This window comes from Talpa europaea, assembly GCF_964194135.1.
Source record: "Talpa europaea genome assembly, chromosome: 7".
NCBI lineage: Eukaryota > Metazoa > Chordata > Mammalia > Eulipotyphla > Talpidae > Talpa > Talpa europaea.
In genome coordinates, this window is record NC_140074.1 from 72,503,234 (window position 1) to 72,791,591 (window position 288,358).

Here is a 288,358-nt window from a genome sequence, read left to right on the forward strand (position 1 = left end):
GGCTTTGGCGGCTGCCGCGCGATGGGGCGGCCCGGGCTGCGCCCAGAAAGGCGGGGGCGGAGAAACTCGGCCGCCGGGAGAAGCCAGCCGGGGCCCCGAGCTCCGCCGGGCGCTTGGGAACAGGTGGCGCTGGCCGGGCCGGGCGCTTTGTGTCGGGGCGCGCAGACCTGGCGCCGGCGGCCGCGCCGGCCTCGGCCGCGCCCTCTCCTCCCCTGCCCCCCCGGGCGGCCGCGCGCCGGGTCCACCGGGTAACGGCGCGGGAGTCGCCAGGAATGTGCCGCTGGGGACTGCCTGGCTCCGGGGAGCAGAGGCGGCGCGGGAGCCGAGAGGTGGCGCGGGGGCTGCGCCCGAGCCGCGCCGGAGAGGGATGCTTCCAGCAGGGCGCGTCCAGCCCGGCGAGGGTTTCCTTTCCCGCGGCGCCCCCGGAGGTGGGGAGAGGGTGGGCGTGTGTGTAGAGAAAGGGGAGGCGGGGTGGCCAGTCACTTCCGGAGTCGGTTCTGAGGCTTGACCGCCCCGCTTTTTGGGACGTGGATATTGGGGCGTGGAGGTGTGCCCGGCCCACGCACGCGTGGGTGATGCGGGGCTGTTGAGGCGGGGGGGGGCGTCCCTTGATGGGGGTTTAACAAAGGGTGCTCGACGCGACGCGACGGGGAGGGGCAGCCCTGGAGACGTGGTCTCCAGCTGTCGGCTCTTCGCTCTGCGGAAGTCCTTTTTGGCTAGTCATATTATTATTGCCACTTTTGTTTTTTTGAAGGCCCGGAGGCTGATGCATGAGGGGCCCACGGAGGCGCGGGAGCGGTGGTGATGGTTTGGGAAGCAGAGCTGAAGTGCGCTGGGCTTTGGTGAGACTTGACAGATTATCATGACCGTGTTCAGGCAGGAGAACTTGGATGATTACTACGACACCGGCGAGGAACTTGGCAGGTACTGAGGGTGCCTGAAGTGCGAGCTATGGAGTTGTGCGGTTGCATGTTATTGGGGCAGTGGGCGGTGAACGGAGCTTGAATCAGACATCTCCCTCTCCCTTCTAGGAGATCCGCAAATTACAGAGAAAAGAGTTACTAATCCAGAATGGGCTAGGGTTCAGAAATAAACCATGAAATCCAAGGGGTTGGGGGTGGCAATAATTTCACTGTTAGATTCTGATGCCGTGTATTCATCAAGACTCCTGGACAAGAACAGTTTTAATTATTTGCACAGCTATTGTTAGCTTTTGTCCTGAGACAATAACTATATATATATATATATATATATATGATAAAATTGCAACTGAAGTTAGCTCGTTTGTGATTTAACCACAGAGTACCACCTAATAAGCTTTTGAATCCTAATGCTTTTCCTTTTTCTGAATTTTCAGAGTAATATGAAAAAAGTATTGGTTGGTCATACATGGGGACTTGTCAAATGTTAATGTTGGGCTTGAAATTTGAAACTTCCTGAAACCAGGAATTAAATCACCAAGTTGGTGTTAGTGGTGGCTTTGGTTTCATTCACAATGTTAAATTTTAACAAATTAATGACAGTCTAATATGGCTATCTGGATGCAGGGGCATACTTCCATTGCTGTGGAAGTTGTGATTTGGAGTACAGTCTTTCATTTTCTAGGTGAACAAAGAATGATTTCTTTGGGGACATCCAAGGGTTGGGTGAGTTACCTTTGGGTATTTGACGGGCTTTGTTGCACTCTGATTTAAGTTGGCAGGAAACCCAGCTTCACACCTAAATTGAAATTCCACATATGAAATTTGAGTGAAGTGGGCAAAATGATATTTAAATAGATAAAAGGTGTGTTTTTACATGTATATGTATCAAAATACATATTTTTCCATGCACATGCTGTCCTGGTACAAAACTTCCTTTTTCTTTATACAAAGGAAAATTGAAAACATAACTACTGTAGAGCACTTTGTGAGACATGTGAAAGTTAAGTTTAACTGAAATTTTTTTTAAATTTTTTGGAAAGATTTATTTATTTATGCATACAAGAACTAGGGTACAGCCCAGAGATGTGGGTGGGTGGTGAGAGGATTCACCAGAGAGTGGGGAACAGAACAGGCAGACTGACTGAAATACACTGCTGAACTGAGCAGTGGGTGAGACAGGAAAGGTCTGCTGCGCCATGTGGGTCACCTGCCTGGCCAAGGATTGAACTCGGACTGCAGTGGCTCAAATAGCTTCATAGGTTGCGTCTTAACCCCCTGTGCCACCAGGGAGGCCCCTAGCTGAAATTTTTAAAAAGTTCAAATAATAGTATTGAATGAAAGCAGTTTTTAAAAAGTTACTGTGTCAATGTATTTCTGTGTCTGTTAAGCATGGACTCAGACTCTCCCTGGGGGCCTCTGGTTTGAGGAAGCTTACTGTACACTGAAGATTTACTGAGTGAATAAGAAAGAAGGAAAACTCTCAAAAATTAAATTTCATGGATGTTTTTAAGATAAAGAGTACACGATTTAAGTACTTGGTGTAGCTAGGAATAAATCGCTTTATTCCTGTGGTTTTCAGCAGATGAGTGGAATATGAAATTTTGCTTTGGGAGTAGGGAAGAAGTGTGAAAAAATATTTTAATTTCATTAGGTAGTATGACCTGATTATATATAAATTCTCTTATCAAGAGAGATAGTTAAAATTCAATAAGATGATTTTTTTTTTTAAAGATTTATTTATACAAGAACTGGGGTACAGGCCAGATGTGCGGGAAGGTGAGAGGATTCACCAAAGACACAGTGGGGAACAGAACAGGCAGTCTGACTAAATACACTGCTGAGGGGAGTAGCAGGCGAAACAGGAGAGGTCTGCTGTGCCATGTGGGTTGCTCTGTGGCTGGCGGGGATCGAACTGGCACTGCAGAGGCTGCGGACAGCTTCATAGTGCTGCGCTCAACTGCCTGCACCACCAGGAAGGCCCCAAGATGATTGTTTTATGAATTAAATATATTGGCCGTATTTCCATTAAGATCTTTGGCAGAGTTGTGTGTTCTGAGAAAGAAGCAATGAGGCCTCCCTGTGGCTAGTGAGAAGAGAGTGTGTGATCTTTACTTGGCATGCACCCTCTGCCCTGCACTGGGAGGTGTTTCATTCAGTTGTCATTAGCAGTTCATTTTGATATAGGTAATATTTCTGTGTATAATTTTCTCCCTGCTGTGCAACACTACTAGACAAATTTTTCATTGATGAATTTAATTTACATCACCTATGAACTTGAAAGAAATGCTCTGAAAAATTGGGAGTTAGAGATTTTTAAAAATAAAGTATATATGCCCATCTCTCTTGTATAACTACTTCTGTTTTTTGCCTAAAAATGGGTTAAACAGCTGATTTTTTTTAAACTTTTTCAAGTACCATGGTTTTTATGTCTGCTCCTTTTTGTTAATAAGTCTGACCATAAGATAGACAAGTAGGCAAGATGCTGCTTGTGTGAGAGAGAGGACTGGGAACAGAGCAGGAGTTTAATGGCAGAAAATGGAAATGGTATGTATACTCAGTACCAATGCAAAGTGGATCTAAGCGGTGAGTAATAAACAGGTAACATCTAGAATTGAAGACTTTATGTGAGTATCTTTAGCAGTCATCTGAATAGTAGCTACTCACTTTATAAAATACTGGAACAAATCCCGTAACTAGAGGAAGGAAGAGGTTTTTAAGCAAGAAGAATAAAATATTGTTATTGTGATTGTCATTATTTTACTTTTAGGATAAATGAGAGCTTATGTGTTTGTACCCAGGTCTGCTGTAAAGAGCCCTGTCATGTATAAAGACTTTATAAAAAAGTATATAAAGAACTTTATAAAGGATTATGATAATTACTTTAGCAGTGGAACACCCAGACCACTGGCCAGCTCTGCAACTTGCCACCTTTATAACCTTGAGCAGGTTACTTAACCTTTTCACAACAGACATTAAATAGGCAACAGGTCTCTCATTAAAATGAGAGACCTGTTGCCTATTTAATGTCTGTTGTGAAAATTAAATAATTTGATGCCTGTAAAATATTTTATCAGTAGTGAAGAGTTAAATAAATATAGATATCATCTGCAGGATGGACTGAGGCATGTGGGTGTTCCCAGGCGGGCTGAGAATGTGGCCAGCAACTCATTGTTCTGTTTTTTCTGTTTACCAGTTTTGGGAAGGGAGGCCCTTTGGGAAAAGGGTCACAGGGAGACTAGTGCTGACTCACCCTCCAAGTGGAAACTAGGCCCTTGGTGAATAGGATCTTCCTCTCCTGAAGACTGGTGACCTTCTGTGTAGCTACCACCCTTTAAGCGATCAACTTGTCTCCCATGAGACTGAATGAAGAGCTGCTTCTGTCACTACTCTTGTGTGTGGGGTGGTGTGGGGAGTATGGGGGGTGGGGGAGTTAGGCTTGGTATAAATGCACATTTCTCCATCTGCTATTTTACTTGGATCCTTTTAGTGCCCTCAAGGGACCTTAGCATCTTTATCAATTGGCACTTGGGGCAGCTGCAGGCTGGCTTGTCCCACCACCCGGTTCTTGTTACAGCCTTGTCCGTGGCTCAGCCTAGCCTATGAGTGTTCTGGGTACTTCTCTGAACTTTCCTGAGGACTGGCCTTATTTCCTTTTTGCTGTCTGACCTTACATGACCTTAAGACCTGAGTCCCACCTCCTGAACAATTTCCTCCACATTGAGTTGCTCCCTTGGTGTGTGACCACAGTCTGCCCCATGCCATGCTCTGTTTTTGCTTTGTGTTATAATTTTTGTATTACTCCTTGTAGCCAGCCTGAAAGTTCCTTCTGGGTGTGCTCTGTGGGCCTTTCTCCCCGGAGTGCACAGTGTGCTAGATAATAACGCAGAAGTTTGACTCATGACTGAATAAACTAACACAGGTTGTCAGGCAGAATACTGAGACCAGAATGGAAGACTGATGCTGATGGGGCCGGGGGGGAGGAGGTGCCCTGTGAACTAACACACACTCATTTGGGATGTGGGGAGACACCTACCTTTGCAGAGTGTTGTGAGAATGAGGGACACTAAACCTCTGGCACATAGTCACTGCTTGGGATATGATTTTTAATAACGTGTTTTCCCCATCACAGTGTTTTTACAACATTGTGTAGCTGTTACTTATTTGATTATCTGCTTTTCCTACAGATTGTCACAGGGTTGTGACCTTTGGCTCATTTTTTATCTCTATTGCCTATGGCTCAATAAATGCTTGCTGATTGAATGATTAATATATGTAAAGCCCCATGACACCACACACACACACACACACACCCACTCCATGCATATGTAGACACACATAAATGACGACTGAGAGAAATGAAACTGTGATTAAAGACTGCAGCTCATAAAAATGAAAACTCTTTTTGCTTTGCATTCTCTGTGGCTAAATAGCAACGTGCACAACAGCCAACATTTCTAAGCACGAGATCACTTTTAAACAAAACAAAGTGGAGCATTAAGTATTTTGCATTGGTTTGGATGGTTGCTAAAAGCTAGTAATTCAAATTTAAAACCTTCTCATTTGGCATAAAACCCATAGGCATTTTAATTGAAATAAGGAATTGTAATAGGCTGCAACTGTCTAAGTTCATCTTTAGATTTACTGTGGATTACAAGTGTGAGTCCTAAGAGCTCTGCAGTTTTGTGTGGATGGAAGGAGGAGGGACTCCAGTGTGTTATCTTTTTGGCAGTGGGAATTACAGGCTCATAAGGTTGACTAGTGAGGTCATCACTAGTGATTTTTCTCTTTGTGTTTCTGCTTTATATGCCCTAATGTGTTTCCTCTGATAGGAAAGGCTGCAAGGTTTAATGAGAGAGTTCAAATTAATTTTCAATGATTTTAAAATTCCGTGCATTTTGAAGAATGTCTAATAATAGTTTTGAATGCTGTGAAGGGATGGTATGATGGTGGCAATTGAATGTCTGCTTGTCAGCAGTGGATATGGGTCTGTGCACTATGTGGGCAGATATATTTTAGGATCACCAAGGCCAGGAATGCAGGGATTTGAGGTACTTACCTAGAGTGAAGCCAAGGAGCACCAAAGCTGGTGTCTTGGTCACCCTATGCCTTTTTATCCTAGACTGATGTTTCCTCCGGTGTTGTAAAACATGAAATATACACAGTAGGCTTGCTGAGATGGATGCTCAGATTAATGCCAGCAATTGCATTGAGGGGTTATATCAGGATAATTAACATTGTCAGACATTTCCTTTTGTCTGTAGGCAAAGTTATAACCTTTGAAGTCATAGACCATTTTCCTTGGGGAGAGGGAAATGGGTAAGGGTGGGCAGTGGAGGGAAGGAGGGCTCATGGGTTTGGAGAGGCACTAACACTGGCTGGCTCTTAAACATGATGTTGTAGAGGGATAAGGTCTGGGTCACATGAGTGACAAGGTCAACATTAAGTTGACCAATGTGAAGACCCCTAGCTTTCTACAGGGGAATGTATTATGAATCTTTAACCTTACTTCTAGCCAACTGCTATGTATGCCTTACCTAACCAGGCATTTAGTATAATTGAAATAAAGCATCATTTTAATGGAGACTTAATTCTGATCATGAGACAAAGAAAGCCACCTACTTACTGGTGAAGGGCAACACAGAAAACATTAGGTTGTTGGACTGAGAAGAGGCTACATGATCAGTGAGTCCTCCCTTCTCCTTTCATCGAGACGTTACTTAGACAGGGCACGTGGTCTTTCAAGGCAGCTAGTCTTTAGGTAGGAAGAGATGAGGCAGGAATCCCAGGCAGGTCTGTTTCACTATGTTCTGTACATTACTGATGATATGTCAATTTTCCTTTCTTGGAAACCAATTAAGTTAGTATTTAAGAGATGTGATGTGACCAGCCATCAAATGCCAGTTCATTTTAATATCTGTATTGCTTATGAAGGAACAGTAACCACTTCACAGCAGGGATTTTTTTCACTCCCGCTGCAGACAAGCCCTTTGACCACACACGGGACCTTTCTCCTTCTCCGAATGGTTTGGGTTCCACACTGATGAATGGTGCTAGTGTGTCCCATAGTTTTACCCACGTCCCAAAGTTAATAATTTCTTTTTAGAAAGTTCACAAAACACATTCATTATTATTTAACCTTTGGCTAAGTAATGTGTAAGAGCCCTGGCTCTATCTGGTAGGCCACTGCCTGAATGACAGATGGTTCCTCATTTCATTATGTGGCACTAGTGTATCTGGTTTAAGACTGATGTCTGATTACTTCAGACTTTATAAGGAAGGGAGGGCAAGACTTAGTTTTACCTTGGTTTGTAGTAGTAAATTGTAACAACAACGCATCATCTGTCAGCCTTGGAGAGTATATGGCAGTGTAATTGCTTATAATAAATTCAGTTTATCACTTTGTTAAGATTCTAAATGAATTCCTCTAAATGTTCAGTTAGGAAAAAACAAAGGGAAAAAATGATACTCAGTTTTTGCATCATTTAACTAAAATGGGTTTAAAATTTAAAAAAATCTAATAAATCTTTCTTAGGTAAAACGGAAAGTGTAGCTGTACCCCAACTCTGGGTTTAATGTGCTAAAAGCATTTTTTGCAGTGAACAAAGATGGTCTAAAACCTAAATTAGTTTGTCTGATTTTCAGTCCTAGTCCAAAACAAAACAAAACCAGTCACATGCTGGTAACTAACCTCTAGTGATAGCTGACATGTGTCTCTTAGTGATACCTGTTTATCACTTCCGTTATTTTTAGGTGATATGAGGACTGGTATGGCTTATGGATCATGCTGTGGTCATTTTAGTATAATGAAAAAGGGCCGTGGGGTTTCTCCCTTAAGTCCTGCATGTCAGCATTTCAATTGTGAGATTGGGAATTTTTTTTTTTTTTTTTTAATGTATAGCATGTCTATTCAGAAATGTCATCAGGGGAAAGAGAAAAATGTTAATTTTTCCCCTTTTTAAAAAACATTCAACTTTGGATAAGGAACATGATTAAATAAATAAATGCTGTAAACTGCTGATCTCTTGTATTGATGCTGCTTACGGTCATAAGCTAGACAGTCTTTGAGTTGGAAATGTAACTTTGATTCACTTTCAGGACACGTTTTATTTTCTGTCAGCACTGCCTGATTATTCTTATTGAGGTATAATATGATGAATGGGGCTGGTTTTTAAATACCTCAAGTACAGTTGATGCTCTAGGTTTTCACCTTCATGGAGTGAACCAATTTTCATTTTTCCTATTGTTGAATAGTTCTTTCTACAGTTTGCTGCTTTCCACCTTTGAAACGATACACATTCTTTCTTTTTAGAAAGGATATTTGAGACCTGACTTCAATCCTGTTTGCTCATCTTTGTGGTCTCCAGTGTATAATTTTCGGTTAAAAATGAAATGTATGGAACGGAATCACTGCCTTTTTATTGTTGTTGTTACATCATGAAAAGGATCATATTTTCTCTGAACTGTGTTTCTGCCTAGCAGCTCATATGTCTGTCTCTGACCATACTCTGTGTGTAGCAAGATAGATGTAACTTAGGTGATACAAGAAAGAGGTGACAGGGGACTAAGCTGGGTCTAAGAGGAAGAAGAGGTCAGTGGTTAGTGTTGATGCAGTTCTAATGTTTCCACTTTCCTTCGACTAATTCTAATCATTTTGCTTCCTCTGTGTAGAGCTCAGTTTTTTTTTTTTCCATCTGTGGTTTATGGATAGGTAAGCAGCAGAAATGTATGTCTCTGGAGAAGTGATAAAAGGTTACACACTTTTGAATATAATATTTGGTAGTTTAGTAGTTATAAGTAGTGGTGTTTTATGAAAACAAAACTATGGGTGCTGCAGGTATAAGGGTACTGATAAAACAGTGTTAACAACTAGCTACGGAAGCTTGAGGTGCTGATTTGCATGTGATACACAGAGGAGCTGTTCCTGGAAATTTGGTAAGCCAAAAAGTGCTAAGAGGTTATTGCTATCTTGCAAATATTATTTTACTGGCATAGAAATCAGTATAATTGAATCTAGAATCTTCCAGGGGCTTCCTCTGTATCCCTGAGGTAATTATATACAGAGTTGTATTTTTATGTTTTTATTTTCTTATTTTTTAAAAGATTTACTTATGCATACAAGAATTGGGGTACAGGCCAAGAGTATGGGGGGGTGAGAGGATTCACAAGAGACAGAGTGGGGAACAGAACAGGCAGACTGACTGAAATACAATACTAAAGGAAGCAGCGGGTGAGGCAGGAGAGGTCTCCTACGCCATGTGGGTAGCTCCCTGACTGGCTGGGGATTGAATTTGTGCTGCAGAGGCTTTGGATAGCTTCACAGTGCTGTGCTTAACCCCTTGCGCCACCAAGGATGCCTGAAAGCTGTCTTTTTAAACATGTCTTTGCCAATACGAATGTCTGTAAACTGTTAGTAATGCTAGAAACTTCCACCAAGGTTGTTGTGGGGGACCCTCTGGCTTCAGATAATCATGGTTTGCTTCCTTACTCAGCACAGGCTATGGGTAGCTCCTTTCCTGGTTCTGCTTGCTGCTGTCTGTAATGTGTGCTCAGGACTTAAGGCACATCTGCGTTTTTCTTCTTATTGTCACTTGTCCACATTGTACAATAAGAGTGAATTGTAATCCTGGCCTGTTATCCCACTTGGTGGTGAGCCTGTAAATTGACTTCTTGGGACTCTGTTCTCAGGATTTCTTTGTAGTCATTCAAACAAGCTTTGGAATAGATGGAAGGTGTCAACAATTTTTCCATTTAGAACTGATGGGGGTTTGCCCCTAGTATTATCATACATTTCCCATCATATGCAGCTGCAGGCAGCTGATTGAATTGTTTGGGAGAGGAAATGAATTATTCCAAGTGGAATATTTTCCCTGATGAAGTTTTATCAGGGAGTACTTTCCTGACCAGTTCTCCACTGACTCAAAGAGGGAGAATGCCTGGTGAACAGCAGTAAACAGGCAAGGTAAGCCTAGTAGAAGCATGACGTCCTAGGTTTTGCTAATTGTGATCCAGGTATTTGGATGAGCACATTCTGTTTTATGACTGTACTCATTAGTATGGACCATTCTTCCTAGGCCTCATACTCAGAAGCAGCATTCTCTTTGATACAGAAAATTTTTAAAAAATTATCCACATTGGAGGAATTAAACTTGGAGAAATAGAAAGCAGGAAGCCTGAAGCCTTCTCCAGAGCAAGTACACAGTGAGGCCGTCATGAAGGCTGTCTCAGTTCCCGAATCCCTTAAGAATTTGCACTGAATTATTGACAATTTTGATTCTGTTACAATTGACTTATGCATGCAATCTTGAATGTCCCTGTGGGTTGCAGAGAACATGGATATTTTTGTGTCTCTTGTGTTGGTAGGATTAAGCTAAGTGCCGAGTAGGCCTTGTTTATTTGCCTTAACTAAGGTGCATATCTGGACATTAGAATTGCAATGCAGAGCCCTGAGCTCAAATACCTGCCTCCACAGTGCTACTTGGGGAAGAATCACTTGAGTTCTACTTGCTCAGTTATCTTGTCTGTAAAACGTGAATAATAATCATACTTATGTGGTAAGGTTTTTGTGAGCTTGTATGTAATGTGTGTAAAGCTTGTGGCCCATACCAGGCAGAGAGACAGAGAGAGAGAGGCATTGTATGTATGGCATACTCCTGAAACCATGTGAACAGAGACCTTTTCTGTTCATTCCTTTTCCCTACTCAGGTTTTATAGCCTGGACTTCCATGTGCAGGCGTGAGGGGAGGGGTGAGGGTTTACTTCTCCTCAGTCCCATCCTTCCTCCTCCTCTTCTCCCTCTCTCCTCTTTATTTCCTTCTCTTTGGTTCAGCCTGCAGGATGGACTCATTCTGCAATATTTGACTTCGTTTATCGGCTTCATCTTTTAGGTGTGCTGACTCCATTCTGGAGTTATGTGGAACTTAGTTATGTGGTGGGCTCCTTCATCATGTCCACTTGATAGTGTGGTTGATTCCTAAGAGTTCCTGAGAAACAGATGAGCTAGGAATTTAGCTGCTGAAAACAGGGTGTAAACGAATGCTATTTTTCAGTCTAGCTAGACTCTATGGGCAAAGGGAGGGAGATGCTCATAGTAATGGAGTGTATTATATTAAGGTGAGCGCAGATGAGTTCAGGGAAGCCAGGCTGTCAAAACTGCAAGACATCCAGGGATTAGCTGCTTGTTGAGAGAGCTGCTTAGACATTTTCACAGGGAAGGTCTTCCTGGCCTTCTTGGGAGTCTGAGATATTCATATTTTTATATGGTGTACTTTAAATTCCTAAAAAGTCAAATTTGTTTTTCTAGTGGCTTTTTAAATTAAAAACTTCATTAAGCAGCCAAAGAAGACACAAGGAATTTGATCAGAGAACACATGTCTTGTTATGGATCAGTCTGGAGAAGGGAGTCTGGAAAGGGTGTGTGGACCCTGAGTTCCTGACTAAGAGGAACTTTCTTAGCACACCAGTCAAATGGCAGATCCTAGTCTCTGTTCATTCCTGACATGTACTGAAAATGAGCATTTGGTAACGCCAAAATTGCCTGTGCCAAGACAAGTCTATTAGTCTGGTGACTGAAAGGCGGAATTGTTTGGTTTTATTTAGTGGTGAGACTGTGCCAGCTGCTGTGAGTAAATGCCCACTTACAGTTTGGAATGCCCGGCCTTGTTCCCTTGGATGGGATTGAGTTTGCTCAAGGAACATGACTGCTGTGTGAGAGGCCAGTTTAAAAGGATGCTTCGTATTCTTTAGGGCCCATTAGGCCATCACAAATCTGAAAAGAAAAATGCCTGGGAATTGGGTATATGGAGTGAATTCAGATGAATTATCAGAATGCCAGTACTAAATTAAAACAGGTAGCATGAATAGGCTGTTAAAGTTATTGTGTAAGCCATAGTGTCTGTCCATCACTGATTAATTCAGATTGGACATCTGAATGATACAGCACTTGATAGGGTGTTGGGCAAGATCCTTTATTTTACAGCACCAACAATAATAAAAAACCTAAAGAAGTGAGAAAACCAATATGAAAGCCGTTTTTGAGTTCAGGCAAGGAAAGTCCATTCTTACTTGGAAGATTCATTTATTCATTCATTCAGATTGTTGTGGGGACATGAAAATGTAAGCAGGTGGGTATAGGAGCAGGTGTGTGTGTGTGTGTATCCACATATTCCCTGGAAGAAACTGGACATCAGTCACGAAGGAAATGACAGGAAAAGATTTATTGGGAACCCATTCTAGAGTAGGAACTGGAGATGAGCAAATTAAGGTTCAGGAAGGCGCTGGTCTTGATATAATGTTTAAAATAGTGGTGGTAACCATTCGACACCAAAACTGTTAAGCCATGTGTGGAAATGGGGTGATGGGTGGAATAGTTCATTGTGTGGCCTATTCCTCTGTGTTACTGACTTGGGAGAGAGGTTTAAAGAAGTTCAAAACATTTAATACAGTGCCTGGCTTACGTAGTGTATTGATTTTGATTATCCATCCCTCCGTCTTCCCCTCCCTCCCCACCTGGCACTAGTGAGTATTTGGATGATATAATTCTTTGTGATAGGGGCTGTCCTGTGTGTTGTAGGATGTTCAGTAGCACTCCTGGGCTCTCTGTATGGCATGCCAGTAGCATCCCCTCCCCACCAGCTGGGACAACCCAAAACATTTCCAGACACAATTAAATGCCCCCCCCCACCCCAAAACCAGTGGTCTACAACAGGATCAGCACAAAAGTGTTGGCTGACAGACCTAGTGGTTGGAGCTGGTTTCAGGCCCTAATAGGCAAGGAGGATCCTGCATTCACACAGTGGGCAAAAAAAATGCCCTTGAAAGAAGGTATTAACCTTGGGGAAGAACACAGGTTTCCAGATGGTATGAGTGAGAGGTCTGACACACTTTTTATGTCTGCTGTGCTCTGGAGGCCTGGGTGGGACTGACAATGACTGAGACCTAGAGAGACTTCCCCACGTCACTCCCTGGTGTGACAGTCACCCGTGGCTAACACTGCAGTTCCTGCCTTGCCTCACCCTGCTGAACAGGCTGCTGTGAGTCATGGCTCAGAGCGGGTTCCATCGCCGCCTGATCTCGGTCCACCCTGTTCTCTCCCGAGGGTGACATCTGCTGCTGTCTTGATGACTCTGTTTTTAACTTGTTTATTTTATTTATTTATTTATTTATTTATGTTGTGGGACCCTCCCCGGTGGCCGGGGAATGAACTGACGCTGCAGAGGCTGCGGCAGCCTCGCAGCCCAGCGCTCAACTGCTGCGCCACCGGGGGAGGCCCATGTTTTTAACTTGTTTAATAGCTGTGTTGTTTTTTCCTCATGCTGATTCCAGTCAAAGCTAGATAACTCCTTTTTATTCTCTTAGGCCTGGTTTCTGCTTCTCCACCAGGCTGGGTGGTATAACTGTGTGACGTGGGAGTCCGCACAACTTAGTTATTGCCTTACATACTGCTTTCTCCAAGTGGGGGTTTTTAAAGGTAAAAGGAGAGGCTTGGCACCTTGGCAGGAGAGTGAAGAAGGCAGTTAGCCATTTCTCCCAGCTCCCAGGAGAGGAACATCTGGATGGAAGTCAGTTGGAGAAGCTTGTTGCTGGGGGAGTGTGGGAAAGGGGACGGGGCTGATTTGGAGGAACCTGTGGAAAAGGGAAATATGTCAGTCAGGATGCAGGCAGGAAACAGTTCTGCCCCAGGGGTTCAGGTGAACACCATGGGATGGTCTGGGGATCCGAAACCATGCCTACAGACTGAGCCAAAGCCACTGTCATGTGCCACTTTGGGAAGAAGCACTGGGACTTCTCTCTCCTGCCCTCCAGCCTTCCATTAACTGCCTGCAGGGGCCAGGGTGGGGCAGCCTCCTGACCGGGCAGAGAAAAGAACAGATTGGGGTAGGAGGCAGGCAGACCGACAGATGGAGAACAAGCAGGGCAGGGATGGCCACTGATGCCTAGTGGAATGCTGCTGGCTTTGCTCTGTTACTGCTCCCACTTCTGCTGCAGGTGACCAAAATCTGTGCTGTCAGTATGCGGGACCCTCTCTTTTATTCTGAATACTGTGTTTTCCATTTTCCCAAGGAATTCATTCCTGATCATTTCACGCAAAGTGGTGCCCTCCTTGTTAACTCCTGAAACAATTTCTAATGGCACATTCATCCAGCATTTAGACTCACCACCAGTTACATTGCTGGCTGTCCTAATTCCTTTGTTCCCAGCATTTTACAAGGAGAAGGTATTCCTGAAATATGTGTTGCATGATGATCAATTAATTCCCTTAACTGGTCACAAAATTCTGAAATGAATTCATACAGCTATAATTCCTATGAGCTTTGAATTTGGGCAGATAATCACTGAAATGTTCCTTAAGATACATAGTATGCGTTTCATCATTGGAGTAACCCTGAGAGGTGATAGTCCCATAAAGTTACAGAATGGGTCTCTGTATGTCTCTGCCAGCTGGTGTTGTAGACAAAATGGCTTAGTTCTTTCCATTGTAGCATGTTGATGATTTCCCTAAATCTGTTGATATTGTTTACTGTATTACCTATTCTCCGTGTCATATTGAAAATTTTAAAGCATGGTGGGTTTATGGGGTGGTGTGGGGCAAATGAAGTTATCAGCCTTTTTTTCTGCCCTCCCACTGCTAGAGTGGATGCCTGCGGCTGAGGGACATGGGCATGGGCATGCACACCTATGTCCGTGGACACCTGAGCCCAGGGAGCACGGGAGTGCACATCTGAGATGGGACTATGGCCACGGTGAGGAGGACCAATTTGAGGCCAGATCATAAAACTACATGAGACTGATAACGCCAGAGGGAAGGCAGAGAGAGGCTTGTAAAAGAGAAAAGGTTCACTCCTTTCTGCCTTTTTGCATGGCAGCCTCCCTGCCTGCTGAACCTGTGTATCTGCTCCAGCAGTAAAGACTTCTGTAGGGTAAATGGACGTTATTAGGTTTTTTCCACACTCCCGCCATTAACATCAATGAAGGACATCTGTGGCCTTACACGCAGGCCTGATGGCAGCACCTGGAGTGTGGTGTGCGCGCGTGTGTGAGTGGGCGCACCTGAGCCGGGAGGCTGAGTATATAATGGCAGCAGCAGAGGACCTTGCAGCAGAGAGCAGTCCTGGAGAGAACACCAGAGAGCCCAGGAAGAGTGAAGTTTCACAGGGGACTGTGAGACCTCCCAGCCCCCAGGTCTCCCTGCCTGCCCTGCACCTGGTTGTCACACTACAAATGGTGTAGATAGATCACTGAAAGCCTGAAAAAGCCACTGAGGACTCCAGGACTCTCTTTTACCAGTCTATCCAGATCATAGAAAACCTGCTCCATGCCTTGCTGGTGCTACACTTGTAAAATCTATCGAGGACTCCAAAGATTCCTTTATCCATCTGCCTGAATCGACAGTATGCATGCTGTGCGTGCTCGCACAACAGGTGGGGAGGGAATCTAGTGGGAAATAGTTGGGAGCAAAATGCAGTCAACACATTTCAGTTATTGAAAGGGAAGTAGTGCCAGAGTCTCTAGGCACCAGGTCCCCATCTGCTCCAAGTCACAGCTGGTGTGGTTCATAGAGAAGGTGGCATATATATGGCTGAACCTGTGAACTCAGCCTTTCTTTTCTTTTTTTAATTTTATTTTTAATATTTTATATAATTCTTACATCATTTTTCATTTTTGCACAATGTATGCATTTGCATTTTGGTTATATTCCCCATACAATTGCACCCCCCCTTATTTTGACCCTAATCCTTCCTCTCCCTGCCTCCCTCAACCCTCCATAATGTGTCTCTGGTTTATAGTTGCTTGTTGATTTTGATTTTTACTTTGTATTAGTCTTTTTCCTGGTCCTTTATTTAGGTTTTCTAAATTCCTGCTATGAGTGAGACCATCCGGTATTTTTCTTTTTCTTTCTGACTTATTTCGCTGTGAACTCAACCTTTCTATAGTTTAACTGTTTGCTCTGGGATATTTGCAGCTTAAATATGAAATCCCAACCTTCTTGCAGTCAGCACTTTTCTTGCTGTCGGTCAGTTCTATTACATTTGCTCTTGTTCTTTTTATGATGCTTGACAATTGAGATTTCAACAGGAATTTTCAATATAGAATTGACTTCTTCCCCGGTAAAATATAGTTGAGTCACGTAGAAAGGTGTATCATGTGTTTTGAAAGGGTGGGATTTCATTATGGTTTAAGATTAGTTCTATAGGAAGCACTTGGAGTTGTACTCAGGGAAAAGAGAGGTGCTGGTAAAATTGGGTTAGTGGGTTGATTGGGAAAAAGGCTTCTCCTGCTGAGGGGTCAGGAGCACTGCAAGCACCGCACCAAGGTGTCCCTTTCAGTTCTGCACTGAGAGCGCGAGGGAAGGACCTGTGGGGTGTGGGACTGTGCAAGGGCAGTGGAGAGTTGAGAGCTTCACTCACACGGGCAGGGACAGGACAGCTGGAGACAGAGCACTTCTACTCGGTGTAGTTTCTGTTCTTTAGCTTATACTTATTCCTGGCATAATAAAAAAGGTTTAAGGCGAGAAGATAGTTGCTTAAAAGCCAAAGGACAGGGGAAGTTGTTGGCAGCAGGTAAATCAGCCACTCTGGGAAAAATTAGAGTATTGGCAACAACTTCATCTTTGTAGCTTTCAGTTTCTTCTTGATCCTGGGAGGAGTCAGGAGTGGTTTTTTTTCTTAGTTTTTTTTTTAAGTTGGGAAACCAGAACTCAGAGAAATTAAGCCAGAGACAGCAGATTTCAGGTTAGTGGTGTATTGAAATGTGTGTGTGTATATAAACATATGTGTATATCCACATAATGCATTTATTATAACTTAAACGGTGACGATGCATAAAGGGTATATAATACAATTTACAAATAACAAAATACGGATGCTCTTTATTGTAAATTCCACAGACAATTGTCACTAATGCTTTTGCTGATTTTTGCTCTATCTCACCTGTGGTTCACGACATTTTGATGAGTGGAGTTACATCTCAATACAGATCTTTTCCCAATAAATGTATTGTTAAATCTGATGTATGATCTATTAGATTCTCACCCTATACAAATTATTTTCATTAAACTGAACCCTCTTTAAATTTAAGCACTGCTGATTGCAGTGGTGCTATCTTTAGCTTTTGGTGTCATTGCAGGGACTGATTTGATTGTTTGATTGTTGGAGTCTTTATTATTTATCAGGGTTTGTGTTTAACAGTCGAAAAATCCTTGTAGATGAACAGGGGCTCTTGAGATGCATGGGCAGGCATAAGCACTCACTGGCTCCACTGAGGTCTGACCTGACCCGGCAGGTGTTCCTCTGTCTCTTGAGCCCCGTACCAAGGATGATACAGAATGTGTGGTTAGAAACTCAGTAAGGATAGCTGGCCTGAGTGAGGGAGGTTTCAAAGCTGGACTAGGTAGCCGTATCATGGGACTGCAGTTTGTACCCCATAAGGATAGGGTTCTTGGTGGGCAGTGAGGACATGTGGGAATGAAGGGGCATCTGGTGGGATGTTAGCACTTGGGCAGTGTGATTCCAAGAGGAGAGAGGACAGCATCTCCTTTGGTGCCCGTTTCTTCCATTTTTTAAAAAAGATTTATTTATTTATGCATACAAGAGCTGGGGTACAGACCAGAGGTGTGGAGGGGTGAGAGGATTCACCAGATAGAGTGGAGAACAGAATAGGCAGATTGACTGAAGTACACTGCTGAGGGGAGCAGCAGGCGAGTCAGGGGAGGTCTGCTATGCCAAGTTGGTTGCTCCCTAGCTGGCCAGGGGTCACTGCAGTGGTTGCAGATTAGCTTCATAGATTGCGCTTTCACCCCTTGCGCCACCAGAGAGCCCCCCTTTCTTCCATTTTTTATCTCCATCTTCTAGGACAGGCAAGGCCTCTACCTAGCAGTGTGGCAGCTTCCTATAGTCATCAGTATTCAGTGAGGAATGAGAGAGTTGTATTCCTTTATAGCTTCTAAAATTAAACAAGTAGTAGTTCACTTGACATGGAACTCAGAGTTCCAAGATAGTAGCATCCCTCTTTGTGTCTTCTAGTCACCAACGGCTCAGATTCTTGGGAGTCCTTCCACAAACAATGTATGGATATTTCAGTCAATAGATGTAAAAATATTGTCATGTTTTTTTATTAAAATGATATATTATGCACATTGTTCTGAGCTTTGTTTTTTTCACATCACCACATAGCTTGAGGACCTTTCTGTTACTGTTCAAAAAGAAATGCGTTTTTCTCTTACGGGTCTACCATGATCTATTTAGCTCTCTGTCTATGACTTTTAGGCGTCTTTTCTAATTTCCTTATTATACAAATGATCCTGCAGTGGTTACCTTTGTATAAATGTTGAAATTATCTGTAGGATATTTTCCTAGAAGTGGAATTGCTGGGTCAAAGAAAATTTGTCATTCTGAAATATATTGCAAAGTCATTTTTCATTAAAGATAAGTCGATTTATAATCCACTACCCACAATTCATATAGCTGACTTCTCTACTGTCTCCTGTAACTTTGGGGAGTTTGCCAGTTTGATACATATAGTTTCATAAATTTTGGACTATGAATGAGTATAAGCATCTTTTCATGTGTTTCAGAACTCTTTGCTGTGAACTTTCAACTTACACTATTTGTTCATTTTTCCAATAGCTTTGTGGAACTTTTAACTTGCATGTGTTCTTTATATTAGTAAAAATAGCTTTATAGGGGACCCAGGAGGATTAAAACGTAGCTTTATGTCTGGCATTGTTTGCCCATGTTTTCTCTAGGTTGTTATTTGTCTTTTGACTTTGTTTCTGGTGTTTTTTGGCCTTATGAATACATCATTTTTTGTATCATGGCAAAATATACATAAAATTCGCCGTTTTAACCATTTTTTAAAGTGTATCATTCGGTGGCATTAAGTGCACGCACTTTGGCTTTGCTACCATCTCACTGTCAGGCTCCAGACCTTTTTCATTATTCTGAGTCAATTTTTTTTCTATAGGTAGTTGGATTTGTTTATTTTTTTACCTTAGATAGGTTCTGTTTCATAGAAAGGTCTTTTCTAAACTGAATTTATTAAAAATGTTCTTTATGGCTTTCTCTAGTACTTTATGATTTATTATATTTAGATCTATGATCCGTCTGGTGTTTATTTGGTTGTGAAGTGAGATATAACTCCATGTGTACTTTTCCCATGTGATTGATGTGTGGTCATCAGACATATATTTGTGTTTGCTATCCTCAAATAAAATCATAGACATTCAGTAAATTGTCTGAATTTGCTGAATGATAGTATGTTAGTACCCCTTTGAGTAAGTTGAATAGAATGGATGTCGACCTAGGATAGAACTTCCCACTGCTTAGGCAAGGCCATCCTATAGGATGAAAAGTTGGTACTCTACCAAATGCTGTAAGGAGGCTAGAGAGGGGAGGGTCAAGGCTAACCTCTAGATGACACTCTGGGCCTCACTGCCTGGAAGAGGAGGCACCTGTTTCTATTTTCCCAAAGGCTTCAGATAGATAGAGGTGCCCTGACATTAGAAATCTGCACCCTCCGGGATCTGTCCTGTCAGTCCCTAGAGACCCCTGGTGTTCAAGGTGTACTGGGTCATTGATCCCCTCAACCTCAGGGTATCTACATAGGTCCTGAGGTAGTGGAACCCGCAGGCTGGTTATCTGTGATTGCAAGCAGTATAGACATCATTTATGTGTGTTCCATGAGATGGAGTGAAGGCTTGAAAAGCACAACCTTAAAACCTTGACCTTGCATCTTTCTCAGATGCCTAAAAGTAGAACTGGGGTGAGGTCCTTGGCAGAATCACCTCAGCACTGTCTATTCACACATAAAACAGTATTATTGGTGCCCTCTAAGGCCTCCTTGGGTTCCCTTTTTATCCCATGGAAGGTTGTGGGTGGCCTGTAGAACCAATTGGGGTGAAAGAATATTTCTTACCTGTAGGGATGAGTTCTAGGGCTTCCTGCATCTCTATTTTTCACTGTTCAAAAATGAATTGAATTAGTCAGTTACAAAATATCAGGTTCCAAAAATGACCTGATATAGTTCTCTAGTTGGAACAGCTGTGTCTAGGTTTGGAACTTCTGGTCTACCTCCTCCCTGTGTTTTCACCCTTTCCCTGTGAGTGCTCCAGGCACTGAGTCCTCTGTTGGTCATGCAGCTCCTCTCATTACGCCTGGCACATACTAGATGTTTGCAGAACTTAATTACTGTCCCCTGTTGCTCTCCCAAAGGGGTGAGAAATCAGTTGTTCCAAAGGACAAAACCAGTCACTGATCACAGATGTACAGAGAGATGTAAGTTCATTCAAACGTATTAAAATAAAAATTTCCTAGAAACAAATATTTAAATTCTTTGTGAATTTTGTTCTTTTCCCTGCTTACTACTACCAAGTGTTTTTCAGCCTCCTTTTGGGGGGTAATTTTCATGTAATAGCATTCACAATTCACACATTTTATTGTGCAGTTTTATGATTTTTATTGTTATTTTTTTCTCCCTAATTGATTGAATTGCCTATTTTTAGCAAAACTACAATTTTGGGAGTACCACTTCATGCCTCTGTATGGGCACATGCTTTTCTCACCCTCTACTATAGCTTCAGTGCCAGTGTCCTTTCACCTGCTCTCCTCTGCCCCCTTCACCCTCCACCTCCCCTTCCTTTCTAGTAACCAGTATATTTTTCTATGTATGTAATTCTAAGAATTATTTTTGTTGTGTTTTGCCAGCTTCTTTTCGGTAATTTATGTTCTGCAAATTAGCAAAACCATTTCATAACTATCTTTCACCCTCTGCCTTTTTCACCTAGTATATTCACCTTAAAATGCATCCATTTTGCCCTGGAAGTCAGTTTCCTCTTCTTTAATATCTGAATAATATTCCATTAAATATATAGTCTACAATTTCTTTATCCAGTTGTCTATGGATGTGCATTTAGGTTGGTCCCATTAGCTTTTGTCAATATAGCTGCTATGAAAACATCCATGTCTATAAACTTCTTCATATTATTGTTTTCATATTTTTTAGGTTAATACATATTCTAGCAGTGATATCGGTAGATCTTATAGCATTTCCATTTTTATTTTTATTTTTTTAAATATTCATTTATTTATGCATACAAGAACAGGGGTATAGGCCAAAGATGTGGGGGGGAGAGGATTCACCAGAGACAGAGTGGGAAACAGAACAGGCAGATTGACTGAAATAACACTGCTGAAGGGAGCAGTGGGCAAGACAGGAGAGGTCTGCTGTGGCATGCGGGTTGTTCCCTGGCCGGGGATTGAACACGTGCTGCAGCAGCTGTGGTTGGCTTCATAGGCTTCATCTTAACCCCTTGTGCCACCAGGAAGGCTCCATTTTTATTTATTTATTTTTTTGACGAAATCTCCATACTGTTTCCCAAAAATGCTGTATCAAATTATATATACCCCATTCTTGTCAACATTTGTTGTTGTCAGTCTTTGTGAGACCATATCTCGTTTTGGTTTGCATTTCTCTTACATTAAGTGATGTTGAGTGTTTTTTTCATTTGTCTGTATGCTGTAGTATATCTTCTTTGGATAAATGTCTGATTAGGTCTTTTGCCCATTTTTTGATTGGGTTGTGTTTTTGTTGTTGAGTTGTATGATGAGTTCTTGATATATTTTGGAAATTTAACCCCTTGTCAGACTTGTGATGTGAAAATATTTTGTCGTTTTTGTGGCGATTTCTTTTGCTTTTATTTTGATGAAGTTCTGTTTATTTTTGCTTTAGTTCCCCTTGCCATTGGGGTTGAGTCTCCAAATATCTATGTGCAGTTGATGTCCAGAAGTGTATCACCTGTGTTTTCTTTCATGTATTTTTGGTTTCAGGTCTTATATGCAAGTCTTAATCCATTTTGATTTAATTTTTGTGTATGGAATTAAGTAATAATCTGGTTTTAATTTTTGTGTATTGTGACTGGCCATGTTTCCCATCACCATTTGTTAAATATGCTTTCCTTTCTCCATTGTATGGTCATGGTGCCTTGTCAAAGAGTAACAGTCCATATTTGTGTAAATTTATTCCTGGCTTCTCTATTCGGTTTCATTGATCTATGTTTCTGTTCCAATATTGTGCTGTTTTGATTACTATTACTGCGTGGTATAGTTTGAAGTCAGTGTGATACCTCCTTTTAGTACTTTTTTCTCTGGATTGCTTGACTATTTGAAGTCTTTCATGGTTCTAATCAAATTTTTTAATTGTTCAGTTTTCTTGAAAATATCATTGGGACTTGAATAGGTATTGTGTTGAGTTTGTAAATTCTTTTAGGTGAGGTGGTCATTTTTATCAATGTTTATTCTTAGAATCCATGAAGATGAAATATTTCCATGTATTTGTGTTTTATGTTTTTCAGTGGTTAAGTCCTAAACTACCTTTGTTGTTTACTACTAAGTATTTCATTCTTTTTGTCACAATTGTAAATGGGACTGTTTTCCTAACATATTTATTGTAATTCATTATCTGCATAAAAAATGCAATTATGGGCTAAGCGCCACACTGCAAAGCAATCCACAGCCTCTGCAGCATGAGTTCGATCCCCGGCCAGCCAGGGAGCAACCCACATGGTGAGGCAGACCTCTCCTGTCTCGTCCACTGCTCCTCTCAGCAGTGTATTTCAGTCAGTCTGCCTGTTCTGTATCCAGCTCTGTCTCTGGTGAATCCTCTCACCCCCTGCATCTCTGGCCTGTACCCCAGCTCTTGTATGCATAAATAAATAAATCTTAAAAAAATAAATAAAAATGCAATTGATTTTTAGATCCTACTACTTTGCTATATTTATTATTTCTAGTAGTTTTTTGATAGTCGTTTGGACTTTTTTTTTTTTAAAGATTTATTTTTATTTATTTTATTTATTTATACAAGAGATGGGGTACAGGCCAGAGACAGAGTGGGGAATAGAACAGGCAGACTGACAAAATACACTGCTGAGGGGAGCAGCGGGCAAGCCAGGAGAGGTCTGTTCGCCATGTGGGTTGGTCCGAGGCCGGTGGGGATCGAACTGGCACTGCAGAGGCTGCGGACAGCTTCACAGTGCTGCACTCAATCACTTGTGCCACCAGGGAGGCCCGTCTTTTAGACTTTCTATGTATATTATATCTGCTAATAATGATAGTTTCACTTCTTTTCCAATTTGGATTCCTCTTGTGTTTTTCTTGCTTACTTGATCTGGCTAGGACTTCTGATAATAGTACGTTGAACAGTATTGGTGAAAGTGGACTTGTTCTTGATCCTAGGGGAAATACTGTCAGGTTTCATTACCATTGAATATGATGTTGACTGTGTTTGTTATATATGTTTGTCATAAATACTTGTTTGTCATATAAGGCCTCTCATGTTGAGATAAGTTCCTTTTATTCCCATTTTATTGAGTCTTTGAATCATAAATGGGTGTTGATCTTGTCAGATTCTTTTTTAGAGTCTATTGAAGTGATCATGTGATTTTATCTTTTTTTTTTTTTTGATGTGTAAATGAGATTGAATGACTTGGGTGTGTTGAATTCCTGGAATGATTTGTACTTAAATCCCTGGAATGACTCCCACTTGGACATGATGATGATTCTCTTAATACATTGCTGGATTTAGTTTGCTAAGATCTTGTTGAGGATTTTTGCATCTTTATCAGAGATATTGGACTATTATTTTCTTTTTGTGCTGTTCTTACTAGGCTTTTTTTTTTTTTTAAAGATTTATTGATTTATGCATACAAGAGCTGGGGTATAGGCCAGAGGTGCAGGGTGGGTGGTGGTGGTGAGAGGATTCACCAGAGACAGAGTAGGGAACAGAACAGGCAGGCTGACTGAAACACACTGCTGAGGGGAGCAGCGGACGAGACAGGAGAGGTTGGCTGTGCCATGTGGGTTGCTCCCTGGCCGGCCAGGGATCAAACTGGTGCTGCAGAGGCTGTGGATTGCTTCATAGTGCTGTGCCCCCTGTGCCACCAGGAATAACCCTGTTCTTACTAGGCTTTTGGGTCAGGGTAATATTGGCCTCATAAAATGTATTTGAGAGTTTTCACCCGTCTTCAGTTATATGGAAGAGTTTATAAAGATAGATATTAGATTGCCTTTGAGGGTTTGGTAGTATTCGCTAGTGAAGCCATCTGGTCCTACACTTTTGTTCTTAGGGAGACTTTTGTTTACTCTTTCTATTTCTATACTTGCAGCTAGTCTGTTCAAGCTTCCTATTACATCCTGGTTCAGTCTTGCAAGGTTGTATGTTTCTAGAAATTTGTCCATTCTTCTTGGTTGTCCAGTTTATTTACATAAAAACTTTCATAGTTGTGTCTTATTATGATCCTATATATTACTGTGACATCTGCAATAAATTTGCCTGTTTCATGTCTTTTTTTTTTTTTAAGATTTATTTATTTATACAAGCACTGGGTACAGTCAGAAGCATTGGAGGGTGAGAGAATTCACCAGAGCCAGAACGGGGAGCAGAACAGGCAGACTGACGAAATACACTGCTGAGGGGAGCAGTGGGTGGCAGAAGAGGTCTGTGCGCCATGTGGGACCCTTGCCGATGGCTGGGGATCGAACCGGCGCTGCAGAGGCTGCGGGCAGCTTTGCAGCCCAGCGCTCAACTGCTGTGCCACAGGGCCATGAGGCCCTGTTTCATTTCTTTTTATTTAGGCATTCTCTCTTTTCTTAGTGAGCCTTGCTAAGAATTTATCAAATTTGTTCATCTTTTCAAAGAACTAGCTCTTGGCTTCATTGATTTTTTTGTACAGTCTTTTTCATGCCCATTCCATCTTTTTCTGCTCTAATTTTTATTTCTGACCTGTTGATTTTTTTTCTTTATTTTTCTAGTCTCTCAGTGTAATGTTAGATTGCTTATTTGAAAATTATCTTGTTTATTGATGTGGACTTGCACTGTATGTACTTCCCTCTTAATACTGTTTTTGATGCATCCCATAAGATCTGATACAATTTTCTTTAATCTTCATTTACATTAGACTCCAGGTTTGTGGTTTTTTTTTAATTTTTTTCACTGACCCAGAAGTTATTCAAAAGCATTTTGTGTAGTTTGCAGATGTTTGTGTTTTTTCCAGGTTTCTTTTTATGGTTGATTCTAGCCTTATATCATTGTGACGAGAATAGATGCTTGATGTAATTTCTATTTTCATGTATTTTTTGAGACATGTTTTGTGTCTCAGCATGTGATCTATCCTTAAAAATGTTCCATGTATGCTCAAAAAGAAAGTATATTCATTTCTTTTGATATGGAAGGGTCTGTTAATGTCTACTAAGTCCGTCTGATTGATTATTTCATTTAAGAGCATTATTCCTTGTTTACTTTCCTTGTGGAAGATCTATCCGTTAATGCAGTGGTGAGTTGAAAATCCCCTTCTCTCAGTGTGTTACTCTCAATGTGTTGCTCTAGGTCTGTTAATAGTTATTTTGTAAATTTTGTACATCTGTGAAGGGTGTGCAAATATTGATGACAATTTTATCTTCTTTTTTTTTTTTAAGATTTATTTATTTATACAAGAACCCAGATACAGGCCAGATGTGCGGGAGGGTGAGAGGATTCACCAGAGACAGAACGGGGAACAGAATAGGCAGACTGACAAAATACAAGGCTGAGGAGAGCAGCGGGCAAAACAGGAGAGGTCTGCTTCACCATGTGGGATTCTCGCTGGCCTGCCGGGACCAAACCCACGCTGCAGAGGCTGCGAACAGCTTCACAGTGTGGCGCTCAACCGCCTGCACCCCCAGGGAGGCCCAATTTTATCTTCTTTATGAATTTTTCCCTTGAGCACTATATAGTGCCCACTGATTGCAATCATTGGTTGAAATTCTAATATATGAGATATAAAATGCAAAAATATTCCCTTGTAATATCTTGTGTCCAGCCTCCTTTTACTTTACGTCTATGTTTGACTACAGATCTGAAGTGAAATACTTGCATGCATAGTATCAGTAATTAGTTTTTGTTTTTTTAAAGATTATTTATGCATACAAGAGATGTGGTACAGGCCAGAGATGGTGGGGCGGTGGTGAGAGGATTCACCAGAGACAGAGTGCGGAGCAGAACAGGCAGATCTACTGAAATACACTGCTGAGGGGAGCAGCGGGAGAAGCAGAAGAGGTCTGCTTTGCCATGTGGGTTGCTCCCTGGCTGGGGATGGAACTCATGCTGCAGTGGCTGTGGATTGCTTCATAGTGCAGTGCTTAACCCCTTGCGCCACCAGGGAGGCCCAGTTTTTGTTTTTTTGAATTCAGTCTGTCATTCTGTGTCTTTTAATTGGTGAGTCCAAACCATTCACGTTTATGGTGATTATTAATATGAGGCTTATTTACTGCCATTCTACCTTTTGGCATTTACTTGTTTTACCTTTCTGTTGTTTTTTTTCCCCATGTGGTTCTATCTGCTTTTTCATTTAGATGACTTCTTTTGGTAGAACTCTCAGTTTCATCATTTCTTCTTCTAAGTGCCTATATTCTAGGCTTTTGTGGTTACCATTAGGGTTATAACAAACTTTCCATCTCTAAAATTGTCCTTTCTGTGCTGGCATGGACAGCATCATTTGATATACAGATTCTATACTTTTCTTCATTCCTTTTAATGTTATTTTATGTTCTCATATTATTCTTTATACTTCTGATAATGTATTTACATTTGTCACCTTGTTCAATGTTTTGTTTTTTGTGTTTTTCTTTTTATGTAGTAGACCTCCTTTCAATACTTCTTACAGGGCAGGTCATCTTTGTCTGGAAAAGCCTTTAGTTCCCCATCATAGTTGAATGATAATTTTCAGAATAGTGTATACTTGGTTGGCAGTTTTTGTTTTTTAGGATTGTAAGTATGTCATTCTCCTCTCTCCTAGCCTTGAGACTATTTTCTGCGGTATCTGATGACAGTTTAATCAAGGTGCCTTTGTATTTATAATCTTTTTTTCTTCTAGCAGTCTTTAATATTTTTCCTCCATTGTTAACTTTTAATAATTTAACAGTGATTTGTCTTGGCAAGGATTGTTTTGCATTTAGAAACTTGGGTGTTCTTTTGGCTTCTTGGACATCAATTTCAGTTCTTTCCTTGGCTTTTGGAAGTTCTCAACTATTATTTCTTTGTTTTTTTTTTAAACTTTTTTTTTAATTTATATAGAGCTGAGGTACAGGCTAAAGGCTCAGGAGGGTGAGAGGATTCACCAGAGACAGAGCAGGGAGCAGAACAGGCAGAAGGACCGAAAGCACTGCTGAGGGGAGCAGCGGGTGAGGCAGGAGAAGTCTGCTGTGCCATGTGGGAATCTCCCTGGCTAGTCAGGAATTGAACCCGCGCTGCAGAGGCTGTGGACAGCCTCACAGCGCTGCGGATATCCTCACAGCGCTGTATTCAACCCACTGCACCACCGGGGAGTCCCAACTATTACATCTTTGCATAGCGTCTCATCTCCTCTCTGTCTTCAATTTCTGGAATGCCCATTATCCTATTCTTTCCTTTTCTAATGGAGTCTGCCGTTCCTTGAGAGTTTCTTCATTTTTCCTAAATCTTTATTTTTCTCTCTGTTCTTCTACTTATGTCATTTGTACATTTGTATCTTCAATTTTCATCACTCTACCACCTTCTGCTAGGTTAAGTGTGCAAAATATGCTGTTCATAGTCTCATTTAGTGACTTGTTGGGGAGGGTGGGGGAGGAAAGAGGGAGGGGTTTTTTTGTTTGTTTATTTTTGGTAAATATCTTCAATCTCTTTGAAAATCTCTTTTTATTGGATCTTTTTCTCTGACCTTCTGAAACTGCTTCTCTGTGTTTGATTGCTCTTGTAGGACTTCCTTGAACTTCTTTATGTTACTGCGTAGTCTTTGCTAGATCCTCAAATTCTGTGCCCTTTCTATCGGTTTCTGAACTTTTATTCTTTTTTTAGTTTTCCATCTTGTGGTCAGATGTTTCTTATTTCCTAATCACATATGTTGCCTTATTTGCTATTTTTCTGGTTGAGGCAGTCTGTCTTTAGTTTTGTTTGTTGTCTTGTTTAACTTGGCATAGGGTGAGGCAGGGATGGGGGAGTCCAAAGACTGAGTTTCAGTCTTGGTGGGGAAGCAGGGATATTCCAGGTGGATAGCTTTACATTGTCTTTCCTCCCTCTTCTCCAAGGAAGCACTGTTCACTGCTTCACAGAGCCCAAATGCCAGAACCCTGCCGCCTTTCTGCTCTTCTCCATAGCATGCAGCAGGTGTCTCTCAGATCTCCCACCAGGAATGGGAGAGAGGCTCCACCCCATACTGTGGGTAGCCATATTCTCTGAGTTTACTAACTGTTCCAGCACCCATATGCATGTAGGTCTGGATTCCACCTTCATTGGAAAGATTTACCACACCTGCCGATCTTTGAGTCTGTTCCCCAGTTTATTCAGTTGACTGCTATGGCTGTGATCCTGGCTGCAGTTCCCCTTGCCTGTCTCTGTTCTGACCCCAGAGTAAACCCCAACTTCATTGTGGAGTATCCGTGGATCAGTTTCCAATCTCTGGTGAAGAGATGGTATTGTGCAACCATCCCGGGCTGGGCAGGTTTGTTGTTGATTCAGGCAGATGAAAAAAGAATTTTGGAGTCTTTGGTATCTCTTACATACCTTTTATGCTGAATCAGGGGGCTGACACAGGCAGCAACTGAGCCCCCTGACCCCTTGAATCTCCCCTTGATCCCCTACTTCTTGATCTAGGTGACTGTATTTACATATGCACACACTCCGTGCTGCTTGGCTTCTCTGCCCAGGTGTTTGTAATAATAGGTGCTTCCTGTGCTCGTGCTCCCAAATGCCTTTTGCAATCACACCATATCACGTGTGGGTAATGAACCTGGGAGGAAGGCAAGGCTGCAAGCAGTGGCTTTGGAGGCTGGCAGCAGGATGCTGAAAAGAGCCTGAGTACCTCATGTTCCTTACAGCTCGTGAAATGTTCTGTGAGCAAAATTTTGTTTTTCCTAGTTGTGCTTAGAAAAGAGACTTATCAGTAGAGTCTGTATGACTTTTAGCAAATAATGTATTGTCATATAACTACCACTGCAGTCAAGCCCCCACATTCCCTTATGCCCCTTATAGTTAACACACCATTCCTAGTATCTAGCAACCACTGATGCATTTTCTGCCCCCTCTGAAAGAATGGCACTGAAATGGGATGATCACGTGTGTACCTTTGAAGTCTGGCCTGTTTACCGTGCCAGTGATTCATTCATGCTGTTGCTATGTCAGTTTATCTTGTTTTATAGCTATGTAATATTCTGTTGCATAAACATGCTCCAGCTTTTTCATTCACCAACTGAAGGACAATCGGGATTTTCTGATGTATCATTAGTATTTTGACTGCTTCCATTTCCTGGTGGACAATCAGTATGAAATCAGATCTGTTTGTTACCTCTTTTGAGGAAAAGTGTTTTTGGCAGCATTCCCCAAAACACCTTGTGTTGTTGTTCATTGATGGTCCTTTAGGATGATGGTGAGGTAGGATGGTGCTACCACTATGCCCAAGTCTGGATGACATCTCACCACTTAGCCACCCTTAATTATTCTCTGCTTCTGTCTCTTGTGAATCACATATGTCCTTTGATGTTGAATCCAATTAGAAACGTTATAGAAGCATTTTTCTGAAAACTTGGTGCCCAAGCTAAACCATCTCCATATGCTGTTTTCTGCTTCAAAGACTATTGAAGGACAGTTTGACACATTCCCGCACCCTGCCCCCACCCCCCCCACACACACACTGAGACAGGGGAAGACTTTTAGCAGTGGAGCCAAGGAGGCAGGGGTGGAAGAAGCTGACTAATCCTGCCAGTCTTGGGCAGGTTGTGAAAGTGAATACTCAAAAAGTGGAGGGCTGAGAGCTTTGTTGCAAGTGTAGTTGATGGAAACAGAAATCCGTAAACATTCCATGAGAGCAAATCCTGGTGTACAGCTTCATAGCCGGTGAGGAGAACTGGTGTTTGCATGCTTCACTGACAGGTTATGTCATTTCAGGTAACCTGTGCCTTTTAAGATGTTGGTCTCTCAGTGACTGAAAAAAAGGAATGGCATTGAGGAAGCTTTGCTTTTGACCTTGACTTGTGTGTTCTCAAGATTGTGTCTCCTTGGGCAGATCCCTGCTCTCCAATTTCTTTTCACTGGAATGAGGAACTTGGAGGGGATAGGTCTGTGGCACTGTTTTCACTCCTCAGTCCTCAGCACATAATTGCTCTTTGCATCTTCCGGGTCTGCAGATCTAGAAACAATAACTGGATGTCATGGGAACTCCTAGGCTGCTGTCATGCATGAAGGGTGATAGTGCTCTTTTGGAGGGCAAGCCTGGACTGAACTGGCTGAGCCAGACTCGGCAAAGTGCAGATAGAGCTAGCTTCCTCAAGGCAAACTTGAGGGTAAACTGTGCTGATACCTTATGAATTCATGCCTATGAGGTAGATGATCTGGCAAAAGAACTCCAGTCTTTCAAAGTCTCTAAATAGAAGTGTTTGCAATATTATCTTCCATTAACCAGTATATCAAAATGCAAACTTTGTTTTCTTTTGACCATTTCCAAATGCTGAGTTCCTTTTTGAGCTGTTACTGACTGAGTTGTTGGTATTTCCCTCAGGAAGTTACTTCACATTCTCCTTTTCTTGTGAGTGACATTTAAATAGTTCTCCTGTGAGAGCTGTTGGAGATTTCTTGACCTATAAACATAGAGCTTCCATATGATCCAGCATTTCCATTCCTAGGTATTTACCCAAAGGACACAGAAACATCAATTCCAAAGAGCATCTGCATCCCTATGTTTATAGCAGCACTATTTACAATAGCTAAGCTTTGGGAACAACCCAAATGCCCAAAAATAGATGACTGGATTAAGAAGATGTGGTACATATACACCATGGAATATTACTCAGCATTCAAAAAAGATAAACACATGCAATTTGCAGCAACATGGATGGATGGAAGGGATCATGCTCAGCGAAATAAGCCAGAAAGAAAAAGAAAAATACTGGATGGTCTCACTCATAGCAGGAATCTAGAAAACTTAAATAAGGGACCAGGAAAAAGAATAACTATAAGAAAGAAAATATCAAAATTGACAAACAACTATGAACCAGAGACACTCTATGGTGGGTAGGGGACCGGGAAAGGAGGGTTTAGGGTCAAAATAAGGGGGTTGTAATTGTATGGGGAATATAAAAAATAAAAAAAAATAAAGTAACAGTATTAAAAACAAACAAACAAAAAAATAAATAGTTCTCCTGTGAAGCATGCATGTTAAACCAGGTGAATTTCCTAGAACAGGAAAGGGATCTTTGGCTAACTTAACTGCAAGTGATCTTTTACCTATTGGAATGCAGAAATCATTCATCATTCCTTGCTTTTGTATTCTAATCACTTTGAAATGGAAAGGTAAATTTCAAAATCATCCTCATTGCACATATGCCATCCCATGTTAGTGCATATACCTACGTATTTGTAGGTAGTTTGAATTCCATACATGTATATACCATGTTACATTTGTATGGAGAATGCTGGTGACGATAATATTAATGTATAGTGTAAGACTAATATCCATACTTTGAACACTTACCTGCATTAATCCAGACATGGAGGAACTTCAGTGTGCCTACGTGCTTTATTTTTTTTTTTAAGATTGATTTATTTATATAAGAATGGGGGTAGAGGCCAGATGTGCGGGAGGGTAAGAGGATTCACCAGAGACAGAGTGGGGATCAGAACAGGCAAACTGAAGAAATACACTGCTGAGGGGAGCAGCAGGCATGACAGGAGAGGTCTGCTTCACCATGTGGGTCCCTTGCTGGCTGGCTGGGATTGAACTGGTGCTGCAGAGGCTGCAGCTTCACAGCGCTGTGTTCAACTGCCTGCGCCACCAGGGGAGGCCCCCCACCTAAATGCTTTATTGCTTTGTCCATTTGGAAGCTGTTAGAATGCATAGCCCATCCTCTTCCTAGTATGTTCTTCTTCCAGAAAATGACATGTTAACTCTCACCTCCTTCAGTGTTTGCTCAGCTGTCACTTTTCTGGTGAAATTGAACTTTACTGCCATGTGCCTTTACTGCCCTCTCAACACACACTGTGATTGTGATCCATTTTCTGCTTGCTTTCCTCATATTGCTTCGGATTTTCTAAGTTACAACTAACATAAACTTACTATTTGATCTTTTTAAAAATTGTGGTTATTATTTATTCTGTGACTCTTTGGACAGATATCCTTGTCTTTTTTATCCCAGGCATCTAGAACAGTGCCTGACAGAGTACATGCTCAACAAAGTTATGCATGCATGCATAGGGCAGGGGTGTGTGTGACATAGTTTTAGATTTTCATTTCTTGATGAAGGTAGAGGAAAGGCGCAGGTTACATGTGAGGAGGCAGAATTTTAATAGCAAATGGATTAACCTGCATCCTTTTCTACTGCAAGGAAAATTGGCTGCATTGAAGCTGCCTGCAGCAAAGAAGTTGCCAGCTTCACCTGCCCCTTAGAATCAGTTGTATCTGCTCTTTTGTGCTCGAGTCTGGTCTCCTGCTGTAAATCTCCTTGTCCCCTCTGGCCAATTAAATTTTTTTTTTATTTAAAGATGTATTTATTTATACAAGCACTGGGTATAGTCAGAAGCGTGGGAGGGTGAGAGAATTCACCAGAGCGAGAGCGGAGAGCAGAACAGGCAGACTGATGAAATACACTGCTAAGGGGAGCAGTGGGCACGGCAGGAGAGGTCTGCGTGCCATGTGGGACCCTCATCCAGTGGCCGGGGAATGAACCAGCGCTGCAGAGGCTGTGGGCAGCTTCGCAACCCAGTGCTCAACTGCTGAGCCACCGGAGAGGCCCCTAAATTTGGGGTTTCATGAGAATGCTTGCTATTCAAAGTATCTGGTACCTCCCTACCTCCCCAGAACCTCTACTTCCTTACCTGCAAAATAAGAAGAGAACTGCCTCAGAGATCTGCGTACATTAAATCAGAGAATGTAAGTAATTTTTTTCCACGTTTATTACCATTTATTTTATGTTGAACTTATTCCCTGGCCATAAGTATGTGTTTCTTTAGCTTCTTCTGGAATATCGTTTTCTTCTGTGCAGCCTCCTCTTATGGTTTAAGGACAATCTGCTCTTTTTAAGGTATGGATCATCTCCGTGTGGCAGCGAATGCTCATGTAGGGGTTAATCTGACCATGAGGACCATGAGCTCTGTAAGTTCTGCCACACATCTTGGACCCTTTGTTCGCCTGGATGTGCTCAGTGACTGGAGAACTTACATTTGAACCCTTAAGTTTGGCATTACTTTCTGCATTTTTAAGCATGTGCTGTAAAAAATTCAGCACTCCTTTTGGGCCACTGACCCTGTATCCAGCCCCAGCTTCACCACTGTAAGGACAGAAAGGCTCGTGCTGTGCTGCTCCTGCAGAGTGACATCCTGCAGATACTGGGCAGCTTTTCAGACATGCACCCCCTTCATAGCCTGGGCATTTTCATATGCATCCTTAAAATGAACACAACAATTGAAACCTCTTGATTTTCAAGGCTTTATAGGGTTTTCTGGGTTGAGTGAGCAGCTCATCATTTTCACCTGAAGGGAGGTGAGTATTTCAGTCCATATATTTACAGCAACAGTTGCAGTTCAAGAATATGTTAAATGCTACCACAAGCTGCTCAGAAAATAGTTGTTTTCGTGATTAATCCAGAGGTGTCCTAAAAATGTTATCCTTACAGTGTAATTTCTTATGGGAATGCTCTTGTTAATTTTTAAGCCTTCTTCTCTCACCGCTACCATCTAGTAGTTAGGATTTAAAAACAGCCTCTTTTTCTCATCAAGAATCTATGTGATTCCTCTTGTGTTCTTTGTTTTTTATTCCATTCAATATAACCTACACCACAGCAGCAAAGCATTTTTCCAGAATGTGAGAAATGAACTGAAGGTTGAGTCTGTCACTTTCATCTGGTTGTCAGAAATCTGGGGGAAGCAGTGAGAGCTCTTGTAACTTTTAATATTAACCTCAAAGACATTGTGTTACTATGGACACAGGTTGTATCCTCTGTTCCTGCGTTAAGTCCTTTAGAGTAGTTGATTTTCAACCACCCAGTTGATTCCAAGTTTGTTTTTGATGCACAACTTATATTATGCATATTAACAGCCTCTGTCTCTCTGAAGGTCACAAAAATAGGTTTGTTTTTCTGGACGCTTTTTGAAATTAGAAGAGAAAGTTAATATGCAGCTGCATGTAATGCTTTTTAGTTTTAATAATGGATGAAAAGTTCTTCATCTACTGTTCTGAATTTCCAGACAATTTTCCACTGAGGATTACTAATTTGATTCTTTAGAAAGGTAAACATGTTATTTAATTTTTTTAAAAAGATTTATTTATTTATTTATACAAGCACTGGGTACAGTCAGAAGCGCGGGAGGGTGAGAGAATGCACCAGAGCCAGAGCGGGGAGCAGAGCAGGCAGAAAGACCGAAGCACACTGCTGAGGGGAGCAGCGGGCAGCAGGAGAGGTCAGCAGGTGAGGTCTGCGCGCCAAGTGGGACCCTCCTCCAGTGGCCAGGGAGTAGCTGGGGATCGAACCGGCACTGCAGAGACTGCGGGCAGCTTCGCAACCCAGCACTCAACCGCTGCGCCACCGGGGAGACCCATTTAATTTTTTAAACCCCACCTTCATGTGGAATTCTGACATTTTCGGACAGGCAGAATGAGAAGAATTTTCTTATGTCCACTGGGTTTGGTGGTGCTGCATATAAAGGAACACAGAGGGGATCCTGTGACAGAGAAGATTGGACAAGAGCAGGGAAATCCCCAAAGGACCCTTTTAAAGGTCAGTATCTGGAACAAAGATAGGCTTTGAGGCTATCCAGATGACCTCTCCATATTCATGTAAATCTCCCCTTTAAAGGAGATTTTTAAGTCATTTCCTTTTCCTGGGGCTGAGCAGCTTGAGCCAGGGATTAGCATCAGACCTTTTAAAAATAGAGAGAGACTGAGGTATTTAAGAAATGCTTACCCTTTGGAAGTGAAGTAGAAACATGGATATATTTTAAAGTACCTGTGCAACCCTCTCTTTCAAAGAAGGGGGGTTTCGAGAGTGGGGGAGAGAGGCATTGAGTATTTACAGGAAGAGAAGTGGGGGGAAGGAAGAGAGAAGAGACCCAGAGAGACCTTTGTTGAAAGCACTGTTCAGGGGAAAATGGTCTGATCTGTTTGTGGGCAGGGGTTCACTCACTGTGCTTTTCATTTCTACTCCTCAATGTATAGTGACTTGTTCAGGGGCTGTCCCTGAGCAGGGACCCCTCTGAGTTGAGGGCTATGCTAGTGCCTCTGCCAGGAGCTGGCTGGAGTTCATTACTGGAGTCTCCACCTCTGACCTGATCAGTGAAGAAAGAAACAATCTTTGAGACCTGACCTGATTTTTTTTTCTTGTACATTTCTGATTTTCTTCACTGGGCATCTATTGCTTTGGGGAAAACAGAATAGCTAAATAAATGTCATGAGATAAAACTAACTGAAGACTTTGTATGTGGCAGTCAGGTCTTTGTTCTTTTTTTGCTAAGCTGTGGCTGGGAGTGAGATAGAGGCAAGAAAGCACCATTTCAGTTTAATACTAAAGAACAACATCCACCCCCCACCCTAGCAGTGGCATGGAATTCCTGTCAGGATTTCATTCAGGGATTAAATATTGTACATTATTTAAGAGACCAGTTGCCTCTGTAGCATGGAGGAAAGGTCACAGAATATTATAGAATATTGGTGAATATTGGAATGCTGCGCAGGGCGGGGGGTGGGGGGGAAGCGTGACATCTGAGAGATTTGTATCAGTTCTTAGAAATCTCTGGGACCCCTGATTTATGCAGGATTCTGACTGTGCCACCTAGGGCTGTAGTTTTCCTGTGATGATAGCTAACTTTGAGAATGTTCGGGCCTGGGTCCTCACTGGGGTTTTAGGGGTAAATTTTCAAAGCTCTCACCTCTGTGGTCTGAGTTTGACACCTCCCCACCCCAGCCAGGGAGCTAACCCACATATGGCACAGCAGACCTCTCCTGTCTCACCCTCTGCTCCCCTTAGCAGTGTATTTCAGTAAATCTACCTGTTCTATTCCCCACTCTGTCTCTGGTGAATCCTCTCACCTCCGTACCTCCGGCCTGCATCCCAGTGCTTCTATGAAAAAATAAATAAATAATTAACTCTTACAAAATTAAAAAAAAATAATGTTCAGGCCTGATAACCTAACTTGATTATCCTTTTTGGGGGACACCACTATTAATAGAAACATGTTCCTATACAGCTTTGGGGCTGGGGTGTGTTTGCTCTCATTCTGGCCAAATTGGGATTAGTGACACCCTTTGATCTCTTCGTAAGCATGTGTACTGCAGCTCACTGGTGCCAGACAGGGCCAGAGTCCTGTGATCACAAAATAGGACTCCACAGCCAAGTCCAGCTCACTGCCTTTTTTTGTACAGCTCATATGCTGAGAATAATTTTCTCGTTTTTAAATGATTGGAAAAAAATCAAAAGAAAATATTTTGTGATAAGGGAAAATTATATAGATTCAAGTGTCAGTATACATAAAGTTTAATTGAGACCAGCCACACCTGTTTGTTTTTTTTTAAAAATTTATTTATTTATTTTCACAAGAACTGGGGTACAGTCAGAAGTGCGGGAGGGTGAGAGAATTCACCAGAGCGGGGAACAGAGCAGACAGACCTACAAAATACACTGCTGAGGGGAGCAGCGGCCACGGCAGGAGAGGTCTGCGCACCATGTGGGACCCTCACCGTTGGCCGGGGATCAAACCAGCACTGCAGAGGCTGCAGGCAGCTTCGCAGCCCAGTGCTCAACCGCTGCGCCACGGGGCGGGGGGGGGGGGGGGGCAGGGGGGCACGCCTGTTTTTTTATGACTGGGCTGTATCTGCTTTCACATTGTAGTGTCCTGGACTTGAATCATTGGGACAGAGTCCTTTACGCCTCCAGACTGAAAATATTAACAGAAAAACTTGGCCAGTCCCTGCCATCATGGGTAGGCATTTAGTAGCATTATTCTGTGTGGTTTTAAATTCTAAATCTGAATTATATTTAATAAATTCCATTTATATTATAACACTTTTATTTTGAAAGCACTTTTCATACACCTATGAAAATGCCAAACAATAAAAGGTTGCTTTAGCAGGGAATAAAAAGCATCATCCCTCCTTTTCTATTCTTTTTTTCTTGCAACATGTTACAAAAATTTTCAAATATGCAGAGTATTTGATAGAACTGAAGTGAACATCAGTATATCCACTACCTAGATCCCTCAATTGCTGACGTTTTCTCAGTCAGCTCCATCTATCTATCCATCAGTCTGTCTCACTTTTAATGCATTTCAAGATTACTTGCAGATATTAGTACAGTTAAACTATGGGTTATTCTTATATCTACTGTTGACTAGGCATAATCCAAAGGGTATGGAATATTTTTATTCTATGAGTGGAATAAAAAGGTTGTGTTAAGAGAAGATGGGAGCAAACAGGAAGATGTAATTTTAAGCTTGGGTTTAAAAAATATATATGTATGCACACACACATTGCAAAATGCTGTTTATATGTGTGCAGTACAGTTTGTGGACCCAAAAGTATGGGTCATATGCCTTCGAGGGAAATAATACACCAGAGAGCAGTCGTTACAGTTGAACCAAGCAAGGCTTTGTTAGAGACTCATGCAGGAGGGAGCCAATGTGGAAAAGGCATTCTGGAATGGAGTTAGGAGGTATTTAAAGGGTAATTCCACAGTTAGGATGGCAGAGAACTGCCTCAGAGCTTGTTCTGGGCTGGACTACACTGGGCACATGCAGACATGATACCCTCCAACTAGCACACAGGCTCTCTGCCTTCTCCCTCCAGGAAGTTTTGAGATAATCATTAGTCAGGATCTAATAAGGTTTTTGGCTAGCATGATTCCTCATGGTTAGTGTGGCAGACCAGACTGCTTAGGAGTCATCAGTTCTTGATTTAGTCCACTTGCTCACCTAGGACCTGAGGCAACTCATCCTCCTGGCTTGCAGTTTCTTTTGCCTAGGCTGTCTCATGGGTGTGCATGCCTATGCATACAATAAAGGAAGAAATTGTCCAGAAAGTAGTGGAGTCTTTACCTAGCAGATTCAGGGGCAGCTGCCAGGAGAGAACTGCAGCAGGCAGCACACAGATATTAGGACTATATTGTGAAATTAAAGATGCCACAGTAATACCTTTGTTGAGTGTCAAGATTGTGATCAAGTGTGTGTGTGTGTGTGTGTGTGTATTTTAAAGATTTATTTATGCATATAAGAGCTGGGGTATGGGCCAAAGGTGTGGGAGGATGAGAGGATTCACCAGAGACAGAGCAGGGAGCAGAACAGGCAGACTGCCCAAAATACACTGCTGAGGGGAGCAGCAGGTGAGACAGGAGAGATCTGCTGTGCCATGTAGGTAGCTCCCTGGCTGGCCGGAGATCTGTGGATTGCTTAATAGTGCTGGTGCTTGCGCCACCAGGGAGGCCCCGCAAATGTGGTTTTATAAATGAGGGAAATTGTAGCCCCATTTCTAGCCAGACTGTGTACCTTTGCCAGGAGACCTGCTTTCCGCACATCCCGAAGCCTGAGTGCTCTACTGTATGTTGCAGTTCTGTCTGAACCTCTTTGGCTTCTCTCCAGAACATTAAAGGAGTTGGGGAAGATGGAGGAAAAGTGGTATCTGTGTGTTCCAGCAACCTGGGTGGAAAGAGTAGAGACTGAACCCACCTAGAATGTGCTTGTCCCTTGCGCTAGCTAGGGTGGCAGAAATAGGTTCCTGGGGAAAAAACGCCTGAAATGCTTTAGGCATCCTGCTGCCTGTGGAACCAGTGAGGAACCTTTTCATGGTCAGAGAATTCTTTTATGTAGGAACACTTAATACTTGATTGACCCATTGTATTCATTCATTTTCTTTCTTTCTTATACCAGTTAACAGTTCCACATCCCTCCTTAAAACCTATTTAAGCACTGTTTGTATAGTGCTTAACAATTTTTAAAGTGCTTTTCCTAAGCAATTCTGGGCCCCACTGTGGTTCTGTGGGAGTCATCCCAATTTTTTAAGAGTCTTTTTTTTTTTTTAATTTTGCAAACTGCTTTTAGTTCTCGGAAAAAAATATGTAATGAAACACTAGGCCCTCATTGTTAGCAAATGCACTGTACTATATGCCTTATGTATGGCTAAAATGAGATGACTTGGCTGAGAAGTTTTTAAAATTGAGCATTTTGCCAACCCCAGTCCTTGCCCCTGACAGCAATGGCATCGTGTTGGACATTTCTCTGGATCTTCCAAGGCCCTTAACACAGTGTTGATCCCCATGTAACTACTCCATTAATGTTTCCTTTCCACTGAATTTATTTGGAATTATTGGTAGGACATCTTAACTTTGATTCTGTTTCAGACTTGAGAATCAGACAAAACAACTTTAAGTATACTCAGTGTTGGTGAAATATCTAACTCTGGGTACCTTTATTTTAAAAGTGGGTAGTGGTCTTCCTTGATTTATTTGCTATAATTGATTCAGATTTTGTAAATGTATTTGTTAATATGAAGAGCACTATTTTAGAAGGCGTGTAATTCAGAAAAGAATAGATAAAAACACTTCAGATTTCAAAATGTACTACAAAGCTGTAGTAATCAAAACAGTATGATATTGGCATAAAAATAGACACATAGCTAAATGGAACAGAATAACAAGCCCAGAAATGAACCTATGCATATATGGTTAGTTTTTGACAAAGGAGTCAAGAATATAGAGTGGAGAAAGGATAGTCTCTTCAATAAGTGTGAAAACTGGACAGGCTTAAAATAAACTGAACTCCTGTCTTATGCCATACACAAAAATCAACTCGGAATGGATTTAATACTTGAATATAAGAACTTCAGCTATAGAAATCCTGAAACAAAACATAAGGTTAGCTCCTTGCCATTGTTCTTGGCAATGATTTTTTTGAGTTTGACACCAAAAGCAAAGGCAAAAGAAGTAAATAATAAAGTGGAATGCATCAAACTAAAAAAAAAAAATTGCAGCAAATTAAACCACCAACAAAGCCTTTTGGGGCAAAATGAATGGACCTTGAAGTGAAAATGAAGTAAGTCAGAAAGTGAAAGAAATCAGATGGTTTCACTTATCTATGGACTATAAATACCAAAAAAAAAAAAAGTACTAGCAAGCACAACAAAGAAAATTCTTAGACTTTATGAAAAAATGTACTGTTTAGCAGAGGGAACTGGAGGTGTAGGGGCTGGTGAGGGGAGAGAGTAGAGGAGGGAACAGGGGAAAGATGGGAAAAGGGCATTACCAGGGGAGGGTTGATAGAAGGTGAGTGATGCATGTTCACGTATGAAATAAAAATGTAACCCCAAAGTTATATAGACATGTAAATGAGAAAATGAAAGGGCAGTCTAAAGTATGGAAGAAAATATTTGCAGATGATATATTTGATAAGGGTTAAGAACTCATGTTACATAGTAGCAAAGAAGTAAATTGATTAAAAAAAAGGTGCAGAGGAACTGAGTAGACATTTTTTCCAAAGAAGACATACAGATGTCCATTGGGTATATGAAAAGATGCTCAACGTCACTAGTCATCAGGGAAATGCAAATCAAAACCACAGTGAGATACCACCTCACAGCTGATAGAATAACTGTTGTCAAAAAGGTAAGTGACAGATAGCTAGTATTGGTGAGGAAGTGGAAAAAAGGGAACCCTTGTGCACTGTTGGTGGGACTGTAAATTGGTGCAGCTGCTAGGGAAATAGTATGAAGTTCCTCAAAAAATAAAAAATTGAACCAGGTCATATGACTTAGCAATCACACTTCTGGGTATACATCCAAAGGAAACAAAAACAAGATATTAAAGAGAGATCTGTCCTCCTGTCTTCATTGTAGCATTATTATTCACAGTAGGTAGGGTATGGAAACAGCATAAGTGTCCGTCGATGGATAAATAGATGAGAAGATGTAGTGTATATACACTATGAAATATTTAGCCTTGAGGAGGAAGGAAATCTTGCCATTTGCAGCAACATAGCAACATGGATGGACCTTGAGGGCATTATGCTAAATGGGATAAACCAGACACACAAAGACAAACACTGCATGGTATCACTTACATGTGGAATCTGAAGAAAGCAAAGTCAAATACAGAAACAATAGAAAAGCAGTTGTCGGGGTTCAGAGGTGAGAGTAGGGAGAAGATGGTAAAAGGGCACAAATGAGATGAATAAAGTCTGAGAGTCTCAAGACATGATGACTGTAATTTGCTAGGCGAGTAGAACTTAAATATGCTCACCAAAAAAATAAAGTAAAATAAATTTAAAAGTAAAACTCATCAATACTTAGCTCATGGAAACAACACGATATAAATGTTAAACCAGTGATATGGAGGCCATCCATTTTTTTCTGTGTTCTCTGTGTGTTTCTAGCACCTGACAAATCCTGTTGTAGTCACCACCGCTTGAGAATTGCATTTGCATTAACCCCCTTTCTGGGTTCCCTTGAGTCTTCAGTAGCAACAAGCGAAAAATCAGTGTAGCGATGCTGGTGAGCATGCTGTCACCAGTGTATTTAAGAGTTATTTCACTGTTCAATTATAGTATTTTTTTAATTAAAACTACGTGTTTTTAAAACTGAGTTTACATATAAATTATAAGTCCTACTAGGTTCTGAGTGTGGTTAATTAAATTATTTAAGTTTGAAAATGTTCTTATTATGGAATCAGCATTTTATACTATAAATTTAAAGACACTCAGTATAACTAACTGTGTTTAGTTGATCCTAATTTGAAGTTCTCCTATGTGGCGGTATCCTTTGATGCCCAATATATAATGTTCTTTTACTGTGATATAACATGTAAACATGAATTTTTTCCTCACAGAAAAGTTAGTTTCTACATCAGTTAATTAAAATACATAGTTCTTTAGATTTCTGTTTGCTTTTTATATCACAAAAATGTGATTCCAGATATCTTTGAGTATTTCCAGATGCATAAACTTTCTTCACCAATTCTTTACCAAATTAATAAATGTTTTATTTTTAGTAAAAGAGATTATGGTATATAGTACATGTCCTTTGCCTGAGACATACAGTCAAGGGAACTTAATACGTTTGTATATTGGGGGAAGGGATCAGACACATAAACCACAAGGCCTGTGGGTGGTTGTCCTTGGTGAAAAACTATGTCGTGGTGATTTTATTTCTCTCTTGTTCATCAGTTCCCTAAAATTTCCACAATAGATATTTTACCTTGGTAATAAGAAACAACATGATACTTTAAAAAATAAAAAAAGAAACAAGGTCATTTATGCCTGTCCCTCTGCCTCTCCCATGTACTGTGTGAGATGAGACTTGCATCTATGCTTTTTACTTAATTATTTTTAACTTTACTGAGATATAATTCACAAAATTGTAGGATACTTAAATTGTACATCTTGGTGATTTGATATACTTTGTGAAAGACTCTTCCCATCTAGTTAATTCCTTATGTAGTAATGGATGGAATTAACTATAAATGTAAGCTGAATATTATTATTATTATTATTATTAAGTACTACCTCAGCAAATTTCCATTACACAATATGATGTTATCAACTGTGGTCACTACTTAGCTTTTAACTTATTTCTTCATTGCCTTTTGGGTCAGGGAATTGATCAGATCAGTTCCCTGCACTGGGTGCTCTGAAATCTCAGGAATAACAGTAGTTTGGTATCACCAAAGCAGTGTCCTTGGTGACACTGGTGTGTAGAGAACTTCAAGATTCAGTGGATTTTCATTCAGCAAACCCTTTTCGGTTTGTTCTGGGAGCCACACAGTAGAGAGAGCTCAGGCGTTGGGTGCCCTGGCAAACCTGGCCTCAGGATTGAGCACTGGGGCAGATGGAAGTCACAGTGCACAGCTACAGGTAGAGATTTTTTTTTTAAAGATTCATTTATTTTTATACAAGAACCAGGGTACAGGCCAGATGCACGGGAGGGTGAGAGGATTCATCAGAGACAGAGCAGAGAGCAGAACAGGTAGACTGACGAAATACACTGCTGAGGGGAGCAGCGGGCGAGACAGGAGAGGACTGCTTCGCCATGTGGGATTCTTGCTGGCCGGTGGGAATCTAACCCGCGCTGCAGAGGCTACAGACAGCTTCACAGTGAGGCACTCAGCTGCCTGCACCACCAGAGAGGCCCACAGGTAGAGATTTTTTTTTTTTTTAAATAGAGGCATGTTTTATTTATTTGTTTGTTTGTTTGTTTATACATGCACTGGGTACAGTCAGAAGCGTGGGAGGGTGAGAGAATTCACCAGAGGCAGAGCGGGGAGCAGAGCAGGCAGAAGGACCGAAGTACACTGCTGAGGGGAGCAGCGGGCGGCAGGAGAGATCTGCGCGCCATGTGGGACCCTCCTCTGGTGGCCGGGGAGCAGCCGGGGATCGAACCTGCGTCGCAGAGGCCGCGGGCAGCTTTGCAACCCAGCGCTCAACCGCTGCGCCACCGGGGAGGCCCCAGGTAGAGATGTTTTTAAGACACCATGTGAAAGAGAATTTGACCCAAAATTTCTGAAATGACACAGATTCTTTTCTTCACAGAAATGCTGAATAAATGCTAAATGCTAAAATGCTTTTATTTATCTCTTTGTACTGGTTTTTAGAATTCTGACAGCTGAATTTGTTTTTTTAAAATCTGTAGTTAATGTTGGGGGGGGGGGTTGTAAAAAAAAAAACTGATTTTCCCAGTCATTTCTCGTGCATCCCCTTACCCATGTCAGCTTTCAATGCAATTCATCTTTACTGCATTTATAGCAACTCTTCCCCTGCCATTTGGCTTTTGGGTATATGCCAATGTCTCTGAGAATAGCTTATTCTTATTTAAATTCTGAATGGTAATGAATAGGCACAATAACAATTTATTCAAAACTCAAGGATGGGAAGCAGTTTAATGAACCTGACTTTTAAACTAACTTAATAATGGGGTAGCAGCTTTTTTTTTAAAATCATCTCGTCAATAATAGGTAGTTTTAAATTAAACTTTACATTTGGGCCTTCCTGATGGCACAAGGGGTTAAGTCGCAACTTATGAAGCTATCTGTAGCCGCTACAGCATGAGTTCAATCCCTTGGCTGGCCAGGGAGCTACCCACATGGTGCAGCAGACCTCTCCTGACTTGCCTGCTGCTCCCCTCAGCAATGTATTGCAGTCACTCTGTCTGTTGTGTTCCCCACTCTGTCTCTGGAGAATCTTCTCATCCCCCCCACCTCTGGCCTGTACCCCAGTTCCTGTATTACAGTGGTATTCGTATGCTATGTCTCTAAACTTTATTTTCAAAAGCTTAAGGCCCAAATATAAACTTCTCTGGAAAAAAAAATTACTTTAAAAAATTGATACTGGAAGGATAAGGCTTCAGTGCGATTTGGAAGCCCTGTTTTCCTTGTGCTCAGTGTCTGCTATAGGCAGATGTCATTTGAGCTTGCACCGTGGGATCGGCTGCTTGTCTGGGGAGATGCTTTCAGGTGTGGTCTGGTGTGTCTTTGTGTGGCTCGTGATGTATTGTGACACGTGTCTATTTGTGTAGCATGTGATATATATGGGGTGTGCAAGTATTTATGTGAATGTCGTGTTTGTGTGTAGAATATGTAATATGTAGGGTATGTGTGGTATGGGTATGTAGAGTGATACAGATATGCTTGAGTGTGTGAAATGTGATGTTTGTACCTATGAAACATGATGTGTGTATTTGTGTGGAATTTGTAATATAGGTGTGTCTATGTCAGAGGTGGTGATGGGGTTGCAAGTATGTATGTCAAGTGGGTGAAGGGTGTGTGTGTGGAGTATGTAGCATGTATCTGTATGTGATGTGGAGGGTGTGTGTGGTAGGTGATATGCGGGGTATGCACATGCCTATGTGGAAAGTGGTGTGTGTGTAGCATATATGCTGTATGCATTATATATGTAGGGTATGTTACAGAGTATGTGACATACAGGTGTATGCTTTGTATGTATGTGATTATGTGATGTACATGTGTGTATGGTATGGGTGTGGGCTTGTGGAACAATGATAAATGCCATAAAGGATACATTTCTCATTCTCTACTGTTAATGGAGAAGAAGGTTTCCTGGAAGTAGCAGATGGTATGAAATGTGGTGCTATAAAGTTAGAAGAAAATCTTGGTGGCAACCAGATTGGTTCTGCACCAGGGGGAAAGCACTGTCATAAAATCGATCCCTAAAACACCAAACAGCAGATAGCAGGCCACTCAGGGAGATGAGAGGAGCTGAAATGTGCTCTCTGCACTAAAGTAGTAGCTTCCAATTTTATGGTCTTCCCCCTATCACTGACCTTTTCTTTTATTGTTATTACTAATTTTAACTCTTTTTAAAATTAGTTGTCTCAAGTTTTCAGCTGCGACAATCTTTGTACTTGTAAGATAGTAAATGCTTTTAGACAGTAAGAACCAGACTGAGTAACCCTAATTATATTTTATATGTATAATGTGTATATACATGTATGTAAATATATGTGTGTATGTGTGTATGTACACATGTACACACACTCATATATAGAGACATGTATGTATCTGTTGGAAGGTCTTTTATGAAAACTCTGTATTAGCTTCAATTCAGTTTTCTAAAAGTAATAGTTACTAAAGCCTAAAATATATAGATTTAAGATTTATAGAGGTAGAGTTTGAAATATGTGCAATATATGTGCTGGTGAAAGCTAAGTATTAACTTTTTCCTAACTGCTATTAAATTAATTTAATTAGACAAATACTTGTTTTTGATGATAGAAGTGTCAGTATAAATACAATAATATAATTATGTTGTTATACTCATTATACCATAATGTAGTTCCTCTTTTATTTGTCTCTTCCCCATTCTGTGAGCTTCTAAAGGGCCTGTGCCTTAAGAATATTTTGATCCTGAGGGCTGACATACACTGGAGATATAAATCATTGTTGAATTCTGAATGACCCAACTGAACTGTTTCCTCTTTACCCCAGTTCATTTAGACTATGACATAAATATTCCAGAAATTAATTTCAGTTTATAAATCTCACACAGAAATGAAAGTAATTTGTATGACTTCCTAGGCGCTTCTCAAATTTTACATTTTCACTAAAACACTCCAAATTACAAAAAAAATATTTACTAGCTCTAAATTATAAAAACAATTCTAGAAAAGACAGAATCAAGACATTCAAATAGAATATTGGCTAGTAGTTGTATTCCAGGATCAACCATTTCTGATAGATATTTGTATATTCCTATGTAGTTTATGTCCAGCTCAAGTGTAAGTGATTCTTCTTCCCGTATTTAAAGAATAATGAGAGAGACAATGTAAGATCGTAGAGCAGACTGCATTCCACCAGAGGAATCATGTGACTTTCAGAAAAATTCCTCACAACACTTTGGTTAACCCTTAAAGAAGAGCAGAAAAGGAAATACCAGATTTTCCAATTGAATGTACATGTCTATTTAGTCCAGATGTGTTTATGCTTTCCTGTTATAGTTAGATCTTGTCGTTTATCTGCTGTCTTGATTCAGAGTGTCTGCTAATCTTTTAAATATAGGTTGATAGCTATACATAATTAAGTGAATTTTGAAGAACTATCAGTATTTGTGTTTGACTCTGAACTTGAGGGGAAAAAATAGTATTTATCACTCCTAATCTCTGATAGCAAAGAGTCAGGGACTTAGTCAAAGAAAAATAACTTGTAGGGTTTGTCTAGGGGTCAGAAAGTAAAATTTTATAGTGGCTACACTTACAGGACCACATCATGATTTAGCTCACTTCTGTATCTGATTAAATAAAAAACACTGTGTTTTCTAAGGTACAAAAATTACTTTTTCATAATTATCGGCAACATTTTCTGAAAACTTAAGACAAGTGAGACAGTGTATTTGGATTGGTTTAAATGAATAATCCCACAAATCATCACAAAAATCCTAAGAAGTTGATACTGTTATACTCATTTTATAGATGAGGACATTGAGACTTGCCAAGGTAAGGAATTTATCCCTAGTCACATAGAGAGTAACAGATAAAGCCAGGCCAAGCACCTCAGTATGTCTGCCATCCTGATCCCTGACAATGTGGTAACTTTGTCAACAATCCAGTATTAAACAGCAAGCATTACCCATGGGATTGCTTTATAGGAGCCACCTGATGCTTCAGGAATTCCGGCATGGTTTTCCTATGCATGTCCTCTACTTTGTAAGAGAAATAGGTACTTACTCTGAGGTTGACTTTCCAAAGCCTTGCCAAATCCAATGAGGTAATAAGAATCTAAGTAGCTAACTCACCCAAAGACAGGTAGGTGACCAGTGAGAACTACAACCCAAATATGTCTGACATGAAGACAAATACCTGTACCATCACCTGTGTCTCTCCAACTTCAAAGTCAGTGTGAAACCACTTCATTGGGCCCCCAAATGATTTGATGCTGGTACACACATTTCCCTCACCCTCATCACCACAGAGCTCATTGAAATACATGAAAAGTCAGCATGGCCTTAACTAGGTGTGCAAGTAGCATGGCTCATATCAACATATTATTTTGTAATTAAATATCCTAATGGCACTGTATGGTCCACAAATTAGAAAAATAGACTTTTATTACATGTATAGTGAAACCTATAACCCTTCTGTTATTTAGGGTTTTACTTTTAAGTGCAAACTATGTAGTACTTGGTTGTGACTGATAATTCTGCTTTTCTAAAAGAAATAACCTGATAAGAAAGCAAAAATCTCCAAAAGAGGAGTAGGTGGGAAAGGAAGCCTTTGCCAAAAAAAATAAATTATGGTTACCACCTTCACTGGCATACAGTTGTGGTTTTTCCCAGTGCTCATCACTTAAATCACTTTTCATATAAACAATTTTTACTGCTTACCAATGAGATAGATATGTTAGTCATTTTCAGTCCAATTTCTTTAAAATACACCTACTAATAAATGTTTTCTTGTAGTGGAGAAGTGAATACTGACATTGTTAATGAAAACACAGCTAACCTACATGATTCTAAGAATGTTCTTTTCATTTCTTGGAGCTTTGCACACATCCATCACTTGTATTTATCTAGCTTTTTCTGCAGTTTTATTGAGCATTATATTTTTGGTAGTACAGATAATGAGTTAGATACAATTTCACTTTTTAAGTATCTAGATGAAATGCATCATAGACTTCTGTATTTTGTATTCTGTTGATAGTAAAAACTATGCTGTAGGTTTAAGGATTGAGTGTTTAAAGATTTCATGTGGCCTTTTTTTTAAGATTTATTTTATTTATGCATACAACAACTAGAATTTAGCTCAGAAGTGTGGGGAGGTGAGAGGGCTCTTCAGAGACAGAATGGGGAGCAGAACAGGCAGATCTACTGAAATACACTGCTGAGGGGAGCAGTAGGCCAGACAGAAAGGTCTGTTGCTTGGGCATCTCTTGGTGCCCTAGGCGGTTGAGCGCAGCACCGTGAAGCTGTCCGTAGCCTCTGCAGCGCCAGTTCGGGGAGAATCCCACATGGCATTGCAGACCTCTCCTGTCTCTCCCGCTGCTCCCCTCAGCAGAGTATTTCAGTCAGTCTGCCTGTTCTGTTCTCCACTCTGTCTCTGGTGAATCCTCTCACCCTCTCGCACCTCTGGCCTGTACACCGGTTTTTGTATGCATGAATACATAAAATCATTAAAAAAAAAAAAAAAAAAGATCTGCTGCACCATGTGGGTAGCTCCCTGGCTGAGGATCAAACTCATGCTGCAGTGGCTGGCAATAACTTGATAACACTGAGACTTTAACTCTTGCGCCACCAGGGAGGCCCCAGATTTCGTGTGGTCTTAATTAGTAACCTGTCATTTTTGAAAAATAAACTTGAGTACTCTTGGTTTCTTCTCAATCACATAAATCTTCTTTGCCTTTATTAAAATCAAGCTCATGTTGAGATAATAAAGGTAGAAGTTGTAAATATATAGTCCTTTGGAAGGCAGGGATTCTAGTCATAAAATGATTTCAGGTAAAGCTTATATATATATACACATTAGCTTAACTTAAGAAAAATTGTACAAGTAAAATAATTCATCATTCATTTAAAAAAGAGAAAATCATTCATTAGTCCCACTTTTTCAGTAAAATATCTGCTGTGATTTTGAGTTAAAAATCGCTTTGACAGGGGCCTCCCTGGTGGCAGAAGGGGTTAAGCACTGCAGTATAAAGCATTCCGCAGCCTCTGCAGCATGAGTTTGATCCCCGGCTGGCCGGCCAGGGAGAAACCCACATGGTCAAGGCAGACCTCTCCTATCTTGCCCACTGCTCCCCTCAGCAGTGTATTTCAGTCAGTCTTCCTGTTCTGTTCCCCACTCTGTCTCTGGTGAATCCTTTCACCCTCCATATCTCTGGCCTCTACCTCAGTTCTTGTATGCATAAGTAAATAAATCTTTAAAAAAAAAATCTCTTTGACAATGCAGGTAAGATACTTCAATGAACTCACCAGATTTTCAGTTTTAGATTGTGTGTGAATGAGCAGGGAAAATTTTCATTAATATCATGCTCAAGATTATATGATACTAGAGAATATATGAGTGTGTACATATGGGTATACACTTATATACACACATAGTCACACATGCATGTACACACATGCACACCTACCAGAAATTTTTTTTCGAAAACACAATCCAAACCTTCTGAAAATAAGTATTTTTGTGATATTTTGACCAGAATATTTACTTTTTTTAAATTATTTTATTTATTTTTTTAAAGATTTATTTTTATTTATTTATTTATACAAGCACTGGGTACAGTCAGAAGCGCGGGAGGGTGAGAGAATTCACCAGAGCCAGAGTGGGGAGCAGAGCAGGCAGAAGGACCAAAGTACACTGCTGAGGGGAGCAGCAGGCGGCAGGAGAGGTCTGCGCGCCATGTGGGACCCTCCTCCAGTGGCCGGGGAGCAGCCGGGGATCGAACCGGCGCCACAGAGGCTGCGGGCAGCTTCACAACCCAGCGCTCAACCGCTGCGCCACCGGGGAGGCCCTAAAAATTTTTTATTTATTTATACAAGCACTGAGTATAGTCAGAAGCACGGGAGGGCTAGAGAACTCACCAGAGTCAGAGCGGAGAGCAGAGAAAGCAGACTGATGAAGTACACTGTTGAGGGGAACAGCGGGTGACGCAGGAGAGGTCTGTGTGCCATGTGGGACCCTCGCCGTTGGCAGGGGATCAAATCGGCATTGCAGAGACTGCGGGCAGCTTTGCAGCCCAGCACTCAACCACTGCTCCACCAGCGAGGCCCAGTGTTACATTTTAAAGGAGAGTTTAGATTGACAAAAACTCATTTCCCCACCAATATCCAAAGTTCAGGAAGAAAGGTATTGATATGGGGGCCATGGAGTGTGGACTGGTGTTTTCCCGACTTCCGTGTAAGTAGCAGGAACTGTTAGAAAAACATGTTGGGTTTACCCACCTGTGCCAGAAGTTGTTGCCTTGGGCTCAGATACCAGCCAGGTTGAATGGTCCAGTTGGAGAAATCATCTAGGGTGAGGGTGTCACATTCTGTATCTGGTGTCTAAAAAGAAGATAGATAGATGCTTCCAGTAGCTGACCTCCAAAGAGAGAGAAGGCAAAGATTTTCACAGTGACCAAGCTGCTGCACTTGCCTCTGGTCTTGTCAATGCCACCACCTGAAAGAGTACCGAAGACCTCGGCCTGGTGTAAGATACTTCAATGAACTCACCAGGTTTTTGGTTTTAGATAGTGTATGAATCTCGAAGAGCTGCTTTTCTGATCGTTTGGCACAGCTCCGGGCTGTTCTCTGTGTTGTAGTTTGGTCCAGCATTGGATGCTGTTTCTTCCGACCTTCAGACTGTTGCTGTGAGCTACTGCAGCATCATCTCAGCAGCTCCCCCATCTGTGAGTGCCTCTGATTGCCACCCACACCAGGTGCCCTCATTGGTGGAGGGCACCATCATGGGTGAGAGGCCTTTGGTTTGGGACTTCTGAAAACTGTGGACTGTCCTGGGGTGTGATAACCGACCAGTGTGGCCTTAGTAACTCCTTGTTTTCCTTGTTAAATAAACTCCATAATTCTTGTTCTCTGGGCCTGAGTGGTCTTGCCAGTTATGTGTCCAGGTGCAGAAGCCACAGTCACCTGTCTTCTATTGGTTACTGTCCTTGGATGGCTGTAGCACCTAGCACCTTGTTTCAATATTTTTCTAGAGGGTGAAACCGAAATATGAGGATTTTAATTTGGTCACCAGCAAAGTAAAAATGACAGTATAGCTTTGCTCTCTTACAGATAAAAAATATCCCCTCTGCAGCCCAACTTTGAGCCTCATTCTGGGGCTCAAATGCAGTCGGGGTTACTTGTTGCATCTGCTTGATTGCTTTTCAGATCTTTCTCCCATTTGGAAGACATTGTCAGCTACCCTTGTGGGACCACTTGTTAATGTGCTGAACACCTTTTCTTCAGTAAAGCTAAGGCCTCCTCCAGTACCTGAGTCTCTTATTTGTCCCAGACCAGTCTCCGGTGAGGTGTTAGGAAGTGTTTGGCTCTTGAAATGCTTCTATACCAAGGCTAAACTGTTCTTAATAATCTCAACTCCATAGTCATTTGGGATGAAGATATCTTAAGGGCTGCTTTAAATAATAAAATAATACTGGAGCATTGGCAGACTATGAGCAAGAGTCTAAATCATTTATTAGTTTCTCTCAATTTTAGGTGAATATGAAATGGGCTGAACAATGTATGTTAGACTACTGCCTTTAAGAATGTTTACCTTTAAATTCCAATGTTAGACCTGCTGGTGGCCTAAGAATAGGGCATTTCCGTTGTAACATAAGGATGTTTATCTGATCAGCTGAGAGCTAAATTTGAACTATTCCACATGGTCCAGGATGCTACATCCCCCAAAAATGTAGAAGAAGAGGTGATTTTGGGTGTTCCATTTTTTTTTTTTTTTAAATTTTTGGCAGTACTTACTGTAAGGTAAGGTAAAAAATATCAGGCTTTTCTGCCCTCCCACCATTAGGATTGATGACAGAACCCTGTGGTCCTGAATGCCTGATGGCGCATCTGGAGTAGGGTGTGGGCATACAGAGGTGGGTGCACCTGGGCTAAGAGACTGAGTTTATAAGGGCGGCGTCACGGGGACACCAGCAGAACAGAAGAGCGAAAGAGAGAGTGAGGGAAAGAGCAAGAGCACCACCTGCAAAGAAGCTTGATTGCAGAGAAGCAGAGGCCACCAGAGAACGCCAGCAAGCCCAGAAAGAGTGAAGACTTGCTCGGGGCTGGGAGGCCTGCCAGCCTCCTGGCCTGCCTGCTGTGTACCCAGTAAAATCCCAATAAAAGCCTGCAAAAGCCACCGAGGGCTCCAGGACTTCTCCTTTACCCATTTGCTCCAACCATAGAGATCCTGCTCTGGCCCTTCCTGGCGCTACACTTACACATCCTTATCACTTTCCATAGCACATTGAATAATATAAAACAGCTCTTTGAATAGGAAAATTATTTTCAGTCCAATAAGCTTGACTTTCCCTGTGGTGAGATGGGGTGTGGTGGAGTGAAACTGTTTGAAAATGTAAGTTTCATTGTTATTAGATATTGTGAGGCCCACAGGTCAGGAGATGACTACCTGTTCACAAGGTAGTCTGTTACTCAGGGTTCCCAAGAGGAGAGGCACCGCAGCCTGAAGGGCTGCAGGGGCAGCACCAAGGTGTTTCAAGAGGCAGAGAGGATAAGGGCACACCTTGGACAAGAGCCTTTATTTTGGTTTCCCCAGAAAGGAATGGGCAGGCAGGATGAACAGCTTTAGAACTGGCTGGTTTGCATAATTTCAGAGGACTTTGGGGTCTAAGAATGCTTGGAATGTCTCATTTAGTCTAGGGGAAAGTGGCCTGAAGTGTGAAGGCTGATAGGGTTGTCTTCTATGATTGCTTTGTTTGCATATAAAAAATACATTGGGGGGCCTCCCTGGTGGTGCAAGGGGTTAAGCATAGCACTGTGAAGCAACCCGCAGCCTCTGCAGCACGAATTTGATCCCCGGCCGGCCAGGGAGAAACCCACATGGCCAGGCAGACCTCTCCTGTCTATCCCGCTGCTCCCCTCTGCAGTGTATTTCAGTCAGTCTGCCTGTTCTGTTCCCCAATTTATCTCTGGTGAATCCTGTCACCCACCCCCCACCCCGGCACCTCTGGGCTGTACCCCAGTTCTTGTATGCATAAATAAATAAATCTTAAAAAAAAATACATTGGCCAGGTGAGTTATTTATTATCTCTAGGAACTGAGTTATTTATTATCTCTATCTCTGGGAGGAACAATCCCTCTTAAGGCCAGCAAGGTCCCACATGTCTCAAAGCATCAAAATATAGAAAATTAAAGGGGAAGGATTAATAGAGATGGATAACATGTTAGCTTTGGATGACAACATGACTCTGCACCTCCCTCCCACCTCATGTCTGTTTCCTCACCCTTTTAATGGAGAATTCGGATTTGGGGCAGAAAAAGACTTGACTAGAGCAATCTGCATTCTATTTTAACTTTATCAATTAACTTTATAAGTCAGGGGAAATTATATGTACGATATATTTGTACTGCTATTGCTGTTGCTACTACTACTACTCTAATGCCAAGAATCACACTGCCCCCTTAGCACAACTTTTACTAAATCAGTCACTGGCTTTATTAGGAAAAAGTTTACTTCTCTAGCTCTGGTCTGTCAAGTAGAACTTCGTGTGGTAATGGAAATACTCTGCATTTGTACTGTGTGATATGGTAACCACCAGACATATGTGGCATATGTTGAGCAGTAGAAATGTATCTTGTACTACTGAGGGACTGAACTTTTTACTTGAGCTCACCTAAAGTGAAATTTAAATAGCTATATCTGGCTCATGGCTGCAGCGCTGTGCAGCAGGTCTAAAGACAACCTGCTTGGAGAGCACTAGGCATATTCTATGCACTTCACTTGGTACTCCATCAGTAAGTGCTATGATCATTCCTCCTGTAAAAACATAAATGAAGCACAAAGAAAGTCATTACTTGCCCAAGGTCACACAGCTAGTAAATCCAGAGTCCACCTGGGCACTAGGCTATAGATGCGGTGCTTTCATTATCACCCTCTGCTGAGCTTTCCTTAGCTTGAATAGCAGAATTGTTTTCTAGATGCTGCCAACTTTTGTTTTTTCTTTCTTTTTTAAATAACAGGCCAAAGTCAGATGCTTTTAACCTGGCTTCTGCCCCTTAAATTCTTCAGCAATGTGTAAGTCACTGAACTGCTGAACCTCTATATCGTCATCTGTGATGTGGGAATGATAATTCTGTTTCTTTGGATTTGGAGGTGGGGTAGTGGGAGAAGGTGGGGGTCTCCTTGTATTTCAGGGTTTTTCTTTACTCTCACCACTTTATGACCTATATTTTTCCTATTTCTATGTCTGTTCTTCAAACGATAAGCTTGATGACATTGTCATAAAAGAAATTTGGTTATTGAAAAGCTGAATTTTCAAAAAAAAAAACAAAAGCCCAAGTCCAAATCAGTTTCACTAGCGAGTTCTACCAAACCGCCAAACATGAACTTCTACCAATCTTTCTCAAACTGTTCCCCAAAATTGAGTGAATGCTCCCTAACATATTTTATGAAGCCAGTGTTACTCCAATATCAAAACCAGTCAAGGACATCACAAAAGGAGTAAATTGTGATACAGTGTTATTGGTCTCTCCTAAAACACTTCAGTGTGCATATCATCCAATAGTGTTTAGTGTATGTTCATGACTATTTTATGAGGTAAATTTTACATATGATGAAATTTGCAAATCAGAGATTTTGATGAGCTTTGGTAAATGCTTCTGTGTAATGCATTACCTGTCACAATAATTACAGAATATTAATGTCACTCCAGAAAGTTCCCTCATTTTCCATCTCAGTCACCTCTACTTCCACCCCTTTAAAGGAAACCACCATTCTGATTTTTTGACTATTTTAAAAAAATGTACTTTAAAATTTGATGAAATTGTATAGTATATAGTCTTTTATGTAAAACACTTGTTACTCGCTATATTGGTTTGCTAGGGCTGCAATGATAAAGAACCACAGACTGGGGGGCTCAAACCACAGACATTTGTTGTGTCACAGTTTTAAAGGCATTGGCAGGGCCACACACCCTCTGCAGACACTATGGGAGGATGCGTTCCAGAGCTTTTGGCTACCTTCTGGGAGTTCTCTGACTTGTGGCAGCAACACTCCAGTCTTCCTGTGACATCACCCTGTGCACATATCCCTGTGCACAAGTCCTATTGTGTTAGGGGCCCACTCTACTCCAGTGTGATCTCATCTTGACTATTTGTGTCTGCAGTGACCCTATTTCTTTCTTTTTAATTTACATATTTTTACATTGTTGTTGGTTTTTTTTTTTTTTTGGTGTGTGTATGTGTGTGTGTGTGGGACCCTCGCCGGTGGAAAGGAATTGAACTGGTGCTGCAGAGGCTGCGGGCAGCCTCACAGCCCAGCACTCAACCACTGCGCCACCAGGGGAGGCCCGCATTGTTGTTCATTTTTGTAGTGTTTGATTTCTCCTCTCAGGTGTTGGCCTCATATAATCACCACCGCCAAGACACCCATGAAACATCACCATAGACTCTTGTGCTCTTACCTCCCATGAATGAATGTCTCCAAAGTATAGTTTGAATGATAGTTTTGTCTTTTTTTTTCCTGATCCCTTGTATGGTTTCCCTATGTTCCTTCTATAAGTGAAACCATCCGATATTTTTTCTTTTTCTTTCTGACTTATTTCATTGAGCATAATCCCTTCTGGCTCCATCCATATTGCTGTGAATGGCATGAGTTTATCTTTTTTGATTGCTGAGTAGTATTCCATTGTGTATGTACCACATCTTCTTGATCCACTCATCCATTTTTGGGCATTTAGGTTGTTTCCATATTTTAGCTATTGGAAATAGTGCTGCGATGAACATAGGAGTGCAAGTATCCTTTTGAATTAATGTTTTTGTGTCTTTTGGGGTAGATCCCTAGTAGTGGAATTGCTGGGTCATATTGTAGATCCATTTTTAGTAATGGATCCACACAGCTTTCCATAGTGGTTGGACCAGTTGCAATGGCCCTATTTCTAAATGAGGCCAAAATCTGAGGTACTAGGATGTGTGATAGGGTGACAAAATTCAACCCAAAACACCAAAAAATGATTTTTAAGATTGACTAAGGTGGTTGTATATATGTGTTCTTTGTCTCTGAGTAGTTTTCTATTGTTTAAGTAAACTACAGGTTTTTAGCCTATTTGGCAGGACTGATTTTGACTATTGTGAATAAAGTTGCTAGAGCAACCTTTTTGTGGACATGTGTTCTTGTTCTGGATACACACCGGGCTGTGGATCTGCTAGTTTATTTCCTTCCAGCTCTAATCTGCTGAGATTTAGTGGTGAATCTCTGGGCTTCTGTTTCACATCTGTGGAATGAAAATTAGTGCTATACTACTCAAGTAACCTCTAGGAAAATAGTTTATAACCAAGAGATGGAGAACACTCAGCTTGTCATCTCTTGAGTTTTACTATTAGGATTTGGGGAAAGCTGAGGAACAAGTGAATTTCGTATTTGCTGAAGATAGTCAATAAAAGAAGATAGTCAATAAAATAATGAGCAAGTCTGTTTCTACTTGATTAATAGTGAGACAGTGCCAGCAAATTTGGTATACATGTGGGTGATGTGTGGTATTTAGTGAGGGTTGGCTTTGCTGGGTATGAGCACCAAGAAGGGTCATCAGATGTGTGCCCATGTCATCTCAGGGGCCTGGGGCCAGGAGCAAGGGCGAGATGACCCAGCGTCAGAAGCAGCAATATTCAGAAAGGTAAAGACAAAGCGTGTGTCCGTCTTACATATTTTTATATGTAATGAAATAAAAATAAAGCCTTTTTAGGGTGTTCGGAAAATGCCTGGTGCCCCTGGTAGGAATTGTGGGTAGGCTGGAAGAAACAAGCCCCTGCCTTTGTGAAAGCCAGAGGGGCCAGCCATGGGGATGGGAGCTTATCTTGGAGTAAATGTTGAAGGGTGTTCCTCTCCAGGCCAGTGCACTCCAGCGGGTGGATCCTTCTATCTCCTGTGGGCAGCAGCATTAGGGGTTGCTGAATCAGAGTCCACTCAAGGTCCAACTCAGATTCTTCTTAAGACTAGGCACTATCTCAGGTCCCTTAATTTAGAGTCTAAACCAGGATCTCTTGTCTCCCATTAAGGTTAGTGATGAACTCTATGAAGACCCTGTGGTTGAGAGCTTGTTACCCGGGACAGCAAAGTAGAGGGGTACTCAGGGGATTGTTCTGTCCCCAACTTACCAATAAATTGATTTGCTACCTGACTTGCATAGAGGCCAAAATATCATGACACCAGGTTTTTGAGACAAGAAAAAAACTATTGCAAATCATTTGGCAAAGAGATAGGAGATAAAGTATGAAGAGACTTTTCTTCAGATAAATGGAGCGTAGCTTCTGGGAAGCCTCCCTTTTCTGCATTTGTAGTCTCTAGCCTCTAGCTTCCTGGCTCTGGGCCAGCCTCAGCTCAAGGTTAGTGACTTCTACTTGCTCAAAAAGAAATACGGTTTAGGCCCTGTTGTCTGTAAAAGCAAACCTCAAGAAAGCTAGATGAGTAATTTTTCTTTTGTGTTTACGGTTAAGCAATTTACCCACTTAGCCTTGGTACATGGAGGGTGATGAGGGACAGGGAAGCACATGGAATTCCCCCTGGAGCTTTTGAGGGGAAAGGAGGTTAGGGAGGGGGTGAATGGGCAGGCTAAGGGGCCAGCCCAGCAGGATGCCTCCTGCATCCTAGTCATGGGGAGGTGATCAGCATCAGCACAGGGTAGCTCAGTTCTTGATACATCAGCACAGAGAAACCATAACAAGCCAGTTCTGTGTAGTCACAGAACCCAAGGAAGATCTTGAAGATAAGGATCCCCTGGAGCAAGGCTGCTCATAGACACACGAGCCTCATGCAGGGTTTCAGATCCCTCTGGGACAGAGATCTGTGGATGAATCTAGATGAAAAACAGCACCCTGCATAATCTCAGCTGCCAGTAAGCCTGGGGCTTCATGGTTCAGAGCTCTGTGATAACCAGGATCAAGTTTAGAGAAGACTGGAAGACCCATGTAACTCACCAGTCCACAGTCCTCCACCTGGGCTGCTCACTTTTCAGGCTGCTGTTCACTGAAATGTGATGCTGTTTGGGGCCCACACTCCATGACCCTGCAGGGATCCCAGGTGGCAGCTGTCCAGTATGGGGATTTGGCTAAATGGATTGTTTAGCACACCACAGCTCTGCTCAGAGGTGCAGTGAGTTTCATTCCCAGGGCTGCTGAATGTCCTAATGACAGGGACACCTCTGTTTGGAAAATAGAGAACTTAGTTTATATTAGGTGAAATTCTCCATGTGGACTCGTTCCCCCTCGTTCTCTGGCAGAAATACGCTTCAGTAACATCTTTTTTTGCCAAATGCATACAAAATCAAGACTCCTTAAAAATTGTGGTTAAATGTACATAGCATAAAATATTACTGTGTTTATCTATTTTTAAGGTAGGGTAAATCTACATTGCTGTGCTACCGTCACTATTGTCTTCTCCAAGACATTTTCATCATTTTTATTCCCAACTGAAATTCTGCACCCACAGAGTACTGACTCCCTGTTGCCACCCCTCCTCTTAGTTGTCATACCCACCCGTGATACTGTGATTTGTAAGCAATATGTATTTGGTCATTCAGATACATACTTGGTCTTCACCTGGGGTTCCTCACAGCTCCCAAAAGCCTCAAAATTTTCTAAGCACTGAAGGTGTTTCTTGTTACGTTAATGAAAGTAAGTTTTAGAAAACACCTGAGAATGGGGGCTGGTAGTCAGGGAAACCAACACAACTAGATTTGGGGAGAGAAAGAGGACTAGAGACAAAATTCAGTTGCCAGTGGTCAGTGATTTTATCAATCATACTTAAGTAATGAAGCCTCCAAGAGGAGGGGGTTCAGATAGTTTCTGGGTTGGAGAGAACATGGAGATTTGGGGACAATAGTATACCTGGAGAGGCCTGGGATCTCTGTGTCCTTTCCCCATACCTGGCCCTCTGCATCTCGTCCATCTGGCTGTTGCTGAGTTCTATCCTTTGTAATAAGTTGCTCATCAAGTGACTAAGTGTGAGCTCCGTGAGCTGCTTTAGCAAATTAATTGAACCTTGTGTCCTGGGAACCTCTGATTCTACGAGCCTGGCCTTATAGCCAGCACCTGAAATAAAAGGTGCTCTGGAGAGACTGAGTCCTTGGAAGCTGATGCTATCTTCAGATAGACAATCTCAGAATTGAGTTGAATTCTCAGAGATGCTGCTGTTGTCTGAAAATCACTTGGTGTGGGGAAACCTCCACACATTCATATTGGAATGGGTCCAGGAACCCATTTCTACCTTCTGTCTTTGAATTTTTGAGAAGACATGTCTCATTCTTGACTTTGTTACTGTTATTTAATTCCAACTAGGCAGCATGGCTCGTTTCTTACTAAGGAAAACCCTGTTCATTAGACTCTTCAGACATCTTGTTTTCCTTTTGTCTGCAGCATAGTTTGGCTTAGGTAATTAAGAATATTTGACATATAGGCAGCAGCTTCCGACCCTGGCCAGTATTCTGTCTATATGCATTCTGGTAATTATCATACATACTAGATTATCCATTTATGTGTGTTTCCCATATCACTATGAGCTCCATAAGAACATGGGCCTGTCTAATTTGTTCTTGTATCCCCAGCACTGATATTTACAGTATTCAATACCTACTTATTTTTTTTTTTTTTAATTTCATGATGAGGGGTGAAAAAGAGAGAGGATGAGAAGTTTAGCCTGTGGATGGAAATGGGAGACAGGAAAACACTCTCAACGTGTGCCCAGTAGCACAGGTATCCAGGGAGACTGCTGATCCATTGAATTTAATGTTTTTTGAAGTCAGAGAGATTGGATTGGGAAACTTGGCTGTAAATGATGTAAACTCAAAACTGAACATTTTGGGGACCTTCTTGGAGAATAGTATAGCTGCATACCCCCATCTCAGAAAAATGCCCTTCAACTATCTCAAACATAGTTCACATAGCAGCTGAGTCAGATTCCCCAGCCAGAAATCCTATCTCAAGGCATAAAACATAATCAACATTTTCATTTTCATCTAAGTAGCTTAGTTCATGAAGAACTACTGATTGATTAACATTTTGCACTTGATTTCACTATCAGTAATCCCTCCCACAAATGCAGGGAAGTCAAAGGAAGTTATTCTTAAATGCATGTACGCTGATGCCTTTAAGGGTTCTTGTTACTGACTACACATTTTAAGATTATTCTTATTCCCATCTTCTGCAATGCCTCAAGGCATTTTTTAGCTTAATAACAACCATCATTTAAGTAATTGTAAAATACTGGAAGAATTAGTAAAATGAAATACAATACCAAAAAAAAAGTTGTTTTCACTTGATTTAGAAAGTTTATTTTAAAGAAAAAAACCCATCCTCTTTGGACTAAGTCAGAATGGTCCTTCAGACTTAGTGGGAAGTTGTGATCCCAGACTACAAGTCTGTGTTCCAAGTCCCACTTCCCTATGATTTAGGGGTGCTCACTTGTCAGGAAACTACCAGTTGGTCCTGTAGTGGGGCATCCAGGGAGACTGCTGCTCTCCATGGCAACCTGGACCCAGCTGATAAAAGCCTGCTCTGGGAGGGATGGAGGCAGGCTGTCTTGCCCAGGCTTCTGTGCCAAACCTATGCCTTCCGCTACCCCCTTCCCAAAAAAAGGGGAACTTCTGCTCCAGGTTGCAGCAAATCCTCCAGGAGGTCTTTAAAGAGAAGCCTGGCTCATGGCAATTTCTGTGCCACAGCCTGCAGTGAGGTGGCAGTGATGGACCTGTGGATGGTCCAGTATGCTGGTGACTTACTAGAACCGAGGGGGAACCGTGAAACAATCTTTCAGAACTACAGTAAAGTGAATGGGCAACCTCACTAAAATGATTTTGAGGATTTGGGACTTTATGTAACATCCCCTTTTCTCAGCAGAGTTCCTTATTTTTGAACCTCTTGCTTCCAAAACACCCGGCTCCTGATCTGCCTGTCCCATTAAAGGCTGTCATAATACAGTGCACTTGTTCTTAAGCAGATGTTAAATCAGGAAGCAATGAAGTCAGAACTAGCCTGATCTTAACCTTCTAAAATCCTGTATCTGTCGTGCCTTTTGTTCTCTCTCTTCTCTCTCAGAGACACAGGGAGAAGATGGGAATTAGTCTTTGGGGTCCTCTGGTACTCTTCTTGCTCAGGAAATTTTAGTAACACAAACAACAAAAAACATTTTTTTTTAAATTTTAAACCCCAACTTTAAAAAGTAAGCACTAGAAGATCCTTAAAATGTATTATTAAACACCAGTATGCAGTCATGCAAAAGCACGTTATTAAAAAATTACTAGTTAACGGGCCTCCCCTGGTGGCGCAGCAGTTCAGTGCTGGGCTGCGAGGCTGCCCGCAGCCTCTGCAGCGCTGGTTCATTCCCTGGCCGATGGTGAGGGTCCCACAAAAAAAAAAAAAAAAAAGAAATTTACTAGTTAACTAAAAGGTAGGTGAGTTTCATATGAAGATGTTTAAACAATGTAGAGGGAAATTATTACTTAAAAGAATGGAGGGAGTCATGTGCTGCCATGTGGGAGTTCATGTTTTATTCTTAAAAAGACAAATGAGATAATTAGGTGTTATGAAGAACGAACCAAGAGGGAATATGACCATTGTAATTACTGCTATGGAGTACATGTAAAGTCATTTATTTGTATTCTCAGCTTGGCCACTGAGACTCATCAATGATGCAGGACCAACAACAGGAGAAGGCAGTTTGGGGTGGTTGGACATTTCATCAACAATAATTTAGTGACACATGTGTTAGGCATTGCACTAGGTGCGTCTTCATGTGTTATCTCACTCAATCTTTTTATCAGTCCTTGAGATAAGTCTAAGTATTACATTGACTTTACAGATGAGGAAACTGAGCCATGGGGAAGTGAAATACTATGCCCAAGCTTCCCTTCGTCAAGATGGCGGGCTAGGTAGAATGCTGAGTGTACATTCCCATCCACCTTGCATGGGACTTCCATGCTGCTCACAGTGAGATTGTCTTTGCTCTCTGACTCATTGATTAATCAATCATGTATTGACGAAAAGATGCCAAGCACTGGTCAGTGTTCCCCTCTGGGGACACAACAGTGGACAAGACAGTCTAACCTCATGGCTCTCATGTGTGTTGGGGTGGAGGTGGTTGGCAGGGAATGGGATCTGCCAGCTGCAGTGAAGTAGCCTCAACCTCCCTTTTATGGAGGGGAGCCTTGGTCTCTGAGAGCTGAAGTCATTTGCCCCTGACCAGGGTACTATAAATATGGCACGAACATTCCAAACCAGGCCGTGTGTGACTCCTTAGCTCAGTCAAGGCCATGGGAGAAGAAATTCTTCTCAAGTTTTTATGTGAGAAGGGCAGATTCACTTTTCTTCAGTGTTGCTCTCGATAAAGGACTAAAAATAGAAATGACTTGCTGAAATGGGATTGAGTCACAAAGGTGGCCTGGCAGTGGAGGTGGATGGGTGGCTCCAGCTTTTCCCTTCTGGCATCTAGCTTCTTCCTAAGGGACAGGAAGAGGAAGACTAAGGCGTAGTCTCCCTTCTCATGGTTATTCTCAAGAAGCAGTGAGCAAGCCATTAGACACCAGTTCAGTTTGAGGATCAACACACAAACTAATGGGAGAAAATAATCAAGCCTTAAAAAGAAATTAAGGGAGATACTCTAATAATCTTCAACTAAAAATCTTTAATGAATAAAGGATCTTGGAATCTCTCTCTGTAATTGCTGCACATGTCAATACGCATATGCATATGCTCACACCTAAGTGCACACATGTATATGTCCATTTACATAAATATGCATACATGTAGCTATAGAGAGGTGGGCATGGTGCAAAGGCAACATGCAGGTCAGTGTCCCTTTTAAGGGAAATGAATCATTCCCAGGTACTAACTGAATCCTGGGTTCCTGCTCTTACTGCTTTGTCATTGTGAGGAAGGGGTTAGTTGACATGGGCAGCAGTTTCTCTATGTGCATTCCTCACTTCACTGAGCATCCTGCCAGGCCCACAGCGGAGCCCAGTCAGAACCACTGTAGGCTGCACCCACCCATGTGGGTGCCCACACATGACCCCTTTCCCCAGGTTTCTAGTATGTGGACTCTTTAAAGGTAGGTGGGAGAAAAGGAGCCATTTGACTGTCTCAAGCTGGTCACAATACCTGGTGGATCAGGTCACCTGGGAGGTGCTTTAGTTGTTTATTTTATTTTTTTATTTTAGTTGTTTATTCAGAATCTTCTACACCTTCTGGGGTTTGTGTGGGTGGATGGTGGTGTAGAGATGAGTGATTCATTGTCTCTCCTCAAAGAGTCACAAGTGTACAAATGGACACGTGTTGGTATGCATACATGCTCCTGCTGCAGCCCTCCATCTTTGCCCAGAAAACAGTAGTTGCTGTTCCCTGAACCCTCTCTGTGGCCTTTTCTCCACTTACCAACAGATGAGAAAACCGAGGCTGAGAGAGGTTTTGTGTCATCTTTGGTTCTCCCAGAGTTGCCAGTGCTCCAGGAAGGTCTTCGCATCACAGTGTAGTATAGTAGCACTGTGAGTGTAGCATCTGTCCAGTGCTGGGCACTAGAACTTTCTGCGATTATGGAAATGTTCTTGCTTTCATCCAGTGTGGTTACCATTGGCTACATGTGGCTGTTGAGCATGCAAGCTATGATGAGTGAATCAGAGGAACTGAATTTTTAAGTAAATTTAAAGGTCAATTTTGTTAGCTAGCTGTGGTGATGGCTACATTACTGGACAGTACTGGGCCATCCATGGGTACAGGTGCAGTGGCAGCCCCTCCTTGGAAGTGCTCTGAAGCACTAGTGGCCTTTAACTTGGCACTAATTATTGACTAGTTTCAAAGATTCTTCTTGATGTGATAGGTACACAAAGGAATACTACTCAGCTATTAAAAAAAAGGTAAACTCTTGCTATTTGCAACAGCATGGATGGAACTGGAAGGGTTAAGAGGAATAAGTGAGAAAGAGAAAGAAATAATGATTTCACTCATGTGAAATATAGAGAAATAAAATAAAGGAACAGAAAAATTAAACCAAAAGAAACCCTAGTGGGCCTCCCCGGTGGCGCAGCGGTTGAGCACTGGGTTGCGAAGCTGCCCACAGCCTCTGCAGCTCCGGTTCAATCCCCGGCTGCTCCCTGGCCACCAGAGGAGGGTCCCACATGGCGCGCAAACCTCTCCTGCCGCCCGCTGCTCCCCTCAGCAGTGTGCTTCGGTCCTTCTGCCTGCTCTGCTCCCCACTCTGGCTCTGGTGAATTCTCTCACCCTCCCGCTCTTCTGACTGTACCCAGTGCGTGTATAAACAAAACAAACAAACAAACAAACAAATAATAAATAAAACATGCCTCTATTAAAAAAAAAACAAAGAAAAGAAACCCTAGTAATCTTGAACTGTAGAATTGAAGCTACCTGAGGTGGTGAGGGGTTTGGGAGTCCAGTGGGGACATGGGGTCCAATGCACTGTGATGGAGGATTATGGGTGTTTTGGTGGTGGACAAGGTATTATACATCTGAAGAGGTGTGAAACTGTACCCACAAATTATAAACAGTCTTTTAAACCACTGTTATCGCAAAAAAAATATACAGTAAACAAATTTCAAAAAATATCCTTTTTGAGCCCTTCCTGGGCAGGAGGCATTTTCTTATAGTGTGATGTTGTGGGTGTGGCTCTAATTCTTCCTCCCAGAATAGAGGAAAGGGGTGTGTTGTGTCTCTTTCTGGCTCAATTTCTTTGTGTGTCTTGTCATGGAGAAGTGTGGGATAAAAGTAACTTGCTTGTGAGGACTCTGCTGGGTGGGCCTGTTGAAAAATTCTGGTTAACTGGCTTGAGTTCAGAATGTGAAGAAAAAAAAAAATAGCTTGGCCCCTGAAAGAAGTTCAGGGGCCTCCCCTGTGGCGCAGCGGGTTGAGCGCAGTGTTGTGAAGCTCTGCAGCCTCTGCAGTGCAGGTTCGATTCCTGGTCAGCCAGGGAGATTCCCACATGGCGCAGCAGACCTCTCCTGTCTCCCCTGCTGCTCCCCTAAGCAGTGTCTTTGATCCATCTGCCTGTTCTGCTCCCTGCTCTGTCTCTGGTAAATTCTCTCACCCTCCCACGCCTCTGGCCTGTACTCCCGTACTTGTATAAATAAATAAATCTTTAAAAAATAAAGTCTTTCACTTCATCAAACTGCACTTTAATAAGACACTCATTCATAGTGATTAGGCCTTCTTAAAAGGGATGGGGGAGAGTCACTGACTCTTCTTTATGGAGGCTAAGTTTGCATAGATACCTTCATAATATAAGCAGACATGTAACTTAATCTTCCCCAAACTTCACTGCTGGTTTGTAAAGGAAGGGAGCACAGGATGTAGGGTTGCATAAAAGTCCTGGCTCCTTAAAGGAGTGAAGCAGGCACTTGGCAATTAGTGGGCCTCTTTCTGAAGACTTAGTGGGAGTGCTGGAGAACCTAGTCAATGTTTTGTTTCTGAGTTGTGCTGTAAGCAGAGGTTATAGCTTTGGGCATCCAAGAACTTCCCTATAAGGAGATGTAGTAATAGTACCAGGGAAAAGAAACCTTATGGCAGAGCAGTGAAAACTCAGACCCAGGAGCCTTGAGACCAGCTGCCCAGAGTCAGAAAGGTAAGTTTGGAATGCAAGGGAGAGAAGGCAGGCAAGGATCTAAACTGGGTTGAGTTTATTTTTCAACAGGCCCACCCAGCAGAGTCCTCACAAGGTTCTACACAAGTATTGGGGCGCGGTCTAGGCGCTAAGACTTGGGCCAGGAATGAGCCCAGGAAAATAACCTGGGTTCTTAGACTCTGTGCAGGTGGCTCACTCTTTTGTCCCTCAGGGTCAGGATTGTGAATGAGATGGCAAGGCAAGTGTCCTGTGGCTCCATGATCCAAACTTGGAGATGGCTATCAAGAGAGTCAGGGCAAAGATCCTATGACAGGTAAGGAATTTGATAGTCCTCAAACCCTTCCTCTTAACCCAGTTAATACTTGTGGATTTCCTGTGAAGAAAGAATTAAAGTAGTTTCCTAAACTCAAGTCAAGCAAGAAGAGAGAGGTAGAACAATTATTCAAGGGGCAAGCAGCATAATTACTGTCATTTAAACTACTCCAAAATCAGGAGTCACCATGCTTAAAGTGAGCTTTCACTTTCTTCAACATAGTGATTAAAGATAGTTATAAATTCATTACAATTATATTGTTAGAATGGGCCACTGTAACAAACAACCCTATTGACTAATGTGAATTACGTGAAGACTCTGTCTCACATGTCCTAATTCCAGGTCCAAAGCTCATGGAGCCTCACTTGTCTGGAAAATTGAAGTTGTGTTGTTATAGGAAGAGAATGTGGCAAATAGAGGACTGGCCTTGAAGCTTTCATCTGGAACCAACACACCTACTTCAGCCTACTTCATGCCTTCTGCCATGTGCTTCACAGAAAGGGCCCGGGAGTATATTTAGCAAATAGCACAGTTCTTATTTTAATTATTTATTATTTATGCATACAAGAACTGGGGTACAGGCCAGAGGTGCAGGGGGTGAGAGGAGAGGATTCCACAGAGACAGAGTGGGGAACAGAACAGGCAGACTGACTGAAACACACTGCTGAGGAGAGCAGCGGGTGAGTCAGGAGAGGTCTGCTGCACCATGTGGGTAGCTCCCTGGCCGGGGATCCAACTTGTGCTGCATTGGCTGCGGGTAGCTTCATAGGTTGTGTCCTAACCCCTTGCACCACCAAGGAGGCCCCAGTGCTTACTGTAATAAAGAGTTGTATTTTTGCTGAAAAAGAGCCAGGAACTGGGTCAAAACCCAAAGTTGAGATTGTCCATATGACCTCTTACCTAGATACTATTTTGCATCATTTCAGGCACAATGTCCAGAAGGCAATAAATCCTGCCAAGTCTAGCTCATAAAATGATAGCATGTCAGCTGCCCAAATTAGGAAGACAGATTGAAACAGCAGTCTGCTGCTCACGCAGAGCAAAGATAATTTGCTGTACATTAAAGAGGATTCTGGCCAGACAGGATGTCTTGCTCCACTTTTTATGGCACCTACAGCAAATGCTGACTTCTTCAACTAATTTATTTCATGACAAATGATGGGATTTGGAGTAAAATGTTGGAAAGTGAAAGATTTGTACCTGGTGAATTTCAGGGCAGATGCGCTTTATGAAATGATAATGGTCTTGATCTGTCGTCTTGAAGTTTTTTGTAAGCAAAAGATTTTATTCTTTGTTAGCTGTGCCTTTGGGCATTCTCTCCTGGTAAACTTTAATACTGGTAAACTTAAGTTTATAAGTATGTGCATTTGTATGAATTTAATTAATCAATGAATTTACTAAACACTGTGTGGAAAGATCCATAGGAGCTGGGTTGGGGTACAAAGGTAAATGTTTTAAGTAAGTTGCTTCAGTGCTTTTGACTTTAAGGGACTCATAGATAATGTGTAAACACATATGGTAATTATATTTCTTTCCATTCTGGGATATATTTATGATATTCATGGTCACTAAGGAGCCTGCCTCCCCAACAGGGGCACCTAGCTAGCCCCAGCCAAGACTGCAGGCCTGCAAAGGAGCCCTGCCAATACAATGAAAGGCAGACCTCCTGCCCATTTTATAACCCATAGACCTATGAGCAAACCAATGAGTGTTGTTTGGGCTACCGACTTGGGTGTGGTTTCTGTGTCTAGTGGTTGATTGTTGCCCATTCCCTGCACTTAGCCTTCTTCAGTTCCCCAATAAGATGTGATTTTTGGCATCTTCTTGGATGTGTCTCTTTGATCTAGAAGGCCTGTCTCCCCTTTCTTTCCTTGGAACTATTAATATCTCATTGTAGCTTCAAGACATGGGTGCCTCTCCTGATTCCACTGGAACTCTGGATAATAATCTCTGTTGTTAGCACTTTTCTCCAGTCCCTGTGGTTATTTGTTTACAGATTAGTATTCCCCCAATAGACACTGACCTTCCAGTGTAGTGTTTCCTTCATTGATGCAACTCCTACTCAGATCTTGGCATACAGTGAACATGGCAGCTTGGTAGGTGAGCAGGCCTGGAGAGTAACTATCAGTCGAATGAGCACTGCACTGGGAGTAAGGACATGGAATCCTGGATGTAAGTGGATACCAGGCAGCAGTGCTTCTCAAACCTTAATAAATTTCAGGTGAATCACTTGGAATCTTGTTAAAATGATGCTTTTAAGTCAGTAGATCTGGGCAGAGCCCAAGGGTCTGCATTCCTATGGGCTCCCACAGTCTACACTTTGAGTAGTAACGTCACAGAAGTTAACCCACCTGCCCAAGAAAGATGACAGTAGTCACATAGGTTCTCAGTGATTTATGGGGGAAAAAAATAGAGCTAAGCCGTAATGATATCGTGCCCTGGCCAGAGAGCATAGAAAATGACTAATGAAGTGAACCTGATTATTTAATGGCTCATCAGTTGAAGAGAAATCGTAAAAGGAAATAAATATTTATTGGGAAAGGAATGTTCTAAAACTCAGATTTAAAAAAAAAATCATCTCTATGGGATCATTTGTTTATTTTGCCAGAGATCTCTATTTGTTTATATTATTGAAGTAACATTGGTTTGCAACACTGCAATTCAGATGAACAGGCTCACACCTAATCAGATGTGCTCATCACCTGAGCACCCATATCCCTTTACCATGTTCCATTGGCCCCTCACCCACTTGATCCTACCCTGCTCTCCCCCTCTAGTAGTCTCAATTCCACAGACTTATTAATAGACTTTGAAAAACTCAGATTCTTTCTTAAAAATATTTTTATATTTTATTAATATATTTACTTGTATTGAGGTAATATTATAACATTTAAGCACTGTGACATTTATATCATACCATTAATATGTCTCAGGTGTAAATCATTTAATATTGACATCTGTATGTACTACATGAAGTCACTACTAAAAGTCCATTCCATTCTTCATTATACATTTGATCCCTTTTTTTTAAAAAAAGATTTATTTATTTATACAAGAATTGGGGTAAAGGTCAGATGCGCAGGAGGGTGGGAGGATTCACCAGAGACAGAGTAGGGAGCAGAACAGACAGACTGACGAAATATACTGCTGAGGGGAGCAGTGGGCAAGACAGGAGAGGTCTGCCGCACCATGTGAGACCCTTGCCAGCCAGCTGGAACCGAACTGGTGCTGCAGAGGCTGCGGACAACTTCACAGCATGGTACTCAACCGCCTGTGCCACAGGGGAGGCCCTACATTTGATCTCTTTTTAATTAACTTACATATCCCCCTCTCCCGTCCCATGTGGTAATCACTAATTGGTCTTATAGTCTAAAAAGTTTTTTTTTTTTAAATTTAACTCATTTATTTGGTTTCTCTACATACCACGTATGAGTGAAGCAGTATAATTTTACTAAGTATAAATACTTCTAGGCCCAGCCATGCTGCAAATATAAGGATTTCATCTTTTTTGTAAGAGTTGAGTAATATTCTGTTGTGTCTATATTCATATCTTCTTTGTCTAGTCATTTTTCATTGCCTTTTAGTTGTTTTCAACTCTTGGCTATTGTAAATAATGTTGCAGTAAATAAGGGGATGCATGTGCATGTTTGAGTAAGTGTTTTGGTACTTTGGGAGTATATATCCAGAAATGTGATTACTAGATTATATGGAATTTCATTTTTAGTTTTTAAGCAGTCTTCATAATTCCTTCCATAAAGGCTGCATCAATTTTTAATTCCCCTGATAGTACATAAGTTTTCCCTTTTTTCATATCTTAATAGTTGATTTATCTTGTCTTTGGATAATAGCCATTCTCACAGCTGTAAGGTGATAGCTCATTATTGGTTTGATATGCATTTCCATAATAATAAGAGATGATCTGTCTGTACCTTTTCTTTGGAGAACTGTGTATTTATATCCTATGTTCATTTCTTAATTGGGATCTTTGTTTTTTTGTTACTTAGTTTTATGAGTTCCTTATATATTTTGGATATTAACCATTTGTTGGACATATGGAATACAAATAAGAAAAACTCAGATTCTTAAAGGCTTTATTAATAATATGGTGGAGAGAATCAAGTATATTAATAGTATTAACTGCAGAACTAGCCTAGACTGGCTGATTGTTACAAATACTAAATGCAAAACCAAAATAGACCTGTGTTACGAAAAAGAACAAGGATAAGATGTGTATACCAGTTGGGTCTGCAGAAAGGATGAAAGGAAAGCAGTGAACACTAGGGTGCTGGTCATATACGGTCAACCTTTTCTTATTTGAAAAGATCAGAGAATTGCTGGAACAGAAATGCAGTTATGGCATACAGATGATTTCAGTGGGTTGTTTTGACAGTGTCTTTACCAGGCAGATTCCTGTGATCAATATGGGAAGGGGATAAGCTGACAGCTGTACATTTTGGTGACTGGTTGGAAAGGAGAATAGCAAGAAAGTTGATTGATGAAGGTTTACCAATGCAAAGAGAGTGCCCTAGAATTCTTGTTAGTGGTTTCACCTGAAGACATAGACAGCGTAAGGGATCTAGCATTCTTTCTAAAACAAATTATTATAAGATTAAAATATACTCTTTCTATTGGCAAAGCAAATGAAGGCAAAGTTGAGGGATATGGTGGACTTTAGAAAGCTTGACATCTCCTCCCATGGCTGTTGGTGCCAAGTCAGTCTGTAGCCGTTTATTGTCTTGAATATATACTCAAATTAGCTGTGCAGTGGGCCATCTGCCATCTCTTCTACCACCACCCCACTTCCCCATTGATAGGCCCTGTAAAAGAAATCTTGCCAAAATGCAAATAATCTGCTAATCTGATAACAGGGAAAGATAAAGCCTGTGGGGGTGGGGGGCAATGGGGAAAAAAATAAGAGACTATCATCTCAGCTCCTCTCTGTTTTCCTTCCCTGCTGTGTTTCCTCCTGTCAGAAAAAGACCAGGTGTCAGTTAGGAGCCTCTGTCTCAATAAGAGATGCTGGGTCAGAACAGAAGTAAAGAGAGAATGAGGAGGCTCAGTGTGAGAATGCGTTTTGCAGGCTCTCGAACTAGTATCTCTTTGAAATCAAGAACTGACATCCTTGCGGAACTGATGGTGGCAGGAGCCACATCAGAATCACAGTCTTTTTACCTTGCTCTGTTGGAGCTACCACATCAGGCTGCCTTCTTGTTAATCCATGAGCCCAGTCCTACCTACCTAGATTGCCTTGAGTGACATCCCTGCATGATTCAAGTTTTCTGAGTGACGATTGTGAACTGATCGGACGACCATTTGCATATGCATACTGCATTATAACTTGTAGACACCTTCATATTCACATTCAGTTATTTTAAAACTGATAGAAACTCTAAGAAGTGGTTACTGTTCAGTTGGAATAGTCATACTAAAGAAACCAAGGCTGCTGCATCTGAGGTGGTGGAGGAAGTGGCTACTATCCAAGGTCTCAAGAATAATGATAAGAAAACCAAAAATGGAATCGTAAGTCCTATTGCCAGTTCTGTCACTTTAGGGTGAGTTGCTGACTAAAGAAGAGTTTGCATACTCAGATGCCAGCAGGGACTCTGCAGGTGCAGCCTGAGTGAAACCAGCCAGACATGAGCAATAAGGAGTAGTGAAACTTGTATCCGGCTGGAGAGCACAGCCACCAGAGGGGGAAGTTGTTACTCATTGTGGATTGTGTATGTTGTGGTGTGGGTCAGTGACTCCAACTCTTCCAGGTCTAGGCAATGCTGAGAATTAGAGTTTTAAAATACTAACAGTGGCTTCCATTCTTTTCAAAATACTTTGTGCTGAAAACTCACCTGCACAGTGCTTCAGTTTTGATAAATGAGTTAAAGTAATAATCTCTGGTGAATGAGGCTTAGCTTCTTTGGGGATATGGGTAAAATGATTGCATTTTAAAAGTGCTTGTTGAGGTAATTTAATTTCTAATTACTGAAGTCTGTAAGGGAGATGTTTTTCATCCATGAACTTTCTTGTGCTTGCACTGGCTTCCCAGCTTCAACAAATCTTGGCTAAAGAGAGTGGAAAAATAGATGTAGTGTGCATGGTGTCCCCAGGCAGCTTAACTACCTTTCCACCATCCTGTCTGCACAAGGAAGGGTCTGACTCCCACAAGGTGGCAACCTGCCAGGATATAGAAGAAGGAAAAGGTTATCTGCATGTACCATAAGTCCCCACCAAACCTCAAAAGGTTCTTGGAAACTGTAACTTTTAAGGAAAATGACATTTAGTGAAAGCAGGTTCTCCAAAATGTTGTTTTATTCAGGCTTTGCTGGGATTGTTTTTTCCTCATTAATGCTATAATGAAATAATGTTTGTAGGGTAAGGTAAAAGGTATCAGGCTTTTCTGCCCTCCCGCCATCAGGATAGATGTGGGAACCCTGTGATCCTGAATGCATGCCTGATGGCGGGCACCTGGAATAGGGTGTGGGCATAGGTAGATGGGATTCACCTGCGCTAAGACTGTGCTTTTTAAGGGCGGCGTCACGGGCACGCCAGAAGAAGCCGAAAGAGAAGCCGAGAAAGAAGTAGAGAAGGCCGGAGAGCCCAGATAGAATGAAGACTTGCTGGGGCCTGGGAGGCCTGCCAGCTTCCTGGCCCCCTAGCACCCCTGCCTACTGTGTACCGGGTAAATCCCAATAAAAACCTGCACAGTGGTCCATTCCTGACCCCTACAATTGGCGTAAGTCGGCAAGATGATCCATGCAGACGGGTATGGAGCCCTCCGAAGACCTGGAGGGACTAAGGAGTAAAAGACTGCCTGTGACGACGCTGGAGGCGTCATGGCCACCCAGGAGATGGACAAGGTCCAGGATCTACAGGACAAGACCACACCTGGAGGAGGAGACGCCAATGAGGACCAGCCATCGACGCCCGAGAGGACCAGGCAACGACCCCTGAGGCAGCAAGAATCGTTGGAAGACAGGGCCACGATTCGGAGCTCGCCAGTGCTGATAACAGGGAGAGGCCTAATGGACTTGGACTAATGGAGTTGGACTGACAATCCCGCCAGAAGGTGGAGGACCTTGCAGGTTGATATGTTTTCGGAATCTGGGGGTGGCCAGTGGGCCTTGATGGCCAAAAGCAGCCTGTGCATGCCTAGCAGCCAGGTGGAGGAGAAAAGCCAACTGAGAAGGCAAAAGCTGGTGCTGATGCTAAGTTGAGAAGCCCTGAGTGGCTGTTAAGCAGCCTGGGTATGCTGAAGACATGTGAGTCTCGTAAAATCACCTGTGGGCGATGCCCTGCTCATTCTTGAGTGAGGGTGAGGAGCTGAGGAACCCGTCCTTGGGGGACGGGTGGGGAACGTGGCTTGGGGTGGAGCCCAAGCCAAATGTAGAGTTTGGATCCCTGACCCATGTGCTTATGGAGTGGGTTGGCCTGAATGCAGGGGTCTGCAAGTCGCATTGGTGGCTATGAAGGCCGAGTGTTGGAGCGACTGTAGACAGAAACCCTAAGGGTTGGCGATTACCCCCAACAGAATAGAATCGCCAGTCCCAGAGCTAGTGCATCCTGAGAAGGCCAGGAAGCCTGACGGCTCCTGGTGTTATAGTTGATGCCGTGAGTGATTCCCCTCTCTCGTATGAGCAGTGCCTTCGGCAGCAGATTTGGTGGTTCATCTGCTGGTACCAATAATTGTCTTTTGCACTAGGTTGGTGCCCTGCCTGGATTTATTTGTGTTCTGTTGTATTTTGTTATATTGCGATGTATTTGCTTTTATGGGCCATGGCTGCATTGTTTATGTTTACTAAGAGACAAAATTGTACATATGAAGACCATATGGCAGAAAACCCTGAGGGGGTGGACTGTAGGGTAAGGTAAAAGGTATCAGGCTTTTCTGCCCGCCCGCCATCAGGATAGATGAGGGAGCCCTGTGATCCTGAATGCATGCCTGATGGCGGCCACCTGAAGTGGGTACACCTGAGCTAAGACACTGATTTATAAGGGTGGTGCAGCAGAGTGCGGTGTGGTGGTAGTGCGGTGTCGAGGGTGGAGGAGTGGAGTGTACGGAGGTGTGCGGCGACTACAAAACAACGGTGAAGAATATGTGGCTGCTAGAACCGTTCATAAACCTTCCCGGAATGGGTTGGTTGCTTTACAGTGGGTTTCATTAATGCCATAGAATTGTGTGCCTAATAATGCTTAAAATCTCACTACAAAACAAGAGAAAGCTACAAATGATGACTGCCACTTAGGCTGAGGTTCCTTTTCTTTTGGTTTTTGCCTAGATCCAGGACTCCTCCTTTACCTGGTCTGCATGGGATCAGAAAACCTGCACAGTGGTCCATTCCTGACCTCTACAATGTTTTTCCACAACATGCTATATCTTACATGATGCACACAAGTTATTAAAGATCCGTTTTCTAAAAATCCTGTAAAAGTAGGCAAAAAGCTGTCTGAGCTGTAGTTTTTTTTTTTTTTTTGTGGGGGGGAAGGGTCTTGCAAAACAGGTCTGCTTTCAAATTGCACTTTTTAATTTTCCCCACCCTGTGTTTTGAAGGAGGAGAAAGGATGTATTTCAGCCCTGGGCTGTGTGGTTGCTTGATATAATGAGCATGCTTCATACTAAGGAGTTTTAGAGGAGCACAGAATCAGCCCCTGAAAAGAAGTGTCAATATAGCAGGAATGATCCAAAAAAAAAAAAAAAAAAAAATTAGGGGGCAAAGTTCTCTTGATAGGGGAGACTCACTAGGCCATCCTTGTTTTGCATGCGCAGCACTGGTTTGCTGGTATTGGTCCTGTGAGCTTTAATCACTGCTGCTGGCTAGTCCCAGCCTGAGACTGGGGCTAGTCAGGGTCTCTGAGCTCTGCATTTTCTACCTTTCTCTATAACTCTAAGAACCACTGCTCCAGTCTGAGACTTCATAGCATCAGAGCACCTGGGTGCTTTTTAAAATGCTGTTTGCTGGACCCTACCCCAGCCTGAATCAGCACCCAGAAGAGGCCCTGGATCTGTACTTTGAAAGGTCCTACTTCCAGCTTTGCCCCAGGTGATTTTGGCTTCTTGTGAGAAGCCTTTTCTGTACTCCATTGTGGGCCTCTGCATATAAATACTCACACAAACATACTATTTGCAACTAACAAGTGGAAACACTTTGGCAAGTTTGAGGGGAAAATAGATTTCCTGTAACAGATGTCAGTCAGTTTAGGCTGAAAGGCTGTGATTGCCTAAATCACCCCTCAATGCTGGGGAATGGGGTTGGGGGTGGAGGCAGGTGCAGACTGGTTCAGACTGGGTGGTTTTCTGGTTAAACTTAGGCTTCCCCTGCCAGAGGTCTTCCAGCCCATTGGTCTTGGGTTGTTCTCTCCCACCTGGAACAGTTGTTCTTAGAATGGGGCCAAACAGCTATAAATGCAGACTGAGAACATGTGTGCACTGGCTTTGTTCTGTTAAGATTCTGGGAAACAACTTTGATCAATGTGGTAAATTAAGTGTTAAATTTTTTCTTTTGACTAAAACAATGACCATAAAATACAATTTGGAGATTTCAGACTGTCATGATTTTATTCCTGGCAATATAATATTTATGTTTTAGGCCCTTAATGGGTTATAAAAGCTTAAGAAACAAAAGCAGCTTGTTTTTCCCTCATCTGATTCTTACACTTCTTATCTTGAAGTTTGATTCTAGAGTTAGTCTTTACATAACCGAGTCGCTTGTTAATATTTTTGTTGGTGTTGATTTGTGATAAGAGAAGAATTTCTCTGGATAGTAGTCCAGGAAAGAGAAGATGCAAACACTGCTGATTAAATATCACCTGCACCTGTATGGACTCTTGACCTCATTTTCCCACCTGTGTTTACAGGAGACACACTTCATTCTGACTGTAGGCCTTTCTCTACTGGAAATTTCCTATTTGGGTCTAGCCTTGTTAAATTATTAACACAGAGATTCAAGGTGTTGGTTAGAAAGAGGGGAAACTTATGTCTGGGGAACTTTTTATTATATTTTATGGCTTTGATATTAATCTATCATGTATATTTTTCATTGTTAAACACTTTGCTTTTAAGTCTAAATATTATCTTGCATTTGGGCCATGCTCTTTTCCCATCTTCTTATAATTTTATTATGCAAATAAATATCCAATTGCATGTCTCATAAACAGTACAGGATTTATACTGCAAAGCTACAGTTCACGTGACATCTACAAGCACAGGACTTCTGTCTGGGAAGTGAAAAGCCTGCTTAACACACATCTAATTCTCAAGTTTTTTTCTTTGTTTTTTCTACCATACCTCTGTGTGTGTTTGTTTCATGTATTTCTTGATGGAAGGGGGTCAATATTAATGGCAGACATTTTGAAGATTTTATTCCAAAGACTGAATTTTATGTGTGAGTTGCCCCTCAATGACCAACTTCCCACATTTCAGGGATGGGAGAAAAGGAGAAACACCATTCAGGTATACATAAGGTATTGGGAATTGAGAATGAGTCTTGGTGATTTTTTTTTTTTTTCATCTAAAGTGTCATATGCTCAATTTGTTTCCCTTGATTACATGTGGAACTGACCCCTAAACATGCTGATAAGAGAAAAATAAGTAACTAACCCCTCCAAGGGTTCAGGGTAGATATAAAAGTCACTTGGTTTCAGTGAACCAGACTGGAACACAAGGTTTTTGTTTGCTGTTGAAAGTTTAGCACTTGAATTTCAGGTTGGGCTGTTCAATTCATTAAGGAAGATGTGAACACCTCATGCCAACGCCTGTTTTCTTCAGGATCTGAGAATAGAAGGCATTGTGCATTCGGTGCACACACCAAGCATATGAACAGTGACTTAATTGTGCCCTATGAACAAAGGCTGTTACCTGGGGACAAGATGGGAGACCCCAGCTTCTATTTACCTGGCTTTACTCTTTGCAAAGTCAGCATTGCTAGAAACACTGGAGCCAATGTCTGGACTGTTGCTGGTGTTTGCTCATGAAACTGTTGATACATGGAGTGATTTCTTGTGGTGCTTAAAAATGAGAGGGATGTGGCTAAGAGGGCACCTGGCTTGTTTGGAAGAGACTACGAGTCCAGACCCTGTGCTCCCCCTCCCTCTTTACGCACAGGCATACACAAAGACCAGAAGCCAAGCATAAGGAAGAGAGTGAAAAGGGAGCAGAGGGTTTGGTTCCCTCATTCAACCTGCTCTTTGTCACAGCCCCACTGAAATAAGTGATTGTGTCATGTGCCTGCACATCTGCTTGCCAGCTGTTCTCCTTTTAAAAGCACTTGCCCACTCTTCAATTTTCTGTAAATAATGGGTGCATTCCAGTGTGAGAATTGGGGGAGATTCAGCATTGCAGGTGGATAATAGCAGTTCCTTGTTCTGTCAAACTAATGTTATGTCAGAGTATCTCTTTAAGTGGCGACAGGGCTTAGAAGCTTTTTATCTCCTGAGAGTGACTTAGGAGTTGACTTTGACTCAAGCCAGCACTTTAGTTGATAACCCATTGTATTTTCTTTTGCCTTTCGAGTATGAGTCACTACCAAGATTTTGAGTGTTCTGTGTTCACTGTGGAGAATATTGGCTTGCCGGGGTAGAGAATAAAGTGTCTCAAGTAAAAAGAGTGGCTTTGGAATTTGAAATTCCTGTTCCCCTAATAGTTCTCATAAGTTTTGGCAAATGTAGATTATGAATGTATCAGCTAATAATAATAGTGGTAGCAAAACCAATACTAGTATTTATTGATCTTGCAGTTTATGCCATAGCCTTTGTCAGCATTATCACTTTTAATCCTTATAATATCTGGTTTTTATTTTTTAAATGAAAAGCGAGTATAGATTGGGTCCCAGGAAAATGGCTAATTCTAATCTATTCTTCTTGAAGTCATGACATTATTTCCTAAACATATGTGTACCTGAATTCCCTGACCTCTGTTAACATGTAGTTGTTTTTTTTTAAAAGATTTATTTATGCATACAAGAACTGGGGTATAGGCCAGAGATGCGGGGGGTGAGAGGATTCACCAAAGACAGTGGGGAACAGAACATGCAGATTGACCGAAGTACACTACTGAGGGGAGCAGCGGGTGAGTCAGGAGAGGTCTGCTGCACCATGTGGGTTGCTCCCTGGCCGGCCGGGGATCTAACTTGTGCTTGTAGAGTTTTGAGGATAGCTTCACAGGTTGTGTTTTAACCCCTTGCGCCACCAGGGAGACCCCTGTTAACATGTAGTTTTGATTCAATAGGTCTGGATGAGACTGAGAATTTGTTTTTCTCATGAGCATAAAAGTGTGGATTCATAGACCAGACTGGGGACAAGTTTCTCAATCGGAGATTGCCAAATCCGACCCATCATTGGACTCCCCTGGAGAGGATCTGAAAAACACAATTTTCCTCCACCGCTGAGATGCTGATTCTTAAGATACCTGAGCACATTAGAGCCATGAGAGCACACAAGATCACACAGTGAAACTCAACGTCCTTGGGCCCAGGGCATACCCTTTCCTCACATTACCTGTGAATTGACTGGGATCACGTGCCGAAAGGTGTGCGCAGTTTGCGTGTTTCCTTCTCTCTGAATCTGAGCCAGCTGCTCCCCAGCTGCCTGCTGGAAGTGAGCCCCCCAGTCCTTAGGTCGGGTTGTGGGCTTTCTTCCAGGAGGGCCCATCATGGCTGCACGTTTCCACATAGCTAATGCTCAACCTCACTAGTGTAGACTGCTGCTCCCTGAAAAGCTTGGTGATGCTGGGTTCTGTCCTTTGCACACAGCCATATATATTTTTTTGCTCTTGTGTTTTTCTCATTAACTAAGTCATGTCTCTTCAGGTAGCATGTTTGCCTATAGGAAAGATTTTTATCAGTCAGGTGTGTGTGTCTGTTCTCGGAAATAGAAAAGCCAGGGTATCCGACCAGCCATGGTGCACCTCAGCCTCCACCCCAAACCAGCTTCCAAGGGGGGATTAAATGAACTCTAGTGGATGTCAGGGGTCTAGCCAGCACCTGGCACTGTGCAGTTGCTCAGTAAATGGGCGTTTCCTTGGTTTTCTTTTATCCTTTGCCTTCTTTAGCGGGGAAAAAAAACCAAAACCCTCTGCCAGTCATTGGTTAAGGTAAGAAGTTTAATATAGTTTGTCATTAAAATTAAATGAGAACCTGCATTGAACTCAAATCCTAGAAGCTGTTATATGTCAGTGGTTTTTATCATCAGTGGTTCCTAGGACCACACTGTCAACAGCGTTTAGAAAGTTGTTAGAAATACAGATTTTCAGGCCTGCTCCACACTTAGCAATTGGAGGTGCTAGGGGTGGAGCACAGTGATCATTGTTATAACCATATCACCATGATTTGAATGTATACTACTGCTTGCAAACCACTCATCTCATTGGACCTTAGAATTTTCCAGAGATCGTCTTAACAAATACCAAATCCAGGGATGGATTCTGACTCATTGAGCGGTGATAGAGCACTTCACGGGTGATCCCAGCAGGTGCCCAGTATTGAAAAACTCTTCCTTAAAGAGTTTCTGTCTTGTCTTCTATTACCCTGCTTCCCTCTCAGACTCCTCCTTTTCTCTCCTTTTCCTTAGAAAATTGCCTCTGCCATTACCTCATTTCTACAGCACAGTGAAAGCTTTTGATGACAGTCTTCTGATTTTAAATTTACCATGATTATGCAGAAAGTTTGAAAAATCTAGGAACCTTTGAAGATAAAATAGAAATCTCCCATAATCCCATTCCTTCAAAGATCCCATTAAATGTTGACATTTTGCCTGAGTAGCCTCCAGTTTTGTATGTTTATGCCATTTTAAGTATAATGTTAGAATCATACAGTGTATATAGTTGCATATTTGCTTCTTTTACCAGACATCATACTGTGCTAATTTTGTATGATTTTCTTTGTTCAAAGAAAGTCAGCATCAGATTGGGTTGTCATAATAGGCTCAAACATTTGCTCTGGTTAATTCTGTTCTCTTTTTTCCCATGATAAGTTCAACTATCCTTGTTAATAAATCTTTGATTATTTTTTCTGATTATTTTCTCAGGATAGACTTAGTCATTGAGCCAAAAATTACCAACATTTTAAAGGATCCTGTTGCATATTAATAAATTTGTTTCTGGAAAGCCTCTATCATTTTCTTTGTCATTCTTTGAGAACTTGCCTGTTTACTTGTAGTTTTGCTAACACTGGTGTAGGGTAAGGTAAAAAATCAGGCTTTTCTGCCCTCCCGCCATCAGGATAGATGAGGGAACCCTGTGATCCTGAATGCATGCCTGATGGCGGGCACCTGAAGTGGGTACACCTGTGCTAAGACTGTGCTTTTTAAGGGCGGTGTCATGGGGATGCCCGTAGAAGCCGAAAGAGAAGAAGCCCGAAGCAGAGAACGCCAGAATGCCCAGATAGAGCAAAGATTTGCTGGGGACTGGGGGGACTGCCAGCCTCCCAGCCTGCCACGTACCTGCTGAACCCCAATAAAAACCTGCAAAACCACTGAGGACTCTGACTCCTCCTTTACCCGGTCTGCTGGATCAGAAAACCTGCACTGTGTCCTGTTCCTGACTTCATAATTGGCGTAAGTCAGCAAGATGATCCATGCAGACGGGTATGGAGCCCTCTGAAGACCTGGAGGGACTAAGGAGTGAAAGACTGCCTGTGACGACGCCGGAAGTATCATGGCCACCCAGAAGATGGACAATGTCCAGGATCTACGAGATAAGACCTCGCCCAGAGGAGGAGAAGGAGATGCCTAAGAGAACCAGCCAACAACACCTGAAAGGACCAGCCAACGACCCCTGAGGCAGCAGAATCATATAGAGGAGAGGACCACAATTCAGAGCTCGCCAGTGCTGATGCAGGAAGAGGCCAACAGACTTCGACTGATGGACATGGACTGATGGACTCGGACTGACAATCCCACCTTGCAGGTTATGTTTTTTTTTTTGGGGGGACTCTGGGGGTGGCCAGTGGGCCTTGATGGCCAAAAGCAGCCTGTGTATGCCCAGCATCTAGGTGGAGGAGAAAAGCCAACTGAGAAGGCAAAAGCTGGTGCTGATGCTAAGTTGAGAAGCTCTGAGTGGCTGTTAAGCAGCCTGAGTATGCTGAAGACCTGTGAGTCTCATAAAATCACCTGTGGGCGATGCCCTGCTCATTCTTGAGTGATGGTGAGGAGCTGAGGAGCCCGTCCTGAGGGACGGGTGGGGAACGTGGCTTGGGGTGGAGCCCAAGCCAAATGTAGAGTTTGGATCCCCGACCCATGTGCTTGTGCAGTGGGTTGGCCTGAGTGCAGGGGTCTGCGAGTCGCATTGGTGGATATAAAGGCCGAGTGTTGGAGCGACTGCAGACAGAAACCCTGAGGGTTGGCGATTACCCCCAACCGAATAGAATCGCCAGTCCCAGAGCTAGTGCATCCTGGGGGTGGATGCTGTGTGTGGCTTGTAGCGGAGACTACAGCCAGAGAAGGCCAGGAAGCCTGACGGCTCCTGGTGTGTTATAGTTGATGCTGTGAGTGATTCCCCTCTCTCGTATGAGCAGTGCCTTCGGCAGCAGATTTGGTGCCTCATCTGCTGGTACCAATAATTGTCTTTTGCACTAGGTTGGGGCCCTGCCTGGACTTATTTGTGTTCTGTTGTATTTTGTTATATTGCGATGTATTTGCTTTTGTGGGCCATGGCTGCATTGTTTGTGTTTGCTAAGAAACAAAGTTGTGTATGTGTGGATTATATGGCAGAAAACCCTGAGGGGGTGGACTGTAGGGTAAGGTAAAAGGTATCAGGCTTTTCTGCCCTCCCACCATCAGAATAGATGAGGGAACCCTGTGATCCTGAATGCATGCCTGATGGCGGGCACCTGAAGTGGGTACACCTGTGCTAAGACTGTACTTTTAAGGGCGGTGTCACAGGCATGCCAGTAGAAGCCAAAAGAGAAGAAGTCTGAAGCAGAAGCAGAGAATGCCAGAGAGCCCAGATAGAGTGAAGATTTGCTGGGGGCTGGGAGGACTGCCAGCCTCCCAGCCCCCCAGCACCCCTGCCTGCCATGTACCTGCTGAAACCCAATAAAAACCTGCAAAACCACTGAGGACTCTGACTCCTCCTTTACCCGGTCTGCATGGGATCAGAAAACCTGCACTGTGGCCTGTCCTGCCCTTATAATTGGTTATTATCTGAGCCACAGGGTCAGGTCCTTGTTGTCTAGAAAGATCTGTGAATGTGGTCACAGGTTCCTGAACCCATTCCTTTCATTCATCTTTTGGAATCATGTTTATCTTTGCATGTCCGACAGCTTGAATTTGGGGATTTGAGACCATCTGAAATTCCTAGTTTCTCTCTCTTGTAGTTCCATCATATCTGGACTTCTTCATCTTCATTTCCTTTTTACCTTTTAAGCCATTCATAGTATTTACAGCAGCGCCTGCCAGGAAGACACTTAGGACAGTCGCCTCAAGAGACCCTGAATAAATGCTCTGGGTTACTGCTACAAAAGCCACACATAGCATTATTGTCAAAGTTAAAATATTCTTTGAGCATCAATGTATGTTATTCATTGCAGGAGTGATACTGTACCCCTCTCAACACACACACACACACACACACACACACACACACACACACACACGTCTATGTTCAAGTGAACTTCTTCAGTGCATCACACAGGGAAATCTTTTAAGACCTCCAACTGAAATAATCAGAGGATTCATTTTCTTGGCCTTCCTTCACACATGGTATTTGATTGAAGTACTGAATGACTTTCAGTTGTAGACTTTCCTATCAGTTTCAGTGAGCCTGACTTAGAAAAAGGAAGGGGTCAAAAACATTTCCACTATCTGCAGTTCATAATGTGCAGCCATCTAGCTTATAATGGTAGCTAAACCATAAAAATCAAGCCAAGATAATGTGTCTTTAGGTTTGGTACCCTCCTGGGAAGAGCTGTGGCTGTAGGGCAGTAGAGAAGTAAACCCATGAAATCTGGCACCTTCCCATTCTAGATGCTCTACTTTAGAAAGAGTAGACATTTATCTACCAACTTGAATTCAAGCACAGAGCACCAGTGATCTGGGAAGAATAGCATCAAAGTCCAGCTGTTGAACTCCTGTTACCTAGAGACTCACCTCTGGTCAGGGAACCGAAAAATGAATACCATGAATCCTCCTTCCCAAAATTCCCCCACTCAGGATGTCCAGTTCATAGCATGCTGACAGTTGTACTTCAAGGTGCCTGCGATGTCTGCAGGAGTGGAGTGGGATTGAGACGATGGAGCCTGCTCCTGTGGCCTTGATGAGTGCTCCTCCCCCTGCCACAGCCATGCATCCTGTAACACCCCTAGAATAGTTTTGGGGAGATGGGGGAAGCTCAGGAGGCATGTGAATAGGAAGAAAGATGAAATTCTGAGTCCTCCTTGGTGGTGCAGGAGTTAAAGTCTCAACACTATCAAGCTATTGCTAGCTACTGCAGCATGAGTTCAATCCCTGGCGAGGGAGCTGACCTACATGGCACTGCAGACCTCTCCTGTCTCAACCGCTGCTCCCCTCAACAGTGTGTTTCAGTAGATCTGCCTGTTCTGCTCCCCACTCTGGTGAATCCTCTCACTCCCATACCTCTGGCCTACACCCCAGTTTTTGTATGCATAAATAAAATGAATATTAAAAACGAAAGATTAAATTCTAATCTAGTAATAGGCCACACAATTCCTTCAATTTGTTTGCAAAATGATTCCTCTTTCTCATTTTAGGGAAGTTAGGTAACTAATGCTGCAGGAAGAACCTGATGTTCTTTCTTCTATCCCAGAGGGTTCTGGGTGTATCCATCTGTACATCCGCCAGTCGATCCATCCATCCATCCATCCACCTACCCACCCACCCACCCATCCAGCCCTCTATCCTTCCTCTCTTCCTTCCAATAAAATTTTTTAACTACTAGAAAGCAGCCACCAGTGGTCCAGCAGTCACAGCATAGCAGAAGGGAAGCACAACACTACATGACTTATGAATATGTGCTGAGCATCTGGAGACCTCAGGAGGCCTCATGGTAACTTCACTGGTTTGGACTCACTGGGATATGCAGATTTTGTTTTTTCATTAAAACTGGATGGTATTGGGCCTCCCCAGTGGCGCAGCGGTTGAGAGCTGGGTTGCGAAGCTGCCCGCAGCCTCTGCAGCGCCGGTTCGTCCCCAGCTGCTCCCCGGCCACCGGAGGAGGGTCCCACATGGCGCGCAGACCTCTCCTGCCGCCCGCTGCTCCCCTCAGCAGTGTACTTCGGTCCTTCTGCCTGCTCTGCTCCCCGCTCTGGCTCTGGTGAATTCTCTCACCCTCCCGCGCTTCTGACTGTACCCAGTGCTTGTATAAATAAATAAATCTTAAAAAAAAAAAAAACTGGATGGTATTATGGACAAATTAGAGAATTTGACAGTAAAAAGGCCTTATCTACTCAAAGACAGGGTTTACAGTATGTAAATTGTGATTGAGGAGGGAAGCAAGGAGAACCTTTAACTGCGGGTGAGCAAACGTCTTGGTTATAGATAGAATTGCCCAGTTCACTGCTTCTTCCAGACAATTGCTTTTATTCCCTAATTTAGAATAAATACATAAGAAGGCCTGTGCTTATGTTTAGGTCTTTTGGGAATGGAATAGGCTTGGATAATGGCTCTCAGTGATGTCCTCTTCCTAATTCCTCAAACCTGTGAACAGTTACCTAATATGGCAAAAGGGACTTTGCAGGGATGGCCATAGGAAACTGACTTAGGGATGTGGGGGTGAGCAGAGTGTTCCAGTGCAGAAGCAGTCTCAAATATATCATCCTCATAAGTTTAATTTTAGTTTTACATGCCCTAGTTTTTGGTGTGGAAAAGCAAAAGCCCCATAGCAGACAACTTAGTAATGGATTCTATACATTATCTCTGTTTTGGGAGGATTTTCTTGTTCCACCATTTAGTTTATCTAATATTATTTAGCTCTTATTGTGTACAAGGCTAGAATAAGAGTGATGACAAAGATTGATACCTGCCCCTGGGCTACGCACGTGGCTTCACCACCTGCTCTAGGACATGTTTCTTTGGGCCCCGGGGAGCCTCAGAGTGGTTGGATTGCCTCTGCAAAGGAAGCACATGTGTGGATCTCCCAGGTGTGGCTGAGAGATTGGGCTTCTAGGGAGGCTTTTTGAAGTTTTAGGAGAAGCAGTACTCAGAGTGTGATGCTACCAGCATGGAAGGACATTAAATATAAATACTTGCTCATTATTTCTGTGTGGGCCTTCACTTGGTGTTGACTTTGTAAAATGTAGATGGCACAGACCTCTGTGGGACCACTGCCCCTACTCCCCCAACTATAGAGTAAGCAGAATGACCCCTTCAGATAAAAATCAGTTAACTTATTGAAGTTGTTTTTTTTTTTAAAGATTTATTTATGCATACAAGAACTGGGGTATAGGCCAGAGATGCGTGGGAGGAGGGGTGAGAGGATTCACCAGAGGCAGAGTGGGAACAGAACAGGCAGACTGACTGAAATACACTGCTGAGGGGAGCAGCGGGCGAGGCAGGAGAGGTCTGCTGCACCTTGTGTGTAGCTCCCTGGCTGGTTGGGGATCGAACTCGTGCTGCAGAGGTTGCAGACAGCTACATCGTGCTGTGCTTAACCCCTTGCACCACTAGGGAGGCCTCAAGTTGTTTCTTGCCACTTACTTTTAGTCTCCTTAATCACTCTCTTTTATGTTGATTTTCATTTTATTTCAGAAGACAAGCTAACAATTAAATATAATGTAAAAACTACGAGGACCTGTATTTAATTTTTTTTTAAAGAATTTTTTTTTATAGAGGCATGTTTTTATTTATTTGTTTGTTTGTTTGTTTTTGTTTATACACGCACTGGGTACAGTCAGAAGCGCGGGAGGGTGAGAGAATTCACCAGAGCCAGAGCGGGGAGCAGAGCAGGCAGAAGGACCGAAGTACACTGCTGAGGGGAGCAGCGGGCGGCAGGAGAGGTCTGCGTGCCATGTGGGACCCTCCTCCAGTGGCCGGGGAGCAGCCGGGGATCGAACCGGCGCCGCAGAGGCCGTGGGCAGCTTCGCAACCCAGCGCTCAACCGCTGCGCCACTGGGGAGGCCCCCTGTATTTGATTTTTAATATTCTATGCAAAGAACCAGAAAATCCCAAAGTGAAAGGAGAATCCCTCAATATGCTAATAAGTAAAAAACCCACCTAGGTGGTTACCATACTATCTGACTTCAGCACCCCAATGCACTTATTGACGGTACACTAGAAACAATAATTCTTTACATTGTTGGCCAGGTTGCTAACAACTACAGTGAGAATAAATCTACCTCAAGGGACAAAAAGATTGAACAGTGTTTTAACCCAGTTTTAACCCAGTATTTGCACTAAATGTTATCAGTTCCCAGGGTCTATTTGCAATTTGTAACTTGCTTATTTAGATCCCTTTAGTCTAATTTGGAAATTAAGAGATTGGTGAATCAAACTACCTAGAAAAGGTGGCCCTAGAAGCATCTTAGTGCTCACACAGATGTGGACTTTATCAAAACCTTCATTGTTCCATATGTAATTCCCAGATTTAGTGTTACTTTATGATGAAGCAAGTGAGATCTTGAAAGAATGCTTGCAAATTAATATACACAAAACCTATATGTAAACTTTCAATTGTGTCATGACAGAAGCCATCACAGTAAAACACTCAGCCATTTTCAGAATCATCTAAAACTGTGATGTAGATATTTTCTCTCAACTCCTCAGACCAGCCTCCAGATATCAGTCACTTCTGGAAATAAATGCTTATTATTCATTGGACTCAAAAGGAATTCCCCCAATTATATACATATTAGACTTTTGATTATGTTTTTTCTTCTGTGGGGAGGAGCTGGGAAGAGGCTGGAGTGCTGGTGTGGCTAGGAGTTCCCTCCCTCCACTCTGATCAGCATCATTGAAATCTCTAGGCTGATAGTCTTAGGTTTGCCTGAACACAGACTATTGTGATGGAAACGAGCTGTGACTTTTTAAAAATTTTAGTTAATATTACTTACATCAATATCCTGAAATCAAAATGGATTTAAAATTGCATAGTTATTACCAGTAATAGTGAAAGTTCACTCCAGAAGGTGTTTAAGCCCATTTCAGTGTTGAAATCTACATGTTCTAAGAGTGTTAGTGACTAGAGTTTTTGTGGGTCGTAAATTAGAACTTGAATCTTTTCCCTAACTACTACAATTCCCTTTTGGCAACGTGGAAAATAAACTGCTGCAGGTCAAAAGCAGTGCCTTCACATGAGCAGTCTACAAAATAGAGCCACCTAAAAACCTGCCTGAGCTGGCTTGCAAATTTAGAGAAAGTTAGTGCAGTGGGGTGAGGGTCTGCAAAGCAGAACAAATGAGCAATTCATCATAAGCTTTTTACTTGGAGTGGATCAGGCACCCAGAGGTCATATGTATTTTTAAACATTCCCTCCCATTTTCTTTAATTTGAAATTCTTGGATTTAATATAATAAAATTTAACTGAAATTTAATTTGAACAGTGCCTCACATAAAAAGTTCAGTATTGTACATTAAAAAAAAAAAAAAACTGTACTCCAAAAGAAAACAAACCTATGAGACCTTCTAATTATACTACTTAAAATAATCAACTTTATGTTTTTAACAAAGATGGATTTTGTGCTCTGCTGGAATGTAACCCTGTAGTAGGTACTTTATTCTTCTCCTCCAGTTCTTTCCTAATGAGCTGGAGTATCTAGGAGATTTGAATTTAGGATACATAAAGTAATTATGAAAGAATTGCTAGAATCTTGGCAACTTTTTTGATTGTACCAAATGATATAAAGCAAAGTAAAGTTGGATGTGCATATCAGCTCCAGCTGCCATAACAAAATACCATAGACTGGGTGGCTTAAACAACAGGAATTTATTTCTCATCACAGTCCTGGAAGTTACAAATCCAGTCATGGTATAGCATGGTCTGGTTCTGGCCTGAACTTTCTTCCTGCTTGTAGATGGCCACTCTCTCACTAAGTCCTCTCATGGCAGAGAGGTAGAGAGCAAACCCTTGGTGTCCTTTCTTCTAAAGGCATTGATCTCATCATCACCATAGGGGCTCCAGCCTCTTAAGTGCATGTTATTCTAATTACTTATACCTGACAAAGGCCCAACCTCCAAGTATCATCACACCAGGAGGTAAGGCTACATCTAAGAATTTGGGGAGCCTAGGCATTTAGTCTGTAAAAAGATAAAATGAGTCAAAATGTGGATGTATCAAAAAACGAAAAGCTTGTAAAGAAGCAGTATCATTAGGAAACCAGGGACTGTCACCTTTTGGGCCCAATAATAGTTGATAAAGGTAACAGTCTTTTCAGCATAGTGAGCAGGTCCTAAAAAATGTGGTCAGGAAATTTGTTGAGACTGACTCCTCCATTTCAGTTGCTTCTGCCACATTTCTCTTTGCCTTGGTCTTACTTTGCATAGTGTCCCACTTCTCTTGTGGTCTCTGCTATAAGGGCTGTTAAGATGCTGAGGGTCAGAACCATAGCAGCAGCACAGTGTGTTCATGTCCTTCCAGAGTAGCTGATCTCTGGGACCTTGGCTCCTGTTTTCTCCAGGTCAGTGTTGGGTGGACATAGTTGGGCACCTTTAACATGGCCTTTGCATTTATATTTCTGTGTGTACTAGTGAGAAAGAAAGAAGCAAAGAAGTGGTAAATGGGAGAAAGTCTTACAGAGATTCCACTTCCCAGCTGGGAGAGCCAGAAGCACATTTCATTGCTTACAGGTTTCCTGTTTTTGTGATATTTTAGGAACAACCCCCTCTCCCTATCCCCACCTGAAACACACACACACACACACACACACACACACGTGGGCATGCGTGTGCACACACACACCCCTTACTGTGCCTGAGAGTGCTCAAGAAATGTTTGTTGAGTGGAAGAATGAGTGATGCAGTAGCAGTCACCTAGAATTCAGGTAGAAACTCCAGTTTTGTTCCTCAGTGTATTTAAGCAGCAGGAGCACTAAACATGTTCTGTATAGATGTCAGTGGCACCATTTGTGGGTCTCTTGTGATGGGCTGGCTAATTCTTATGATTTTCGTAAGCAGGAGGAAATAATGGATATCACTACTGTGATGCCTCCCTGGTAAAAAATGAGTCAGCCCTGTGCTTAAGAAATTCGTTAAGAGGGCAGATGTTTCTGAAAATCTGGACAATCAGACTTCCCTTTTGCCTTGTCCCTGCCATCACGTTGGCTACTCTAACCTTGTGAATGATGTAACCATTTCCCTACCTCCTAGATCCTTGACCTCATATCCAATAACCTTTTCCTCCATGACATTTACCAATTCTCCCCTTCCAGGAAGCCATTTTCACCACATCTTTATAACCACTCTTTGGCCTCATTGGAAACTTCTGGTCCATCACCATTTTTTCACTGATTTTTTTTTTTTTAACTTTAGTCATTGGTTAAGGGGGGTAAGAAATAAGATCATGTTGAAAATCAATTTAAGAAATAGGATCAAAAATGGGCAGAAGAGCTAAAAAGAAACTTCTCTGAAGAGGAAATGCAAATGGCCAACAGGCATATGAAAAAATGTTCAACATCACTTGTCATCAGGGAAATGCAAATCAAAACTACCATGAGATACCATCTTACACCAGTGAGAATGGCACATATTAAAAAAACTAGCAACAACAAATGTTGGCGAGGGTGTGGAGAAAAAGGAACTCTTCTGCACTGTTGGTGGGAGTGCAAACTGGTCCAACCACTGTGGAAAGCTGTGTGGAGATTTCTGGACCTACTAAACATAGAGCTTCCATATGATCCAGCAATTCCACTCCTAGGTATTTACCCAAAGGACACAGAAACATCAATTCCAAAGAACACCTGCACCCCTACGTTTATAGCAGCACTGTTTACAATAGCTAAGCTTTGGAAACAACCCAAATGCCCAAAAATAGTTGACTGGATCAAGAAGATGTGGTACATATATACCATGGAATATTACTCAGCATTCAAAAAAGATAAACACATGCAATTTGCAGCAACATGGATGGCGCTGGAAGGGATCATGCTCAGCGAAATAAGCCAAAAAGAAAAAGAAAAATACTGGATGGTCTCACTCATAGCAGGAATCTAGAGAACTTAAATAAGGGACCAGGGAAATGAATAACTATAAGAAAGTGAAAATCAAAATCAACAAAAAACTATGAACCAGGACACTTTTAGGGGGGCGGGGGCGGGAGGGGAGGGATTGGGGTCAGAATGGGGGGGGCTTCAATTGTATGGGGAATATAACAATAAAATTTATTATTTAAAAAAAAATAGGATCAACACAAAAATCTGCAAAGAGCTGATGAGACTCAACCACAACAAAGAAAATAATCCAGTCAAAAAATGGGCAGAAGAGCTAAAAAGAAACTTCTCAGAAGAGGAAATGCAGATGGCCAACAGGCATATGAAAAAATGTTCAACATCACTTGTAATCAGGGAAATGCAAATCAAAACTACCATGAGATACCATCTTACACCAGTGAGAATGGCACATATTAAAAAACTAACAACAACAAATGTTGGCCAGGTTGTGGAGAAAAAAGGAAGTCTCCTGCACTGTTGGTGGGAGTGCAAACTGGTCCAACCACTATGGACAGCTGTGTGGAGATTTCTGGACCTACTAAACATAGAGCTACCATAGGATCCAGCAATTCCACTCCTAGGTATTTACCCAAAGGACATAGAAACATCAATTCCAAAGAGCACCTGCACCCCTATGTTTATAGCAGCACTATTTACAATAGCTCAGCTTTGGAAACAGCCCAAATGCCCAAAAATAGATGACTGGATCAAGAAGATGTGGTACATATACACCACGGAATATTACTCAGCATTCAAAAAAGATAAACACATGCAATTTGCAGCAACATGGATGGCGCTGGAAGGGATCATGCTCAGCGAAATAAGCCAGAAAGAAAAAGAAAAATACCGGATGGTCTCACTCATAGCAGGAATCTAGAAAACTTAAATGAGGGACCAGGAAAATGAATAACTATAAGAAAGTGAAAATCAAAATCAACAAAAAACTATGAACCAGAGATACTTTTTTGGGGGGTGGAGGGCGGGAGGGGAGGGGTTGGGGTCAGATGGGGGGGGGTTGCAATTGTATGGGGAATATAAAAATAAAATTTATTATTTAAAAAAAACAATTAAAAAAAAAGAAATAGGATCAAAATTTTAAAAATAGCTTAGTCATAATCTCTGATTCTCCCTGGGATTGGACACGTTTTTGTAGCTTCATGTGGTATAGTACATAGAAGTCTTAATGTTTGCCTTTTTTGAACTGGTAAGTTTGTCTACACCAATCAGTCATTACAGGAATTTACTAGAGAAGGCTGAATGGGTACCTGGTAAATGCCTTCAAGTGCATCTTGTTAGACCACATGGGCTGTTCAGTTGACTTCTGTGCTCCAAACTAGCAGAGTATGTTGAAAAAGAAAACCATCATTGCACACAAATGAACAGTTGAAATTGTATTCACATATCTTTTAAGAAAATTACCAGTCAGCATAGTCTGGGGTTCCTAGAGAATTTTGGTCTTTATTTTTCTTCTAACAAGGTCAGCAGCAGTATCTTTCATCTTCCAAAGATTAATGTGCTAAATTAGCAAGGGATACTTCTCAAGTATCCCTTCTATAAATAAGTTAATCAAGGTACAAACCAGTTTATTTTATTTTATTTTTAACTTTATTATTTTTATTATTTCTTTTTGTGTAGAAGAACTGAGGTGTAGGCTAGAGGGGCGGGGGTGAGAGGATTCAACAGAGACAGAGGGGGAACAGAACAGTTGGATCTACTGAAATACACTGCTGAGGGTAGCAGCAGGTGAGACAGGAGAGGTCTGCTGTACTGTATGTGGGTTAGCTCCCTGGCTTGGGATCTAACTCAGGCGGTAGTAGTGACAGCACTAAGACTTAATCCCCGCACCACCAGGGAAGCCCTTATTTTGTTTTTTTAATTGCCTCTATCAAACCACCCATGCCCATACCCCATCTGCCTCTCTGTGCCCCATCCTACCACCCTTTCCCCTACATCCCAATTTTACATTGTAACTATAAAATTAGTCTGAAGCTATGCTGTTGAACTCAACAGCCTCTAGCCAAGTGTACAAACTGATATGAGCTGTGGGGATAAAGCTGGAGTTCAAGCACCAAAACACACATTCAGAAAGTAAAATACTTCATGATAATTTTCATTATTGGCTACAAGTGAAATTATAATATTTTGATGTGTTAGGATAAACTTTATTTATTTTACATGTTTTTACTTTTTTTAATGTGATTCCTCAAATATTTAAAAATGCACAGGGAGTTTACATTTGTGGATTATATTGTTTTTCTGTTGGACAGCTCTAAAATAGGTAAGTCATTGTCTGGATTTATAAGTCATTGTCTGAATGTTTGTTGCTGAAAGCTTGTTTACAGATACGTCCTAATTTGGAAGGTGACGTATTTATAATTCATTTCATGCAGTAAAAAAATCATTAGACACATCTGAAAAAGTAATGGGCACTGTTTCTTAAATGGATCAGTGTTAATCTACTCAATGGTAGTGTAGTCAGATTTAAGTTTTAAATTTTAAGTGAAATTTTATTCTGTTTAAGTATGAATCTTTGAGGGAGTTTAGAAAAACACCCAGCATTTTTAAATTGAATTCAGCATCCAAGAAGTCCCATTTCTTGACTTGTGTGCAAATGTCTTTATAACAGTCTAATGTAGCAGCGAAAAACATCTAATTAACCTTCTCTTTAGAGATTGGGCCAATGAGTTAAAAATTAACCAGAGAGACTTGGAGTTCAATGGCCTGAGTGGAACAAATCATTTATCCACCCACTCAGTACACATTTACTGGGGGGACTGGGAGGGAAGGTGTGAGTCCTAGTAGAGCTGGATCTACCTTTTCTCTGCCACCTTGTGAATACCTCGGGTTTGTAGACAGACCTAGAGGTGTAGAATTGGAAATACGCATTACATTTTAATAGCTGCACACAGGTTACCTAGTTCATCATTGTCATGCTTTTAGGGATAGTTTTAAAGCTAGCTCCTGGGTACAAAGCATTCCTGCATGTTTCCTGCCCGCATACTGGATAGATGATAGTGTTTTCTATTTACATTAATAATAAGGAAGGAACAGAGACTAATGCTTTATTCCCCTCGCATATTTAAATTTTACTTTTAACTCTTTGTTTTCTGACATTGAGCATTTTTGTGTCTCAGGAAGATGTTAGTCTTATTTTTCTTTTACAAGAAAGATGTCGGTTTTAATGTTCACAATCAGCTTAAGAAATTTGAGACATCTTTGAATATGTTCTATTCAGCCATCTGCAAACCTCAGACAGAATGTTTTCTCTTTTACTGTCCATGAGATGGGAACAGGTCCAGGATAAGGTCACTCTCACAGAACTTGTCTACCCACTCACTCCTGAGACCATGAGACCAGAAAGATCTCAATAATACTAGGATCTACACTTAGAAACTGGCCTTTTTTGTTTCCATGCTTTCTTTCTCTTCCCCCTGAATATTTTAGTGTGTCCCAAGTCCAAACAGCTTAGTACCATTCCCACATGCCAAGGTGTTCTTGGAGGTGTTCTTGGAAGAGCCACTCAACAGCCCATTCTCAAGATGGCTCTTCCAGAACAAGGTGGAAAAGAACGTGCATAGCTTGTTCCTTCGCTTTGTTCACTTAATGACAATGTAAGGAGCCTTGGCATGTGCCTAAGAGATGCAGATGGTTATAAGCAACTACATATAGTAATAATTCTATTACAACAAGATCATAGCCCACATTATGTGTCTGGCACTACCGACACAGCTTAATATATGTAACATTCAATCCTTACAATAGTCCTTCAACATAGAAAGGGTTATGTTCAGTTTACTGATGATAAAGCTGAGCCACAGACAGATTGATAATTTGTCCAGTATAACTCAGTAAATACAAATTTAGGATTAGAAACCACCCCTCTGGCAGAGGATTAAGATTTGTGTTGATTAAACTGTTTTAAAAATAATTATTTTCCTTCCTTTGCCCATTCCCTGTTAGAGAGTGACCTGAACCTGTTAGCATCTGTGGACATAGATACAGGGGATTTTATTCCCAGCTCTGATACTACTTAACTATTTCCAAATGTTAACATTGTATTTGTGAGATAGTATTGAGTGTATAAAATGCAATCACTTCTTTTCACATCTTTTGAGTCCTACTATAGTCCTGTTAGCTAAGCATTATAAAATCTCTGTCTTTTAATTTCCCAAGTGACCATGTTGGGACTCAGTCACATGGTGAAGGATCAGTGCTGCTCAGGTGCAAGCTTGGAGAGTAGGATCAACATTTGGTGCCTCTATCTCCTGGTCCCCCCCCCCCCTTACCTCCTTGCTATGGTTATGGGTACTCTCTATCATTTGGGGATGTTAATCTTGAAATCCAGATGTGTAAAATGTATTTTTAAATAGAGACTTGAGGCACTAGGAATTTTCCTTTGAGTTTCATTCCAGAAAGATGACTAGGATCACAGATTTCAGAAAATGCATGAAGAAATTCTGTCACAGAACTTCAGCTATCCTTGACATTGTATTTTCTTTTAGTTATATGAGGAGAATAGTGAGCCAGAGCCCCAAAGGGAGCACGCAGGATTTCTGCAACCCATCAAAGCAGAATACTTTAAGGTTTGAATGAATCTAAGGGATCATCGTCCAACTTGTCCTTTATTCCTTTCTGAAGGCAGCCTTTCAGATTTCAACAGTTTTCATGCCCAGAAGCAAAACCTCCTTATTTCCCTGGTCCCTCCCTAACTGTCACCTACCAAGAGCAAGCACCGAGCCTGGGGTGAAGGCCATTGCTGTGTATGGAGCACTGCCTCTTAAAGGCTCTGTGGTGGGTTGCCTGTGCTTATGGTGTTGGTGGGCAGATAGAGACATAAGACATTTTCTATAGGAACTGCTGTTATATGAGGTTAATTTCTTAAATTTAAATAAGGGAATTTCTGTTTATTTCCCTTATAAATTTTATTTTTCAGCCTTTTGGGATTTAGATTTTGGGTCTATCAATAAATACAGCCACTTTTCTTAGATTATTAAGAAATGTGGCAAGTGTGCTTTCACCTGATAGACTGAAATATGTTTTGTCTAGGATAATGCTAAACTGGAGAACTTTATGGCCAGCCCTGCCCAAATCCGTCATTTCATCTACAAAAATATCATGAGAAATTTAGTCACAGGCCTTGCTAAAATCAAAACATTTTCTTGGGCCTCCCCGGTGGCGCAGCGGTTGAGCGCTGGGTTGTGAAGCTGCCCGCAGCCTCTGCAGCGCTGGTTAGATCCCCAATTGCTCCCTGGCCACCGGAGGAGGGCCCCACATGGCACGCAGACCTCTCCTGCCGCCCGCTACTCCCCTTAGCAGTGTACTTCAGTCCTTCTGCCTGCTCTGCTCCCCGCTCTGGCTCTGGTGAATTCTCTCACCCTCCCGTGCTTCTGACTGTACCCAGTGCTTGTATAAATAAATAAATAAATAAATAAATATATTTAATTTTTTTTTCTTATCTATATTATTTCCCATTTCTGCTTGACTTATAACCCAGTTTGGAGCAGTTCTTGTTGACTGTGCTATTTGTTGACCACCTGCTGTTTTAAATTCATCTGATCTAGAGTTGGTTGTCTGTTTTTTTCTGGGGATCAATAGCAAGGTAATTGATCCTAGAGAGGGATAAGTTTAGTCTTCTTTTGAACATCAGTACTGCATCACTCTTTATCATTTGTCCAAGATTATCAGCAGTGATTTAAGGTTGCTTCTACCACATGGAAGTTTAAATTCCTCAGATCTGGAGATTTGAATTTCTTTTAAGTGCCTAGCCAGACAATTGTTTCATTATCTCTTTTCTAATTTCTTTTTCAGCTCCACCTTAGCATGGTTTTCCCACTCTTCCCTGAGTAAAGGTCATTAGCCCTGAAAAAAATGGAAGCTAAAAAGAATTCATTGTGTTTTCTACATGTCTACGTCATCATTAACTCCATTTAGTCATTTTAGTCCTGTTCTGTCCATCTTCTTACTCAGAAATGAAGGTTTCAAGTTTACTTCTTTCCCAAACCTGAGTTTATTTAGACTTTTTGGCTAATCTGCTATTTTATTTGATCATGAGCCTTTCCTTCCTGTTTTCCAGTCTTTAGAAATCTGACCTCATGGAGTTTGCTGATTGCATTGGCCTTTCAAGGGCCAGTTACAGATTGCTGAATGACTAAGGAAAAATTCCTACTTAAAAATATTTAGGTTGGGCTCCAGTTGTGGAATTTACCCAGTTACCCAAAATTATAGCCTAAGACAATGACTTACAAAAAGCACTTGGCCCCAAATAGGATAATGGAGACAGGAGAATTCCCCCGAAGTGTCATAGCCATATGTGAGATCTGTGATGGACTTTGAACTTTTTTTTTTTTTTGGCCAGAATTTTTATTTTTAAAAATTTTTTTAATATTAATTTTTTTTAAATTTTTACATCATTGTTCATTTTTAAACAATATTTGCTTCCCCCACCCCCTCAGGTGTAGTCCCCATAGAGTTTCCTTCCCCAATGCACCCGTGCACCTTCACCTCAGTCCCCTGTGCTCCTCCCTCCCACCTTCCCTCTCTCCCTCCCTCTGATCCCCCTCCCTCCTCTTCCCCTGCAGTATCTCTGATTTATAATTGTCCATTTTTGCTTTGTTGTGTTTTGTACTATTACTATTTTTTTAAACTGATGTCTTATTGGGTTCCCCTATATTCCTGCTATAAGTGAAACCATCCGATATTTTTCTTTTTCCTTCTGGCTTATTTCACTGAGCATAATTCCTTCTAGTTCCATCCACATTGCTGCAAATGGTATGAGTTTATCTTTTTTGATTGCTGAATAATATTCCATTGTGCGTATGTGCCACATCTTCTTGATCCAGTCATCTATTTTTTGGGCATTTGGCTTGTTTCCAGGTTTTACCTATTGTAAATAGTGCTGCAATAAACATAGGGGTACAGGTGCTCTTTTGAATCACTGTTTTTGTGTCTTTTGGGGTAGATCCCTAGTAGTGGAATTGCTGGGTCGTATGGTAGCTCCATTTTTAGCAGGTTGAACTTTTCAAATGAATATACACACTCAAATACCACATTATTCCACTGGCTGGCTTCTGAGGCAGGTGGACAGCTCCCAGGAACCAGTTGGGGCCTCGCACAGAGAGCTCAGTAAATGTTGGAGAAAAATATAAATGCACATGGACTGCCCAGAGCCAGGATGTTCTTAGAGCAAATGATGAGACATCTTGTGTGACATTTTTAAATACCGGAACAACTGTTTTCCCATGTCCAAAAGGACTATGGAAACAATTTAAACAGATACGTAGTCATTTTAGGGAAGATCCATAGGTGACTGAATCAGTACATATCAATTCCCAAATTTTATTGAATACACCATTCTAGGGTCTTAGGACTCAATAATTTTATTAATTTTTGGATCCTTGTATCCAAGTGTGATCCAAACAGTTTCTTAAAAGCTAGTATCTTTATAGATCACTATGAAGGGGATTAAAATTCATACTCAGTAAGCTGATTCTAGTGTTATCCTTCTGTATGATTCTAAATGTAGTAACTAGTGATTATTAATCTCTCATAAATGCCTAAAAATCAGGAAGTAGCTCAAAAGTGGGTTCTTTTTGTGCTATTCACTGTTATGTGGACATTATGCCCCCAGTTAAATGTACTGAACTTCTGTTGCTTTCTGGCCAGCACCATCACCTCAGTCCCTGGCACCATGCTGCCCTCACTTCCACTTGATTCTTGAACCCCCAGAAGTTAGAACTGAGAGTGGTAGGCTAAACAAGTGGCCTAGGAGGGGAACATATAACTTCTAGTGTGCCTGCTTAGCGCATCTAAGTGTGTGTTTCTTCCCATTAGATTGTCTTCTGCTCCAGGCCCATAGCCTGTTTCCTTTGGGCCTCAATACTTACCCAGGAGTCCTGTTGAAGCTTGAAACCCAGCAGCCTGCCTGGCCCAGGTGTTTCCACTTGACTGCAGATGAACCCAGGCCCTCCACCCAAATGATGAGCTAGGGAGGTGTGTTCACAGCCTCACTCAGCTCCGCAGAGCCAAAGGCCATTAGTGTGAGGAGGGGTGATGAGGCCCTCAGCCCCCTCCACTGCAGATGAGGAAGTGAGTACCTGAAAGTGGAAGGGCTTCTTTCTCATTTGCACCTCAAGAGAGGCTGTTCCAGAGGCCCCTTCTTGTGTGCAATGCCTCCCTCTTGTGCCTGCCCAAAAGTTGTTTCCATTAGACATAGCTCCTGCAGTCCCCAGTGGATATCACCCCTTGCCTGCCTGAATTCAGATCCCACCTTTTTTAAAGGAAACAGCACCCCAGGAAAAGGCCATTGGGTTTGCAGTCACTGCTTCTGGAGGCATCGCTTTCATACCTCATATACACAGATTATTTTTCATTTTCTTTAGCATTGGACCTGACTAGTGGTATGCGCCTCACCCACGTATCTGGTCTTTGGCTGTGGTATTGACAGCCTCCTCTGCCTCTGGTGATAAGTGTCATGGCTGCTTGGGTCCAGTGGCAGGGGTGAGGTCAGCTCATGTGACAGGCTTCCAGGGAGTTCTGCTGCTATTGAGAGAATACTCAGACTTCCCTGAGAGCTCTGCTTTCTCTTTAACTTATCATCTTTCAGTTTTATCTGCATAGCTCTCTCTTCAGGTAACTCCAGCAGACTTTCCCTGACAGCCTCTCCTTATTTGGCCTGAAGTGACCCCTCCATCCTCTATGTTTTCTCCTATTCCCAGACTTCTGTGAGCTGAGTCCCCACCGGATTCAGAGCCAAGGTGACAGATCTGTAGACACCATTGAAAAAGGTTTAGCCAAGAGCTCTGTGAAAAGGATTCCTCCCAGCTGGGCTGACAGTCAGCCACTAACTGCCTGGTTGAGAGAGGAAAACCCTGAAGAGTGTGCTACCCCCAGTTGTACACAGCGTCTAGAACAGACAGGCCCAGTCTTTCTAGTTGTATGACTGCTGAAGGATCACATAAGGCCAAGCATCTATGAATTCTTCCAAGTCACTCCAATGCAAACTTTTAACCAATACATACTTGGCTTCTTGGGATACGATGGAGCTAATTCATCCAGTGCCAAAGCATGTCAGGGTCCCAAACCTGCTCATTAAAACATACAGGCAAATCGCATTTCAGCCTAAACTAGAGGATAGTCAAGCACTTTTATGCATGCCCCAGAACTGCACTGAGCACATACCGGGAGGATTATCCTAAGTTCTGAATCCCCTCCACAATTTAATGTAATATTACACAGCTCTAACCCATGGCCATAGACCCTGCTCAGCCTTTCCTGTTTTGTTACCTTTAGCTAATTATTCCCCATCTTGAATCCTAGCACCCTGAACAATTTTTCCTTTTTTCCTTTGGTTTTAGGTTAGTTAGCTTAGCTCCCTGTCTTCTCTTTCCTCATGAAGTCATATGAGCCTCCTGCTCCCTTTTAGCTTTTCTCCCCCTGAGACCAGCTTGATGATTTGAGAGCAGATTTTGACCCAATAACTTTAGCCCAGTAGCTGAAAGGGGATGACATGACAGAAAAGGGTGGTCAAAATAAATGGGATTGGCCCAAGGGATAGCATGATGAGGTGACAATGATCAAACAAGGGGTCCCCTTCTCTGAGTCTCCACTGGGGCCACCCAAGTGTCCGTAAGGCTTTCACATGTTCTTATCTGCAGCCATCTGACACATCACCAGTGATTAAATAGGAGAGAGGTCCTGGCGTGATCCTTTCTCTGTGAAGGGTATTTTATTCCTCATAAAAACTGGATTGCAGGGCAATCCTGATTCCAGTGTGGGGAGTACTATATTTGGAGAAAGTACTCAGAGTATTTTTGTTTTGTCTAGTCTTTTGGAGGTCTCATTTGGATTGTGTCAAGAGATACCATTCCAATATGATTCTTCTTTCCTTTCCCTTTCAGCTCTAAAAGCAAAACAGACAAACCTCTGTCAACCACAGAGCACGTGTTCTGTGCGTCCCAGAGTCAGGTACTAGGAGTGAGGGCTGGGCAGAGTTCCTGCAGGCCTTCAGCCAGGGTGGGACCTGCTCCCTCTGCACACATCACATAGCTCTTGCACACTCACACAACTCTGCACACCTCACGACTGTCACCAGTCCATTGTCCACACTTAACTCCACTGGCCCTTGGTTGCCACGCATAATACCCTACCCAATTACCATCTGAATGTAAGTAAAACCTTCAAGTTCTCTGCTTGTCTCACATGGTACCAGGCTTACAGCAGAACTCAAACCTTCGGCACTGCCTAACCCTCCAGACAGCCCACCTAGTAGCCAGCGGAGGCAGAGGAGCACCAGCCTAAGGCAGCAGTGGCCTCTCCAGCTAGGCCTGCCTCGGTTTTGTTCCCCACATTTCTGATGGAATCCCTGTGGGCCACCCACCCTCCACATCCCCAACTCTGCATTCAGTGACACTCAGGCTTCAGGAGGGGCACTGTACCTGGTGTTCTGCCTTAGGTAATAACCTTAATATGCAGCTCCATATTGAAAATTCAAAGGAAACTGTATGCAGAGACCAGTCCCAGTTCTTAAGCTGACCATCTGACTGGGAGAAAGCAAACTTTCCCATGAAACTGGAAGAACATGAGGTCTCCCTGGTGGCATAAGGGTTAAGTCTCAGCGCTGTGACTGAGATGGCCTGAGTTCGATCCCCAGGCAGGGAGCTAACCCATATATGGTGTAACAGACCTCTTCTGTCTCACCTGCTGCTCCCCTCAGCAGTGTATTTCAGTAGACCCATCTGTTCTGCTCCCCACTCTGTCTCTGGTGAACCCTATCACTCCCCACACCTCTGGCCTATATGCCAGTTCTTATGTGAATGTGCAAGTAAAAACAAATTTTATTTAAAAAAAAAATGGAAGAAATTAGAACAAAATGCTCCGTGACCAAAGAAAACAAAAAACAAACCCTAAGACTGTGTGGTTAGCATTAACCCAAAAAAAACCCCTGGAACACTGAATGCTGTACCCCATCCAGAAGAGAACCGTGGATGCCTAATCCTCATACAGACCTGTTGTGATTCTGTTTCCCCAGTTTTCCTTGTGTGATCATGAAACCCTTTCTCCAAATAACATCTTTTCATTTGGGAAGTGCTCTTATACAGGTCAGACACCTTGCTCCAAAGCATCGCAGGGATGCTTGGAGTCAACAGTGGTGCCCACTGCCATCTTTCTAATCTGCCTCTTTCAGAGTCCTGGTTTATTAAGTCCTTAATGATCATGAAACAGCTCACACCCCATGATACTATGTGCATTTGGTTTCTTTGACCCACTGGCAGCACCACAGTTGAGCAGGAAGTCAGACCCTGGCCTGCCCTGGCCTTTGGCACTGGGTTTTGTCCTGTCCTGGGCAGGCCTGGTGGAGGGTGCTCTCCCTGAGCCCACCTCTGCCACCTTCGCCGTGGACTGTTCCTCTGTTGGCGCCCAGCCTGCCCTGTGACAGCACTTTTCTGCCTCTTACTCCCGCTAGTGTGTTGTTTTTGTTCCCAAGGTGATGTGCTGCTATTTCTCCCCCTGTGAGCTCTGCTGCTCCCTCTTGGTACCCTGGTAACCTGCGCTGTGCTCTCCTCACTGGAGAGTCTGTTCTCCACATTAGTGCTGTTGGACTGAACATTAGTAGCAGTTCAAAATAATTTTTGGAGGGTTGTTTTCAATAACAATAAATCAACTTTTTTTTTTTTTTTAAAGAAAAGCTGCTTGCCTTCCTATCATACTCCTCAAAGGGCAGAAAGAGGGCAGCTTGAGGTGGGTTGTGCTGGGGAAGATTCCAGGGAGTTATGCACAGCTTGGTGCAGAAGTAGCCAGCTCCCATACGGGGTTAGCCGGTGGCATCTGCTGAAATACCTGCTGCTGATGGCTTAGGATAGAAGGGGAGAATTCCTCTTTCTTCCCACATGCTTCCACCTAAAGGTAGTGTCACTCTGCGCTTTTGTACCAGTCGGAATGACAATTGGGTGGTGGTGTGTCACTGGGTGTTTTAGGAGCATTTGGTTTTCTGTTTCCCAGGGTGGGGACCTGCTTCTTCATGGAAATTGAGGAAGTTAAATTGGAGGCAAGGAGCAAGCATGACTCATGACTCAGCCAGAAATGTGAAGACATTTTAGTGAGTCTTTGAGGCTTGCCATTGTTAGTTTCTGCTTCTGGCTCAGGAGTCCCTCCTAAATAATGTCTCTTGCTTGAAAGATGGGGGATTGCTTCCAGGATGAAAATGGAGAAACTGAAAAGTGAGCCTACACATGCTGGTTACGTAATGAGAGGGTTTCTTGGTGAGACTGTGATGGGGAGATAGTCTGGGTACTCTACCCTCTTTCAGGCTCTCCTTTTTGACCAGTCCATGCCATGGGTCTACTCACCCCTCCCCATCTGTGTCTAACCCAGCTTCCAAGGTCATCTTTGAAACCCACCTCCAGCAGTTTTCAGTGGCTGGTTTACCTCTCCATTGCTGCAGAACACACACTCCCAAGCTTGATAACTTACAACGTGTCATCTCTCATGCTTATGTGGGATGCCTGTGTGCTCTTGCTGGGGTCTCTCATCTGGTCGCACTAAGATGTTGCCTGGGGCTGGAGATATCTGAAGTCCTCATGTGCTGGACATCCAGTGACCACTCACCTGGCTGGCCTTTCACAGCTATGTCAGTTCCAGGAGCTGTTGACAAGAACACCTCTACCTGCCTCCATAGAGCTTGGCTCCTCACACACGGTGGTTCCAAGTGGGCTCTCCCAGGAATGTGATTCTAAGAAACACCAGTATCACTTCTGCTACATTTTGTTCCAACAAGGCTCAGATTCCCAGGGACATGGAATGAGTATCTACCCTGTGGTGGGAAAGGCAAGGTCACATGGTGGAAGAGAACGAGGGGCCAGTGGTGTGACTGAGACCAGTTTTGGCAAGTGCGACCCCGTCTGCCCTCAGGCTGATGCTTCAGCATCAGGCAGAGCCACAGGGCAGAGCCTCTGAGGACCCAAGGGGACAAATGGAGTAGGTCTTCATCCAAAATGAAAACAGCTTTGTTAGCATTGCTGGCAAAAAATGTAGAAACTTTAACACTTAGATTTCAAAGCTGTTATGCAGAGATAGGCCAAGAAACATGGTGCTGCTTTCAGTTGCTGAAACACTGCTCTCCTGGTTTTGAGAAACAAAGGTGAAGCAGTTTGCTGACCCCCATCCTTTCCAAGTGCTTGACATGCTTAGAGATTTCAGCTTACATGCACATGCAGGGCTTCATTTTGTAATCACCCGAGCACAGATGGGGAAACTGAGGCCCAGAGAGCCAAGTGTCTGCTTTCCCACACTTGGCAGAGGTGGGTCTGATGTTGCTCCATTCTAGGCAGGGCTCTGTGTTTTGGCTTCCCTGAGGCCTCATCTATTCCTTCCTTCAGGAGCACTAGGCAGGCCTTTCATGCTTCTTGCCTGGGCTCACATGGTCCTTCTCACAGAACCCTCCCTCCATGCTGTTCTCGCCCTTTCATCATCTGCTGGCTCTGCTCAGCCTTCTGGCCCTGTCTGCTGCCCCATCTTCTGCCCCGGAGTGGCCTGGATGGCCATATCCTCTTTATGTCCCTTCCCACATGAGAGCTCTAATGCTTGTCTCTCCCATTAGTCTATAAGCCCTTTGGCATCTTTCCCCTGCCGTGTAAATTGTTATCAAATGTTAACTCATCCTTGAAAAATTATTTCTGTCACCTCAGCTCTCATCTGAGACCTGTAATTCCAGTATTCTAGCAGAATTCAAGTTGTTACCACTCTCTCCAGGGAGCTCTTTAAGAAGAATAGGTGGTCCACACACCAGGACTAAAATGGTGCTTGGCTGGATATAGGAATTCGAAAATAAAAATCATTTTGTGCTAATTTGAAACCTTTTTGTGAAGCCTTGGGAAGAGGGGAGAGCAGAGCTGTTAGATCTGTGACGTAAGGCAGGTCTGTTTTCAGCATTGATGTAAGGAATTCACAATAATAAATAATTTTTAGCAGTCATGAACTGAGCAGATAAGTCAAAGAAAAATTATATGCTGTTTTAGTCACTTTTTCGAATACACCTTTCTGAGTGGGAGCTGTTCTAGTGTGGTTCTGGGTCAAGGCCAGCATTTAAAATGTTAGGCTGCAGGTTAGGCACCAGCCCATGGGTACACAAGTTTGTCACATCCATACAGATCTCCACTCTGGATGTGACATTTCTGACATTATGTCCAGCCTATCTCTCCCCAGGTGAGCAAAGCTCCCATAGAGAAATGAGTTTGAAAATAAATCCTGATGGGATTAAACAAAGTTTAATGTACTATGAAATAGGTAAGATCTATAAAAACAGGAATGTTGGTCAATTGCTTGACATCCTTGTGTGCTTCTGTGGTTCTTTCTAATTGTTATTATAGTGCTTCCCATGCACACACACAAATGTGGTTTCTTTTTATTGCAGAGCACTTCAGAGTATGTCAAATTGTGGTTTTAATTTATCAAAGCACTTTCTGAATTTTCAGTGGGGAGGAGAAGGCCAAGCCTAAATGCAAGTCCCCTCTCTTTGCCTTTCCCTCACAAAACTCTTCCCTACAGTGTCTGCAACTTCACAGGTGGAGGGGAGTGGGAAGGGGGGTGACTTTCAACAAAATGGACACAAATCCAGCAGCACAGCAGCCAGGCCCTGTGAAGAGGGCTCTGGAGGCAAGCAGACACACCTCTGAGTTTGCACTCACTTCTTAGTTATGCAACTTGTTGAATGATTTGGGCAGTTTTTAAGAATTTTTCCAAGGCTTGGTTTTCTCATGATGGAAGAGACAGCAATGATGTGAATCTCACAAGAGTTGTGATGGTTAATAAGGTTGTGTATAAAGTGCCTTGCATAGAATCCTGATTACAGTTCACTGAGAAACTCTAAGGGTGGTGATCAAATCTGCTCCTTTTAACCAAAGTATTCTCCTTTTAATAAAATTTGTGATTTTTTAATCAATTTTCTTACTGTGAAACTCTTTAAAGCATGTGTGTGTCTCACTCTCTTTGCATGTATCTGACTGCTAGTAGATAATAAATGTTCATTACAATTTTATTAAAAAGTTTTTATTTCAAAATGAACTTGACTATCTGTACCTAGTGTAACAAATTGTTCTGTCAGTTACTTGTTGACAGACTATTAGTACCTTTTTAAAAAATGGCAATCAGTTCTCATTTTTTATGGTATTGTTCTACATATTTATCACAAACACTGAGTTAGTGGGTATTCAGCCTCTGATCCTGGAGGAAATAGAGACTTAGCTTCCTGTGAGGATCTGGTGGGAACATGTTCTTTCATGGATCAATACATAACCTTGTTTTATGTGTTTTTTGTTTAAAGGTATCGTATTTAACATATGTTGTCAATTCATTGACAGTGAACTCCTGGCAAACAGCCCTGTAACTCACGCCTGAACAAAGCTCTCCTTACCTCTGTGCTTACAAACCCTGGTCTTGGGTACCACACGTGGGCACGTTTAGAATAGTGACATTGACATTGTCAAAAACACAAAATGTGCAGAAACAGGACATGAGATAGATCATCCAAAGGACCACCCTTGTTTACAGCCTGAGAGCTAGACTAGAAGGTAGAGAGTGGTTTTGACGACCTCAGCTGGGAGTACCCACGAACCACCGCAGAAGGACTCAGTGTTGATTTTCTGAGGTTACGAAGAGATTTTATCAAGAAGACGAATTCACAGATATGGGCCCAGCAAAATAAGAGGGTTGCCTGACCTCTGTTTTGTCAAGTCTGAGTGTTCCGGTATACAGTGGGTCTATTTTCCAGGAAAGAAGCCTCATGCCCCCATCAGTCACGGTGTTGGTAAACAGGGAAAGAGGGCTGGGATAACAGGCAGTCCCCCCAGTACTCAGTGGTGATGACTGGCTTCCATGTGTATATTTTCTTTCCTCCCAGCTCAGAGCTCACCCTGAAAACTATATTAGGTTGTTACTCTAGGAGTCCATGATTTAAAGACCCCTGACCTCCCACCTTGCCACTTTATTCTCTATCTCCAACTCCCCAACAATCTGACCCCCACTTCCTTGCTCTCCTGTGCTGTCAACACCTGGGTCCACACAGCACCTACCCTCTGTGGCACCTGTTCCATATGCTTTTTGCCCATTTCTTCCCCTTCCAAGTGCTTGAGCAGAGAGATGCTGTGGGACATGACTTACTTCCCCTGAGGTCCTGAGTGCAGGGCTCCGCAGGCCCAAGCCTAATGCTGATGTGCTGCTCTTGAATTCTGCATCTATAATCTAAGAACCAGAAGGATTAAGCTGAAGATGCTTCAGCTGACTGCACAAGGCCAGCAGCACAGACTGCCTGTCTTGGAGTCTGGGTTCCACTGTGCACAGTTGTGCAACCATGGGCTTACTTACTACTCGAGTGCACTGTCCCTCAGTTTCCTTATCTATAATAAGTTTCCCCATCTGGGAGGGTTGCTGGGGTGCAGGGGGGAGGATTAAATTAGATAAGACCAGTAAAGTGGTTAGAACAGTGCTTGGCTGTAAGACTTCAGTAACTTAACTATTACTAATCTTCGACAACTGTAGTTATTTTTACTAGCTCACAGTTACTTACCTCTCAAAGCACTGCTGCAATATTACCCCCAAATATCACCTCTTCAACCAGCAAGGAGAAAGAGCCCCAAAAAGGAAAAAAGAAGTACAACAGGGCTGTACTGTGTTCAGGGTTACAGTGTGTGAAACTATTGCAAAATTTGGCTGCTGGCTTCAACCTTCAACATATCACCCCCTCCTCCACTTCCTTTCCCAGTGCTGCTGCTCACTGCAACCCTGGGGACTCGAGTCACAGCTGAGCCAGAGGCCAAGCAGGAGGCCCACACTAGGCCCTCGGGACTTGATTTACACTTGGCAGTGGGTGCCAGGTTTTCCACAGTGCAATTGCCTCTGGCAGCCCACAGTCTGAGGGCAGCCTCCTTGGAGAAAAATTCTCTTCCAAGCACAGTAATTTGTTTCATAAAGCCTAATTTGAGTTGGAAGTTTGGCTAATTGCTGCTAGGATCCTTTCCTTCCTGAGCAGCTGGTCCTCAGCCCACTGGCTCCCTGACACCCACTTTGGGGGGTAGATCCTCATCTCTAATATCCTGCACCACCACCACTAATGACAACTGGAAAAAAAAAAAATGGCTTTGGTTGGGGTGGGTGGGTCAAGGGTCTCTAAATCATGGACTCCTAGAGTAACAATCTAATACAGCTTTCAGGGTGAGCACTGAGCTGGGAGGAAAGTAAATATACACAGAGAAGCCAGTCATCCCCACTAAGTACTGGGGGGACTGCCTGTTATCCCAGCCCTCTTCCCCTGCTACCAACACCGGGACTGACACTCACACAGCTGCTGAGGGATGGGGGCATGAGGCTTCTTTCCTGGAAGATAGACCCACTATGGCCGTGTGTGTGTGTGTGGCTGTGTGTGTGTGTAGACACTCAGACTTGACAAAACAGAGGTCAGACAACCCTCATATTTTGCTGGACCTATATCTGTGAGTTCACCTTCTTGATAAAATCTCTGTAACCTCAAAAAATCTTTACTCTCAGGGCCTCCCCTGGTGGCGCAGCAGATGAGCACTGGACTGCGAAGCTACCTGCAGCCTCTGCAGCGCCGGTTCGATCCCAGGCTGCTGATGAGGGTCCCACATGGCACGCAGACCTCTCCTGCCATGCCTGCTACTCCTCTCAGCAGTGTGTCTTTTCAGTCTGCCTGTTCTGTTCCCTATTCCGGCTCTGGTGAATTCTCCCACCCTCCTGCACTTCTGACTGTACCCATTGCTTTATAAATAAATAAATAAATCTTTAAAAAAAAATCTTCACTCTCAGTCTTTCTGCGATGGTTTGTGGGCACTCCCAGCTGAGGCCAGTCAAAACCACTCTCTACCTTCTAGTCCAGCTCTCAGTCTGTAAACAAAGGTGGTTCTTTGGATGATCTAGCTCATGTCCTGTTTTTGCACATTTTGTACTTTTCATTGTCAATGTGACTATTCTAAATGCGCCTTGGTGTGGTGCCCAAGTCCAGGGTTTGTAAGCACAGAGGCTGGGGTGTTCCTCACAGAGAAAGTAAATGTGCTGGGGAGCTTTCTCTGGCGTGAGTTACAGGGCTGTTTGCCAATTCACTGTCAGTGAATTGACAACATATGTTAAATAAGATACCTTTAAACAAAAATACATAAGCAAGACTAGATCCCTGAACAAACAGTTTTCTAGCCTCAGATGTCACCTCCTAGTTGAAGGGAAGAAAAAACAGATATTGAAAATATCCATGAGGCTGAAGATACTTTGAAATTCTTACCTCATTTATGTTCTCCAAACCCTTTTCAGGTAGATATTCAGGCCCTAATTTATAGGTAAGAAGATTGTTGCTCAGACCCACAAAGGAATGTGCCCAAATCCCAGTGATAGACAAGAAGCTGTGGAGACTCCCAAACCCCAAAATCCAGGGTAGCTACAGAGTGTGCTGTGAGGCAGCAGAATTACCTCTCCTGATGGGAGACCTTTCCTCACATGCAGTCTCTTACCCCCCTCCCTCCAGTGTCCCCTCATGAGAACTCCATAGTGTGAATGAGAGCGATTCTCTGGCAAGGGAGTGAGCTACAGATGTTTCTGGAAAACCTGGATGACGTGGTTAGTTTAGACCTGTGCACGGGTTCTTGCCTCCCCTGTACCCCAACACACACAAAATAGGGCTTTCCTTACCCCAGCCAGTAGGGTTGCTGCACCTCCCCATAATTAAGAAATTAAAAGGGGCATACAGTCAACGTGGAATTTTGAAATTAGGCTTGTATTTAAATTCTTCGTGGTTCAGTTGCGGATTTTTTTTTCTCTTTGGTTTTGCTTTTTAAACAATATAATTCAAGCTATAGCATCTTAGTCTGAAACAAGTCACTGTGGCTTGTGTGTTTGTGGGGGCCCAGCCCCGAAAACATGGTTTGCTTGTAGTTCGGGGTTCCTTGCCAGGCCTGTCTCCATCCAGAGAGTGGGGACATGACTGCACTCTGTGTAAGGAGAGGGACTGTTTTCCCTCTTTTACCCATAACCCCCATCTTTACTGCCCCACTTTGCCAGAGAGGGAGAAGGTTCACTTCTCCCAAAAGAAATTAGAAAATTGTCATAATAAAGTTCTAACAGATCCCAGGACTGTAAGTTCATGAGCTTGCAGGTAGTCAGTGCCAGCGTCCAGTGGGTTTTATTCTGCCACTTCGCAGCTATCTTGCTGCTTGAGGAGCAGGAGTGTACTAATGACCTGCCATACAAAACATGTGACACAGCTATAAAGATAATCTTGTGTTTTGACTTTTTTTTTTTTTTACTGGCCTCCTGCTGCTAAACTAAATGAGTAACATTTTAAAGTATCCATTTGTTAATGTCAAAATATTACCCCTAATTTGATTTTCTCTTTTTCTCTTCTGTTCTGCTAGGAGAAGAAAGCTAGCTAAAAATAATTGTGATAATTCTCTACATACCAGTCTCCAGCAGGTGCCAAGAAATGTATAGATGTTGTGATGAGGTGTCAACCCTGCTTGGGCTTTAAGAAAGAAGTGGGGAGGCAGCCTCTATGTAAAAAGAATCTTTCTGTTGTGTCTGCTTACTGGCAGGGAGCCTGCTTGCCTCTCAAATTACCTGCTTACATATTCACCTTTTATTTTGTGTCAAGTCTTGCTATGCTCCCTTAAATACAGGTAGGAAGCTCTGGGTACATGCTGTAGCATTTAAGATGTAGAGGCTGCTTTCCTCTGCAAGAAATAGAAAAAACAAATCAAACTGACTTTAAAAGTAGTAAAGGGAATTTATTATGTTGCTGAAAAATTCTAAGGCGCATGGCTTCAGGCTAGGGTTGATCCAGCCATGCCACAGTGTGACTACAGACCTCATTTTTTTCTTTCTACTGGCTCTGCCTCTGCAGTGGTTGGAATTAACCCACGAGTGGCACCCCTCGTGGCTCCAGAATGACTGGCAGCAGCTTTTGGGTGGTCAGAGAGTCTTAAAAAAGGTCTTTGTCTCCACATTCTCTAGAATGTTTTATCAATAGATCCTGTGCCTGGCGCCAGGCGAATACAGCTTCCCAGAACCTCAAAGATTATTAGATACAAAGATTGTTGAACAGGGAAGAAAAGGGTAGTGCTGCTGGAAAAGCAAGCAACAAATATCTACTGTACTTGTCTTATTAGTTTCTGAAGAGTGAACAAAAATTTGCAGGCTTTTGTATTCTGGGTTTTTCGTCTAGTAAATATCTAGAAATAAGTCATTGAAAGCAGAGCCCTATATGGGTAGGAAGCTCTGGGTACATGCTGTAGCATTTAAGATGTAGAGGCAGCTTTCCTCTGCAAGAAATAGGAAAAAACAAATCAAACTGACTTTAACAGTAAAGGGAATTTATTATGTTGCTGAAAAAATCCTAAGGCAGATGGCTACCAAATTTTACCAATTCTTTTATCAAAGAATTTTACCAATTCTTTGTTTCCCTTAGACATGCAGGAAAAGAGTTTGTTGGAAGAGAGGTGTGATCAGGGGCCTCCTTCCTGCTGTCCTGAATCTGAAATGGGAGGAAAAGAGGAGTGTGTGGAAATGGGGGCATGAGAACTCATTCATGAAGTATAATTGACAAAAAGAATTTGTATTCCCTGCAGCATTTTTCATAAAGCAACAGTGTTGATGAAACTGAATATAATGTTTAGTATTCCAGTTTAGTTGTTCATCTCCCACAGTTTGGACTTTCCTATTCACTTTACATCGTCTCCCTGTGCTATATCCCACTCAGATTCTGTTTTGTAGTGAACAGTAAATGCCCTGTGACCTTCTCCTGTCTTCTCTCTCCAGTGGGCAGTTTGCAGTGGTGAAGAAATGCCGTGAGAAAAGTACCGGTCTACAGTATGCTGCCAAATTTATCAAAAAAAGGAGGACGAAATCCAGCCGGCGGGGTGTGAGCCGAGAGGATATTGAGCGGGAGGTCAGCATCCTGAAGGAGATCCAGCACCCCAATGTCATCACCCTGCATGAGGTTTACGAGAGCAAGACTGACGTCATTCTGATTCTGGAACTGTGAGTGCTCCCTGCTGGGGTGGGGCTGGTGGGGAGGTCCGAGGCTGGACAGCTCTGTGACCAGAGTCCTACCTCATGGGAATGCATTCTGCTTTGTCGGGTTCAAGACCAATGGTGTTTGCCTGCCTGAGGCCTCTGTGTACCTACCTAGAGTCATTCTGAAGAGCAGCTTCCATTAATGTGGTCCCACCTGATTTAAAAGAGGGGTCCCCAGTCTTGGGGCTCTAGTTTCTGAGCTTTGTGTGCAAGTCCACCTTTCCTGCCATCCTCTGTTTTTCTACTTCTCTTCTTCCCTTCTCTTTATTTTTCTCTCCTCATCTCTCCCTTTTCTTCCTTCTTACACACACATACCCCATTTTTAATTGTTGGAACTGTCGACACTACTTATGTGAAAAGATAAAATTGGAAAATTGGAAGAGAAGCACTCGGAGTGATGATAGGTCTCTTTTTTAGAGTTTTGTTTATTTTTCTCAGGCAGACCCTGCAGCTGAGTGTTATTGGAGGACACTGTACACGTTGTTCTATGATGTGTCTCCCTGTTCCCTCCTTGTGACTGAATCCGCCTAGTGGGAGAGGAGAGAAAGTGACTCAGGAGCACAGAGCTGGGATGATTCTAGGCTCTTTGGACAGAGGTGAAGTGGAGGATGCCTGGTGAAAGGCCAGTCCTGTGTGTTCTTTAGTGATGACTGGCCTCACGCATTTCTGGGAGCCTCAAGAATTCAGATTTGCCCTTCCACCATGCCACACCCCCAGCACCCCATACAGTTTTCTCAGGACTGAGAGGTGATATTGACGCCGGAGGATATGACATGAAGGAGGGTTTAAGACCCCCCCTCCCCTAGAGCACATGCTGTGGCTACCCTGGACTTTTCAGTCACAGGGTCTGGGGGCGCCCACAGCTTCTTGTTTATCACTGGGGTTGGGGCATTTTCCTTTGTGAGTCTGAGCAGCAATCTTCTTACCTGTAAGTTAGCGCCTGAATGCCTACCCGAAGAGGGTTTTTTATTTATTTATTTATTTATACAAGCACTGGGTACAGTCAGAAGCGTGGGAGGGTGAGAGAATTCACCAGAGCCAGAGCAGGGAGCAGAGCAGGCAGAAGGACCGAAGTACACTGCTGAGGGGAGCAGCGGGTGGCAGGAGAGGTCTGCGCGCCATGTGGGACCCTCCACCGGTGGCCGGGGAGCAGCTGGGGAACAAACCGGCGCTGCAGAGGCTGCGGGCAGCTTCGCAACCCAGCGCTCAACCGCTGTGCCACCGGGGAGGCCCCCGAAGAGGGTTTTGAGGAAATAAACAAGATAAGAATTTTAACACACCTGTCAGGCTCATGGGTATGTTCAGCATGTGTCCTTTATTCCTTTTAACTAGGAAGTGATATTTGGTGTGAGATGATTGTTTGCTCAGGGATCTGTTCTGTGCATTGTAGGATGTTAGCAGCATTTCTACCCATCAAATGCCAGTAATATCATTTCCCCTAGTCGTGACAACCAGTAATAGCTTCTGACTTTGGCATCTGTCCCCTTGGGGCAACTCCTCCCCACCCTCCTTGCAAACCACAGCTACTGGCACAGAGGATCAGGGAAATTAGAATAACTGTTCATCCCCACTGTGGTATTATGTGTCTCTGGGAGGCTACAGGCTACATTAAAGATGAGGAGTCAGGAACGAGACAGAACAGAGATCAAATTCTAGGGCAAATCTTTTACCATATCTTAAACTAAATTTCCTCCCTTAAGGTTGTAATAAGAGACAATGAATACAAAGGTCCTGGGAGAGAAATGTTACAAATCACAACTTTTTACCTTTTCAGAGAATTGTGACTCAAGACTGTCATTTATCCCCTTTATACACCGAAATATGCAAATGATGCCTTTAAGTAACTGTTCTTCTTGTCCCCACCTACATGTGTATATTCTGAATTCAGCTTCTGTTAACTGACACCATTTTATAGATATTTCCTACTAGGTGCCTTTACCATACACAGAAATCTGGTGCACCTACAATTATTATTATTTGATTTAGCAAAATTTTAAATTATTGTAGAGAAGATTCGATCTTGAAGGAGAGTTGTCCAATTCTGTGGAAGCTTCTTTTTTTTTTTTTTAAGATTTATTTATTTTTATTTATTTATACAAGCACTGGGTACAGTCAGAAGCGTGGGAGGGTGAGAGAATTCACCAGAGCCAGAGCAGAGAGCAGAGCAGGCAGAAAGACCGAAGTACACTGCTGAGGGTAGCAGCGGGCGGCAGGAGAGGTCTGCGCGCCATGTGGGACCCTCCTCCGGTGGCCGGGGAGCAGCCAGGGATTGAACCAGCGCTGCAGAGGCCGCGGGCAGCTCCGCAACCCAGCGCTCAACCGCTGCGCCACCGGGGAGGCCCGCTGTGGAAGCTTCTTAACACCTCTAGATTTGTGTAACTACCACTGAAGTTAGGTCCCCACAATAGTCCCTTTACCTCCAAACTTCCCTTGTTCTTCCCTTTATAGTGTAATGTATGCTCTACACATGTCCCCTGGCAACTGCTGAGCTTTCTCCATCACTGTAATTTTATTTTCAAAATATGCTTAAGTAAAATTATACAGTATTCAATATTTTGAGACTAACTACTTTTACTCAGCATAATACCTTTCAGATTTTTGCATGAAAACAGTGTTCCCTTTTTATTTGCTGAGTAGTATTCCACTACATGAATATTTATCCATTCATAAATAGAAGAAAATTTGTGTTGTTTTTAGTGTTTGGCAGTCACTACCAAAACATTACCGAAGCTTCTATAAACATTCAAGTTTTCATTTCTTTTGGTTACATACCTGTAAGTAGGATGTCAGGTTATGTGGTAAGTGTATGGTTAACCTTATAAGAAACTGCCAAATTGTTTTCTAAAGTGACTTAATCATTTCACAGTCCCTACAGCAAAGATGAAAGTTCTAGTTGTCCCACTAGCACTTTGTAATGTCAATGTGTTTTTATTTTTTTATTTAAATATTTTATTTTATATAATTCTTACATCTTTTTTCACCTTTGCACAATGTATGCATTTTCATTTTGGTTATATTCCCCATACAATGGCACCCCCCCCCTTATTTTGACTCTAGTCCTTCCTTTCCCTGCCCTTCCCCCCCCAGTGTGTCTCTGGTTTATAGTTGCTTGTTGATTTTGATTTTTACTTTGTATTGATTTGTCTTTTTCCTGGTCTCTTATTTAGGTTTTCTGAATTCCTGCTATGAGTGAGACCATCCGGTATTTTTCTTTTTCTTTCTGACTTATTTCGCTAAGCATGATCCCTTCTAGCTCCATCCATGTTACAAAATGCATGTATTTATCTTTTTTGATTGCTGGGTAATATTCCTTTGTGTATATGTACCACATCTTCTTGATCCAATCCTCTATTTTTGGGCATTTGGGTTGCTTCCATAGCTTAGCTATTGTAAATAGTGCTGCTATAAACAGAGGGGTGCAGGTGCCCTTTGGAATTACTGTTTCTGTGTCATTTGGGTAAATACCTAGGAGTGGAATTGCTGGATCATATGGAAGCTCTATGTTTAGTAGATCCAGAAATCTCCACACAGCTCTCCATAGTGGTTGGACCAGTTTGCACTCCCACCAGCAGTGCAGGAGACTTCCTTTTTTCTCCACAACCTGGCCAACATTTGTTGTTGCTAGTTTTTTAATATGTGCCATTCTCGCTGGTGTGAGATGGTATCTCATGGTAGTTTTGATTTGCATTTCCCTGATTACAAGTGATGTTGAACATTTTTTCATATGCCTGTTGGCCATTTGCATTTCTTCTTCAGAAAAGTTTCTTTTTAGCTCTACTACCTATTTTCTGACTGGATTATTTACTTTGTTTTTGTTGAGTCTCATCAGCTTTTTGTAGATTTTTGTGATCAGTCCTTTATCATTAGTGTTGGGTGCAAAAATGTTCTCCCTGTCGGTGGGGTTTCTCTTTGTTTTGGTTATTGTCTCTTTTGCTGTGCAGGAGCTCTTTAATTTGATGTAGTTCCAGCTGTTTATCTTTGCCTTCCCTGTCAATGCTTTGGGTGATGAGTCTTTAAAGATGTTGCTGAGGTGTGTGTAATGTAGTGTTTTGCCTGTATTTCATTCTATATATTTTATGGTTTCAGGTCTTATGTCTAGGTCTTTAATCCAGTTTGAGTTGGTTTTTGTGCATGGTGTGAGGTAGTAGTCAAGCTTCTTTCCTTTGCATGTAGCAGCCCAGTTTCCCAGCATCATTTATTGAACAGACTTGCTTTGCTCCAATGCATATTCTTTGCTCCTTTGTCAAAGATTAATTGACCATAAACCTGTGGGTTTATTTCTGGGTTTTCTATTTGGTTCCATTGGTCCATGTGTCTGTTCTTGTTTCAATACCATGCAGTTTTGATGATTAGTATAGTTTGAAATCTGGGAGTGTGATGCCTCCATTCCCTTCTTTTTTTTATTATTTTTTTTTCAGTAGGGCTTTGGCTATTCGGGGTTTTTTGTGGCTCCATATGAATTTCATCAATATTTGTTCTGTTTCTTTGAAAAATGTCGTTGAAGTTTTTATTGGAATAGCATTGAATCTGTAAATTGCTTTTGGTAGGATGGCCATTTTGATAATGTTAATTCTTCCAATCCATGAGCAGGGGATGTCTTTCCAATTCTTTGTGTCTTCTGTTTCTTTTAACAGTGTTTTATAGGTTTTTTTTTTTTTTGTGTGTGTGTAGGTCCTTTACCTATTTTGTTAGGTTTATTCCCAAGTATTTGATTTTTTTTTTATTTCAATAATAAAAGGGATGGTTTTCTTGATTTCTTCTTCATATTTATTGTTTGTGTATAGGAAGGCTACTGATTTTTGTGTCTTTATTTTGCATCCTGCTACTTTACTAAACTGATTGATTAGTTGAATTAGTTTTTCTGTGGAGTTTTTGGGGTTCTCTATGTATATTATCATATCATCTGCAAATAGTGATAGTTTGACTTCTTCCTTCACTATTTGGATTCCTTGTATGTCTTTCTCTTGTCTTAGTGCTCTGGCTAGGACTTCCAGTATTATATTGAAAAGCAGTGGTGAGAGTGGACATCCTTGTCTTGTTCCAGATCTTAATGGAAATGCTTTCAGCTTTTCGCCACTGAGAATGATACTGGCTGTGGGCTTGTCATATATGGACTTTATGATGTTGAGGTATGTTCCTTGTATCCTGAGAATTTCAAGGGCCTTTATCATAAATAGTGGTTGTACTTTGTTGAAAGCTTTCTCAGCAGCTATTGATATTATCATATGGTTTTTATATTTCTTTTTGTTGATGTATTGGATTACATTGATTGATTTTCAGATGTTGAACTATCCTTGTGTCCCTGGAATAAATCCTGCTTGGTCGTGGTGAATTATCTTATGGATGTATTGTAGGATTCTGTTAGCTAAAATTTCATTGAGGATTTTTGCATCAGTGTTCATTAGAGAGATTGGCCTGTAGTTTTCTTACGGTGTGTTGTCCTTGTTCGGTTTTGGTATTAGTGTAATGTTGGCTTCATAGAACATGTTTGGTATTATCCCTTCCTTCTCAATTTTTCGAAAGAGTTTGTGAAGGATAGGCACTAGTTTGTTTCTGAATGTTTGGTAGAATTCATTTGTAAATTATCTGGTCCTGGACTTTTGTTTTTGGGGAGGGTTTTGATTACCATTTCAATTTCACTGCTTGTACTTGGTCTGTTTAGGTGTTCTATTTCCTCTTTATCTAGCTTTGGATTATTGTAAAGTTGTGGGAATTTGTCCATCTCTTCTACATTGTTCAGCTTGTTTGCATGTAACTGTTCATAGTAGTTTCTGATTATTCTTTTGATTTCTGCTGTGTCTGTTGTGATATCACAAATGAAAGAGGAGAAATCCTTTGTGAGCCTGGCTAGGGAATGTCTATTTTATTTATTTTTTCAAAGAACCAACTTTTGGTTTCATTGATCTTTTGGGTTGTATTTTTAAGTTTCTCTTTCATTTATTTCTGCTTTGATTTTTTATTATTTCCCTTCTTCTACTGGCTTTTGGGTTTTTTTGTTGTTGTTCTTGTTTCAGTTCTTTAAGGTGGGAGATTATGTTGTTTCTTTGAGTTCTTTCTTGTTTCTTGATTTGAGCCTGAATTGCTATGTATTTTCCTCTTATAACTGTTTTTGCTATGTCCCATATCTTCTGGAGAGTTGTGTCCTCATTGTCATTCATCTCAAGATAATTTTTAATTTCTTCTTTGCTCTCCTCATTGATCCAATGGTCTTCCAGTAGTGTGGGTTTCATTCTTCATGAGATAGTATGGTTCCTTGCCTTGTTTTTATGGTTTATTTCTAGTTTGATGCCTTCATGGCCAGAGAATGTGGTTGGTATGATTTCAATCTAGTGTATCTGTTGATGTTTGTCTTATGTCCCAGTATGTGATCGACCCTGGGGAATGATCTGTGTACACTTGAGAAAAATATATACTCAGGTTTTTTTGGGTGTAGCGTTCTATAGATGTCTGTTAAGCCCAAGAGGTCTAGATCCTTCTTTAGAGCTTTAGTGTCCTTACATTTTTTTTGTCTTGTTGATCTGTCCATTCTTGATAGTGTCGTGTTGAAGTCTCCTACTACATATGTGTTTTCTCTGATGTCTGTTTTCAGAGATGATAATAGTTGTCTGATATATTTTGGTGCTCCTTCATTTGGTGAGTATATGTTAATGAGTGTTATAAATATAGTGATATAAGTATAGTTGTTCCTGCTTTCTTTTTTGGTCTATTTGTTTGTAGGATTGTTTTCCGTCCTTTTACTTTCAGTCCATTTTTATCTTTTGTATTTAACTGTGTTTCCTAGAGACAGCAAAAGGTTGAGTTTTGTTTCTTAATCCAGCCTGTGACTGTGTCTTTTTTTAATGAGTTAGTCCGTTTACATTTAGAGTTAATATTGATATGTTGGCATCTGTATTTGCCATTTTGTTTGTCTTTTCTGTGGTTTTATATTTTGTCTTACTTCGTTCTTATTCATCTCTGTTGATTCCAGTTTTAGGACTCCTTGTAGTTTTTTTTGGAGTGGGGGTTTAATCGTAATGAAATTCTGGAGTTTCTGTTTGTCTGGAAACAAAGTTTCTGTTTGTCTGTTTCAGCTTGTCTTTTATTTTTTATTTATTTATTTTTTTTTCGGGGTGGAAAGGCTTTATTGCGTGGCCCTGTCCTCGCCGGTGGGCCCGCGGAGCGTGCTTGTCTTATTTGTTCTTCATAGATGAAGGAAAGCTCTGTGGGATACAGTATTCTTGGTTGGCATTTGTTGTCTTGGAGTTTGTTGACATGTACCTTTACTCTCTCCTTGCCTGCAGTGTTTCTTCGGAGAAGTCTGATGTCAGACTGATTTGGTGTTCTTCTTGCTTTTTGATGTCAATTTTCAGTTCCCTCTTCATGCTCAGGAAGTTCTCATCGATTATCTCCTTGAATATTTTCTCTGTTCCTGTGTCACTCTCCTCTCCTTCTGGGATCCCTATAACTCTTATATTTCCTTTCCTTCTGTGTCTTCAAGAGTACTTATTTGTTCTTCCATTTCATCTATTCTGCTTTCATTGTTTTTCCGAGAGTTCTTCAGCTCCTTCATTAATCCTTTGATCTCCTGCATTTCTTTCACTTCCCTCTTTGGGGACTCAGTTTCATTCTTCTGATCATTGATTATTTTTCCCATATCATTTTTTACTTCTTTCAGTTTTTTAATCATGGCGATTTTAAATTCTCTATAGGGAAGGCTCAGAAGTTCTTCCAAGTCACTGTTGTTGCAGTTTGGTGGTTGATTTTCTTTTTGAGGTGTGCCCTTTCCCTGAGGACTTGCTTGGTTGCTTGTGGTTTTTCTTTTCCCTGCTGCTTGTTTTTTGATTTGCCCTATGCATTGAGACACTATGTCACTGGTACTGGCTGGCATCTCTTTGGTGAGCTCCCTCTGGGATGTTGAAAGCTCTGACTGTGGCGACAGCCCTTTCCCAGTTCCACACAGTTTTTTTTTTTTTTTTAAAGATTTATGTACTTATACATACAAGAGCTGGGGTACAGGTCACAGATGTGTGGGTGAGAGGATTCACCAGAGACAGAATGGGAAACAGAACAGGCAGATTGACTGGAGTACACTGCTGAGGGGAGCAGTGGGCAAGACAGGAGAGGTCTGCCTCGCCATCTGGGTTGCTCCCTGGCTAGCCAGGGATGGAATTCATGCTGCAGAGGCTACAGATTGCTTCGTAGTGCGGTGCTTAACCTCTTTGACCACCAAGGAGGCCCCTCATTTCCACACAGTTTTGGTGAGGTCCGGATGCAGAGCTCCCCATTTTAAAGATGGTGAGTGTGGGAGACATTCCCCTACACCCTCGGTCTGCCCTTCCAGTGGCTGGATCTCCCTCTGGGCACCAACAGGTGGCCAGTCACGGGGCCTGGCTTGTGCAGGGTTTCAGTTCACCTCTGACCGTGGGGACAGCCCTTTCTCAGTTCCATACAGTTTTGGTGAGGTCCAGATGCGGAGCTCCCTGTTTTAAAGATGGTGGGTCTGGGAGACACTCCTAAAGTGGATCTTTAAATCTAAGTACCCTAGTTAGGTAGGTAGCGCACTCTCTCACATACCAAATTCAGTTTAATTATTGCAGTGTGCTGTGGTTTGTGACCAAATGCAGGGTATAGAGTGAATAATTCTGTTACTTTTTTACTTCAAAAAAGTAACTTTTTTCAATTGTGGTAAAAACCACATAGCACAAAGTTGACCTTCTTAACCATTTTAAGTTATGGTACAGTAGTGTTAGTTATAGCCACATATCTCCAGAACTTTTCCTGTTGAAAAACTAACACTCTGTACCTGTGGAACAACAGCTCCCCTTTTCAGCTCACATTTTAACTTTGGCTAAGTCAAATTTTTGGAAATCACTTTGTACATTGCAGATACTGCCAAGTGATACTCAAATGTTTGTGATATTAGATCACCTCATGCAGGATCATTGTTAAGCTTGTTCATTCTCTTCAGTCAAACTGAGTTGCAAAATAATAACAATAGAAATTTTTTTGTCTGTGTGCACAGTGGATATGTATGATGAATTCTAACTCTACTGTCAGCAAATCTAAAGTTACAAGAGCCTTTCAAGAAGCAAATACTGTGATTAAAGGAATGGTTTCAAGATACCTTGAAAGTGGCAAAGTTGTGTTGGTTGAATGTGGTGGATGGGACATAAGTTATGCCATGAGTGGTGTGTGTGATGTGGGCTGCCATTCCGCTCCTCAGTCTCTCCCCCCAAACCCCATTCTTTGCTCCTTTCTTCTTCTTCTTCTTCTTTTTTGTTTTTTTGCTGCTACATTTATTCTCTTTTCTGAACTTGAGCCAAGCTCTTTTGACTTTTTGAACATTTGTTTTTATTCACAAAAATAATTTCAGGAGCTCTTCTGGGTTCCACTGTTAGCATTCAGCTCCTCAGTTATCTACTATTAGGCATGAGCAAAGAACCTGAAGTGCTTTTGGCAGTAATCTCAACCTATCACAACAGAACTGAATCATGTAAAATAGGCCATTTTCCATTCAGGCATTTTTGAGAAATAAAACCCTGCATTTGCACCTTATCCCACACTTCTTGCCAGCTCAGTTGAAATATGGTTTCATATTGTTTATTCAGTGGGCATTTTCACTCACTTAACGTGGATTTGATTCCTGGATGGTCAAAAAAAAAAAAATTGAGATGATGGAAATGAGAAAAACAAACCACATGTGGTATCTGTGAGCTCATAGATCAGTAGTTTTTATGTTTATAATTCTAATATCTGGCATGATGTTCTCTGTGCTGTAGATGTGGTTTTAGATAGAAGGTATTTGGAATCCTTGCTTATCTCTAAGAAAAATCTAGTAATCATTCAGGTTTTGTACATGCGATAGCACTGCTACCTTGCAGCAGCCATAAGGATACCCTAGCCCTAGTAAGGGGTGACTCTTAGACCCTCCCAGATACCATACTTTATGACACCCTGGTTCCAATCCTGGGGAGCTCTTCACACTTCCTCTTGGAAACTCACAGCCATGTCACGCATCTTCTTATTCTTCCTGTCTTGGTCAATTTCTCTTCCAAACCAACACTTAAAGAGGATGTGATAAAAGAGAACTATGGAATTGTGGCTTAACTGACCTCTCAGGCATCTGGTTCCCCTCTTGTCCTGTTCCCGGTGCTGCTGCTCCAGTTGGTTCTCCACAGGGTGGGGGCCATCCAGGCATAGGACACAGGCCCCCCTGTGCCTCCTGGCTTCCTCTCTGGTCTGGGGCCTAGATCTCCCCCAGGCACAGGACTGACACTGTGGCGGTGGCTTTCCCACCGGATTGATCCTACAGCACCCACATCTGGGCACCAACCCAGAGTTCTGGGATGTTGGTTGGGGTCACATTTCTGTTTTCGAGACAGAAAGCCAGGGACACTCAATTAGTGGTGAATCCTGAGTGAGATTCCCTCACTAGGCTAGTTTCTAGGGCAGGTCAATAACAGGTCTCTCCAGACCATTTTGTGACCCTCCCTTTGGCCTCATGTTATTGCCACGTGTTGCTAAAAAAGAAAATGAAGTACTTCTAAAAATAACCTTGGATTGCTTTTTTCTCTTAATTTGTATTTTCAAGGAATTGAATATTCTCTCACCACCTTATGTTTAACCACTCATTTCAATTTTAATGTGTATCACTTGTTTTCAGTATAGTCAAAATTACTGGGTTGCAGATATGGAAAGGCTCTAGTGGGACAATCAATAGTCAGAATTTCTTATTTCATACTGAAATGTCAGCTTCAATACCAGGCCCTAAATGAACATTTCTGTAGTTACCAAGCCTAGCTACTGTGAGACATAGTACACCTATATTGGCAAAATTAGGTATAAGTAAGATGCTGGCAAAAAGACCAGTTCTTTTCTAGATGACAGAAGTGTCACATGTTATTACTTCTCGCCAAAGGATGTCCTTTGGTGTCCTGGGAATATTTGGGCTGCACATCGAGCCATCGTTCTACGAAGGGTTTCATTCTAACTGACTTAGAGCTTTAAGCTTTTATCTATTGGGTTTCTCCCCCAGTTTTTCTTTCCCATATTCTCTCTTCATCCAATGTGGAAACAAAAATGCCAGTAGAGAATCAGAAAATGAGTAAGTGCTGAGAGATGGGGGTGGCAGGGCTGTGGCTCACCTTAATCTACATAAGCCTACATAAGCCATTTTGTAGGCAGGATGTGTCACCCTACTGCTGAGCAGCAGGCTTTGATCACTCAAAAAACAACCATCGAAGTTGTTTTCTTTTCCAGATAACTGACTCTGACAGAACATGTCTCTGGACCGGTATCATGTTTTCAAGAGTTTCAATTATTTTGATCTGTTCAGTGGAAGAGAGATGCAAAAGCTTGTTTTTGGTTTTATAAGTGCCTCATTATATTCCACATAAGGCTTCTCTTTTTTTAGTACAATGTGTATCTGAAAACTGCAGTTCTTTTGTTTGAAAATCTGCCTCAGCTAGTTGCTGCTTCATGGCTTGACCTTGAATTTGGGCATGCTGTCATTTATGTGGAGGTGTTGGACAGTCACATCAGAGGACCACTCTGACACAACACAGTCACTGATTATGCGTTGTCACAGCTATTGCCACTTTCTTAACAGCTGGGGTATGTGGCCTGGTCCCATCATGGTGTGCCTGCTGGTTTTGATAAATCATGATTACTTTTCTATTTATCAACCCAACATTCTAGTTTCATTTTGGGTACTGAAAGCACTTTAATTTATGAAAGAAAGTAATTGATTTGAAATCTTCCTTTTTCAACAGATTAGTTGAATCCATCTTTGCAAATAGTCCTTTATGACAATAGAAACCAGATTTTTGTGGCAAGGGACTTTTTGGGAATCTCAGCTTACTTCTGGATAGAGATCTTTTCACAAAGCTGGACATTTCTTTTTCTCACAGGTGGCAGCACTAACATGCTTAGTCCCATATGCACGAAGCATATGTCTCAAAAAGCATGCTGAACAGCTCTCACTTAATTCAGAGCCGTGTCAGATTTTGAATCTCTTGAATCATGGAGGCCCATATCCACCTATATGCAAAGGAACTGAAATAAAATGGTTAGTTCTTGGAGAATTTGAGGATTAGGCAGCTGCCCAGGTTAGAATGGTTACCTTGCAGACTGGAGGTTGTCTTAGACTGGTTGGAAAGTCTGAGACATTTTAGTGCTTTTGTGAAATTCTGGTACCAAAAAGGAAGGATTTTTGAAAGGGAAGGAAGCTAATGTTTCCCAAGCAACTACTATATGCCAAACTTTGTGTTTATTTTTCATTTCATCTATTTAATGATGAAGCTACCAAAAAAATCTGCCTATTTGGAAAACATGGCCTGAGGAGAAAAACCCTTGAGATCAAAGTTAAAAAATTTCCCCTGCTCTTGGAAGGGAAGTCAAGTAATTATACTTTTTCTAAATAACAATTACCATTCATATGTGCTAGGCATTGAGGCTAGGCTATATGTGCTAGGCTCTAGGCTAAGCTCAGTACATATATTAAGTCATTTCATCCTCACAAAATCCCAAGCACATAGGGTTCTGAGGTCCCTTTTGGGTTCTTTTGCCACCTAACAAACCACTCCAAGTTCAGTCACTTAAAAGGGCAACAATCCTTGGAACGGGTTTGCTGCCAGAACTCAGGTGTCATGTAAGCCACAGCTAAACTAAACCAAAATGAGAAAGAACAAGACTGATACCAAAATCATCATTACTGGACATGTCGGTTCTGCGAAGTCCACCCCTGCTGGTCCTCTGATGCCCAAATGTGGACTCCACAAGAGAACCATTGAAAAATTTGAGAAGAAGGCTGCAGAGATGGGGAATGGCTCCTTCAAGTATGCCTGGGTCTTGAATAAACTGAAAGTGTAATTGGGCATAGTATCACCATCAGTATCTCCCTATGGAAATTTGAGACCAACTAGCATGATGTGCTTATCATTGTTGAGAGACTTTATTAAAAACATGATTACAGGCACATCTCAGGCTGACTGTGCTGTCCTAGTAGTGGCAGCTTGTGTCCGTACATCTGAAGCTGGTATTTCCAAGAGTGGGCAGACTGTGAGCATGCCCTTCTGGCTTGCACAATAGGTGTAAAACAAACTAATTGTTGGTATTGATAAAATGGATTCCACTGACCCATCCTACAGCTGGAGGAGATATGAGGAAATCATTAAGGAAGTCACTACCTACATTAAGAAAATTGGCTTTAATCCCAGTAGCATTTGTGCCAATTTCTGGTTGGAATGGTGACAGTATGCTGGAGCCAAGTGCTAATAACGGCTTGGTTCAAGGGATGGAAAGTCACTTACAAAGATAACATCGCCAGAGGGACCTGTTGCTTGAAGCTCTTGATCACATTCTGCCACCAACTCATCCAACTAACCCCTAGGCTTGCCCCTCCAGGGCATCTACAAAATTGGGGGTATAGGGACTGTCCCTGTGGGCCGAATTAAGACTGAGATTCTCAAACCTGGAATGGTGGTCACCTTTGCTCCAGTCAGTGTTACAACTCTGATAAAATCTGTGGAAATGGGCCTTCCTGGTGGCACAAGGGGTTAAGTCTCAGCACTATCAAGCTATTGCCAGCCACTGAAGCATGAGTTCCATCCCTGGCCAGGGAGCTACCCACATGGCACAGCAGATCTCTCGTGTCTCGCCTGCTGCACCCCTCAGCAGTGTATTTCAGTAGATCTGCCTGTTCAACTCCTCACTTTGTCTCTGGTTAATCCTCTTACCCCCTCCTGCATCTTTGGCCTACACCCCAGTTCTTGTATGCATAAATAAATAAAAATAAATCTTAAAAAAAAAAAAACCTGTGGGAATGCACCAGGCAGCTTAGAGGGAAGCTCTTCCTGTGGACAGTGTGGGCCTCAGTATTATCAAAGATGTTCATCATGGTAGTGTGACTGGTGACAGCAAAAATGCTCCACCATAGGGCCTCCCCTGGTGGCACAGCAGTTGAGCACTGGGCTGCAAAGCTGCCCGCAGCCTTTGCAGCGCCGGTTCGATCCCTGGTCACCGGCGAGGGTCCCACATGGTGCAACGGACCTCTCCTGCTGCACCCACTGCCCCCCTCAGCAGTGTGTTTCGTCAGTCTGCCTGTTCTATTCCCCACTCTGGTGAATTCTCTCACCCTCCCGTGCTTCTGACTGTACCCAGTGCTTGTATAAATGAATGAATGAATGAATGAATAAATAAATCTTAAAAAAAAAAATGCCCCACCATAGAAGCAGCTGGCTTCATAGCTCAGGTGAGTATTCTGCACCATCCTGGCTAAATCAGCACTGGATGTGCACCTGTGCTAAGTTGTCATCCAGCCACATTGCTTGCAAGTTTGTTTAGCTGATGGTCATTCTGGGAAAAAGCTGAAAGATGGCCCCAAATTCTCAAAATCTGGTGATGCTGCCATAGTTGCTAAGGTTCCTGCTCAGCCCACGTGTACTGAGAGCTCCTCTCTGTCCTCCTTTGGGCCATGTTGCTATTCATGACATGACATAGCCAGTTGCCATGGGTGTCATCAAAGCAGTGGACAAGAAGGCAGCTGGAACTGGTGAGGTCACCAAGTCTGCCCAGAAAGTTAAGTGAATATTACCCCAGTACCTGCCACCACAGCCAGTCAGTGGTAGAAGAATGTCTATTTCAGCTGCCATTTGAGCTTTATAGTAAAAGATTGGTTGATGATGACAATGCGTCTTAAACCTTAAGGAGGAAAGGAAAATGTTCTGTGGAACATTTGGTTTCTTTTGTGTGACAGTTTTAAGTTACTAGTTTTTAAAACCAGTACATTTTAATGGAAACAACTTGACCAAAAACCGTCAGAGAATTTTGAGACTCATTTAGACAAAGTTTAATGAGAAAAAGAAAATGGTAACAGTCCTTGTTTGATTGTGAATCTAAGATGCGGGATGAGGGAGCTGCTCTTTCTTCTTGCTGTAGCATCAGCCAGTTGACTGCCTGGTGAGAGGACTCCTTTCTGGGGGAAGTGGTGCTAGCCAGGAGTGCAGTTTGGGATACTGGCTTTACCCCACAGGTGGCTCTCACAATGCAATTTGGACTCTACCACAGCAACATGGCAGCTGGGTTCTCAGGTCAAGTATTCTAAACACAACATTGGAGTGTTTAGAATGTGTGTGTATGTGTTCATATATAAAAGAGAGCATGGTTTACTGTCAAATATGTAAGGCCCATCTATCAATTAAAATGAGAAACAATGAGTCTAATAGAAAAATAAGTAACGGGTGTGGACAGTTGACACCCATTCAAATACAAAGGCCAATAAACATGAAAGGTTATGTCATCCTATGTGAAAAAATACTGATCTTGCTACTAAGCAAGAAAAGAGGGTGGTTTGCTTATTTTGCCCATCAGATTGGCTCAGAATAATAATGCAAAGCATTGAGGCTATGAAGCCACAGCAGGTCATCAACTATAGTTGGAGGAGTGTAAGCTGATACTAAAAGCAAGCATATGGTATGACCCAAGAATTCCAAATCAGGTTAGGAAAACCCTCACATTTTCAGAGGAAACAGGCACACACAAAAAAAAATCATTGCCTTGTAGTTTCTGAGAGTGAAAGGAGGAAAACAAAATGTCCACCAGTTAGGGAATGGTAAGCAAACTCTGACCCAGACAACCCAAGGACATTAGGCAGCAGTGGAAGAAGGATTCAAGAGCTCTACGCAAATGGGTTTTGGTGAGGGGACATAGTGCTATGCACCACTATCATCACAGTGGCTACTTTTGGTGAGGTAGGGGGGATGGTCAGGACTGGGAAGGAGGGAAGATGATCAGAAGGGATTATGTGGATGTTTTAATCTTTTAAGGACAATGTATTTATATATTTCTTGTATCATATTTTTAAGAGATGAAATGAAAATTTTGTACTCCCCAAATGTCCTCTGCAGGGAATGTGCCAGGTAAGGTAAGATCTATCAAGTTGGCAGTGCAGGTGCCATGTGGGAAGTTGTGTCTGGGTTGGTGGCTTCTTCGGCCCATGAGGTTGAGCTTCCCTTAAGGACTATCTCTACTCACCCCTGTCACCTCATCTCATGCTGGTCACAGCATCCTTTTGACACTCTGCTTAAACAAAAAAGGCTTTTCTCTTTACTTCCTGTTGCACAGGAAATTCTGTCCAATTTTAAGTTTGGACAGAAACATGTTAAATAGGTATTAGCAGGAGGGAACTAGAGAGATACATTAAGTAGGTGGTATTGACTTGGGGGTCCCAGCACACTCCACCCAGGGCACTTGCGTCCTTTGACCCCTGCCCGCTCTCAAGCACATCTAGAGCCCTATGTGTCCAGAGAGAGGGATTTTCTCTCTTACGGAGCCAAGGCCTACCTTCCAAATTACTTAACTCAGCTATTTCATGGCTGGAAAACCATCCCTCCCCTAGATTTATGGCCCCAGAAATGCCCACCCATTTTAGGAAATCCCACTGTCTGACACAGGCCCCTGTGTAGCCTGAGTTAGCATGACAGCCACTTCAGAGGCCACACATAAGCTAGTGTCTTCAAGACATGCATGCCTGTGCTGAGAGGAGTTAAAGCCAAGAATGGGATACTGATAGACTTACCCTGCTTTTTTGGCATAACCTTCCTGGATAAAATGAAAGATCACTTTCCCCATTTGAGTGTTAGGCCTGTTTTTCCATGTTGTTACTTGAACTTGGACTTGAGGTGGAAAACAGAGAGAAAATGTATTTTCAGATACAGTATGCATTTTGAATTCAAAGGGTATTGCTCATTCAGAGGAGATATGCCCATTAGGAACTAAACTGGTATTATTTATTGGATTTGGGGGCAACAATGTATATGGTACATAAGCAAGGAATGGTGTTTTCAAATCGCTTAATGTGCTTCTAACCTTAAACCCACATTTAAGGTTTTACTTTACTTTTACTTTACTTCACATGCAAAAAGCAGTTTTTCTGGATTTGAGGGTTTTTCAGTTCTTGACTAAAGCCATGAAATAATTCAAAGCCATGTCTAGGCAAAGCAAAGTTTATTTATTTAGAGACTGCACCCTAGAAGAGGTCCAGGTCGTCAGAGAGCAGGGAAGAACAACTGCAAGGAATTTGGGGGTACTCCTGGCTTAAATGGGGTGCAGGTGGCCACTCACTTTGTGTCTTTCTGGGGTTTACTGGCGCTCCAGGAGATTGCTTGATCTTTCTGGCAGGAGTTTCAAAGTCACTTCCCCTTTACTGTGATCCTGGGGTATAGTTTTATCAGCCCCAGCAGCAGCTTAGGTGGGGAGAGGAGAGGTCTGCCTTCTTGGCTTTTCCACTTCTTGGGCCTTTTTAGTTAGGGTGAGAGACTGCCTTCTCCCCTCTGGGGGTTTCTTGGCTCTCCCTGCGCTTTCATGACCCTGACAAGTGTTTCCTTGGGTCCTGAGTATAGCCGGCTGTTTAATTATCTGTAGGCATTATCCTCTCTGCTCTGACTGCCTAATAAGAAGACCTTATGCTTCATCTTTCCCTTTGGATTTCCTGACTACCATTTTACATTCCTCCAAGTTATCTGTTACTAAAAGAATTTAAATGAAAATGTGAGATGAGAATTTGAAAACCCTTTAGCACTTCTCCTGGATTAATAAGAAAGGACATTCAACACTGGTGACAAAGGAGTGCTGAGTTTGAATAGTTGGTTTAGTAACAGGCCAAGCCAAGCTATGAATAGGTGCTTCCCCTCATGCCTCCACATAATTGGGATAGTTGGATTTAAGAGAAGAATCATCTCAAATTACTTGAGAAAATTATTTCAGGGCATTGCCTGATACACATTTCTTACTCAAAATTTTCTGACCTCAATTATTTTTTTTAACTTTTATTTTAAGTGCTTTTTATTTCTTTCATTGTTGTTAACTTTTGGATAGTATTTGCTTTTTCCCCTCAGGAGTAGTCCCTGTAGTTCTCCATCATCACAGTCTCTATGCTTTTCTCTCCACTATTTTGACCTCTCTTTATTCCCCTCCCCTTCTTATGTCTCAGATCTATGGTCAGCTTGCAAGTTCTGTCTTTTTCCGGACCCTTTGTTTGGTTTTTCTATATTCTGCATATAAGTTAAACTTTCTGATATTTATCTTTTTCCTTCTGACTTTTTTCATTTAGCATAAGCCCTTCTAGCTCCATCCAGGTTGCTACAAGTGGCATGACTTTATCTTTTTTGATTGGTGAATAGTTTTCCACATCTTCTTAACCACTCTTCTGTTTTGGAGAATTTAAGTTGTTTCCATATCTTAGCTACTCTAAGTAGTACTGTATTAAACATAGGAGTGAAGCTTTCCTTTCAAATGAGTGTTTTTGTGTTCTTTGGGTGATTCGTAGGAGTGGAATTGCTGGAGCATAAGGTCAATCCATTTTTAGTGTTTTGAGGACCCTTCACACAGCTCACCATTGTGGCTGCACCAGTTAACATTCCCACAAGCAGTATAAGACCTGAGGGTTCCTTTTTCAAAACATCCTCGCCAGCATTTGTTGCCAGTTGTTGTTGTTGTTTTTTTTTTTTTTTTTAATATGGGCCACTCTCACAGGTGTGAGGTGGTATCTCATTGTTGTTTTCACTTGCATTTCCCTGATAACTAGTGATGTTGAACATTTTTTCATATGACTCTTGACCATTTGCATTTCTTCTTTGGAGACGTGTCTGTTTAGCTCTTCTGCCCATTTTTTGATTGGGTTGTTTGCTTTATTTTTGTTGAGTTATATGAGCTCTTTGTAGATCTTCGGTATCAGTCCCTTATCAGTTGTATAGTGTACAATTATTTTTTCCCATTCAGTAGGGTGTCTCTTTGTTTTGTTTGCTGTCTCTTTTGCAGTACAGAAGCTTTTCAGTTTGTTGTGGCCCCATATTCTCCTTTGTTTTCCTCTCTTCTGGAGATGAATCCTAAAAGATGTCTTTGAAGTTTGTGTTACAGAGTGCTTTGCCTGTTTTCGCCTGTATATATTTATGGTTTCATGTCTGATATCCAAGTCTTTGACTTTTGTTGAGAGATAGTAATCTAGTTTCATTACTTCGCCTCTGGCAGTCCAGTTTTCCCAGTGCCTTTTATTGAAGAGGCTTTCCTTGTTCCAGTGTATATTCTTTGTACTTTTGTTGTAGATTAGTTGACCATGTATGTATGTTTTTATTTCTGGGCTTTCAGTTCAATTCCATTGGCCTGTATGTCTGTTTTTGTACCAGTACCAGGCTGTTTTAATTATTACAGTTTTGCACTGTAATTTGAAGTCTGTGAGTGTAATAGACTCAGTTAGGAGAGCTTTAGCTATATGGGAGTTTTTGTGATTCCATATGAATTTTGTTATTTCATTTGAAATTCAGCAATATTTGTTCTTTGAAGAATGTCTTTGAGCCTCTCCTATCAAGAGTAATTACATTCTTAATGTCTATGACTCACTGTTTAAACTAAAATCAAACTTGTATTTGTCAGAACAGCTCTCACAGAGTAGAATCTGTTGGGATGCTTCCCTAATTCAAATTCTCACTTTAATTATTTAATAAATTATGTATTCTTGAAACCAATATTTTTCGTTTTATTGGGTTATTACTAAGAAATAATCTTTCTGTCTGAATAATCTAGCTATGTGGTAAAGAGAAGGGTAGGGGGAAATTCCCCCTCCTCCCCACACCTTAAAATATACATTGAAATTTCTAACTCCTAACACTTTAGAGTGTAATCTTATTTGAAAACAGTGCCTCAACAGATTTAATCAATAAAATAAGGCCGCACGCCTGACTGGTGTCCTGTAAAGTGGGGAAGTTTAGGCACAGACATAGGCATGCACTGAGGAAAGACTCTGGAAGGGTACAGGGAGAAGGCCATGTGAAATGCAAAATTGCAGTGATACATCTACAAGTCCAGGAATCCCAGAATGCCAGCAAATCGCTGGAAGCTAGGAAGAAAGGAATGAGCTTCCACTGCAGGTTTGAGAAAGAATATGACCCTGCTGACACCTTTGATTTTTGGACTTCTAAGAACTCTGAGGCAGTGTTTTTGCTATTCTAAGTCATCCATTTTGTCAGTGTATCCTTAGTAAACTACTACAACTACCTGGACCTAACCTTCATAAAATACAAATTTAGAATAAACTAAGATTGGGAATTTCTGTCATCTGTCATATTAGTGTATCATTGTATTTCCCCAATGTCCTACATGTTTGTCTAGACCCTTGAAATTCTCCATCAAGAAGTGAATTCTGAATCCCCTCCCCTTAAATCTAGATAGACTTGTGACTCTATTTCGATGCTAACATTTGAGACAGCTTCCACTCTTGTGATTCTTGAATTTGTCCCAGAGCCCCAAATTGACATGTGAACAGTCCTAGCATCTTGAGTCCACCAAGCCCTGAGTATGTCCAAACTCTCCCAAATGCAACAACCGCATGGAGACAAAGATGCCCAGGCAGCCCCAGATGCTCCAGTCCCCCTGTGGTTTCTTTCAAACACTGTCCCCTTGAAGGAGCCCTGAGTCAGAGTTGCCCAGCCAACAGTTCTAGGATTCCTCATCCACAGATACCTTAAGAGAGAACAGAATGATTATCATGTTTAAAGCTCCCAAGTTTTAGGAAAATCTGTGACACACAGTAGAGAACTAGAAAAGCTAGTATACCAGGTTTATTGCATAGGTTACTTTCTTTTAATTGCTATTTTTAAAAATGGATTGTGTTATTACTTATGATTAAATATATTTCTGTTTAGAGCAGATAGAATACAGCTGCAAAATCTTACTGACTTAAGATAATAGGATTTATTTCTTACTCACTGAAAATCCCATGTGGATGTCAAAGGGTGGGTGGATCTCCTCCAAAGAGTGACTCAGGGATTCCTCTACCTATATCTCTGTGTGGCCCTGCTCTCCTTGGAGTCCTCTGCTGGGTCTTGTATGTACAGATGGCCAGAGAGAGACAACGACCATGTGGGATATTTTAGAGGCAAATAATGAAAGTGGCACAGATCATTTTGGTCCACATTCCACTGGCTAGAACTGGTCCTGGATTCAAGGGAGTTGGGATGTACAGATTTACTGTGCACCCATGAAGAAAAAGTAAGAATGTTGGGAGCATAGCGGTAACTCTGCCACATCCACACACAGGGTCATAGAATCTCAGAATATCTGGGTGCTGGAAGAGACCTGAGAGATCAGCTTCTCCATGAGATCCATTTGCATGTGATCCCAGAGTAACTTAAAATGCAGAGTTTGTTTATTTATTTATTTTTTTTGGTGGGGCGGGGGGGGGTACCTGCTGAATCAATGGCAGGAAGTGGGTTCTAAGAAACTGCATTTTAATCAGATTCCTACAATTGTATATACTAAAGTTAGAGATCCACTTGCCTTAGTTGTTCTGCCCTCTATTTTACAGATAGGAAAGCTGAAGACCAGAGACGGGATCACCATACATTTCCTCCAGTCCCCCACATCCTGAGGCCGGAGCTGGAGTTAGAGGCCTGTGTGCTGGGGCTATTCAGTTCTTACCACGCCAGCTCCCAGGGCTTTGTCATGACCCTCAGGGTGTGCCGTGGCAGAGCATACTGGGCTCCTGAATTGTTCCAGTAGTCTCTTGTCTACCTTTACACATACTTATTCTTTGACATCAAATGGAGAAATCTGACAGCAAAGAATCATACATTTGCTGTGAAATGCCTGTCAGGTGTTGTTAGCTAATAGCCGAGACTCTCTACAGGTTCCATTATGACCAGACCTAGTCCAGAAGCAAGTTCAGTTACATCCTGAACAACCTCTAGCAAGAGTCAGAGATCCTAAAAATTGTTTTTATTTAGAAATAAACCCTATAATCATTTCTCTTATGATACTCTAAGGTCCACTTTGTTTTTAATGCTGTAATGTGTCTTTTTTTTTTTTTTTTTTTGGTGGGACCCTCGCCTGTGGCCGGTGGCCGGTGAATGAACCGGACCGCCCAGCGCTCAACTGCCGCACCACCAGGGGAGGCCCAGCTGTGATGTGTCTTGATTACATCTCTTATGGCTGTCTTTTAGGGGAGTCATTGGTGGCATGGGAGGGAACCTCCATAATTTCATGTTCTTTGGGTGAAAATAGTCCAATGCTAATTAGCATGCATTTCACACAATTTCCATGATAATATGGTAATTTAAAACACTCTGACTCAAAGACTTAATAAAGGAGATTAGACTTGCTTTCTAAATTTGCTACACAGATTGCTCATCACTCTCTATCAATCTCTCTTCTCTTAAGCAAAATGTAAAATTGGGGGCAAAGAGTGAAAGTGCCAAGGTTTTGACAGATATCCTTATTAATGTTATTGTCACAAGCATTTGTGTGTTTTTTTTTAAGAGTGTATGTTAAAGTGCCTATGTGAAAACAGTCAAGTCACTTTCTACCTCTGGAGACTTGGGGGCCTTCCTGGGATAAATTATCAAATGATGCATATTATGCTCACACACCATTGTAAAATCATTTAGTTTTAGTTGCTTTGGTTAGTAACTAAAGTATAAGTAGAATTTCTTGACTTACACATCTGCCTTCCATAGCGATGTGAGGGAGGACATATATGTAGGGTCTTCAAGGTGGCAGTTTCAAAACCAGTGATGGGTGTAAGGCCTGTGAGATGGTGGCGAAGGGGGGACTTCCCATGTCCAAGATGGGAATGTCCTTACTCAATGTCCTTACTCATTTTTCCTTGGCCTCTTATTCTCTACAGGGTGTCTCACCTTCCAGGTTCTCTCCGCACTACACGGAGTTTCCCAGTGATCACAGTTCTTACATAAGGGCTTCAAGAGGCAGGATGTGTAGGGCCTGTGAGAAAGCACAACAGGGATGGCAGTGCCACTTCTGCTTTGCATTTTGGTCAAAGCAGTCCTGCCCAGATTCAAGGGGATGGAGCTATATCAGGGTGCAGAAGGGCATGTTGCATGCCATCTATTATACCATCTTTGGAAAATGCATTGTGCCTCAGTGGGCCATGTAGCTGACTTGCTAGGCCACAGAGCATGTTCCTTCCCAACACCACAGTCACCATCACTGAGTGGGTTCTTGAAGTGACCATGGTGGGAATATGACCCCTCAGGAATAGGCCTTGTCCCACTCTAACCCCAGAAAGCCTATTATTAAACCCAGACCAGCATAGCACTGCTGCTATGGAATACTTTTACTTTAAGCCAAATGGGAAGAAAGAACATTGAGGGCCCCAAAGCTGTAACTGACCTGGAACATCAGAATAACTCCTTGGGGTGTTCCTTATTTACGGACAAGGAATCCTAGGACCATTGAGGTTAGGTAAGTTGTCAAGATTTCAATTGGGGGCTTCTTACCCTCTACCATCCTGGTTTATAGAGTCTGGACCCTACAGAAGAATGAACTCTTCCCTTGTCATGAAGGAAGCTCAGGTTAGATGTGAGGGAAGAAAGCTAACCAAAGGAGAGTAACAAAAACCTAACCTGGGGCACTGTGAATGTTCCTAGGAAGAACTCTGGCTTCTTAAATGCCCCAAGTTGTTTGGGCACTGGAAGATTTATTCCAACTCTAGGCAACCCAAATCCTAGTCATTTGTCTTTGTCAGGAAAGTTACTGGTGTCTTAAAGAACATAAACAATGTGTGTGGGTGAAGGGGAGAGGGTAAGCAACTGGAAAGAGGGCAGAGAAAGGAGAGGCTAGGCCTGGCACCATATTTATAGGAGTACCCCCTTCCTGGGTGTGCAGAGTTTAGGCCAAGTCAGTGGGTTTAAGGGGACCAGTAGGGAAGTGGGCTTCATGTTGGAGCCTGCACTGGGGGAGCTAGGTTGGCATTCCACAGGAATGGGCCTCACCAGCCTGCCAGACTTGCCAGGTGTTTCCCATATATAGATTATTATTAATACTCAAAACCCTCAAAGTCAGTTTCTGTTATTCCTGTTTGAGGAGAAAATGAGGTCAAGAGAGAGAGCCTTCCAGCTGCAGAATTAAGATTTAGCTGGATGCGGTGATTGTAGACCATCCTGCATGGATGGTCCTGCATGGAAACACCAGGCCTGATCCATGACCCTGAAGTCTGCAAGGAAAGAAGCAAAGAAGCAAAAAATTGACAGTTTCCTCATTGTTGGTTTGCAGTTTCAGATTTCTTTCCCTCCTCCTGTTCCCTGTTGTTCAGGGGGTTCCTTTTACTCTTCTGTTGGTCTTAAGAGGCCTAAGAGGACAGAAAATTGAGAAGCAGGGGCTTCATGGAGCTGTGTGGGGGGTCAGTTTGACTAGGGTGACGTAGGGTGCTGTGGGGAGAGAGGGCAAGAAGTCCAGAGGATGCAAGTGGGAAGGCCACCAGCTGCAGGGTGGGCATCCACTGCAGCTTCTGCCACAAGCTGAGGCTCGGCTGGCACCTGACTTTTCTGGCCTCTCAGGTCTGGCTCCTTGTGAAAGAGTGTGCTGAGACAAGAGTAACAGCGTGGTGCACTATGTGTTCTTACCTGCACACCCAATTGCAAAACCACTCAGCTGCAGGGAACAATAAAGGGGTTAACTTAAAAATAGGGGAAACAAAGAGTTCCTGAGGCCATGAGTGACCTGCTGTCTTCCACAGTGTCCCAAACCAGACAAAAGGCCACTCATTCAAAATGGCATTGTCCTGTCCACAAGGGCCTGGAGCTGGTGGCAACCAGAAAGCAGCAGGCCGGGATCCAGCTTACCACAGCTGGAGGCACTCAACAGCTGGGGCCACTGAGATGACAAATAGCAGCACCCAGTACCAGTCTGAAAGTCAGGATGGACAATGTTGGACACTGGACTGGACAGCAGCAGAAATAGCAGCACTGGGAGGCAGAGCTGATTGATCAGATACACTATGTTGACAGCTCTCAAAAGTTACCTGGACAGGGGCCTCCCCGGTGGTGCAGCGGTTGAGCGCTGGGTGGCAAAGCTGCCTGCGGCCTCTGCGGCGTCGGCTCGATCCCCGGCTGCTCCCCGGCCACCAGAGGAGGGTCCCACATGGCACGCAGACCTCTCCTGCCGCCCGCTGCTCCCCTCAGCAGTGTACTTCGGTCCTTCTGCCTGTTCTGCTCCCCGCTCTGGCTCTGGTGAATTCTCTCACCCTCCCACGCTTCTGACTGTGCATGTATAAACAAACAAATAAATAAAAAAATAAAAACATGCCTCTATTAAAAAAAAAAAAAGTTACCTGGACAGAGTGCCAGTTATCTGTCAACATGCGGTACAGCTCTGGCCAGTAGTGCCTGTCAGCATTGGTCACTGGGAAGTGGTGTTAGAAACACTGTGTTAACAGCTTTGTGACACCAACAACAAACAGCTCTTTGAAACACCAGGCCTAGAGCCATTGATGCTTCTTCTGGGCAGTGTCAGAGGAGGACCGGAGGCAGGTGTGGCCCTCCTGTCCTCTGCAAATCTCTTTGGCTTCTCTGAGAAGCTTTTCAGCTTCTCTTATTTCTTTGGAGATTTAGCGGCTGGATGCTGCTTCTTTCTTTCCTGGGAAGCCAGGAGTAGATTCCATTAAAGAGTCAGTCCCAAGCTAGCTCCTGCCCGGCCTTAGTCCTCTTCCAGGATCCCCTACCTGCAAGTCTGATTGGACCGTTTTCAATCCTATGGATTATTGGACCATGCAGCACTAATCAGCTCATAGTTTGCACCTAATTGCTCCATTCTGTGATCCATGCACCAAATATGACAGTGTCAGTGGGGGAGCCTGCAGCAGCACTATAGGGTGGACTCCACTGGAAGCCTGCCCTGCTGGTCTGGGCTCCCCAGATCTCTACTGCCTGCTGGAGGGAACCACAGCAGCAGCTTGTGGTGTGGGCAGAAAACCGCCACTGCTCTCCCAGTGGTTTCTGCTGCCCAGCCAGTGACAGAAAAGAGCCAATCTGTTTCACTTACGGACACGCTGAGCCCTCAGCTGGGGCCCCAGGAGTGGAGGAGTCACGGTGTCCTCCAGAGAAACATCCTAAAGTTAAATAGTCAGGGTGCTCTTGCAGTAAGAGAATGTCATTAAGACCGAAAAATGGCCCACAAGTTTTAGTGTGCTGAGAATTTCCTAAGGTGCTGGATGAAAAATACTGCATTTCCTCATCCTCATCCCCATTTTCAGGCAGCAGGTTGGAAGTGAGACCCTGAATCTGCATTTTTAAAACAGCTCAATTCTGATACCAGTGGACCTTGAACCTAAGAAAAAACACCAATTTGGAGTGTGAAAGGACAGGACTGAAAACTTTTCTTTAAGAAAACAGCATTTTTATTATTATTTAGTCTCACAAGCACCAGTTTTCTTGTTCTGGATGTAGATGTGGTAGGTATATTGTTTATGGAACTGTCTTGTGCAAAGAAAGAAAGAACATATGTAAGTTAATTACTGTGTCATGAATGTATAGTTCAACTTGATAGAGATTAATTCATAATATCTTTCTTAAAAGCTCCCTGTCTTTTGCCATTAATCCCTATAGTGGAATGTTTAGGGGAGTGTGTTCATTGATCCACTTCTCATGCCAGCATGCACAGGGCAGTTTCCCTGTGGATCCGGGCAGACGAGTAAACAGAGTCCAGAGCCCTCTGCAGATTTTACAGGACTTTAATGCTCTCTCAGGGAACCAGGCTCACAGGCAGGGAGGCTGGCATGCAAGGAGGCAGGCACGGGCCATCTCCCAGTACCCCACAATCTCCGCACTCTCTCTCATGTGCTCTCAGTCTCTGTCATCTCGCATCTCATCTCAGAGTGCTCCTCCTGTTGTGCTGACACGGTGGCCTTTCCCTGCACCTCTGGGCACAGGTGCCCACTCTTACCCATGGTCACACTGTTCTCTCTGGCCGGTGGCCATAACCAAGGCATGCGGGCCCTGTGCCCACACCTCTCCACACAGCCATCCATGCTAGCAGTGGGAGGGCATAAAAAATGCCTGATTGTTAACTCATTGACCTTACACCACTCAGTAAAAATGTTCTGAGCTCTTGTGTGGCTGGCACTGTGTGAGGAGGTAGGGCGGTGGGTAACTGTGAGCCAACAGGGGATGAAGGTGATGGGGGCTTGATTTCTGGCCTCCAGCAATTTACAGTCTGTCTAGAGAGACACCTAAATCCTACACAACCATGACCATGTACATCTCAATTTTGTCTAAGAGTATTCTTATTAGTTAAGGTATTTGTTGAATTCATTATTAAATGTGATTTTTATAAATATTTAAGTATTTACATATAAAAAACCTACAAAATGAAAAGAAAATAATCCTTGTCAGGCTATATATATATTGTGGTTTTGGGTTTAAAAAATCGATTGCCGAAGCAGATTATAAACCTTACAGGTACAAATTGATTGGACTAGAAAGATGTATTCTATAAATCTGTACAAAGTTGGCTTGTAGTTTTGTTTTCTAATCAGTAAGTTAAGACTGCGTCACTATGTTTAATTAAAATGTTTTAAGGATCCAGGGCCTCCCCGGTGGTGCAGCGGTTGAGCGCTGAGCTGCGAAGCTGCCCACAGCCTCTGCAGCGCCGGTTCGATCCCCAGCTGCCAGCGAGGGTCCCACATGGTGTGCAGACCTCTCCTGCTGCGCCTGCTGCTCCTCTTAGCAGTGTACTTCGTCAGTCTGCCTGTTCTGCTTCCCGGTCTGGCTCTGGTGAATTCTCTCACCCTCCCGTGCTTCTGACTGTACCCAGTGCTTGTATAAATAAATAAATACATCTTTAAAAAAAATGTTTTAAGGATCCATTAATTTTATTTTCCCTCCTGTTCTGTCTCTGCTCTCTCCCCATTTGTGAAAGAGCACATCAAGAAAGTATATCCTCATGCTTTCAAGTACAGATAGACCTGAGTGCAGAATTCCATTTAATTGAATTCTGATGAGCAGTTTCAGTATGTCTTTGTGGTCTGAAATGAGTGTGGCAGTAATCTATGACAAAACAAATCAATACAAAACTAAACTGTCACCCATAGCTACTGCTTCTTGGTTTTCAGTGTTGCAGGAGGCGAGCTGTTTGACTTCTTAGCTGAAAAGGAATCTTTGACTGAAGAAGAAGCAACAGAATTTCTCAAACAGATTCTGAATGGTGTTTACTACCTGCACTCCCTTCAGATTGCCCACTTTGATCTTAAGGTATGTTACTGAGTGCAAGCCAGAAGATATGATAGAAAGATTAAGCGAACCACAATATCAGTTCTTTGTTTGCTAAGAAAAAATGAAGCCTCTGAAAGAGATACATGTTTTTTTTTTTTCCTTTATAGGTTTAACAAGTGGGATTGTCCCATAAATGAGCAAATATATAACGAACAACTACCTCTAGGCCTCCTAACATTATGGGATAGAGGCTTAAGATCAGTAAATATATTCGACAATTCTTGGAGAAGAATCAAGGGTTCGTAGCCAGCCAGGTCTTTAAATAAGAGGACTGTTGTTGGTTACGGGGCATTATTAGCCTGTAGCAGCCTGGCTGCCCAGTTTCCATCCCCCTATGCCTGCAAGGCAGTAAGGTAGAAGGTATCCTGATCTCTGCTTTCCTTCTTGATGCAAAAAAGACTCATTGCTGCTGTCACCAGCAATCAATTACACAAAACTCTAAGGTTGGTTAATTGAGATCTTTGCTTGGCTGGAGGCAAGGCATTCTGGGAGATAGAAAGGTTTGTCATACTCCCAACTGCCACAGGGGTTATGGGTTCTGGGAAGTGAAAACATACAGGTGAGCAACAGAAAATGGCAATGTGAGATTCAAGGTACCATCCAAGGGCAGGCAGGAGATTGTCATAAATAGCATGTGACTATTGCTAAGTAAAAGATTCAGATCGCTTGTAGCTAGGATAAGAAGATCTCTGAAGATCCCTTCCAGCGCCATCCATGTTGCTGCAAATTGCATGTGTTTATCTTTTTTGAATGCTGAGTAATATTCCATGGTATATATGTACCACATCTTCTTGATCCAGTCATCTATTTTTGGGCATTTGGGCTGTTTCCAAAGCTTAGCTATTGTAAACAGTGCTGCTATAAACAGAGGGGTGCAGGTGCCCTTTGGAACTGATGTTTCTCTGTCCTTTGGGTAAATACCTAGGAGTGGAATTGCTGGATCATATGGAAACTCTATGTTTAGTAGGTCAAGAAATCTCCACACAGCTCTCCATAGTGGTTGGACCAGTTTGCACTCCCACCAACAGTGCAGGAGAGTTCCTTTTTCTCCACAACCTCGCCAACATTCGTTGTTGCTAGTTTTTTTAATATGTGCCATTCTCACTGGTGTAAGATGGTATCTCATGGTAGTTTTGATTTGCATTTCCCTGATTACAAGCTCAGTGAAATAAGCCAAAAAGAAAAAGAAAAATACCGGATGGTCTCACTCATAGCAGGAATCTAGAAAACTTAAATAAGGGACCAGGAAAATGAATAACTATAAGAAAGTGAAAATCAAAATCAACAAAAAACTATGAACCAGAGACACTTTTTGGGGGGTTGGGGGCGGGAGGGGAGGGATTGGGGTCAGAATGGGGGGGTTGCAATTGTATGGGGAATATAAAAATAAAATTTATTATTTAAAAAAATAAAATAAATAAAAAAAAGAAGATCTCTGAAGAGGGAGGATGTTCTCCATACTTAGTGTAGCAAAACTGTCAAACCCCAGCTGTATTCCCCAACACTCACTAATATACACCTCAAAGAAGCTGCTGCAAATACCCCTGATTCTCTGACATCTGGTTTCTGGGGCCCTGGGAACTGAAAATGCCAAAGAGTAAATGTCCACAGAAGTGCTCTTGGCAATGGAGGATAGTGGAAATGGGGGGTAAATACTCAACTCCTTTGTGCTTCATTTGGAAAACTGAATGCAAGTCTTTCTCCCTAAGTTCCCAAAGGGCCCCCACCTTAATAAGACTCTTTGCATCAGCTTCCTTCCTTTTCCTGTCCCCCCATTCCTTGACCTAATTCTTCCTGGCATACTTTCCACATAAGCCTCTTGCACCCAATTCCCTGTTGCAGGTATGCTTCTGGGAGAACCTAAACCAGGGCGTTTTTCCTAGTGGTTTCTTTCAATGATTCTTTTAACTCGATTTTTTTATTTGTTCAGGGGAGAGGAAAAACTCTTCTCTCATCTTGTCCTTGGCCTCACATGTCATACATAGCATTTTAAGATTATTATTGTGGTAAAAATGACCATTTAGCCATTTTAAGCATAACATTAAGTACATTCACATTATTGTACAACCATCACTACCATTCATGTCTAGAAATTAGGTATCTTTTCAGATTGAAACTCTGTACCCATTAAGCACTAAATCCCCATCTTTCCTCCTCCAGCTTCTGGCAGCCACATTTTACCTTCTGTCCCTATAATTTGCCTAATCTAGGAACTTCATATAAGTAGAATCATATAGTATGGCCTTTCTGTGTCTCACTTATTTAGGCAGAGGACAGCATAATGTTTTAACAGTTCATCCATGCTATAGCATGTGTTATAATTTATTTCCTTTCTAAGGCTGAATAATATTCCATTATACCGCATTTTGTTTTTGTGTTGGTGGGCACTGAATTATGTCTGCCTTTGATTGTTGTGAATAATGCTGCATTGAACATTGCCATTCTATTTCTTTTGGTTTTTAAAGCCTGAAAACATCATGCTTTTGGATAGAAATGTCCCCAAACCTCGGATCAAAATCATTGACTTTGGTTTGGCTCATAAAATTGACTTTGGAAATGAGTTCAAAAACATATTTGGGACACCAGAGTTTGTTGGTAAGTTCCTTTGCTTCTGGGATTATTCAATTCTCATAAACATCATGCTGTCATGATGTAGCTGTAGCATCATTGCCATAATACTTGTTTCTGCTTCATTCATGGTAGAATCTGTTGATTTACTTCCTTCCAAAAACTAAATATACATTTTTTCTTCTTAGCTCCTGAGATAGTCAACTATGAACCTCTTGGTCTTGAGGCAGATATGTGGTAAGGAAAGTACCCTTGATGTTGTTATCTTTCTGGTTTGTTGTACTCTTCCCCTGACATTTATTTTTGTCTTTGCTTTGTGTCTAGGAGTATTGGGGTAATAACCTACATTCTGTAAGTACCAAAGTCCACAGTTCCCTCTCTTTGAGACTGTATGTTTTACTAACCATTGTATGTGGTGTATTCTCTTCAGCTTATGCATAATTTCTATGTAAACATACTCATTTTATACCCCAGACCATGTTTCGTTTGTAATAATCAAACATTTTCTCATATATTCAAAATTAATCATCCAAAACTGTAGCATAATCACTGAAAGAAAACATAGCTGTCTGTCACTGCAGAGAACATAGGTAAAGTTTTTTTTTTTTAATTTACATGTTATTTCAAATTAGTGTTTTAAATTTTCCCTTTGTATTAAGCTGCAGTTTTTGTTCATGACAATTAAATACAAAGTAGCATGTAATTAAGTATTCTAAAGTGACTGCCTAAGTGCCAGATTATAGTTCTTCAGTCCCTCTATCAGATATTAGAGGAATGAAATGACAACATGAGAAATAATTATTCATGTTCTATACCTCACTTTATTAACAGTCTAAGCGGGGCCTCCCCATTTCTTGGAGACAATAAACAAGAAACATTAGCAAATGTATCTGCTGTCAACTATGAATTTGAGGAAGAATACTTCAGTAATACCAGTGCCCTAGCCAAAGATTTCATAAGAAGACTCCTCGTCAAGGATCCAAAGTGAGTGTCTTTTACTCCTGCAAGAAGCTCATCTGTGTCCTCAGCTGGTTAGCACCTGGAGGGTTAGTAACACCTTTACTAGTCACCTTATATTTATGAGATTCTGGTTGTTTTCACCTGGCAAAGGAAAGCATGTCATGTGAAAATACTTCAGGAATTTAGTCAGGGCTCTGTGTACCTGCTCAATTGTCTCTGGAGGCACAGTGAAACCATCAACAAAAGACCAAGGTTGTTTTGGCTTTCTTCCATAAAGGCCAAAACATGCTGCATTTGCTTGGTAGGCCCAATGGGTATGGGAACCACTGTAACATTTACTTCTATAGTCACAGCATTTTTTTCTCCTCTCTCTCACTTCCCCCTCCTCCCCACACCAAAAGGAAGAGAATGACCATTCAAGATAGTTTGCAGCATCCTTGGATCAAGGTAAGTTGCATAATGTGGTTACTTTGAGTTATATAGGGCATTTAGGAATTCATTTGTATAAGGCTATTACTAGCTGCCCTGGATCCTAACCACAGGTCCATGTGGAGTACTGTGTTTGCTATTAGTGTCATATTTTAAGAGAACTAACAGATGAGTGAATATTCTAATGACAATAGACATGGAGAGGAATAAGCTGTCATGATTCGGGATTATAAATGGGGAGCTGAAGGTGAAGTCCACGCAAGAGCCATATTTGGTTTGACCTTTTGGATGGTGGCCCAAACAATTTTTTAAAAAAGATTTTGAGGGTCTCCCCAGTGGCGCAGCGGTTGAGCGCTGGGTTGCGAAGCTGCCCGCCACCTCTGCGGTGCCGGTTCGATTCCCGGCTGCTCCCCGGCCACCGGAGGAGGGTCCCACATGGCGCGCAGACCTCTCCTGCCGCCCGCTGCTCCCCTCAGCAGTGTACTTCGGTCCTTCTGCCTGCTCTGCTCCCCGCTCTGGCTCTGGTGAATTCTCTCACCCTCCCGCGCTTCTGACTGTACCCAGTGCATGTATAAACCAAAAACAAAAACAAACAAACAAATAAGTAAAGAAATAAGACATGCCTCTAGAAAATTAAAAAAAAAAAAAAAAGATTTTGAATTAGTTTCTAGCATTTCAGTAACCCTTGACATATGGCACTTTTAAGTTATCTGCCTGGTGCCTGTCAGCATTTGGGTTAACGAATTGTAGTTTTAACTAAACCAGAAAGAACTAAGGAAGGGGAATGAGACAGTTACAGGAAAAAAAATCTTAGAATCAATAAGCAGATTTTAATGCAGTCGTTTGCATGACGTAATAAGGTTTGGGGCAACTGGACAACTCTTTGTTTGTGCAAGCTCCCAGCAGTTACCTGGTGTAGTACAAGCCTGCCCGGGGCAGGTTCACTATCGAATCACACAGATAAAGAGAATCCTGGAACCCTTGGTGGATCTTACAGACCTTTAATGCCTCTCAGGGAACCAGGCACACTAGGCAGGGAGCAGGCACAGGCCGGACCAGGGACCATGACTTCCTGGAGGCTTGACAGACTTCTGGCCCCTGGCAAACTTTTTGCTTTTCTCTGACCTCTCTCTAGCATTCTCAGCCTCATGGTCCTGCCTCAGAGTGGTCTCCTATAGCCGTAGTCCCACTTCAGTGTAATGCTGCCCTTTTATCCCTGGCCTCCTGGCACAGGTGCCTGCACTTACGCACGCACACTCCCATGCTCCTTGGGCCCAGGTGTCCACAATCATAAGTGCACGTGCCCCTCACTCTTGGCCCCAGTGGGGGGAGGGGCCTGATTTACTTAATTTACCCTACAACTGGGCTCCCCAGAAGGCAATGGTGTCTCCTCTGTGTGGTAGAGTTAAATGGCTTGTGGAAAAGATGCAATAGAAAGCATTGTAATGTTGTTACACTAGATTTGTTGACTTAAGACCTAGCCTAGCTCTAAATTACGTAATTATATTCAAGTCAAATGGCTTATAACATGGCCTTACCATTCCCAAACTCTCAGTGTAGAAAGTTGTATTTCAGCTTGACACCAAATTTACCTGTTCAACTTTTCCCCAAGATTCAGCTTTTATGGTTTTTATCAAACCCCTCCCCAGGCACAAGATTTAGTCACTAGAAACTAGATTCATTTCATATTATTCCAGCTTGTTTTATTTTAGCAAGGTCATTGTGTTAGCATCCCAAATAATGACAGGTTTTATAAAATTGTAACACATATCTGTAATTTTTTTTTTTTTATCTTTCATTTTAGCCTAAAGATACCCAACAAGCACTTAGTAGAAAAGCATCAGCAGTAAACATGGAGAAATTCAAGAAGTTTGCAGCCCGGAAAAAGTGGAAAGTAAGATTGTTTGCTATGGAGGGATTAACTTACTCTGTTTCCTCTGTGAAGCTGCTTGGATCAGTGCCCATCTCTTCTGATGGTGGCAATACAAAGTGCATCCTTTTTAAAATGGTTTACTCTGTACTCTGTGCCATTAACCTGTTTTCAAAGATAAGCAAAAATAACATTACAGTTCTGTTATTTCATATTTTCACATGTACTTTTGTACCTATCAAAGTCAAAACCATTCCCAGGACAGATTTTTTTGAATCAGCACAATATTTTTTTTTTTTTTAATGTAACAAGTCACATTTTAAATGTATTCTTTTTATGGGAAGCAACATGGTATTATGTTTATACATAACTTGTGTAAATGGTTCTTAAATCCAGCCTTGGTCTATGAGTGGTTGGAATAGGGGTGGGATGGGGACAAAGGCCCTTGATCTCTTGTACTTTTTCATTGTGGACAATGTGTGCAGGGACTGTGTGGAACATGGCTCTGAAGGGTATTCCAGCTATCATTGAACAAATGAAAATTTAGGGTTAGGGAATATGCACAGGGTCAAGTCAAGTCTAAAGGAAACTCTTACCAGCTCTGTCTCCCCAGCATGGGACCAGAAATGCACCTCATTTTCACACCCATCAAGTTGGAGTGTCATGAAAGGATGAGAACCACTGTAGTAGGTTACATAATAGTTAACTGTCAGTTTTAAAGAAATCCTCAGAATAAGGCTTAAAATGTAGAGAGAATCGCCAGAAGGCGCTCTCTGTCTCTCTCTCTCTCTCTCTCTCTCTCTCTCTCTCTCTCACTCATACACACACACACACACACACACACACACACACACTTCATGTCTTGATTTTGCCCCTAAGAATAAATGCTGAGGTGTTTGTCCTATTAGGTAGCCTCCACCTCTTCATTTCAAGTGACTGTTTGAGTTTTGGTAGTCATATTATCTGCCAATACCAGTTTGCCTGCACACGGGGACACAAGGTGAGGCCTCTACGTACTGTACCTCTGAGGGGGATGTATAAGGAGTTTGCCTGGCTAATACCATTTCTCCAAGAGTGAAAATCAAAACAGCAAGAGAGAGAGGGATAGAGGGTATTCCTATAATTCAATAGTGAAATCCAGAAAGAAAATCTCTCTGTATCCTTATCTTGATATGTAAGACCTTTAGAATTAGTCTTGAAGCAAATATAATCCAACCTACTTGTGGATTCGCCCACCCCTGCAGAGCACGTGCTGCCAGCAGTGAGTGCTGTCCCAAAACTCTGTCATTTGTACTAATTGGAGCATTGTTGCATAAGCTCACTTGCTTCCCCTGCCTGTCTTTTTTTTCCTCTCTCTTTTTTAAAGCAATCCGTTCGCTTGATATCACTGTGCCAAAGATTATCCAGGTCATTCTTGTCCAGAAGTAACATGAGTGTTGCCAGGAGCGATGATACTCTGGTAAGCAAACCTGTTCTCTTGGTGTGGTTCTTTCTTAACACTGTGTATTTAAATGTTTTAGTTATTCTGTTTTTTCCAACAACCAAAAAAACCCTGAAGTCATGGAAATACCAGGCCTATTCTTACTCTTCTTGAGGTAGAGAATTGGAATGACTGATTTGATATACTCTGTTACTTCTTTTATCCTCTTTTCTCTTTGTTTTGATTGGCACTGTACCTATTCCTACCCTGCTGCCTCTAATATTACCCTCATGCACTGTTTGGTAAAAATGGCTAATCAGTAGAGGAGGAAAAACAACTCCAATTTTCACAAACTGAAATTAGAGCCCTCTGTTGCCCCTGATCTTGAGGACTCTTGGATCATAACTGTGCAACACACACACATAAACTCACTAGAAAGTCAGAGAAAATGCAGTGGGAGTAGCTTGTGGTAAACCAGAAGGCTAAATCCACTTGCTTTGTTAATATTGTATTGACTGCCCAAGGCCCTTGAGAACAACTCCATAAATTTCCCCCCTTAATCCAAACTGAAACCTAATCACAGATGAACTCTTCAGATATTATTAAACATATCTGAATGCAACATGACTTTCCATTGACAGTCACATAATCAGGGCTTGTGAGCTCTGGAGGCAGAGGGAACTTCAGTAAAGGCAGAAAGGCTGGTGCTGTGGGAACTATCCTGCTCCTGTAACTGAATAGTCACCATTTCCTGAGCGGAATCTGGGGACTCCCTAGCCAAGAGCACATCACTAGACTTGCAGCTTGTTTCACTGAAACTGCAGGTCTAGCCTTATAGAGTGAAAAGAGATAGGAAATGTTAGAAAGGAAAAAGAAATCAGAAGGAAGCAAGTTAGGAAAGGGAGAGGAGTAGATTGGGGAATTTTTAGATGGTGGCAGTGGAATCTAGAGAGATAAATGAAATAAAGTTATCATAAATAGTGAGCTGGTAGAAAATTGTACATAGTGCAATAAAAAGTCCAAAGTAAGAGACCCATGGTTGTGTAAAAGCTCCAGCTGGGAAGCCCCCTTCCCAACCTCACGTTCTCTTTACTCATCTTAATACCTGTGATGAGGAGGGCTGGTTGTAACAACCTGCATATTCTTCCCGTTTTCCCATTTCTCTTGTTTTTCATTTTCATACAGTATCTTAGTCATTAACTACTATGATGATAGAAAGGCAAATCCAATGGCATTTTTAAACATGCATTCTACAGATATTATTAAAAACCTCACAAAGTTTGTTTGGATTCAAATCTGTAGAGAAGAGAGAGTGCAGAGAAATATTTTTCCCATTCTGCCCTACAGGCAAGGATCATCATCGGCTGGTGACGTGCTTTTCCAGACTGGAAATTTCAGGAATCGTTACCTCTTTAAGTTTAGAAACTTTGTTTGGAATTTTTAGCTTATTATTCTTGGGTTTTAGCATACCATATTTGGGGAGAATCTTAATATAAGAGAACTTTGGCGTAGTGGCAAAAATTTAACAAACTTTTTGTTTAACATCTTTAGTTATTTTCCACCTATAATTAAAAATGCACCCGTTTTTCCTTTTTCTGGTCTATATTTTTAGATTTATCCCCTTTAGGGAATTTTAAAAAAAATTGTGAATAGATTTCAGAGAATTTTGTCTTGTTATTCTCTAGCTAGAGAGGGAAGAATTTCCAGTGATCAGTAAATGACAGTTCTGTAAGTGGAGAAATTACAAATTAAAAAGATTTATCTTCTTCAACAGAATCATTTCTTTGGTTCTGCGGTTTTCAGTCTTGAGTTACACCTGAAATTTTCTGGAGTGGTTTCTGGGACTATTTTAAGGACTCTTAAGATTAAATACAAAGGATAATTTGTCACCAGTTACTGTTCTAAATCTCAATCTTGAATGCTGTGTGCTCTCTGTTTCACAATGCAGGTGACATTAAGGCACAGGAAAATTGTAGATGATGTTAGTTTTCACATTAAAGTGGCTAAAAGCAACCTACTTTCTTCCCTTCATGATCATGTGGATTTGGGGTTTCAGTGGCTTCTTTCATTCTGAATGTTCCTGTTAACAATCAAGCATTGATTTCTCTTATGTTCATAAGCAGATCATGGCCTGCAAGCTAAGTCATTCTTTTTTTCTCAAGGATGAGGAAGACTCCTTTGTGATGAAAGCCATCATCCATGCCATCAATGATGACAACGTCCCAGGCCTGCAGCACCTCCTGGGTTCATTGTCCAGCTATGATGTTAACCAACCCAACAAGGTCAGGATTTATTCTGCCAGGGGCAGTGTGGTGGAGGCTAAAGGTAGCAGTTGTGTGTGTCACGGGTCAGGGTCACTCTGCACCTCTAAGTTGAAGGTGGAAAGACCTCATCTGCTTCTCCATTTTCCCTCCCTCTTGCAAAACTCCATGCTGTAGGAAAAATCACTTCTGTTTAGAGAGTGAATCAAATTAGAAATAAGATCTTTCTGTATTGTGGACCTTTCTTCTCTGCACCTATTGCACCTTTATCCATGAAATTTTAATTGTCTCATTTTCAAATGGAAATGTTATTTGGATTATAAATCTAAAAGTAGTAGAGCCAGTGTGTTCTTCTGTCTTCCAGTCCCGTTACATAGCAGTAGGTAAATCCCAGTTGAGACTTAAGAAGGAGTGGGATGGCAGTGATAGTTTGGACTTTTTTCCTACTAAACCTGAAAAATTCTATTTATTTTTCTTGCCTATTCCAGCATGGGACACCTCCGTTGCTTATTGCTGCTGGCTGTGGGAATATTCAAATACTACAGTTGCTCATTAAGAGAGGCTCAAGAATCGATGTCCAGGATAAGGTCATAATTCTGTTTTATTGTAAATCTATTCATTGTTTAAGTATTTCCAAATGTTTCCTAATCACAGCAGTAACAGAAAAACATGTATACCCTATTTCACTTCTCAGTTTTCCATGAAGGAAGATAAACTGCTTCCATAGCCTGACAGTCTAATGTACGTTATAAAGAGGCAAGCATTTGGAGTCTGTTGCTTGACATCAGCTCTTTGTACTCTACACAGATTTCACTCCCCACATTTACTCAGGAGTCATGTTTGGAAAAATTTGCATTATTAATCTCATCAGAAGTGTGTTTGCTATATGTCTAATACGGCAACAGAGTAAGGATGAGACACTGAAGGTAAAAATATCATTAAAAGTAAAATCACTGGGCCTCCCCTGGTGACACCGGCATTTGAGCGCCACACCGTGAAGCTGTCTCACAGCCTCTGCAGCATGGCTTCGATCCCAGCTGGCCGGCTAGGGTCCCACATGGCGCAGCAGACCTCTCTTGTCTCAGCTGCTGCTTCCTTCAGCAGTGTATTTCTTCAGTCTGCCTATTCTGTTCCCCGCTCTGTCTCTGGTGAATCCTCTCACCCTCCTGCACATCGGGCCTGTACCCCAGTTCTTGTATAAATAAATCAATCTTAAAAAAAAAAAGAATTATCTGTTAACAAAAAGAAGTAAAATCACAATTAATAGCTAGTGGTCATTTCAGTGGATCTGTCATCAGCTTCCATTGACTTTCAAGGGATAAAAGTGGTGGGATCTGGCCCTTTACAAAACGGGGAATTCTAGCAGAGGTTAAAATGAAGCCTTTTAATGAAAAAAAAAAAAAAAAAACCTTTTATTTTGAAATTTATTTGAAAACCTTTTATTTATTTCCTGCAATGTTAATGTCCTGGCATAACCAGGGTTTATTTGTCAAAACTAAAAAATGGAATTTTATTTTTCTTGGAAATTGCTCCTTTGGAGTTTGCCGTCACGTGGGAAGGGAAATACAGTGAGTCTGAGTGATGCGTGTGTTCAGACCCATGGATTCTTTGGGAATGTGACTCCATGTTGGTGTTTGTACAGGGTGGATCCAATGCTATCTACTGGGCCTCTCGGCATGGCCACGTAGATACCTTGAAATTTCTCAGTGAGAACAAATGCCCCCTGGATGTTAAAGACAAGGTAAGGTCACTTCCCTTCTCAGGGACAGGAAGAAGTAATTAAAGGATGCTCTTAAATATTGATATGCCATGTGCATCAGGACCCAAAGAACAAGGATTCAAAGCCAATATCTTCTGACAGAAAATTTAATATAGAAGTTTCTTTTTGCTGGGATAGCTTACTCTGTTATTAAAATCTGCCTTGAGCTGAAATCTACCAGGTAGTTGACATAATATGCAAGTTATGATTTACCTGCCTCTTAACATGTTGACTCAAATTTCTACTGGAAGGACAACCAGGGACCTGAGTTCTGACTTGCCTGGTGCCTTTAAACACAATTCTTTACCATTTTCTTCATCTTTGAAGTGACTGACAATGCTGACCTTATAATCACTGGTACTAGAAGGATTAATGAGACAATGCATGTAAAGTAAGCCTTTTGAGGCAAAAATAGACAAATTATTGATTTAACAAGATATCTGCATGTTTCAGACTGCACAACCATCCTTTGAGTCAAGTGGCATTCATGGAAGCTGCACCTGGGAGTCCTACCCACACATCATTGTGAATTCTGCCAGGCACCCCTTCTCTGCTTCTAATGACTTGTAGACTCAATTTTCACTTTATATCACAACTCCACATAAACTTTTGTGGGTTGCTCACTGCACCGTATATAAGAATGACATTCACTTCAAAGACACATGTGTCTATTAAACGGCAGTTTTCTGTCAGGTGGCAATGAAGTATCTTGTTTTTTTATAATAGTTTATTCTGACAATTTTTGGCAAATATAAGTAAAATATCACAAGGAAGTTGCACCTTTTACTATTTCACAGGATGTTATCTTATGAGCTAATAATGGTGTTTTAAAAAATCTCTGAGAGTTACATATGAGATAATGGGGAGTTCTGACAAACAGGATAAACCAAGTATTGGGGCTACCCTAGGTTCCTAGCTCAGTTACCAAAGGGACACCTGGCTTGGGGGAGGTGGGCCCCCACAAAGGGGAGGATGTGGAGCCCGGCATAGGTGGACCTCCAGTGCTGTGGAGCCCCCACAGCTTATTTCCAGGGGGTCCCTGACCCTTTGTTTCTTTTGCAGTCTGGAGAGACAGCTCTTCATGTGGCAGCTCGTTATGGCCATTCTGACGTGGTTCAGTTACTGTGCAGCTTTGGCTCTAATCCCAATTTCCAGGACAAGGTGGGTCATGGTAGCTGTTGCCCTCACTTCCTCCTGCTCTCAGCAGGGTGGACAGGTAGCTAAACGATATGGTTGGGTCCTTTGGGTTTTATCCAAAGTTAGTTTTCTACTTAAGTTACAGAAGGCAGGGGATCAAACAGAAGTACTAACATTCATTCATTCCTTTAACCCTCTGGATAATCCTCTGATTTCAAATTTCAGTTAAGGGTCTAAGGCAAGTGGAAGTTCAGTAACTTGCCTAAGGTCACATAGTTCTTAGTGGTGGTGCTGGGGTTTGCATTCACAGTCTGGTTGCAGTGTCTGTGTTCATGACCACTACATGATATGGCATGTGTCTAACAAGCTGCTTGTGGATATCTAGGTCTGTACAGGCCTATCAACCCCATAACCAACCTTTTCCTTGACTTGTTAAAGTTTCGATTTCTCAGCTACTTCTCTGCCAGCGTAATATTACATTTGTGTGATTCATATTTTGTGTTATGCACATAACAGAAATGGTGAAGCGTTATGGTTAGAAGAATTCTTGTTCAGAGAATACTCTGCTACTGTTTAGTAGTCTCAGATGAAAGCCCTTTTATAAGAAAGCTCACTTAAGTCCATCCTCACTGGGTTCCGTTGTTCAGAAGAGTTGAATTTATGGTTCCAATAGGCTTCCAGAAGCCACTTGTCAGTCATATATTGAGAAAGCCAAATTCATCCAGCATCTAAGTGTTGAGGAAAGAAAACTAATGAAGAAGTGACATCAGACCTGTGTCCATTATTTCAGATTAATGTTTCACTCCAATAACATAAGTTTCCTGCTGCCTTGACTGCTTTGCCATCAAATTGTGTGGAGACCCTCACTGTGCCTGTAAGTTTCTTCTGTGCTTTAGCATTGTCCTCCTCTATGCTTCCTTGGCCAGGAGGAAGAAACTCCCCTGCACTGTGCTGCCTGGCATGGCTACTATGCTGTGGCCAAAACGCTTTGTGAAGCCGGCTGCAATGTGAACATTAAGAACCGGGAAGGAGAGACACCCCTGCTGACCGCCTCTGCCAGGGGCTACCATGACATCGTGGAGTGTTTGGCTGAGCACGGGGCTGACCTTAATGCTTCTGACAAGGTGCTTTGTGGGTAAATGTGTCACACTTACTAAGAAGTGAGCTTGGGGATTGGAGAGGTCACAAGACTCCTCAATTTATGCAAAATAACAAGCTTAAATGCAGCAAATTAAAATTATCCTTTCTCTTCTCTGTTCCAGGGATTCTGTGAGTTTTCTGGTGTCTGTTTAATATTCATTTGTTGCATGTAACAAAATTTATGAATTGGTCATACTCAGTTTTCTGTATTATTTTTTATGTTTTTAGCTTTGGAACAGGTACAGTGATAATCACTGAGCCCAAGACAATCCTTATTTAGGGCTAAAACTAGCAATGCATGATTATTTTGTAGATAAGCAAAGCATAAGTGGTTTACTTATTTCCATTACCTGTTGTTCTGTAGAGGACAATAGGCTGCTCTTATTTGTCTGATAACATCAATTTTAGACCAAAAGTTCCTTTTAATTTTAATTAAGCAAATTCAGCATAATCTATTGTGATTGTGAACTTGTACTTAAGATGAGGTTTTGATGTTGCCATATGTAATCAGATTTGGTAACTGCCGTTGTGGAGTATTTTCTTGGTACAGATGAGTGGCTCTCAAGCCCACCCAGGGAACATTTGGTAACAGCTAAAGGCATTTTTGATTGTCCCACCAGGGGTGCAGGTTACTACTGGGATCTAGTAGATAAAGACCAATTGAGCAAACACCTTGCATTGCTTTTTCAGTTTCTCCTGGTGTAAGATAATAGACTTTCTGCTTAAGAAGTTAGTAAAGTTTGTTAAGCAAATGTTTTCCAAACACTTGATAAAATAAGCCATTGGAATCCCAATTATTACTTACCCTATAAATTCAGAGACAAAAATGTACAATCTGCTATTACTGTAAAGCCCTGTACAAAAAGCCCTGCTATTACTGTACAATCTGCTATTACTGTAAAGATGAATCAAGCTGTGATTATGCAGAGTGGTTTGTATGAATCTTGCCCCAGCCCCCAGGTGTGACTGCCACTTAATCCTCCTTTAGGCTTTACAATAGCCATCCCATTTCCAATTAAGCCTCGCCTAGTGGCAGCTGAGAAGATGAGTGGCCAGGCCCATGTACCTGTGACAGTGCTCACAACCCCTGTGTTTATTGCAGGATGGACACATTGCTCTTCATCTTGCTGTAAGACGATGTCAGATGGAGGTCATCCAAATTCTCATCAGCCAGGGATGTTTCATTGATTTCCAAGACAGGCATGGCAACACCCCACTCCATGTGGCCTGCAAAGATGGAAACATGCCAATTGTGGTGGCCCTCTGTGAAGCAAACTGCAATTTGGATATCTCTAACAAGGTAACCCTGAACAAAAAGTCATACAAAGCCCACTGGGGTCCATTCACCTGCTTCTGGGTTTGGGTCAAGTTTCTCTTCACATGTCTTCATTGTTCAGTCATTATTACTCATGCGGACCTGTTCTTTTAATAGGGCTCTCCATTTTAAGTCATGTTTTGCATAAGACTGATGAATAACAGAAAATTATTACATCAATAAGTTCTTCTTGACTAGCCTGGTTTACCATGAAAAATAAAGTCTCAGTGATAGATAAAGAGTTTATTAGATAATCAGAGTTAGGCTCCAAACCCTGGAAGCATCCAAACAGATTTTTTCTGTGAGAGCTGTTCTGGTAAATATAAATTTGAAGTTAATTTGTATAGGTAAAGCAGTGAGTCATTAACATTTAAGAATGTGATTATTCTTGATAGGAGGGACTTCTGGTTCATAATTGTCCTAATTTGAAGATATGCTGATGCTAGAGGAAAGCAATCAAGATTTTATTGTTTCCTTTCTGAGGAAAACCCTACCGAGGTGTGAATATTGGCTTCCATTGTTAAATATTCTTTATCTGGAAAGGCTGACTTACAATTTCAGGCAGCAGACTTCTATATACAAATGGGGCATGTGAAGATGGCTTTGTCCATTTGTTGTGCCAGGGATAGGATCTCCAGAAAATTTTATATTTTGTTTATTCACTAATGGGCAAAAAGAAAGAGAGAGAGACAGACAGACAGGGACAGGTCTCCTATAGAGGTGGGTAGGGTTCCTGACAGGTACCAGCTATAGAGTAGAGGTTCCTGCAACCCCCCCCCCCTTCAGATTTCAGGTGCCAGTTGCAGGCCCATGTTAGTATGTGCTTCTGATCAACTCCGTAGACCAGAAATTTCCAGAACACCCTCTGCAAATTTGATTAATTTACTCAAGCAATTCCCAGAACTCAGGAAACCCCTTTACTAATTTATTGCAAAGGATATAACTTAGGAATAGCCCAGTAGATGAGATGTATAGAGCAAAGCATAAAGAAAGGGCAAAGAGCTTCCCTGCACTTTCCAGATGTACAAGTCTCCACAAATCTCTACATGTTCACCAACCTTGAAGCTCTCGGAAGCCTCCTCCTGTTAGCATGACCAGGAACCCCAAGTGTAAAGGCTTGCATGCTCTAAAAGGAATTGGCTATCCTCATTCACAAAGGCAAGAAAAGCAGACTCTTATCTGGAAGATCTTTAAAGAGAATTAGTGTGCGAAGAGAGAGAAGAGAAGAAAGGATAATCCTAATAGTAGTTTCCCAATAAAACACCCCAAATTACCCATCCCCTTGTGGACAAATGCCCAACCAAACAAGGTCAGCCCAAAGCAGGGCTGTGGAGGCCCAAAACCATATCACAAATCCAAAACACCCGCTGACAGAACCACAAGAAAGGGTCCAGGCAAAACTGGGGTAGAAGAAGGGACACAAAAATACAAATCAGGGTAACAGCAGCCATGCTTAGCCTCCCCACATGTCTCCAGCCATTTGTCTATTCCAGTTGTTCCTCCCTGTCTCCATGCATCTCCTCTGATCTTCTTCCAGCAGCACCAAGGTATAAGCTGGGGCTACAGAAGCAAGATCTCCTGAGCCTGCTTGTGTTCACTTATATACCAAGCATGGCAGCTTATCTCCAACCCTAGACCCTAGTAGTTCCCCCGTCTCAGGAATTCCAGTTCATGGCACACTGGGACATGTAACTCAAGGCAGGGAAATGGCACCTCTCCTTGGCTTATTTCCTTAGAGTTATCTCACCCTCCTTTTGGCTTTTATTTACGCTTGACTGATGAACTCACTGATCATTAACAGTGTTATTATGTTGAGTTCAACCTGTGGCCCCTCCCCTTGCCTGAAATCTAGGAGTGTGGCTGAAAGTTTCAGCTCTCTAATCCCTTTAGTGGTTCTACTGCAACCCACTCCATCCTTCATTGCTTCCAAAAGTCACTGTATTCAAGTATTCACATAACAAAAGGCATTTTTATCACTCTTGAGTAGTCTTAATTTGATTGAGATTCCTAGGAAAGGATTCTCTTCTTAGGTTTCCCCCATTGAAAGTTTTATAGTCAGAGGTTGATAACATCTTGTTAAATTTGGTAAGATCTAAGGAATGCTGTCATTTGGTGAATAATGATGAAAATAAATGATTATATGCTTCTAGGTTGATTTTTTTTTTTTTTTTAGATTTATTTTTATTTATATAAGCACTGGGTACAGTCAGAAGCGCAAGGGGGTGAGAGAATTCACTGGAGCCAGAGCGGAGAGCAGAACAGGCAGACAGACAAAGTACACTGCTGAGGGGAGCAGCGGGCACGGCAGGAGAGGTCTGTCGCACCATGTGGGACCCTTGCCGGCGCCGGTGACTGGGGATCAAACCAGCGCAGCAGAGGCTGCGGGCAGCTTCACAGCCCAGCACTCAACCGCTGTAGGTTGATTTTTAAAAATCAACATTGTGTTGACGTTTAGAAATTAACTAATATCTTCATTTTTCTTGAATACCATCCCAATTTTCATTATCAGGTAAGAGACAACAGTCAGATAGTCATGTGTTTTGTTTTTTTTAAAGATTATTTATTTATGCATACAAGAACTGGGGTATAGGCCACAGGTGCAGGGGGTGAAAGGATTCACCAGAAACAGAGTAGGGAACAGAACAGGCAGACTGACCGAAGTACACTGCTGAGGGGAGCAGCGGGCGAATCAGGAGGTCTGCTGTGCCAATTGGGTATCTCCCTGGCCGGCCGTGGGATCGAACTTGTGCTGCAGAGGCTGCCGACAACTTCATAGATTGTGTCTTAACCCCTTGCGCCACCAGGGAGGCCCCTTCATGTGGTTTTAATACAAAAGTTACTACGTTGAAAACAAGTCCAAGTTTAATTATTTTTTTAACTACAGGAAATATTTGTTTATAAATGGCATACATGCCAGCAGAAATGTGATTTATTTGAGGTAAAAGAATTAATATTTGAGTGAGCTGGAAAATTATGTATCTACAAAAATTTATTCCTCTTGTATGTTATATCATTAATTCTAATGGAAATTGAAATTGGTAATCTTCAAATTCTGAAAATATGAGAAAGTACTATCCCTAAGTCTTAGCCATTAGTGCTGGTTGTTTTCATAGTTTATCCCATTCTAATCTTGCGAAGTCAATTATGTAAGTGCTGAAGGAGAAAGCCAAATTTAATACAATATAAGCAGCATCAAGACCTTGGCTTTCTTTCTAGGAGTTTTTAGTGAATAAAAAGCGTCTTCAAGGAACATTGTGGGTCTCATTTTAATACCTTTAGACTTAGCCATTGTGTATATCTGGATTAGCTGTCTCCTGTGAAGGTGGAGGAGGCAAGTGAGGGCTGCTTGACCCTAATACTAAGAAAGGAATGGGTGTTCATCCTACTCCTAAATGCAGCAAGTACACCTATTATAAATACACTTCATGAAATATCCAGCATGTTGCATGTCTAAAAGCAATTTTTTTATTTAATGGAAAAGTCTTTACATTTATGATCCTGAAAATGGCCATGGCGGATCCAAAATGCTGATATAACATGTTTTTATTGTATGCAGTGAGTAAAGATACAGAGGATATTCAATAGATGATCTGTCACTGAGCTAGTTCAGCTGAAGCAAAATTCACGCGTTTTACAGTTTCGTGGCATCAGCAGCAAGGTTCAGACCTTTAGCCAGTGCCCCCTGGAACGGCAGTGCTGTTTACGTAGGTGACTCTGTGTTCTCGCACCTACCCTTGGAGTCTCACTCTTTCGTCTTCAGTGCTCAGACTCAGCACACCTAGACTGTGGCTCTCACGCCTCTTCAGAGGAATTGGCATCTGCTTTGTTAGTCTGGTATTTTTTTGGTTTTGTCTTCTTAGGAATGGTGATGGGCTCTAGGGAAGCTTAAAAGGTGTTCATAAAGTAAGGAAAAAGCTTCATTTCCCCAGGAAGCACATCTGGCTTTCCATAGACTCACCCTAGCCACTGACCATGTGGTCACAGCACAGTGACAGTTACATCCCACAAGCAGACTCTCCTTCCCTGATGTATGTCCTGCTCTCTCCTTACCTCAATTCAATTCCTCCGGAAATAAAAATGGCCAATCAGATCCCACCCCTTTCACCAGTATGTGACAGTAATGTGTCACTATCTTTGGCACTTAATGCAGTGAAACAGGTGTTCTTCATTCTTCTCATATACAAATCAGAAGAGTGGCTGTTTAACTCAGTCGTGTTAGAAAACACCAGAGGACCGCATCTAGATAATGCAGAATGCACAACCCTTAACATAACACCCAGGAACATGAGAGAAGGCTGTGGCCGGCAGGTGTCTCAGTGTCTGTCTCCGACAACGTCAGCATGAAATGAAGGGCCTGTGCACAGCAGAGTGCGTGATTCTCGTGGCACTGCGTGGTTCTTGCCCTCAGGTTCCTTGTGGACAGACTCACAGATATTTCAATATAACAACATCTCATTTTGCAGTTACTGCTGTGGGAGAGACCCACTGCCATGGGAAACATAGACATCTGAACATTAAATAAACCAGGAAAAGCTTTCTGGGGTGATCATTTAATAGACAAAGCAACAGCAATATGAAGCTATCTGCAGCCATTGCAGCATGAGTTCACTCCCTGGCCAGGGAGCTACCCACATGGCATAGCAGACCTCTCCTGACTCACCCACTGCTCCCCTCAGCAGTATATTTCTGTCTTCAATAGACAAAGAAAAGGGGAAAGAAGGGCTCAGATGGGTATGTGTGTATTTGGGGACTATTTGGATCCCTGTTATGCAGGTATATAGGGATGACAGAATGCAGGAGAAAAAGACAGTTGGAAAAGCCCTTGAATCTAATTCTAAGGAGTTTGGGTTTCTATCAAAAATTAGGGAACTTCAAAAGTATAAATGTCTTTGTGCTTTTTCTTTAAAGATTTATTTATTTATGCATATGAGAACTGGGGTACAGGCCAGAGGTGCTGGGGGTGAGAGAATTCACCGGAGACAGAGTGGGGAACGGAACAGGTGGGTCTACTGAAGTACACTGCTGAGGGAACAGCAGGTGAGTCAGGAAAGGTCTGCTGCATCATGTGGGTAGCTCCCTGGCTGGGGATTGAACTCATGCTGCAGTGGCTGCAGATAACTTTGTATTGCTGTCACTTAACCCCTTGTGCCACATGGGAGGCCCCCTCTTTGTGCTTTTTCTTCATCACACTTCACTGTCCTTCACTTCTATAAAATTATACATTCCATAACCAAGTTGATCTTTCTTACACATATATCCAAACATTTCGCCCAAATCCCCAAAACTTCCTCTTTACCTTCTCACTTTAGTTCCAACATCTTCAAAAGCTTTATATCTGCTTTGTAAACCACTCTACAGAATAACATCAGACAGAACAGTAAACATACACTGCAGCATTATTATAATGCCAAAGACTTGCAACTATCATAATAAGTGTTCATCCTCAGTGGAATGACTCAATGAATTATGGCATATTCACATATTGAATGTTACTAGGTATTAAAAATGTAATAGATTTAGTTACATATGTGAAGAAGTATTCACAGTCTATAGCTAAATGAGTAAAGAAATTGCACAACACAAGGTGTTGTCTTTTCAAATAATTTATCTCCTTTTATGAATTCATAGTTAAAAACTTGGAAGGCAGTATACCAGCATCTATAAATAGAGGATGCTATGAGTAGAGGATCTGGGGATAGAAAGAAAGTAGGGCAGGAGAGGGCCTTCCTATTGGCACAAGGGGTTAAGACGCAACCTATGAAACTATCTGCAGCCACTGTAGCCCAGGTTCAATCCCCGGCCAGGGAGGTGACCCACATTGCACAGCAGACCTCTCCTGACTCTCCCGCCGCTCCGCTCAGCAGTGTATTTCAGTCAGTCTGCCTGTCCTGTTCCCCACTCTGTCTCTCGTGAATCCTCTCACCCCCCACACCTCTGGCCTGTACCCCAGTTCTTGTATGTATAAATAAATAAATCTTTAAAGAAAGAAAGTAGGGGAGGAGGACTTTTGTTTCCTACCATTTCCTTTTATGTTGTTTGGATAGTCTAAATGAGCACATGTTAATAACTTCATAACAAAAACCTATGTTGGCAAACAAAAACTAAGACAACACTCAGTTTACAACAACTCTCAGTTTACAACATATGTAGCATCTCAGTAATTTTTTTTATGACTCCTTCTAGGGCAAAAGAAATACCCAACAGTTCTGTTTATTATGCAGTTCAGTCCAAAAGATCTAGTATTTATGTCCTAAAAACTTAATAGCTATTGAAAAAAACATGGTCCGCATCATCTGAAAGATAACAAATGTTTCTGTTTCGTCCTTACATGACCACAGTTGTGTGCTAGCAGGATGTGTGTGTCTTTTGGGCATCTCACTACTCCTCAAACCTTGGACTTAGATTGGACACAGTGACCCTTATTTCCTGTTCTAGCAGTAGATTGATTTTCTCAAGATATTTGCTGCTTATCACAGCACCTGTCAAGCACCCCAACCCATATCCCTGCTATGCCAAGACGTGGTGTGTTTGAAAGAAATGCAATCTATTGTTGAATCTGAACTATCTGGGTTTAGTGGTCGACCTGGTGTCCACATTTTCTGGTTCCATTAAAAATTTAAAATATTTCTTGGTCACCCTATGGCTTCATGGTAGTGTCCTGAGGTGTGTTAACACACAGTTTGGGAAATCATGGGCATAAAAATAGTGGACACAACCTTGAGGTTTTTCATTAGTGTCTTAAAAGGCTGATCTTTCATCCCTTCTTCCCTTGCCATATCCAGATTTGAACTGTGATGTAGATGGCACTGGAACTTCAGGGGCCCTCTGCCCTGACTCATGCCTCCTTTCTCCCAGCACAGCAGGAAACTATTTAACAATCCTATGATAAACCTCCCACTCTCTCATCCTTTCAGTTGGCTTTTTAACTGGAAAATACTTGAAAATGTTCTGCTTGGCTTGTTTGCCTCACTAGATAGTGTTTCTGGAGAATAGAGACTATGCCTCCCGTTTCTGGTGGGTCCTCGCTCCCTTCCATAATGCTGACCCTGGGGGATAGATTCCATAAATATCATCCTCAGCAACAACCTTGAGAAGGAATCATTAGGTCTCTTTTGTCTCTTTCAGTATGGACGAACGCCCCTACACCTTGCAGCCAACAACGGGATCCTGGATGTGGTCCGCTACCTCTGTCTGACAGGAGCCAATGTGGAGGCACTGACCTCGGTGAGCGATGCTTCTGGCAGGCGAAGCCCTGGAGATGTCCTCAGCCCTCAAGGGCACCAGGGAAAGGAATTGCTTGGCAACTGCGTTCCAAAGCAGACAAGCTGCTATTAGGCTTCAGCTCTTCCACTGTAGTTACATCAACATTTGCCCACACAGACACAGACCTACGCTGCCAGGAACGCCTACTCTTTCCCTCTGGCTTTTTGTTTCCTATATTATAGGCACACACAGTGCTGATGCCTTTTTTATTTAGGTGCCTGTTTTTGTTTAGGTGCTGTTACTTTGTTTCCTAAATTCTCTCCCTCCATGACAGGACACTGGGAGTTCTGTGGGCTTCAGGGAGGGAGAGTAGAACCTCAGTGTGTAGGGATCAGTTGACCAGAGCTGTTCTCTCTCGGTGAAAAAGTGTGGCCTTGAAACACTACATAACATACACCTCAGTAGCATCTTTAAAGACATATCACCCAAAGCAGTGATAGTGAAGGCAAAGATAAACAGTTGGGACCACATCAAATTAAAGAGCTTCTGTACAGCAAAAGAGACGGTAACCAAAACAAAGAGATACCCCACCAATTGGGAGAAAATTTTTGCACAAAACACTAATGATAAAGGACTGATCACAAAAATCTACTAAGAGCTAATGAGACTTAATGAAAACAAAGTAAATAATCCAGTCAAAAAATGAGCAGAAGAGCTAAAAAGACATTTCTCTAAAGAGGAAATGCGAATGGCCAACAGGCATATGAAAAAATGTTCAACATCACTTGTAATCAGGGAAATGCAAATCAAAACTACAATGAGATACCATCTCACACCAGTGAGAATGGCACATATTAAAAAAACTAGTTACAGCAAATGTTGGTGAGGATGTGGTGAAAAAGGAACTTTCCTGCACTGCTGGTGGGAGTGCAAACTGGTCAAACCACTATGGAAAGTTGTGTGGAGGTTCCTCAGTCTACTAAAAATGGAGCTACCATATGACCCGGCAATTCCATTCCTAGGGATCTTCCCAAAGGACAGAAAAATATTACTTTGAAAGGAAACCTGCACTCCTATGTTTATTGCAGCACTATTTACAATAGGTAAAACCTGCAAACAACCCAAATGCCCAAAAATAGATGACTGGATCAAGAAGATGTGGTATATATATACCATGGAGTATTATTCAGCAATCAAAAAAGAGAAAATCATGCCATTTGCAGCAATGTGGATGGAGCTAGAAGGAATTATGCTCAGTGAAATAAGCCAGAAGGAAAAAGAAAAATATTGGATCGTTTCGCTTTTCTTCTTTTAAAAAAAAGATTTATTTATTTGTTTGATTGTTTATACAAGCACTGAGTACCGTCAGAAGAGCAGGAGGGTGAGAGAATTCACCAGAGTCAGAGAGGAGAGCAGACCAGGCAAACTGACGAAGTACACTGCTGAGGGGAGCAGCTGGCGGCAGGAGAGGTCTGCGTGCCAAGGGGGACCCTCCTCCGGTGGCCCGGGAGCAGCCAGGGATCGAACCGGTGCTGCAGAAGCTAGTGGGCAGCTTTGCAACCCAGCGCTGAACCGCTGCACCACCAGGGAGGCCCTGGTTTTGCTTTTAAAACAGGAATGAATGTAGGGGAAACAAATAAGACATCAGTGTAAAAAAATAATAACAGTACAAAACACAACAAAGCAAAAACAGACAATTATAAATGAGAGACATCCTGCAGGGGAGGACATGGGAGAGGAATAGGGAGGGAGGGAGGAGCACAGGGGATTGAGGTGATGGTGCACAGTGCATTGGTGAAACTCTATGGGGACTACACCTGAATGGGTGGGGGAAGCAAATATTGTTTAAAAATGAAAAATGATTTTTAAAAAATTTTAAAAAAAATTTAAAAAATAAATAAGATGCAATTAAAAAAAAAAGAAAAGAAAAAGTGTGGCCTTGCTGTTAGGCCTACAAAATACTGTCATTTTTAAAAATTTTCTTCAAAATTTTTTATAAATAACTTTTTTTACATAAAAATAGACATTATTTGTTGCTACTTTTATTTTCTTCAAATTAGTGAGGCAAAATTGTTTTACATTGTTGTATCTATCTGCTTTTGGGGCTATAGGTTTAAACCTCTGCAAATGTATATTTACACAACATGCCCTTTACCAAAGCCCCAGAAATCTTCCACCATGTTCCACCGAGTCCACTCCCTCCCAACTCGCACTCCATCCTCTCTTTCTGCTTGCCTCAGTTTTGCAGTCAGATGTCAAGGGTTTATTACTGGTTTAGTTTTGACTGAGCCTTTTTTGTTTCTCTGTATTTCACATATAAAGGAAACCATCCAATATTTGTCCTTTCCTTCTGACTTATTTCACTTACCATTATCCTTTCCAGTTCCATCCATGTTGTCACAAATGGCAAGAGCTCATCTTTTTTTAATAGCTGAGTAGTACTGTACAGATACCACCTTTTTCTGACTCAAACCTCTGTCCTTGTACACTTAGGCTGTTTTCATAACTTTTGTAAATAGGGCTGCAGTGACCTAGGAGCACATCTATCCCTTTGAATTAATGTTTTTATATTCTTTGGTTAAACACAAAATAGGAGCAGAATTGCTCCTGGGTGATATGGTAGGTCTATTTTTAATGTTTATAGGAATCTCCTTATTGCTTTCCATAAAGACTGGACCAGTCTACATGCCCTCCAACAGTGTAGGGGTTTCCTTTTTCTCTATACCCTCACCAGTTGTTTCTGGTCTGTTTGATGTAGGCCATCCTCACTAGTGTGTGATGGTATCTCATTGTGATTTGAATTTGCATTCTTTCATGTGTCTGTTGGCCATCATACTCTCAGTCTTTTGCCAATTTTTTTATTAGGTTAATGGATTATTTGTGTTGAGTTTCATGAGTTCCTTATATATTTTGGAAATCATCCCTTTGTTAAGACATATGATGTGCAAAATATTTCTTTCCATTCAGTAGGGTGGCTTTTGTTTTACTAATAGTTTCTTCTCCCCTTCCTTCCAAAGTATATTTAAATGAGATTTCTTCAGGTCTTCTCGCTCCCTACTCCTCATTCCAGACCTGACACTTTCCTGCAGAAGAAACCCTTTGATTCACATTTCATGAAATATCAAAGAAGAAAAACATGTCAACTAATGAGATAAGGTTGCTGTTTATTGCTACATTAAAATATCATTTTAGTTCTTTCTGCCTCAATGATTAGTTAACTCTCCATCGTGTCATGTGGGACACTCCTGAAACCCACAACAGCTTTGCTCACATAAAATATTTTCTATAAGGGGTTTTAGACTGAAAGGTAGGGCCTCATTTTCTGGAGAGTCATATAGGGGTTGATAAACAGTGGCCCAAGGGCCAAGTCTAGTCTGCTGCTGTTTCTATGGATAAAGTTTTATTGGGATCTACTAACTAGCCTTTTACAGAAAATATTTGCTGATTCCTGCTCTAAAACATTGTCTCCCTGCCTGCACTAATACTACCTTGATAGCATTTCCTCTCACATGTTCTGAGTTGGTTCTTTGCATCCCTGAACCCCTGGCTTGGCTTTTTTGCAGTCCCTATCATTGCCAGTGCTCCACATGGGATCATCCTCTTCACAGGATGCTTCCTCACCCATCACAGACCCACACAGTGCCACGCGTGGACCTCTAGGCCTCATGTGCCAGTACCACACCCTGCTCATGTCTTGGCACACAGTTAAGTGTACCTTTGAAAAAAAAAAATTTTATGTGCATTTTTATGAGAAAAAGTATTTTTTATTACAGATGTTGCCTCAAAGAAAATGAACTGTTAAGAATGGCTTTGAAGATGTCAGCTCCTGACTTCTGCCAAACCCCCAAAGTGTGGGTGGGGGCATCACTAATATATGTGCCCTCAGTCCTCTGCTGGGTCTTGGGGCTGTTCCAGGATCTCTGTGACCTCTCTTTGCCCACAGTGGTTTTCCTTTGCCTCTTCACATCAGCTGTTTCCTTACTTCCCACCCATGATCTATCCATCAGGCAGATGGTGTAATCCTGCTCAGAACCTGCCAGAGTTCCATTAGGGCAGGCATTTCTTTTAAAAGTCTGAAAATTGTCATTTATAACTATATTTTGCAAACTGTAATGTGCTACATAAACGTAAGGAAGTATTGTTGATTTTGGTTTTCCTGTCATTTCAAGAGCCTTACCAGTGGAGAGTACTTTTTCCAGTGTTTGCCTTATACTTGTGTAATATGCAGATATGAGGGTCTCTAAGAGAAAAAACATTTGTGGTCAGGCATACAGAGACAGAAGATTTAAGTTGAGACTCAGATTTGTTACCGCAAACTAATGTTTTCCAGGCAGGAGTGTAGCAGTGAGAACTCTTAACAATCCCCAGTGATTCTGTTTCAGGACAGCTCCAGGGAAACAGGTGACCAGGGTGTGAGTGTTCACCTGTACACTTAAGAATTCAGGACAAAACCCAAAAGCAGACACACAGAGAGAAATTAAGAAAAAAAGAAGCTTATTTACAAAGGCAGGTGGGGGTGTGGGAGGTGTGGAGAAAGAGTAAAAGAGAGAGAGAGACGTTAATTGGCCAATACACAGTCAAATACCATCTGTCCTGCCAACAAGAGGTACCAGGGTGCAAGTCCGGGCTGCAGAAGCCAGATCTCCCAGGTCCACTGAGTTGTTATATACCAAACATGGAAGCTTTTATCCACCTTTATTTCCCAGTAGCTCCCCACTCAGGAAGTCCTATTCACGATCCACTGGAACCTGTAGTTCAAAGTGGCTAATCTGTACGTGGGATTGGGAAAAATGGTACCTCCTCTTAACAGAGGCATAGATGTAACAATTCCAATGTGTGATAGAGTTTGGGAACTTCCAAATTAAGGCCTTTTTTTACCATGTCAGTAAAAAACTAGACAATTTGGCATGAATTCTGCTTTGGGGTTGTAGTGTGTGACAAGATACGTAATTCACAGTAAAGTAAACCATAAATCCTTCCCTCTTCATTAGAGAGGTTTTAGGATTTTAAGGGTGCAGAGGGAAGTGGGCAGCAGGATTGATTATCAAGTGAACCTCCTGGAGCATGCTTCAGGGGCAGCCTAAGGGACAAGTCCACCCCCACCTTCTCAGGGGACATTTGGCTATCTCTAAAGACACTACATTTAAGTTGTCTCAAACAGGGAAAGGGAATAATGCTACTGGCACCTAGCAGTAGAAGCCAGCAATGCTATGGAACATCCCACAACACACAGGACAGTCATCCATAGGAGAAAACTGCACTGTCCAAAATGCCAGTAGCTCTGAGCTTCAGAAATGCTAGTCTAATGGGACCTCCCCCTCCTTATATGACTTGGATTGACTTGCCTTGAATTGGAAGATGTGCTGTTACATTGATTTCATTGTCCCTAGCTTTTATGGGAATGGAATTTTAACCATTACTGACAAGCATTGCAAAAAAAAAAGAGCTTTCATTTATTTGGAAATTGCTTCTTTTCTACTTTTAAATTGTTAATGATTCCTAAAACTGCAACAGAATTGTCCCTAAGCACCTGTTTCTTCCCCAGGGGTCAGTAGATTGTGAACCATAATAGTTCTTACTGTCTCTTCCTTCCACCCCCCCCACCCCCTGGAGCAACTCTGAGGTTAATGCATGCAAAGTACTGAGAACTGGATCAGCCATGGTTGATTAGGAGTGCTCAATAAATGTTAGCCATTGTCTGCCTGCATATTCATGGCACAGAAACAGAAATTAATTCCTTTGGTAAGAAAATGGAACTCTATGAAAATTCTCCAATTAAAAAGCAAACCCTACTCATGGCGTATTGTAGATTAAATGCCTGAGCCACCTTAAAGTCTAAAAAAAGCAAACCCCGAAGTGGATTCTTCCTTTTAGGGTCACTGGAAAAAAATCTTCAAATCAAAATTGTCTGTAAAACATAGCCTTTTCTTTGAAATTCACAGCAATTAGCTGTAACTAGCATGACATGAGTGCTGAGGTTTGTCCATGAAAGTATTTTAAGACATTAGCGTGCACTAACTAGCAGTTGGCACTTAATGACAGTCTTTATTGTCTACCTAATTGGAAGGAAGCTCAGAACATGGAGTAATCTGCCTGCTAATGAGATACTGAGTTTGATTAAAGCGTGTGGGCCTGAGACATCTCATTATTGGACCTCAAAGCATCAATGCATGATGTTTTCCTACCTTATCTTCCTCCCCTGGAAAATCAAATGAAATAAGTATTCCACAGAAAGAGAAATAATCCAAGACATGTTCTTTTTGCCTACGTTTTTTGTTTCTCATCCCTATTAAGCTTTTTTCTGTTAAGAGGATGCAATCAGTACATGGAACACAATTCTCTGTTGCAAAGAGAAAAAAATAATCAATTTTTTCCAACAGGATGGAAAGACAGCAGAAGATCTTGCTAAATCAGAACAGCATGAACATGTAGCAGCTCTCCTTGCAAAACTCCGAAAGGTGAGAAATTCTGCTTCTCAGTCCGAAACTGTCTGTTTTTTTGTGGCAAATTCTGTCTTTTCCCTTTTAAACCCTAAGAGTGAAGATAATGAGGCTTTGGTCAGACAAGTGCTACCAAAAAGCATCAGTTCCTGTCCTGTGGTTTGCATATCAATTTGCATAAATGCATAAGCTACCGGCCCAGTTTCTTCTTTTGTATTAGGATGTGGGAATTGTTTATATTCTTTACCATTGCTGTGCATGATTTCTTTCCTCTCTGTAATAACACTTCCCGTCACTCTCCATAAAGTAGAGAATTGAGAAACCAACTCTCAATTCCTGTCATTAATGTTTGAGTTCCAAGGTATCATGTATGCCCCAGTTGAGTACACATCATTGCTCTGAGATTTATGGAAAGATGACAGAAAGAAGTTGTGCCAGTGTGCCTTTTCAATACCAGTATGTCTAGAGACTCTAAAATAGTCACATCCTTTAGACATGGAACTCTGTGTTTGGGAATATATCCTAAATGACTAAAAGAAATGTAGTTGGGATGAGGGGCAGGGGAAGTTTTATGCACAAAGATGTTCACTGGAAACATCATATGGCCAACAATAATGTTTAATAAATTGTCATACAGCATATAGCATAGAGTTTTTGACCATTAAAATAGTTTTGAAGAGGTTTTAGTAACAGAAGTTTAATGCTTAGGATGTCCTTGGGCTTCAGAGCAGATGATAAATAATATACACATTATAACCCAATTCTTTTTTTAATGCAGAAAGTAAATGTAAACAATAGTGTTTTTTGGATTTTGCAATTGTAATTATTTTCTTTGAACATTACTGTGTTTTTCCAAATTTCCTACAATAATCACATAATTATTTTTCAAAAAGTAAAGTCTATTGAAATAAAAAAAGCAACTCAGTTGATTTTTTTAAGAGCTCATTGAAAAGGTATTGTCCAAAATAAGCTCTGGGTGCCTTGGCATGCCACAGTGTTTCTGCCTTATAAATTAAAAAGTGCCTGAGAGAGGGATGATAATGTCTTAACCCTCAGAGCTATGGAGAGTTTGAATTTTCACAGTGGCCCCAGGGTGCTGGATGAAGGGGATGAGGAGAGAACACAATGATGGGAATATTTTGTTTCTCAGTGCTTAGGGTTGAACTGGGGGGGAGGAGGATATAATGCATTTTCACACCTTGGTGCTTTGAGGTCTCTGAACTGGCCATTAAGGTTTAGGCAGAAGTTGGGATTTCTGCCTCTGCAGGGTTTCAATCTCTCCTTTGCTTTGGGGATTACAGAAAGAGATCAGTTTGGAAAAATATCTCCACCCACATTCTTATGGTAAATATGTAAGTAAACTGGGCTAGCAGTCTTCCATTCTGTACCTACATGGACTGCCTTATCTGGAACAAGAATTTGGATTAGAAAAACAAAAGAAACTTTTGTTTACAAGTAAAAGGAATGGGGGGTGGAACCTGACAGTCATTGTCAACAGATCAAGATTTTTCACATAAAGTTTCCTGATCTTTAAATTCACCTAACATAAGTGATACATCTGGGCCTCTCTGGTGGTGCAGTAGTTAAAGACACAACACTGTCAAGCTACCACCAGCCCCTGAAGCACAAGTTCGATCCCACATGGCAAAGCAAACCTCTCCTGTCTTGCCGCTGCTCCCCTCAGCAGTGTATTTCATCTGCCTGTTCTGCTCCCCACTCTGTCTCTAGTGAATTCTCTCACCACCCCCACACCTCTTGCCTACACCTCAGTTCTTGTATGCACAAATAAATAAATCTAAATTTATTTAGATCAGTTTGGGAAAATGTATCTTTAATAAATAAATAAAAATAAAGTGCTACACCTGCCTAATAACACAATTCCAAGTCAAATTGGTGCAGAGACCATGAATTTGCAACCTCTGACTTTTGCTGGATTTTATAGTAGTGAGCCCTGCATTTGAGTGTAATCTTATGTCTATACAAAGTGTCACAATATAAGGTCAGTTTTAAATTGGTTTCCCCACCATACCATCCATCGATAATGAAAGTGAAAAGAAACTGAGGTGAAATCTGGCCTTTCCACAGACTCAGTGAGCACCCATTTTTACTGTTAATTTTCTGTTTTTATACTAGATTTTATTGCAGTCCACTGGTTAAAAGAAGCATTTTGTTAGGTTTAATACCTTATCAGGCATATAATCTTGCTGGGTGTGGGATTCACAGATTTCCTAAAGTCCACAGAAGTGGATTTTAACCCACCCATCAGTCCCAGTGCCAACTTTTGAGCAACATCCTCATCCTTAAGGACACAGGGCACGACACAGTGCTTCTCCCAGCGGCAGCACTGGGGAAAATCCAGTTCCACATTTTTCTTGGTTGTAGTGCTGTTTACCTTCCCAGAAACACTTGAGAGTGATACCGGAATTGTCAGGCCTAGTCTCCCAGCCAAGAACGGATCCCAGGCTCCAGGGGCAGCGCTGAGCCCCGGCCACTAGACCCCCATGGGTTGGTGTCTCACGAAGCCACAGCAGGAACTTCGCAGACTCTCAGGCAAGCAAGCAAAAAGAGACAGGTTTGTTTAGAGGAAGAAAAAGTTTATTAAGGAGAAAAAGAGCAGAAATAAAGTGGGACTCCCAGGCCAGGAAAACAGGCCTGGGAGGGGCAAGGAAGCCAAAGTAGAGTCGTGTCTCAGGGAATATATACCTTCCTTCCCTCATTATTCTAAAGCTCCACCAGTCTCTTTGTGCTTGGTTAGTTTTTGGCTGTCTCACTTAATTTGTTACTGAGTGGGGGATCTTCACATTCCTTATCTAGCAGGTCCATTTGTTGCATCTTTATCTTTATGGCCTAGTCCTCCGGGTGAGCATCTCTACACTTTATCTTTATCACCTGAAGAAAACCAGGACCATCGTTAACAATATTGTCCGTGGTCCTGGGATGTTTGTTTTTCCCAGTGGAATTGGCTACATTCCCTTGGTTGTCCTTATCTCTGAAGCTTCCCTAAATTCTTCAGAGGTCCCCTCCTGCACTGTCCCTGAAACTGCCTAATAACCCTAGCATGCCCTGTGTCTCAAGAGGACAGTGACAAAGGTGCAGCCAACTTATCTTTAGGCAGAAACCAGCTGTGAAGCTCTGCTCTCTAGTCATCAGATGGGCCACTGCAGGTGATCAGACTATTCCTTGATAGTGCTGTTTCGTGGCCCATCCCCCCCCTTAGAAATGGTCCTTCCCTTTATTTAAAAACAGATTGCAAAACTGGGTGCAAGCTTGCATATCCATTACAATGACAGGTCTGAAACAATGAATAAATGCCCGGGACAAACACATGAAGGGGCAGTACCCAGACCCAAAGTCTCCACAGTGGCAGTTGCATTGGATTGCTGGAGTGAATAACTCCTGCTCCTTTCATCTGATTCTCAGATTTTCTGCAACATGTTTGTATTACTTTTAAAATTAGAACTCTATTTTTTTTATTTTTGGTTTTTTAATTTTGTATATTTTTTACATCATTTTTCATTTTTGTACAATGTATGCATTTTCATCTTAGTTATAGTCACCCTACAATTTCGCTCCCTCCCTCACCTTGTTTTGATCCTACTCCCTCCCCGACCCCTACTCTAAAGGAAAGGGAGCTTGTCATGGCTCCAGTTCCATGTGCCTCAGGGAAGGAAGGCTGACTGTTTTCCTGCCTAGAATATTGAAACTGTAACAGGGTGGTCCCCAGGAAAGGGGGAGGTTCCCTGCCCCACCCAAGGAAGGGTGGAGCTGAGCAGGAAGAGGAGAAGCTGAAGAGACTGAGGAAGGAAGCAGGATGGAGCCAGGAGACCTGGAGGAGGGGCATGGAGCCTAGAGACACCTGAAGAAACTGCGCTTGTCTTTGGGTTGTGGACTGGGTGACACAAACTTTTGTGCTCGTCCAGCTTGGGATTTCCTTTATTTTCTTCCTCTGATTTTTTGGTGTCTTTGTTTCTTGGTGTCTAGGTTTTAAAGAGGGATGGCAGATGGAATTTAACAATGTCTTGTAATTTATCATGAACCTGTGATTTTTTCCCTAAGGAGAGGTCAAGGCAAAGAAAGTCATTTTAATACCTGTAATTACAGTTATATTTCCCTTAGTGCCCAGAATCCACTAAAAGTTTCCCTCTCATTTTTAAGAGGCAAAATAGATGGTAGTGACTTAGAGTCCAGACTCAGGTGTCAGATAGCCCGAGTGCAAATTCCAGCTCTGCCACTTCCTAGCCAGGTGAACTAGCAAACCGAGTCAGTTCTGTGCTTCCATCTCCCCACTTATCAAGTGGGGTGAGAATAATGGTGGTGAGGGTGGAATGGGGTGATAGAAACAATGCCCCAGGAGCAGCGCCCACGGCAGTTAACGCAGTGTTTGCTGTCATGTCGGTGTCCTGGAAACCCATAAGTCCTGCGGAGACAACAGTGGTTCCTTCCGTTCCCCTCCTTCCCCTGCGCCCCGCCCCAGCCCCAGGAGCATGTATTGGGTGTCAGAGGGTAATGTGGCAGGGTGCCTTTGAGAGTTGTTTTTATTAACAGTCACCGTTTAATCCTTCATTACAGGCAGTGTAATTTTACAGCAAACCTGAAATGGGGATGTTCGTGTTGGAAACTCAGACTCAGAGGTTAAGTAACTAGCTAATTAGTGCAAACTGAGGTCAGACCTGAAATGGAAATGTTTGCTTTCAGTGCTCACTCAGTAGGCTTAGGATTTCTTCAGTGCTGATTGCTCAAAGAAGTGGCCCTTTGCATGAGCTCAGCTAGCCACTCTGGGGGGTGACCCAGAGGCCTTGTTCCTTTCAGCAGAGTCTCTAGACTCTGTGTTCAGTGAGATTGTTACAGGGCAGGGAGAGGAGTAGCCCAAACCCCACAAATCTGCCTATTCTATACAGAGTTCTGCCATCCGTCGCATTAACACAAAACATGAGACTTTAATGGGAAGGAACTTTAATACAATTAGGAAACAATACAGGAAAGGCAAAGAATCTAGTTTCTAAATCAAGCACCCAAAGTTACCCATCCCCTTGTGAGTAAAACTGCATACAAATGGGATTGGCCCCGAGCAAGGCCCCAAAGCCTGCCACAAGTATAAAGGATCTTCCAGTGGGGACCCACAGAAAAGGGTCAGAAACAACCAGACAGGTCAGAAAGGAAAAGAGCAAAATCAAAATCAAGATAAAAGCTGCCATTGTCACTTCCCCACGGGTCTCACCCACATCTGTGTCACCCAGTCCACGACCAAAAGACAAGCACAGTTTGTTCACGTGTCTCTAGGCTCCATGTGCCTCCTCCAGGTCTCCTTCTGGCTCGAACCTGCTTCCTTTCTCAGTCTCCTCTGCAGCTTCTTCTCTCCCTGCTCAGCTCCACCCTCCCTTGGGTGGGGCAGGAAACATGGAACCTCACCCTTTCCTGGGGACCACCCTGTTACAAGAGCAGAAAGAGGTCACTGTTCTCAGAACATTTTAGTATGTTCACATTACAAAAAAGAACTTCCCCTTCTGCTGCCTTCTCTGTTCATCCTACTACTAACCAAGCACAGTTCTGCCCTCCACACCTACCCAAGAACTGGGTTGTTGCTTAGCCAAACCAATTCTTCTGTTATAGGGCAGCCCCAATATTGAACGGGTTGCCTGGCTGTGGGTCCTCACACGTGTGCTTAAAAGGGACTTATTAATACTCCACTACAGGCACACACAAAAGGTTAATAAAAGGTTTATTTACAAGGGAAAAGGAAATAAGGAAAATGTAAAACTCAGGGAGAAAACAGGGAAATAAAGTCTTTAATGCATCCTACCCGAACCGCCGACCTGGAAACCCAAAAAGCACTCTCAGAGCTGGCCGGATGCTGGGAGCTGGCGGAGAGCCAAAATGGGGGACCCCTCCAAAGCCCACGTGTCTGGCTTTATACCAACCTGGCTGCTTAACCCCACCCTCAGGTCCCAGCCACCTTCTCTTTGGTGATGATGGGATTTGGAGTTCCCAGTGTCTTTAGCTTTGGCCTGGGGTGGGGGTGGAGTCCACAAAGCCTGTATGGAATTAGCTTTAGGACATCCTTTCCCCCTAACACTTCTAGAAAAAAGGAGTTATTATGACAGAAAAGGAGAGCGTTTAACTTTACTTTAGCATCCATTTTTACTATCACCAAAATTTCATTATCTGATTTAAAAATATTAGTTTCAGGGGTGCTGGGGACTTGCCTTATATTATTTTGTTTGATTGTCCTTATCAGATTTTCCATAAGTTGATCTTGAAAGTCTTTTCCTAAACCTAAGACTAGACAGTGAAGAAAAATGTCCAGAAATATTTTGGAAAATAGGTCAAAGTGGAAGTTTGCCCAGAATTTAAAATTCACCACAAGTAAAGTGCATTTGCATAATTAAGAGTTGCATCTCCATCCCTGCTGAGTCTAATTACATCCTGCCAAGAGGGAAAAGTTAGGTCACCTCTCCCTCCTCTTATCTGCCTTTGTCAGATTGTCAATGGTCTTCCCTATCAATCTGCTGGTGTTTAGGCAGCTTTGCTGATGAGAAAGTGATAGCTAAATTGCCAGGGGCCTGAAGGTGTGGTAAGAAAAGAAACTGGAAACCCAGATTCATCAGGGCTTCTAAGCACAATACACTTAACCAACATTTGTTTAAAAGTTATTCACGTGTCTCCCATGTAACAAGAACTGTTTAGAGAGACCACAGTGATTAAAACAAGCAACACTCAGCCAGTAAACAATTAATAAGAAAATATCAGAGAGGGAAAGCGGGGGTGGGGGGGTTGGCAAACAAATAGCCTAGGAGCCAAAGCCAGCCCACTAGCTGTTTTTGTAAATAAAGTCCTATTGGAACACAGACACACCCTTCATTTACTACTCTCTCTGCTTTGTTCTGGATCCGTGGTGGCCCCAGCAAAGATTACCTGACTGTGTAGAAAGGTTTGTTGTCACACACTGCAATGGGGAGGGGGGAGGAGAAGAGGGATTGGGGTCAGAAAAAGGGAGTGGGAATTGTATGGGGAATATAACCAAAATGAAAATGCATACATTATGCAAAAATGAAAAATGTAAGAATTATATAAAATAAAATAATTTATATAAAAAAGAAAGGTTTGATGTCACAGCTATAAGTGACAATGTCCTCAGGGAGGGGGCTTCAAATAGGATGAAGTTGAGGGGACGTGGGGGAGGGAGTGGCAGCCACTTTCTGCTGTTGGTCTCTGTGATGGTGACATTTAAACACCTGAAGAACAAGAAAGCAGGCCCTCCCCCGTGGCGCAGCGGGTTAAACAAGCACTGTGAAGTTGTCCACAGCCTCCGCAGCACGGGTTCAATTCCCAGCGCTGCTCTGTCTCTGGTGAATCTTCTCACCCTCCCATGCCTCTGGCCTGTACCCCAGCTCTTTTATAAAAAGTAAAATAAATCTTAAAAAAAAAAAAAAAAAAGAACAAGAAAGCACAGCCAGCCAGAGGAGCAGGGAGGTAGAGGAAACAGTGGGAGCAAGGAGCCGGAGGCAGTGAAGAATAGTGGTGTTCAAGGAAAGAGACCAAAAAGGAGGGGCAACCAGGCTGGCACCTGGACTGGAGCACTGTGGTCGAAGTGGAGAATGTTGCCCAAGGAGACCTACTCAGAGATGCAAGCCCGCCAACAGCTCTTCATAGGAGACTGGGTTTTGTCCAGGTGTGCTAAGCATGTGGATTAGGTTTTAGGAATTTCCGCTAACTGTTCTATACAGAGAAACCAGACACCAGAAGGTGATCTTGGCGGCCACACAAGATACAGTATTGCTTAGAAGAGAGTTGTCTAGGCTCAAAGGCAGAACAAAAATGGAGGCTCACATTCCTATGTAAATATTTCAAGTACCTGGTTAAAGCCAGCAAATTGAGAAATATCCTACCTGCAAGCCTCTCCTCCCCACACACACCCCCCATTTATGACCACCTGGAAGGCCTGGTTCTGTTTAGAATTCTGATTCTTCCAGGATCCCTGCTGTGATTCCCTCCTCTTCCCAACCACAGCAATCCTGCATGTGAACGACTCATACCACAGCCCAGACTGCACGTGTGTGTACCAGCCATACCTGCTGGCTTTGACCTGGGGTGGAGGGTGTTCTGGGCACAAGAAACGCACATAGGCGAACAGGTCAAAGAATGACTCCCCCAGTAGTGTTAGGCAGCAAGGGCCTAGCCAGCCTGGGCTTTGTGACCAGTGTGGGTGCAGGGTGGTCCCAGCCCCCTGATAAGTGTACCTTGCTTGGGCTATTTGCTCCTTCTGTAAAGAAGTTGATGTTCTACCATCTGTAGAACTCACTGAGAATAATCTCATTATCTTCCTTCAGCTCTCTCTGCATTAAAACCCTAGTTGGCCTTGAAGAGTAGCCACATTTGGTTTATGAAAACTGCCTCCAGCCCAGTTTTGCTGTGCCATCTAGTGGCGAGAGGCCGTCGTGAGGAGCGAGGTGATTTCCTTAGAAGGGACTCTGCATTCCTTCTTTTCCTTGCCTTTCAGGATAAAGGCAGAATCTGTCAATCTTGATGGAGAAAGTGGTTTCCTGATTTATTTATTTATCTCCCCAAAGACAAGTACAGCCCAGCAGTTTCTGTGAGAGGAAAGTATCAGGTGCATGCAAGAGTGCGAAGGCCCTGGGCATGGGGGAGATGGCCTGTGGGTCTTTTTCCCCCAACTTGGCCTTGGAATGCCTTTTCTCACCTCCCACCCTTTAATCCCCACTTGAAAGTGGAGAAGGTGTATATTCTTTAATCCAGAATGAGGATATCATAAAAGCCAAACTCTTAAGTCCAATAAAGTAGTATTTTCCTGGACAAGACAAAATTTCTTACAGAGTTACTATTCAAGAAACAAACAATTCTGAGATGAGCAAGCACAGGCTCAAACTGTGTCTGTGATAAAGAATTAAATCTCCCTTTTCCCTCTGCAGCTCCCTCAGGACATTAGAGACAACTGGCATGGGTCAGTAATCAACTCATGTGCTCAGAAAAAATTAGGAGCTGAAATAAGTTGTGCCCTTTGTCCATGAAATTCAGAGCAGGGAGGGCCACCTCTCATTCCACTGTTTTTGGGCAACAGTGACTAATAAATCTTAATTCAAATTGATATGTTCCCCTGGCAAGAGTGCACTGGAGGCCTTGCACTGACTGAAGTGACTTCTGAGTGGAAAGAACTGGAAATGCCCTGCTTGGATAGTCTCAGTGCCCCCAACTCGCCCAGCACGTCCTGCTTTGAGATTCTGCACTTAAAGTGCCAATATTTGTCCATCCCTTTCTCTCCCTACTTTGGAGAAACTCAACCCCTTCCTTTCAGAGGCCAGGAGTGGTGGAAAATCTCTAGAGCTGAGTTCTGCCTTTGCCTTGTCCTTTGCCTTCACTTCTTTGAACCTTAGATTCTTCATCTGAAAGAGAAAACAACCACATGAATCACAAAGGCAACTTCTGAGGTTTAAGTAAGAAATGTACAGGAAAGCACAGGAGAGCTAGGAGATGTCACACACCTGGACGGTCCTGTTACAGACTGAAAATACACCTGCCGCCACTCTTCCAGGGGTTAAAGAGAACAGCCTGTGGCCATGTGCAAAGTGGTGAAACTGAGTATATTCAGGGGGTTGCCCCTGGTTTAGTAACAGGACAGAGATCAGCAAGGGCATCCGGCAAAGATAAGAGGAGATGTTTAGCCAAGGAGCAGGGTGAGCTTCACTGAGTGGAAGAAAAGTCACTGAAAATTCTAATAGGAAACACTAAAGCTCCAAGGCTGCTTTTTAGACCAGCTGCTTTGGATTCTTGTACGGGATGGTTAACCAGGTGCAACTGCAAGGGAAGATAGGAGGAGGCTTGGAGGAAAAAAACAAGGATTTTATATTCGTAGGTCCCAGAGAGACAGGCATGGGGAGAAGGGCCCCAGGGCACTACCTCAGCTAAGTGAGGCAAGGCAGAGAAACCCTCTGTGGCCAGACCCTTTATTGAGGAGCAAGGCAGGGTACTCAGGGGAAGGTGTGTGGTCATGAGCCTGGTGGGTCTGAATGGCATTGAATGACAGTTGGGAAGGTAGAAAACTTATGTCATGGCCCCCTTGTCACACCGGTGCCTTGGGGAGAGCGTCACAGCCTGTTTGTGGGGAGCTTAAGGGAGCAGGAAAATGGGAAGTTCCTGTGTCACCATACACTGACTCCACATGAGTCTCCCTGTGGTAGGTCAGGGGATCAGATACCAAGTATGGGGGATTTTCACTAAACTGACCCAAAAGGGTTCTTACTAAAATTAGACTAACTAGGCCATGTATACAGACTTATGTCATAGACTTGAGAACTCAGAAAAGCCTGGCTAGCTATAGGACAGTCTTCATCACCATGCGCCTCTTCTCTCTGGCCTCCATTTCTGGGGTTATCTCAGTCCTTTGCAGTGCTTTGTCTCTGAGACAAATCTGTGAGAATTTGAGGTTAGAGGAAGAAACCAGAATAGGGAGAACCTCATGTTCTACGGCTTGGTATCCAGACCATGGTTCTGTCCCAAGGTGACCTAAAGTTTTGAACATACATTTAGTGATTTACTCTCCTGAAATAAAATTCATAGGTAACGACAGAGCTACATACAATTCCAGAGGACCCATAGGTTGCTGTACTTGTAATATAACAGACCCCAAAGGAAAATATTTATAGTAAAATATAATGTGTCCGAGTGTGTAATTTCTGGGGCACAGGGCATAAGGAGACAAAATGAAATGCAGCCACTTGGGCCAGCCACAGAATCACTGAATTCAGCACATGCTGTGGATATCCACGGCTGGGGTGGGGATGCACATGGAAGAGCATGCTTACATGGTGTTCAGAAGCGGGGAATGGTAGTCATGTAAGATATTTATTATGCAGCCAATTGATAAAGTAGCTTGTATTCTTAGGAAAGCTCAGTATGTGTTTTTGTTTGTTTGTTTTTTTTTTTTTTAAGATTGATTCATTTATGCATACAAGAGCTGGGGCACAGGCCAGAGATGCAGGAGGGTGAGAGGATCCACCAGAGACAGAGCAGGGAACAGAACAGGCAGATTGACTGAAATACACCACTGAGGGGAGCAGCAGGTGAGACAGGAGAGGTCTGCCTCGCCATGTGGGTTTCTCCCTGGCCGGCTGGGGATCAAACTCATGCTGCAGAGGCTGTGGATTGCTTCATAGTGCGGTACTTAACCCCTTGAGCCACCAGGGAGGCCCTCAGTATGTTTTGTACCTGGACCCCAAAACCCTCTGGGTCATATGTAAAATGCAGTTAAGTCCTAGAATGAGCTCATCATAGCAGATATTGCTTCAATATAAATAACAGGCAGACACTGGAAGTTGTATGGATCCAAGAGAATTCTTACCTCTCTGACACTGTGTATACAGGTGGGGACACCTAGCACCCTGCCAGTAGCGTCCCCAACATTGAGTATTGTCCCCACAGATTTCCAAAATGCCTACTTAGAAAGACAGTGGTGTCACTGTTGAGAAATAGGGGTCACAGTTTCCCAATAAAACATGGAGGTAAGCAATTGGAGCTTTCGGGAGAGTTCAGAGTTTGCTACATGAACTTGTTCAGTCATTAGTGGAAAAGCTAACAGTGGCTCCGCTAGAAAAGAACAGCACCTCCCAGGAATAAGAACTGCAATCAATGGATCTGCCATGTCTGGGATCTCACTGACATAAGGCAAGCACTTCTCGCTGAAGCTCTCTCTCACTGGTCACCTCTAAGTCAAGTGATTAATGCAGCACCTCTTTACTGAGCATCTTCCCTGCCCAGGTGTCGGGAATACCATCTCTGCTCCACACTGGCTCCTGGTCTAGAGGAGAACGTGCCACACAATTACTCTACAGCCTGCTCAGGCCCCTTGGAGAGCCAGTCATGGACCTACACTTTTTGGGGAGGAAACTTCCCGCATTACACCAAGATGGGTCTTTTGACTAGATGAAAATTAACAGGCTAAAGGATCATTCATGGCCGGGGAGAAGGAATTCACCTCAGGCTGAATGCTCTAGCTCCAACTGTTCATCTTTATGAAACTGGGAGCCAGATCAGGGTGATGGAAAGGAGACTGGTGTGTGAGGCCAGGATGGAGACAGGCGGGATGATCTGTGCCCCACAATGTATATCTTGAGATAGGGTCTCTGTGCACACAGAGCACTTTACCAACACCATCCCATAGATGCACTCATGCCATATTTGATGTCCATGGAGTTCACATGACTGTTTCTCCTCATGAACTCAGATCTTGGGTGGTTATAGACCTTCCCATTGCATTCCTGTGACTAGCACGTGAAATGGTCTCAGAAATGTTTATTGAGTGAGTGAATGAATGAATGAATGAGAGTATGTGAGCGTATCTATGAATTACCCAGTATAGAGGACTCCAGCTTTTCCCTGGAGGCTTGAGAAAGGAGGAAATGGAAAGGGTTTCTTGTCCCTCCACAGCACTTAATTTGTACCTCATAATGCTCTCTTTGTGTCACCTGTCCCATCACAGTACCCTAAAGGAACAGAAAACCCTCCACATGCCAAGAAGCAGGTATTCCTGCCCACTAGACAGGGTTGACCCTATTATATTTTCTTTTTACAATTCTGACTTTTATTATAACCACATTTTAAAAAGCAAAAGAAACTGGTGACATCATTTTTTCTCACCACTATCCCTTATACCCCTTTGACCCTTTCCCCCATCCCTCCCTCCCAACCTCAGAAACCTCAGTGTCCACTAAGTATTTTGCTTTGTCAAATTACCCACTACATAAATATCTAATATTTGTCTTTGTCATTCTGACTTGCTTGACTACTTCCATTTTGCTGTAAATGGCAGCATTTCATCTTCCTTATGGCTGAATAGTATTCCATTATGAGGAGATATATATATATATATATATATATATATATGTGGATATACATATATATACATATGTGGATATACATACACACACACACACACACACTCTTACATACCACATCTTCATTATCCAGTCCTCTCAGGGGACACATAGGTTGTTGCCATAACTTGACTATTGTAAATAATGCTGCAATAAACATTATAGAACATATAATTTTTTGAGTAATGGTTTCATAGTCTTTGGAGAGATGTAGGATTTCTGGGTAATACACTATTTCAGTTTTTAGTTTTTTAAGGTAAAGCTAGATTGCTTTCCAGAATGTCTGTGCCAGTTTACAGTCTCATCAACAATGTAAGAGGGCTTATCTTCCTTTGCATCCTTTCCAGCATTTGTTCTTTGGGACATTTGAATATGTGCCATTCTCCTGGATGTGCGATGATATCTCACTGTGGTTCTGACCTGCATCTCCCTTGTTGAAAGTGATGATGAGCTTTTTTCCATCTATCTATTGGTCTTCTGGACCAATTAACCAATTCTTTGGTTAATTGTGTGTGCAAATCTGCACATTAATGATTGGGTTTTTTGTTTTACTGTTAAATAAGTATATAGATACATAGATGGATAGATATAAATATAGATACAGATATATCCTAGATATTAACCCTGTATCAGTTGCATAATATGTGAATAATCGCTCCCATTTAGTAGGATGTCTTTTTTAATCTACATGTATTTTCTTTCATTTTTGTGTAAATAAAAGCTTTTTAGTTTGAGGTAATCCCACTTGTTCATTTTTGGCTCTTATTTTCCTTGCTAAAGGAGCTGATTTTCAAAAAATACCTTTATCATTGACGATATGGCGCATGTCATCTAAGTATTTTATTGTTGCATATCTTACATCTAAATTGTTTATCCATTTGATTCATCATTGTGGGTTAGCGAGTGATCCAGCTTCATTCTTTTCAAGCAAATTTTATCAGGCATTTATAGAACTTAAACCCATCTTTCTCAAATTATATCTAAAAATCCAAGAAGAGGGAATGTGCCCTATCACATTTTATGATGCCAGCATTACCCTAAGATGAAAACCAAAGGCAGCACAAGAAAACTACACACCAATATCCTTGTAAAATAATGATGTGGAAATCCTCAGCAAAATAGGAGCAAATTGAATTGAACAATACATTGGAAGGATTATGCATCAGGATCAAGTGGGATTTACCCCAAAGACACCAGGGTTTGTTAATACGCACAAATCAACCACTATAATATATTTCATCAACAAATGGAACAATTAAAAAAAAAAAGAACAATTGAAATTACATGATAGTAGCAATAGTTGTAGAGAAAACATTTGACAAGATTCAGCACCCATTTATGGTAAGAACTTTTTTTTTTTTAAGATTTATTTATGCATACAAGAACTAGGGTGTAAGACAGAGGTGCAGGGGGTGGGGAGGTGGGGTTAGAGAATTCACCAGAGAGAGTGGGGAGCAGAACAGGCAGATCTACTGAAACACACTACTGAGGGGAGCAGCGGGCAAGACAGGAGAGGTCTGCTGTGCCATTTAGGTCAGCTCCCTGGCCAGGGATCAGACTCAGGCTGTAATGGTTGGCAATAGCTTGATAGCGCTGTTTTTAACCCCTGCGCCACCAGGAAGGCATGATAAGAACTGGGAATAGAAGAAAACATACCTCAGTGTGATAAAGGTCATATGTTATAAACCTATTGCCAAAATATAATGCTAATGGTGAAAAAGTAAAAGCTTTCCTTTTAAGATCAGGAACAAAACAAGGGTGCTCACTGTCATCACTCCTATTTAATTTAATATTAGATGTATTAGCTGGAGTAGTCAGACAACAATGAAAATAAAAGGAATATGTATTGGATAAGAAGTGAAATTAGGGCCTCCCTGGTGGCGCAAGGGATTAAAGACACAGCACTATCAAGTTATTGCCAGCCATTACAACATGAGTCCGATCCCTGGCCAAAGAGATAACCCACATGGCCTAGCAGACCTCTCCTGTCTCAACCACTGCTCTCCTTAGCAGTGTATTTCAGTAGATTCCCCCTGTTCTGCTCCCCACTCTGTCTCTGGTCAATTCTCTCACTCTGCCCCCCCAACCCTACCTCTGGCTTACACCACAGTTCTTGTATACATAAATAAATCTTTTTAAAAAACAAGCGACGGCCTCCCTGGTGGCACAAAGTGTTGGGATGCAACATATGAAGCTGTCTGCAGCACAAGTTCAATACCTGGCTAGCCAGGGAGCTACCCACATGGCACAGCAGACCTCTCCTGACTCACCTACTGCTCCCCTCAGCAGTGTATTTCAGTCAGTCTGCCTGGTTATGTTCCCCATTCTGTCTCTGGTGAATCCTCTCACCCCCAATGCCTCTGGCCTGTATCCTAGTTCTTGTATGCATAAATAAAACTTTAAAAAATAAAAAATAAAAAACAAGTGAAATATTGTTATTTGCAGGCAATTTGATGCTATAAATAGATAGACAACACCAGAAAGCCATAGAAATAATAAATGAATACAACAAAGTGACAGTTACAAAAATCAACATATAAAAATCATTCAAGAACAAACATTGAGTGTACAAGAAGAAAATAATTCCATTCATAATCAAAAAGAGTAAAAAAGCCAGGAATTAACCTAACTGAGGAGGTTTATTATTTACATAATAAAAGCTACAAGATGATATTATAGGATTTAGAGCATGACATAAGGAAATGGAAAGACATCACATGCTCATGGATGGGAACAATCAATATAATCAATAGGACTTCTACCAAAAGCCATATATTGATTTAATGTAATTCCTATTAAAATACCAATGATATTATTCAAAGAGATGCAACAAAAAATATTAAAATTTATATGAAACCAGTAAAGGTCTCAAATAGCTAACACGAATCCTGAGTAAAAAAGGAAAGAAACAGAGGTATCATGTTACCTGACTTTTAAACCATATAGCATAAAGCAAGAGTAATAAACAATAGTATTGGAGAAAAAGAGACACAAGGATCAGTGGAACAGAACAAACTCCAAAAGCCCAGAGATAAATCTAAGCATCTGTCAATATTTACTCTATTGTAGAAGAGCCATAACCATACATGGGAGAAAGGAGAGCCTCTTCAACACATGATGCTGGGAAAATTGGATGGCTACTGGTGAAAGAGTAAAGATGGGTCACTCAAACTCCATGCACAAAAACAAATTCTAAATGGATTAAAGACTTAGATATAGGACCTGCAACAATAAAATACATGGAAGAAAACATTGGCCATACATTTCATGACATCCATAATAAAGATATCTTTAGAGTGTCAATCCCTATGGAAATATAATAAACCACTGTTTCACTTTTAAATTGATCTCTTTTTTTTTAAGATTTATTTGTTAATTTATACAAGCACTGGGTACAGTCAGAAGTGTGGGAGGGTGAGAGAATTCACCAGAGCCAGAGTGTGGAACAGAACAGGCAGACCGATGAAATACACTGCTGAGGGGAGCAGTGGGCGAGCCAGGAGAGGTCTGTTGTGCCATGTGGGAACCTCGCTGGTGGCTGGGGATCAAACCGGTACTGCAGAGGCTGTGGGCAGCTTTGCAGCCCAGCGCTCAACCACTGCGCCACCAGGGGAGGCCCTTAAATTGATCTCTTCATAGGAATCATTCTACCTGATTCATTATGCATTGAAATGCAGTGGAAATCAGCAAGACATGGAAACAGAACAGATTGGGGACTGAGCAGAGAGGAAAGCAGGAAGTGATGCTAATGGGTGTGGTGTTTCCTTTCGGGGTGATAAGCATGCCTGTGATGGTGGGCCAACATTGTAAATGTGGTAAACTCTCTGAATGACACACTGTAGAATGGTTAAAATGGTGAACTGTATTTTATGTGCAACTTACATGAATTTACTTTAAGGGCAGTAGGGACAGAACAAGATGCATCAGCAACATGTGTAAGCATTGAGTACCAGACTCCTGTTACAACATTAAATGTATAGGGATACAGTGTATAGTATGGTGACTATAGTTAGTAATATTGTATTGCATATTTGAAAATTGCTTAGAGAAAAACATTCTTGTCACAAGAAAAAAATGTTATCACAGTGATGTGTGGAGCATATTGTATTGTACACAGTCATTTCACTGTGTACAATATGGAATCATTATGTTGTGTACCTGAAACTGATATATCAATTATATCTCAGTTTTTTTTAAAGATTTATTTATTTATGCATACAAGAACTGGAGTACAGGCCAGAGGTGTAGGGGGTGAAAGGAGTCACCAGAGTGGGGAACAGAAGAGGTCTGCTGCGCCATGTGGGCCCCTCCCTGGCCGGGGTTTGAACTTGTGCTGCAGTGACTGCGGGTAGCTTCATAGGTTGCATCTTAACCCCTTGCCCACCAGGGAGGCCCTACCTCAGTTGTTTTTTAAGAATAAAAGGAAAAACTTGCAGACTGGAAGGAAGTAGCCCAGAGCCTCAGAACCTTGTGAATGAGCTTCTCTATCCTGTGACTAACAGACCCTCTGTTATCTGTGTGCAGGATACACACCGAGGTCTCTTTATCCAGCAACTGCGACCCACGCAGAACCTCCAGCCGAGAATCAAACTAAAGCTGTTTGGCCACTCAGGGTCTGGGAAGACCACACTGGTAGAGTCTCTGAAGTGTGGGCTGCTAAGGAGCTTCTTCAGAAGACGCCGGCCCAGACTCTCTTCCACCAACTCCACCAGATTCCCACCTTCACCCCTGGTTTCCAAGCCAGCAGGTAGACCCTTCCACACAGGCCCCTGTCTCTCTAGTAGGTGGTTGCTTTTCTATTCTCTCAAATCAGGTCTAACCCTGCTGTGGGTCTTGTGTCCACCTGAGTATTACAGACTGTCCGATGATAGCAAGGAAAGGGCCTCACTGAAACCACAGAATCACAGAGGCCCTCCACGGCAACTGCAAAGAGCAGAATTGTTGTGTTCTTCTTGGCAACTCTGCCTTTAAAGTCACAGAGACCTGGGACTAACACAGGTTCCAGATAAACAGATTGAATATCGGCCCCCAGGATGGGTCATCACCCCTTATACTTTCTTCCTTCCATGCTGCAGACCCAGTCTGTAAGGTGAGAACATAGAACAGTAAAATGGATTCAGGCGGATGCACCACGTCTGCACGTCTTGAAGTTGTTTGGTGGTTCCATGAGGCTCATTAATGGCTTGCATGGTTGTTCCTTCTGCTCAGACAGGGCCCTCCTTGAGAAGTAGCCTTCCCCATCTTCCTCAGATGCAGTCCTGAGTGCATTCACACCAGGACCACAGCAGCTCTGCTCCTCCTTCTCCAGGGAGGAACACCGGCTGTAAGCAAGAGGAAGTCACACAGCCAGGGCTGTTAAGTCTCTTGAACTCCTGTCCAGCATGAGGGAATTGACTTTGCAAAGTTAAGAATAAAAACCTTCAAAGAGTTTCCTAAATATTGTCAGAGACAGAAACAGAGAAGGATTTAGAATATTTTTAAGTCCTCTTGGGTATGAATATTACGCCCCAGGAACTCACGAGATAGGCTGACTAGTGACATCAGGTGACAGATGGATCCTTAGGGAGGCAGGGATTTTATCTGGTGCTCACCCTTCAGGCTTCAGAAGTAGCATTTCCATTCATCTTCCTTCTGGTCAATTTTCTACATCTGAAAGAATTTGCAAGAATCTTGATAAAATGAGGCTCAGGCTGGCATTGTATGCATGCCTCTCCGAGTGTAACACCGTTCCTCAGCCGGTGCTTGGAGAGACTTAGATCATGGGATGCAGTGACAGAAGATTCTCTCGAGGGTGCTGCATGCTAATTCCCAGTTGCAGTCAGCATAGAAGCCACAGGTTTTTGGGGAGGCAGCTTCTTTTGTTCTCTTAGCCACTCTCAGTTCAGAGCTGCCTTCCTCAATTGGACCCTTAAATTTCTATGTAAAAGTCACTGGTTAGCAGGGGCCAAGCATTTCTGAAAGGACTGTTAGGAGATAAAGACTGCTCTTCCTTATATCCCATCCAACCTCAATTTCTTCTTGAGCCCATTGCCTCAGAGGATGCTGGCTTTACTACTAGAAGCAGATGAGAATCTAATCTCATTATTCTCAGTTCTGCTGTCTTAGGTTATTTTCCTAGAAGAAAGACCACATGGGGGGTGTGAAAACTGAAGAAAGTAATAAAGGCTGGTAGACATGGGAAAAAACATGGGGACCCAGTGGTCCGGTTGCTGCTCCCTGGGAGAGAAAACTAACACTCACATGGTTGGGAAGTGTGAAGGCGTGTTGTGAACCTGTCTCAGAGAGAAGTAACACCAAATTCAGAAACACAGGTGTCTGCCAAAGGCAGAGAGTATCACCCTGGCAAGTGACCATGTTTACTGGAGTGTGGGGGAAGAGAAGGAAAAAAATTAAAGATAGCTGCCAATATGTAAAAAGCAGAGATTTTTACCTAAAAAGTTGGGGTTTTGGTTTCTTTTGAAAACTTGGAGGTTCTGTCCATACTGGGTTTGTACATCTCCCTGGTGCTGATTGGGGGGAGAAGGTGACTGCCTCATAGTGAGGATCTACATTTTACCCCATCTCAACTCTATCCCCAACTCAAATCAGATAAAACAGAGATTGAGCTAGAATCTCTCATGCCAACATGTGAAGGTTTCCTTTGTATTGTATTAGGTTGTGTGACCCCTGGGCTAAGGTCACTTGTCTTCAGTGACCACCACCAGAGGAAGCATGTCTGGTTAAAACCAGACAGCCTCAGTGACTAGGCAAGGTTGGAAGAGATGTGGGACCCCAGGGGTGCCCATGTTGCTTAGTTGCCAGTGGCACATTGCTCTAAGGGGTAGTGGATAAATAGTTCCTGAAAGAGAAAAGTGCAGTAAAATGTGCACCTGTGTGAGGTCCAAAGAGCTAGGAACTGTGCCTGCAGGCTCTGTAGCAGGCCCTCCTCATGCACAAGCAGAGTCAGTGCTCCCTGTGCCCAGGAGTTGCCAGTAGGAGGCAGCATCAGGCAACGTGGTCCTGGCCGTCCCTGACCTGCCATCTCACCAGTTACTTCCTGACCCTCAAAAAACTGTCAAGGATTTCCTTGGAAAAGCAGAGCATCACACAAATGTGTGGTGCCATGAGGACCAGCTGAGGGAAACAAGGTAGGGGACAGGGACGTACTGCAGAGAACACAGGGGCCGCAGGAGAGTAGACAGAGCAACATTTCTTTGTTAAACACTCTAGGAAAAGCACCCTGAAGCATGACCTACACAGGGCAGATCTGTTTCCAGAAACATTATCATTGTCACTCTATAGGGGCACTGCCATGCTTCTGGGGTCACGCTTTGCTATGTCCTAGGCCAGTGTTCTGGACACCCACGAACTCTGTTGAAGGGCCAGGACTTTTTTTTGCCACGAGAGAGGACCACTGGAAGTATTTATATGTCTGCTAGCAGGAAGGTGGTTTTCCTTTAGAATCCTGGTCCTTTGCGCTGCCACCCCGTGAAATGCTGGGAGACTCCAGACTGAACAAGCAGCCGGAAGCAGACCTGGTGGCGAGGGTGGATCGTGGTCACCGTTACCTGTAGCTGCTGAGTGCTGATCAACCCCTCACTGCCTGTCTGGCTGCCACACACCTGCACACTCTGTTGTAGTGTTGAATTGTATTTCTGTAGCAGGAAGGAAATGCCTGGTGCCAGTCAGGGGGTGGGTTTCCAGGAGGAGCTGAGGTGGCTGTGGGCTTCTCTCACTTGAGAGGGCCAGAGGGAAGGAGGACTGACCAGGGTGCAAGAAGTGCCTTCTTCCTCAGGCTCTACCACTCTTCACCACCAGAGGGCAGTAGTTAGCAAATGCTTTTCCTTCTATGGTTGCAATTGTGTTTCCTATGAAGTTACTGTCTTACTAACACTATATACAAACCCTGTCCAGCCCCGTTATTCTCCAACTAAAACTGTTATTGAAGTTATTGAAGGATAGGAAGACCTATCCTTTATCAACTGAATCTAGTCCCTTGGCAAGCAGGTGTCCACTGAGCCTTAAGACAGGTTTTATTCCTGAAGATGTTTGTCATGGATTCAGGTTTTACCGCACAGGGAAATGGATAAACCTATTTTGGGGAAACCCATAACTTTTGTCAGACTCAGGCTAACAATCTGCAAAGAAATAAACTGAAATGTCAGTCAGATTGGCTGCCTACCCTGCCCTAGGACTTCAGGTGAACAAGTCTGGGGAGTGCCAAGGTGATGCTTCTACTTCTGATCTGGAGTTGAGTCATTTTGTTTTCTTTAAATTTGTGTTTGCCAAGTTTTCTACTTTTATAATCAGGGGAAAATATGCTTTTAAAAATAACTCTTCCCACTTTTCTCCTCCTCATTCCCCTCACTTGTCAATGGGGGAGGGACAGTAGGAATGGTGGTGTTCAGTCTGATATCTTTGTCTTTACACAAAGGCTTATCTTTATATTTGGATCAACAATTTTAATGTCAGGTGACCCAGGCAAAATGTTCATTTCTTTGCTACCTCACAGTGTCTATCACTATTAACTGTGAGCCTCGAGGGTATGGTTCAGCTCACGAGTCCCTCCCCTAATAAACTTATGAAGTTCCCATTTAGGGCTGCCCAAAGCCCTATCCCCAAGCAGACAGACTCACCCTGCCTTCATCCTTCACAGCCCTTGTGGGGAGACGGCCAAGCCAATGGCAATGTGATAGTAACCTCAGCAATCCTTCCTGGGCTCTGTGGCTAGAAACAGGGGGTACAAAATGTGTGATTCAGCTGTGGACAGCTTCACAGCGCTGCGCTCAACCCGCTGCGCCACCAGGGAGGCCCTATTTATGTCATTTTTTAAACTAATACCTTTTTAAAGTTTACTAGCATTCATTGATTTGAAAATGAAATGGTTCACATTCTTAACTGTGAATGGAAAACCTATAGTGGGATCATCATGCAAATGAATGCAATGAGTAGCCAACAGTATGCCTGCAATCTAGATATATAGTGTTGCCCACTCCCTCTTTATTAAAATGGAGACTGTGTAAGGATTGGAGAGATGCTAAAGATAATGCCATAAATTGAAATTTGCCAAGAGAAATTGAAAGATCTTCAAGGAAATTTGTAAAAGGAATAAAATTCTCACTGTATGATTCAGCATTATTTAGCCATGACTGCTACTAAAATCATTTTGCATTCAACTTACAGCAACATATAATCTTGTGTACCAAAATGGTATTCATCTCATCTGAATTAGCCAGGATCCTGGTGGGGACTTGAATGAAAGTTCAGTCATGGGTAGTATTCAAAGGAACATACAGGAAAGGGAGAAACAGCTGGAGTCTAAGAATAGAAGGGAACCATTTCCTTCCCTGGTGCTGAAACAGCAGAGGAAGACAGCCTGTTCCTGGGAAAGCTGGAGCTCAGGCGAATCTGGTGGGGGTGAGAGGCCTAGAGTCAGCTAGTGTCAGAGAAACAAGAGGAAGAAAAGAGGACAGAAATGCCTGGGCCTTTCTCTCCTAACCTCTCCAGAGCCTCCCATTGACTGACCCTAACTAGAGGAAAATGGGAAGCCAGCCTGGGAGATGCAGTACATGGGGTGACCACTCGGCACCCCCAGCACAGAGCAGAGCAGGAAAGGGTTATGGGAGGTGGAAGGAATAGGACGTGTCAGCACAGATCCCTGGGAAACACTGCTGCACATGACATGCAGGGAACACACAGGTAGACCTGGTGCAGGATGGATGGATGGGGCAGGGATGGAGAATACAGGAGGAAACAATGATGAGCCAAGTGTAGGAGAGAGAGCAAGTGCATGCTGCCCTGTGCAAGATCTGACCACTTCCTCTCTGGTCTGCAGTCTCTGTGAGCATCAACAACCTGTATCCCGGCTGCGAGAACGTGAGTGTGAGGAGCCGCAGCATGATGTTCGAGCCTGGCCTCACCAAAGGGATGCTGGAGGTGTTCGTGGCCCCACCCCACCACCAACACTGCTCCGCTGATGACCAGTCCACTAAGGCCATCGACATCCAGAATGCCTATTTGAATGGTATAGTTCACCCACCCCAAAAGGGAAGGACATGCATTTCCCTTTGACAGGGCCATAGTCATGCCACTAAGGCAGTCCCAGTGGCAGAAGAGCCAGTAGTGTAAAGTGATCTAGGGAGCCACCCAGGGATGAAGTATGGTGGGTTCATACCCCTGAAAATAAACTGAATACCCTGGTGTCTCTGGAAACCCATAGTGCACTGTGAGTTAGTATTAAGTAGGTACTTAATACTAATGACTGCTGGATAAATCAATATATATTTAAAGTAGAGCTAAGCATCCACTTGAATGGGAGAGCTCATAAAATATATTCCATTGTGAGTTTGATTTATCTAGGTATAAGAATTATTATTTTTTATTGAGGTAATGTTGGTTTTCATCACTGTTTGTGTCTTAGAGGTTTAGGATCTCCCTCTTCAGGAGTTGTTACTACACCACACCCACCAGGAGCTTTCCTGGTCATCCCATAGTCCATTGTGTTCCCTTCCTACATAGTTCTCCCCTCCCCTTCACCCCTTCCTCTGGTGGCCTCAGTTCTATGGTCAGATTTTGGGGCTTCTTGTTAGTTTGACTGTATCCTAACCTTTGTTTGATTTTATATTCCACCATCTGGTAGCACCATCCAGTATTTCTCTTTCTCCTTGTGACTTTTTTACTTAGCATAATCCCCTCCAGTTCCATACTTTTTGTTGCAAATGGCAAGAGTTTCTCTTTTTGATCACTGAATAGTATTCCATTGTATATATACCACACCTGCCTAACCCACTCATTTGTATTTGGGCACTTAGGTTGTTTCCATAGCTTGACTGTAAATACTGCTGCAATGAACTTCAGAAGGCATATGTTGGGGTTCAAATGATTGGGTTTGTTGCATGGGGTGCTAGGGTTCATGGAGAACCCTAGAAAAAAGAATTCAGCAAATGTTCCTGTTAATCAGTTCACAGGAAATTTATTAAAGAAAAGAGACAGACATGGGTGGGCAGCTGCAGGTGTTCTTTCATAGTGCTTTTGGATAAAATTATTGTGGAAATTATCACTTTTGGGTCAAATTGGGTTGATCTTCTGTGATTGATAATACTCTTTGCCCCCACCTCTCTGATAATATTTTCTGATCCCAACTTAGATTCCTGGAAATTCCCGAAGCCTGTTCAGTTAAGATTTGCTAATCCCTACCCCTACCCCCTGATGCTTGTCATTGTTAGACTTTCCATCCTATATTCTTCTACTCTAAGCTTCCAAAGCATAGATCCAAAGCATAGCATACTCTAAGCTTCCAAAGCATAGATCCATTCAAATTAGTGTCGTGATAGTCTTTGGGTAGATACCTAAGAGTGGAATTGCTGGGTCATATGGTAGATCCATTTTTAATATTCTGAGAAACTTCCATACTGTTTTCCATAGAGACTGCACTGTTTTCCGTAGAGACTACATCCCCACCAACAATGAAAGAGGGTACCTTTTTCTGCTCATCCTCATCTCCACTTGTTTTTTCTGGTCTACTTTTTTTTTTTAAATATTTATTTATGAAGGGCACAGCGGTTAAGCACTGGGCTGCAAAGCTGCCTGCAGTCTCTGCAGTGCCGGTTCGGTCCCCGGCCGCCAGCGAGGGTCCCACATGGCGCAACAGACCTCTCCTGCCATGCCCGCTGGCTTCCCTCAGCAGTGTATTTCGTTGGTCTGCCTGTTCTGTTCCCCACTCTGGCTCTGGTGAATTCTCCCACCCTCCCGCGCTTCTGACTGTACCCAGTGCTTATATAAATAAATAATCTTAAAAAAAATAAATATTTATTTATGCATACAAGAACTGGGGTACAGGCCAGAGGGGTGTGGGGGGTGAGAGGATTCACCAGAAACAGAGTGTGGAATAGAATAGGCAGAGTGACTGAAATAGACTGCTGAGGGGAGCAGCAGGTGAGACAAGCGGGGTCTGCTGCACCATGAGGGTAGCTCTTTAGCCAGGGATCGAACTCGTGCTGCAGTGGCTGCGGATATCTTCATAGGTTGCATCTTAACCCCTTGCGCCACTAGGGAGGCCCTATTTCTGGTCTTTTTGGTATGAGCCATCCTCACAGGTCTGAGGTGGTATCTCATTGTGGTTTTGATTTGCATTTGCCTGATTATTAGTAATGATGAGCATTTTTTCATGTGCCCTTGGCCATCTTTACATCTTCTTTGGAAAGGTGCCTATTTAACTCTAATACCCAGTTTTTATTGACTTACTTGTTTTCTTTTTGCTGAATTATATGAGTTCTTTGTAGATACAAGATCAGCCCCTTCTTGGATGTATGCTGTGCAAATATTTTCTCCCATTTAATAGGGTGTCTCTGTTTTAGTTATGGTCTCTTCCCTTTATAGGTTATCTGCTTTTTCCCCTACCCAGACTTCAATATTCCTTCTCTGTCTTCAATTCTTGGAAGTTTCAGTACTGTGGCTTGGTGTATGTCTCATTCTGTTTGTGTAACCTTGTGGTATATTTCATTCCTTTTCCAGGTTTGGGAAGTTTTCCTCCGTTATTTCTTTACATAAGTTCTCTGTGTTCTTCTCTTTCTCTTCCATTTCTGGTATACTCATTATTATATTGCCTGTCCTCATAAAAGGGGATAATTCTTCATTTTTTTCCTTCATATCTCTCTTTCTTCTTCTACCTGAACCTTTGTGCAGTATCATCTTCAAGGTCACTGATTAATCTTCCATTTGTTCCATTCTGCTTCCATAATTTTCACCAAAATTTTTTATCTCCTCTATTGATCATTCTACATTCTTCATCTCCATTATTTTCTCACATGAAATTTCAATTGTGATCCATTAATTTTGTTAATTTTATTTCTCAGAACATTCATTTTTATGGATCTTCTTATATATCTTTGATCAGCTTTTCTGTGTTTTCTACCATTTATTTGAACTTCTTTGTCATTGTTATTTTGAACTTACATGTCTTCGGAGATTTGTTCTCTCCCTTTGTTATAGTATTCCCCTGAGGACATTTGTCTTATTTAATCTCCTCTGCACAAAGCAGGGAACTTCCTCTTAAACCATCTTTCTGGCAAGACTCCTTATTTAAGAAGAATTACTTTAAAATACACCTCTCCTCATGGATCATGAATAATGGATAATGGACACAATTTGTTTTCTGTCGGCAAACAGCAAGTCCTTTGCTATCAAACATTTCCAAGGGAGTAAATGTCTTCAGTGTCACCGGGGATGCAACTACTATATCCTCTGTCCTGTACTCCTGAACTCCCAGACCCTTAGGTGGGCCCATCACTTGATGCCAGCTCCCCGCCTTGTTGAGACACAATGCAGAGCATGGATGAAGCATTTCCTCTGAGACTCACTACCCCATCTGTGAGGATTTCGTGAGCATCTTGGTTTTTATTAAAAGACCTGACATGTGATCTTGCACTGGGGACACACTCAAAAACTGGCAATTGGGAACATCTTCATGAAGGCCCTTTTGTTATCCTAAATTCCCTGAAAGATGATGCAATAATTCTTAGTCTCCAGGAGCACTCAAATCCCCCGAAGGTCTTGTGAAAAAACAAACTGCAACGCTGCCCCAGGCTTCTGATCAGCAGTTCTGGGGAGTTCCCAGGTGATTCTGCTGATACTGGGGGCCCCACTTTGAAAACCACTGACTCCAATGAAATAAAGTTCAAGTACATTTTGTCCTCTTAAATTTATTGACTGAGCTCCAGGAACAAAACTGAACCTTCAGCAAGAGAGGGGCAACATCTCAATTACCACCATCCCTGCCCTCACCCTTGTTCCTCCTCAGCCTTCCTCCCTGCTCCAGGTTTGGCTTGCAGTGTTCTCAAAGCTCTAAGGACCTATTTCTGTGTTCTAGAAGTTCTCACACTAACACCTGCATTCCACACTTAGAAGGGCATGCCCCTAGGATGCTGAAACCCAGGAGGAGGCTCTTGAAGATCTGTGGATCTTCCAAACTGAATTCTTGTTAGTGGGCAGAATGAAGGGTACCCTGGGATCCCCAAGCCTGCAAGCTCTAAATGGGTTCTGCCATTCACATACTATTTGTGTGTAAGACCTACAACAGAAAAGAACTTTAATAGAATTAATGTGTAAGAGAATACAAAAGAAAGAATATAGTTTCCCAATGAAAACACCCGAAGTTACCCATCCCCTTGTAGGTAAATGCTCAGCCAAACAGGGTTGCTCCAAAGCAGGGCCACTAAGGCCCAAAATCTTGCTGTGGTCTAAGGCATCTTCTGGGAAAGCATAGGAAAGGGACAGAAGAGGCCAGGCAGGTCTGGAAGAAAAAGAGCAAAATCAAAATAACAAGTCAAGATAAAGGCCACCATTGTCAGCTTCCCCATGGGTCTGTCATCCATGTCTCTTTAAAGTGTCTAATTCCATGTCCCCCAAGTCCCTGGTGCAAGTCCAAGGCCAAAAAGCAGGTGGGGCTTCTTCTTCACCTGTCTGTCTGCTCCACATGGCCTCCACCAAGCCTTCTTTTCAGTCTCCTCTTCCAAGTCCTTCTTCAGCTTCTCCCTCTATGCTCAGCAGCACCATCCAATAGATGGGGCAAGAGAACATAGATCCTCCCCTTTTCAGATTATGCTGTTACCTCCTGACTACAAAATTTCTGTTCAGAAATAAGCAGCGAGAGAAAAAAATAGAGAAAGGGAGTCTGAAATCCTGTAGTGAAAGAGGCCCTGCCAGATCACTGAGAGACCAGTGAGCAGGTGGGTCATCATCCTGGTAGGGGATATGTCTGTGTCAAGGTGGGGGTGTTTGGAGGGTCACCTGGGAGGTTCTTGGTGCCTTAGAAACTCCAGATCCAAATTTTACCCACAGATACCTCCAGGAAACCAGCCAAACCCACAACTCACAACTCTGGTTTAGGTTTAGGAAACTGCCTACCCCATCCCCTCCTCACCATGGAACTTGCTTGACTCTTCTAGTGCCCATCCTCCATGGGTGACCTGATGCATCGACCCCTGCATATCTTTTATGTGCAACACTGCTATTCAGCTATCACACACCAGTGCTGTGACCGCCTGACTAGGTCTCCCACTCACCTGTAGAAGGTGACTTTAGTCACTGTTTAAACAAAATTGAGCTTATGTTTCATAGCGAATATACCAGTATTTGGGTGGGGAGAATCTTAACATCTATGTATACACACACATTTTCATGTGTGCTTCTAGACTTGTTCACATGGGTGCACATGAGTTGTGCATGTTTATGCCATTCCAGGGTCTTTTAAGCAGATACAGAGATATAATACAGACATAATAATGATGGTGTTCAAGAAAATGAGTAAACAGATACAGATACAAACAGATTTATAGATATCTACATATCTAGATAAATGGCATGGATGTAGAAACAGACATAGGGATACATAATGGGGATATGTAAGTTTTATGTAAATAGGTCTTTACTTGAATAGATGCACAGATAGATGAATGCTATGGATGTCACTCTCTCTACTAGTAATTCCTTAAAGTGCTAGAAAAATTGTGATTAAAATTGTGGTAGTGTTTTGTAATAGAAATTTTAATTTTTCTTTGTAGGAATTGGTGATTTCAGTGTGTGGGAGTTCTCTGGAAATCCTGTTTACTTCTGCTGTTATGATTATTTTGCTGCAAATGATCCCACATCGATCCATGTTATTGTCTTTAGTCTTGAGGAGCCCTATGAGATTCAGCTGAATCAAGTAATTTTCTGGCTCAGTTTCCTGAAGTCACTTGTGCCCATAGAAGAGCCCATAGGTAAGCTAAGAGGCTCCTGGGTGTGTGAATTCCCTTCCTGCTGTTTTACAGCCCAGACCTTGCTTAGAGCCTACGACTTTTGGCTAACTATTGTGCTTACCTTCCTTCTTCCTTCCTACTAGAAGACTTCTACTCTGAAATTTCCTGAAGCTCAGCCGTTGGTTTTGTTCTGCAAAAGTTGCTTAGTGATTGCATGTACCTACCGGAAGGACCCAATTCTGAGAAATTCCTTGAGAGCCATGTCTCACTTACTTTCTACACTTTAGAGCATGGTCAGTTATGTTGGAGGCAGAGTAAACTATCTGTTTTGACAGCTACTGAACTTTTACTAATGGGAATATAATGAATTAGCAGGATGAGTTCTCCTTCCTTCCGTAGTCTATCAAGAATGGAAAAGGGACCATATTGACTGAATGTGTGATAACATTTTCCCTAAGAAAAAGACAGCTTAGATAAAACTTCTTTCTATAGAAAAATTCAACAGTCTTCCCTGGTAAAATATAAAACTCAGCAGTGTTTTCCTTGAAAATCACGCAATAATAAAATAATTTGAACTTAACCCCCTCGGGGTACAGTCAAAAAAATAATTTTGTGTCTTATTCTTTTTCATGGTCTGATTTTCAGCATTTGTATAAGAAAGTGAGAGGTTCTATGTGTGAATTGCAGTTTCTTTTCTGAGCCATTTCTTTGGTGTTTCTGCCTTCAGAAGTTTGCTTTGGTCTTCTAAAAGGTGTTCCTCAGACCAGACCTTAGATGTCTCCTCACTGTATAAGCAGGGCCATATGGAAGGAAGATCGGAGAAGTAGCCTTGTGCTCTGTGGTTGATTCTGGTTCATTTTGAGCAAGCTTCCTTGAGCCCCAGTCTTTGGCCAGGCCTGAGTCTTCCAGTGATCAGTATGCCCAGGAACCCATCCAGGCCAGTCGCACTTGCACCTGGAAAGACAGCGAGTATACTCCTCTCACCTGGGTTGGAGAGGTGACCAGGAAGAAGGACCTACCCCAAAATGGTTCCCTCTCTGCCCACAGCCTTTGGCGGCAAGCTGAAGAACCCACTCCGAGTTGTCCTCGTGGCTACCCACGCTGACATCATGAATGTCCCTCGTCCAGCTGGAGGCGAGTTTGGATATGACAAAGACACGTCCTTGTTGAAGGAAATCAGAAACAGGTAAGGGCAATCACTGGGTCTTCAGGGCTAAATACAACCAACCAAAGTCATGGGAACCCGAGAAAGGAAATAAAGAAATTAGAGGCCTCTTATGCTCACGTGTCTTTTTTTGTATTTATCATTCTTATATCAAAGTGATGAATGCACATAGTTATCAAAGAAGGAAGGAGCATAGGGTAGAAAGCAACAGTCTTTACTTCTCACTTCCCAGTTCCACTGCACAGTTAACTTCTTTCATTTGCTTCATCTAATTACTCAGCTTTATTGAGGTATAATTAACAAATAAAATAGTAAGATATTTAAAGTGTACATTGTGGTGATTTGAGATATGTTTACATTTGAAAGGATTTCTACCATCTCATTAATTAACATTCATCACTTCACACACTTCACTTCTACTCTTAGCAAATTTCAATTATGCAATACAGTGTCATCAACTACTGTCACCATGTTATGCATTATCCTCAGTACTTTAGTTGTTTTAGAGTTTAGTCCATTTGATGTTATCATCATACATGTTACTCAAAATGTAGATTGCAACCCACTAATGGGTAATGAAGTTCATTCAGGAGTACTGACCAACTCATTAGTGTGGGGTTTACTGGAGTGGAAAATAACAGAATATATTTTATATCAGTTAATTTGGTAAAAAATTATTTCACTTATAAATATGGAACACAGGCTCACAATATAAAAAATATACAAGTTTATATTGTAAAGTGTAAAAAAATGTTCAAAAATTGCAGGTTCAAACTTCCTACAATTTTATGTAATATGCTAATGACTTGAATTGTTGGTTATTATCAACTGAAGACACTTGCTGTTGTCTTCCTCATGTGAAAAATAGGGCTTCTGCTAATATTGTTAGATCTGTGTGTAACTGTCATCTCCATCCCTCTATTTACTTTATCAACTTACAACAATATCTCTGTGCCTAACTGGTCAGAGGAGCTCATTAAGCCTCACATTCCTGAATCAGGGGAAGATTAAGTCTTTCCATGCCAAAGCACCTCTGCATGACTTGGGCCAGTGGTGTATGCAGGCCTCCACAGCTGTGTAATGCTAAGGAGTCCATCGTGCGGGGAGGAGAGCTCTACAATCACCAGAACTTCCTGTCCTTCCACCAGCTTTTGTGTCAGTGGAAGTTGTGGAAACATTTGGTGAGATTAATTCACTCTAATAAGGCTGCTGTTTTTTCCCTTAGGTTTGGGAATGATCTTCACATCTCAGATAAGCTGTTTGTTCTGGATGCTGGGGCTTCTGGGTCTAAGGACATGAAGGTACTTCGAAATCACCTGCAAGAAATACGGAGCCAGATTGTTTCAGTGAGTGTCCTGGGGAGAATGGGAATCTAACCTTTGCCCAGACCATCCAGTGACACTGGGAGCTGGGTCTCTTAGTACTACCATGTTGGTTTGGTTTGCTTGAAAGGAACACAGTACCAGGTGGCTGCATGGACATGTTTTTATCCAGTACCCTAGGATTAGGAAAGAAGAGTAGAGCAATAAGGAGATATCCAGGAGATAAACGAGTTGTTATGGGCAAGATGACCATATAGAGCGTATGAAATTCTGACAGCTATAGTGGTTTGTTTAAAAGTAAAATTGCTTTTTACTAATTACAAAAGCAATTTAGAAGTGATTTATTGTAAAAATTTAGAAAATGGGGAAATGTAGAAAAATCATCACCAGCAAAATTTATGAAGGGCATAAAATAATAGATATCAAATGGAATGAAACTGTGTTCTTGGATGACAAGATCTTTGAAATGTTTCATATTTCTACATAACTTTAAGACAATGCCAGTTAGCATTCAAACAGAATTGAGATTTTCTGTATTTAAAATTCCAATGGGGGCGTCCCTGGTGGCGCAGCGGTTGAGCGGTGGGTTGCGAAGCTGCCTGCAGCCTCCGCAGCACCAATTCAACCCCCGGCCACTGGGCAAGAGTCCCACATGGCGCGCTGACCTCTCCTGCCGCCCGCTGCTCCCCTCAACAGTGTACTTTGTCAGTCTGCCAGCTCTTCTCTCCGCTCTGGCTCTGGTGAGTTCTCTCACCCTCCCATGCTTCTGACTATACCCAGTGCTTGTATAAATAAATAAATAAATCTTTTTAAAATAAATAAATAAAATTTCAGTGGAAGAGTAAATAAACATTATGGTTTTTGTGATCAGGAAATCAGTAGGTAAATGGAAGATTAATGAGGAAAAGGTTGGTGAGTATACAAGTAAATTGCAACATCTATAGGATTTAATAGAAAGTAAAGACATTATTTCAATTTAATGGGGAAAATGTTTATGTTAAATGATCTAGCACAACTAGTTATTTGCCTGGAAGAAAACAGGTTGAGCTCCTACTCACTACATTATCCCAAAATAAATTCTAGGCAGATTTAAATTTGTAAATGTAACTAAGTATATAATATATTGACTGGAAATTCAGGAGAATGTATTATTAAAATAACTTGGGGTCACTAACCATTTTTCTCCCAAGGCAGCAGCTCCTCCAGGTAGTACCCCAGAGTTGGGACGTGTCTGGAGCAGTGGCTGCAGAGCAAGCTAGTAGCCTTTCCAAAATACTGGCTTTAGGGCCTCCCTGGTGGCACAGGGGCTAAGTCTCAGCACTATCATGCTATCACCCATGACTGTGGTCTGAGTTCAATCCCTGGTCAGGAAGCTACCCACATGGCACAGCAGACCTCTCCTAACTCTCCTGCTGCTCCCCTCAGCAGTGTATTTCAGTCAGTCCACCTGTTCTCCTCTGTCCTAATGAATCCTCTCACCACCCCCACCTCTGACCTACACCCTAGTTGTTATATGTATAAAATAAATAAAAATAAATCTTATTAAAAAATGCTGGCTTTAAAAATATCCCTTTTCCAGGGCCTCCCCTGGTGGCGCAGGCGGTTAAGCACCACGCTGTGAAGCTGTCCACAGCCTCTGTAGCGCCAGTTTGATCCCTGCCGGAGAGGGTTCCACATGGTGCAGCAAACCTCTCCTGTCTCACCCACTGCTCCCCTCAGCAGTGTATTTCGTCAATCTGCCTGTTCTGTTCCCCACTCTGACTCTGGTGAATCCACTCACCCTCCCGTGCATCTGTGCATCTGGACTATACCTGGTTCTTGTATAAATAAATAAATAAATCTTTTTTTAAAAAAGTCCCTCTTCCAATGAAAAGCCCAACCATGTAGACATCTTGCTCATAAACTGATAGTATGTTTCAAAGGTGGAAATTCATGATGACTAGACAGTACCCCTCCTCCACTCTCCTCACTCACACTCAGTTATTGAGCTTGCCACCAATGCATGAACAGAGAAAGAGCAGCTTAGCACGCCTACATAATCAGCCCTTGGGGGCCAGCAGCTCTTCCAGACCATTTACAAGGACTTTAAAGACAAACAGCAAGGAAAAAGAAATGTATTCATGGAAGAACTTGTTACCACTCCCTATCCCTTTCCTGTACAACAAGTAGAAAACTGTAAAGACAAGGAGATAGTGCACTGGGCCATGTATGCAAGCTAGTTGAAAAATATTTTAGATATGCAAAGAGCTAAAAAAAAATTATTGCAGCTTTCTCAAGCCCAGTAACCACAGAAGGAGGCTGCACTGTCATCACAATCGTCATACATGGACGATTCTTCCAGCATCCAGATGATGGCTTCAGTGAAGGCAGGCCTGTGGAGGGAAGGGATCTTATATTTTCTGTTGACTCATTTAACAAAGGGTCAGCATTTCCATACCTTAGACTTGAACAAACAGAACACTCAACAAAAAAGAACAAGAGAATAATTTAAGAAATAAGAAAATAAACTTGGGCCTTCCTGGTGGTACAAGGGATTAAGACGCAACCTCTGAAGCTATCTACAGCCACTGCAGCACGAGTTCCATCCCCAGCTGGCCAGCAGCATACTTCAGTCAAGCCGCCTTTTTTTTTTTTTTTAAGATTATTTATGCATACAAGAAATGGGGTACAGGCCAGAGGTGTGGGGGGTGAGAGGATTCACCAGAGACAGAGTGGGGAATAGAACAGGCAGATTGACTGAAATACACTGCTCAGGGGAGCAGTGGGCGAGTCAGGAGAGGTCTGCTGCACCATGTGGGTAACTCCCTGGCCAGGGATCGAACTCGTGCCGCAGTAGCTGTGGCTAGCTTCATAGGTTACATCTTAACCCCTTGTGCTACCAGGGATGCCCAGTCTGCCTTTCTGTTACCCACACTTTCTCTGGTGAATCCTCTCACCTCCCCACACCTCTGGCCTGTACCCCAGTTCTTAAATGCATAAATAAATAAATCTTTGGCAAAATTGCTTTGGCAAACCAGATAGAAAATCCCAGGAGTTTTCAAAGAAAATACACCTACTTGACAATATCAAAGTTAAAAATATTTTTCCTGGAAAATAAATCCCATAAACAAAGTTAAGGGCTAGCCACTACCAATTTCCACCTGTGCTGCGAGGAGATACAGCCATGGGTGAGACGCCAGTGGTGTGGAGCCACGTAGGTGTGTCTGGGACCCCAAAGCCCTAGTTGGCGCCTACATAGGGCATTGAGTTGGACAGCCCCCTGATGTATCTGCAACCAGGCCTTGAGGTAAGCTGCAGCTTTTGGGCATTGTGGGCCAGAAATGCTTTAGATGCATCACCACATCATTTTACCAGAGCATGGTGGCATCCTGCTGAGTTAGGTGACCTTCCTGCTGGTTGTCCATAGAGTGACCTGTAGGGCACCTGTGTGTCTCAACCCAAGAGGTGGAGGAGTTGGCTTCCTCCCTGTACATGACCTTGTGGAGACCGCAGCCAAAAATATCTGCGATGTGGACCTGGGCTTTGACACAGAGCAGGTTTTCTATGATTGGAGCAGATAGGGTAAAGGAGAGTCCTGGAGCCCTCAGTGGCTTTCTCAGGCTTTCATTGAGCTTTTTACATTTAGTACAGCAACTAGGTACACTGTAGGCAGGGGGCCAGGGGGCCAGGAGGCTGGCAGACTTCCAAGCCCCCAGCAAGTCTTCACTCTGGGCTCTCTGGCGTTCTTACTCCTTTGCTCTTCTGTTCTCTCCCGCCTCTGCTTTTCTTCGTGAATACATCAATACTGCAGCCATGTCCCACAGAAGCAAACAATACAACTGAAAATAACATGTAACAAAATGCAGGTGCCCACATCAGGCATGCAATCCTAATGGCAGAAGGCAGAAAAGCCTGAAAATAATTTACCCTCCACACGACCTAAGATGCCATCCTGGAGTAGGACTGGGGACATCAATTTGGAATAGGCCTGGGAGTGTCCAGCTCATCCAAACCTCCTCCTTCATCTCCCCACATGAAGGAACAACCTGGCCCAGGCTGGTGTTGACTCTGGAAAGGAAAGAGTAAAATAGTGGTGACCTCAGAAGAGCTGGAGGGATGGAGAGTTAATATCTCTCTCTCTCTCTCTCTCTCTCTCTCTCTCTCTCTGGCAAATGGCAGAATGCATCCAAAGAGTTAATATAAACACTATCCTGACCCAGGCAAATCTCTGTATTTTGGAGTCTCAGAGCTCAGCCCCTTTCCATCACAAAGATATCTTAGAGGTCAGTTGTGCAGCTTCATGGCCTTGACCCTCATTCTTTGGTTGTCAGTGGCACTCATAAAACACTCCACCTCTCAGGAAGCTTATGGGCATAAACAAGAAAATGGATGGGATATGCTTAGCCAGAGTCTGCCACCTGACAAGACAAGAATTGGCATCACCGCCCTTTCCTCTCTTGACTGGAATGTGGCCATTTCCAGCAGTATCCCTGCTTTCAGATACACAGCACTCAGCATCTAGATGCCTTAGCAAAGACAAGGACCAGTGCAAGGAATTCTAGGGACCGCCCTAGGTCCTTACGCTTGGATGAGTCTGAGCATGGGTTAAAATGTGAGCTCATACCCAGGGTTGCTGCCCAATACCCCACCCTCACCCCCAAAGCAGGTGTTGAATCTGGACCTGGAAAGCAGAGATGAACCTGAATGAGCAGATCCTATGTTGGACGCACAGTCAACACTGTGATTAGCCACCAAGATACTCCTTCAGGGCTGAGGAGCCTCTGTACACCACCTGTAACTCCCAACCCTGGTGGCTAGAAATGCTGCCAGATGAGGGACACAGTTGGTAGCAACCCCTGGGAACTGCGCAAGGCCCTTCAAGGGCAGCCCACATCCATTGTCGGCTCATTGGGAGGAGGGTGTCCAGAGACCCAGGTCCTCTTATCTCAACCCTGGACAACTCTGAAGGTCAAATCCAGCTTTAGCATTCTCTGTGGAGTCTATTGAGGATTTGCTGTAACAGTTGCACTCTAACTAGTACAAGTAAAGTCTCTGTTCAATCCTGTTTGCTTCCCTTCCTTCCCAAGTAGGTATTGATGTCAAGAATCCCCTAACAAAGTTCTTCATACTAAAAAACAAAAAGAAATAAAAAATTTTGAATGTGAGATCGGCTGATAAAAATTTTCTCAATGGTTCTGACACATAAAATGTCACCATCTGTAAGATATCCAAAAACCTCTGTGTGCTTGGTATGAAAAGGGCAAACATCTTACTGGCAAAATGCTAAAATGCTCCAGGAATGTTCCTGCTGCCAAGTTAACTATAAAGGTGGTAGGTATGCCTCCCACCCCTCACCCCCTAGCCCCTGCCTGGTGATGCCCCCGCAGTGAGCACTTACTGCTTGCCTAGGGAAAATCTCTGCTTTCAATACCAGGCTTTACTTCCAGATGTGCTTTCAGAATTTTCAGGAACCCTCACCAGTGTCACTAACCAGGCCCTCACTTTCTGATGGGGACCCCAGGGAGGAACTTGGTCATAAAACCAGCGGGCAGTGACTGGAGCAGTGGCCAGTGCTCCCTGTGTAGCAGCTGTTCCTGAAGAGCCATGGGCTGGGTGTGGCACGATGTCTGCATGACCCCTCCCCACCCCCCAATATCTGAGATCAGCAGGTGTGACCCACCACATGAACTGTCTTCATCTCTGGTATTTGTTTTTTCAATAGAGAGAAGAATTAGCTGACATAAGAGAAGGGACAATCCAATTAATGATTTGAGAAGGGACTGTCCAATTAATGATGCATAGAGTTTTTATGGCTGGTGTGGCTTTTAATTAGCAGGGTGTGTATATTATGAGTTTGTTATGTACACTGATATATGTAATCAGATTTCAAGCAATTGATAAGAATTAGTCAAATTGGAAATATGATTATTATTGCAACAAAAATCCCATGGGGCCTCCCTGGTGGCGCAAGGAGTTATGATGCAACCTATGAAGCTGTCCGCAGCCATTGCAGCACAAGTTCGATCCCCTGCGAGGGAGCTACCCATATGGCACAGCAGACCTTTCCTGACTCTCCCACTGCCCCCCTCAGCAGTGTATTTCAGTCAATCTGCTTATTCTGTTCCCCACTCTGTCTCTGGTGAATCCTCTCACCCTCCACACCTCTAGCCTGTGTCCCAGCTCTTGTATGCATAAATAAATAACTCTTTTTAAAAAACCCATGAATACCGATCATTACTGACATAGATAACTTACTCTCTTTCCCTCACTATTTATATATAACGTGATCATCACCTGACTGAAAGAGTCAACCCAAGTGAGGGAGAGATGGAGGGAGGAGGAGGAGAGAACAAAATATTTTGAATTGGTGAACATTTGTTGATTGAGCCCAAATTAAAAAAAAAATTAAATGTGATTGTGACATCTCTTCATGTATTTAACAGGAGCAACAGAAATGAAAGTGTCCACAAAATTTTCTATTTGCTAAATAGATCCTGTTTCAAGTCAATACTGAAAAAGAAGTGCCTCAGTAATTAGCCAAAAAAGCACTAACTCTTGCAGCACTGTTAATATGAGTGGTGTCCTCTCTAGCCAAGCTCATCCTGAGCCCCCACAGCCGCAGGCTCATCTGTCCCATCCTCATCTTCTAGGTCTGTCCTCTTATGACTCACCTGTGCGAGAAAATCATCTCCACTCTGCCTTCCTGGAGGAAGCTCAATGGGCCCAACCAGCTGATGTCATTGCAGCAGTTCATGTATGACGTGCAGGACCAGCTGAACCCCCTGGCCAGCGAGGAGGACCTCAGGCGCATAGCCCATCAGCTGCACAGTGCAGGCGAGGTAAGGTCTCCACCCAGTAGGGGGTCAGGGAGTAACCACAGGATACCCTTTTCCCCCCAAATTCCTGAATCTTGAAGGTGGTATGAGCCTGGGAGGCAGAGTAGAAACTACCCAGCTGCCCATATTTCCAGACTATGTGAGAGGGGTGACCATCACAGAAGCTCATCTGAAATGCAATTCTCTGCTTCCCTATTCTCTTAAGAGCTGTTGGTTTTTACTTTTGCTTGGGTTTATTTGCTTTCCAGCTTCTGTTAGTTGGGGAGTACAGAGGGCCCCCCAGCCCCCGCAATGAATGACTGGCCTCTCTTTTCTCCCCTTGGTCACCCAGTACTGAGCTGTGATTTCTGCAGCCTTCAGGATGGCCATTCTCCATGTGGAGTTGCCAGATCCAAACAGACCCTTTGTTCACAGACGGTTAAAAGAGGGAATGACATGATATTGTCTGTAGATACTAAAACACAGCAAGTAATGAACCTTAGAAGTTACCAAGAAATGGGAATCTTTGCTCCTGGTTGTTACATTCAGCACTGGGGTGGGATTTGGTACCCTGTTGTAATTGCATCCTATGCCGATGCCTGTCCCAGGGAAGGACCTTTGCAGGCCTCCATCATGTGACATCAGAATATAGCCTAGTCTAATCTGGGTTAAGAATAGCAGTTCTGCATGTTCAAAAGCGAAAAATTCTGAGAATTTTAAAATCTAGAAGCTTATTTCTTCAATATCAGGGTGCCACATCTAACCCTGTGGTCAATTTGTGAGGATAAGATAGGCTTCATTTAAAATTGAGTTCCAGGAGCTACTGACCCTTAAAAACTAAACCTTAAGCAATAACTGTGTCAGCTTTTGAACCTCCAGGAAACTACTGCCTAATCTCCTGAACTTGCCACAATACTGTAAAATGACTGAATCTAAAAGGGAGAATAGGTGAAGGATGAAGCTCACATTATAAGGTGCTGCTGGATATTTAAAAAAAAAAAAAAAAAGTTTTGACCATAATAATAAGCTCACTCATTTGGGGCAGTATTCTCTTGTTTTTTGTATTTGACCAGCAGTTTTCTAGATCATAGAGTGTAATCACTTTATTGGTGTCACATCCCTCCTTGCCCTTGATATTTCAGTAAATAACAAAGACTTAAACGAGGGGAGGTCCCAGTACTGTCTGGGCACCAACCCTTCCCCAGTGCTTTATAGATCTCTAGTAGGCTCACTTAAATCTATTAAAATTTTCTTAATAAATTCACTAGTCCTTCTAATATCTTTTCTCTGGTGCAAGATGGATGGCACATTGCACCTAGTCATCTGTCTCCTTGGTCTTTTCCAATATGGGAGAGTTTGTCATTCCATCTTCCTTGACCGAGAGGGGAATTAATTGTCTAGCAAGCACTGTGGTACCTTCCTAGACACTGAATTACCAGCATCTTATCAAGAAATAACTACTGTTTTACCCTCCATCAATTTTTTTTTTTTATCTATGGCTCAATTTTGAACAGCATCATATGTACAGGGCAGCTCAAAAATTTCAAACAGACCATGGACAGAAACGTACCCCTGATGCAAACAAGGTGAAGTCTCAGCCTCATGTGAGAAAAGAGTCTCCCTTGAATCAGCGGTTTTTGGTAGAACTAGCCCAGACCAGGAAGGGAAGGGAAGGAAAGGCAACTGTATCGTAAAGGGGATGATTGCTTCCATTTTTTGGTCACATTTTTTTTCTTTCTTACTTTTGCTCTTAATTAGAGAAATAAACATGACAGTAAAGCTGGGGGTCCCCCCAGCCGTCACCTCTCATCTCATTCCTCTCACCCATTATCCTATCAAGGGTCAATGACTGATATCATGGTGGCATATCTTTCCAGACATCTTTTGTGTCTGTGTGATGAAATTTTACAAAATTGTGTAAGATTATAACATTTACAATCCTTTTCTGAAGAATTTCAAGTCTTTGGAGACATTTCAGAAACAATACAACAAATTCTTAAATTCCCTGCTGACATACTCCTTACCACTTGCTCACATTTCACTACATTTGCTTTATCACTCTGTTTTGTGTTTATTTACTTATTGATTTTTCAAACATCATGAATTCCCCCAAAATGATTTAGCCTGCATCTCCTAAAGAGTATATTCCCCCACATAACCACAATTATCATGTTCCAGAAACATAAGATAGTTATAATACTGTTATTGAATAGATAGCACTCATTCAAGTGTTGGCCACTTGACCCAATAGTTTTATTTAAAGCTGTTTATGTATTTATTTAGGAGTCATAATCCACTCAAAAAATCACTCTGATTTTGGCTCCCATCTCCTACTCTATTTTTTGTTTCTTTGTTTTTCAATACATCGGTCTTTTTGAAAAGTCAAAGATAGTCTTTTCAGAATCTTACTGACATTCTCGGGTTAGTTTTTTTACCCCGTATTTAATTTCTGAGCTCCATCCATGTGAATGCCCTGGGTCATTCCCTGCAAAACCTGCCCAGATTCTATCACCGGTCCAGGCCTTGGCGCTCTAGCAGCTGGAGCATCAGTCCATTTGTGTTCTTTGGATGACTTCCTGTTGTTCCCTCTGGCAGATCAACATCATGCAGAGCGAAACAGTTCAGGATGTGCTACTCCTGGACCCCCGCTGGCTCTGTACCAATGTCCTGGGGAGGTTGCTGTCTGTGGAGACCCCACGGGCCCTCCACCATTATCGCGGCCGCTATACCATGGAGGACATACAGCGCCTGGTGCCTGACAGCGACGTGGAGGAGCTGCTGCAGATCTTAGATGCCATGGACATCTGTGCCCGGGACCTGAGCAGTGGGACCATGGTGGATATCCCTGCCCTGATTAAGACAGACAACCTGCACCGTTCCTGGACGGATGAGGAAGATGAGGTGATGGTCTATGGTGGCGTGCGCATCGTCCCCGTGGAGCACCTCACCCCCTTCCCATGTGGCATCTTCCACAAGGTCCAGGTGAACCTGTGCCGCTGGATCCACCAACAGAATGCCGAGGGGGACGCAGACATCCGCCTGTGGGTGAATGGCTGCAAGATCACCAACCGTGGGGCTGAGCTGTTGGTGCTTCTGGTCAACCATGGCCAGGGCATCGAGGTCCAGGTGCGTGGTCTGGAGATGGACAAGATCAAGTGCTGCTTGCTGCTGGACTCCGTGTGCAGCACCATCGAGAATGTTGTGACCACCACACTGCCTGGGCTGTTGACAGTGAAGCATTACTTGAGCCCCCAGCAGCTAAGGGAACATCATGAACCTGTCATGATCTACCAGCCCCGGGACTTCTTCCGGGCACAGACCCTGAAGGAGACCTCACTGACTAACACCATGGGTGGGTACAAGGAAAGCTTCAGCAGCATCATGTGCTTCGGCTGTCATGATGTATACTCACAGGCCAGCCTGGGGATGGACATCCATGCTTCAGATCTGAACCTCCTAACCCGGAGGAAACTGAGTCGCTTGCTGGACCCACCCGATCCCATGGGGAAAGACTGGTGCCTCCTAGCCATGAACTTGGGCCTTCCTGACCTTGTGGCAAAGTACAATACCAATAACGGGGCTCCCAAGGATTTCTTCCCAAGCCCAGTCCATGCCCTGCTCCAGGAATGGACCTCCTACCCTGATAGCACGATTGGTATCCTCATATCCAAACTTCGGGAATTGGGGCGCCGGGATGCAGCGGACTTTCTATTGAAGGCATCCTCTGTGTTCAAGATCAACCTGGATGGTAATGGCCAGGAGGCCTACGCCTCAAGCTGCAACAGTGGCACATCTTATAATTCCATTAGCTCGGTCGTGTCCCGGTGAGAGGACAGCCTTTGGCTTGGGCAGGGTCACCTCAGACTGCAGAAGCAAGAGGGCTACAGCCCATCTTTCCATCAGAGAAAGATTCCAGGTCATCCTCTGTACGCCACATACTGAAGGACCCCATCCTCCCTCCAAAGTCACCTGTGTCTCTGCCACTACCTCCCTCCCTCTTACACATACCTGTGTGTGAAGGGTCTTTGGGCCATTTGAAAAGTTAGCACCCTCCTCTCCACGTCCTGGACTCATCCTCCAGTACCTCGCTTCTTTCTGATAATTTTACTGGAATTCCTAACTTTTAATGAAATTTTTAAAACTTCTATATTGACTGTCCTTTTAAACAAGTGCACATCATTTATCCCAAATGTGTATTTCTTATACTCTCCTCTTTGTTATACTCTGTCCACAGCTTCTTTCTTTTCTCTTTGTAGGAAAATTCCCACTGTGTGATTCATTAGCAGACAATATGTGAGTGCCTTTTGCAGAAGAGAGTGTATTTGAAATCGTCCAAGTCAGCCAGGAGCGGCTGTGAAGGAAACAGTCCCTCTCTCTGTTCCTTGCTATATGCTAGTCATAGCCAGAGGTGCTTCACTCTGAGGGTTTTTTCCCAACAAATTTTTGTGTTACCTTTGGCAAAGGAAGGGGAAAGAGGAATACCCCTCTAAATTGATTTCATGGCCAGTGTTGTTGCTATAATAAATCATGTTTTTGGTTGTCTTTGTTTAAATGTCAATGTGACTGTCTAGATGGAACCTATAAACTGTCACAATTCATCCCCTCTCATCTCAGGTAGAAGATTGACACAGGTGTAGAGTGACGAAGATCTATGTGAGAATTCAGATGACCCCTGATCATTATTTGTGGCAGTTCATTGTCATTTGTGTGTAGCAGATGGTTTTCCACATTTAGATCCTGGTTTCATTACTTCTAATGTTACGTCTAAAAAAGAAAATTAAGAAGTTTTGTTGCCGTGATTTTTAAATTGTGATAGAGTTTTAAATTGATATGAGGGAATATGTCCTATTTCTGTCCTGAGAAGCATGTATATCATATGTATATATGCAGTATGTATATACATATATATTGTTACAGGTATTTTTACTTAATCTACATAATATAGTAAACATTTGTTTTTGTTTTCTTATTTTGATCTTTTTTCTTTTTTAAAAATAAACTGTTGCGTGTTTCATTAGTTGCTGTTCTTTAATTCAGAAGAAATTTGTTCCTTGTTTAGTTTTTATTTGCTAATACCACAGTGGGATAAGACCTTTGGAAATCCAGAAAGTCATTAAACCTAACCTCTTTTGGGAATAGAAAACAATGCAGTTTATTAAGGTGTTTATAGGTGTTACTAAAATTGGGAAGGGCGTGGGGAAAGAAACAGAGTCCATAGGTATTTCACATTTGTTCTCACTTTAAAGAAAAGAAACCCTTTCTAATTTCTTAGGGTGAATCAAATAGCCAAATTGAATAATTTAGTGTCAGTGATGGAAGAACAAGGGAAGCTTTCTGCAGTTTCCAGTGAGATTCAACATTACTGGCAGAAGTGTTGTTTTGTAGGGAGTTAGAGCACCTAAGTTTTTCCTTATATCCTTATTTTCAGAGTCTCCATTGGGAACGATGTATATTTTACTCAGTTTCCAAGGCGGAAACACATTTTAGTAGCGCTTGTCACTAAATTTTAAACTGTGAGTGAGTGTTAGTGCAGTTTCTGTGGAGAGTCAGCATTACCAGCAGTAGTGCCTTATTGCTGGCAGTTGCAGCACTTGGGAATTTCCTCATATCCAGTGACTTTCAAGAGTCCCCATTGGGAACTGTGTATTTCACTCAGTTTCCGGGGCGGAATCAAACAGATGTTGTTCTTTTCACTACACTTCGAACTGTGCTAGTTTGTGCAGCTTCCATTGTGATTCAGCATTGCCACCATTAGTACTGTTTTGCAGGCAGTTATAGCACCTGAGATTTTCACCACATCCAGTAACTTTTAAAGTCCGCTTAGTGAACTATGTTTATTTCACTCAGTTTCCAGGGCAGAATAACATAGGAGTTGCTCTTTTCACTACACTTTGAACTCTGAGTGTCAGTGCAGTTTCCATTGAGATTCAGCATTACTGGCAGTAGTGCCATTTGGTAGGCTGTTAGAGCACCTAAGTTTTTCCTCATATCCAGTGAATTTTCAGAGTCTCCATTGGGAACGTGTATTTTACTCAGTTTCCTAGGCAGAAACAAATTTTAGTAGCGCTTGTCACTAAATTTTGAACTGTGCTTGTTAGTGCAATTTCCGTGGAGAGACGGTATTGCTTGGAGTAGAGCCGTTTTGCAGGCATTTACAGGACTGGGGAATTTCCCCATATCCAGTGACTTTCAAGAGTCCGCACTGGGAACTGTGTGTATTTCACTCAGTTTCCAGTGCAGAAGAAAATAAGAGTTGCACTACTCTTTGAACTCTGTGTGTTACTGCAGTTTCCATTGAGATTCAGCATCACTGGCAGAAGTGGCGTGTTGTAGGGAGTTACAGCACTTGGGATTTCCCTCATATCAGTGACTTTCAAGAGTCTGCATTGGGAACTTTGTGAATTTCAGTCAGTTACCAAGGCGGAATCGTTAGGTATTGCTATTTTCACTACACGTTGAACTCTGCTAGTTATTGGAATTTCCATGGTGATAAAGCATTACTACCATTAGTTCTGTTTTGCAGGCCCTTACAGCACCTGTGATTTTTGTTATATCCAGTAACTTTTAAAGTCCGCTTTTTGAACTGTGTGTATATCACTCAGTTTACAGTGCAGAAGAACATAGGAGTTGCTCTTTCACTACACTTTGAACTCTGTGTGTTAGTGCATTTTTCACTGAGATTCAGCATCACGGGAAGAAGTGGCGTTTTGTAGGGAGTTAGAGCGCCTAAGTTTTTTCCTATATCCAGTGAAGTTTTAGAGTCCCAATTCGGAACTATGTGTATTTTACTCAGATTGCAAGGAGGAATGACATTTTGTAGCACTTGTCACTAAACTTGTCTTTTTTCACTGGAAAGAAATCAAAAGTCAAGATCATCTTACTTCTGTGTATGAAAACTCTCCAGGATGGAAGAAATTCATTGGTGCATCAACTTCCTCCATAGATGGCTTTATGCATATAATCTGATCACTCTGAAATCATTCAGTAATCCTTAAATTACAATATCGAGTTTCAGGAAGAACTTATATGTGATGGTTCCCCAAAGAGAAAGTTAAATAAAAGGGCTTCTTACTAAGGTGTATGAGGCTCTCGAGGAAAGAAGAAACTCATAGTTGCTCCAACAATCTCCAAAGACTGCTTTGATATGACAATACTGAGTCACTCTGAAAATGAACTGACTCTAAAAGTTCAATATCTAGTTGCAGATTTCTCCCAAAAGTAGGCGACAAGGTCATCTGAGTTCTCTGTAAGAAGACTCTCTAAGACGGATGAAAATCACTGGTGCTCCAACTTCCTCCATAGATGGCTCTTGGGGGATAGTCCTGAATCACTCTGAAATCATTGGTAACACAGAAACTTCAAAATCTCATTGGAGCAATAAATTATGTGTGTTTCTATAGAAAGAAAGTACAATGCAAGGGCATCTTACCTCTGTGAATGAAGACTCTCTATGATGCACGAAAGTCACTGGTGCTCCACCTGACTCCAAAGACTGCTTTTGGGAGTTAATGCTCAATCACTGTAGCACTAAAACTCAACGTTGAGTATCTAGTTGCAGTAGTAACTTATATGTGATTTTTCACAAAGAGAAAGTTAAATAAAAAGGCTACTTAACTATTGTCTATGAGAATCTCAAGGAAAGAACGAACTCACTGGTGCTCCAACAATCTCCAAAGACTACTTTGCGGTGAAAATGTTGAGTCACTCTGAAAACATGTACTATTCTAAAAGTTCAATATGTAGTTGTGGAATAGCTAATATGTGATTTTTTTCACTGGAAATAAAGCAAAAGATAAGATCTTCTTCTGTGCATGAAGATTCTCTGAAGGAAGAAACTAATTGGTGCTCCAACTCCCTCCAAAGACTGCTTTGCTGTAATAATGTTGAGTCACTCTGAAAACATGTACTATCTCTCAAAGTTCAATATCTAGTTGTGAAATAGCTGATGTGATTTTTACCTGGAAAGAAAGCAAAAGACAAGATCTTTCTTCTGTGCATGAAGACATTCTAGGAAGGAAGAAACTCACTGCAACTACCTCCATAGATGGCTTTTTGGTGATAATGCTGAATCACTCTGAAATAATTCTTAATCCTTAGACTTCAATATCTAGTTGCAGGAATAACTTACATGTGATTTTTCCCCAAAGAGAAAGTTAAGTAAAGGCTTCTTACTACTGGGTGAGACTCTTGAGGAAAGAAGAAACTCACTGGTGCTCCAACATTCTCTAAGGACTGCTTTGGGATGAAAGTACTGAGTCACTCTGAAGAAATGCACTAACTCTAAAAGCATAATATCTAGTTGTAGATTTTTCCCACAAGTAAGAGACAAGATCATCTAACAAGTCTTCACCTGTGTATGAAGACTCTCTAGGAAAGAAGGAACTCACTGTGCTCCAGCTACCTCTGTAGACAGCTTTTGGGTTATAGTGGTGAATCACTCTAAAATCATTCAGTAACACAAACACTTCAATGTCTCATTGCAGGAATAAGTTATGTGTTTTTCTACAGAAAGAAAGTACAATGCAAGGTCATCTTACTTCTTTGAATGATGACTCTCTAGGAAGGAAGAAACTCAGTGGTGCTCCAGCTAACTCCAAAGATGGCTTTAGGGAAGATAATGCTGAATCACTCTGAAAACATGCACTAAAACTCAACATTGAGTATCTAGTTGCAGGAATAACTTATATGTGATTTTTCCACAAAAAGAAAGTTAATAGGGCTTCTTACAGTTGTGTATGAGACTCTCTAGGAAAGAAGAAACTCACTGATGCTTCAACTACCTGCTAGACTATTTGGGAGATAATCCTGAATCACTCTAAAAACATGCACTAACTCTTGAAGTTCATATCTACTTGCTGGATTAGCTTATATTTGATTTTTCTCCAAAAATAATTTATAATAGAAGGACTTCTTACTTCTGTGCATGAAGACTCTATAGGAAGGAAGAAACTCACTGGTCATCCCACTGACTCTAAACAATCCTTTTAGGTGATAATGCTGGATAACTCTGAAAACCCACCCTAACTCTTAAAGTCCAATATCTAGTTGCAGGAATAACTTATATGTGATGTTTCACCAGAAAGAAAATAAAATACAGGGACTTCTTATTTCTGTGTATGAAGACTCTATAAGAAGGAATAAACTCATTGGTACTCTAACTACCTCCAAAGACTGCTTTTGGGTGATATTACTGAATCACTATGAAACCATGCCCTAACTCTTCAAATATAAGGTAGATACTTACAGCTTACTTTGCTGCAGAAAGTAAGCAAAACACACACATAACTCATTTTGGTGATTTGAGTGACCCTAGATACAAGAAAAGTCACTGGGGCTCAATGTCTCTTTAGAACTCTTTTGTGTGAGAATGCTGTATCACTGTGAAAACATGCCCTAACTCTCCAATTTCAAGGTGTAGTTGATACATATATTATATATGATTTTTGTCAAGAAAGTTAGAGAAACACAAACATATCTCACTCTGGTGTTTTGAGAGTGCAAATACTGGTGCTCACACTGTCTACAAAGAGTGCTTTTGTGCAAAAATGTTGAGTCACTATGAAAACATGTACTAACTCACCAACTACAAGGTCTACTTGAAAGAGGAACTTATGTTGATCTTTCTGTGATAGTACATGCTTTCTTAGAAAAAGCCACTTTTGCACAAAAGCAAGTTTTTGGAGCACAAGTGTTTTTTTCTGAAAACAAGAATGTTAAAACACAGAAGTGAGATATCTGACTATGTTACATACTTTCTGGAGAAAAGTCACTGACAAATCATCCTTCCAACGAAACATTGAACTTTCAGATTTAGTACATGCTTTCTGAGAGAAACACTTTTCACAAAAGCACTCTGCTAGCATTTGGAGCACAAGTTTTTTTTCTGAAACAAGATAATGTTAAAACACTAAATTGATTTATTTGAGTTAGTTGCTTTCTTTCTGGAAGAAAATTCTCTGAGAAGTAAATCTTTCAACTGAACATTGAACTTTCAAAGTTAGTACATTTATTCTTAGAGAAGTGCCACTTTCACACAAGTTTCTCTTTTTTATTTATTTATTTTTTTAATAATTTTTTATATTCCCCATACAATTGCAACCCCCCCATTCTGACCCCAATCCCTCCCCTCCCGCCACCCCCCCCAAAAGTGTCTCTGGTTCATAGTTTTTTGTTGATTTTGATTTTCACTTTCTTATAGTTATTCATTTTCCTGATCCCTTATTTAAGTTTTCTAGATTCCTGCTATGAGTGAGACCATCCGGTATTTTTCTTTTTCTTTTTGGCTCATTTCGCTGAGCATGATCCCTTCCAGCGCCATCCATGTTGCTGCAAATTGCATGTGTTTATCTTTTTTGAATGCTGAGTAATATTCCATGGTATATATGTACCACATCTTCTTGATGCAGTCATCTATTTTTGGGCATTTGGGCTGTTTCCAAAGCTTAGCTATTGTAAATAGTGCTGCTATAAACATAGGGGTGCAGGTGCTCTTTGGAATTGATGTTTCTGTGTCCTCTGGGTAAATACCTAGGAGTGGAATTGCTGGATCATATGGAAGCTCTATGTTTAGTAGGTCCAGAAATCTCCACACAGCTCTCCATCGTGGTTGGACCAGTTTGCACTCCCACCAACAGTGCAGGAGAGTCCCTTTTTCTCCACACCCTCGCCAACATTTGTTGTTGCTAGTTTTTTTAATATGTGCCATTCTCACTGGTGTAAGATGGTATCTCATGGTAGTTTTGATTTGCATTTCCCTGATTACAAGTGATGTTGAACATTTTTTCATATGCCTGTTGGCCATTTGCATTTCCTCTTCAGAGAAGTTTCTTTTTAGCTCTTCTGCCCATTTTTTGACGGGATTATTTTCTTTGTTGTTGAGTCTCATCAGCTCTTTGCAGATTTTTGTGATCAGTCCTTTATCATTAGTGTTGTATGCAAAAATGTTCTCCCAGTTGGTGGGGTTTCTCTTTGTTTTTGTTATTGTCTCTTTTGCTGTGCAGAAGCTCTTTAATTTGATGTAGTCCCAGCTGTTTATCTTTGCCTTCACTATCACTGCTTTGGGTGATGTGTCTAAAGATGTCTTTGATGTGCATTTCACATAGTGTTTCACCTATATTTCCCTCTATATATTTTATGGTTTCAGGTCTTATGTCTAGTTCTTTAATCCATTTTGAGTTAATTTTAGTGTATGGTGTGAGGTAATGGTCAAGCTTCATTCTTTTGCATGTAGCGACCCAGTTTTCCCAGCACCATTTATTGAACAAACTTTCTTTGTTCCAATGCATAGTCTTTGCTCCTTTGTCAAAGATTAGTTGACCATAAATCTGTGGGTTTATTTCTGGATTTTCTATTCGATTCCATTGGTCTGTATGTCTGTTCTTGTTCCAGTACCATGCAGTTTTGATGATTTTGGCTTTGTAGTAGAGTTTGAAGTCTGGGAGTGTGATGCCTCCATTCCCTTCTTTTTTTTTTTTTCAGGAGAGCTTTGGCTATTCGGGGTTTTTTGTGATTCCATATGAATTTCATCAATAATTGTTCTATTTCTTTGAAGAATGACATTGAAATTTTGATTGGAATAGCATTGAATCTGTATATTGCTTTTGGTAGGATGGCCATTTTAATAATGTTTATTCTTCCAATCCATGAGCAGGGGATGTCTTTCCATTTCTTTGTGTCTTCTTCTATTTCTTTTAACAGTGTTTTATAGATTTCTTTGTATAGGTCCTTTACCTCTTTTGTTAGATTTATTCCCAAATATTTGATTTTTTTGTTTCAATAATAAAAGGAATGGTTTTTTTGATTTCTTCTTCTTCAGATTTATTGTTTGTGTATAGGAAGGCTACTGACTTTTGCGTGTTGATTTTGTATCCTGCCACTTTACTGAACTGATTGATGAGTTGAATTAGTTTTTCCGTGGAGCTTTTGGGGTTCTCAATGCATATTATCATATCATCTGCAAATAGTGATAGTTTGACTTCTTCTTTTCCTATTTGGATTCCTTGGATGTCTTTCTCTTGTCTTATTGCTCTGGCTAGGACTTCCAGTATTCTATTGAAAAGCAGTGGTGAGAGTGGACATCCTTGTCTTGTTCCAGATCTTAATGGAATTGCTTTCAGCTTTTCACCATTGAGAATGATGCTGGCTGTTGGCTTGTCATAGATGGCCTTTATGATGTTGAGGTATGTTCCTTGTATCCCAAGAATTTCAAGGGCTTTTATCATGAATGCATGTTGCACTTTGTCGAAAGCTTTCTCAGCATCTATTGATATTATCATATGGTTTTTATATTTCTTTTTGTTGATGTGTTGGATAACGTTGATTGATTTTCGGATGTTAAACCATCCTTGTGTCCCTGGAATGAATCCTACTTGGTCATGGTGAATTATCTTATGGATACATTGTTGGATTCTGATAGCTAAAATTTTATTGAGGATTCTTGCATCAGTGTTCATTAGGGAGACTGGCCTGTAGTTTTCCTTTTTTGTGTTGTCTTTGTTCGGTTTTGGTATTAGTGTAATGTTGGCTTCATAGAACGTGTTTGGTATTGTCCCTTCCTTCTCAATTTTTTGGAAGAGTTTGTGAAGGATAGGCACTAATTCGTCTCTGAATCTTTGGTAGAATTCATTTGTAAATCCATCAGGTCCTGGGCTTTTGTTTTTGGGGAGGTTTTTGATTACTGTTTCAATTTCGCTGCTTGTAATTGGTCTGTTTAGGTGTTCTATTTCTTCTTTATCTAGCTTTGGGTGATTGTAGAGTTGTAGGAATTTGTCCATCTCCTCTAGATTGGAGGGGAAATCCAATTTTCTGCATCGGAGGAGAAAATCCATTTAACTGTTCATAGTAGTTACTGATTATTCTTTTGATTTCTGCTGTGTCCGTTGTGATTTCTCCTCTTTCATTTATGATCCTGTTTATTTGTGCTTTCTCCCTTTTTTCCTTTGTGAGCTTTGCTAAGGGTTTATCTATTTTATTAATTTTTTCGAAGAACCAGCTCTTGGTTTCATTGATCTTTTGGATTGTTTTTTTTAGTTTCCATTTCATATATTTCTGCTTTGGTTTTTATTATTTCTTTTCTTCTACTGGTTTTGGGGTTGTTTTTGTTGTTCTTTTTCTAGATCTTTGAGCTTCAAGATTACATTGTTTCTTTGAGTTCTTTCTTGTTTCTTGATGTGAGCCTCTATTGCTATCTATTTTCCTCTTATTACTGCTTTTGCTGCATCCCATACATTTAGGAAATTGGTGTCCTCCTTGTCATTCAATTGAAAGAATTTTTTAATTTCAATTTCTTTGATCTCCTATTAGTCCAGTGGTCTTCTATTAGTGTGGTTTTCAATCTCCATGAGGTAGGAGAGTTCCTTGCCTTCTTTTTATGGTTTATTTCTAGTTTGATGCCTTCATGGTCAGAAAAGATTGTTGGTATGATTTTATCTTGGTGTATCTGTTGATGTTTGTCTTCACACAAGTTTCTCTTTGAGAGTGTGTAGCTGAGTTAGGGTCTAAGACCTGCCAGATGTTCCATATTGGAGCCCTCCAGACTGAGCCCGGTTCCATGTCCATTTAATGGTCAGGGTTGGCGGGGCTTTCATTTTATGCACCTCCTGCCTGAGCCCAGGTTTTTTTGCAGTACAACTTTGAATCCCAGTTTTGATCCCTGTTCACGTATGATTACAGGTAGAGCCAGCATCCCATATTTGGATCCTCAAGGCTGTCTGGGTTTGTTCAGCTTCTTGATCCCAGGATCTTCTAGGCTGAGTCCAGGTATGGGACTTGATTGGCTTTGCAGTTAATTTCAGATCTTTCAGGGAGAGACTTGGGTTGGCCTGCTATTCAAATTTACAGCCTCTATGCTCCATATGGAACTGGTCTACCGTTCAACCTTGGAAACTTCCATGGTGAGCCCTGGGATGGCTTGGTTGTTGACCTCAACATCCTCCATTCTGAGCTCATGGCTGAACAGCTGGTCAGCCCCAGCACCTTCATGTCAAAGCCCAAGGTTAGCCTTCTGTCAGTCTTGAGAGCCTCCATGCAGAGAATGTGTCTATTTCGGCAGCCTCAAACCAAACCTCAGGTATCTCTGGTAGTTTGACCTCAGCAATAGCAGCCAAAGTTCAGTATATACGCTTGTCAACCATGGAAGCCTGCAGGTTGAACCTGAGGATGGACCTCTGCAGACTCCAGCCAATGTCAAGGCTGTTCTGCTGGTCAGATTTAACAATCTCCAGGGTAAGCTCAGTGATGACCTGCTGATATAAGCTGGAGGACTCCAGGCTGATTCTGGGGCCAGCATGCTAGTTGATATTGGCAGCCTCTAGGCTGAGCCCAGGGACAGCCTGCTGGTCAACCTTAGAGACCTCCAGCCTGAGCCAAGGGCCAGCCTGTTGGTCAACTTCAGAAATTTCAAGCCAAGCCCAGGGCTGAATGGCTGGTTGACTGTGGCAACCTCCAGTTGAACCCAGGTCTCACCTGCCAGTTGATTTTGACAACCTCCAGGGTGATCCTGGTGTTGGCCTGCTGGTTAACCATGGAGGACTCCATGCTGAGCCAGCTCCAGCTTTCTATTGAATCTCTAGAGCCACCACTCTGAACCCAGAGGCATCTAGATCATCGAACCCGGTGTCCTCCATATTGTGCTGGGGTCATACTGCTGTTTCTTTGGGATCTCTAACTGAGTTAAGGTCTAGGATACAGCAGCTGTACAATATAGGGGTTCTTCAGGCTGAGACAGGGTCCAGGTCCATATCTGAGTCAGGGTTGGTTGAGGCTTTTGTCACATGCACTTCATTTGTGAGCACAGGTATGATGTTCAAGTATGGAGCCTACAGGATATGTCCTGCTTTGGGTATGGATCTAGGTAGGGCCAACATTCCAAATTCAGGATCCTCCAGAGACTGGTGTCAGCCTGCTGTCAAATTAGAGAGGCTGAAGTTTTAACTTGGCACCAACCTGTCACCCATTGCTAATGAGGTCAACAAGCAAGCGAGTACTGGTCTTTGGCTTGAGGCTACTGAGATTGACCAGCAGACCTTCCCTGGGTTTCGGCTGGAGGTTGTGAGGTCGACCAGTGGCCATTCCCAGGTTCAGCCTGGAGGCTGTGGATTCTACCAGCAGTCTGTTCCCAGGCTCAACCTGGAGGTTACTGAGGTCAATTAGCAGGATGGCCCCAGAATCAGCCTAGCTCTACCAAGGTCAACCAGCAAGTCAGACCCAGATTCAAGCTGGAGTCCTTCAAGATCAACCAGCAGACCAGTTCCAGGCTCAGCCTGGAAACTGCAAAGGTTTGCCATCAGTTCAGCCCCAGATTTTGGCTGGAGGTTGCTGAGGTAGACCAGCAGGTCATCCCCAGACTCATCCTGGAGGATTCCTAAGTTGACCAGCAGTCCAGTCTTGGGTTTAGGAGGAAGTCGCCAAGGTCCACCAGCAGGTCATCCCTGGGCTCAGCCTAGAGTGTATGGAGGTCTGCCAGCAGTCCATCCCAAGGCTTAGCCTGCAGGCCTCTGAGGTCGACCATCAGGCCATACCTGGGCTCAGTCTGGAGATTGCTGAGTTTGACCAGCAGACTAGCCCAGATGTCAGCCTCTATGCATCTGAGGTCGACCAGAGGGCCAGACCTAGGCTTAGGCTAACAGGTCTGCAAGGTCAAACATCAGGACAGCTCTGGGTTCAGCCAAGGTCAACAAGCAGGCCCTCCCCGGGCTCACACTGGAGGCTGCTGAGGTCAACAAGCAGGCCAACATTGGGCTCAGCCTGGAGGTTGTAAGTTCAACCAGCAAGACAGCCTTGTGCTGTGGTTGGAGGGTTCCAGGGTCTCAACCAGCATGCCAGCCCAGGGCTCAGCCTGGAGGCTGCTGATGTTGACCATTAGTCTACTCCCAGCTTTGGCTGGAGGTTGCTGAGGTTAACCAAAAGTCATGCCCCAGGCTGAGCCTGGATGCTGCTGAGAGAAACCAACAGTCTGTGCCTGGGCTCACCCTGGAGGCCGTTGAGGTTCATGAGCTGGCTGTCCAAAGGCTCAGCCTATAGGTTGCCAAGGTTGACCAGCAGTCCTGTCCTGGGTCAGCAGGAAGTTTGCCATAGTTGACCAGCAGTCTAGCCCTGGGCTTTGGCTGGTTTTGCTCAGGACTTTCAGTGTACTTCTGGAACTACCATCCTGAGACTGGGGGTTTCCAGCTCATGGATTCTGGGGTCCTGCAGATTGAATGTTGGCCATATGGCTGTTTTACTTTGTAAGTTCTAGCTGAGTTAGGGTATTGGAACAACAACTGTTCAATATATGGGACCTCAAGCTAAGACAGGATCTGGATCCACATCCGGGTCAAAGTTGGGAGGGGTTTTTGTCACAATGCATCTCCTTTCTGAGCCCAGGTCTGAATGGCTGTTCACTTAGGAGTCTCCAGGCTAGGTCCTGGTTCAGGTATAGTTCCGCATAGGGCTGGCATTCTGAATTCAGGATCCTTAAGGCTGAATCACAGTTCAGTCAGTGTTTTGACCTCAGGAGCATTCAGGTTGAGTCCAGATACTGGACTTGATCTGGCTGGCAGAAAATATTGGAGCATTCAGGTAGAGACTATTGCCAGACTGCTGTTCCCCTAGGGAGTCTGATGGCTTAGCTCTGTTTCAGCCTGAAGGTTGACTTCAGCAGCCTCCAGGCTAAGACCAGTGATGGCCTCTTGGTCAAACTCAGCATCTTCCAGGTGTAGCCTGGGGAAGGTACAGTGGACAAAATTAGTAGACTTCGGCCAAAGTCCATGTCTGCTCACTGGCTGACATCAACAGCCTCCAAGCTGAGCCCAGTGCAGTCTGCTGGTCAAACTTGGCAGCCTCCAGTTTGAGTCCTGAGTTGGTCTGCTGGTCGACCTTGAATTCTTCAGGCTTGAGCCCAGAGCTGAAGTATTGTCCACCTTGGCTGGGCCTGAGAAAGGCCTGCTTTTATACCTTGGTGGCCTCCAACCCAAGCCTGGGACTGCCCTCCTGGAAGACCTTGGGAGCCTCCAGCCAAAGCCTGGAACTATGCTTCTGTGAACCTTAGCCGCCTCTAGTCCGAGCCTAGGGAAGCCCTGCTAGCCAACCTTAACAGCCACTAGGTTGAGCCCATTGATGGCTTGATGATCAACCTCAGAGGCCTCCAGTCTGAGCCCAGGGCCATCTTGCTGGTTTACCTTGGCGGCCTCCTGGGTGAGCCCTTCTCCAACCTTATGTTTGAACTTGAATACTCCAAGTTTGAGCACATGGCCAGACTGTTTATTGGAAATAGGCAGTGGCCCGGTTTAGCCCAAGGCTGGGCTACAAGTCAACCTCCTATAGAAAGAGCCCAAGGCTGGTCGACCTCCGCCTCCTCTAGACTGAACCCTGAGCTGGACTGATGTTCTACCTCAGAGGCCTCTAATCTGAACCCAGGGCCATCCTGCTGGTCAACCTTGGCAGCAGCCAGGGTTGTGCAGACTGCTGATGGAACTCAGCATGATCTTTTCCATGATCATCCAAGATGATCTTTTTGCTGGCCTGTTGGTTGAACGCGAAGCCTCCAAGCTTGAGCTCAAGGCCAGACTACTGGTTGATCTGAGCATCAGGCAAGCTTAGCCCAAGAACGGACTACAGGTCTACCTATATTTTCTCCATATTGAGCCTGGGGTTGGTCTGAGGTATACACTGGAGACCTCTAGGCTGAGACCAGGGAAGTCCTGGTGGTAGACCTTGGCAACCACCAGGTTGAACCCATGTCCTATCTGCGGTTGACCTTGGCAACCTCCTGGCTGATCTCAGGGAAGGCCTAATGGGTCTGATCTAGACAAAGCCCAAGACTTCCCTGCTGTTTGACCTCAGCAGTCTCTAGGCTGAGCACAGGGAAGACCTGTTTGTCAACATCAGCAGCCTCCAGGCTGAGCCCTGACCCAGGCTACTGGTCGACCTTGGTAGCCACTAGGCTTAGCCCATGAAAGTCTTGCTTGTCAAGCTCAGATTCCTCTAGTCCTGCTGGTCAACCTGGACGCCTCCAGCCAGAGCCTAGGACTCATGCTGGTCAACATTGGCATTCTATTTTGGGGGAAGGTCTGCTGGTCGACCTTAGCAGCCACTAAGCTGAGTCCATTGAGGGCTTGCTGGTCAACATGAGAGGCCTCCAATGTTGGCCAAGGACTGTCCTGTTGGTCCACTGCAGTGGCATCCAGGGTGATCCCAGGGCCATCCTGCTGGTTGACATCAGCAGCTTCTATGGTGAGCCCTTTAACAGCCTTATGGTTGAACTTGAAGCCTCCAAGCTTGAGCACAAGGCCACGCTGCCTTTTGAAATTGGCATTGGCCAGACTTAGCCCAAGTATGGACTACACATCAACCAACACCTCCTCTGGCAGGAGGCCAAGGCTGGCCTCCTGGTAAACCTTTGCCTCCTCCAGCCTGAACCCTGGACTGGCCTGCTAGTCAACCTCAAATGCCTCCAGTATAAAACCAAGGACTTCCTACTGGTCAATCTAGGCAGCATCCAGGGTGACCCAGGGTCATCCTGTTGGTTGAACTTTGGGGCCTTCAGGGTGTGCCCTTCGCCTGCCTGCTGGTTGAAATTGAAGCCTCCAAGCTTAAGCCCAAGGCTAGATTGCATGTTGACCTTGGTAGAGGCCAGACTTAGCCCAAGCCTGGACTACAGGTCCACCTACACTTTCTCCATACTGAGCCCAGGGTCAGTTTGCTGGGCTACATTGGCAGTCTCTAGGATGAGCCTAGGAAATTCCTACTAGTTGACCTCAAGAGTCTCCTGTGGGTGTCTGTTGGTAGACCTCAACTGTCTCCAGGCTTAACCCTGGGTTGGCCTGCTCTTATACCTATGCCTGATCTAGACAAAGCCCAAGACTGCCCTGCTGGTCAACTTCAGCAGTCTCTAGGCTGGGCCCAGGGAAGGTCTGCTAGTCAACATCGGCAGCCTACTGGTCAATCTTAGCAGCCACTAGGCTGAGCTCATGAAAGTCTTGCTTGTCAAGTTCAGATTCCTCCAGTCCTGCTGGTCAACCTTGGCAGCCTCCAGGATGAGCCTTATGTGGACCTGCTGCCTGACCTAAGCAGCCACCAAGTTGAGCCTGAGGCTGGCCTGCTGTTCAACTTATGCCTGCTCTAGCCAAAGCCCAAGACTGCCCTATGGATCAGCATCAGCAGCTTCCAGGCTCACCTGGGGATTAACACTTGATCACTCTGGAGCTCTCCAGGTTTATCCCTCGGCCAGCATGCTGGTTGACCTCAGCCTTCTCCATGTAAGCCCTGGAAAGACCTGCTGCTCAATCTCACAGCTTCCAACTTAAGCCTGGGACTGCCATAAGCCTGCAGGCTTAACTGCCAGGGACCAGCCTCCGGCAAAATGTCCTGTCAGGGGTTCCTGAAAGGATGAGATGGCGATGGCGAAAACGAAAGTGCTGAGGGGAAGGGGAAGAGGTAGAATGAGGAGACACTGACACTTGGTGAGGTGCTAGTATCTTCCGCCGAGAGACTCAGCAGGTCTTTATTTATTCATTATTAGTAATAAAAAATACATTATCATGTGTAAAGCAGAAACAATTAGTGTATTATGTTCCCATAGACTACTGGCTCCTACAGGACCCAGCTAGACAGTAGCCTTCAAGGTTAATAGATAAAAAACCAGACTTAACACTAAGACTTATTATTTCAGCTAGACAATTACCTAAGACAGTGGGTAGCTGCCAGTGCATCCCTATCAGCTAAAACCTAAGCATCAAGAGACTATTCTATTCACATGGCCTTCAGCCGGAGACCAGGTGCTGCTTAGCTATCAGAACTTTTTCTATTTAGAAACTCCTAACTCAAATAGCTACATTTAAAAACTTTCCCAAGAAACTTCAAGGGAAGGCAAAAGAAGGACCTACTATAACTATTGTACTGTAATGCTTGTCAGGCATGTTCAAGAAATTGTCTCCCATTGTCAAGTGGGCCAAATTGTTTAATAATTAATTTCTAACAGATAATTTTCCATGCCATTTATTTGCAGTATACTGATGCATATAATGTAGTGCCTAATGTACTTTTTGGGAAATTTTTCTCCTTTTATGACCAAGAACAAAAAGTGAAGGAATGTTAGATCTTCAGCCCCACGGTGTGAGGCACAAGGAATCTTCGGCCCCACGGTGTGAGGCCCTTTAACTTCGGCCCCATGGTGTGAGGCCCTTTACCTTCGCTGCTTGCCAGTGTCTTATCTGGCTGGGGCAACAAGGCCTCCTGCAGCACTTAACCCTGAGCCAGCCTACTGGTTGGCCATTGCAGCTTCCAGGTTGAGACTGAGGCTGAGCCCATTGAGGGCAGTTCAACATATGACTCTTCCAGCCAAAGCCCAAGACTTCCTTGGGTAAACCTTGGCATCCTCTAGCTTGAGCCTGAGGAAGGCCTGCTGGCCTAAACTGGAGGCTTCAAGGCTTAGACCTGGTCGAGCCTACTGGTCTACCTCAAAGCCTCCAAGCTTGAACCTAATGCTGGCCTGTTTGTCGACCCTGGCAGCCTCCAGCCAGAACTTGGGACTGCCATACTGGTCAACCTTGACAGCCTGCAGGGTGAGATTGGTTCCAGCCTCCTACTGGATATCCACCCTGAGCTTGGGGGCATCCAGCTCTTCAGTCCCGGAGTCCCCCAGATTTAGCACTAGCCATCCTACTGTTTCACTTTGGGAGCTTTTTTTGTTGAGTCTCTTCAGCTCTTTGTTGATTTTTGTGATCAGTCCTTTATCATTAGTGTTGGGTGCAAAAATTTTCTCCCAGTCGGTGGGGTTTCTCCTCATTTGGTTATTGTCTCTTTTGCTGTGCAGAAGCTCTTTAATTTGGTGTAGTCCCAGCTGTTTATCTTTGCCTTCACAATCACTGCTTTGGTGATGTGTCTGTAAGGTGTCTTTGAGGTGCATATCATGTGTTTCACCTATATTTCCTTCTATATATTTTATGGTTTCAGGTCTTATGTCTAGTTCTTTAATTCAGTTTGAGTTGTTTTTTGTGCATGGTGTGAGGTAGTAGTCAAGTTTTATTCTTTTGTATGTAGTGACCCAGTTTTCCCAGCAACATTTGTTGAACAAACTTTCTTTGCTCCTTTGTCAAAGATTAGTTGACTGTAAATCTCTGGGTTCATTTCTGGGTTTTCTATTTGGTTCCATTGGTCCGTGTGTCTGTTCTTGTTCCAATACCATGCAGTTTTAATTATTATAGTTTTGTAATATAGTTTGAAATCTGGGAGAGTGATGCCTCCATTCCACTCTTTTTTTTTCAGGAGGGTTTTGGCTATTTGGGGTTTTTGGTGATTCCATGTGAATTTCATCAATATTTGTTCTATTTCTTTGAAGAATGACATTGAAATTTTTATTGGAATAGCATTGAATCTGTAGATTGCTTTTGGTAGGATGGCCATTTTGATAGTGTTAATTCCTCCGATCCATGAGCAGGGGATGTCTTTCTATTTCTTTGTGTCTTCTTCTATTTCTTTTAACAGTGTTTTATAGTTTTCTTTGTATTGATCCTTTACTCCTTTTGTTACATTTATTCCCAAGTATTTGATTTTTTTTCAATAATAAAAGGGATGGTTTTCTTGATTTCTTCTTCTTCAGATTTATTGTTTGTATAAAGGAAGGTTACTGATTTTTGCGAGTTGATTTCTTATCCTGCCACTTTACTAAAATGATTAGTTGACTTAGTTTTTCTGTGGAGTTTTTGGGGTTCTCTATGTATATTATCATATCATCTGTGAATAGTGATAGTTTGACTTCTTCCTTGCCTATTTGGATTCCTTGTAAGTCTTTCTCTTGTGTCATTGCTCTGGCTACGAATTCCAGTATTATATTGAAAAACAGTGGTGAGAGAGTACATCCTTGTCTTGTTCTAGACCTTAATGGGAATGATTTCAGCTTTTCACCATTGAGAATGATATTGGCTATGGCTTGTCATATATGGCCTTCATGATGTTGAGGTATGTTCCTTGTATCCTGAGAATTTCAAGGGCTTTTTATCATAAATGGGTGTTGTACTTTGTTGAAAGCTTTCTCAGCATCTGTTGATATTATCATATGGTTTTTATATTTCTTTTTGTTGATGTGCTGGATTACATTGATTGATTTTCAGATGTTGAACCCTCCTTGTGTCCCTGGAATAAATCCTACTTGGTCATGGTGAATTATCTTATGGATACATTGTTGGATTCTGATAGCTAAAATTTTATTGAGGATTTTTGCATCAGTGTTCATTAGAGATATTAGCCTGTAGTTTTCTTTTTTTGTGTTGTCCTTGTTTGGTTTTGGTATTAGTGTAATGTTGGATTCATAGAATGTGTTTGGTATTGTCCCTTCCTTCTCAACTTTTTGAAAGAGTTTGAGAAGCATAGGCACTAATTCATTTCTGAATGTTTGGTAGAATTCATTGGTAAATCCATCTGGTCCTGGACTTTTGTTTTTGGGAAGGGTTTTGATTACCATTTCAATTTCACTGCTTGTAATTGGTCTGTTTAAGTGCTCTATGTCTTTTTTAACTAGCTGTGTGTAATTATAGAGTTGAAGGAATTTGACCATCTCTTCTAGATTGTTGAGCTGGTTTGCATATAACTGTTCATAGTATATGTTTTGATTTTTGCTGTGTCTGTTGTGATTTATCCTCTGTAATTTGTGATCCTATTTATTTGTGTCTTCTCCCATTTTTCCTTTTGAGATTAGCTAGGGCTTTGTCTATTTTATTTATTTTTTCAAAGAACCAACTTTGGTTTCATGGGTCTTTTGCATTGTTTTTTTTAATTTTGATTTCATTTATTTTTGCTTTGATTTATATTATTTCTTTTATTCTACTGGCTTTGGGGTTTTGTTGTTGTGCTTTTTCTAGTTCTTTGAGCTTTGAGATTAGGTTGTTTCTTTGAGTTCTTTCTTGTTTTGTGATGTGAGCCTGTATTGCTATATATTTTCCTCTAACTGCATCCCATACAGTTAGGAAATTGGTGTCTTCCTTGTCATTTAACACAAAGTATTTTTTAATTTCTTCTTTGATCTCCTCATTAGTCCAGTGGTCTTCCAGTAGTGTGGGTTTTAATCTCCATGAAGTAGGAGAGTTCCTTGCATTCTTTTTATGGTTTATTTCTAGTTTGACACCTTCATGGTCAGAGAAGATGGTTGGTATGATTTCAGTCTTGGCATAACTTGATAATCCTGGAGAATGATCCGTGTGCGCTTGAGAAAAATGTGTATTCAGATTTTTTGGGTTTAGTGTTCTATAGATGTCTGTTAAGCCCATGAGCTCTAGTTCCTTATTTAGAGATTTAGTATCCTTACTTTTTTTTTTTTTTTTGGATAATACGTGTCATTTTATTTATTTATTTATTTATTTAATTTTATTTTTATATCCCCCCATACAATTGCAAACCCCCCATTCTGACCCCAATCCCTCCCCTCCCGGCCCCCACCCCCCAAAATGTGTCTCTGGTTCATAGTTTTTTGTTGATTTTGATTTTCACTTTCTTATTGTTATTCATTTTCCTGGTCCCTTATTTAAGTTTTCTAGATTCCTGCTATGAGTGAGACCATCCGGTATATTTCTTTTTCTTTTTGGCTTATTTCGCTGAGCATGATCCCTTCCAGCGCCATCCATGTTGCTGCAAATTGCATGTGTTTATCTTTTTTGAATGCTGAGTAATATTCCATGGTATATATGTACCACATCTTCTTGATGCAGTCATCTATTTTTGGGCATTTGGGCTGTTTCCAAAGCTTAGCTATTGTAAATAGTGCTGCTATAAACAGAGGGGTGCAGGTGCTCTTTGGAATTGATGTTTCTGTGTCCTCTGGGTAAATACCTAGGAGTGGAATTGCTGGATCATATGGAAGCTCTATGTTTAGTAGGTCCAGAAATCTCCACACAGCTCTCCATAGTGGTTGGACCAGTTTGTACTCCCACCAACAGTGTAGAAGAGTTCCTTTTTCTCCACAACCTCGCCAACATTTGCTGTTGCTAGTTTTTTTTAATATGTGCCATTCTCACTGGTGTAAGATGGTATCTCATGGTTATCCTTACTTATTTTTTGTCTCATTGATCTATCCATTATTGATAGTGGTGTGTTGAAGTCTCCTACTACATACGTGTTTTCTCTGATGTCTGTTTTCAGAGATGATAATAGTTGTCTGATAGTTCCATCCTTTTACTTTCAGTCGATTTTTATCTTTTGTAGTTAAGTGAGTTTCCTAGAGACAGCAAAAGGTTGGTTTTGTTTTTTAATCCAGCCTGCGACTTTGTGTCTTTTTATTGAAAAGTTTAATCCGTTTACATTTAGGGTCCGTTTACATTTAGTGCCTGTATTTGCCATGTTGTTTGACTTTTCTCAGGTTTTATTTACTTATTTTTTTTAGTAATAAGTTCTTTTTTTGGCCTTGTTTCGTTCTTATTCATCCCTCTGTTGGTTCTGGCTTTAGGACTCCTTGTAGTATTTTTTGGAGTGGGGGTTTAGTCATAATGAAATTCCAAAATTTCTGTTTGTCTGGGAAGGTCCTTATTCTTTCTTCATAGAGGAAGGATAGCTTTGTGGGATAGAGTATTCTGGGTTGGCATTTGTTTTCATGGAGTCTGTTGACTATGTCTCTCCACTGTCTCCTTGCCCATAGTGTATCTTTGGAGAAGTCTGATGTCAGCCTGATTGGTTTTCCTTTAAGTTATCAGTTTCTTCCATCTTGCCATCTTCATTTTTTTCCTTGTCTTGGATTCTTGGGAGTTTTACTATTATGTGTCTTGCTGTATTTTTCCTTTCGTCATGGAAATTTGGTGTTCTTGCTTCTTGTATATCTATTTTCAGCTCCTTCTTCATGTTTGGGAAGTTCTCTTCAATTATTTCCTTGAATATTTTCTCAGTTCCTACGTCTCTCTCCTCTCCTTCTGGGATTCATAACTCTTATATTTCCTTTCCTCATGGAGTCAGGTAGTTCCTGAAGTCTTTCTTCAGTCTTTTTCATTCCTGCTTCTCTTTCCCTTTCTGTTTTGGTTCTTTTTATTTCTGTGTCTTCGAGAGTGCTTATTCATTCTTACATTTCATCTATGTTGTTATCACTGCTTTTCCCAGAGTTCTTTAGCTCTTCCATTAATCCTTTGATTTCCTGCATTTCCTTCACTCCCTCTTTAGGGACTCAATTTCATTCTTCTGACTGCTGTTTTCATTCTTCTGACTGCTGTTTTCAATGACTTCTGTCATTTTTTTCTTCATGGCAATTTTAAATTCTCTTTCTGGAAGGCTCAGAAGTTCTTCCAAGTTACTGTCGTTGCAATCGGGTGGCTGGTTTTCTTTTTGTGATGTGTCTTTTTCCTGAGGAGTAGCTAGGTTGCATGTAGATTTTCTTCTCCCCACTGGCTGTTTTCTAATTTGCCCTATGAGTTGGGATACTGTGTCGCTGGTGCTGGTACTGGCCGGCATCTTTTTGGTGTGCTCTTTCTGGGATTTTGGAAAGTGGCAGTCCAATCAAATCAAATACTGTTATGCCAGAAGTCCAGTGAGGCAGTGGTACTTTGAGTATGTTAATGGTTGCTGTCGCAGAATGTCTCCTCCTTCTGTGTTTGTTTAATTCCAAAGGTGTGTCTTGAAGTCCCACAGACTTCCCTGGAAGTGGGGCTGTTGAATTGCACTCTGAGCTCCAAATTGCTGGATCCCCCTCTGGGCTCCAACTCCCTGCCAGGCGGGACCATGCTTGTGGGGGCCTTCAGCTCACTCCTGGCTGCACAGGGAGACTTCTCCCGGTTTTAAGCAGTCTTTATTGAAGGAAGGTCCCTGTTCTAAAATGGCGAGTTGGAAATGCATTTTCCTGCTCACACACAGTCTGCCCTGGCCATGGATGCCTGCTCCTCCTCTGGGCTTGGGCTGCTAGCCAGAAGGGGCCTGGCATGGGGGTGCTTCCCACCTCACCTCTGGCTGTGCGGGGAGCCTACTCCCACTTTCAAGCAGTCTTTATTGAAGGAAGGTCCCTATTCTAAAATGGTGAGCTGGAGATTCACTCACTTTTACTCTTCTTATGGTCAGGTGCCAGATTTTAATCCAGAGACCCAGTTTTCCCAGCACCATTTATTGAACTAACTTTCTTTGCTCCATTTCATATTCTTTGCTCCTTTGTCAGAGATTAGTTGACTGTAAATCTGTGGGCTTATTTCTGGGTTTTCTATTTGGTTCCATTGATCCGTGTGTCTGTTCTTGTTCCAATACTATGCTCTTCTGCCCATTTCTTAACTGGATTGTTTACTTTGTTTTTGTTGAGTCCTATGAATTCATTGTATATCTTTGTGATCAGTCTCTTATGGAGTGCAATTTTTTTTCCCCATTCAGTGGGGTCTCTTTGTTTTGGTTAATGTCTCTTTTGCTGTACAGAAGCCTTTCCATTTAATGTAATCCCAGGTAATTTTCTTTTCCTTGACTTGCTTTGCTTTGGGTGAAGAGTATTTAAAAATATTACTGAGATGTATGTCTTGTAGTGTTTTACCTATATTTTCTTCTATATATTTTATAGTTTCAGGTCTTATGTCCAGTTCTTTTATCCATTTTGGGTTGATTTTTGTGCACGGTGAACGGTAGTGGTCTAGTTTCATTTTTTTTGCATGTGGTGGTCCAGTTTTCCCAGGACCCATTTATTGAATAAACTTTCTATGTTCCATTGCATATTCTTTGCTCCTTTGTCAAAGATCAGTTGTCCATATAAGTGTGGCTTTATTTCTGGGCTCTCTATTCGGTTTCATTGGTATGTGTCTGTTTTTGTTCCGATACTAAACTTTTAATTATTGTGGCTTTGTACTATGGCTTGAACTTTGGAAGTGTGATATCTCCATTCTCCTCTGTTTTCATCAATAGGGCTTTGGCTATTCTTGTTTTTTTTTTTTGTGGTTCCATATGAATTTCATCAGTATTTGTTCTATTTCTTTGAAGAATGTCATTGAGATTTTTATTGGAATAGCGTTGAATCTGTATATTGCTTTTGATAGGATGGCCATTTTAACAATGTTAATTTTTCCAATTCATGAGCGGGGGGTGACTTTCCATTTCTCTGTGTCTTCTTCTATTTCTTTTAACAGTGTTTTGTATTTTCTTTGTATAGGTCCTTGACCTCTTTTGTTAGGTTAATTCCCGAGTATTTGATTTTTTTTTATTTCAATCATAAAAGGGATGGTTTTCTTGATTTCTTCTTCTTCAGATTAATTGTGTATAGGAAGACAACTGACTTTTGTGTGTTGATTTTGTATCCTGGTACTTTACTAAACTGGGTGATTATTTTGAATAGCTTTTTCATGGAATTTTTAGGGTTCTCTATGTATATTATCATATCATCTGCAAATAGCAAGAGTTTTACTTCTTCTTTCCCTGTTTGGATTTCTTGTATGTCTTTTTCTTGTCTTATTGACCTGGCTTGGACCTCTATTATTATATAGAAGAGCAGTGGTGAGAGTGGACATCCTTGTCTTGTTCCTGATCTTAAAGGAAAGGCATTCAGCTTTTCGTCATTGAGAATAATATTGGCAGTGGGTTTGTCATATATGGCTTTTATCATGTTATGTTTCTTCTATCTGAGAATATCAAGGGCCTTCATCTAATTGGATGGTTTTATTTATTTATTTATTTATTTATTTATTTATTTATTTATACAAGCCCTGGGTACAGTCAGAAGCACGGGAGGGTGAGAGAATTCACCAGAGCCAGAGGGGAGAGCAGAGCAGGCAGAGTGACCAAATACACTGCTGAGGGGAGCAGCAGGTGGCAGGAGAGTTCTGCACGCCATGTGGGACCCTCGCCCGGTGGCCAGGGATCGAACTGGTGCTGCAGAGACTGCAGGCAGCTTCACAACCCAGTGCTCAACCACTGCACCACCGTGGAGGCCCATAATTGGATGTTGTACTTTGTCAAATGCTTTCTCAGCAGCTATTGATATGATCATATGGTTTTTATTTTTCTTTTTGTTGATGTGTTGGATTACACTCATGGATTTTCATATGTTGAACCATCGTTGTGCCCCTGGGATGAATCCCACTTGATTGTGATGTATTATTCCTTGGATGCACTGTTGGATTCTTTTGGCAAGGATTTTGTTGAGGATTTTTGCATCAGTGTTCATTAGGGAGACTGGCCAGTAATTTTCTTTTTTGTGCTGTCTTTGTTTGGTTTTGGTATTAGTGTAATGTTGGCTTTGTAGAACGTATTTGGTAGTATTCCTTTTTTTTCAATTTTTGAAAGATTTTGTGTAGGATAGTCACTAATACACTGCTGAAGGTTTGGTAGAATTCATTTGTGAAGCCATCTGGACCTGGGTTTTTATTTTTGGGGAGTGCTTTGATTACTGCCTCAATTTTGCTGTTTGTAATTGGTCTGTTTAGTTCTTCTATTTCTTCTTTGTCCAGCTTTTAATTTGAAGTCTATTTCATCTAATGTAAGGATAGCTGTTCCTGCCTTCTTTTTTGGTCCATTTGCTTGTAGGACTGTTTTCCAACATTTTACTTTGAGTCTATGTTTATCTTTTGTGGTTAAGAGTGTTTCCTGGACACAGAAGAAGGTTGGATTTTGTTTTCCAATCCAGTCTGCTACTCTGTGTCATTTTATTAATGAGTTAAATCCATTTACATTTAGAGTTAATATTGATTGTTGCCATCTGTATTTGCCATTTTGTTTGTCTTTCTTGTGATTTTATTCCTTGTTTTATTCTGTTCTTCTTGTTCATTCCTCTGTTGATTTGGGCTTTAGGACTTCTTGTAGAATTTTTTGGAGGGGTGATTTAGTAGTAATGAATTTCTGTTTGTCTGAGAAGGTCCATATTTTTTCTTCATAGAGGAAGGAGAAATTTGCAGGTTGAAGTATTCTTGGTTGGCATTTGCTGTGTTGAAGTTTGTTGAATGTGTAACTCCATTCTCATTGTCTTCTTGCTCATAGTGATTCTTTGGAGAAGTCTGAAGTTAACCTGATTGGTTTTCCCTTATAAGTTATTTGTTTCCTCCCCCTTGTCAGTTTCATTATTTTTTCCTTGTCTTGGACTCTTGCAAGCTTTACTATTATGTGTCTTGCTGTAGTTTTCTTTTCATTGTGGTAATTGGGTTTTCTTCCTGCTTCTTGTATGTCTATATTCATCTCCTTTTTCATGCATGGGAAGTTTTCTTCAATTATCTCCTTGAATAATTTCTCAGTTCCTTTGTCTCTCTCCTCACCTTCTGGAATGCTTATAACTCTTACATTTCCTCTCTTCATGGAGTCTGATAATTGTTGAAGAATATCTTTATACTTCTTCATTTGCACTTTTCTCTCCTTTTCTCTTTTGGCTCTTTTTATTTCTGTATCTTCAATAGTACTGATCCATTCTTCCATTTCATTGATTCTGTTTTTTTTTTTTTTAAGATTTATTTATACAAAAACCAGAGACAGAGTGGGGAACAGAACAGACAGACTGACGAAATACACTGCTGAGGAGAGCAGCGGGCGAGACAGGAGAGGTCTGCTGTGCCATGTGGGTTTCTCCCCAGCCTGCCGTGATTGGACCTGCACTGCAAAGGCTGTGGACAGCTTCATAGCACTGAGCTCAACGGCCTGTGCCACCAGGGGAGGCACTCATCGATTCTGTTTCAATTGCTTTTCCCAGAGTTCTTTATTGCCTCTAGTAAGCTTTTAATCTCCTGGGTTTCTCTTCTTTCCTTTCTTAAGATCTCAATTTCATTCTTCAGTTCAGTGCTTATTTGTCTCAAATAATATTTTCCTTTTTGTTTTCTTTCTGCTTTTAAAAATTATTTATTTATTTATTTATTTATTTATTTATTTATTTATTTACAGATTTATTTATGAATACAAGAACTGGGGTATCGGCCAGAGGCATGGGGGGTGGGAGGATCCACCAGAGACAGAGTGGGGAACAGAACAGGCAGACTGACTGAAATACACTGCTGAGGGGAGCAATGGGCAAGTCAGGAGCGGTCTGCTGTGCCACGTGGGTAGCTTCCTGGCCGGGGATTGAACTCATGCTGCTGTGGCTGTGGACAGCCTCATAGGTTGCTTCTTAACCCCCTTTGCCACCAGGGAGGCCCTTTTTCTGCTTTTTAATCATGATGATCTATAATTCTCTATTTGACAGGTCAAGAAGTTCTTCCATGTCATTGTTGAGCTCTGATGACTTTTTTTTTTTTTTTGTGGTGTGTCCTCCTCCTGTGTACTTGCTGGTTATTTTTATTTTTCCTTCTCCTTGCTGTTTGCTTTCTAATTAGTTCAATGCATTGGGACTTTGTGCCAGTGGTGTTGGCGGGCATCACTTTGGGGTGCTCCTTCAGTTGTGTCAGAAACTATTTAGACCAAGTTCCACACTGTATACCAAAAGCCCACCAGTGTGTTGATACTGTGTTGCTGGCTACTGTCCCTTACAGTTCCTCCCTCTCTATTTACTCAGTTCCAGCAGGGAATCAGCTAATTGGTGATTTTGTTCTGGTCATTAAGTGGCGCCAGAGACCTGTACTTGCTGACCTATGCTTTTTCCCAGTGGTTCTCTGAGGAATGGGGGGGGGAGGGGAGCTCCTCAACACAGGGCTATTTTTCAAGGTGGGTGCTGTGTCTACCCTGTGTTCATATGCTGCTGAGCCCACAGCTGTATGGATCCCTACACCCTAAATTCTGCACTCTAGATCTCAATTCCAGGGCTATCGATCCAAAACTCTCCCTGTCACCCTGTGCAGTGCCAACAGTTATGGGCATATCCCACACCCTGGATCCTGAGCCCAGCTTTCAGTTCCAAAATGGGGACTTGCTCCATGCCTTGTTTCCCTTCTTACCCCTGTTTGCATGGCCCACCCCCTCTCCGATCCTAAGGGTGGTTTTGGGATCCCTAGCGTCCCACTATCAGGAAGTTGGGGATTTTGTTCTGATCACTAGGTGGTGCCAGAGATCTTTCCTAATAACCTTTCAGAACTCTTTTTGTTCCTCATGAGTCACCCAGGAACAGACGGGGGTGGGGGGTTAGTGTGGAGTGACTCAATGGCATGATGTGCTGTGTCTGCCCTCTGCCCCGCCATCGTGGGGACTCCATGCCCCAAATTTCGTGCCTTGGTTCTCATTTTTGAAGCCCTCAGATCTAGTATATGGGTGGTAGCCCAGTTCACTGTCTGCAGAAATGGTACCTTTTGCACCCCGCTCAGGTGCTCTGGCGCCTGGTTTTTGATTATTGAGCGAGGGTGATTCACCTCAGTGTCTATTCCGCCTGTCTCCCCACAAACCTAGGTCGTGGGTGTGGGGACCTGGGCAGCCGATTATGAGCGCACATGTGTTTTTCGCACAAGCTTACTGGCTGGCCTTTGGCTATTTGCCGGTCTCTCCATGGAGTCCTTATCTTCCTCTAATGGTGCCCAGAGCTGTTTGCTCACCTCCGTGAGGATTCCTGCATGGTTCTCCATAGTTCCTATTCATAGGGTGTGGTTCCTTTCCACTCACTGTCCCATTTGATCTCTGGATTGTTCTTGTTGGTTTTTTTTTTTTTTTTCTGAACAATGTGTTTTATTTTATTTTTTTATAATAAATTTTATTTTTATATTCCCCATACAATTGCAACCCCCTTATTTTGACCCCAATCCCTCCCCTCCCGCCCCCTACCCCCCATAGAGTGTCTCTGGTTCATAATTTTTGTTGATTTTGATTTTCACTTTCTTATAGTTATTCATTTTCCTGGTCTCTTATTTAAGTTTTCTAGATTCCTGCTATGAGTGAGACCTCTTGTTGGTTTTTTTTCCCCATTCTGTTGTTTGGAGTGTGCCAGCTTTGTAGTGGGGGAGGGTAGCAGGGTTCTGAGCTTTCTTCTCTTTTCATCCTCTTTTATGGTGACTTTCCTCTTTGGGAAGTTTGCCAGTTGCCCATTTATCCTCCGTGTTCTGGTTCTAGCAGGGACCTGCAGCTTTTGCTCCCTATTAACTGTTTTTATGGGAGGACATATTCACAGCGTTTCTCCGCCACCATGTTGTGTTGATCCTCCTCCAAGACAAGCACTTTAATATTGTAAAATTTTTGATACTGTAACAGCGGGGCCCCCCAGTAAAGGGGAAGGTTTCATGTTCCCTGCCCCACCCAAATGGAGGGTGGAGCTGAGCAGGGAGAGAAGAAGCTGCAGAGGAGACTGAAAGAAAAGCAGGAAGGAGCCAGAAGGAGACCTGGAGGAGGCACATGTAGCCTAGAGACACGTGAAAAAACTGCACTTGCCTTTTTGTCATGGACTGGGTTACACAGATGTGGGTAAGACCCGTCGGGAGGTGACAATGGCAGATTTTATCTTAATTTTGATTTTGCTCTTTTCCTTCCAGGCTTGTCTTGTTTTTTCTGTCCCTTTGCTGTGGGTCCCCACTGGAAGATGCTTTAAACTTGTAGCAGGCTTTGGGGTCTTGCTCTGGGTCAATCCTGCTTGGGTGGACTTTTACCCATGAAGGGACAGGTAACAATGGATGCTTGATTTAAAAACTATATTCTTTGCCTTTTCTGTATTGTTTCCTAATTGTATTAAGGTTCCTTCCCATTAAAGTCTCATATGTTTTGTTTTGATGCAGCAGATGGCAAAACCCATTTAAAATAGGCAGGTTTGTGGGGTTGGGGCTGCCCCTCTCCCTGACTTGTAACAATACAAGGGAAGTTGTCATAGGATTAACAAATTTACAGATTTTTATAAAATACTTGATTACTCAGTTACAAGGCTTTTAAGAATAAATCTATTTCTAGGAAGAGGCTCAGCTGTGCTGATTGTATAAGAATTTTCTCAGGTGACCTGAGGGTAAAAGAGCATCAAATTTCCCTTGTGGCGCAAGGGGCTAAGCATCAGAAATATGAAGCAATCCACAGCTACTGCAGCACAGTTCCATCCCAAGCTAGCATGCTAATCCACATGGCAGAACTCTCCTGTTTCATCTGCTGTTCCCCTTAGCAATGTATTTGTCAATCTGCCTGTTCTGCACCCCGCTCTGTTTCTGGTGAATTCTTTCACCCTCCCGTGCCTCTGGCCTATACCCCAGTTCTTGTATGCATAAATAAATAAATCTTTTTTAAAAAGAAATACTTTACCAATATTTATGAAGACACTGAGAATTTTTATCAAATTTAAGTTTTTACTAACTTCTTTAGATAAGAAAATTTTCCTTAACTTTGTATTACTAAGACATGATCCTTAGGCTTTAATTTGTTTCTGCCCTGTCCCGCTGAGATGAAGCACATTTGTAAGACAAAAGATCACTTTATGGACCATGCATAGAAAGACAGGGGAAGAGATAAAGATCTTATTTTGCAGTTTATCTGTTTCTAGATTCTTTCAGAAATATAAGGCTTACAATTTAACTCATCGAAAGCTGCATTTTTTTACTCTGTAATAGTTTTTACCAGTTAATTTTAACAAAACACTTTAATTTTTACAGGCCCAATAAGCAATTCAGAAGTTTTTACTCAATCAATAAGCATTCTGTAGGAAAAAACAGGGAAATAGGATTGTCTATGTATAGAACAGACTAGAACAGTGTCTGAAGGTTGACAAAAGGAGAGTCCAGTCTCCCACAGCAGGAAAGCAGCAGAGACATGCCAATGATCTCAACACTGGAGCAAGGGTCCAGGCAACTGCTGGCTGAGACTAGAGGCAGTCCCTTATCAGCCAGTATAGTGGGGTGGTACTCTTTTGGTAAGAACCCTTTATTCCCATGTGGTCATACCCACTTTCTTTAATTTTAAGGTTTTTTTGTAAATGAATTTTGATTACCATTTTTAGAAATACCTTCTGTAATTCCTTATAAACAGCAAATGGCAAACTAGTGTCAGAGATACAGGCCTCCTCAAATAACTAAGTGGAAAATCTTAAAGCATTCCTCTCTCTGATTGTTTCTCCTGAAAATCTGTGGGAGGTGGTAGTCCCTCTTGTGGACCTACCAGTGTGAGCATCACCCATACTGTGGTGGCAGAGCAGGAGGGGGAGGGAAAGGAGGAGGATGAGTTAGGGCAGGACCCACCCACCCCCACCCCCACACCCCCGCCATCATTTGGATGTAATTTTTTTTAATCCCCTTGAAGGGGTCTTAATGCTAATAGACAGAAATTCCCACGTAGAGAGGTGAGGTTCTTTTACCAGGCCAGTTGATTGCCTTAACCATAGTCCTACTGTAACAGGGTGGTCCCCAGGAAAGGGGGAGGTTCCAGGTTTCCTGCCCTACCAAGGGAGGGTGGAGCTGAGCAGGGAGAGAAGAAGCTGCAGAGGAGACTGAGGAATGGAGAAAGCAGGATGGAGAGCAAGAAGGAGACCTGGAGGAGGCACATGGTGCCTTAGAGACACGTGAACAAACTGCTCTTGTCTTTTGGTCATGGACTGGGTGACATAGATGTGGGTGAGACCCATGGGGAGGTGACAATGGAGCTTTTATCTTGATTTTGATTTTGCTCTTTTCCTTCTGGGCTTGTCTGGTTGTTTCTGACCCTTTTCTGTGGGTCCCCACTGGAAGATGCTTTAGACTTGTGGCAGGCTTTGGGGCCTTGCTCTGGGCCAATCCCATTTGGATGGAGTTTTACCCACGAGGGGATGGGTAACTTTGGGTGCTTGATTTAGAAACTAGATTCTTTGCCTTTCCTGTATTGTTTCCTAATTGTATTAAAGTTCCTTCCCATTAAAGTCTCATGTTTTGTGTTAATGCAGCAGATGGCAGAACCCATTTAAAATAGGCAGTTTTGCAGGGTTTGGGCTGCCCCTCTCCCTGCCCTGTAACACTACCTTTTTCCAATCATTTAAATGCAAAGTTCTTCACTAGGCTACCAGGGGCACATCTTTCTTTCTTTTTTTTTTTTAAGATTTATTTATTTATTTATACAAGCACGGGGTACAGTCAGAAGCGTGGGAGGGTGAGAGAATTCACCAGAGCCATAGCGGGGAGCAGAACAGACAGACTGATGCAGTACACTGCTGAGGGGGATGAGCAGGCAGCAGGAGAGGCCTGCGTGCCATGTGGGACCCTCACCCGGTGGCCGGGAATCGAACTGGCACTGCAGAGGCTTCAGGAAGCTTCGCAGCCCAGCGCTCAACCACTACGCCACCAGGGAGGCCCGGCACCTCTTTTTAATGGTTATAAGGATACCTTCTAACTGCCATTTTGTTACCTTGTAACCTGTCATTTTTAAAAGATCCTGTAATTGCTTTCTATGTTGTTTTCCCCCATGTATTAAAGAATTTTTTATTTAAATATTTTATTTTATATAATTCTTACATCTTTTTTCATCTTTGCACAATGTATGGATTTTCATTTTGGTTATATTCCCCATACAATTGCACCCCCCTCTCTTATTTTGACTCTAGTTCTTCCTTTCCCTGCCCCTCTCTCCCCCCCCCATAGTGTGTCTCTGGTTTATAGTTGCTTGTTGATTTTGATTTTCATTTTGTATTGGTTAATCTTTTTCCTTGTCTCTTATTTAGGTTGTCTAAATTCCTGCTATGAGTGAGACCATCCGGTATTTTTCTTTTACTTTCTGACTTATTTTGCTGAGCATGATCCCTTCTAGCTCCATCCATGTTGCTGCAAACTGCATGTGTTTTTCTTTTTTGATTGCTGAGTAATATTCCATTGTGTATATGTACCACATCTTCTTGATCCAGTCAAGGTCCATGCAGCCACACATTTGACCTTTGCTGCCATAGAAATGGTGATAAAAAGTGAAAGAGGGAATTGTTGGGGGAAAGGGTGTCCTGAACAAACTCCACAAGTAGGTTTTTGTTGCATCAGACAACACCACACTGATAGATACATGGGAGTCGTGGAGCAGGCTGCACAAGGCAGGATGCTGCTGAGAGCAAGATCCTGGCCATTTTTATTGATAGAATAATCAAAGAGCATCACGTGCATTAGGAGGACAAGGAGAAAAGGATGGGTGAAAACTCAGGAATGTCATCTAGGGCTTGGGGGGACATGAGTCTGCTGACCATGTTATCATCTTGATGACCAATTGTACCCCCCCTTATTTTGACTCTAGTTCTTCCTCTCCCTACCTCTCCCTCCCCCACCCCCGTAGTGTGTCTCTGGTTTATAGTTGCTTGTTGATTTTGATTTTTACTTTGTATTGATTAGTCTTTTTCCTGGTCTCTTATTTAGGTTTTCTAAATTCCTGCTACGAGTGAAATTATCCGGTATTTTCTTTTTCTTTTTGACTTACTTTGCTGATCATGATCCCTTCTAGATCCATCCATGTTGCTGCAAACTGCATGTGTTTATCTTTCTAGCTGAGTAATATTCCATTGTGTACATGTACCACATCTTCTTGATCCAGTCATCTATTTTTGGGCATTTGGTTTGTTTCCATAGCTTATCTATTCTAAATAGTGCTGCTATAAACATAGGAATGCAGGTGCCCTTTTGAATTAATGTTTCTGTGTCCTTTGGGTAAATATTTAGGAGTGCAATTGCTGGGTCATATGGAAGCTCCATCTTTAGCCGGTGAAGGAATCTCCACAGAGCTTTCCATAGTGGCTGGACCAGTTTAAAATCCCACTGGCAGGGCAGGAGAGTTCCTTTTTCTCCGCATCCTCACCAACATTTGTTGTTGCTAGTTTTTTTAATATGTGCCATTCTCATTGGTGTAAGATGGTATCTCATTGTAGTTTTGAATTGCATTTCCCTGATTACAAGTAAAGTTGAACATTTTTTCATATGCCTCTTGGCCATTTGCATTTCCTCTTTGGAGAAGTTTCTTTTTACCTCTTCTGCCCATTTTTTGACTGGATTATTTTTTTGTTTTTGTTGAGTCTCTTCAGCTCTTCATAGATTTTTTGTGATCAGTCCTTTATTATTAGTGTTGTGTGCAAATATTTTCTCCCAGTTGGTGGGGTGTCTCTTTGTTTTGATTATTGTCTCTTTTGCTGTGCAGAACCTCTTTAATATGATGGAGTCTCAGCCGTTTATCTTTGCTTTCACTATCACTGCTTTGGGTGATGAGTCTGTAAAGATGTCTTTGAGGTGCATGCCATGTAGTGTTTCGCCTATATTTCCTACTATGTAATTTATGGTTTCAGGTCTTATGTCCAGTTCTTTAATCCATTTAGAGTTGGTTTTTGTGCATGGTGTGAGGCAGTAATTAAGCTTCATTCTTTTGCATATAGCAACCCAGTTTTCCCAGCACCATTTACTGGACAAACTTACCTTGCTCCAGTGCATATTCTTTGCTCCTTTGTCAAAGATTAGTTGACTGTAAATCTGTGGGTTTATTTATGGATTTTCTATTTGGTTCCTTTGGTCTGTATGTCTGTTCTTGTTCCAATAGCATGCAGTTTTGATGATTATGGCTTTGTAGTATAGTTTGAAGTCTGGGAGTGTGATGTCTCCATTCCCTTCTTTTTTTTTTTTTTTCAGATCTTCAGCTATTCGGGTTTTTTGGTGATTCCATATGAATTTCATCAATAATTGTTCTATTTCTTTAAAGAAAGTCATTGAAATTTTTATTGAAATAACATTGAATCTGTATATTGCTTTTGGTAGGATGGCCATTTTAATAATGTTAATTCTTCCAATCCATGAGCAGGGGATGTCTTTCAGTTTCCTTGTGTTTTCTTCTATTTCTTTTAACAGTATACATTTTCTTTGTATAGGTCCTTCACCTCTTTTGTTAGATTTATTCCCAAGTATATGATTTTTTTGTTAATAATAAAAGGGATTTTTTTTTATTTCTTCTTCTTCAGATTTATTGTTTGTGTATAGGAAGGCTACTGACTTTTGCGTGTTGATTTTGTGTCCTGCCAATTTACTGAACTGATTGATGAGTTGAATTAGTTTTTCTGTGGAGTTTTTGGGGTTCTCTATGTATATTATCATATCATCTGCAAACAGTGATAGTTTAGCTTCTTCTTTTCCTATTTGGATTCCTTGTATGTCTTTCTCTTGTCTTACTGCTCTGGCTAAGACTTCCAGTATTCTATTGAAAAGCAGTGGTGAGAGTGGACATCCTTGTCTTGTTCCAGATCTTAATGGAAATGCTTTCAGCTTTTCACCATTGAGAATGATATTGGCTGTTGGCTTGTCATAGATGGCCTTTATGCTGTTGAGGTATGTTCCTTGTATCCCAAGAATTTCAAGGGCTTTTGTCATGAATGGGTGTTGAACTTTGTCAAAAGCTTTCTCAGCATCTATTGATATTATCATATGGTTTTTATATTTCTTTTTGTTGATGTGTTGGATAATGTTGATTGATTTTTGGATGTTGAACCCTCCTTGTGTCCCTGGAATAAATCCTACTTGGTCATGGTGAATTATCTTGTGGATACATTGTTGGATTCTGATAGCTAAAATTTTATTGAGGATTTTTGCATCAGTGTTCATTAGAGATATTAGCCTGTAGTTTTCTTTTTTTGTGTTGTCCTTGTTTGGTTTTGATATTAGTATAATGTTGGCGTCATAGAACGTTTTTGGTATTATCCCTTCCTTCTCAATTTTTTGGAAGAGTTCGTGAAGGATAGGCACTAATTCATTTCTGAATGCTTGGTAGAATTCATTTGTAAATCCATCAGGTCCTGGCTTTTGTTTTTGGGGAGGTTTTGATTACCATTTCAATTTCACTGCTTGTAATTGGTCTGTTTAGGTGTTAAATTTCTTCTTTATCTAGCTTTGGGTGATTGTAGAGTTGTAGGAATTTTTCCATCTCTTCTAGATTGTTGAACTTTTTTCCATATAACTGTTCATAGTAGTTTCTGATTACTTTTTGATTTCTCTGTGTCCACTGTGATTTCTCCTCTTTCAATTGTGATCCTATTTATTTGTGCTTTCTCCCATTTTTCCTTTGTGAGCCTGACTAGGAGTTTGTCTATTTTATTTATTTTTTTCGAAGAACCAGCTCTTGGTTTCATTGATCTTTTGGATTGTTTTCTTAATTTCAATTTCATTTATTTCTGCTTTGATTTTTATTATTTATTTTCTTCTACTGGTTTGTTTTTTTTTTTGTTGTTGTTGTTGTTCTTTTTCAAGTTCTTTGAGCTTTGAGATTAGGTTATTTCTTTGAGTTCTTTCTTGTTTCTTGATGTGAGCCTCTATTGCTATATACTTTCCTCTTATTACTGCTTTTGTTGCATCCCATACATGTAGGAAATTGGTGTCCTCCTTGTCATTCAACTCAAAGTATTTTTTAATTTCTTCTTTGATCTCCTCATTAGTCCAGTTGTCTTCCAATAGTGTGGGTTTCGATCTCCATGAGCTAGGAGAGTTCCTTGCCTTCTTTTTAATGTTTATTTGTAGTTTGATGGCTTCATGGTCAGAGAAGATGGTTGGTATGCTTTCAATCTTGGTGTGTCTTGCCGGAGACCTGCTTTCAGCAAAATTTGGGTTTAGGTGTCCCTGAAAGGATGAGACAGCCTAGGTGAAACTTTCTTAAGGGCTGAAGGGAAGGGGAGGTGAGGCAAACACAAAACAATCTTATTTTGGTGCAAGCATCTCCTGCTGAGTGTCTCAGCAGGTCTTTATTTGTACATTTTAAGAAAGGATGGGATTACATCATCATATGCATAGAAGAAAACAAAACAATCAGTACATTCCTTTCCCATAGACATTTTGGCACCTACGTGTTTTTGAGAAAAAAAAAATGACCTTAAAAGTTAATAGATAATTAAAACTTAGACTCATTATTTCAGCCTAGACAACTACTTAGGTCAGCTAACAGTTCTTGGTATTGCCCTTTCACCAAGGCTACAATATCAGGAAACTCCTCTATCTATATGGCCTGCAGCTAGAGACCAGTTGCTTCCTGGTAATCAGTTATTAGAACTTTTTTCTACCTAGAAACTCCTAACATAATCAACTTCATGATTCATTACAAGGCTTGTCACCATACTTCCATATGAGGAATATTATTATGACCAGCTCTGGGTTGCTTATCAGACATACCCTTGCACAATAATTATTTCCCTTTGTCAAGTGGGCCAAATTATTCAGTGTTTAATTTTTAAACAAGTAATTTTCCATGCCCTGTACTTATAATATTCTTATACATATAATTTATTGCCCAATGTATATTCCATGAAGTTTTTTCTTTTTATGACCAAGAACAAAAAACAAAGGGATGTTAAATCTTCAGCCCCACAGTGTGAGGCACAAGAAAGTCTTCAGCCCCACGGTGTGAGGTTCGTTGAGCTTCGGCCCCATTGTGTGACGCCCTTTTTCGTACCTTCTTGCCAGTGTCTTACCTGGCTGGGGCAGCAAGGTCCCCTGCAGCAGTATCTGTTGATGTTTTTCTTGTGTCCCAGTAGGTGATCGATCCTGGAGAATGATCTGTGTGCTCTTGAGAAAAATGTGTATTCACAAATACACATGTGTATTCAGATTTTTTTTTTGGTTTAGAGTTCTATAGATGTCTGTTATGCCCAAGCACTCTACATCCTTATTTAGAGCTTTAGTGTCCTTAGTCATTTTTTGTCTTGTTGATCTATCCATTGTTGATAGTGGTGTGTTGAAGTCTCCTACTACATCTGTGTTTTCTCTGATGTCTGTTTTCAGAGATGATAATAGTTGTCTGATATATTTTGGTGCTCCTTCATTTGGTGAGTGTTATTTCTTCTTGAATTATTGTCCCCTTGATCACAATGCAGTGACCATTGGGGTCTCTTTTTACCTTTTTGAGTTTGAAATCTGTTTTATCTGATATAAGTGTAGCTGTTCCTGCTTTCTTTTTTGGTCCATTTGCTTGTAGGATTGTTTTCCATCCTTTAACTTTGAGTCTATTTTTATCTTTTGTAGTTAAATGTGTTTCCTGGAGACAGCAAAAGGTTGGGTTTTGTTTTTTTTTTAAAGATTTATTTATTTATTTTATTTATACAAGCACTGGGTATAGTCAGAAGCGCGGGAGGGTGAGAGAATTCACCAGAGCCAGAGCGGGGAGCAGAGCAGGCAGAAGGACCGAAGTACACTGCTGAGGGGAGCAGCGGGCAGCAGGAGAGGTCTGCGCGCCATGCGGGACCCTCCTCCAGTGGCCGGGGAGCAGCCGGGGATCGAACCGGCACTGCAGAGGCTGCGGGCAGCTTCGCAACCCAGCGCTCAACCGCTGCGCCACCGGGGAGGCCTGGGTTTTGTTTTTTAATCCAGCCTGCGACTCTGTCTTTTTATTGAAGCATTTAGTCCATTTACATTTAGAGTTAATATTGATATGTTAGCATCTATATTTGCCATTGTGTTTGTCTTTCCTTTGATTTTTCCTTTGAATAACTTTTTTTGGCCTTGTTTCGTTGTTTTTCATCCCTCTGTTGGTTCTGGCTTTAGGACTCCTTGTAGTATTTTCTGGAGCGGGGGTTTACTCGTAATGAAATTCCAGAGTTTCTGTTTGTCTGGAAAGGTCCTTATTCTTTCTTCATAGAGGAAGGAAAGCTTTACAGGATAGAGTATTCTTGGTTGGCATTTGTTGTCTTGGAGTCTGTTGACTATGTCCCTCCACTCTCTCCTTGCCCGTACTGTTTCTTCAGAGAAGTCTGATGTCAGTCTGATTGGTTTTCCTTTGAATGTTATCTGTTTCTTCCCTCTTGTCAGCTTCATTATTTTTTCCTTGTCTTGGATTCTTGGGAGCTTTACTATTATGTGTCTTGTTATATTTTTCCTTTCGTCATGAAAGTTTGATGTTCTTCTTGCTTCTTGTATGCTTATTTTCAGCTCCTTCATGTTTGGGAAGTTCTCTTCAATTATTTCCTTGAATATTTTCTCTGCTCCTACATTTCTCTCCTCTCCTTCTGGTATTCCTATAACTCTTATATTTCCTTTCCTCATGGAGTCAGATAGTTTCCGAAGTCTTTCTTCAGTCTTTTTCCTTTGTACATACTTTTGCAAAAAAATCACTGAGTAGAATAACCAAACAACAATTTTAGTTGTCTATTTTGGAATAGTCCAATTAGGATCGGAGTGAGCTCTCAACATCTGGTCTGTGCAGGCTTCAGGAACAAGATCGGTCTTAACAGACTCCACCTGGGGTTTCCTCTTCTCAAGGTTACCAGGACTTTTTCTTTTTTGGTGTTTTCCAGTTCTGCCAGTGGAGGTAAGCTTCCTCAACTTCTTTGGAGTCTCTAGAACCCTACAAACATAGCAGCACATTCTCCTCTTCTTGGTTCAGCTCAAATTCAACTTCCTGGAAGAACTTCAATCAAAGCCACATAATGAAACATTTGTCCAATTCTCCAGTTTAAGCAGACAAAATTCCCTATTGAAATTATGCAACAATAGACTCTGCCATAAGTAGTAAAAATTACTACTACTAGTTTCCATACTATGTTGGTATCCTGAGGAGAGAAAATGCAAACACAAGTTAGCACTGCTTAAAAAAAAATTGCAACATTGTTGCAGATCCTGATCAGTCAAAACAAAAGAAAAAAAATGAGTAATAACAAAATGCAAAAAAAGTTACCAGTATTATTTCAAACAAAATTTATCAAAAATCAGATTTATCTCCAACAGACTATTTAGCCCTTTGTAGGCAATTTTCATTGTCAAAATTTCCATCAATTGGAATCAGTTGAGGTTGTTTTCTAGAAACAATCTCTTTCAAAAGCAATACCTGCAGATATTAAACCACTGAAGTATACAATATTGCAGTACAACAATCAAAATTGACAATTTACATACATATCAGGTACTGAAAGATTTTATGCAAGTTTCAGAAAACCAATGTGAACATTTCTGAAAATGCCAATGTTTTAATTTTTTCTCAAGTGACAATGCTTCCCTTTCAGTTTTATTTCACCATGTAAACCAAATAGGATGAATTCATGAATTTCCCAAGAGGAAAGGGAGAAATTTTGTGGAGTGTCTCAGGAGCTGTACTGAGGTTCCACAAAACTTCCTTTGATCAATCAAATGATAGACTACCAAATTTTTACTTCCATATTTTTACTTCTTGAACGCTTTCCCATAAATATTAGAAAATAGCAGCAACAACAATATCCAATCTCAATGAAAGTTCTGACTCAGTTCAGTAGTATAATGTTGACAGTCAATCCATAACCTTCAGTTTTTACCTCATAAATGGAGTCTTTTTTTCCCAAAAATCCTTATATAGTTTCCAAATGCACATTTTCCTGACACTTAAGAGATATTATGTACCCAACATCAATAATCCAGACAAGTGAAAAAAATTATATTCAGCACATATTTCAAAACAACCCAAGTTAGTTTCTATTAACCAAAATTATCCCAGATCATGTTTCCTTAAAACATCTGTACCAGTTTCCATTACATTTTTTTCTCACAATGTCTATAGGCACCATCTAAAACAATTTTACAACCTCTAGAGGTTAGGCACAAGGAAAGGACATATACACATACAACATATAGACACAGAGAGCTCTTTAGTTACCATTTTTCACACGTGGGATATTTCATACAACTGCAGTTTCATTCATAGGCCAAAAAAAAGAGACAGAAATGAGCACCCAAAAAAAAAAAAAAACCCTCAAGGTTAAAAAAAAGTTAAAAGGAGATACCAAAATCAAGATTGAAGGTCTTTTTGTGTAATAAAAATTTAATTATTAGAAAGAGTATAATTTGCAGCATAATTTGCATGATTCTAGATGTTATTTCACATTTCTTCAACTTGAAAGGAAAATGATTGGTGAGAGCATGTTTGCCATCTTAGGGATTTTCAGAAAGTGAAACCTGGGTAACCTGCTACAGTTGCTGGAAAAGAGGAAAAGTTAATAACATTTAAGTTTTTCTCTTTTTCTTGAGTAAATATCTCAGGTCCTCAATGAGTTTGCAAGACCAATGGGTTTTTGTCTTTGGGTCAATACCTTCTTGGGCTTTCTTAACTCTGGAATGATGTACCCAGGGTTTTGTGCCCTCAACTTTTAAAGAACTGTGTGTGCTTAGTAAAACATCATGTGGACTGTTCCATTTCTCTGACAGTTGGGCTTGAGCATCTCCACTCTGCCAAGTCTTGAGTAAGACTGAAGCAGGAAGTTGCTAAGTCTACTGCTTGAAGTCTGCTGCTTGGATTCTGCTGCTTGCTTGAGCAGAAAGTTGCTGGGTGTTCTCCTTGCCCACAATTGTAGCCACAGCTATCTCGACCCCCTTCCAAAACAATTGTATCCATAGCTATCTTGATCCCTATGATGGATGGGATGATAAGCTTCCACATACAAACTGTATAAAACCCTGCCATTTCTGCTCTTCAGGGTTTAGACTTTTGGGAGCTATCCCACTGGGTCCACCAGGGTGATGTATAAATATTTCTCTTGCCACTTCTCTAAGTGCTGCCTGATTTCTCTGGGAAAATTGCCATAACAAGACCTGATTTCAAGGCCTGAAGAGATGCAACAGTTCATCAGGAGGCATAGAGAACCTTGAGATTGCAAAATTGTGGATTACTGCCAAAACCTCCTGGATAAGTTTTACACATTGTGTTATCCTGCAATCTTGGTCTATTTCTGGAGTGGCATTTAGAACTGAGGCCTGGAAGAGTCTCCCTTAATTGTAGCCCACTCTAGGTTACACTCTTATCCCAAGGAGAGCAAGGGAAAATACTTTGTCCCAAGTCAGAATTTGGCAGTTTTGCCAAGTTCTTCTTAAAGGTGTGGTTCATTATTTCAGTATATCCAGAAGATTGTGGTCTTCATGCCGCATGTAATTTCCAGTTCTTCTGTAACATATTGTGTGGGAGCTTGGATTATTGTGTGCCTCAACTATTCTGTGTCTTTGCATTGATCATTCTTTTCTTTGACTATTCTGTGCCTCTCAGTGTACAGAAACAAAGAAAGTTGATAAGGAACCTCTCATGGCAAAAGTCCTGGTATGAGGATGTATACATACTGAAAACAACATGTGTTTTCATGTTGAAAACAGCAACAGATGTTATGGTTAGGGTAACATAAACTCTGAGACTTTCCTTGACTTTCTCCCTATTTCCCAGACTTGGCTGGGGCCAGCTAATTACACATCCCCCACACAATTGTGTATTCCTCATTTGCCTGTTTGCTTCTTTGATCTTTCTTCTTTGATCTGATTCTAAATAAAATGAGACTGCCCTTGGAGCTGGGCTGCACTTTTGTGGTGTAGTCCCTCTAGGCTTCTCATTGTTCTGCACATGGACTCTGAGTTCTATTTCATCCCACCGCCACATATCGTAAGAAGACAATTGGTGCCCCATATGAGGAAACCAGTGTAGCAAGTGACTGGGAATAACATCTCCAAGCTCAACCCCAACAAAAGAGAAGCCTGTCAAAATGGAAGGACATCCAACTTCATTCTGGTAAGGAACATAGGCAGCAAAGGGTTAGCCTTAAAACCTGCAGGAAGGCCAAGTTAGGTATTTCACCTGGAGGTGAATCCAGGTTTAGCTAGGCCTTTATTAAGAATCAGACATCACTCTCAAATGTCTCCCTTTAAAAAAAAACAAAACATTTTTTGGTGCATCACCTTAACCTTTCCCCCCCAACTGATCCTTAAAGTATCTTATCAAAAACAGGCTGAACGCCTTGCATGGACCAATAATGACACTACAGCTCAGGTCATGATCTGTACTTTTAGATGCCATATTTTTATCATGACCTCCAAAACACCTTACATTATAGTAACTATTTATTCTACTTCTAGCCAGCAAAAGGTTTTAACATCACCTTTCATGTCAATACTACATGGTTAACCCCTTGTATCTTCACCATAGCATCACTACCCTTAACATTACTTATGTGTTTGTTCTAAAACAAAGAGCTGAGTTCTGGCTGCCAGTTAATCTTACCCAAGAGTGGATTGGAGATACTGCTCTTGAACAAACTACCATTGCTTTAGAACATACTTGTCCAAAATTGGGGACCTCCCTGATGGTGCAAGGGGTTAAGCACAGCACTATGAAGCAATCCACAGCCTCTGCAGCATGAGTTCGATCCCCCAGCCTGCCAGGGAGCAACCCACATGGCACAGAAGACCTCTCCTGTCACATCTGCTGCTCCCCTCAGCAGTGTATTTCAGTCTGCCTGTTCTGTTCCCCACTCTGTCTCTGGTGAATCATCTCACCACCACCTCTGCACCTCTGACCTGTATCCCAGCTTTTGTATGCATAAATAAATAAATCTTCTTAAAAAATGACTTTTTGTGTGTCCTCATAGATGCTATTATTGCTGCCACTGCTATAGCCACGACTGCACTACTGCTACTGCTATAGTCACCCTATCTTATTCCATTCAAACTGTACACCAAATGAATCAATATTTTCAAAATGTTACTTCTAAACTCCTGACTCAAACCACCACTGATCAAGAAATCTTACAGTGATTAGATGCCCTCAAGGCCACAGTGTCCTGGCTTGGTGAACATCAACAAGCCCACTGGACCAGTCTCAAATGTAGTGAATCTGTTACAGGGCAGGGGGAGGGGCAGCCCAAACCCTGCAAACCTGCCTATTCTATATAGGGTTCTGCCATCCACCGCATTAACACAAAACATGAGACTTTAATGGGAAGGAACTTTAATACAATTAGGAAACAATACAGGAAAGGCAAAGAATCTAGTTTCTAAATCAAGCACCCAAAGTTACCCATCCCCTCGTGGGTAAAACTCCAAATGGGATTGGCCCAGAGCAAGGCCCCAAAGCCTGCCACAAGTCTAAAGCATCTTCCAGTGGGGACCCACAGAAAAGGGTCAGAAACAACCAGACAAGCCCAGAAGGAAAAGAGCAAAATCAAAATCAAGATAAAAGCTCCATTGTCATCTCCCCACGGGTCTCACCCACATCTGTGTCACCCCGTCCATGACCAAAAGACAAGCGCAGTTTCTTCACGTGTCTCTAGGCTCCATGCGCCTACTCCAGGTCTCCTCCTGGCTCTCCATCCTGCTTCCTTCCTTCCTCAGCCTCCTCTGCAGCTTCTTCTCTCCCTGCTCAGCTCCACCCTCCGTTGGTAGGGCAGGAAACCTGGAACCTCCCCCTTTCCTGGGGACCACCCTGTTACAATCCCAAGTACTGCTCTATGTGTGTTACTCTTGTTCCTTTTAACTCCAATTCCTCTTGAGAAGATGTTGAATGGTGCCTAAATGGCGCCTTCCATGGTCATCTGGGATGCAATATTCTAGAACTCAGAAGCAAACTTCAGCAACAAATGGCCAGACTCTTAACAAGAGGCAAAAAATGCCACCTTGAGCTATCTAAATGACCTATACCACTGGCTAAATCCAACAATTTCAGTTTTCAGGTCTCAATATCAGAATATAGGTTTTGACCAGATAAGGTATGTCGAGTTTTCTTTCAGTGCTAAAGGTCCTCTGTCACTTGTTCTGGTGAACTGTACAGCTGAAACCACGCTGACTCTTTTACAATGATCACAATATTAAACCCTCCCTGTGCCTCCTCCTAATTCTCCTGATTTTTACCTGCTATAAAACAAGGGGGAAATGTGGGAGCTTGGATTATCATGTGCCTTAACTGTTCTGTGTCTTTGCTTTGATCATTTTTTGCTTTGACTATTCTGTGCTGCTCAGTGTGCAGAGACAGGGAAAGTTAGAGTTAAAGGCCCTCTCAGGGCAAAGGTCCTGGGTATAGATCCTGGTGCGAGGATCTATACATGCAGAAAACAGTAGTGCAGAAACAGCAATAGATGTTATGGTTAGAGTAACATAAACTCTGAGACTTTCTTTGACTTTCTCCCTATTTCCCACCCTCGGCTGGGGCCGCCTGGTTTTGAATGCCCCACGCACCTTGTGCATTCCTCATAACCAGCTGTCCCCAGGTTTTTAGTTGGTAGACATAAACCTCAGGAGGTATTCTTGAATTCAACATAAGACATTAATTTTAAAAAGAGTTTACATTTAATTATATAAAGTAAAAATAAATAATAATCTTGGAGCTGCCAAGAAGATGATTTAAAAGTAAAAATAGGTGGACCTATTCTTTTGTCTGCTGCAGGGGGCCTTGCTCCCCCAGCCAGAGAAGACACTGGCAAGCAGCTAAGAAAAAGGGCCTCATACCATGGGGCCGAAGCTCAAAGAGACTCACACTGTGGGGCTGAAGAAAAAGGGCCTCACGCCCGTGGGGCTGAACATTCCTTGTGCCTCACACCGTGGGGCTGAAGATTAATCTATAACCTATATACATCCCTTTGTTTTTTGTTCTTGCTCATATAAGAAAAAAACCTCTCAGAAAATACATTGGGCAATAAAGTACATGTATAAGAATATTATAAGCACATGGCACGGAGAATTACCTTCTTAAAAATTAAACACTATAAATTTGGCCTGCCTGACAATGGGAAAGAGTTTGTTATACATGAACATGCCTGACAAGCAATCCAGGACAATGATTATAGTAAGTCCTTCTTTTGATTTTTTTTTTAGAAGTTTCTTAGGAAAGTTTTTATTTTTTTTTATTTTTATTTTTTAGAGGCATGTTTTATTTATTTATTTGTTTGTTTGTTTTGTTTATACATGCACTGGGTACAGTCAGAAGCACGGGAGGGTGAGAGAATTCACCAGAGCCAGAGTGGGGAGCAGAGCAGGCAGAAGGACTGAAGTACACTGCTGAGGGGAGCAGCGGGCAGCAGGAGAAGTCTGCGCACCATGTGGGACCCTCCTCCAGTGGCCGGGGAGCAGCCGGGGATCGAACCGGCGCCGCAGAGGTCGCGGGCAGCTTCGCAACCCAGCGCTCAACCGCTGCGCCACCGGGGAGGCCCTCTTAGGAAAGTTTTTAAATGAAGTTAATTGTGTTAAGAAGTTTCTAGGTAGAAAACCCTGTTAGCTGATAACCAAAAAGCAACTGGTCTCTGGCTGAAGGCCATATGAATAGAAGAGTCCGTTGATGCTTAGGCTTAGCTGATAGGGGTGTCCTGATGGCAATTGGCTGTCTTAGGTAATTGTCTAAGCTGAAATAATGAGTTTTAGTGTAAGGTGTAGTTTTTTTTTTTTTTTTTATCTATTAACCTTGAAGGTTGCCTTCTTGCTGAGAGCACATAGAAGCCAAAAGTCTATGGGAAAAGAATGTGCTGATTGTTTCTGCTTTGCTTCTATGCATATGATAATTTAATTTCACTCATTGCAAAAAATGAATAAAGACCTGCTGAGTTCCTCAGTAGAAGATACTTGCACCTCATCGATTGTCAGTGTCTACTCACTACCTCATCCCCTTCCCCTTAGCCCTTAAGTTTTCCCCGACGCCGTCTCATCCTTTCAGGGACTCCTGACATGACATTTTGCCAAGGCTGGTCTTCAGCATTTGTCTTCCTATTAGGTTGACCCTGAAAAACCCATTAGAATTGTTTTTGTAAAATTCCTTGGATTAATACATTTATGTGGAAGCAAAGAAAAGGGAAGGAAAGGGGAACAGAAAGGGGAGGGGAAAAGAGAGTAGGTGAAGAGGGGAGAGAAGAGGATGGGAGGAAGAAAGAAAGGAAAAAAAGAAAAGACCTTGCATTCTAAGACTGAATACCTGGTCCTGGAACTTTGTCACATAGCTTCCCAGTGAGTAACTAAGATCAACTGGTTCCATACTGGTGGGGAGATGCAAATCCAATCACAATTCAGGGAGGTTATATATAAAAGGGGGAGTGATAGAGATGATTATAATCTTAAGAAGCTGTCACAAAGATTTAAGAATTAAAAATTTTGTTTCCCAACTATTATATAAACTATTATATAAATATATAATTTATAAAATTATATATTATATAAACAATATAGATATTATATAAACTATTATATAAACTAACTAGACATTACCCTTTATTGTAGATACATCTACTAGGTAAGGCAGCTGGCAGTAATTGATCTGTGATGTTACATTTGCAGAGTTCTATGTGGTATTATTCTTGTCTGAATTTGATTCAAATACCTTTCAGTGAAACATTCAGCATTAGACTAGAAAGATAGGACCTCTTGGTTCATTTAAGGTCTTGTTCAAAAGAAGGATCCGTTACTAATGTAATAATGTAAGGCAAGGGTGATAAGCAGCCATATGCAGTTTCTTTACAAATAGCAATTTGCTGTTATGAAATTTTTTAAATCATTAGGAAAGGGGTAAATTAATTGAAAGGAATATGGAACACTAGCTGTGTTGTGGAATTATAGATTATTATTTTATTTATTTTTTTTAAGATTTATTTATTTTTATACAAGAGCTAGGGTACAGGCCAGAGGTGCAGGGAGGGTGAGAGGATTCACCAGAGACAGTGCAGGGAACAGAACAGGCAGATGTTCTGAAATACACTGCTGAGGGGAGCAGCGGGCACGACAGGAGAGATCTGCCATGCCATGTAGGACTCTCCCTGGCCAGCCGGGAATCGAATCAGCACTGCAGAGGCTGCGGACAGCTTCACAGCACAGCGCTTAACCCACTGCGCCACTGGGAAGGCCTGAATTATAGATTTTTAAATGACATCAAAGGACACAGTGAAACAGTGAGTGTTTTGCCAATGATGAATCCATGTAACAATGCATGATGAATTAGAGAAGTGAAGATTTGGTCAGCAGCTGATAAGAAGTCATTCTTATCAGAAAGTCTTACCTTGGGCATCTATTTGAACAATCCAAATGTTGGGCTCAGTAGGGCTGTGATCCTCCCTCCCTGTGCCCCGCTGTTTATATCACCATGGAGAGGTATGTGTAATCTGGTCTGTAATTTTACAGCTATGTCATATTATTAGGCCAGAGTAAGAGTCCAAGAGTCAATTAAAGCACCATTTCACTACAGGGAATACTGGCCAGAACTGAGAAAATACTTGTGTGGCCCAGTATAAGAAGTGGTCACATTAATTCAGGTCCATATAAAGGCACTGAGGTTAAATAGTCTCAGCACTAGAGGAGTTTTTAAGTACTTAAAACATCAGTAAATCAGGCCCAATTAGAGTAAATTTTTGAAGTTCTTACTGAGCCAGCAGCTTTATGACAGCCAGCAAATGAAGTAAAAATCCGTCCTGTAGGGAAGAGCTGTTATTTCATATGCGAGGCTTGTTGAGACCTTTTGCTACTTGAGTTCAAGATGACACACCCCAAAACTGGAATATCACATCCAGATGCCTCTGTAAGTCAGGTGTCTAGGGTAAGAGTTCAAGAATAAATTATTTTACAAAATGAGTGTACTTGCTAGCTTGTCAGGGAACCAAGCCACCCTTCCCCACATCCTCAAAAGCTGCCTCCTTTTGCCAGAAGTGCCAATAAAAATAAAAATGAAAAGGTCATAATGGTATATGTTAGTTATCTCTCAATTAAAACCTAAAATAAAATTAAAGGTCATGAAGGGAAAAAAAAATCACCAGTTACAGAGACCTGAAGCCCAGAATGATCATTAAGAGCTTTATATACAACTTCCTGACTGGGAGAATTTACATGACTTAAGGGGAGAAGTGCAGCATACAACATTAATTTCTGCTATAAATTTACATACAGAAATAACCATAGAACATTACAGTGGTCCACATGGACCCACTTACTCATAAGGTCACATTCATTTTACTTCCCTACTTTAAACACTGCCCTAACATTATCTAAATCTATACCTATGGAGGTTTGGGCATTTGTGTCCCATAAAAATATAAAATTAGAGGCCCAACAAAGAACCCCAGAACACTTGGATGGGATGTCAATTGTCTTTCTACTTAAAGCAGCTGAGGTTAGGATATATGGTGGTAACAGGAAATATGGAGAGAGAGGAATTGATGACATTATCAAACTGCATTTATTTTTGGTTGCACTATGGTTACTCATGATTCAGCCCAAACATCCAACTCTTTAAGTATTTTTTCCAAAACTTTTGTATTCCAAGCCAAGGTGATTCTATTTTATTACACTGAAAATGTCTTTGTGTGAATTCTAATGATCTCTGAGGAACTCCTTGACCCACTAACCATCTAATAAAGTTTAGACACTTTGATTAATACAAGCTTGACTTACCAAATTTTCTGCCTCCCTAGCAGAGGGATGGCAAAAGTATGTGCAAAAACAGACTCAAACATTAAAGCCTCAACATAACAGATTATTTCTTCTTTACACAATGTTTAAATGATAAAGATATGGAAGAGGAAAATTTTGTTCCACACATTCACCTTGGCTCCTGCCAATTTAAAGCATAGCACTTATGGATGTCAGGGAAATCACCTCCATTTTATTCTGAAAAATTTGTCAGAGAAGTTATTTTATTTGTCAGAACTGGATGTAGCATATAACATGAGCAACTACATTCCACTAGCCAGTCACAAACTTCCCTTAGAGAGAAAGGTGATTGAAAAAATAAATTAACTATATAGCTAGAAGAAAAACAGAATTGCTAGTGAACAGATAATCAGCTTGTGTGATGTGAGAGTTATCTACTAGGGTATGACTTCATTCAAAAGAGCCATCCATAGTACCTTGAAAGAAACAGAAATCAGTATGAATTCCCTGATATTAAGTAAGGATTACTTTTTGGGTCAAAATTCTTCCTAAACTACAACTACATGGTTTTTCACCTTCTTGAACTCTAATATTAGATAGGATGGTCTTTTTAGGTAGCAGGACTTTCCATTATTTATTATGTCAACAAGGTTTCCTTCCTCCCTTTATTTTCTGGCATACATTTAGGGTTGATTTCTTACACAATTTTTCATATTCATTACCCTCATAGTATTTCTCTCCACTGTGAGTTCTCTGATGTATTCTGAGATTAGATTTCTGCCCAAAAGTTCTCCCACATTTAGTACATTGAAAGGGCTTCTCCCCTGTATGGATTCTTTGATGATCACTAAGGATTGCTTTCCAGACAATTTTTTTCCCACATTCATTACATTTAAATGGTTTCTCCCCAGAGTGAATTCTTTGATACACTCTAAGGGTCCATGTTCGGGCTAAAGTTTTCCCACATTCATTACATTTAAGTGGCTTCTCTCCTGTGTGTGTTTTCTGATGCTGAATGAGATGTTCTTTTCTCCAAAAGGATTTTTCACATGCATTACACTGATAAGCTTTCTCCCTACTGTGAGTTTTTTGATGTATTCTGAGGTTTGATTTTTGGCCAAAAATTTTTCCACATTCATTGCATTGAAAGGATTTTTCACCTGTGTGAATTCTATGATGATCCCTGAGGGTTGATTTTTGAACAAAGTTTTCCCCACATTGAGTACATTCATAAGGTTTCTCTCCTGTGTGAATTCTCTGATGTCCTCTGAGTGTTGACTTCTGAACAAATGTTTTCCCACATTTATAACATTTATAGGGTTTCTCTGCTATATGAATTCTCTGATGTGTACTGAGATGTGACTTCTGGGAGAAAGTTTTTCCACATTCATTACATTCAAATGGTTTCTCTCCTATGTGAGTTCTCTGATGTTGAATAAGATGGCCTTTTTGGGAAAAAGATTTCCCACGTTCACTACACTTGAAGGGTTTTATCTCAGAATGAGTTCCCTGGTGTACTCTGTGAACTGATGTCTGATAGGACCTCTTATAGTCATTATATTCAAAGAACTTATCCCTCGTTTGTGTTCTGTCACTACATACCAATGGATTCTCTACTGTGATGATTCTATGAGGTTGTATGAGGTATGAATACCTGCTGATGTTATTCCCACTTGTATTACATTCATAATGTTTCACAGATAAGTAAAATTTATTGTATTTCTTGACAGATTTCCCACACTGGTTAAGATAAGAATATTTATCACCTGCCCCAGTACTTTGGTGATCCAAGAGAGATGTTTCATCACAATTTTCCCTAAATTCATTGTTTTCATAGGATTTTTCTCCTGTATGAATATTCTTATATGTAACACAGGCAGTCTCATGATAGAAGGCTTTTATACTTTCACCCCATTCAAACGTTTGTTCCAAAAGTTGACATTTCTGATGTTCAAGAAGATTTTCTTCATAACTGAAGACACTCCCATTTTTATTACAGTCATAAAACTTTTCCCCAGCATGAGTTCTCACAAACTTAATTTTGGAAGGCAAATTTTCACATACATTTTCACATACATTACAGCAATCTGATTTTTCTGTTGAACATTTGCCATTATTAGTGATAAATTCAGAAATATTTTGCATATTCACTCCCATTGAGTCACATTTACAGAACATTTTTGTTGAAGATACAGGAGCTATGCACAGATTAAGTGGTTTTCCTAAAACTCTCTCTTCCTCTCTACTCAATAGTTTATTATTATTGAATATCATTTGTTCCAAGTGTCTGTGCTTTTCTTTCTTTTCTTGATCAGGTCATCATCATCTCTGTAATCTTCTAAAACAGAAATATGGAACATCTTGTGAATCCCACATTTCTTAGTGGTGGGTTGAACAGACATATAGACTATGTAGCATTTCATTTTTTGTTTTTTCAAAACTAAATAAAGAAAATATAATGTGTGTGAATAAGCACCTTGCCCTCCTTTCAAAAAATTAACATATGAAAAATTATTGCAGAAACTAATAATACATATTTGTATTCAGATCTGATAAACTGCATTTTCCTACCTAGGTGGAGAAGGCAAAGAAAAGAAAAAGGGAAAGCAGTCTTTTATAAGAGTGATTATTTTAGGAAACAGAAAAATTGGAGAAAGGGATAAATACAAAAATAATTATATATTCAATTAGAGTAACAAAAAAAATTTGGAGATAAAGAACATTGATAGTTTAAGCCCAAAAGGAAAAGGGTTAGGTTTGAGGAAATAAATTACACTGTAAGTTATACACTATCTTGACAGTGCTGGTAGAACACTCAGTACAAACTACCAATTTTATTTCTCTCATTTTCATTTAGTCCTTCAAGTTCAAGTTAAACTGACACCGCCAACTTCCTCAGAACTAAATAAAGAAGATTATCAGTTAGGATGTAGCCCATCTTTTAGCAGTGAGTTACAGGCATAAAAGTAAATATAAAACTAATGAAATAAAAATTGATTCTTGCAACTAAATATGATTCACAGCTCAATCCTGAATAACACTGATTCACTTTATTGTGTCTTTTACAAATTTGTGGCAAAAAGATTACAACTTGCTGAAAGCACAGAGCTAATGATTAGCTAGCATTTTTCTAGTAATAAATTATTTTTGGGCCTCCCTGGTGGCACAGGAGGTTGAGCACAGTGCTGTAAAGCTGTCCATAGCCTCTGCGGCACTGGTTTGATTCCCAGATGGCCAAGGAGCTCCCACATGGTGTGGCAGACCTCTCCTGTCTCACCTGCTGCTCCCCTCAGCAGTATGCTTTGGTCCTTCTGCCTGTTCTGCTCCCTGCTCTGTCTCTGGTGGATTCTGTCACCCTCTCACGTCTCTGGCCTGTACCCCAGTGTTTGTATAAATAAATAAATCTTTAAAAAATATTTTTTATCTTATTCTATTTATTTTTAATTGAGATAATATTGGGATATCTTCCTCATGTATAACACTGTAGGGCACCCACCACCAACTCACCCATACTCCACCACCATATCCATTGTTCTCACACACCCTTTGTGCTTCAGTTCTGTAGTCAGCTACCAAGGGTTAGTATTCAAAGGTAGTCTTTATCTGGTTCAATTTACTAATAAAGTATTATTAAGGTATCCATACTGCATTCTTAGACATGACGCCATTGCACAATAAGGAGACCACCACATCAATATAACTTTTATATTCCCAAGGAAATGAAAAAATTCATTTGACTTACTTTATTGTGATATTCACTATTTATTGCAGTCATCTGCAATCAAACCCATTATATCTCCATGGCACACCTGTGATTTATATCTACAATTATACTGTAAATTTTACATTTTATAGAGAACACTCATGGAATTAGAAACCATGTCACAGAGAACATAAATGCCTCTGCAAAACTTTCTAAGCCTGTTTAAGTGTTCACCACTCTCCTAATATTAACAAAATCATTTCCTTGATTTTGCTTGTAGTTTAGCCACCCAAATCTGAATTCCTAAAAACATTGAGTTTTAACTGATTCTTACCTTTACATAAATAAAGCCACACATTCATATTTATATTATTGGTGGTATTTTTTTTTTTTTGCTTAACATTGTTTTTATAATCATTATGTGAGATTTTATGTAGCTGTATAAAACAATTTCTTAGCTCTACTGAATATGCCTAACAAACTTGAATACTACTGAATGCCTAACAAAAGTAAATATTGTCCAAAATGTTCTTTTATTCATATATCCACAGAAGAAATGCAGTAAGCAAAGAAATTGCTTGGTTACAAGTTATACATAACTTCCACTGATTTTTAAAAAAGATTTATTTATTTATTTATACAAGAACTGGGGTACAGGCCAGATACATGGGAGGGTGAGAGGATTCACCAGAGACAGAGCAGGGAACAGAAGAGGCAGACTGATGAAACACACTGCTAAGGGGAGCAGCGGGTGAGACAGGAGAGGCCTGCCGTGCCATGTGGTCCCCTTGCTGGCCAGCCGGGATCGAATTGGCGCTGCAGAAGCTGTGGACAGCTTCACAGTGCTGCGCTCAACCGACTGCGCCACCAGGGGAGGCCCAACTTTAACTGATTTGAAAAATAATCTCTTGATTTCAGTAGTTTTAAAAACTTACATTTTAAGTCTTTAATAAGAGTTTTTTTAATAATTCATATCCTCACCAGGATGGGGCACTGCCAGATTTGTTAATCTCATTTTATATCACACTACTTCACACTTTATTGTAAATTCTGTGAAAACTGAGAAATGAACACATTTTTGTTTTTTGAAGTAACTGCATTATAACACAGATGTGCATCATTGAGAGAATGAACAGATTTTTAAAGATTAAATAACCATTTTGAAAACAACTGTTCTAAGTTTTTCAGCTGGGTTGCCTAGTTTTAACTACACTGATTTCAAAAGGTCATACATTTTTGAGATGCTTATCCTCTCTAGTTTTCTTATGTTTTATGTATATTCTATTATTCTCTTTCCTTTTATAACAATAAAAGCTCTCATTTTAATGTAGGTCAAGTTTGTTAATCATTTTCTTTTAATTAGTGCTTTTGTATCTTTGGAACTTAAAAGAAAAGTCTTGAAATACAAAGGTGTTCAATATTTAGTTGACTTCTAGTGTCTAATTACCTTCAAAAAATTCTGTCTGCTAGTGCTCTGCAACTCACCTTGGTGGCTCTGGTTTGAGGATTTTTCCTCTAAACACCAAGGCTCTTTTCCTTGCTCCAACTTGAAGATCACCTCTGGTTTGAAAATGCAGTTCCCTACTAGCAAGCAAAAAATTGAGAACTTATATCAGATGATAAATTCTTTGATCTCCAAAGGAGGAAAAAGATAGTTTTATGAACAACATCTTGAATGTGCTGATTGAATTTATCATTGGGAATGGACAACCAACACTCAGAGAGTTTAGTTGTTTTAACTCCTGAATGAAAAGTCTAACAATACATTTAACATGAAGTGTTTATATGTATTGTGTGCAGAAAAAAAATAATGCCCTCTACATGGAGTTTCTAGGGTAAGTTATGCTTTCAGCTCACCAGATGAGACTAGGTTGCTATAATTCTCCAGCATCACATCTCTATACAAGGCCCGCTGATTAGGACCCATTTGCTGCCACTCCTTCTTGTTGAATTCTAGTCACATCCGTGAATGTCACTGATGCCTATAACAGTACATAACTGTTCAAACTGTAGGTTTTATAATAAGGTTATATAGAAAATACCTATGAAAACAATTATTATTTTTACTGAAAAGAACTTAAAACAAGTGAATATAAAAAGGATGCCCATTTTTTATCAAATTTTATCTTATACTTTGAAGGTACTCAATTAGTAAAAATGTTTACAATACAGTTTATCTTTATGAGTTATGCTAATGAGCTTCTAGAACTTTTATCACTTTAAATTTATCAATAAGTGTATCAACAAGTATATTAATAAAACTTATTAAAAGTTTTAGTAAAAAACAAAGAAGTCTATTTCCTATACAGTTTCTATCCCATACCGCTACAGATTACCCAGATAATACTCTATGTATGGGTTAGCAAAGTATGATACATGTTCAAATCTTGCTTCCAAGTTTTTTAAAAAAAAATAAAGTCTTGGGTTGTTTCCATAGCTTAGCTATTGTAAATAGTGCTGCTATAAACATAGGGGTGCAGGTGTCTTTCTGAATTAATGTTTCTGTATCCTTTAGGTAAATACCTAGCAGTGGAATTGCTGGAACATATGGACGCTCCATCTTTAGTAGGTTGAGGAATCTCCACACAGCTTTCCATAATGGTTAGACCAGCTTGCACAACCCAAATGCCCAAAAATAGATGACTGGATCAAGAAAATGTGGTACATATACACAATATTACTCAGCAACCAAAAAAGATAAACTCGTGCAATTTGCAGCAACATGGATGGAGCTGGAAGGGATCACGCTCAGAAAAATAAGCCAGAAAGAAAAAGAAAAGTACCAGATGGTCTCACTCATAGAAGGAATTTAGAAAACCTAAATAAGGGACCAGGAAAAAGACTAATTATGATAAAGTAAAAATCAAAATCAACAAGCAACTATAAACCACAGACACAGTACAGGGGGTGGAGGAGGGAGCAGGATCAAAACAAGGGTGGTGGGAATTGTATGGGGACTATAACCAAGATGAAAATGCATACATTGTGCAAAAATGAAAAATGATGTAAAAAATATAAAATAAAATGAAAATGCTCAAAAAATAAAATAAAGTCTTATTTCAACATAGAAAACACACCCAATCATTTTGCATTTTTTACAGTTGTTTTTGTGTTGAAATAGCAGAGCCTAGATGTTTCATAAGAGATAACTATTGAAATTGAAAAAATTTACTGCTTCACCCATTAGAGAAAAACAATTTGCCAGCCTCTCAATAAGTCCAACGAAGGGGAAGATTTGACCACATGAACACAAATGATTTAATGACATTAACTAATTTGACTAATGAAAAATATAGCATAACCTGACCATAACATATAAATCATTTTGTTGGTAAGTTTGCATATTAAATTATAAAAATAAATTATAATCATAGAATGTGGCTTTGGATTTTTAGTTCAAAATGTAGAGAACTGAAAAAAAAACCACTAATATTCTTATGCAAAGAACATAGGCGGGCAAACTGAAAATCCTATCTTTTTAAAAATTCATCAGAGAAATGAAATTGCATGGTAAACAATCAATTCTGGAAACACGCAATTGTAGAAAGAAGCAGACCCATTCATTTGCTTATTGGACTACATACCACCAAACTTTATGGATGACAAAATGACAAGAAGATAAAGCTAGAAAAAATTTAACACTTGCAACAGGCCACACATGTGCAAATGTATAACAAAGTTCATGGTGGATGGGAGGAGGGGTAGTAACACAGACTTAGTTTCTACTGTTGCATGGGATTTTACCCAGGACCTATCCAGTCACTGAAGGGATTAGGTCAGAGTTCAGAAAAAGCCCCTTTTTGCTCCATGTGGTTCAGCAGTGAAAGAAAGGACAGTCACTGCTTCCAACCACTCATACTTATATTGCCTAGCTATACTACAGAATACTTAATCTGTAAAGGAAAAAGTCATCAACACACATATTTGGAGGCCTCTGGTTAGGTTCCACTTTAGCAGGGCAAACAAGAGCAAAGCTGCCTTATATTTTCTAAGTAATAAAATGCTAAAACCTAAGTTCTCTGTACCTAAGGCTGAGGTTCAATGAGACGATAAGTTACATCCCCAGAGAATGTTCACTATTTAACCTGTCTGATGATTTCCTGGAATATCCATCATTTCTTTATTAGACATGACTTACCAATTTACCAACTGCAAAGAACATTTTCTCTGGGAACATGGCAATTGTCAAAGACTGCCTAAAGTAGCTATCCTTGATAGTAAGCCATATACTTGGGATTTTTATAGTCTAAAAAGCTTAAAATGAAGAATGACTCTCCATAGGGGCTTCAAAAAGCTCAAAGAAATCCTTAGCTAGAAGCCACACATGAGCCAAGAATTGTATACAAGTCACAAAAGACCTGAGAATCATATCTATACTCACCAAAACAAAGTAACACCAAAATACAATAGACAAGTACTGTCAAATTTGAAAACAGGGCCTCCCTGGTGGCTCAGGCAGTTGAGCGCCGCACTGTGAAGATGTCTGCAGCCTCTGCACTGTGGGTTTGATCCCGGTTGGCTGGCGAGAATCCCACATGGCACAGCAGACCTCTCCTTGTCTTGCCTGCTGCTCCCCTCAGAAGTGTATTTTGTCAGTCTGTCTATTCTGTTCCCTGCTCTGTCTCTGGTGAATCCTCTCACCCTCCCACACATCTGGCTTATATCCCAGTCCTTGTATAAATATGTGGTTGGAGACTCCACCACTCTCACCAATGGACAGATCAATGAGATGGAGCATATACAAGGACATAATTGGCTTAAAGAACTATACTACAGGGCCTCCCTGTGGTTAAGATGCAACCTGTGAAGCAGTCTGCAGCCACTGCAGCACGAGTTCAATCCCTGGCCAGGAAGCAACCCACATGGTGCAGCAGACCTCTCCTGACTTGCCCGATGCTCCCCTCAGAAGTATATTTATTTGGTCAGTCTGCCTATTTTGTTCCCCACTCTGTCTCTGGTGAATCCTCTCAACCCCACCCCACCCCCACCCCACACCTCTGGTCTGTGCCCAGTTCTTATATGTGTAAAAATAAAATAAATCTTCCCCGGCCACCGGAGGAGGGTCCCACATGGTGCGCATACCTCTCCTGCCGCCCACTGCTCCCCTCAGCAGTATACTTCGGTCCTTCTGCCTGCTCTGCTCCCCACTCTGGCTCTGGTGAATTCTCTCGCCCTCCCGCACTTCTGACTGTACCCAGTGCATGTATAAACAAAACGAACAAACAAACAAACAAACAAATAAATAAATAAAACATGCCTCTATTAAAAAAAAATTTTAAAAAATAGAAAAAAAATAAATCTTTAAAAAAAAACTATACTACATAGTTCTAATAGATATTTATAAGGCACTACACCAAACAAAAAAGCTGAATACATGTTTTCCTCAAGTGCACATGAGTCATTCTCCAGGATTGAACATATACTAGTTCACAAAACAAACATCAACAAATTTGTCAAGATAGAAATCAAACCAAATATATTCTCTGACCATAAATGTGTTGAACTAAAAATCTACAAAAACAAAACAAGGAAATAAATACTTTAATACATGGAGACTGAATAATACATACTACTAAACAACCACTGGGTTAATGAGGAAATCAAAGAGGCAACCAAAAAATGCCTCACAACAAAATGATAATGAGGACACAACTTTTCAGTATGTATGAGAAAACAAAAGCAGTTCTAGAAAGGGAAGTATGTAGCAATACAGGCCCACATTAGGAAACTAGAAAGAGCCTAAACAAACAACCTTGTTGTTCATCACAAGTAACTAATAAAGGAGAACCAAAAATTCCAAAAGCCAGTAGAAGGAAATAATACAAATCAGAAGCAGAAAAAAAAAAAAAAAAAAAAAAAGACCAATGAAACCCGAAGTTGATTCTCTGTAAAAACAAACCTTTAGCTAGGCTCAGTAAGGGAAAACTCAAACAAATAGGGCGAAAAGTGAAACAGGAGATATTAAAATACACTGCAGAAATTCAGAAGATAGTAAGAGATTACTATAAACATTTATATGCAAACAAGATCAACAACCTAGATGAAATGAACAGATTCTTAGATTTACACAATTATACAACTGTCCAAGACTACATAGGGAAGAAATAGAAAACCTGAACAAACCAATCACAAACAAGGAAATTGAAAAAGTAATCCAAGTGTTCTCAACCCCAAAAAAGTCCAGGAACATGTGGACTTCACAAATGAGTTCCACCAAACCCTTGAAGATGAACTAATACCTACCCTGATAAGACTCTTTCAAAAAATCAAGGAAGAAGGAATTCTTCCAAACACATTTTATGAGGCCAACATTACAGGAATGCCAAAACCAAGCAAGGACAACACAAAGATAGAAAACTACTGGGTTTTCAATTTCCCTAATGAACAGAGGAGAAAAAATTCTCAATAAAATCTCAGCAAACTGAATCCACCAATGCATTAAAAAGACTTTACAGCATGACCAATTGGAATTTATACAGGGCACAAGGATGGTTCAATATCCAAAAATCATCAACATAATGCACCACATCAACAAAAGGGGGGGGGAAATCACATGATCATATCAACAGATGCTGAGAAATCCTTTGATAAGATTTAGTATCCATTTATGGCTAAAACCCTTGAAAAACTGGGGATAAATGGAACGTACCTTAACATAATGAAAGCTATACACACAAACCTAGAGCCACTATTATTCTCAATGGCGAAGCCTTTCCACTAAGACCTGGTACAAACCAAGGATATCCAGTCTCATCACTACTATTCAACATAGTATTAGAAGTCCTAGTTAGGGTAATTAGGTAAGAGAAAGCAATAAAAGGAATCCACATTGGGAAAGAAGTAAAGCTACCATTTGTAGATGATATGATAATATACACAGAGTAACACAAAGATGCCATGGAAAAACTAGTTAAGCCAATGAACCAGTTCAGCAATGTGACAGGATACAAAATTAATACACAAAAAACAATTGCCTTCCTATACACAAATAATGAACTAAAGCCATTCCATTTATAATCTTACCAAAACAATGAAATACCTGGAATAAGCTTAACAACAAGGGTAAAGGACCTTTACAAGGAAAACTAAAAAATGTTGTTAGAAGAAACAGAAGATATAAAGAAAGGGAAAGATGTTACCTGCTCATGGATTAGAAGAATCAACATTGGCAAAATAGCCATCCTACCAAAAGCAATTTATATATTCAATTCAATCCTAATAAAAAATCCCAATGACACTCTTCAAAGAAATAAACAAGAGTATTGAAATTCATGGGGGGAAGCACAAAATATCCTGAATTTAAAATCTTGTTCTGCCTTTGTTCTCCTATTTGTGTGTTCTCTGACATTACATTTCAAACTCATTAATACTTTTTGTGCTTGTGCTTGTTTGCTGTTGAGGCATTCAATCTTTTAATTTAATATCTTTAAATTAAGTTATAGTATTTTTTAGATCCATAATTTCACAAGCCTGACTGGATTGCTGATTGGCTGGGATAGCCCTAATCAGCCTGCTTTCATTTTCAGTCTGATAGATGGAGAGCTCGAACATGATTGGTCACTTAGCCTGAACCTGATTGGTTCTTTGAACTGGAACCTGATTGGTCCATTTACAACCCTGGATCACAAAGTCCCTGCCTAAACCAGCTTGCACTCAGGTCAGGGTGATCTCGTGGGCCAGATGCCTCTGATTTCACAACTATTCCAATAAATTCTGTAACATTGTTTAAATGATAAATTCCTGGATTAATATAATTCACTAAAACTAAACCAGGAAAAAACAAGAGAGTTGAATAAATCAGTCACAAGCATGGACACTGAAACGGCAATAAAAGAGCTTTCCAAAATCAAAATTATAGGAGAAGTCTTTACAAATGAATTTTATTAAACCTTTAAAATAGAACTAATGCTCATCTTGCTAAACTTTTGTTTTAAAAATACAAGACAGAACACTCCCTAATGCATTTTATGATGCAGTACCAGCTAAATCAGACACAGCAAAAGAAATTTATACACCAATATCCCTGCTGAACATAGATGAGCAAATGGAATTTAAATACAAGCAAATGGAATTTAACAATGCAGCATAACATCATAATTCAGTGGTATTTACTGCAGGGATTTATTCAAGGATAGTATAATATACCTAAATCAATCAATGCAATATAGTACATCAATTATAAAATTGATAAAAAATCATATCAACAGATGCAGAAAAGACCCTTGATGAGATTTAGCAGCCAATTATAATAAAATCAGGAAGGGAACAGAAGGAACCTACATCAGTATTTTAATGGCCATACATCACAGACAGCTATATAATACATAATGGTAAAAGAATAAGATCATTCCCTTTAATATGAGGAACATGACAAGGATGCCCACTGTCACCACTTGTTTTTATATAATATTAAAGGTTCTGGCCAGAGCTACATAACAAATAGGAAATAAAGGTTTTTAAATAACAAAAAAACGAAAATAAATGTAGGCATAACATTCCCTAACTTCAAACTTTAAACTATAAAGCAACAGCACTAAAAAATATATGGTACTGGCAGGAAATGAACCAAGGAATTTCAGTAGAATCAAAAAGACCATAAATAAATCCATACATATCAGATCAGTACCTAATCTATGAATAAGAAGCTATGATGATAGAGTGGGGGAAAGGAGTGACTAATAAATGGTGCTAGTAAAACTGGAAGGCCATTTACAAACAAAGTTGGAGTACTCTCTAACACCATACACGATCATAAACTTCAAATGGACTAAATATTTAGATATAAGATCTGCAACTAAAATATAAAGAAGAAAACATTGCCAATATGTCCATGATATGACTGATAAAAGACATGTTTGAAAAAAATGTCAACCTCTATGACAAGGGAAAGAAAAGCAAACATAAACAGGCCTCCACTGGTGGCGCAGCAGTTGAGCACTGGGCTGCAAAGCTGCCCGCGGCCTCTGCAGCGCCAGTTTGATCCCTGACAGCCAGCGAGGGTCCCACAAGGCGCACAGACCTCCCCTGCCACCCGCTGCTCCCCTCAGCAGTGTATTTCATCAATCTGCCTGTTCTGTTCCCCCATGCTGGCTCTGGTGAATTCTCTCACCCTCCCGCGCTTCTGACTGTACCCAGTGCTTGAATAAATAAATATATTTTTTAAAAAATTTAAAAAAAGAAACGCAAACATAAACAATTGGGATTACCCTCAAGTTAAAAAGCTTTTACACAGTAAAAAAAAAAAGTATATATAATTTTTAAAAAATCTACTGAATGGGAGAAAATATTCCCATAACATATACTCAACAAGGGGTTAAAACTCAAGATATATCCAGTTCAACAACAGATAAACAAACAATCCAAGTAATAAATAAATAATAGGTATAAAAAACAACTTACCAAAAATGATATACAGAAGGCCAACAGACACATGGAAAAATGTTCATTAAAACTTCCAACAAGAGACTGGAAACCAGATTAAAACCTAGCTATTCCACTTAGTTTCTGCTCCCACAGAAATTAAAAACAAACAACCAAGTATTCACACACAAAAAAAACATACCATAGAACCTTGAAAACATTTTGCTGAGAGAAATAAAGTCAAAAAGGCACTTTCACTAATTTGAAATGTCTAGACTAGGCAAATCTATAAAGATAAAACATAGACTAATAGTTATTTAGGATTGGGATGGTGGATATTTTGGGATGGGGAGATGATAGCTAGCAGATTGAGACACTTTTTTTTTTTTTTGAGGTGAAGAAAATGTTACTGTGCTGATGACTGTCCAAAAGCGAGTATATTGTAAACCACTGATTTGCATACTTTAAATGTATAACTGAATGGTATTTGAATTGTATCTTCATAAAGTTGCTACCAAAAAAGCCAGAAAAATAGGATTATTCAAATGTTCAATATTAAAGAAATTGAATTCAAATTTTCTGTATTTATATAAGAAGTTGAATAAAGCCAATCAAAATGAAACCTCAGGCCAGGCTGCTTTAATGGCATATTTTTCCAAACACCTCAGGAAGAAATAACAGCAACATTAAACAAACTTATCTAGAAAAGGGAAAATAAAGAACCAATCCCCAATTCTTTTTATGAGAACATAACATTAACATCAAGTCTGAGCAGGATATTACATCAAAGGAAAAGCTCAGGTCAAAGATCTTTCCATGAATGTATCCTGAAATACACAAATTGAAATATTAATAAATTGAATCCAAAGATATATTAAATACTTCATGACTAGGTGAGATTTCTTCCAAGAATGCAAGGGTAGTTAAGCACTGATACTCAATCAGTATAACTAAAACCCTCTAACAGAAACAAGGAATAAAATTGTATTTTCTTAATAGATCCAAAAAAAAAAGCATTTGAAAAAAATTTAATACCTATGTGATTTTTCATTTTTTTTTTACGTTTAGATGTTTATTTCAGCATTTTTTTCCAATTCTTTTTTTTAAACAAATTTTATTATTATATTCCCCATACAATTGCAACCCCCTTACTTTGAACTCAATACCACCCCTCCCCGCCCCCCACCCCCCGATACAGTGTCTCTGGTTCATAGTTTCTTGTTGATGTTGATTGTCACTTTTTTATAGTTATTCATTTTCCTGGTCCCTTATTTAAGTTTTCTAGATTCCTGCTATGAGTGAGACCATCCGGTATTTTTCTTTTTCTTTTTGGCTTATTTCACTGAGCATGATCCCTTCCAGCGCCATCCATGTTGCTGCAAATTGCATGTGTTTATCTTTTTGAGTGCTGAGTAATATTCCACGGTATATATGTACCACATCTTCTTGATCCAGTCATCTATTTTTGGGCATTTGGGCTGTTTCCAAAGCTTAGCTATTGTAAATAGTGTTGCTATAAACAGAGGGGTGCAGGTGCTCTTTGGAATTGATGTTTCTGTGTCCTTTGGGTAAACCTAGGAGTGGAATTGCCGGATCATATGGAAGCTCTATGTTTAGTAGGTCCAGAAATCTCCACACAGCTCTCCATAGTGGTTGGACCAGTTTGCACTCCCATCAGCAGTGCAGGAGAGTTCCTTTTTCTCCACATCCTCACCAACATTTGTTGTTGCTAGTTTTTTTAATATGTGCCATTCTCACTGGTGTAAGATGGTATCTCATGGTAGTTTTGATTTGCATTTCCCTGATTACAAGTGATGTTGAACATTTTTTCATATGCCTGTTGGCCATTTGCATTTCCTCTTCAGAGAAGTTTCTTTTTAGCTCTTCTGCCTATTTTTTTGACAGGATTATTTTCTTTGTTGTTGAATCTCATCAGCTCTTTGTAGATTTTTGTGATCAGTCCTTTATCATTAGTGTTGTGTGCAAATTGTCTCTTTTGCTGTGCAGAAGCACTTTAATTTGATGTAGTCCCAGTTGTTTACCTCTGCCTTCGCTATCATTTCTTTGAGTGATGTGTCTGTAAAGATGTCTTTGATGTGCATATCACATAGTGTTTCACCTATATTTCCTTCTGTGTATTTTATGGTTTCAGGTCTTATGTCTAGTTCTTTAATCCATTTTGAGTTGATTTTTGTGTATGGTGTGAGGTAGTCGTCAAGCTTCATTCTTTTGCATGTAGCAACCCAGTTTTCCCAGCACCATTTATTGAACAAACTTTCTTTGCTCCAATGCATAGTCTTTGCTCCTTTGTCAAAGACTAGTTGACCATAAGTCTGTGGGCTTATTTATGGATTTTCTATTCGATTCCATTGGTCTGTGTGTCTGTTCTTGTTCCAATAGCATGCAGTTTTGATGATTATGGCTTTGTAGTACAGTTTGAAGTCTGGGAGTGTGATGCCTCCATTCCCTTCTTTTTTTTTTTCAGGAGCACTTTGTCTATTCAGGGTTTTTGGTGATTCCATATGAATTTCATCAATAATTGTTCTATTTCTTTGAAGAATGACATTGAAATTTTTATTGGAATAGTACTAAATCTGTATATTGCTTTTGGTAGGATGGCCATTTTAATAACATTAATTCTTCCAATCCATGAGCAGGGGATGTCTTTCCATTTCTTTGTGTCTTCTTCTATTTCATTTAACAGTGTTTTATAGTTTTCTTTGTATAGGTCCTTTACCTCTTTTGTTAGATTTATTCCCAAGTATATGATTTTTTTGTTTTGATAATAAAAGGGATTTTTTTAATTTCTTCTTCTTCAGATTTATTGTTTGTTTATAGGAAGGCTACTGACTTTTGCATGTTGATTTTATGTCCTGCCACTTTACTAAAGTAATTGATGAGTTGAATTAGTTTTTCTGTGGAGGTTTTGGGGTTCTCTGTGTATATTATCGTATCATCTGCAAACAAGAATAGTTTAGCTTCTTCTTTTCCTATTTGGATTCCTTGGATGTCTTTCTCTTGTCTTATTGCTCTGGCTAGGACTTCCAGTATTATATTGAAAAGCAGTGGTGAGAGTGGACATCCTTGTCTTGTTCCAGATGTTAATGGAAATACTTTCAACTTTTCACCATTGAGAATGATACTGGCTGTTGGCTTGTCATATATGGCCTTTATGCTGTTGAGGTATGTTCCTTGTATCCCAAGAATTTCAAGGGCTTTTATCATGAATGGGTGTTGCACTTTGTCAAAAGCTTTCTCGGCATCTATTGATATTATCATATGGTTTTTATATTTCTTTTTGTTGATGTGTTGGATAACATTGTTTGATTTTCGGATGTTGAAATATCCTTGTGTCCCTAAATGAATCCTACTTGGTCGTGGCGAATTTTCTTATGGATACATTGTTGGATTCTGATAGCTAAAATTTTATTGAGGATTTTTGCATCAGTGTTCATTAGGGAGATTGGCCTGTAGTTTTCCTTTTTTGTGTTGTCCTTGTTCGGTTTTGGTATTAGTGTAATGTTGGCTTCATAGAACATGTTTGGTATTGTCCCTTCCTTCTCAATTTTTTGGAAGAGTTTGTGAAGGATAGGCACCAATTCTTCTCTGAATGTTTGGTAGAATTCATTTGTAAATCCATCAGGTCCTGGGCTTTTGTTTTTGGGGAGGTTCTTGATTACCATTTCAATTTTGCTGCTTGTAATCGGTCTGTTTAGGTGCTCTATTTCTTCTTTATCTAGCTTTGGGTGATTGTAGTGTTGTAGGAATTTGTCCATCTCCTATGGATTGTTGAACTTGTTTCCATATAACTGTTCATAGTAGTTATTGATTATTCTTTTGATTTCTGCTGTGTCCGTTGTGGTTTCTCCTCTTTCATTTATGATCCTGTTTATTTGTGTGTTCTCCCTTTTTTCCTTTGTGAGCCTGGCTAGGGGTTTGTCTATTTTATTGATTTTTTCGAAGAACCAGCTCTTGGTTTCATTGATCTTTTGGATTGTTTTTTTAGTTTCAATTTCATTTATTTCTGCTTTGGTTTTTATTATTTCTTTTCTTATACTGGTTTTGGTTTTTTTTCTTGTTTTTTTTCTATATCTTTGAGCTTTGAGATTAGGTTGTTTCTTTGAGTTCTTTCTTGTTTCTTGATGTGAGCCTCTACTGCTATATATTTTCTCTTATTACTGCTTTTGCTGCATCCCTTACATTTAGGAAATTGGTGTCCTCCTTGTCATTCAATTCAAAGAATTTTTTAATTTCTTCTTTGATCTCCTCATTAGTCCAGTGGTCTTCCAGTAGTGTGGTTTTTAATCTCCATGAGGTGGGAGAGTTCCTTGCCTTGTTTTATGGTTTATTTCTAGTTTGATGCCTTCATGGTCAGTAAAGATGTTTTATATGATTTCAATCTTGGTGTATCTGTTGATGTTTGTCTTGTGCCCCAGAATGTGATCGATCCCAGAGAACGATCCATGTGTGCTTGAGAAAAATGTGTACTCTGTTTTTTTGGGGTTTAGTGTTCTATAGATGTCTCTTAAGCCCAAGCACTCTAGGTCCTTATTTAGACCTTTAGTTTCTTTACTTATTTTTTGTCTTGTTGATCTATCCATTGTTGATAGTGGTGTGTTGAAGTCTCCCACTACGTATGTGTTTTCTCTGATGTCTGTTTTCAGAGAGGACAACAGTTGTCTGATATATTTTGGTGCTCCTTCGTTTGGTGAGTATATGTTAATGAGTGTTATTTCTTCTTGAAGTTTTGTCCCCTTGATCATAATGTAGTGACAATTGGGATCTCTTTTTATCTTTTTGAGTTTGAAATATGTTTTATCTGAATTAAGTATAGCTGTTCCTGCTTTCTTTTTTGTCCATTTGCTTGTAGGATTGTTTTCCATCCTTTAACTTTGAATCTATTTTTATCTTTTGTAGCTAAATGTGTTTCCTGGAGACAGCAAAAGGTTGGGTTTTGTTTCTTAATCCAGGCTGCGACTCTATGTCTTTTTATTGAAGAGTTTAGTCCATTTTCATTTAGAGTTAATATTGATATGTTAGCATATGTGTTTGCCATTGTGTTTGTCTTTCCTTTGATTTTATTTATTTATTCTTTGAATAACTTTTTTTTTGGCCTTCTTTCATTGTTATTCGTCCCTCTGAGGTTCTGGCTTTAAGATTCCTTGTAGTATTTTTTGGATTGGGGGTTTAGTCATAATGAAATTCCAAAGTTTCTGTTTGTCTGGGAAGGTTCTTATTCTTTCTTCATAGAGGAAGGAGAGCTTTGGGGGAAAGAGTATTCTTTGTTGGCTTCTGTTTTCTTGGAGTCTGTTGACTATGTCCCTCCACTCTCTCGTTGCCCGTAGTGTTTCTTCAGAGAAGTCTGATGTCAGCCTGATTGGTTTGCCTTGAATGTTATCTGTTTCTTCCCTCTTGTCAGCTTCATTATTTTTTCCTTGTCCTGGATTCTTGGGAGCTTTACTATTTTGTGTCTTGCTTTACTTTTCCTCTCGTTGTGGAAGTTTGGTGTTCTTCTTGCTTCTTGTATTTCAATTTTCAGCTCCTTCTTCACGTTTGGAAGTTCTCTTCAATTATCTCTTTGAATATTTTCTCTGTTCCTTCATCTCTCTCCTCTCCTTCTGGTATTCCTATAACTCTTATATTTCCTTTCTTCATGGAGTCAGATAGTTCCCGAAGTCTTTCTTCGGTCTTTTTGCTTCATACTTCCCTTTCCTTTTCTATTTTGGTTCTTTTTATTTCTGTGTCTTCAAGAGTACTTATTCGTTCTTCCATTTCATCTATTCTGCTTTCATTGCTTTTCCTAGAGTTCTTCAGTTCCTCCATTAATTCTTTGATCTCCTGCGTTTCTTTTGCTTCCCCCTTTAGGGACTCAATTTCATTCTTCTGATCGTTGATTATTTTTCTCATATCATTGTTTTCCTTTATGAGTTCTGTCACTTTTTTAATCATGGCAATTTTAATTTCTCTTTCTGGAAGGCTCAGAAGTTCTTCCAAGTTACTGTCGTTGCAATCTGGGGGGTGGTTTTATTTTTGTGTTGTGCTTTTTTCCTTAGGCGTTGTTACGTTGTGTGTTGTTCTTCTACTCCCTACTGTCTGTTTTCTAATTTGTCTTATGCATTGGGATACTGTGTTGCTGGGACTGGCCGGCATCTTGGGTGAAATTCTCCGCTCCCCTCTGGCTCCTCCGGGTGCCATCTGTTGGTTTCAAGCAGTCTTTACTGAAGAATGGTCCCTGTTCTAAAATGCCGATGTGGGGACACACTCCCCTGTGTGCCTGGTCTGCCCCAGCAATGGGTTCCTGCTCCCCCTCTGGGCTTGGACTGCTGGCCAGAAGGGTCCTGGCATGGGCGAACTTCCCCGCTCACCTCTGGCTCCTCCGGGAGCTTCCTGCTGGTTTCAGGCAGTCTTTACTGAAGAAATGTCCCTGTTCTAAAATGGCCATGCGGGACGCACTCCCTGGGAGTCCAGTCTCAGGCACACTCTTCTGCGTGCTGGTCTGTCCCGGCTGTGGGTGCCTGCTCCCCCTGTGGACTCAGACTGCTGATCGGAAGGGGCCTGGCGTGGGCTAACGTCCCAGCTGGCCACTGTCTCCTCTGGGAGCCTTCTGCCGTTTTCAAGCAGTCTTTGGGGTGTTAGTGGTTTTTTTTTCTGGTCGCTAGGTGGCGCCAGAGATCTCTCCTTATGTCCTTGGGGAGCTGTTTTTTTCACCCCGTGGGACAGGGAACAGAGAGGGAATGGTAGGGTAAACCTCAACGGCTTTGGGGTGCTGTGTCTGCCTTGTGCCCCACCGTTGTGGAGAACCCACACCCCAAATTTCATGCCCCAGGTCTCAGTTCCAAAGCCCTTAGGTCCAGGACGCGGGCTATAGCGCAGTTCAATGACCGCAGAAATGGCGTCTTTTGCACCCCGCTCCCGTGCCTGGGCGCCTGGTTCCTGATTACTCAGTGAGGGACTTTCACCTCAGTGAGGGCCCCTGCGCACGTCTCCCCGCAAGCCTAGGTCGCAGGCATGGGACCTGGGCAGCTGCGATCCTCGTTTGCTTTTCAAGCACACCACTTTTCCGCGCAAGCTTACCGGCCAGCCTGGGGCAGTGTGCAGGTCTCCAGACTCTCTGTTGTTCTCTAATGGTGCCTGGAGCCATTTGCTCACCTCCGTCGCGAATCCTGCAGGGTTCTCCACAGCTCCAGTTCATGGGGTGTGGTGGCTGAAATAGTTCCTTTCCACTCACAGTCCCGCTTGATGCATAGTTTGTTCTTGTTGGTCATTTTAGTTTGTTTTTTTCCCTCCTTTCTGTTGGTTGGAGAGTGCTGACTTTGTGGTTGGGGGAAGGTAGCAGGGTTCTGCGCTTTCCTCCCTTCTAGTCCTCTTTTTTGGCAACTTTCTTCTTTGGGTAGTTTGCTGGAGTCGTCCGTTTATCTTCCTTGTCCCAGTTCTCACTGGGACCTGCCGCTTTTCCTCCCTATTAACTTTTTTTTAATGGGAGATCTTACTCGCAGCATCTCCTCACCGCCATGTTGATCCGCCCCTTCAAGAAATCTTGTTTTTTCTCTGCTTTGGTTTTTATATCTTTTCTTCTACTGGTTTTGTGTTTTTTTGTTGTTGTTCTTTTTCTAGATCTTTGAGCTTTGAGATTAGGTTGTTTCTTTGAGTTCTTTCTTGTTTCTTGATGTGAGCCTCTACTGCTATATATTTTCCTCTTATTACTGCTTTTGCTGCATCCCATATATTTAGGAAATTGGTGTCCTCCTTGTCATTCAATTCAAAGAATTTTTTAATTTCTTCTTTGATCTCCTCATTAGTCTAGTGGTTTTCCAGTAGTGTGGTTTTCAATCTCCATGAGGTTGGAGAGTTCCTTGCCTTCTTTTTATGGTTTATTTCTAGTTTGATGCCTTCATGGTCAGAAAAGATGGTTGGTATGATTTCAATCTTGGTGTATCTGTTGATGTTTGTCTTGTGTCCCAGTATGTGGTCGGTCCTGGAGAATGATCCGTGTGTGCTTGAGAAAAATGTGTACTCTGTTTTTTTGGGGTTTAGTGTTCTATAGATGTCTGTTAAGCCCAAGCACTCTAGGTCCTTATTTAGAGCTTTAGTGGAAAGACACCAATTTTAAAAAGAAAAAAAAAAGAAGAAAAAACCTTCAGATTTGACAAGTGGAAAGAATAATATGTTAAGAAAATTCAGCATCAGAATAATATGAGCAGATTTTAAGTCAATGAGTAACTCATTTTGCAGCTTTATAACTGAAACAATTACATGCAAAGCTTCCTGGGGCAGCTTTGTTCTAAAAATTGTTGATGTTCCTATTAAGTCAGTGTTAACTATTTATCTATTTTAGAAGGAAAAGCAATTCCAAGCTGCCAGTGAGATTTTTGATTTGAATATCCTTGGGCAGAGGTCAATTATTTCTCTTTTACGAAAAAGTCCAGTGTCACTCCTGGATAAATCCCCAGCCAAACAGGGTTGGCCCAAAGCAGGGCCACTGAAGCCCTAAAGTCTGCCACAAGTCTAAGACACTTGCTAGTGGGGACCCATAGAAACAGGGCAGGAGGGGTCTACCACACCTGGGACAGAATGAGCAAAATCAAGATAAAAGGTGCCATTGTTAACCTCCCCACAGATCTCTTCACCCACATCTGTTTCAACCAGTAAAGGACCAAGATGCAAATGCAGCTTTTTTACATGTCTCTCTGTTAAGGGGAATGGATGTCCTGAGCAAACTCCATACAGGTTTTGTGGACTACACCCCCACTCCAGACCAAAACTATCAAGACACTGGGAATGACAAATTCCATCATCACCAAAGGGAGGTTTGCTGGGACCTGAGGGTATAGTTAAGCAGCCAGGTTTGGTATAAAACCAGACATGTGGATCTTGGGCTCTCTCTTAGCCTCACAGCTCTTGACTTTTTGCCAGCTCTCAGCATGCCATCGGGATTCCAGGTCAACATAACTGGTAGGGCACATTCACAAATTTATCTCCCTCTTTTTCTCCCTGAGTTATACATTTCTTCATTTCCCCTTCTTTTGTAAATAAACCCTGTATTAACCTTTTGTGTGCACCTGCAGTTGAGTATTAATAAGTCCCTTTTAAGCATGCAGGTGAGGACCCAAAGTCAGGCAACCCACTTCATATCTGGGTTGCCCTGTAACATCTCTGCTCCACTACCTCCTCCAGGTATCCTTCTGGGTCCCCATTCTTCTTCCTTCCTTCCTTCTCCAGTGTCCTCTCCAGCTTCTTCTCTTCCCTGCTCAGCTCCACCCTTCCTTAGGTGGGGCAGGGAACCTGGAACATCCCCTTTTCCTGGGAACCACCCTGTTACATAATGTACAAATACTTTCTCCAATTCAGTGGGATATCTTTTCATTTTAATGATCATTTCTGTCACCATGAAGAAACCTTTTAGTCTGATGTATTTCTATTTGTATAACTTTTTGCTTTTATTTTCCTTGCCATTGAAACAAATTCCCAAAGAAAACCCCGAAGACAAAGTCATTGAGTTTTATGCTTATATTTTCTTCTATGTATTTTAGAGTTTCAGGTCTTATAGCCAAGTCTTTAATCCATTTTGATGTAATTATTGTGTATTGTGGATCTACTAAATGTAGCATACCAGAACCTATAAGACTCCTTTCAAGTTAAACAAGAGCAGGACGCTTTATCGCCCTAGGGCAATGGGTATATATCAGAGGTATGACTGGGAATGACTAGTGTGTGGGGGTGTTAACTGATGTACTTTGCATCACAGAGACTGGTTAGTGGAATGCCTTGTTGATAAGACTGGAACCATGTGTGGGAGCCAGGATTATGATTTACCTAATCAGTGGATTCATCCTCCCTAAAGCCCTAAATAACATAATCATATTTCCAGTTTGATCCACCCCTTTCTTTTTGTCCTCCTATCAATAAAAAGACCAGGATCTTGCTCTTCAGCAGCATGCTGCATTGCACAGCCTGCTCTAAGACTCCTATTCTTTATCAGTGCGGTGTTGCTGATACAACAAGTGACACCCAAACAGGGACACTGCACCCTGATTCTCAACCCTGAACAAGGGAATTGGACATCCAAATCAGCTTGGTCAAAAGGCCCCACAGACCCAGAGTCTGAAGCATTTTCAGTCGAGTCTTTCCTATCTTCTCTTTTCAAAACAGCCTTGTAAAATGCCCCACAGACCCAGAGTCTGCGACGAAGTGGCAAGGAGGTATTTTCAGTCATGTCTTTCCTTTCTCTCTTAGAAACATGGGTAATAACTTTGCCCCTACTCAGAGTAATCATAAAGATCATCTTAGATGTCTCCTGTTAACCCAGGGATGTGAGGCGTCCAATAAGGAGCTCACTCATTTTTAAAAGCAATTAAAACCAGTTGTCCCAAGCTTCTTCAAGAAGGAATCTTAAATTTAAAGACTTGGGAGTACGTAGGAAAGCATTTACAGAGACACTTAGACAACACCTATCTTGCATTTTACATGATGGAGTTTATGTAAAATGGCTATTCAGTCACTATGAGCTCAGAAGAGCCATGCCACAATAGCTCAGTAGGCACCAATGCTGCTCTTCCCTCAAAAGAAAACACCAAAAAATCTTCACCCCAACTATAGTCACCACCTTGCACCTGAGGGTAGTGCTGGGGAATTTTCTCGTTAAGTTGGAGGTGGTACAGCACCATCTACTGTATCCTTGGACAAGTTCCAGGAAATCATTTGGGCATTCCAAGCTCTAACCAGGAAAACCACTTTGTTCTCTCAGGATTTTTGCCAATTAACTGTAATTGAAAAAACACTTACAAATCATAATAATACAGGGCAGCAAGGGGTAGTAAAACAGGCCAAGGCCACTGCCCAAATAGTTTACCAGTCACTGTCTTCACCCATGTGCACAATTGCAAGACTACGTAGGTTTAGAGAACAATAATGGGATTTACTTAACAAAACAGAAAAACAAAGAGTCACTGAGGCCAAAAATGGCCATTTACCTCAACTGAAGCAGTATCCTGTAAACACTAAACAAAAAACAAGTCCTAAACAAAAAGGTATCTAAGATGGTGCCTTTCCACTCATGTTGTTTTGGGAGTTAGTGAGTTTGGAGTGCGGGGTCCTTGGGTTCACTCTGGGAAAGGTTTCACCAGAGCTCCCATTTTAGTTGCACACAGTGAGCTTCCCAGACATGTTTCTCCACGAGACAGAGACAGTAGTTATATTTAAAGAGCAGGTTTATTAGGGAAAGGAGTAGGACAGTAAAGACACTTGCACAGACACTAGGGGGCAGGAACAGCTGCCCCGAAAGGGACATGTTTACTGAGAGAGACCTGCATGGCTGCAGGCAGGCAGCCTTGAGGAGAGCGGCCTCCACTGAGGGAGGTCAGTGAGGAGAAGCCCTGGCAGGTACAGGTCACGGGCAGGCAGGAAGTTGCTGCCCTGCAGAGAGAAAGAGTTGGTGAAAAGAAGCACCTGCATAGTCACAGGTGGGCAGAAAGACTGCTGCCCCGTTGTGGGGGCAGGGTTAGGTTTTATCATCTTCAGGGAAGGGCTCATCTTTGTAGGTAGATGGTTTGTGCTCTTGACACTCCCTATAGCAGTCTGATAGTTTCTGGGTGTTGAGGCTCCTGATCTGGGTGTTGATGCCTAAAGGTCTTGGTTTCTATAACTGGGTTAATGGCCTATGCTAATCCCCTCCACCCCTACCTCCTCATGTGAGTTAGGTTCTTGACCTTGTATCTCCTTTCCTCCATCACCACCACTGAGGACATGGAGCTCCTATCCCGAACAATAAGCCACAATCCCAAGATGGCATCTTGCTGCCACTGAGCCTGGACCATGTGGCAGTGTAATGAACATATAAAGCTTACAAGCAATATAAATACACAGGCTAAAAGTGAAACTAACATATGTTAAGGTGCCTGTGATAGCTGTGAGTGAAAGTGGCTGTATCCACATACTGAGTGTTAAAGACTGATAAAAACAGATGGTTCCTGAGCCTAAACCTGATAAGGGGGTATAAAAGGAGCAGATTCATGAAGCGGACTCAGAGCAGTCCCAACACTGGCTCTGAGCAAAGGACTTGCCAGAGGCTACTCTTTCAGATTCTAACACGCTGCCCCCCCCCCCTTTGGACTCAGACTGCTCTCCATCCAGAACCTCTCCTCGGTCCTCAGTTCGGGACACTGCAAACCGAGCCTCACTCCCCAGTTCTTCCTCCCACAAACCAGTGGCTTGCTCTCTGACAGCAGTACATGCTGCAGACTGGCTCAACATCCTGAGTGACCATCCGGACTTCAGGCCCTCGAGCCTAGAGACTTCCACAGTCAGAGGACTTCCACCTGGATGGAAGGCCTGGCTGAGACGTGCCATGGCTGCTGTTTTTGGTCAGAGGTACTCTGGGAACTTGGGGTTGGCTTGCCTATAGGAACATAAGGGTGTGTGTGTGACCAATAGAGTAATAAAATTCTCATTGAGAGCCAACTTCTGGCTAAAGCCAATTAATCACGCTCGCTATAGGCAGCCAGACTATAGGCCGGGTTCCAATTCAGGAAGACAATAGAAGACAAAACAGGAGATGTTCCTGGAGCTGCCGAGATGCCCCAGGACAGCAACAAACAAACGATAATCAAAAGAGTACCTGCACGCGCTTGGTGCGCTTGAAAAGCAAACCGCGGATCAGGATTGTGGCTGCCCAGGTCCCCGCGCCAGCAACCTAGGCTTGCGGGGAGTCGTGTGGAGGACATCACTGAGGTGAAAGTCCCTCACTGAGTAAGCAGGAACCAGGCACCCAGGCACGGGAGCGGGGTGCAAAAGGCGCCATTCCCACGCCACTGAACTGGGCTACAGCCCGCGTCCTGGAACTGAGGGCTTTGGAACTGAGATCCGGGGCACGAAATTCGGGGCGTGGGTTCTCCACGACGGTGGAGCACAAGGAAGACACAGCACCCCAAAGCCATTGAGGTTTACCCTACCATTCCCTCTCTGTTCCCTGTCCCACGGGGTGGGGGGGCGAAAAACAGCCCCCCAAGGGCAATAGGAGAGGTCTCTGGCTCCAACTAGCAACCAGAAAAAAAAAGTCACTAACACCCCATAGAACAGGGAAATTTCTTAAGACTGCTTGAAAAGGGAAGAAGGCTCCCGGAGGAGACAGTGACAAGCTGGGAAGTTAGCCCATGCCAGGCCCCTTACGACCAGAAGTCTGAGCCCACAGAGGGAACAGGCACCCACGGCCGGGGCAGACCTGGCGCGCAGAAGAGTGTGCCTGAGACCAGATGCGCAGGGACTGAGTCCCATGTCGCCATTTTAGAACAGGGACATTTCTTCAGTAGAGACTGCCTGAAACCAGCAGAAAGCTCCCTCAGAAGCCAGAGATGGCTCCTGGAGGAGCCAGAGGGGAGTGGAGAAGTTCACCCATGATGCTGGCCAGTCCGAGCAACACAGTGTCCCAATGCATATGACAAATTTGAAAACAGACAGTAGGGAGTAGAAGAAACACACGCAACCTAAAAACTCCTCAGGAAAGAAGTACAACACAAAAAGAAAGCCACCCCCCAGATTACAAGGACAGTAACTTGGAAGAACTTCTGAGACTTCCAGACAGAGAATTTAAAATTGCCATGATTAAAAAAGTGACAGAACTCATAAAGGAAAACAATGATATGAGAAAAATAATCAACGATCAGAAGAATGAAATTGAGTCCCTAAAGAGGGAAGCAAAAGAAAGGCAGGAGATAAAAGAATTAATGGAGGAACTAAAGAACTCTAGGAAAAGCAATGAAAGCAGAATAGATGAAATGGAAGAACGAATAAGTACTCTTGAAGACACAGAAATAAAAAGAACCAAAACAGAAAAGGAAAGAGAAGTACGAAGGAAAAAGAATGAAGAAAGACTTCGGGAACTATCTGACTCCATGAGGAAAGGAAATATAAGAGTTATAGGAATACCAGAAGGAGAGGAGAGAGATGTAGGAACAGAGAAAATATTCCAGGAGATAATTGAAGAGAACTTCCCAAACGCGAAGAAGGAGCTGAAAATTGATATACAAGAAGCAAGAAGAACACCAAACTTCCACGACGAAAGGAAAAATACAGCAAGACACATAATAGTAAAGCTCCCAAGAATCCAGGACAAGGAAAAAATAATGAAGCTGACAAGAGGGAAGAAACAGACAACATTCAAAGGAAAACCAATCAGGCTGACATCAGACTTCTCTGAAGAAACACTATGGGCAAGGAGAGAGTGGAGGGACATAGTCAACAGACTCCAAGAAAACAGATGCCAACCAAGAATACTCTATCCCGCAAAGCTCTCATTCCTCTATGAAGAAAGAATAAGGACCTCCCCAGACAAACAGAAACTCTGGAATTTCATTAGAACTAACCCCCAACTCCAAAAAATACTACAAGGAATCCTAAAGCCAGAACCTCAGAGGGACGAATAATAACGAAAGAAGGCCAAAAAAAAGTCATTAAAAGAATAAATAAATAAAATCAAAGGAAAGACAAACACAATGGCAAATACAGATGCTAACATATCAATATTAACTCTAAATGTAAATGGACTAAACTCTTCAATAAAAAGACACAGAGTTGCAGCCTGGATTAAGAAACAAAACCCAACCTTTTGCTGTCTCCAGGAAACACATTTAGCTACAAAAGATAAAAATAGGCTCAAAGTTAAAGGATGGAAAACAATCCTACAAGCAAATGGACCAAAAAAGAAAGCAGGAACAGCTATACTTATATCAGATAAAATAGACTTCAAACTTAAAAAAATAAAAAGAGACCCCAATGGTCACTACATTATGATCGAGGGGACAATACTTCAAGAAGAAATAACACTCATTAACATATACTCACCAAACAAAGGAGCACCAAAATATATCAGACAACTGTTGTCATCTCTGAAAACAGACATCAGAGAAAACACATACGTAGTGGGAGACTTCAACACACCACTATCAACAATGGATAGATCAACAAGACAAAAAATAAGTAAAGAAACTAAAGCTCTAAATAAGGACCTAGAGCATTTGGGCTAAACAGACATCTATAGAACACTAAACCCCCAAAAAACGGAGTACACATTTTTCTCAAGCGCACACGGATCATTCTCCAGGATCGATCACATACTGGGGCATAAGACAAACATCAACAGATACACAAATATTGAAATCATATAAAACATCTTTACTGACCATGAAGGCATCAAACTAGAAATAAACCATAAAAAGAAGGCAAGGAACTTTCCTACCTCATGGAGATTAAAAACCACACTACTGGAAGACCACTGGACTAATGAGGAGATCAAAGAAGAAATTAAAAAATTCTTTGAATTGAATGACAAGGAGGATACCAATATCCTAAATGTATGGGATGCAGCAAAAGCAGTCATAAGAGGAAAATAGATAGCAATAGAAGCTCACATCAGGAAACAAGAAAGAACTCAAAGAAACAACCTAATCTCAAAGCTCAAAGATCTAGGAAAAGAACAACAAAAAAAACACAAAACCAGTAGAAGGAAAGATATAATAAAAACCAAAGCAGAAATAAATGAAATCGAAAATAAAAAAACAATCCAAAAGATCAATAAAACCAAGAGCTGGTTCTTCAAAAAAATAAATAAAATAGAAAAACCCCTAGCCAGGCTCACAAAGGAAAAAAGGGAGAAAGCACAAATAAACAGGATCATAAATGAAAGAGGAGAAATCACAACGGACACAGCGGAAATCAAAAGAATAATCAGTCACTACTATGAACAATTATATTGAAACAAGTTCAACAATCTAGAGGAGATGGACAAATTCTTACAACTCTACAATCACCCAAAGCTAGATAAAGAAGAAATAGAACACCTAAACAGACCAATTACAAGCAGCAAAATTGAAATGGTAATCAAAAACCTCCCCCCAAAAAAAGGCCAGGACCTGATGGATTTACAAATGAATTCTACCAAACATTCAGAGTAGAACTGGTGCCTATCCTTCACAAACTCTTCCAAAAAATTGAGAAGGAAGGGACAATACCAAACACGGTCTATGAAGCCAACATTACACTAATACCAAAACTGAACAAGGACAACACAAAAAAGGAAAACTACAGGCCAATCTCCCTAATGAACACTGATGCAAAAATCCTCAATAAAATTTTACCTATCAGAATCCAACAATGTATCCATAAGATAATTCACCATGACCAAGTAGGATTAATTCCAGGGACACAAGGATGGTTTAACATCCGAAAATCAATCAACGTTATCCAACACATCAACAAAAAGAAATATAAAAACCATATGATAATATCAATAGATGCTGAGAAAGCTTTTGACAAAGTGCAACACCCATTCATGATAAAAGCCCTTGAAATTCTTGGGATACAAGGAACATACCTCAACATCATAAAGGCCATCTATGACAAGCCAACAGCCAGTATCATTCTCAATGGTGAAAAGTTGAAAGTATTTCCATTAACATCTGGAACAAGACAAGGATGTCCACTCTCACCACTGCTTTTCAATATAATACTGGAAGTCCTAGCCAGAGCAATAAGACAAGAGAAAGACATCCAAGGAATCCAAATAGGAAAAGAAGAAGCTAAACTATTCTTGTTTGCAGATGATATGATAATATACACAGAGAACCCCAAAACCTCCACAGAAAAACTAATTCAACTAATCAATCAGTTCAGCAAAGTGGCAGGATACAAAATCAACACGCAAAAGTCAGTAGCCTTCCTATACACAAACAATAAATCTGAAGAAGAAGAAATAAAAAAAAATCCCTTTTATTATTGAAACAAAAAAAATCAAATATGTGGGAATAAATCTAACAAAAGAGGTAAAGGACCTATACAAAGAAAGCTATAAAACACTGTTAAAAGAAATAGAAGAAGACACAAAGAAATGGAAAGACATCCCCTGCTCATGGATTGGAAGAATAAACATTATTAAAATGGCCATCCTACCAAAAGCAATATACAGATTCAATGCTATTCCAATCAAAATTTCAATGTCATTCTTCAAAGAAATAGAACAATTATTGATGAAATTCATATGGAATCACAAAAAACCCCGAATAGCCAAAGCTCTCCTGAAAAAAAAAAGAAGGGAATGGAGGCATCACACTCCCAGACTTCAAACTGTACTACAAAGCCATAATCATCAAAACTGCATGCTATTGGAACAAGAACAGACACACAGACCAATGGAATCGAGAAGAAATTCCAGAAATAAACCCACAGATTTATGGTCAACTAATCTTTGACAAAGGAGCAAAGACTATGCATTGGAGCAAAGAAAGTTTGTTCAATAAATGGTACTGGGAAAACTGGGTTGCTACATGCAAAAGAATGAAGCTTGACGACTACCTCACACCATACACAAAAATCAACTCAAAATGGATTAAAGAACTAGACATAAGACCTGAAACCATAAAATATATAGAAGGAAATATAGGCGAAACACTACGTGATTTGCACATCAGAGACATCTTTACAGACACATCACCCAAAGCAGTGATAGTGAAGGCAATGATAAACAGCTGGGACTACATCAAATTAAAGAGCTTCTGCACCACAAAAGAGACAATAACAAAAACAAAGAGAAACCCTACCATCTGGGAGAACATTTTTGCGCCCAACACTAATGATAAAGGACTGATCACAAAAATCTACAAAGAGCTGATGAGACTCAACAACAACAAAGAAAATAATCCAGTCCAAAAATGGGCAGAAGAGCTAAAAAGAAACTTCTCTAAAGAGGAAATGCAAATGGCCAACAGGCATATGAAAAAATGTTCAACATCACTTGTAATCAGGGAAATGCAAATCAAAACTACCATGAGATACCATCTTACACCAGTGAGAATGGCACATATTAAAAAAACTAGCAACAACAAATGTTGGCGAGGGTGTGGAGAAAAAGGAACTCTTCTGCACTTTTGGTGGGAGTGCAAACTGGTCCAACCACTATGGAGAGCTGTGTGGAGATTTCTGGACCTACTAAACATAGAGCTTCCATAT

The 288,358-nt window shown here is 41.7% G+C and overlaps 1 protein-coding gene and 1 pseudogene across 2 annotated transcripts; both read left to right on the top strand.

Annotated features, from left to right (window-relative positions):
• Positions 1-862: 862 nt before the first annotated feature.
• DAPK1 (death associated protein kinase 1) lies at positions 863-209,353 on the top strand (the record flags this gene model as incomplete). Its single annotated transcript, XM_084239244.1, has 25 exons — positions 863-924; positions 110,851-111,072; positions 138,983-139,121; positions 141,608-141,737; positions 141,899-141,947; positions 142,035-142,061; positions 142,542-142,694; positions 143,072-143,117; positions 144,904-144,993; positions 146,336-146,428; positions 148,552-148,671; positions 149,139-149,237; positions 150,293-150,391; positions 151,472-151,570; positions 152,473-152,670; positions 153,789-153,986; positions 161,127-161,225; positions 167,585-167,662; positions 185,053-185,275; positions 190,343-190,531; positions 196,068-196,265; positions 197,292-197,430; positions 198,635-198,755; positions 205,361-205,549; positions 208,121-209,353. The coding sequence occupies 25 exons, from the start codon at positions 863-865 to the stop codon at positions 209,351-209,353; spliced, it is 4,293 nt and encodes a 1,430-aa protein (XP_084095370.1).
• Positions 123,763-124,647, top strand: LOC311172693 (elongation factor 1-alpha 1-like; annotated as a pseudogene). Its single transcript has one exon. The product of its transcript is annotated as an elongation factor 1-alpha 1-like (transcript).
• Positions 209,354-288,358: the final 79,005 nt, after the last annotated feature.